General features: G+C 39.5%; 1 protein-coding gene, 1 long non-coding RNA gene and 1 pseudogene across 10 annotated transcripts; 2 read left to right on the forward strand and 1 right to left on the reverse strand.

Moving 5' to 3' along the window:
* The first annotated feature begins 6,416 nt into the window (after window positions 1–6,416).
* On the forward strand, window positions 6,417–148,398 carry LOC105470129 (glucoside xylosyltransferase 1). Of its 8 annotated transcripts, XR_011609227.1 has the most exons (15): window positions 6,417–6,692; window positions 25,459–25,551; window positions 36,826–36,997; window positions 40,170–40,295; window positions 44,506–44,757; window positions 52,433–52,556; window positions 52,851–53,023; window positions 62,225–62,539; window positions 85,393–85,497; window positions 109,523–109,615; window positions 112,015–112,220; window positions 140,491–140,608; window positions 142,690–142,751; window positions 146,664–146,954; window positions 148,322–148,398. XR_011609227.1 is itself a non-coding variant. In XM_011721908.3 (8 exons), the coding sequence occupies exons 1-8, from the start codon at window positions 6,481–6,483 to the stop codon at window positions 62,384–62,386; spliced, it is 1,314 nt and encodes a 437-aa protein (XP_011720210.2). In that variant the 5' UTR covers window positions 6,417–6,480; the 3' UTR covers window positions 62,387–68,386. The 8 variants fall into 8 exon arrangements, 7 of the variants coding, with proteins under 7 accessions (XP_011720210.2, XP_011720211.2, XP_070927967.1 ...); XM_011721908.3 differs by lacking the exons at window positions 85,393–85,497; window positions 109,523–109,615; window positions 112,015–112,220; ... (2 more) ...; window positions 146,664–146,954; window positions 148,322–148,398 and having other exon boundaries at window positions 62,225–68,386; XM_071071862.1 differs by lacking the exons at window positions 6,417–6,692; window positions 85,393–85,497; window positions 109,523–109,615; ... (3 more) ...; window positions 146,664–146,954; window positions 148,322–148,398 and adding an exon at window positions 31,676–36,378 and having other exon boundaries at window positions 25,444–25,551; window positions 36,598–36,997; window positions 62,225–68,386.
* Window positions 76,904–82,548, forward strand: LOC105470178 (ATP synthase subunit C lysine N-methyltransferase pseudogene; annotated as a pseudogene).
* A 47,839-nt stretch (window positions 148,399–196,237) lies between the features above and the next one.
* Window positions 196,238–201,148, reverse strand: LOC105470132 (uncharacterized). 2 transcript variants are annotated; one of them, XR_980320.3, is made up of 5 exons: window positions 200,997–201,148; window positions 200,448–200,572; window positions 199,547–199,627; window positions 198,901–199,058; window positions 196,238–198,267 (listed from the first exon to the last, which is right to left on the reverse strand). It is a non-coding gene; the product is annotated as an uncharacterized lncRNA (long non-coding RNA). The 2 variants fall into 2 exon arrangements; XR_980319.3 differs by lacking the exon at window positions 199,547–199,627.
* Window positions 201,149–235,949: the final 34,801 nt, after the last annotated feature.

The following is a 235,949-nucleotide window of genomic DNA, read 5'->3' on the forward strand; positions in this document are numbered from 1 at the left end:
ATCTGCAAACAAGGATAATTCAGCTTCTGTTCCAATTTGGATGCCCTTTATTTATTTCTCTTGTCTGATTGCTCTAGCTAGGACTTCCAGTAGTATGTTGAATAACAGTGGTGAAAGTGGGTGGTGTTGAATGCATTTTTAAAAAGAAACTAGGTTGAGTTCCCAGAAGAAAAGAGCAGTGATCTGGCCTTAGCCTAAGAGGTAGTTTTTGGTTTTTATTTATTTATTTATTTTTAGATGGAGTCTTGTTCTGTTGCCAGGCTGGAGTGCAGTGGCGCGATCTCTGCTCACTGCAACCTCCACCTCCCGGGTTCACGGGATCCTCCTGCCTCACCCTCCAGAGTAGCTGGGACTACAGGCGCGTGCCATCACACCCAGCTAATTTTTGTATTTTTAGTAGGGACAGGGTTTCACCATGTTCGCCAGGATGGTTTCAATCTCCTGACCTGTGATCCGCCTGCCTCGGTGTCCCAAAGTGCTGGATTTTTTGGTATTTAATAAGGGAAAATTTAAAACGCCTATGTTTTCTAGCACAGAATAAGATAAATAATTTAAGGAACACTTTCACTTAATTGGAAAAGAGAGCAAAAAATAATATTTACTTTATTAAAAATAAAATATATAAATGTAAAAATAAAAGAAACCAAACATAACAGGATTACCTAGTGATGTAATTTCTGTATAGAAAGGAATATGAGGGAACAATAAGAATTCTGAGTTCAGCCAAGCTTCAGACAGAAGTGTGATAGTAGCAGAATTCTTAATTATTTTCAGTCTTCAATTTTTGGGAACGTGGGTCAAAAGAGTCTTGAAACCCTCCCTCCCTCCCTCCCTCCCTTACTTCTTTCCTTCCTTCCTTCCTTCTTTTTTCCTCCTTTCCTTTCCTTTCTTCCTTCCTTTCTTCCTATGCTTATTTCCTTTTTAAAGTTTAAAAAAATTTTTTGGGGGTACATAGTATGTGTATATATTTACAGGGTACATAAGATGTTTTGATAAAGGCAGGCAATGCAAAATAATCACATCATGGAGAATAGGGTATCCATTCCTTCAAGCATTTATCCTCTGTGTTACAAACAATTCAATTACATACACTTTTAGTTATTTTTAAAATGTACCATTATGCTATTGACTATAGTCACCCTGTTGTGCTATCAAATAGTAGGTCTGTTCTTTAATATAATTATGAGCCTTGACTTATCACAATAATTTGCATATGGGTGTTTTCTTTTTTTTATATATTTTTTATTTTTTGAGATGGCTTTTCGCTCTTGTTGCCCAGGATGGAGTACAGTGGCGCAATCTCAGCTCACTGTAACCTCTGCCTCCAGGGTTCAAGTGATTCTCCTGCCCCAGCCTCCCAAGTAGCTGGGATTACAGGCATGCACCACCATGCCTGGCTAATTTTGTATTTTTAGTAGAGACAGGGTTTTACTATGTTGGTCAGGCTGGTCTCAAACTCTTGACCTCAGGTGATCCACCCACCTCGGCTTCCCAGAGTGCTGGGATTACAGGCATGAGCCACACACCTGGCCTATGAGTGTTTTAATTCAAAATTTCCTCGTGACTAAATTTCCCTACAAATCTAGCTTTATATTTTACTGACTTTTTTTTTTTTTGAGACGGAGTCTCACTGTCACCCAGGCTGGCATTCAGTGGTGCGATTTTAGCTCACTGCAACCTCCACCTCCTGGGCCCAGGTGATCCTCCCATTTCAGCCTCCCACGTAGCTGGGACCACAGATGCACAGCACCATGCCCAGCTAATTTTTGTATTTTTTGTAGAGATGGTTTTTCACCATGTTGCCCAGGCTCATCTTGAATTCCTGAGCTCAAGTGACCTTCCTGCCTTGGCCTCCCAAAGTGCTGGGATTACAGGCATGAGCCATTGCGCCTGGCCGTTACTATTTTTTTTAAAAATAATATATTTTGTTTTACTAATTGGTATGCAGGGTTCTTGAAGTTTGAACCAGGGAGAAACAGAGGGTTGTCCAGAGGATATTCCTTGCTCTCTTTCCCACCTAGCCCACTCTACACTTTCCCTACCTTGTAGATGGAAATGTCAGCGAAATTCTGGTATCATATAGGAGGTTAAGACATCCTCATGAATTGGCTTTCCACCGCTTTTTTTTTTTCAATTTAAATTATTTATTTATTCTTAATCTTTCACTACTACTTTTTCTACTCTTGTGGCCTGTAGCAACGTGTTTTTGAGAATGAAGAGCATCACTTTACTCTTTCATTCTTCCCCGACTCTTTCCCTAGAGTTACTCCTCTGAATGAACACATGAGATTTTTGTTCAAACTAAACATTATTTTCCAACTTTTCCTCCAGTCCAACAAAATCTCTAGGAATCGGACTGTGGAAAATCGGGAAATACACTAGAAGACCACTAGGGGAGAGAATGAATTTTACTTTTAGCCTGAGTTTCTGAATCTTTGTGCTCTGCTACTAATCTGACTTATATTTCACTGATTGTAAATTTTATTTTAGACTCCAAGACCAGTCTGAAAGATTTTCATGTAACATTGGTTCCCTTTTTGCTTTCAATTTGAATTTGTACCACTCCATTTGGTGCTTATTTGTTCCTAGTGAGATAGCATGGTGTAATGGAAAAGAACAAGAAATAGAAATCTTAGAGGATTTCTATTTGAATTTTGGATCTTATTATTAACCATGTGGTAAATGAATATCTCCGAATTTCAGGCTGTTTGCTTTTTGAGGGGAAGTTGTTTTTTATTTTTAAATTTTTCTTACTATCTGTGGTCATCAGGCTCGTTGTTTATTTAAAAGAATAGAATAACATCTCCTACTTCATAACAATGTTATAAAGATTAAATTAAACATTTATTTATTTATTTGTAGAAAGAGGGGTCTCATTATATTACCCAAGTTGTTTTCGATCTCCTGGCCTCAAGCAATCCTCCCAGCTCTTCCTCCCAAAGCGCTGGGATTACAGGTGTGAGCCACTGTGTCCAGCCAAGGATTAAATTCCATTGTGCATAGACCTTTATAAAATGGAAGTCATGCAAAAAGGTTTTTTTTTTCCCTGCAAAAAGTTTTTGAATTTTACTCCGAAAAGGTGTAGAATTTAACTCCTTCTCCATAAGATGTCTTTTTTTTTTTTTTTTTTTTATTAAGGAATCAAGTACTTAAGGTAGAAGTGTAAAGAAAATGCTGAGCAGGCCCCCAAAATCTGCTCCAGAGTGATTTAGAGAAGATATTTAAACAAAATGAAAACGGCGGCCGGGCGCAGTGGCTCATGCCTGTAATCCCAGCACTTTGGGAGGCCAAGGCGGGTGGATCACGAGGTCAAGAGATAGAGGCTATACTGGCCAACATGGTGAAACCCCGGCTCTACTAAAAATACAAAAAATTAGCTGGGCGTGATGGCACGCACACGCCTCTAGTCCCAGCTAATCGGGAGGCTGAGGCAGGAGAATCACTCACTTGAACCCGGGAGGCGGAGGTTGCAGTGAGCCGAGATTGCGCCACTGCACTCCAGCCTGGAGACAGAGCAAAAGTCCATCTCAAAAAAAAAAAATAAATAAATAAATAAAGAAAAAAAGAAAACGCCCATTGATTGAACGCCTATTGTATATCCAAGATGTACTAGGAGCTATACGAAAAATCAAGATTAATCTTTTAAATATAAAATTATTGAGATATGGCTTAATTCTGAATCAGAGAATTTTCCAGATCATGGAGATCTCTATCTCCTAAACAACAAATTTTGATACTCTTAAATTACTTTTTCTCCACCTAAATTTACCTATTTGATAGGATGAATGAAGGTCAACATGGGTTAAAAATTTGGATATCAGTCTATCAGAGAATTAAGAGACTGGCATAGAGAAAAAAATAGATTTAGGAATACATACCTTCACGCAGTACATGAAAGAAACACCTAACTGTTGTGACATCAAATATGTTAAAGCATCTTCATAACTTAATTTTAGCAATATCAAAATGCAATGTGTAAATCCGGTTAATAATTAGAGGGGATGCCAGCATGCACACAGCTCCTCAAAGATAGCCAGTTAAGATGGTGTATAATAGAAAAATCATTTCTATTTTTGGAATGGTTTATATAATTTTTCAACAGAAAATTACAGGATTAGAAGGAACCTAAAGGGATAATATGGTCCAGTACCCTGATGTCAATAAATGAGTGGCTATTCTTCCTGATATGCTCTTTTCATAAAATTGTTGCAGAAATGAAAATTGCTTGCCTTCTCTTTTTGCCATTCCATTATTTTAACCATCTGTGGGTCAAGGAGTTATTCTTAATTATTACTATGTTTAGTTTCTTTGTTGAAATAGATAAGTTACAGTTAGTATCTTTTAAACTAAACATTTTTTGAGTACCAGTCCTTACTCTAGTTTCTTGGTACCATATCCTTCAGCTTTCTCTCAAAAGGTATTTTCATTATTATCAATGCTTTTCCTATCATTCTGGGTACTTCGTTAAGTTTATCTTCATTTCTCTAAGAAGTGTAAGTTGTAGTGGAAGGATTTAGTATTCTCGTGGTTTTTATTTGCCTGTCCTGCCTTTGAGAGCAGTACACTCCTTTATTTCTGAATACTCTGCATCCGAGCCCCTTGTCTGGCATGTAGAATATGTTCAATAAATGTTTATTGAATGCATAAATGTATGTTCTCATTCTCTTTACACATCTCGATAGCATGCTAATTTTCATTTTTTATCAGGTAAAGTAAGAAGGGGAGGAAGTGGAACCTTAAATTTGTTCAGTGACTTTCTCATGGTCACAGAACCACTACTTTTTTGGTATAGGGAGCCAAGGATCCAAATGGAAACTGCTACTATATTGAGCATTTCCCCACCTTGTATTTCATGGTGAAACTTGTCAACTCCCCAGATGCAATTTCAGCAGTTAAACGCATGATTTTTCCCTATGAATGTGTGTTTGTGTGTGTGTGTGTATTTTGAAGCCTCCCTTCCTCACTTTTTGGCACTGGTGCTGCTTTCTGCTTCCAATCTCCCCTCTAGCTGTTTCAGCCTCCACACTACAGCCAGAGTCTGCTCTCTAAAATGCAAATGTGATCATGTTACTTCCCTATTTAAAAACCCTTCAATGGTTCACTAGTGTCTTGCAGATTAAATTCAAACTCCTAGGTGTGCTAAACAAAGCACTCAAATATCTGGCCCCTTCTACGCTCTCATCGCTCGTCATATCCTCTCTTGCATTCACTTAGCTGGTGGTATCAAACTTCTCACGGTTCCCTACACAGGAGCCTGTTTATTGATCCTTCAGCCTGGAATTACTTCCCTTAACCGACTCAAGACTCTAGCGGCACCTTTGCTATGAAGTCTCTCTTGACCACACTCGCAGACAGAACTGATTGTTCCTTTGTGTGTGTCCCTTACGGGCCTGGATCTTAAGTCTGTATCATTGTGTTGCGCTTATTTACAAGTATCCGCTGTCCCACCCACGCTCCAGTTAGGCTTCTTTATACCCCTAGGTACTCACACAGCGCTTGGCCCAAGTGATGCTTTATAAATGGTCAATGAATGAACGTAGTGGAAACAGCTGAAGAAGAGGGAGAAGAACTGGGGAAGAAAGGAGAAGCTCTGTGGGGAGAATACTAATTGTTTTGCACATGCAAATAATGAGTTGTGAGGGAGGTCAAAAAGGTCAAAGGGAAGAGCCCTGCAGTACAGGAACTCTCTGTCTGCTGGCAGGCAAGGTCCGCATACCAAACACACGAAGCAATGAGCTTATCTGAGTGAAAATGGCTCGTGCACATTCTAGTATCACAGAAACTTACAGGCTGGGGGAGGATGGAGAGGAAAGTGGCCTAGTCAAGTGCCTTCTAAGTGCTAGGCGGTTTTCGTGCGTTAAACAGTTTAATCTTTATAACCACCCCACGATGAGGATAGTAGCTCCATTTTAGGGACGAAGAAACATGCTCAGAGAATTTAGGTTACCCAGTGTCACAAACCACCATGTGGAAGGACCATAATTAGAATTTAGGTCAACTGCCTCCAGAGCCGAGGCTTTCGCTCCACCTCTCTCGGCGGTCGAGACCCACTGGGCTCCCAGTCACCTGCGCGTCAGCCTGCGCTCACTCTTCCCCGCAAGCGCGCCGCGTTCCGCGCGCCCACTCTGCCCCCGGCGCGCCAGCCCTGCGTCCCTCCCACGCGATCTGCGCCGGCGCGTCCAGCCCTCCCGCCCGGGGGAGAGGCGGGGCTGCGTCGCTGCGGCTGACCCATGGGCGCACGGCGGCAGAGGCGGCGTCCGGGCTTCCGGGCGGGTTGTCAGCCGGCTCCGGCGCCGCGGCTGCGCTCGCCTAGGTGGTGGGCGGGGAGGGAAGGAAGGGAGCGGGTGCAAGGCGGCGGCCGCGGCGGCGGCGGCGGGGGAGGAACTTGTTGCGCCCGCGGCTGCGCGGTGCCGCTCCCTCAGCTCCAGTTCGCCCGGGCGGGCGCGGCGGCGGCGGAGACTGAGGAGCGCGGCCGGGGCGATGCGGCGCTACCTGCGCGTCGTCGTGCTGTGTTTGGCCTGCGGCTTCTGCTCGCTTCTTTACGCTTTCAGTCAGCTCGCCGTATCCCTGGAAGAAGGAGCGGGTGGCGGTGGCGGGAAGCCGCAGGCCGCGGTGGCTTCCTGGCTCGCGGGCGGCGGACGCGGCGCCGTGAGAGGCGCGGGCCCCGCAGCGCATCCCGGCGGGTCGGGCAGGTACGGGCAGTTCCCGGTGGGGGACGCGGCGGGCGCGGGCTCGGCCTGGCCCGGGCTGCTCGCGGGTCGGCGCCGCGCCTCCCGCGTCTTTCCTGCGGTTTCTGACCCCTCACTGATTTCCCTCCTTCCCCTCCGGCCGGGACTAAACCAGCGCTGCTCCCGCCTGAGAGTGTCCCACACTTTTTGTGTTTGTCTTTTGACCCAGTCATGCGCCCTTTAAAGCAGTTAGAAATTAATTTTCCGTTTTTTAAAAAAAGGATTCTTTGAAAATAAGAAGTGTTCACAAAAGCCTTGCTGCTGCCTGGCTAGTGAGAATTCCTTCTTGTTTCAGTGGAGTTCAAGTTGAGATATTTAAACAGGCTGGCGCCCTAGTTCAGTGTTTAAGGATTGTGCGTGTATGTGTGTGTGTTTTGTCTCTCATGCTGATTTTGCTGTGTTAACGCTTACACTTTTAAGCATTAGCCACGGTTAAATTTGGAAATGGCATTTGTGCGGGTTGTGAAATTTTCTTTTGGAAACACTATCTTTCTTGACAAATCGGTATTTAAAAAGCGACGTAATGACCTAGGTGGCTTTGCACAAATCACTGCCAGAGTAGGAATCGACACGAGATTTAAATAGAAAAAAAAATGTTTCTGTCAACGCATTATGAATGCTTGAAATCTGAGCGTTTACACTGCCTTGCAACATGGACACTTCCACCTTATGTATGGGCACCTCTCTGGCAACGACTGAAGTGCTCCCTACCAAGACTTGGCAAATGCTGCTTTGATACAGAAAAGTATAGGATTTGTCTGGAGAGGGAGTGTAGGTCAGCTGTGGGCTGTTTAACATCATTTTGAGAGTCGATGGTCATTCCCAGAATGAAAAGGGGAAGTTTGGGCAGAGTAGCAGCGTGGAAAGCGGACTTGTCATGTTTTTACCCTGCAATTTGATTACAGTCAGGGTAATTCCTACATCAGGACCCTCAGTTGTTTGTCTTGGGAGAAAGCATTCACTGAAAACTTGAATGAGCTCGTGAAAAATGACAGGTTGAAGCTAAACTGTTTATGGCCTAGTACGTTATTGTGAAGCATTTGCAATTATGGAAAATGGATTATATTGGGCAAAATTGTAAGGAGGCAACATTTTAATTAAATATTTAATGAAGTTAGACTGATGCTAGCATTGCATTTTTAGTGCCTTGGTCTTAGATATTTTATTTTGTGACAAAAATTTACAAATTTTGTTTACTTGACCAGTTAACTTTAATAAAATTATTTGAAATTTTTGAAAATAAGAGCCTCAGTTTCAATAAACATCCAATAGAATCATTACTTAAATGTTAAGTTTTATGTGTCAGGATTGAGTCAGCTGAAATGCTGTACTTTTTTAGGTCCTTTGAGTAGCATGACTCTTTATTTTAAACGAGGTGTACATCTAAGTTAGAACTAAAGGTGTATCTATCTGTCTTTGTAAAAATGTGATGAAGAACAACATGTCACCACATTTGTGTGCATAAGAAACCATTTGGGCAGAGGAACAAGGTGGAAAAGTTGGATTGTCAAGTTTTACCCTATGGTTTGATTAAGGTCATGCAAATTACTAAGACCTCAGGACTCTATTTTACGTATCGTCATTTATGACATCTTTATAGAAATCTCGTAGAGTGAAATCAACTTTTGGCAACGCTCGGTAGGTAGCTCACACCTGTAACCCCAGAATTTGGGGAGGCCGAGTGGGGATGATTGATTGCTGGAGACCAAGAGTTTGACACCAGCCTGGTCAACAACCCATCTCTACAAAAAATTAAAAAATTTTTAAAAATTAACTGAATGTGGTGTTTCACACCTGTAATCACAGCACTTTGGGAGGCCGAGGTGGGAGGATCACTGGAGCCCAGGAGTTCAAGGCTACAGTGAGCTATGATTGTACTAGTGTAATCCAACCTGGGTGACAGAGCAAGATCCGGTCTCCAAAAAAACAGAACCAAACCAAAACTTTTTTGGCCACCATGAGATATGGTATAGAAATCCCTAAGCTCTTCATGTATAAATCATTTGGCCAAGATCGAAAGCGAATCATTATTGGAGGAGGATTAGAAACCGTGTATCCTTTGATTGTTATACAAGAGCTCTTTCTGTAAAGAGAGATAAGGGTCTAATTTAGATAGTGGACTCAGTGCGCAGTGGGGCTATGGGGCAAGCCAGCAGCTTCCTGTTTTCAGTAGTACTTAGGTATTATTGCATTTTTGCCTTTTTTGATAACATCTTACTTGAAAGATTATAACTTATTATTTCTCTTATTTTAAACATGGAATCTAGGTTTGTACCCAGTTAAGTTCCGTTGTTTAGATCTTATAAAAACTATTCATAGTATAGAATTTCATGGCAACAAAATACTTGGAAAAGTGTTTCCAAGTCCTTGAAGTAAGAACTTTAAAATGAAAGGAACAGTTTTTCAGTGGAATCTCTTATCCATTAGTGTATTCTATTTGAAGCCATGATTTTAATAATCAGAAAATACATAGGTCTTGGAGTCAGATAAACCCGTGTTCTCAGTATTCTGGCTCTGGTTGCTGTGAGACTTTGCCTAAATTGTGTCAGTTGCCTGTGTTTTAATTTCCTCACTTGTAAAATGTAGATAATACTTATTTTTTTAAAGCTTTATTAGGGTATAATTGATAAATAGAAATTGTATATGGTTAAGGCATACAACTTGATAGTTTGACATACACGTACATTGAGAAATGATCACAGTCAAGCTAGTTAAACATTCATCACCTCACGTAGGGTTTTTTTTTTTTTTTTGTGGTGAAAGCACTTAAGATCTACTGTCATAGCACATTTTAGATATACAATACAGGTTGTTTAGTCACCAGGCTGTACATTAGATTACCTTACTTAATTTATAATGGAATTCTTAGTTGTCTTTGGTAAAATTCAATAAAACGATCTCAAGCAAAACATATTTATAGGCTTATACAGTTTTTGAATTGAAGGAAAAACTGCAGATAGCAGGGCAGCTCAAAGGACCTTAAGGAATGGGGACTCTTTTCCACTAACGACATAACTTTCTTCATGGGGTTTTTCTATTCTTGCAGGTTTTATTCTCTAATCTCAAATACAAAATCCTAGGAAAATGCTGTCATTGGACTTGCTTGGATTGCATGCCCGTTTGTGGACCAGTCAGTGTTAACTTGGGATGGGGAGCTCTGATTTGTTGACTGTGTCACTTGCACATGCCTGGTGCAGACAGAATAACATGATTGGTGTTGGAGAGAAGGGGTGCCTCAAAGGAGAAGAAATGCTGGGTAGGCAGTGGCTCTTCTACAAGAAGAGACTCAGGCTCTTCAGTGTGGACAGACTGTATTAAGGTGTTGGACACAAAGCAGTAGTTATTACCGGACATCAGTACTTCATATCACTTAGTTGCATTTTGGTTCCTTTTTGCATTTTAGTTACTCAGGGTGATTAAATTATCATATTTCACTGATGAGTCCTGACATTGATTATCAAAATTTTACGTGTGGCTATACAGCAGTATTGGTAGTGGGGAATCAAGAAATTACTAAATGTTTCGGTGATACCATTTCTGGACCTATCATGCCCTTGGAGTCTCCTCGTGTGTCTCCTTGTCACACAGGGAGGTAATTACCTCACTTTCTTTTTTAGATCTGGTTAGGCCATAGACTTATCATTTCTGCTGGATCCTGGGAACCCTAGTGTTGTATACTGAGAACTTAAAGAATAGAAAGTAAGGGTTTTGGAGTGACAGACTTCAGCTTTGCCACTTACTGACTGTTGACCTTGAACTTGTTTTCTTCATCAGAGAGAAGAGTATGATATTGAGTTGTTCGTGAGAATTGAAATTAAATATTAAATAGCTGGCGTAGAGTACCTAGTATGGTGCCTGACACAACAACATTTTAGCAAATATCATTTTGGTAATTTAAATTTTTTTTTTTTTTTTTTTTTTTTTTTGAGATGGAGTCTTGCTCTGTGGCCGAGACTGGAGTGCAGTGGCCGGATCTCGGCTCACTGCAAGCTCCGCCTCCCGGGTTTACGCCATTCTCCTGCCTCAGCCTCCCGAGTAGCTGGGACTACAGGCACCCGCCACCTCGCCCGGCTATTTTTTTGTATTTTTTACTAGAGACGGGGTTTCACCGGCTTAGCCAGGATGGTCTCGATCTCCTGACCTCGTGATCCGCCCGTCTCGGCCTCCCAAAGTGCTGGGATTACAGGCTTGAGCCACCGCGCCCGGCGGTAATTTAAATTTTAAGTTGGGATTTTTTTTTTTTTTTCTTTCCAATTTCTGACCTCTGGGAAAAATTCTGGTCGTTGGGCTCCAGTTAAGACCTGTTAAATCAAAATGCCCTGGCAATGGAGTCCAGGAATTTATATTTTACATATGTGCCCCAGCTTGTTGTGATAAAACCAAAAATTGAGAATAGTTTGGGCACTATTTTCACACTACTGTTTTTAATGAAGTTCCCCCTGCCCTTTTTTTTTTTCTCTTTCTCTTTTTCTTTTTTTTCCCTTTTTCCTTTTTTTTTTTTTTTTTGAGGCAGAGTCTCTCTTTGTCGCCCAGACTGGAGTGCAGTGGAGCCATCTCTGCTCGCTGCAAGCTCCGTTTCTGGGGTTCACGCCATTCTCCTGCCTCAGCCTCTGAGTAGCTGGGACTATAGGCGCCCACCACCACACCCGGCTAATTTTTTGTATTTTTAGTAGAGGTGGGGTTTCACCGTATTAGTCAGGATGGTCTGGAAATCCTGACCTGGTGATCCGCCTGCCTCAGCTTCCCAAAGTGCTGAAATTACAGGCGTGAGCCACCTGCCCAGCCCATTTCCTCCCTTTTTTCTGCAGTTATGTTTGAAGAAGAGAGTTGAGTCGGTGAGCAGTAAAGAGAGTTGAATTACTTACTAAAGCCATTTTAATCTCTGCTTTGTTATTGCAAAAACATCTTACTTAAAACCAGTGCCCTGTACCTTGTATTTTAGGTCATTGAAGGATCATAGTGTCTACGTTACGTATTTGTGAAGTGTTATCTTAGTTTGATTGGGCTGCTATAACAAAATACCATCGACTAGAGAGCTTAGAAACTACAGAAATTTATTTCTTTCGGTTCTGGAGACTAGAAATCCAAGTCAAGGCACCAGCAGGTTCAGTGTCTGATGAGGACCCACTTCCTGGTTCATACCATAGATGGCGCCTTCTCCCTGTGTTCTCACATGGTAGAAGACATGAGGCAGACCCCTTTTATAAGGACCCCCCACTAATCCCATTCGTGGAGGCTTTGCTCTCATGACCTAATCACCTACCCAAATGCCCTACCTCGTAACATCATGTTGGTAATTAGATTTCAACATATGAATTTTGAGGGGACACAAACATTCAGATCATAGCAAATGCTTAGTGCAGACCTGACACATAGTATTTAATAAATACTAGTAATTAATTAAAATATTCCGTGCTTTTGGGGGGGAAACTTACTTGGCTTATGAAAAAATAATAGGTACTTTTGATTTAGAAATCTTATTTTTTAATTTCTGAGACAAGGTCTCACTCTGTCATCCAAGGTGGAGTACAGTGGCCTGAGATCATGGCTCACTGCAGCCTTGACTTTCTGGGCTCAAGTGATCCTCCCACCTTAGGTTCCCGAGTAGCTGTGACTACAGGCGTGCACACCACACCTGGCTTTTTTTTTTTTTTTGTGACAGAGTCTCGCTCCGTTGCCCAGGCTGGCGTGCAGTGGCATAATCTCGGCTCAGTGTAACCTCCGCCTCCTGGGTTCAACCAATTCTCCTGCCTCAGCCTCACAAGTAGCTGGGATTACAGGTGTGTGCCAATCTGCCCAGCTTTTTTTTTTTTTTTTTTTTTTTTTTTTGTATTTTTTGGTAGAGGTGGGATTTCACCATGTTGGCCAGCCTGGTCTTGAACTCCTGACCTCAGGTGATCCGCCTGCCTCGGCCTCCCAAAGTGCAGGCATGAGCCACCATACCCTGCTTAGAAAATCTTATTTTAAAGCAGTAAGATCATTATCTTTATGCCATACCTATTGAAAGTACTTCCCCCTAGGTATAAACTTAAATTTTATTAATTATGTGTGTACTGTATGAGGTTTACGTTTTGTTTTTAGATTGGCTACTTTTTGCTTTATCGTTTTTTACCTTTGTTATGCATGGGAAAGCTTTCTACCAGTTTTTTTTTTCCCCTCCTTTTTTTACATTTAAATCAATCTGGCTTTGTGGGGAAGCTACGCGGGTAGAGGAGGTATATTGTGTGATGCTAACTGTTTCTTTGAAATGGTTAATTGTTTCAGTGTCATTTATATATAAACAGCCCTTTTCCTACTTGCCGAGGATTAATGAAATTAGAAATTTAAGAAAAAGGTCTTGGAGCTAGAAATTAAGTTGTCTGGAAACTATTTATTTATTTTCTTTTTTTCTTTTTGAGAGGGAGTCTCTGTCGCCCAGGCTGGAGTGCAGTGGTGTGATCTTGGCTCACTGCAGCCTCCGCCTCCTAGGTTCAAGCGATTCTCCTGCCTCAGCCTCCTGAGTAGCTGGGACTACAGGCACGTGCCACCATACCTGGCTAATTTTTTATTTTTAGTAAAGACGGGGTTTCCCCATGTTGGCCAGGCTGGCCTTGAACTCCTGACCTCAGGTGATCTGCCTGCCTTGGACTCCCAAAGTGCTGGGATTACAGGTGTGAGCCACCGTGCCTGATCTGGAAACAATTTGGTTGAAAATTAAATAACAGTAATTTGGCATATCATGGGAATGGCCTCCTTTAGTATGTCTGTAAGCATCTTTGCTTCTCTTGCACAGTCACAGGGTGGGGATACATGTCTTGAAGTTGCATTGCTGCTTTGCAGCAGCACTTCATTCATACTGTCATGTATTTATGCTGAATATGCCTAAATTTGTCACTGACTTTTTTTTTTTTTTTTTTTAAATTTGAGATGGAGTCTTGCTCTGTCACCCAGGCTGGAGTGCAGTGGCACGATCTTGGCTCACTGCAAGCTCCGCCTCCCGGGTTCACACCATTCTCCTGCCTCAGCCTCCCGAGTAGCTGGTACTGGTGCCCACTACCACGCCCAGCTAATGTTTTGTGTTTTTAGTAGAGATGGGGTTTCACCGTGTTAGCCAGGATGGTCTTGACCTCTTGACCTCGTAATCTGCTTTTTTTTTTTTTCAAGATGGACACTCTGTCGCCCAGGTGGGAGTGCAATGGTGTGATCTCGGCTCACTGTAACCTCCGCCTCCCGAGTTCAAGCGATTCTCCTGCCTCAGCCTCCCAAGTAGCTGGGAGTACAGGTGCATGCCACCAGGCCTGGCTAATTTTTTGTGTTTTTAGTAGAGATGGGGTTTTACCGTGTTAGGTAGGATGGTCTCGATCTCCTGATTTTGTGATCCTCCCACCTCGGCCTCCCAAAATGCTGGGATTACAGGTGTAAGCCACTGCACCTGGCCTAATTTTTCTATTTTTAGTAGAGACAGGGTTTTACCATGTTGGTCAGGCTGGTCTCGTATCACTGACTCTTTAAGTTTTGCATGGTTTTCACTGAAGCCTCCTATCATGGACATTTTGAAATGAAAATTACTTTTTCTAGTTTGACTTAAAAGTGTAACCAGGCATGGTGGCTCATACCTGTAATCCTAGCAAGGAGGCCACGGTGGGTGGATTGCTTGAATCCAGAAGTTCTAGACCAACCTTGGCAATATGGCAAAACACTCTCTCAACAACAACAAAAATACAAAAAATTAATTGGGCATAGTGGTGTGCACCTGTGGTCCCAGCTACTCCAGAGGTTGAGATGGGAGGATCGCTTGAGCCCAGGAGGTTGAGGCTGCAATGAACCGTGTTCGCACCACTGCACTCCAGCCTGGGCGACTTGCTTATTTATGTGTGTGTGTGTATATGTATGTATAAAAAACATTTTGTAATTGGATTTAAGTAAACTTCAAGTTCGACAACTGTTATTGTGCCGAGCGTTGTTTTATCACATGTAAATATATGTAACCACCCCCACAGTCAGGATACAGAATTGTTTCATCACCATGAAGATACCTTGTGCTACCCCTTAGTCAGTTGTAGACAAGCTTTAATCTTTATGCCTTGTTAAATTTGAGGATGAGCCATAGTAACGTTTTATTTGTTTGATCCACAGTGAAAAACATTCCCTTTTAGGACTTCAGTGCTTTTGAATGTCAGTATGGGTATAGTGAAGACATATCCACCAACTCATATTAACACTTTGCCCCATTAAAATTATTTAAGAGTTACCTCTTTGAATGTTGGATTTTAGTATTCTGCTTTCAACAGTTTTAAGCAACTAATAGCCAGAACCTAGATAACTACCTTTACTTTTCCAATATTTTCAAACTTTATTTTTTGGCCTGAAAGTACACGTGCTGTCTTCAGATGAGTTGCTTTTGCTAATTTATCTTATTGCTTCTAATAAGCCACTGATACGTCGTAAATTCTCAGTGTGAGTTTCTCCTCTTTAAGTTCTCAGTGTGAGTTTCTACTCTTTATCTTAACCTCCAAAACCAGTTTTTCAAAGTGGGAGAATGGATATTTGGGAGTTAAGAAACTGTAAACAAATTACTTCACTCCTTACAGCAGTACCTAACTGTTTTACGATTTTTTTTAATGCCATGCAGCATATGTATTCACTGGTGCATGTGTTCTTATATTTCCAGTAAAGAAAGAAAAACAACTTTCCTATATACTGTGTGGTTTTTGACATTGAATTATGATCAAGAAATTTACCTGTAACTTGATTTTTCCCATCCAATTTTGACTGCATTAAACCTTTGTGAAGTTAATCATTACCCCTAAAGAAACCCTGTATCTGTTAGCAGTAACTCCCACCTTGCACTCCTCAGTCCCCGAGTCCTAAGCAACCACGAATCTATTTTCTGTCTGTAGAGGTTTACCTGTTCGGGGCATTTTACATAAAGGAATCACACAGTATGTGGCCTTTTGAGTCTTTCTTCTTGGTATAATGTTTCAAGGTTTATCCGCTGTAACATGTATCACTGTATTTCATTCCTTTTTATGGACAAATAATAGTCCATTGTATGGATATACCACATTTTGCTCATTATTTGGTGGACATTTGAGTTTTTTCATACTTTTTGGCTATTATGAGTGATGCTGCTATGAGCATTCATGCTCAGTTTTTCTGTGAACATGTTTTCAGTTCTCTTGAGTATATACTGAGGAATTTAATTGGTGAGTCATGGTTGCACAACTCTGAATATACTAAAAACCATTGAATTATACACTGTAAAAGGGAATTATGTTTGCATTATTCTGCTTTGCTTTGTAACAACCCCACACATCTTAGCAGTTGACAATAGCAAGCATTTATTTCTTGCACACATTACATGTCTATGGCTATGACTTTGCTTGATATATCTTCTCATTCTGGGATCCAAGCTGAAGGAGCAGTCCATACATGCCTGGTCTCATGGTAGTGGATGAGGAAGAAGCCAGATTGAACAGCACAATCCCATGTGAAGCTTCTACTTTGATGCCACAGTAATCATGTCTTTTTGTATTACTTTGGCCAAAGCAAGTCACTCGAATAAGGTCAAAGTCCATAAATGATGCAGGGATATATGCCTCCCCTATCAGGCAGGCAAGGCCCATGGTAATGAATAGGGTTGTATAATCCTTTTACAGTTAAATGTGGGGAGTGAATAACTGAACAGTAATACAGTCTACTACACAAATAGAGATTGCCAGTTAAGGAGAAAGAAAGAGTAATTGATGCAAGAAGGTCTTTAACGACCCCTGAGAAGAAGATGGGCTACAAGGGGATGCGTATGGAGTTGGTAGTAGGCATGAGACTAGCTAAGAGGAAGACAGTTAATTTATATTTCTACTAATCAGCATAGTCATGTCATTAACTGTTCTTCAGTATTCATCTGAGAATGTGAGTGAATGGCTCAGTTTCAACTGAAGATTGTGCTGAAAAGGTACGGTGAAAGGAGGTGGTGCAAGTTGTAGGTATAGGAACATGAATGGATGAACCATATGACGTCTGAGTAGGGAGGGAAATGGGTAAAGGAGGAAGCTTATACTTAGGAAGCATGTGATTGGAGGGCTGAGTGATTTCCACACATGTAACGGGATATAAATAATAAGCCTAGGCAGCAAAGCGAGACTTTGTCTCTACAAAAAATTTCTAAAAAATTAGCCAGGTGTGTTGGCACATGCTTATAGTCCTAGATACTTGGGGACTGAGGCAGGAGGATGGCTTGAGCCCAGGAGATTGAGGCTGTAGTAAGCTGTGTTTATACCACTGCACTCCACCCTGAGGGACAGAGCAAGACCCTGTCTTAAGAAAAAAGAACCATAATTATTAGATCAGAGACTAGTCTGAGATGAGGTATTGGATTGCAGTTTCAGGTGATGACAAGGTCCAGGATTTGCCATTTTTTACTTTTCTCTCTCTCTTTTTGTCAGAGAGGGTCTGTGTCACCCAGACCTGGTGTACGTTGGCGTGATCACAATCACTGCAGCTTCAAACTCCTGGGCTCAAACTATCCTCCCAACTCAGCCTCCCAAGTAACTGGGACTACAGGCACACACCACCATGCCCGGCTAATTTTTTTTTAAATTCTTTGTAGAGATGGAGTTTCGCCATGTTGCCCGGGCTGGTCTTGAACTCCTGGGCTCAAGCGATCCACCCACCTCGGCCTCCTAAAGTGCTGAGATTACAGGTGTGAGCCACTGTGCCTGGCCGGCATTTGCCATTTTTAACTGAAGGGAAAAGGAGGTAAGAGTTACTGGAGTTAAACAATTGTGTAACCTGGGTGTTGGTTAGGTCTCCCACATTACAGTATGTGAGATGACATTCTGTTGTTCCCCACTAGACAGTATGATCCATGTCCATTTTACTCACTATTGTGTTGCCAGTGTTTGGCCTGTAAACGTAGTCATTCAGTAGAAAATTTATTGATTTACCAAATGAATGGTTAGAGGAAAGTAGGATTTGGTACTGAGACAAGGACTGTGAACCAGATGCTAGTCTTCTGTGAGTTGGGGAGGAACCAGTAGGTTGGTGGATCAGAATGGTGTGGCATTGTGGCCCTATTACATGGCTAGCAGTTGATGCTGGCTTTTGACTAGGAGCTCAGTGGAGGCTGTTGATCTGCATTCTCTCAAGTGGCTTTTCCATGTGCCTTGGGCTTCTTACAATCTAAAGATCAGGTTCAAAGAGTGTTCCAAGAAATAGGATGTAGAAGTTTTAAGGCAAGGGCCAGAACGTTGGCACAGTATTATATTCAGTATTCTATTTGTCAAAGCAATCACAGAGCCCACTTAGATTCTGGATAAGGGGAGTTAGATCCTACTTTTTTTTTTTTTTTTTTTTTGAGACAGAGTCTTGCTCTGTCGCCCAGGCTGGAGTGCAATGGCACGATCTTGGTTTACTGCAACCTCCACCTCCTGGGTTCAAGCGATTCTCCTGCCTCAGCCTCCTGAGTAGCTGGGATTACAGGCAACCACCACCACACCTGACTGATTTTTTTTAGTAGAGATGGGGCTTCACCATGTTGGCCAGGGCATTCTCTAACTCCTGACCTCAAGGGATCTGCCTACCTTGGCCTCCCAAAGTGCTGGGATTAGAGGCATGAACCGCTGCGCCCAGCAGATCTTACTTCTTAATAGAAGTGTCAGATGTGTGATCATCTTGGCACCTAGTTCTGTGTCCGGAATTAGTGGGTTCTTGGTCTCGCTGACTTCAAGAATGAAGCCGTGGACCCTCGCGGTGTTACAGCTCTTGAAGATGGTAGTCTGGAGTTTGTTCCTTCAGATGTTCAGATGTGTCCACAGTTTCTTCCTTTTGGTGGGTTCGTGGTCTCGTTGACTTCAGGAGTGAAGCTGCAGACCTTCGCGGTGAGTGTTACAGCTCATAGAGGCGGCATGGACCCAAAGAGTGAGCAGCAGCAAGATTTATTGTAAAGAGTGAAAGAACAAAGCTTCCACAGTGTGGAAGAGGACCTGAGCTGGTTGCCGCTGGCTGGCTCGGGCAGCCTGCTTTTGTTTCCTTATCTGACCCCACCCACATCCTGCTGATTGGTCCATTTTACAGAGAGCTGATTGGACCGTTTTCACAGGGTGCTGATTGGTGCATTTACAATCCCTGAGCTAGACACAGAGTGCTGATTGGTGCATTTACAATCCTCTAGCTGGACATAAAAGTTCTTCAAGTCCCCACTAGACTCAGGAGCCCAGCTGGCTTCACCTAGTGGGTCCCGCACTGGGGCTGCAGGCGGAGCTGCCCACCAGTCTCGAGCCAGGCCTATGCTCCTCAGCCCTTGGGTGGTCGATGGGACCAGGCGCCATGGAGCAGGTGGCAGTGCCCGTCAAGGAGGCTCGGGCTGCACGGGAGCCTACTGTGGAGGCAGAGCTTGGACATGGCGGGCTGTAGGTCCTGAGCCCTGCCCCGCGAGGAGGCAGCTGAGGCCCAGCGAGAATTCGAGCACAGCGCTGGCAGTCTGGCAGTGCTGGGGGACCTGGTGCACCCTCTGCAGCTGCCTGCCCAGGTGCTAAGCACCTCACTGCCGTGGGCCGGCGGCACTGGCCGGCCGGCCGCTCCCAGTGTGGGGCCCACGGAGCCCGCACCTGCCAGAACTTGCGCTGGCCTGTGAGCACTGTGTGCAGCCCTGCTTTGCGCCTGCGCCTCTCACTCCACACCTCCCCTCAAGGAGAGGGAGCCGGCTCTGGCCTCGGCCAGCTCAGAGAGGGGCTCCCACAGTGCAGTGGCGGGCTGAAGGGCTCCTCAAGTGCTGCCAGAGTGGATGCCGAGGCCGAGGAGGTGCCAAGAGTGAAGGCTGCTAGCACATAGTCACCTCTCAATCCCTCCTCTCAATCCCTCCTCTAAAGAGGACACCCCAACTGCTGTTGGGAATTTGGCCGATGACCACTCTAGCTACTTCCTGCTGGATAGGTGCAATGAAGGGACCCTGCAGTTGTAGTGTCCCCCAGAGGGGAGCTCTCTAGGCCAGTGAAAGTGCCAGTGGGTCGGTCCAGGGGTCCTCGGTAGAAGTTGTTGAGCTCATTTGGGGTTCCATTTGTAAGACCATCTGTGTAGCTTGATGACCTTGATTTTAGAAGAAACAAATTTGACAAGAAGGTTAAAGATACAGGGCCCAAAGGTGAGTAACAGCAAGATGGCTGCCATGGGACCTAGAAAGGGGTGAAGCCATGTTGCCTAACTCCAGAGATTGGTATAAGAATTTGAAAGGCGTTGTCTGATTTCAGAAGCCTTTTCCTGTTAACACCAGGCAGCATCTTAAGCTATCCCTGACTGGTTAGTGTAAAAACAACACTCTTCCCCTAAGAAGGTGCAGAGTCCTCCTTTCTCAGCAGTGAGGAGGTCTAGCCCTCGGCGGTTTTGGAGAGTCCCTGCTGCTAAAGAGTCTATTTGAGATTGTAAAGCAAGGATAGATATCGTTATTTCTTGCAAACTGTTTGAGAAATCCTTTGAGAGTGTGTGGTAGTACGATAATGAAGTAGATAAACCAGCTATCCCAGTTCCTGTAGCAGTAGCCATTCCTAACCCTATAAGTAGGGGTACTAGTTGTATGGCTCTGTGCTGACGGACTTAAGCTTTGAGGGGTACTGATAAGGTGTGATTTCCTGGGGCAATATTAATGTTGGGACTTAGAAAGACTAAAGTGCAGGTGCCTGTCCAGTTAGTGGGGAGGCAGATATAGGTCGATGTTCCACATAAGAATATACCTTGGCTGGGTAGATAGAACTGGTTATGTATGTTAAAAAGGTGTGTGAGTTTGTTGTTTTCATTTTGCCATCCTCCTAGAGTACTTGCCAAGGTAGCTCTGATGAGTGGCTGGAAAGGGGTGTTGGGAGCAAACTGAGTGGCTTCCTGTGTTCTGTTTTCCTATTGGAGAAAAAAACATTTTGTATCTACTAGGAACTTTTGAGAGAGTGATTGAAAGAGCGGATAAGAAGGCATTCACTAGTGGTGGGGACACTGCTGCAGGGGGTCCAAGGGTGAATAGTCATGCAGGGAGTATGTTTGCCATTACAAAACCTGGACTGTTTGTTAAGCAGGGAGGAGGTGATGATTTTGTGGGGCCCTGAGAAGCAGACAAGCCGTCTGAATGGAGCTGTTTGGGTGACTCGGAAGTTACTATGATCAGTTGGGGTTTTTGAAGGAATAGGGTACTCTGTTGTTTCTTTACTGCTTCCATCTCTCTTTCTTCCTCTTTGACTTCTTTGTCTCTCTTTTTCTGACTCTGTCTTTCTTTGACTGTCTCTCTGTCTCTTCCTCTGCCTCCTTCTCTTTGTCTCTTCTGTTCTTCCTCTCTCTTTCTCTGACTTCCTGTCTCTTTCTCTCTTTCCTTTCTGCTGGTCTTTCCCTGCCTCTGCCAGCCGTGTATGCTGCTGTTCTCCTTTCTCTTTCCCCTTTTTGATGGCTTTGGCAGTATAAGACTGTCACCTTCTTTGGTTTTTGCACTGCACGCAGTAACTCCATGATTTCCTTGTGGTATTTAATGGGGGTTCCTGGAGGTTAGGAATTCCCTTTCTTTCCATATTGCAGCATGGGCATGTAGGATTAGATAACCATACTTGGTGTCTGTATACACATTTATTCTTTTTCCCTTTCCCAGTTCTAAGGCTCGGGTAGGTGCCACTAGTTCTGCTAATTGGGCACTGGTCCCTGGGGGAAGAGGCTTAGTGATGTTTAGGTACGGTTACATCACTAACTATGGCGAGTTCGTGGTCTCGCTGGCTTCAAGAGTGAAACTGCAGACCTTCGCTGTGTTATAGCTTATAGAGGCGGCATGGACCCAAACAGTGAACAGCAGCAAGATTTATTTTTAAAGAGTGAAAGAACAAAGCTTCCACAGTGTGGAAGAGGAGTTGCTGCTGGCTGGCTCAGGCAGCCTGCTTTTATTCTCTTGTCTGACCCCACCCACATCCTGCTGATTGGTCCATTTTACAGAGAGCTGATCCACCGTTTTGACAGTGTGCTGACTGTTGCATTTATAATCCCTGAGCTAGACACAGAGTGCTGATTGGTGCATTTACAATCCTCTAGCTAGACATAAAAGTTCTCTAAGTACCCACTAGACTCAGGAGCCCAGCTGGCTTCACCTAGTGGATCCCACACTGGGGCTGCAGGCGGAGCTGCCCACCAGTCCCGAGCCAGGCCTACGTTCCTCAGCCCTTGGGCGGTTGATGGGACCAGGCGCCATGGAGCAGGGGGCGGTACCCGTCATGGGCGCTGGGGCTGTGTGGGAGCTCACTGCGGAGGCAGGGCTCGGACATGGTGGGCTGTAGGTCCATGGGGAGGCAGCTGAGGCCCGGCGAGAATTCGAGTGCAGCGCCAGCAGGCTGGCACTCCTGGGGGACCCAGCGCACCCTCTGCAGCTGCTGGCCCAGGTGCTAAGCCCCTCACTGCCCTGGGCTGGTGGTGCGGGCCAGGCGCTCTGAGTGTGGGGCCCACCGAGCCTGCGCCGGTCAGAACTCACACTGGCCTGTGAGCACGGTTCCCGCCTTCCCGCCTGCGCCTGTCCCTGTCCCTCCACACACCCGCGCAAGCAGAGGGAGCCGGCTCCGGCCTCGGCCAGCCCAGAGAGGGGCTCCTGCAATGCAGTGGCAGGCTGAAGGGCTCCTCAAGCGCTGCCAGATTGGATGCGGTGGCCGAGGAGGCGCTGAGAGCGGGGGCTGCTAGCACATTGTCACCTCTCAGTTTGATATTAGCAAAAGTATAGGGCTCTTGGTGTGGCTCAAAGCTTCACAAAATTTAAACTCATTACTAAGTTGTTCAATGTGTTGGTCTTGTTGAATTTAATTCTCATGTCTGTGGCTTTGTCATCTTGCATCAACTTAAAAAAAAGCAAAACATTGCCCCGAAGTACAGTTTAATTGTAATACTGCAAGAGGGTCCTTTGAGTTAGAAGCTCCCTGGTGGATATTTCCTGAGAACAGGGAGTTTGAGGTGTGCTGTCTAGCTCACATGGTTTCTTGAGACTAACGAAGATCAAGTAGTTTCAGCAACTTCTGCATGTTGGCAACATGCATGTTAACTTTTCTAGTCAAATATTTGTAGGAAGATATTTTTGAAATATGGGGTAGTAAAGATATGAAAATGTTAATAGTGGTGGGTAATTACTTTCATAGGCTTTTAAAAAATTTTCTAAATGGTACTTAATAACCTGTATTGATTGAAGTATTCATAGAAACACAAATTTTCAAAATTTAATCCTTCTTAAGTTGTAGTAAATAAACAGGATTATCATAAGAGAAGTTATTATCAGTATTTTGATAAAAAATTTCAAGTTGACTCTAGATATCCCTTGATATAGCGTTTCTCATTCAGGTCTGATTTTAAGACTTATCTGGGGATATTGCTGAAAAATTGAGCTTCTTAGGCCACTTCTCTGGGGGAGGCTTGATTAACTGGATATGGGATAGGATCCTATATCTGTATTTTTGACAAGTGACCTGAGGACCAGGCAGGTTTGGAAAACAACACATAACTGATTTGTAACTTAAAGTACAAGTTGAGGCTGCAAATGGTATTGTTAAATATATATAATTTTAATTAATTTTATAGAAAAATTGAATTTGTCTTTGAGATTTCCATTTCCATTTTTCACTGTTGTAGAGTTTGACAGGGGATATGGAATAACCTGATTAGTTATCTTCTTAGAACAAAGGTACACATTAGGTGTTGATTGTAAATAAATTGTGGATTTGTTGAAATAAAGCTGTGATATCGTCAGTGTCTGAAAGACGGAGATTGTATGTATCTACCTTAAAACGTTTCTTGTGAGTCTAAATGGGTGTGAAAGTGCCTGAATCTGAAAAGAACTCTGTGTTCGTTGTTATTACCATCACTGAGTCTGACTATGTGGTATGAAATCAAAGACTTAAGAAAATACATAGCCATGCTTGAGAGGGTACAAACACAGATTTTCTAATCAAGTCATAAGTTTTACTGGTATGTACACATTTTCTTCTCTTTCTGGTTCAGCCTTTTAAATGAAGATATGTAGCCTTTTGTGCTATGCTAGAAAATGGTGTTTCTTTACAGGAAAACAGTTAAAATGTAACTTTTTTCTGTTAAGAAATTCCAACCTTGTTCTTTATGCAGTAGTATACAGAATTACTTAGGCAGCATTTTAAAAACCACCAGTGCCAGACCCTGTTTCTAGATTCTGATTTAATAGGTCTTGTGTGGCACCTCTACCAGAGCTGAGAACCTCTGCCTTAGACTGTTACCATTTGTGAGAGATGTGATCAGATTTTTGCAAATCAGAAATTTCGTAGGCCATTTGATATAAGCGTAGTAACTCATAATTGAATTCATAGTGAGAGAAAAAGCTGCATAGTGATGAGATAATGAAGTGGCCTGGTTTAGTGACTCACCCTGACTTCATACGTACTTTAGTACCCAGTGACTTTTAGACTATTATTTTGAAAATAAATCATCATGAAAAACAATTTTTTTTGTAATATAAGGTGTTTTCTTTTTTCCTTTTTGGCTCCAACATGCAACCTAACAAGAAAGACCAGACTTGATCCTCCATTTTAGCTTGTATAATGTGGAACCGAGATAATGTAGATAGTGATACTAGGCTGTGAATATCAGCATGATTTCCGGGTTTTTTTGAGGGGAGGGCAGGTCAATTTTTTTTTTTTTTTTTTTTTTGTTCGAGACAGAGTCTTGCTCTGTTCAGCCAGGTTGGAGTGAAGTAGCACAATCACAGCTTATTGCAACATCAAACTCCTGGGCTCATGCCATCCTCCCACCTCAGCCTCTCGAGTAGCTGGAACTTACAGGTAAATGCCACCATGTCCAGCTAATTTTTTATTTTTAGAGACGGGGTCTTGTTATGTTGACCAGGCTAGTCTTGAACTCCAGCCTCAAGCAATCCACCTACCTCAGCCTCCCAAAGTGCTGGGATTATAGATGGGAGCCACTGTGCCCATCTATGTATGTGTGTATGCATGTGTGAATATGTATGTATATATACATACACAGAGCAGTGGGGTTGCTGGATCATGGTAGTTCTATTTTCAGTTTTTTGAGGAATCTCTATACTGTTTATTTATAGTGGTTGTAATTTATGTTCCTACTGTTAGTGTATGAGTGTTTCCTTTTCTGTCTTTGCCAGGATTTATTGTTTTTTGCCTTTTTGATGATAACCGTTTTAACTGAGTGAGTTGTTATCTCATTGCGGTTTTAATGTGCATTTCCCTGATGATTAGTGATGTTGACCATTTTCATATACATGTTGGCCATTATGATTTCTTTTTTGGTTTGAAACACCATACAAGTAGTTTGGGTTGAGGATTAATTTAAAAGTATTTAAAGATCTTTTCCCTTTCTGCTAGCATTTGTGGCATTTTTATTATGTTTGAGGATAAGGAAATATTTTGTTTTTCCCAAAGGGATTTTGTTCTAGGGGTATATGTGTAGCCTATGAAGAAAATTTTAGAAGATATATTTATGTGTGTTATCTGAGGAGGGGATTTTAATATCCGATGGAAAAACTCTTTCCCAATCTATAGTATAGTTTACCTTCAAGGTTATAAAGTTCTATTTAAAATAATGGTGCCCTAAGTAAGGGAGAAATCAGTTTTCCAAAATCTTTATCATAGCAATTTGGATTTTCAATTTTATTTGCTTTAAAATAGAACAGTAAGTGACCGTGTTACTGAGTAAATTCCTTGTTAGTTCCAAACCGAAATACTCACATAGGACTCTTATTTCTGTCTTACTCTGTTAGGTGTAAAGATTTCTCTCTGTGTTACTGGAATCCCTATTGGATGCTGCCCTCTGATGTTTGTGGAATGAACTGCTTTTGGGAAGCGGCTTTTAGGTAGGCACTTAATATTTAATTGGTAGATCAGTGTAGGTAAGGTTAGATAGTTGATAATAAAACCTTTGACTGTAATAGGATGTAAAAATGTTTCTTATGATATTATACAAATAATTTATTTTCTGATTGGGTTTTCCATTTTTCCCATTTTGTAGTTATCACTATTTTTTAGTACATACTGTGTATAAATGCTTTAAATTTTCTTAGATGTTAAGATAAGCCACTGTTCTTAAGAAAATTTATGATCTAACTTTTGGAAACAGTTGTTAAAATGATAAACTGGGATAAAAATAGGCTTCTACTGATGTTTACAGATCTATATAATATATTACCATCTATAATATATAATATAATTATATATGATATAAATAATATATATAAGGCACATATCTAAATTAAAGCTGGTATACTGTAGTGGATAGGGACAACTGGAGAAGGATTATATTAGTTATTAGTAGAGAGGTCGAATATTGGGGAATAGGAGGATAAAGATAAGTATTTAATGGAGGAGCAAACGGAGGAGCAGCTTCTGGCTACTACTTCCTTTAATGTTTATTGACCTTTTAAGTTACTGACTAGTTTAGCTTTATTTGCTTCTCTGGATAATGAAGGTATTGGGTTGCCTGACCTCTTAGGTCCTTTCCTGCTCTTATCTTCAGTGAAAGAAACAAGTATTGATAAGAATAGGATAAGGCGGTGACTCTCAGACTGTCTCCTTGATACAGTGGCAGAGGGGAGTGGGACAAAGGGTTGAAATGCTGTTCCCAAGAGTAAAATTTATTTGAAGAGCATCTAATTTTACTGCATCTTTATGATTCATTTAAATAGTCTAGGCTGGGTATGGTGGCTCACGCCTGTAATCTCAGCATTTTGGGAGACTGAGGTGGGAGCATTGCTTGAACCCAGGAGTTCAAGACCACCCAGGCAACAAAAGCAAGACCCTGTCTCTAAAATTAAAAAAAAAATTTTTTTTTAAATTTTAAAAATTAGCCAGGCATGTTGGCATGTGGGCTCAGGTGGGAGGATTGCTTGAGCCCTGGAGGTTGAGGTTGCAGTGAACTGTGATCATGCCACTGCACTTCAGCCCAGAGCAAGACTCTGTCTCAAAAAAACAAATAAAATAAATATTAATTCTCATTATATTTGCAACATGCTGTGCTAGGTGGTAAGCACCAGACTTTTGGGTCAGGTTAATGTGGCTCCATCCTTCTGGAGGATGGAGTTTACATTCTGGTGGGAGTTTCACACTAGTAAACCTGAAATTACAATACAGTGTGACAAGTTGTTGCTGTGATGAGTCATCTTAAGGCATCAGGGAAGACTTCCTGGAGGTAGTGACTAGATAATGATCTGGAAATTAGCTAGTTTCAAGGACAGTAGGTGAAGTGTTTCAGATAGGAAGAACTTCATTTTTAAAAACTCTTAATTAAAAAATTTATTTTTAATTGACAATAATTGTAGGAATTTATGGGGCATAAAGCAATGTTTTGGTGTCTGTATACATTGTGGACTGATTATATCAAGCTCATTAACATATTTATCATCTTACATATTTATCTTTTTTTTTTGTAATGGGCACATTTGAAACCTGTTCTCTTAGCAGTTTTGAAATAAACATAATTATCTGTAGTCACCTTGCTGTGCAGTAGATCTTGAGAACTTATTCTTTCTCACTGGAAGTTTGTGTTGTGTTCTTTGATCAACATCTTTCCATCACCTACTCTCTCCCACCCCTTCACCTCCAGTGCCTGGTGACCACCATTCTACTCTCTGTAAGAACTGCATTTTAAATATCTATTAATTGTACATATTTTGTAAATTCTTGCATTCTCAATACAGTGTGCATCCCATGAAGAACTGGAAGGGAATAGGTTCAAATCAGATAGTTTAATTATATTCTGTTGCTTCGGAAGAGATTGGGTGATTGAAATTTTAATATGAGCCAAGTGATAATATTCCAATTTTTAAAAATTAACTTTTAAAGATAATCTAACCTTTCAGTTTGGTTGTAATTTTAGATAATTGAAGCTTTTTATGTTTTCATTATGAATATTTGCAAATGAATATAGTATTGACAAGAGCCCTTTGCCTTGCCACGTAATTCCACTAGCTCAAAGCTGGGTAAACTTGAAAACTTCAGCATACTCTGATTTGTACAACCCAGACCTTTTTGTAAATTACAGCTTGAGTAATAATAGTCTTTCCTCCTTATTGACAGCAGGAATGTCCCAGGGAAATTTACCTAGTCAGAATCCTGGTCTCTCTGCTTACCATTCCTTTTGTTTTGGCTCCTCTTACTCATTTTTCTAATGCCCCCAAGTATTCCATGGAATAAATTATATGTGGATGGATACATAATGTTGTAAACCTTGTGCCTGTAACCTAAATTTGAGACTTCAGAAATTATATGCCTTTTCTCTGTTATATTTTCTACCCGTAACGTTGCATCCATTATATCATGCTATTACACACAAAAAAGTAAATATTTTGTGTCATATAATTATGTAATAATCTCTCACACTTAGTTTCTTATTTAGAACTAAGGATTCCCTCACATTTAATCACCCTGTTTCAAATATGCATACAAGCCCAAATGCCATACAACTGCCAAATCATTCTTGCCCTCCATCTCAGTATCTACTTTAATACTGGTAAAGCTTCTTTGGAATCCCCCTTTTGATGTCACATTCTGCCTGGCACCAGGGGGCCCTTAGTTGGGTACCTTACTTTCCCAACTTGAATTGTTTGTATAACTTAGATCAAATCTTACCTGGGGGATCATATTCTCCCGATTAATTTATTATACAGTGAACATAAAATAATAAAAAAAATAAAATTGCCTCAACTTCTATTACAAGTGTTTTCATCATTCATACACATCTTGTGTTTTCATCATTCATATACATCATATGCTTTTGCATACTTGTGATTCTGGTGGAGACTAATCTTGAATTTTTTTTTTTTCCTTGAGACAGGATTTCACTGTCTCCCAGGCTGGAGTGCAATGGCATGATCTTGGCTCACTGCAACCACTGCTTTCTGGGCTCAAGCGATTCTCCTGCCTCAGTCTCCTGAGCTGGGACTACAGGCACCTGCCACTGCGCCCGGCTGTTTTTTGTAGAGACGGGGTTTCACCATGTTGCTCAGGCTGGTCTCAAACTCCCGATCTCAGGTGATCTGGCCACCTCGGCCTCCCAAAATGCTGAAATTACAGGCGTGAGCCACCACCCCCGGCCTAATCTTGAATTCTGAGCTTAAAATTTTAATACTTTTCAGTGTAGTATGGTCTTCATATTTCTCATGTCAATGGCATCACACTATTCCATTGCCTCTCAAAGTGCTGGGATTATAGACATGAGCCACTGTGCCTGGCTTTATGGCCTTAAAACAAAATCAAAAATTCCCACAACAGTTTGCTTTCAATCCTCTCTTTCCCTTCATCAGCAAGCTTCTTTTAAGAGTACCTACCTGCTGGCTGGAGGGGTGTGGCTCATTCCTGTAATTCCAGCACTTTAGGAGGACAAGGCATGCAGATCACTTGAGGTCAGGAGTTGGAGAACCAGCCTGGTCAAAATGGTGAAACCCCATCTCTACTAAAAATACAAAAATCAGCCAGGCATGGAGGCACACACCTGTAGTCCAAGCTGCTTGGGAGACTGAGGCATGAGAATCGCTTGAACCTGGGAGGGAGAGGTTGCAGTGAACCAATATCACATCGCTGCACTCCAGCCTGGGCGCAAGAGTACCTACTGGTTTTACTTCTGGGTTTTGTTTGGTTTGTTCATTTTTTTGAGATGGTCTCACTTTGTTGCCCAGGCTGGAGTGCAGTAGCACCACCAGGGCTCACTGCTGCCTGGACCTCCTGGGCTCAAGTGATCCTCCTGCCTGAGTCCCCTAAGTAGCTGGGACTACAGGTGCATGCCACCATACCCGAATCTTTTTTTTTTTTTTTTTATATTAGTCAAGACGAGGTCTCGCTATGTTGCCCAGGCTGGTCATGAACAACTGAGCTCAAGTGATCCTGCTGCCTCGGCTTCCCAAAGTGCTGGTATTACAGACGTGAGCTACCGTGGTCAGCCTTGGTTTTACTTCTTTAAATAAAAAGAACTTCACACCTCAACTATCTACCACCTGACTCTTATTCCCATCACCCCACCTCTGAATTATTGTTTTGGGGCTTAATCTTACTTTTCTTACCCGTTTGGCACTGTTTACTACTTCCTTTTTCTGTCAGCTCTGTTAGCCTCTGGCTTTTGAGACCAGACCAGTTACTCAGCTCTTTGATCTCTCTCCTGGACTCCTCTAACTCTGCTTTCTAAATAATCTGCATTTCTTAGGATTCTGCTCTTTTCTCTCCCCATTCCCTGAATAGTTATAGGATAATTTGTTTAACTGATAGCTCCAATTCAGAGTTCTTTTCTGAGAGCCAGACCTGTATTTCCAGTTGCATATTGGTCATTTTTACCTTGCTGATTCAGATGCCTCAGAGACTCATGTTCAAACCTGAACTGATAGTCTAGCTCCTCAGACTTTCCTTCATCTGTGTTTTGTATCATGTTTACAACGGACTTTCTCCACATGTCAGTCTACATTAACTCTTCTTGTCTCCTTTCACACTGTTGCTCTTGGCTACTTCTTTCCTTCTCCCTTAACGGTTGTACTCATCACTTCCCATCACTTCTCAAACGATTGTAGTTTCCTCTCACTGCTCACCTCATCTCCCTTCTCTGTCTCCTCTTGGTTATTGTATTTACCATATCTGTTGTGATTGTGAATCTTCACTTCTAGACCTTTAACTCTGCAGGCTGATACTATGTGGTGTTATCATTTAAGTCCCATGCCTAGCAAGGTGTTTGGGAACCAGTGAGAAACAAATGATTAACAGGATCATTTGGGAAGCTTTCCCCAATACCAGGTTAGACTAGGTCACAGTAGGTTAGATGTTTGTGTTGTGAGCCTCTTTAGCAATCTCAGTTTTTTCTATGAAAACAATTACCCTGCTTTCTTATTGTTTTAAAAATCAGTCTTTTCACAACAGGCTGCAAATTGTGTGAGGTGAAGATTGTGGCTTTCTTGCCTACCCCAGTGCCTATATGAAAGGAGTTCAAATATTTGTTAAAAAGAATGAATTATATCACTAAATTGTGTTTTAAAAATTATCTGGCTATAAGCATGCACCAGCATTGTGTGAGTGTATTTGGGGTCATCATAACCTTAGCATTATTGGGAATTATAATTTTATCACTTATTAAAATGATAGGTTTTTGTTGATTATTTGTTGAATGTATTTCCACATTTATTTATCTTTTTTCTTTTGTTCTGTATATCATCTATTTGATATTGATATTGAATTTTTAATGTTTATTTTATGAACTCTTAGAATAATATATTCGGTTTTGCCATTGATTGCGAATAAGTTTCTAATTTTTTATTTTACTTTCATTATACAAACTCTAAATTTTAGAATTATCAAAATATAAAAAATATTTTGTTTTAATGTACTAATTTTTCTGTGACTTGAGCTTTTTAAAAAATCAGTTATTTAAAATATTTAATCTTCTTTATGGTGGGAATTGATTTTAGATTTGTGAATTATGTGGTCACAGGTGAATTTAATCTTAGCTGTATTATTTTGAGTAGTTCATACTAGTTTTAAGAGATATATTTTTACTGGTAATTTAAAATTATATTTTAGAAATTAATACTTATATTTCATGTTGGATTTTTAGGTTTTATTTTTTAATACTTTATATAAAAATCCTAGAGTTTTTTTTAAGTATTTTGTTTTGAAAGTGTTTTACATGCAACTCATGAAAGTAATTTTGCCCGGTGTGATAATTTAACACAACTCTTTTTTTTTTTTTTCTTTCTTTCTTTTAGTCCATTGTGTATTGCTGGGAACAACTCTTTTAATAGTAAGAGAAGAAGGTGTTGTTTTTCTTTTTAAGCACAACAGGCTAAGCAAAAAAGCTTTCCATTTTTGTTCAACTGCAGGTTTTTAAAGATAGCTTCATGGCATTTCTCTTTTAGTTTGAGTAGATGGTTATTTGAAATTTGTTTAGTTTGACTTTATATACGTCAATGGGAGTTTGTAGTCTAATTATGTATCTTTTTTTTTTTTTAGACGGAGTCTTGCTCTGTTGCCCAGGCTGGAGTGCAGTGGCGTGATCTCGGTTCACTGCAAGCTCCGCCTCCCGGGTTTTCGCCATTCTCCTGCCTCAGCCTCCCCTGTAGCTGGGACTACAGGCGCCCGCCATCACGCCTGGCTAATTTTTTGTATTTTTAGTAGAGACGGGGTTTCACCGTGTTAGCCAGGATGGTCTCGATCTGCTGACCTCGTGATCCACCCGCCTCGGCCTCCCAAAGTGCTGGGATTACAGGCTTGAGCCACCGCGCCCGACCTTATGTATCTTTTTATTTTTTTTTTATTTTTTTTTTTTGAGACGGAGTCTCGCTCTGTCACCCAGGCTGGAGTGCAGTGGCCGGATCTCAGCTTACGGCAAACTCCGCCTCCCGGGTTTGCGCCATTCTCCTGCCTCAGCCTCCGGAGTAGCTGGGACTACAGGTGCCCGCCACCTCGCCCGGCTAGTTTTTTGTATTTTTTAGTAGAGACGGGGTTTCACTGTGTTAGCCAGGATGGTCTTGATCTGCTGACCTCGTGATCCGCCCGTCTCGGCCTCCCAAAGTGCTGGGATTACAGGCTTGAGCCACCGCGCCCGGCCTATGTATCTTTTTAAATAGAGAATACTAATTTAATAATAGGCTATAAGAACACACTGGAGATTATACTGTGAAATAAAACAAAATGGAAAAAAGTTATTATTATTCCTTTATAGCAGAAATTTGCTTAAAATCAGAAGTTAATTCCTAAAATTTAGAAATTTGTTAACAGTATTTGCATCTAAATTTGTTATGTAAAGCATTCTTTAAGTTTTTTTAATGATAAACCCCTACCTCCCAACTTTTTACTTTGATAAATTTCAAATATACAAAGGTTACAAGAATAGTACAGTAAGCATACCATACATTTTTCACCTAGATATTTATTACTAACATTTTACCACTTTTCTTTTTCTGCCAAACCATTTGAGAGACTGCAGGCATTATGACACACCCCTAAATACATAGATTCAGCATGTGTCTCCTAAGAACAGGGACGTACTATAATACAGCCATAATTGTCACTTTAAGTTATTTAACACTTTTCATAGAATATATATTCCTATTCCTATTTTCTTATTTTCCTGTCAATGTACTTTGTATCTTTTCTTCCCCATTCAGGACCCAGCCAAGGACCATACATTGCATTCAACTCAGGCTGAGTTAGTCTCCTTTATTCTAGAACTGTTCCCTAGCCTTTTTTGGGGTGAGAAGGGGCGCTGTTTTTGGTATCTTTTGTGATATTTTTGTTTTTATTTTGCAGAATGTCCCTTAATTTTGATTTGTCGACTGTCCACTTATTATTAGATTCAGGATTTTTGGCAAGATTACTGCATGAGATACTGTGTTCTTCTTTGGGCATGCTATCAGGAGACTTCTGAAGCCATAAGTTTAATATTAAGTTTGATCAAAGGTTAAGGTGATGTTCTCGCATTTCTACACTGTACTAGTACTTTTATCTCCTGTATAATATATGGGGGAAATATTTTGTTAGTATGTGGTTTTAGCATCCACTGATTATTTTTGTCTACTGTTACAGTGGTGATTGCAAAATAGTGAATTTTATAATTCTCTCATTTCTTCTGCATTTATTGGTTGGTATTCATCTTTAAAAAAAGAAGAGTTCCCTCTCCTTACCCCTTTATTTAATATCATTTTTTGACTGATGTGTTCACTTTGTATTTATTTTTTTGAAACACAATCTTGCTCTGTTGCCCAGACTGTAGTGCAGGGGCATGATCGCAGATCACTGCAACCTCTGCCTCCTGGGTTCATGCAATTCTCCTGCCTCAGTCTCCCGAGTAGCTGGGACTACAAGTGTGTGCCACCACGCCCAGCTAATTATTGTATTTTTAGTAGAGACGGGGTTTCACCATGTTGGCCAGCCTAATCTCAAACTCTTGACCTCAAATGATTCACCCACTTCGGCCTGTCAAAGTGCTGGGATTACAGGTGTGAGCCACCATGCCCGGCCAGGGTTCACTTTATAAATTTAATACGCTATCATTCATTACTGTCATACTTTTCATACGCAGGTTATGTCAGCTTTAACCATGGGAGCCCTCAGATATTATCTTTGAATCATCTGAAGAATTTCTTCTAATCGTATATCTGTAGAAAAATAAGTTTGACTTTAAAATCTCCTTTTTTATTTACATTTCTTTAAATCCACATAGACTTTTCTCCTGTTCATATTGTGATCAAAAGAAAGATTTTTGTAGACCCTGGCAAGATTCCGCCATTCAATTGGGGCCAACATAATTTGAATGACTGCTTCCCTATAACTGCTTAGAAGGTTTTAGTTATCACTTCTTATCATGTAGAAGCTTACTTTAGATTTTTTTCCAGTTGCAATTGATTTTCCTGTCTTTTAGGTCTAGGGGTAGGGTGGTTGTCAGAGACATATTTTAACTGTGTTTTTTGTGGTCAGTTTAGGAGTTGAGCCTGTACTGTATATAATACTTTCACTCAAAAGGATCCCAAACAGAAAAGGAAATGTGATGTAGTTGACAGTACTCCTGTAGAAATTGGTGAAAGGAGTGCTGGCAGTGTGACCAAAATGATCCTTGCTAAAATACCTGGGAGGAGTTCCTGAGACTGATTTTTAGAGGGATTTTTTTTTCTTGAGAAACATTTGGGTATATTATTATTTAAGGCATCACCCAGCACCCAGGCTGGAGTGCACTGTGACATGATCACAGCTCTCTGCAATCTTGAACTGCTGGACTCGAGCAACCCTCCTGCCTCAGCCTTTGAGTAGCTAGGTGTACACGTGTGCACCACCACACCCAGCTAGTTTTTTTGTGTGTGTGGATGCTGGGTCTCACTGTGTTACCCAGGCTGGTCTCAAACTCCGGACCTCAAACTCTCCTCTCGACTTGGCCTCCCAAAGTACTGGAATTACAGGTGTTAGCCACCATACCAGGACTTGAGGCTGTTTTTTCTTAAGGTTTAATATACTTCTTATCTGTGTATGTAGTTGATGCTGTACAAAACAGCGTATGACTATCATGCCTTACTTTTAAAATATTCTCTTGGCCTTTGACTTTGGGGCAAGATCTAGCTATGGGCCAGTAAAGCAATCTGAGCCCATTAATGATTCTTAAATCATGATGCTGTAGAGAGAAGTAGGATCTGGAGGCAGTCACTAGAAAGATGAGGTAATTTAGAATTCTCTTAAAATTGTTGTGTCTTTATTGCTTAGTTTTTAACTTGTCATTGTGGCTTCCACTGTTTTTGAGATGAACTGGATTCATGTCCCCGCTTTATAGACGTAGAAAGCGTAGATAGTCTCCCCTTCACCGATAGTTTAAGTATCCCCTCCGTCATTAGTTTCAGTGTTATGAACTGATGGGCTCAGCACAAAAGAAGGCAAAGGATAGAGGGTACAAACAAGGGAAGAGACATTGCTTGTTTCAAATTACTGTCAACGGAAAATAATAGAGAGCTTTAAAAAGACCCAAGCTGGCCAGGTGTGCTGGCTCATGCCTGTAATCCCAGCACTTTGGGAGGCTGAGGTGGGAGGATCCCTTGAGGCCAGGAGTTCGAGGCTAGTCTGGGCAACATAGTGAGACCCCATCTCTACAAAAAATGAAAAAAAAAAATTAGTTGGACATGTTGCACGTCTGTGGTCCCAGCTACTTGGGAGGCTGAGATGGGAAGATGGCTTGAGCCTGGGAGGTTGAGGCTGCAGTTAGCTATGAATGTGCCACTGCACTCCATCGTAGGTGATAGAGTGAGGAGACCCTGTCTCTAAAAAGAAGAAAAAAAAGTAAAAAGAGCGAAGCTTGTGCTAACACCAGACATGTGAAAGAAGTGGTACAGCAGAAGCAAGAGGTATTAAAGGTTACTTAAGCCTGTTGGTATACACTGCTGCTCTGTGTTAGAAGTAGATTCTAAAGACGTACTAGTGTTCGACTAGCATGTTTTAGACCATCTTAGAAGTGTTTACATCTTGCTGGGTATTTGGTAAATGGGACTGAATGTGTATTATTAATGTGAAGGAAATTTTTTCTTGTAGTCAGCATGGTTTAAGATTGGATGTAATACTGAAATATGGATGAAATTATGACTGGGTTTGCTTTACAGTGAACTGTTGGTTGGTGAGAGGTGGTATGGGGAGAGGTTTCAGATGAAGTAAGAATGTTTTTAAGGTTTTTTTTTTTAATAACAATGTTTTTAAAAAATTGAATGAAAGACTTCAACCTTTCTCAGTGGGTTCCTTGAGAGAATTAAGCTCTAATTTCCTAAGGCATCTAATGTGAGTAATGAATTAATTTATTTACTGGCAGCCACAATGGTACTAGTTTTGTATTCTTGGGAGAATTGAGAAAGTAGTCATTTTTTGTGTGTTCTGTAGTTTGAAAGGAGGAAAATTGGTGAGAAGAGCTGGTTGAGAGTGTGGAAATACATGATTGATTCAACATTTTAAAAATGTTTTGTAATTTGACCTTTGCCCTTTACTTATTTTTTAAATAAATATGTTATTTTTTTTCGAGACAGGATCTTGCTCTGTCTGGAGTAAAGTGGCACGATTACAGCTCACTGCAGCTTCTATCTTCTGGGCTCAAAATATCCTCCCATGTCAGCCTCCTGAGTAGCTGGGGCTACAGGCGCATGCCACCACTCCTGGCTAATTTTTGTATGTTTTGTAGGGATGAGATCTCGGTATGTTGCCTAGGCTGGTCTTGAACTCCTGGCCTGAAGTGACCCTTCTGCCTTGGCCTCTCAAAGCTCTGGGATTGCAGACTTGGCCTCGTTTGTTTTATAAATACAAATTTTGAACTTCAGTTTTTCTTTCTTTCTTTTTTTCCCCTTCCTTCTCTCCCTTTCCCCTTTCCTTTCTTTTTCCATCCTCATCCTTTCTTTCTTCTCTGTCTTTCACAGGGTCTGGCTCTGTTGCCCACGCTGGAGTGTAGTGATGTAGTCATAGTTTACTGCAGCATTGAACTCTTGATTTGAAGTGATCCTCCTGCCTTAGCTTCCCAAGTAGCTGGGACTAAAGGCATGAGTCACCACATCTGGCCTTGAACTTCACTTTTTGAACATGATGGAAGTACCATGTTGTAAACATATACTAAAACTGTTGGAAAATGTGGTTTTCTTTCCAATTAGGTACAGTCTGAAAATACAGCCTGTTGAGAAAATGCATCTAGCTGTAGTTGCCTGTGGTGAAAGACTGGAAGAAACTATGACCATGTTGAAGTCAGCTATCATTTTCAGCATGAAACCTCTTCAATTCCATATTTTTGCTGAAGATCAGCTACATCATAGCTTTAAAGACAGAGTAAGTATTTGAGACGTAGTCAAGGTTGTACAGTTGAATATTTAATAATATACTATAAGAGAATGTTGTAATAGTCTGTTTTCACATTGCTAGAAAGAACTACCTGAGACTTGGTAATTTATAAAGAAAAGAAGTTTAATTGACTCACAGTTCAGCATTGCTGGAGAGGCCTCAGGAAAATGGCGGAAGGCAAAGGGGGAAGTAAGGCATGTCTTACATGGCAGCAGAAGAGAGAGAAAGAGAAAGAATACCACACTTTTAAACCATCAGATCTCATGAGAACTGATGGTTATCACGAGAACAGTAAGGGGGAAACAGCCCTCATGATCAAATCATCTCCCACTAGGTCCTTCCCTCGACACGTGGGAATTACAGTTCGAGATGAGATTTGAGTGGCAACGCAGAGCTATACCATATCAGTTGTTTTATTTCTTCACTGCACAAAAATATTTGTTCTGTAACACCACCCTTTTAAAGTGGGGAGTGCTCCTTGAACCACTTCCATCTGAGTCCAGGTCTAAGGTGAAAGAGGAAGGTTCATTTTTGAACGGCGGTGGGCTACTTAAAAGTAAGTTCTTGGTGAAACATGGAGGTTTTATTTTAGTGACTCTAGTTCCAGGATGCTTTGACTAAGAAGTTCTATGATTTATTTTGTCTGTATCCTTTCCTTGGGAGTGCCTGAATCAGAGCTTATATAAAGGTTTTAATCCTGTTTTGAGAGGAGAGAATTCTTGATTAATAATATGGCGGGAAGTGGCTTCTGGTTCTGATAAGTAAGTTATTTATTTTGGTTTTGTATTAGTTAAAATCAATTTGGCAACAGTGGCAGAAAACCCAAAATAACAGTGGCTTAAACAGGATTTAAGTTTATTTCTCTCTCCCATGAAAGTAGGTTGTCTGGATTATATGGCAGTTCTTTATCTTCAGATACTCTGGCTTCGTCTGACTGTGGCTAAGCCATTTTCAACATGAGGCTTCTGCTTGATGGTCCATGATGACTACTCGGACTCCAACCAATGCACCCATATTCTATTCAACTTGAGGACAGGGAGTGAAAAAGGGCAGTATCCTTCTCTTAAGGGTACTTTCTAGAAGTCATTGTGACATTTCTGCCAGTATCCCATTGGTCTGAATTTAGTCATATGACCATACCTAGCTGTTACAATGGAATATATACTCTTTAATCAGGTCAGCCTTGTAACTTCCTTAAAAACAACAACAACAACAACAACAAAATATTACTAAACAATAAGAGAACAGATACAGGCAGAAAAAAACATATAAGAAAAAGAAAATTCACCTGAAATCTCACTACCTTTTGTTCTGAGATGGTGGTAAAGGTGATGCTAATGATCATTCATATTTTTGTTCTCCTCCCTCTCTATCGTCTGTTTACATCTATCTACTTAAGCTTTTAAATTCATTTGGATTTTTATGCTTGGTCTAACTGTAAAAAATATATATGATGTTTTTTCAGGTTAAATCAGTTCATTTTGCATATTTAGTGCAAAAATACTAGTTATGAGCTCAGATCTTTTAGTTTTCTGCCAAAAACGTCTATACCTTTTAGTTTTTGGCAGAAAACTAGAAGGTGTAAAAGTTTTCTTACTGTTTAAGTGTTACATGAAAGTATACCTTTTTACTTATTGTTTAAAAATATTTTTAGTGTCTATATTTTTGTTAGATAATTTTGTGAACTTGGTCTCTATCTGGATTGTTTTTTAAAATATTGAGGAATTAATCTTGTCCTAGGGGTTAAGAGAATAGTAATAGACTGCTGCCAATTATGGAAATCTTTGAAAATGTAATAGAAAAGTAAAACATTTATTGCATTATCTTAGATGCAGCCTCTGTGTTGTGTTTACACCTGGCTGAATTGTTTGTGTAACGTATACTATATTTTTAAACTTAGTTTTCCTTTGACTGTAATCATCACTGAGAATGTTTGGTTTTGCTTTTGATGAAAGTATATCAAATATTTTATGGAACATGCTTTTAGTACATGAAAGAACACTGTTACATGTTAAAGTGACTGAGATTTTATTTTGAAGTTGGTATTGAAAAGATCTTTAAGTGATTAATAAGTGGAGCCAGGAAATTACAGTGCTAGTATTTTAAAATAATTCGTAGATAGCTGGGTGTGGTGATGTGCACCCGTAGTCCCAGCTACTTGAGAGGCCTGAGGTGGGAGGACCACCCGAGCCTGGGAAGTCAAGGCTGCAGTGAACCATAATCATGTTACTGCACTTGAGCCCAGCCTGGGTGACAGAGTGAGACCCTGTCTCAAAAAAATAATAAAATAAAATAAATAAAATAAAATAATCAGAGACACCAAAGCAGAGTGTTGGAAGTAAAGGCATTCCCTTAAACTATGTTGGAAGATACTGTTTTAAAAATGACTTAAACACAATCATAATTCAAAAGAGATCATATTCAGCCTGTACATAAACTACTTAGTTTTTCCCCCCATAGATTGTTTCTTACTGCTCTTTAGGAAATTTGAATCAGTAATTCTGTTGAAATAAGAATGAGAGATATTACTTAAACTGAATTTGAAACAATTCAGTATCTTGAAATCCATTTAGGGTACTAAGTGTAAACATGTTCATCATAGATTTTCAGATATATTTTGCTTTTTGTAGTAATTTTTTTAAAATTGGCATTGGCTATGTATTTATCAGAATATTTTATCAGAAATATTCAGGCATATTAAAGCTATGAATTGATGGACAAATTTTTTAACTAGTTTCACATTTGGTATGACTTTGAATGGAAGCATCTGTCATATATATGGTGGTAATAAAATTAGTTCTTAATTTTTCTGATTTTAGCTTGTTAATGGGTTAAGAGAATTTATACATTGGGTAAAGCTGAGGAAGACAAATTTGCAAGGGTCTTTCACCTTTCTGATTTGGGGAGTTGGACCCTGATAACTTTCATTATGCTTCAGATCTTAATGGTGAAGTCTTTCCAGGATCTTATTTTGATTTTTAGATTTTAAATGAAAACAAATACCATAGTGGAACAGAAGAATCTTTCCCTTAATTTTACAGCATAAAATGTATATTATCTTAATTTTTAGCTGTTTTGTTTTATAATCTGTTGTTTTATGATTTTGCAGAGAAAATTCAGGGTGAAACTATACTGGTTTTTTGTTTTTTAATTGTTTTAGCTTGACAGCTGGTCATTTCTACAAACATTTAATTATACGTTATACCCCATAACCTTTCCAAGTGAGAATGCAGCAGAGTGGAAAAAACTCTTTAAACCATGTGCTTCACAGAGATTGTTCTTGCCGGTAAGTTTTTTCCCCTGGTGTCCTTTTTTTTTTTTTTTAAATTTGAACCTCACTTTTACACATATGAGTCTCTGAAGAGTTACATATAATTCCAGTTAAATAATTAAATTAATAAATAGAAATCAATACGGGTACTATTTGCCTTTTGAACATGAAAAAATATTCCTGTGGAACAAGTAAAATAAAAACCCTGTTAAGAATGAAAAATTTTTAGTAATTTCTGTTGAGATACCAGTTTAATATATTCAGTTGTGTGGAACTCTTTTATCTATAAGAAGGAATAGAGGTTGCCAGGTCTTAATGGAGCCAAGTCTGTTGCCAGCAGAAGTGCAGTGGCGTTATCACCTTCAACTTGTAGGCAGCATTTCGAGTTTGAGAAATGAGATAGAGTGCATCATTAAATAGCAATTTGTGTCTTATACCAAGCCAATTTATCTATTGTAACTGATACTTAAAGAGAAACAAATTTAAGGCATATGAACTCAGAGGGAAAATGGGAACTATTTATTCAGTGGGGCTGTTCTTTGGTAGTGTTCTATGGTGATAAACCTTGATTTTGTTTTTTTTTTATATACAAATGTTCTGAAGCAAGGTTATATCTTTAATTTTGATTTGATTTTACCCAGTTTTAAAATTCACAGTTTAGACCATTATGATACTTAAATACTTACAGTTTTGCAGCTTAAACACATAGAGAATACTTATGGTAGAAATATTGAATTTAAGAAGCACACAAGTTTCCAGAAAGTATATAAATTATGGGGAAGAACCTTCAGTTACTTCTTATTGCTAAGTGGATTAAGGCAATCCCTAGCTTATTAAGAAAATGGTTTATTGAATCCAGGATATCTGTAAGATTAAGTTATAATATTGATAAACAAGTCTGCCTAAGCAGTATCTTTGTTGCTCTGCCTTAAAAAGTTGTATCCTAGGATCTTTCTCTTCCATTTTAAAAAGCACACAAATAAGGGATTAAGATTGGTTAAAAAACTATGTTTTAGATACTTCATGTAGGTTTTATTTTAAGTAAGTTTTATATTGAATGATTGCAGTGTCATTTAATTAATGTGTGAGTGCCTAGTATTTGTCAGTCATCTATATTGAAATGCTGGGTATGTAGGAATGAATAGAATACACAGGTTTCCTGTTTTCATAGAGCTTGTTATCTGATGTGGGAGACAGACATTAAATAATCACACAAATGTATTGAAAAAACAATAAGAGATGAAAGAAAGACGTGAGGTTATGGCCATTTCTCTGCCATTTTGTTATGGTACTTTATTAATACTTGGAACCGGCCGGGCGCGGTGGCTCAAGCCTGTAATCCCAGCACTTTGGGAGGCCGAGACGGGCGGATCACGAGTTCAGGAGATCGAGACCATCCTGGCTAACACGGTGAAACTCCGTCTCTACTAAAATACAAAAAAAATTAGCCGGGCGAGGTGGCGGGCGCCTGTAGTCCCAGCTACTCGGGAGGCTGAGGCAGGAGAATGGCGTGAACCCGGGAGGCGGAGCTTGCAGTGAGCTGAGATCCGGCCACTGCACTCCAGCCTGGGCAACAGAGCTAGACTCCGTCTCAAAAAAAAAAAAAATACTTGGAACCATGGCACTTTGTTAGCACTTTATTAACAAGTTTATTATTGATGTTGTTATATGAAATTTGCCAGATAATTTAATGATGTAATCTAGTTAAATCCCTAAATGGAATTTTAAGTACAAGAACTACTTGAAACCTGTCAAACTGACCTCATACTTTACTGTTACTTCTAATCTTTTTAACCAGATTTAAGTAAATTGGTGCTTTATTTTTTTATAGTGATAAACTTTTTTGCTGAGTTTTTCTTCCTTTAAAATAGATGCATGAAAAGAACTAATGTAAACTGTACCAATGCCTTCTTCACCTGAAAGGAATCAGAACTATACATAGGTGATTATTATTTAACCATATGTCTGATTTCCAGCTGGTAGTGGCTCCCAGCATTGAACTTGAAGCTTTATGCAGGTTCTTCCTACTCTGCTAACAATATAGTAATCTGTAAACAGATGTGACACAGATGTAGAATGTTGCTATTAAAAACAATTCTCACTTCACCACCCCTCAAAAAAGTGAGACAGACATACAGATTCCATCCCCTCACACACACCTTTTTTTTTTTTTTTTTTTTTTTTTGAGACAAAGTCTTGCTCTGTTGCCTAGCCTGGAGTGCACTGGCGCAGTCTCGGCTCACTGCAACCTCTGCCTCTCGGACTAAAGCGGTTCTCCTGCCTCAGCCTCCTGAGTAGCTGGGATTACAGGCATGTGCCACCGCACCTGGCTAATTTTTGTATTTTCAGTAGCGACAGGGTTTTGCCATGTTGGCCAGGCTGGTCTCGAACTCCTGACCTCAGGTAATCTGCCTGCCTCAGCCTCCCAGAGTGCTGGGATTACAGGTGTGAGCCACCATGCCTGGCCACAGATTCCCTTTTTTTTTTTTTTTTTTTTTTTTGAGATGGAGTCTCGCTCTGTAGCCCAGGCTGGAGTGCAGTGGCCGGATCTCAGCTCACTGCAAGCGCCACCTCCCGGGTTCACGCCATTCTCCTGCCTCAGCCTCCCAAGTAGCTGGGACTACAGGCGCTGCCACCTCGCCTGGCTATTTTTTGTATTTCTTAGTAGAGACGGGGTTTCACCGTGTTAGCCAGGATGGTCTCGATCTCCTGACCTCGTGATCCGCCCATCTCGGCCTCCCAAAGTGCTGGGATTACAGGCTTGAGCCACCGCGCCAGATTCCCTTTTAGTTGAGGTCTTTGACCAAGTGTACTTTCCCTACTCAGGCCCTGCAGTCAACCATCAGTTTTTTTTCCCCAGCCTGATGTTAAATCCGCTGATAGATAAGGGAGGAATGAGGTGATTTCAGCCTAGTAGCTGCTCATGAAGGTGATGGCTTTAGTTGCAGGAGGAAGTAGCAGCTTTGAAAAGTAGCAGAACTAGGATCAAGCTCCTATTATATTCTTAACTAAAAAGGTTTAGATTCACCTATTTATTGAATCTTACTAATAGACCAGGATAGGCAGTAAATTTAAATTTGTAGGAGTCAGAATCTAAAGTTCATGGGTAAGGCAGAAATGAAAAATTATCCTTGGTTGGGCGCAGTGGCTCTTGCCTGTAACCCCAGCACTTGGGGGAGGCCGAGGTGGGTGAATCACTTGAGGTCAGGGATTTAAGACCAGCTTGACCAACATGGTGAAACCCCGTCTCTACTAAAAATACAAAAAATTAGCCGGGTGTGGTGGTGCATGCCTGTAATCCTAGTTCCTCAGGAGGCTGAGGTAGGAGAATGGCTAGAACCCAGGAGGTGGAGGTTGCAGTGAGTTGAGATTGCGCTACCGCACTCCAGCCTGGGTGACAGAGTGAGACTCTGTCTCAAAAAATAAAAAATAAATTAATTAAATAATAATTATCCTTAAAGTTCCCCAGGGAAGTAACATGTTGGAGATTTATCTCTTAGAAAGTGCAACATAGCCGGTCTTTCTTCTAAGTCAAGCCTTTACCCTTGCTAGGTGCACATTTTGTTTTGATTCATTGGGAGACAGCCTGGAAATAAGAGCATGGACTCTGAATCTGGGTTGTCTGGGTTCCAGTTTGGCTCTACCACTTACTAGTTGAAACTGAAATGATGTAAAGATACCAGTGTTACAGGCCAAGGGGAATAAGTTCAGAAGATCTTTATTTGTATTGGTTTATTTCTGTATTTATCTCAGGAAATTAGGATTCAAGATATAAATTTACCTAAGCTAATATTATTGCCCATTATGAAAAACATTTCCTCCCTGATCTTTGAAGATTTGGTATTCTCTCAGTTTTTATAATTGAGTATTTGTTTTGGTTTGCTTTTATATCTTCTCAATTTTTATAATTCTCTCAATTTTTATAATTGAGTGTTTGTTTTATATTCTCTCAATTTTTTATTCTCTCAATTTTATATTCTCTCAATTTTTGTAATTGAGTATTTGTTTTGGTTTGTTTTTAATATCTTCTCTGAAAGTTAATGTGAAGGTTAGCATAGTATCTTTATATATATGCTATTGTTAAAAATGACAGATTTAGGAAAGATTACCTTAAAATAATATAAATTAGCTAATCTCTTAGGTGTATCTTATACAATTAGAGGTGCTTTTATGTTTCTTTTTAAAATAGAATTATAGTTAATCATTCAAATATCTCTCCTTGTAGTTAATCCTGAAAGAAGTTGACTCACTATTGTATGTCGACACTGATATCCTTTTTTTACGACCAGTTGATGATATTTGGTCTTTACTAAAGAAATTTAATTCCACACAAATTGCTGCAATGGCACCAGAACATGAGGAACCTCGAATAGGATGGTATAATCGCTTTGCTAGGCATCCATACTATGGAAAAACTGGAGTAAACTCTGGAGTTATGTTGATGAATATGACTCGAATGAGAAGGAAGTATTTCAAGGTAAGTCACTAATACGGTAGTTGTTAACATTTCTCTAAAAACCTTCTAAATTGTTGGCTTTTCAATTTAGTTTTTAATTGATAAAGAATTTTTCTATTTAGAATAATCTAGAATATTAGAGGAATCTAGATATCTATATTTATCTAGAAGTGTGTTCATATTATTCTGTTTAACAGCATTACAGTAGGTCAAACCAGTTGACATGACAATGAAGTAAAATAACAGTGCACTAAGTGGTGAACATCATCTCCCTAGATTGCCATTCCAGGAAGCAGATGTTATTTTGTAGTTGTACATTCATAGAATACATAGAATCTAAATTATGATATACCTTAGGGACAACATGGAGTTGCAGTTAAGAGCATAGACTCTGCAACCTGTTTGTTCTCAACCTGTAAAATGGAAATGATAGCACTACCAATGTCTTGGGACTTTTGGGAGGAGTAAATGAGTTAGAACAGTGGCTGACACATAGTAAATGTTATCTATTATGGTGTTATTGGAAGTTAACTTTAAAAATTCCTGCATGTTTCCAGTATTTCAAATTGTGGGGTCAGTAGAAAAGTCAGACTATTTAAATTCTCTGAGTGTGCATTTAGAAGACATCAGTATGTGCTACCGTTTACCAGTTTTATGTAGATTAGTTTTATATCTAAATTGCAAGTCACTGTAGTTTGCTTGCTCTGGAATCAAACTGGCTTTCTGTGTAGCTTTGCCTCTTGTGCAGTACTTAACTACTAGCCATTTAGTTAACTTTCAAGTATAAGTTCTCTCAGCTGAATAAGATAATAAACAGACTTAACTAAGTTAATTTAAAAGAGATCTGTTGAAAATTCTTAGTAGATCCTGGCATGAAGTAAGCATTAAAATGTTAGCTAAAAACAGTGACTTCTGAGCAAACACTGTTCCCTCTAGGAGTATAGACTTAACTGTTTATTCCTTTATGTCTCATTAGGACTCAGTTAAATATTAAAGGATATCATGTCTTTTATGGTATGAGTATATGTGTACATTTATATGTATATATTTTTGTCATGTATTTTTGATATGGTATCTGGTGGGATGGAATTTATTCTTCCTACATGTCTGATTTAAGCCTTTGCCTCATTTGGAACTGTTTCCTCTTACCTTTGGTATAGGCAGCAGTACTGCTGTAGCCATTACCGTATGCCAACACTTCAGTCTTAGAAGTCTGACAGCTATTACCAGTCACTGTTCTATTCTGTTGATCTGGTAAACTTAGTTTTTTTTTTAGCCTTCCCTTTTCCGAACCTTTTTAAAGTCCTGTTTTAAATTTAGTTTTGTCTCCCACAACTGATTGCATTAATAAGCCCATAATAGGCCCAGTGTTAGGTAACCTCTGCCCTTGTTTAACAGAGAACATCTCTCTTTGGTTACCAAGTTTGTTATTATATATCTTGAATTTTTAAATTTCATGTACTATAAAGTTGTACTAAATATAATAAAACTAGGATAGTAACATGATTGTTATTTTCTGATTGTTAGACTATGCACAGTGATCTTATACCAGAAGATGGTGCTGTAAGATTATCTGCAAAAAAATAATGTGACTTCTCAATAACTGCGTTTGAAATTTATGAAATTAATAGAAGTTTAGTGTTGCAAAGAACTATAGGGATAATATAACACCCTTTGATTACAACTTAAAAATAGCTATATAGTTCAAATCCATTGTTTTTAAAATTATTTTATTCTTATTTTACTTTTTTGTAGAGAACAGTCTCTACAAAAAAAAGAGTTGCCCAGGCTGGTCTTTAACTCCTGGCCTCAAGTGATCCTCCCTTGCTGGGATTATAGGCATGAACCACTGCGCTTGGCCAGATTTACTGTTTTTTTACTTACCTATTACTTATTTAAATATCATTCATAAATACTTTAATAGTTTCTCCCTTTCCCTTTTTCTTTTGTTTTTCTCTGACATGTTCTAAACTACCTAGAGATGTAGTTATGGGGGTTGGAATAATTTCTAAACTTTCAAACCTTTTTTTCTTCTGTATATTACTGACTATGAAAAAAAATACAAGATGATTGGTTGTACATTAATTCAGCAGGTATAATTTACTTCACACCTACTATTCCTATGTTACAAACAACCCTATTCTTGCTCCTTGGAACATACTCAGATTTGCTTCGTTTTCAAATATTATTATACTTAGGATTGTCAAGATGGTCCTACAAAATTTATTGATTTTTAATTCCTTTTCTCATATATTTTTATTTTTCTTGATCTCTATGTCTATAGCAAACATTGTCTTGGTTTTTTTCCTGCCATCTACAGTTTCTAGCACAGGTCTTAAATTTTAGAAATTTAGCAATATAACTGAGTTACTTATAATCGCTTTCCAAACTGTTTTATACAGATTCGCGACTATTGCTTCATGGTTCTTAACCCATGTACAGCCACAATACAAATTTAGGACAAAGGTCATAGTTTAAGTTATTTATTTGTTTTGCTGTCACCTGGTTCTTACCACTCATGGCTGTTCATTTCCAACCTGATGTATTATAGTTATGTATATTAAAAAGTTAAAATAGGACCAGGTGTGGTGGCTCAACGCCTGTAATTCCAAGACTTTGGAAGGCCGAGGTGGGCAGACCACTTGAGGCCAGGAGTGTGAGACCAGTCTGACCAACACGGTGAAACCCCATCTCTACTAAAAATAGAAAAAATTAGCTGTGCATAGTGGTGCATGCCTGTATTCCCAGCTACTTGGGAGGCTGGGACAGAATCACTTGAACCAGGGAGCAGTGAGCAGGGAGCAGGTATCACGCCACTGCACTCCAGCCTGAGTGACAGAGCTACAGTGTGAGTGAGACTCTTTGTCTCAAAAGAAAAAAAATTTACATTCAAATACTTTAATAATTAATTATTTAATTAAATAAATATTTTAATTTAAAATTAAAAATTCTTTTTAAAAAGCATATAATTTTTAATCTCATAATTGTATATTTGTTAGACAATGAATAACATTGATTAAATGATTATGTTCTATTTTACATAATCATATTTGCAGTGTTGAATCCCTATTAGGGTATTTATTTTCTCTCCTTCTAAAAAATGTATTACTGTATTTCTTAACCTTTTCTTGTTTATTAGAGAAAAACCAAAGAGTATAAATTAGACATGGTGGGAATCTTTTCTTTGTTAGTTTACTTTGCCCTTTTCAAATGTCTGTATATTACTTTGTATTTTTTTGTCTGTTTGCTCCACCTACTGAGGGCAGGATGTGTCTTTTGTACAGCTTTTTATTAAGAATATTTAGCATGGTGTCTGACATAAAGTAGCAACTTGATAGATAATTGCTAGCAAAGGAGAGTCAGATGAAGGTTTTAGAAACTAGGCCATGAATGAATTATTGAAAAATACTGGAAAAGAGAACACTGTGTGTGAAGTAGTTACAGTGTTTTTACATATTTGTAAGATGTATGTGATAGAAGACTTTTCTTGTGTTAGTACATAGCTTATGAGAGCAGAATAGTAACAGTGTACATCTTGCCAAAGGACTTTTTAAAGTGAAGTAACTAGTCTTTGGGAATTGATGAGTTCCCACTTTTTTGTTGGATGCTCTTTAATTTTATATGTATGTATAGGACAGGCTGATAATGATAGTCCATACATTTTCAAAGCATGCTTAATTTAAAAAATGAAACTAATTGATCTTAATGTAACATACATGTATTTGGTCATAGGTTTGCTAAATTTTGTAAAATTAGAACATTTTCTGTTTTAAATGTTATGAAACTAAATTATGTTTATAAATATTCAAAAAATTCATTGTAGAATAAAAAGACAGATTTGCTCTTGACATATCTCTCCACACTTTCATGCCTCCACCCAGAGTGACACTATAAACTTGGCTGTGTGTTCTTTGGACCTTTTAAAAAGTGTATTTTGAGGCTAGGTGCAGTGGCTTATGTGTGTAATCCCAGCACTTTGGGAGGCCGAGGCAGGTGGATCACTTGAGGTCAGGAGTTCGAGACCAGCCTGGCTAATATGGTGAAACCCCATCTCTACTAAAAACACAAAAATTAGCCAGACATGGTGGCAGGTGCCTGTAATTCCAGCTACTTGGGAGCCTGAGACATGAGAATCACTTGAACCCAGAAGGTGGAGGTTGCAGTGAGCCGAGATTGTGCCACTGCACTCCAGCCTGGACGACAGAGTGAGACTCCATCTCAAAAAAAAAAAAAAAAGATATTTTGAAACAAGCGTATGCGTGTATTAGCATTTAGATATAGGATTCTTTTATACATTTTCAGCTTGCTTTTTTCATTTAGTAAATAGTTGACTGGTTGACTTCTATGTCATTATACATAATCACATTTTTAATGTGTGTATGATGTGGAGAATGGATGATTTTATTTTCTTTTTTTGTGTGTACCTAGTATGGATATGTAGTTGTATGGCTGAAAATATATTTTAAATTTTGTATTTTCTTGACTATACTACCGGTGTGGTTAAAAATATTTTCTTACAATTTGTAGCCATTTCTGTTTCTTCTTTTGTGAATGGCTGCTTGCCCATATCCTTTGCCCACTTCTTGGTTTTCTCTTTCTTATTCACTTGAACTCTTTTTATATGTAATGCCTCTTAATTAAACTCATTTCTCATACTTTTCATTGGTTGTCTTGGATAGTCTAGGTTATATCATTAGCAGATAATACTAGCGTTATCTCTTCTTTTCCAAATAGTTTTCTAATAGGACTTTTTTCTTTAAGGTTTTTTTCTTTTTTAATTTTTTTCCTAAGACTGCACTGGCCTCTTAATTTTGTCTTTCGTTGATTTTCTTTGAATAGATACATTTCTTGTAAGATATATATTCAAATATATATATTTGATTCATACTGGTTTTTAAAATTTAAATATATATCTATATTTCTCTGTATATTTGAATAGATAGAATCACTTGAAGACTTTAACGTGGTGTTGTGCAAGGGCTCCACCAGTTCTGCCTGTTGAAAGTGTTGCTGGTTTTTGTCCTTGTGTAATTGATATTTTTCTTTTCAGATCCTAAGAATGTTTCCTTAACATACTCAATGACTTATTTCTAAGAGTTATCTTTTCAAATTGTTTCCTTAAGTAAAACTTGTTTTAGTCGTTTTCCAGATTAAAAAAAATTCTGGTTATAATTACTGTTTACTATGTTCTAAGAAATTTCACACAAGGATAATACAATTGTAGCAGATCAATTTAAGTATGTGGATTTTTTTTTCCACGAATTCTGGCCTTCTCTTTTTTGAAGGATAGATTGTTTATATCATCACTGAATTTACTATAAATTATACAGTAGCTTATAACAGTGTTTCTCAAACTGTGTCAAATAATAAATTTTTAAAAAATATTCAGTATTTTATGAGCCAATACTTTTGTAAAAGATAGATTGCTAGAAAAATAAGTAGACATAAAACTATTCTATTAACTTGCTGTAAAAGTTTCAGAATCTTACTCTTAATTTCTGTACTTAATTACTTAATCTTATTGAGGACATAGAAAAAATTTACATATTAGCACACTATGTGAACTGTACTATGAAGAATACTGGTTTTTACTCTGGATAGTTTAAAAGGGTCACATAGATCTAAAAGGCCCAGTATTCAAGTCTACCCCTTCCAACACCAGGTTCTCAATGGACTCAGTTACTTGCTTCCTTAAGTATTTAACTTTGGGTTTTCAAATAACAAGTTTTGAGCATTAAAAAAAACAAGCATTACATTCAGTATCTGAAAAAGCATTAAATTCAGTACCTTCTTTATTTTAAAAAAACGAAATATAAATTGATGGATTATTGGTATAATATTTTTATTTCAAAAGGCAGCATTGTGCTTAATGGCTAAACAGTAGGAGCTTCCCAGTTAAAATGAAGATAAGGATATCTGTTAATATTACCATAACTTTTTTTTTTTTTGGAGACAGGGTCTCATTCTGTCACCCACGCTGGAGTGCAGTGGTGTGATCTTGGCTCACTGCAAACGTTCACCTCCCAGACTCGAGTGATCCTCCCACCTCAACCTTCCAAGTGGCTGGGACCACAGGCGTGTACCACCATGCGTGGCTAATATTTTGTACTTTCGGTACAGGGTTTCACCATATTGCCCAGGCTGGTCTCGAATTCCTGAACTCAAGTGATGTGTCTGCCTAGGCCTCCCAAAGTGCCGGGATTACAGGCGTGAGCCACTGTGCCTGTCACTATAACTATTAAGTAATATTTAAATGGCAGTTTTCAGCATGGAGGAATAACAAGCTCCCATGTTAGACAAGTGAAAGAAATAGGTATAAAAAATTAGATAGGATGTAAAATTATTATTTGCTTGACATATTTATATCCCTGAAAAACTTCAACCTATTAAAACTACTGTAAACATTAAGGACATGTAATTAATTTGGCTGGGTTGAAAATTAAAATACAGAAATTGCTGCTTTTAAAAGGAGAGTCAAACCGTTTACTGGCTGACTCCAGGGGTTCTTTCTTAAGTAACCTATATGGTCTCCTCCTGAAAACAGTGTTGATATGCCAATTAGTTGATATCCAAGAATAGGAAAATACTTTTGCTATCAGGGTTGTAATTCTGATAGCAAAGCTTACAGTCATTAAAATGGGTTGGGTGAATCTGTTAGCTCTTCAATAGTATGAGAGGCATCAGGAGACTAGGGTCTCTTTCTTGGAGTGCAGTCATAATATTGCCAAAGATGCCAGTCCTAACTTGCCTCCCTCTGGGACGGTGAGAGTTTATGGGACTACATACATCTGCTAGACTGGACCCAGTTATTTTCCTTAGCAAATCTTCTTTGACTTTGTATGTCATTCATGGTGCCTCTTTACAGAATTCTTTGCGTGCATTTTCTAATGTACAAGTAGCAACCTTTTAGAAGATAAAATGGAATCCTCTCAAAAGAGATAGTATACATAGGAACAAACTTGAAAGAAATTGGCAGTATATATGTATATACACACACATATATATATTTTTTAAATGTAATAAGATAAATGAACACTTAAATAAGTAGGAAGACATATTATGTTTTTGGATAGGAAAATCCATCATAAAAAGGCCAGTTCTCTATGAGAAGTTTTTACTACAAGTAGACACAAAGCTCATAAATTTCTGCTGCTTTGTTCATCTTCCCCACTCCCTCTGCAGCCTTGATTTTTGTCAATCATACTGTTTTTTAGTGTTTAACTTTAGTTATGTATGCATTTTTTAACTTGATTTATCAATTTCAGAATGATCTATTTGAACTGCCAATTATAAAAGTTAAGCAAATCAATCTGAGAATAATAGCCATCATGGTAAAAAAATAATAATAGCTAACACTGAATATTTACCATGTGTCAGGTGCTATTCCAAGCACTTTAAATTTATATGTTAACAGTTTTAATCATCAACGACTCTGACGTAGGCACAGACATAGGTACCAAAACTATCTTCATTTTAAGATAAGGACACAGTTACTTTTGCTTTCTTTCCTGACTTACTAGTTTTATCACTGCCACATACAACTTCCTTTTGTTATCTTCTCTTTTACTGGACAGCCCTTCTCACATTTAGGGTTGGAAATGTCACTTGATATTGTGAGGAGTTTGCATTTCTCTTTGTGGCTTTGTAATGGTTACTGTGGGTTACTGTAATATCTTTTGAATGTTTTTATCAACAGAATGATATGACAACTGTACGACTACAATGGGGAGATATACTTATGCCATTGCTTAAAAAATACAAACTGAACATCACATGGGGTGATCAAGATCTATTGAATATTGTGTTTTTTCATAATCCAGGTAATTATCTAAATTCCTTTTATTTGCATTAAAAAATCACAGATAATATTGAGTGAAAAAGGAAAACATGCACTTATCTGATTCTGTCTTATATTAATGATTATTGCTATTTATGTTTAAGACAGAGTAAAACTTTTCTTGAATTTTGCTTTAATTGGAAGAGATCTAAATGCCGAACATTTTTCATTAATTCTTACTTGTAAGAGCTGTATTTTTTAACTAAAAGTTTTGCATAATGTTACATTTGTGGAATTAGGGGTATTTGCTTCATTGTCTGGTCTTTTCTTTATGTAGAAAGCCTTTTTGTTTTTCCGTGTCAATGGAATTATCGACCAGATCATTGTATATATGGAAGCAATTGCCAAGAAGCAGAAGAAGAAGGAATCTTTATTCTTCATGGGAACAGAGGTGTTTACCATGACGATAAGCAACCAGCATTTAGAGCTGTTTATGAAGCACTAAGAAATGTAAGATTTGCCTTTTCTGTTTTTTTAACTTTGTGTTTGAAAATACTTTCAAGCTAATGGTTAGTTTACAAAAATAGTACAAAGAATTTTTATACACCCTCAGCCTCATCTGTTACTAACATTTTGCCTTATTTGCTTTGTCATTGATTCTCTCTCTACTTTTTTTTCTGAAAACAATGTAGTTTTTTCAGAAAACTTAAATTTGATTGTAAGTTGCATACATTAAGGTCTTTTACCCCTAAAAACTTCGGTTTTTTTTTTTAAACTAATTAAAGGACATTCTCTTATTAACCACAGTACATATATCAAGCTAGAAAATTTAATACTGATGGAATACATTAATCTGCCATCCATATGGCTTTACTCTCTTTGAACTAGAACAGTTTCTCAGTCTTTGTCTTATATGACATTGGCATATTTCGACAATAGAGCCTCTTCACCCCTTTTTTTTTATTAGAATGTTCTTCATTTTGGCCTAATGCTTCCTTACAATTAGATTCAGGATATACATATCTGCTCAGAATACTCTATAGGTGGTGAGATGTCCTCCTCAGGCTCTCATAGTCATAGTCCCCTTTGTCTGCCCCTTGCTGGTGATGTTGATTTTGATCAGTCAGTCAAAATGTCGTTAATTTTCTCCACAGTGTAGTTATTTTTCCTTTTATAAGCAGCCTATGGGGAGAACCTTTTAAAATCATGTAAATATTCTGCTTCTCATTAAAATTTTCCTACAAGATTTAGCATCTGTTGTTGGTTCTTGCTCAAAACAATCTTCACTATGTTATTTGCAAATTGATGATTGTTCAATACTAGCATTCCTTCCACATACATCATTTGACACTTGGCATGCATCTGTAAGGAAGAGCTCTCCCTTTTGCACATATATTGACGTTTATATAATCAGTATGAACCCTTTGATACTTATTTTCTCCAGTGATTTATAATTCATTATTTCCTTCTAATTATGTTGATGCTAAAGTTGTTCCAGATATGGCCACTGGGAGCCCCAGTGGCTACTTCTTGTGCCCCTTTGACATGTGCTCATGACTTTTTTTGAGTACCTCCTTTATTTTCTGTTCCAACAAAATATTCCAGGTTTATTTTATACTTTCCCTGCCCTACCCTTGAAATTAGTCATCTGTCAAAGGAGCTCTGCTTCCCTTTAGTAGGCTCTGGATGTTAAGCATGTTTATTGCTACCATGGTCTCATTGCTTCTGAGCTTTCTCAGTGGCAGAGCTAGGAAGTATAAGTATGCACACATGATGTTATGTGTTCACACCTGATTCTCTAATTCCAGGCCATTCTTCCAAGGCTCTTCTTTGCTTTCTTCTACTCTATATTTTATCTCCTTTCTTCCACAGTTAGAATCCTGACTTCTATCAATAACACATTTTCTCATTTGCTTAATCCTACAATTATTTAAAATAATTTCAGAAATGTTCCATTCATACCATTGTCTCCACCCCCAAACCAGCTTACTAAAAATGGCTTAGGATTTGTTTTCAGTCCTTCCTCTTCCTCTCCTCTGCTCCCAGACAAGGGTGTGTACTCAATACTGTATTCATAAGTTACTTGGATTAGTTCTTTTTTTCTGATCTTTCAGTGTGATTCTTTCATTCATTTGAAATACAGTTGGATTCATTTGTTTCCGTATGCTTTCAGTTTTAGTTTTTTTTCCACTATCTTTGTTGATATAATTGCATTTTTTGATAGGGGGATATTAATACACTTCACAAAGTCAGAATTACATAAGAGTTTACTCTCATGTAACCAGTTATCTTAGCCCTTTCATTCTAACTGCCCCCTACCTCTATAGGGTACCAATTTCATTGTTTTCTGGTTTATCCTTCCTGTGTTTTTAATAAGATAAGCAGATGTATGTTTTGTAATTTCCATTTTTTTACACAAAAGGTAGTTTAGTGTATATCTTCCTTCATTCTTTGCTTTCTATACTTAAAATATTCTGGAGATATTTCTCTCTCTCTTTTTTTTTTTTTTTTTTAAAAAAAAAACAACTGTATGGTACTGTATTTTATGTATGTACCAGAGTTTATTCAACCATTCTCTATGTTTGGACATTTTGGTAGTTTCCAGTAGCTTGAATTATAAATAATGCAGCAATGTACAGTTAGCTGTGTCGTATATATATTTGTATTGTTGGAAGGCGAGTCTTCATGGTAAATTCCTGGAAGTGGGATTATTGGATTGAAATTATTACCTGTGTTCCTCCGTAGGGATTGTTTGTATTCCTGCCAATGATTTATGAGACAGTCTGTTCCCCACATCCTCATCAACAGAGTATAGTATTAGGCTTTTAAAATTTTGTCATTCTGATGGGTGAGAAATTGAATCTTAGTGTAGTTTTAATTTGCATTTCTCTTTTGAGTGAAGTTTAATCTTTTTATATATTTATGAACTATTTTTATATCTTTCTGGGGGTAAATTTTCTTTTAAATGTTTCACCTATACTTCTATAGGTTTTTAAAAAATAACTAATGAAACATAATTTATATGCCGCAAAGTTCACCCATTTAAAAAATATAATTCAGTAGCTTTTAGCATGTTTGCAGAATTATACAACCATCATTATTACCATGAGGGCGTTTGGGCTTTGTCACCCTCTCCTTCCTTTAATTGTTAAAAGTTCTTTGTATGTTAGGAATATTAGTACTTTTCCTGTGATACATATTGTGAATATTTTTCTACCAATTTGACTTATTGTATTTGATGCCATTCACTTGTATAATATTTTTCATGTAATAAGTTTATCTTTTTTTTTTTTTTTTTTTTAATTAACAGCTGGGTCTTGCTCTGTCACCCAGGCTGGAGTGCAGTGGCACAGTCATGACTCATTGTAACCTCTACCCCCTGGACTCAAGCGATCCTCCCACCTCAGCCTCCTAAGTAGCTGGCACTATAGGCACGTGCCACCACACTCAGCTAACTTAAGTATTTTTTATGGAGATGGGGATGTTGCTGTGTTTCTCTGGCTGGTCTTGAATTACTGGGCTTAAGCAATCTGCCAGCATCAGCCTCCATAGTGGCTGAGATTACAGGCATGTATCACCCAGGCTGGCGTGCAGTAGTGCGATCACAGCTTACTGCAGCCTCGACCTTCTGGGTTCAGTTGATTCTCTCACCTCACCCTCCCGAATATCTGGGACTATAGGTGCATGTCACCAGGCTTGGCTAATTTTTGTATTTTTTGTAGAGATGAGGTTTTGCCATGTTGGCTCAGGCTAGTCTTGAATTCCTGGGCTCAAGCAATCCTCCTACCTTGGCCTCCCAAAGTGCTGGGTTTACTGGGATAACTCACCACACCTAGCCTAAAACCCTTTTTTTTTTTTTTTTTTTTTGTTTAAAGTCGTTATCAGAAAGCTTTTTCCAATCTACCCTTGGGTTACAGAACAGGTTATAGAATAATTCCTCCATATGCTGTTTCATTTATTACATTCAGACCTTTGCTCTGTTTGGAATTTACTCTTTTGTATTGGGTGAGGAATGGATACTATTTGACTTTTTTCTAAATGGCTATCCTTTTGTCTCAACACCATTTACTTAAAAAATCTATCTTTGGGTGGGTGCACTGGCTCATATCTGTAATCCTAGCACTTTGGGAGGCCAAGGTGGGCAAGGTCAGGAATTCAAGACCAGCTCAGGCAACTCCTTCAGCCCAGCAGTTTGAGACCAGCCTGGGCAACATAGTGAGACTTTGTCTCTAAAAAACAAAATAAAATAAAAGGCTGTCTTTAACCAAAAGATTTGAGATACTGACATTATCATAAATTCCATTTGTAATTTCTGACTTTTCTGTTTTGTTCCATTGGTCCGTTCATTTGTACACTAATAACACACTATTTTAATTATAAAGGTGCTTTGCTATGTTTTAATATCTGATGGGGCTACTCCCTCTTTATAGCCTGTTTTCAGTATTTTCTTAGCTATTGTATATTTATTTTTCCATAAGTATCAAATCCATTAAAAAATTAAATCTTGTTGGTATTTTTAGGCTGGGCACAGTGGCTCACGCCTGTAATCCCAGCACTTTCGGAGACTGAGGTGGGCGGATCACCTGAGGTCAGGAGTTGGAGACCAGCCTGGCTGCCAAAGTGGTGAAACCCCGTCTCTACTAAAAATACAAAAATTAGCCGGGCGTCGTGGCACGTGCCTGTAATCCTAGCTACTCGGGAGGCTGAGGCAGGAGAATTGCTTGAATCTGGTGGGTGGAGGTTTCAGTGAGCCGAGATCGCTCCATTGCACCATAGCCTGGACAAGAAGAGCGAAACTTTGTCTCAAAAAAAAAAAAAAAAAAAAAATTGGTATTTTTATTGGGAGTGTATTAGCTTCATATATTAACTCAGGGACTGCTAACGTTTTGATGGTGTTGAGACATCCCAACTAAGAACAAGGGCTGTCTTTACATTTGTCTTTTAGGAATGTTTTATAGCAAGCCTGTCCAGCCTGTGGCCAATGGGCCGCATGCAGCCCAGGACAACTTTGAATGTGGCCCAACACAAGTTCGTGAAGTTTCTTAAAACATTATGACATTTATTTTGTGATTTTTTTTTTTTTTTCTTAGCTCATTATTGTTAGCGTTAGTGTATTTTATGTGTGGTCCAAGACAATTCTTCCAATGTGGCCTAGGGAAGCCAAAAGATCGGACACCCCTGTTTTACAGGTTTTTTCCTGTAGGTTTTGAATATAACTTAAGTTTATGCTTAAGTATTGTCTTTCTGTTGCTTTTGTAAATAAAGTTTTGTCTTTTAAGCATTTGCTTTAAAAGTTTGGAAAAAAATTATACTGCCCCTCTTTCCCCCATCCCCCAATTGTCTGTTTTCTCTTTTCTTCATGTTCTCATTAGTTACCTTTTATGTAATTAGGGTGGATTGATGGGGGACATGATTAATACTTCATATACCTCTCGATGGGTGCATGAACCAGATCTCTGTGAATGTTAAGGACCAAGACTTGGGGCAAATTCAGGGGAGGTTTGGATGTATGCTGTTACTTAACAAGTTGTATCACTATCTATGTTAGCTGTTTCACTGTTACTAAGGAAGAAGTATTAATACATGTGATCACGCAACTCTCATTTAGATATGCTGTCTGTTCTGCTAGACTGTTTAATCTTACATGGGTGGAAACAAAGCAAATAATGGGAGTGCTACTTTGGTTTAAATGTGGGGGTCAGGAGAAAAGCCGATGACCCCTGTTTACTAGGTTCTCATTATTTGATAGTGTGAAATCCTCTGGTCTATATAGCCTCATCGATAGCAGTGAGAATAAAAACACATAACTACAATCCATGGTGACAGAGATTGTTCTAGAACTGTGAAACAGAGTGTCTCAGTTTTGCCTTGAAGGGCCAGGGAATGCCTTCTTGAAGAGGAGGCTTTTGAAGTGGGCCCTGAAGAATAAGTAAGAGTTTGCCAGGTGGGTGGAGGCAGTCTGGGCTGAGAACTGCCTGAGAAAAAGGTTCAGAGGCTGTGAAAAGATCCACGGAGAGGTCAGGCATCCATCTGTTAAGTGTGACTGGAGTGATGGATGAAAGTCAGCAGGGGCCGAAATGAAGTGGATGTGGAGATGATATGCCATGTTAAGGTGATGATCTGCCATGAAAAGGAATTAAAGTTTTCTCCCAGAAATCTGTTTCTTAAACTTGATGGTAGACAAAATGCTAGCAGCATTGTGGGCTACGGTTTTAGTGTATTATTAGCTAAGTTTCTCCTATAAATTTGACAGATGCAGCTTCTAAACAATCAGTTTGTCATGGTATGACTATACTCACTGATGAATTATAAAATTTAGTGTTGATGTTCATTTTAATGTAGCAGGCCTCGTATACCTTCAGAAATTAATACTGTATTTTAATAATGCTTTTTTATGGGTTGTCAGAAGGTGATAAAAATGAAGAAAAGTGCTTGTGGGGTTCTGAGACTTTGCAGGATAGAAGAGAAATGCATTCCTATAAAAATGAGATTCCTTTGTTTCCTTTGAGTATTAAAAAAATCTACTATTAGAGAATTAAATTTCCCTAGTTTTATTTGATATTTTCTTTGGTTTATAAGTGTATACCTTTAAAAATCCGAGTAATAGTTTTAAGTTGATTAATTACACTTGATTTTTTAAAAAGAAATCTTATTTTTTAAAGGATTTCAGATGATTAATTATCTTTTGTGTTTGTTTTGGGTCTGTGTTAACTACAGCTTACATCTATTCATTTTTCAACTTAATGAAGTTAATCAGTCTTTTATGGTGCTCCTGCTTAGTGTTTTTATATTTCCTTATCTATAATTCAGTGAGAAGTGTAATTTTTAAAAGAATTGTGTTCAGAAAAGGATATTTATGCAAGTTTCAGACAGAGGCTTAGTCATAGCCATGGAATGCAGTGAACAGTATGAATTATAAAGGATGTGAACCATCTTTAAAGTGTGAATTCATGGCTATGTCTGCCAGCAAATCTGTTTTTATAGTCCATGCATATTTGTTAAATATTAGTTGTTGAGTGAATAAAAATATTGTTTAAAAATTGCAAATTCAAAATCAGAACAAAACATTTTATGGCTCTATAAGATATTTTCTGCATCATGCATTTCATTCTGAATTATATTTTATTTACTTTACACCTTGTGTATATTTGCATAACTATCTCTGCAAAGCAGTCTTGAATGTTTTCCTTCCCATAGTGCTGGCTTGCATATAGTTAACACGTAGGATTTGTTGGATTGAACTGCCATTCTCCTATATTTTCCAAAGATGTACTGTTCTTTGAAAATACCTCAAATTGCCTAATTATGGTCATCACAGCCTCACTGTTTCCTGTTCTTCAACTGACAGTATAAAGCATGAGCTTCCTAAAAATTAATGTACTGGGTCCTGTGCCAGTGAAAAGAGGGAATGATTAACTGTACATGGAAAGGCTTCTCAGAGGAGCTGACATTTGAACTAAGTTGTAAGGATGATGAGTACCAGGCAGAGAAGAAAAGGTAAGGACAAGTCAGGCATATAGTATGAAAAAAGGTCTGGAGTCAGGTAAGGGCATGCGTGGCCTCTGGGAAAGGGACACCCAGATGTAGGTTATATACTGCACAAATATGCAGGCACTGCAGATTATGTAAATGGCAGAATGCAGTGTCTTTAGACTATATTTATATAGGTGGAAATTTATCTTCTTCCTTAGATTCAAATTGCTTTTGTCATATGGGCAGAAAGAGGTCTAATGAGACACTGTTTTTATTTAAGAAAATATTCATCAAAGGGCTTTTTTTTTCCCCCAGTGAAGAAGAAAATATTTTTTAACCACAAACACTGGGATTTAAATCACATGAAAACAAAGAAACTGAATCTCGAGTACTCCATACTCCTGGGAATCAATAGTCTTCCTCTATTCTTAAATGCTTTCATGGTGTTTTCACTTTATTATATAGTAAAAATAATGATCACAGTAGTTTGGGCTTCCCGTAATTTTCCGCCACTCAACCAGTTGTTCATGTGTTTTTTGTACACGTTGAACTATTTCTTGACAGTATCACTTGATGAAGTTTACCTTCTTCAGCCTGGCTACACTTTTAACCCAAACAAATTTGTGTATCTATTTACAGTACAGCACTTTCCCCAGATTTCCACCATTCACTGAGCTTTCATCCTTCAACAGGATTTTTTAACTGAGTTGGCATGATGTTGTTTGCTTAATGTTTGGATAAGTAGTGCTGTCTGGTGGTTAATTAAGTGCATGGACTTTTGGAGCTAGACTGCTGGGACAGAATCCTGGCTTAACCACTTACTGGATTTATAACTGTGAGAAAATCCTCTCTCCTTGTCTTAGTTGTTTCATTGTCAGATGGAGATAATATTACCTATATTGTAAAGTTATTGTGAGGCTTAAATGTGTTAATACATATACAACTCTTAGAATGGTGCCTGGCATGTAGGTAGCAAGCACTCTATGTGCTATTGTTATTTTCATGACATTGTTCCTGGCTAAGTTTCCCCGCCTCTTTTTAAAAATTTTATCTTCAAAACAATTTTAGACGTTTATCTGGAGTATGTGTGATTGATTTTTAAAAATCACTCCAAGGGTGATGGTTTTATGCAGTTAATACTTACGATTTTTCTTGCTCAAAAGATGTCAAAGTTTAGGATCTCTTTGCATCTCTACAGTGACAAAACCCATGTTTTAAACAAACATCCAAGTTCATCCTCTTCTCCATAGATTGACTGCAGCTTCCTGCAGACTCACTAATTGTGCTTGGGGTGATGCTTTCATTTCCTCTCCCTCAGCGTGCTAGTGAACCTTAGGGATAACCTGGGAGATTTCTGGTTCTGAATTTCCTTTGTGATTTTGCATTTTTCACCAACTTCAACTTCCATGTAAAATGTTCTATTTTTAAGCCCCATCCATCTTTCTAATTGAAAATATACCTAGTTGAAAATACTAAATCACAAAATACCTGGTTGAAGATACAAAGATTACACATTATTTCCACTTTAGTACCACAGCCTTTTCCAAAATATATTTCTTGATACTAGTATATTTTATAGTAAGAGAAGGACTCTAGCCAAAAATATATCTTGGGACAAACAGTCAAACAACACTCAACAGATTTATTTTCTGTTTTAGTTTTTAGACTTTTGCCTGTGCCAGTCTGAATCCCCATGAGGAGTGCCTAATATTTAGCGGTTTTCGAATGTGTTTATTGTTGGGATCTTTCTGTGCAGTTAGGGTTCTGTGGGAAATGCTGAACTGTGTTATCATCTTGCATTCCTCCTGCCATATGCCTCTACTTCATTTCCTTCAATTCCAGCCTCAGCAGTATTATTACCAGAGTGGTTTTTAAAAGGTGGGACGTGGGTGTGGTGTGTGGTCAAGCTCTTCTTTTAGCCAGTCTAGCTTTTATTAGTTTCGCCCAGATACTTGTAGGGCTTTTGGTTGTCTTCTTAACCAGTATTTCAGAGTCTTCTCTGCCCTTGTGCACGTTCTCCTGGATTCCCCCGGAGATTTACCATGGCTGTCTTTCTTTAATGGGAGATAATAGTTCTGTTTAATTTATTGAAAATATTTGTTAAACATCTAATTTCTGTGAGACGTTAAATGGAGATCGTTCATATTAAACTGATTGAAGAAGTTTGGAAAATAATTGAATTTGTATACGTACTTTTGCCTTTTAAATTTTTTATTTTTTAAAATTTTCTTTCTCTAGTGCTCTTTTGAAGATGACAACATCCGTTCCTTATTAAAACCTTTAGAACTGGAACTACAAAAAACAGTGCATACATACTGTGGAAAAATTTACAAAATATTTATCAAACAACTAGCAAAAAGTGTAAGAGATCGTTATGCCACATCACCAAAGGAAAAGTGATTCTTGGTGACTGCTAAATCAAATGAATGAAAACAACAAAGAATCAGAGGATAAGTGTGAAGGAATCGTCTTGGATGAAGTATTCAGGAAGGAATTATTCATCTCCAGAATAATTTTTTTTCCCTAAAGAAGTTAAATGAGCAGTATTTTCAGGTAATGAAGAATAAGTTAAAATCTTGGGCCTCAACAATGAAACATTTTTTATCTCTGATATTTTGTAATGTAACTATCATTCCAGTATTGATGAAAATATTATTGAATGGTTTTAACCTGCAGACTTCTGTTGACTCATACTCTCAAGAGTGGTAGGGGTGTGTAGATGGAGAAAATGTACCTCAAACAGTGCAAACACTCAGACTGTGAGTAGAGCAATAATTTTATGTCAGCACTAACCTCACTTTAAATGTGTGAGAAAAAAGTTTGTTTACAGGAGCAGAAACAGTTCTGTTTCTAAAGAAATGTGACGTAACTGATGTAACCATTGACAATCTATGTGTGCCTTTATACATTTCATCTCTGTTTTAAAATATTTTTATGACAATCATGTTTAAAATTATTTTTAGATTATAAGTAAGCTGCATGTTAAAAATTGAACTGTGTAAGGTAGAGGAAAAATACTGAAAACTTTGGGGTTTTAATCTGTGTGTGCGCATTTGTGTGAGAGAGCGAGCGAGCGGGAAATGTAGTGTTTCATTTTGTATGCATTAAACTGTCTTGCCAAAACTCAGATTTAAGATTGTTAAATAGATATTTGGGAATTTGTTTTAAATCACTTTAAATGAAAAACGTCAGCTTTACTGGGCATTCTGGAAGCAAAATGTATTATGCTGATGAAAAAGTGAGAACCTTAAGAGTATACTCATATGATGGTGGAAAATGTGATGGACCAAAATACATAAGCTATATACTTTCTGTGAGTAGTAATTTTAGTTACAATGGAGTAGAAAAATGTGGTCCATTTAAACTTGTCTTCTACCTCATAATGGCCTTGCAAGATACTTTTGAAGAAGCAAATATCTAGAGCCTTACTTTAAGTAAGTTAAACAACTTAAGTGGATGATTTGGATTAAGATTGTTACATCCACCTATAGAAAATGTGTTTTTAATTGGGTTGATGTGCATATCTTCCTTTTTTGAGTGTCACTTAAGACAGTTAATTTTTTTTTAAATCTTGAGAAAAATATTGTTTCTTTGGCATTCTTGACCTGTTATCTAATATAAATATAGATTCTGAATACTTAGCATATACTATGCTGGGGCACATATCTTATTTTACCAACAGCATGATTATCTATATGGTTATCTTCTTTTTCTCTCTGATATTTTAATGCTCAAGTAGAAAATCGAAAATCATGAAGGAAAAATATCACCAGTGAAAATCGTGGCAGTTAGTTTTGTGAAGACACAGTGACCTCTGTGGAGACATGGAATGTGCAGAAAGAGATGGTTAGTACAGTTGTTCTGTCGTCTGCAGTTCAGTCAGGGGCAAATTGAGAGAGGAAAGTTTAAGCAAGGTGCATTAGAAGTTGATAACCAGCCCAGCATTCTTAGAACAGATGGGTTTAGAGAACACAAGTTGTAGTTCCTTGGCAGAATGCCGTGGTGGATATAAGAAACTGTGAAATTGAGCGTACTGAGTAGAAAATGAGAATACTAAAAATGTAAAGTTTGGAGGGTATGTATTAGATCTTTTCTAATAGTCCTCAAGTAGATCATTGCCTGCCTGACTATATAAGATTCTTGTTGGGAGCTTAAGAGTAGATTCCTGAGCTAGGACTTTGGAGACTGTGGCATGCTGTATCTAGGATGGAGTCTGTAAAAAAGTTTCTAATGAAGAGATTTAAAAATTATACAAAACTAGAATAGTGCATTGATAACTCAACATCCAGATCTGACACTTACCACTATCTTACCATGTTTGCGTCGTCATTTTTTTCTTTGCTTAAGTATCTTAAAATCCCAGACATCGTGTTATTTCACTGCTGTGAACACTTTAAGTAGATACCATGATATCACACCTAACAAAAGCAGCAGCAGTCCTTCGGCTTCATCTCATAGCCAAATTTCCCTGATTATCTCAAATATGCCATCTTCTAGTTGGTTTGTTAGAATCAGGGTACAGAATATAAGTCACATGATGATTTTGTTTTTAACAATCACCTCAGACAACTTTGATGTTAGCTACTTTGGGAACCACTGGAAATTATTTTGCCAACTTGAAGTTAGGATACCACAATTCTTGGCACAGTTGGTAGATTATAAATGTGATTTTGAAATATTAGAGGAAGCATTTGGGGTTAATGACAAGATATGAATTTATATTAGTAAGTTTGATAAGATTTAATTTCCTCAGTGAACGGAGAATCTCAGCCCCATGGGCTCTAGTTGATTGGGACTTGTATAGAGCGTGGTCACAGTTGAATCCAACTGGACTGTACGCTGTGGTCTCACTCATGGTGTGGATTATTTACACTGTCACACACTCTACATGGTGGATCAGTTGGAAGGTTCTTCATCTGGTTTCTTTAGACCTGACCTAATTGATCGTTTTACCATAAATTGAATTAATAGTGAAAGCTCTCTTTTAGGTACTGTTTCTACCTAAAATTAAAGGTATCACAAAATGTGTATAATAATTTTTAAATGAATTTTCTGAATTTATCTTTAGACAAGGTAATTCTTCTTTTGAATTCTAAAGAAATGCAGTTCTTGGAGTTGATGAGAGGTTGAATTATAGATGGACAACTTAGAGAATGTATTCCATTTTCATATAAATGGTCTTTCATAAAACATATATCTATGCAGTTTATATAAATTACATGATTTATTATTTGAGTCTATGTATTTTGACCTCAGAACTATCTCTGGGCTACAGTATTACCAAAGTGGGATGCCTTTAAAATGCAGTCAGACTTCATTTGTGTGAAGTAGAAAAGAACTTGGGAAACCTTTAAAAATATATATTGTGATTTACGCTTTAAGAAAGTGCATACTTTTTTCTAATGAAGAGTAGTTCATAATATATAAGGGTTTTAAGGCCCTGAAATAATAATAGTGCTTACTCATTGCTCTCTCATCTTGCCTCCAGTCAGATGTTATTGGTATAGTGAAAAGAAGACCAGATTGTGAACTAGATCTGGATTCTCTTCTTAGTTACTCAGGCATGTTATTTAACCTTCTCTGTGCCTTAGGTTTTAAAGTACAATCAGTGTACCCTTCAAACCTCACAAGATGAGACTCAGAAGAGATAATGGATTTGGAAGCATTCTTTGTGGCTTATGTTAGGCCACACCAGTGTTACTTTTGAAGTTCTGTTTTGTTCTGTTGTTTTCTGTACAGAGCGTTCAGTTTACTCAGGCTGAATGTTTTCTGACATATCTCCAGTATGAATTTGTTTATTTTATGTAAGGAAGAGTTTTTCAGGAAGAGAAAGTAGAGAAGAAAAGAATGATGTAACTAAATCAAAAAAGAAGGAAAAGAGAGGAAGTGAGAAAAGGGGTGAGGAAAGAGAAAGGAGTAAGAATGGGAATGGCAAAGGGCAGAGGAAGAGAAAAGATGGAATGCGTGTATGGAAAATTGAGAAGTAGAGATGGAGAGAAATGGTGTGGAAACATTTACTTTTTGAGTTGTAGCCCTCATGCTACATCCGTTTGTTTGCTTGCCTAGGCTCTCTGGGGTCAGGAAAGGTGCTGACTTCCATGGAATGGGGCAGCAGGACCTGCTGTATTTGGTTTGTTAGTACTAGAGTTGTCTCCCAATCACCCAACTTACTGATCATTTAGTCCCAATTCAACATTTTGTGTGTGTGTGTGTGTGTTTTTTATTTTAAAATTTTTATTATTTTTATGTTTTATTTTTTACTGGATCCCAGTTTGTGAGCTAGGACCTGTGGAAATACAAGTATCTTCCTTTTTAGCTTTATTGTTTTATCTATCCCAAGTGTTAGACTGCAAGACTAACTACATATTCCCCAGTGGAGGTTGGAAGTGGAGGGGACTGCTTCATTAGGTCTGAAGGTGGCCCAGGAATGTGTTGCAGCAGTTTTCCCAGATGATACTGATGAGAGGCCAGGTTTGGGAATCACTGCCCAACCTTGGATGGCAAATTAAACAATAAATTACACCGATTTATTCCTCAGTCAGGATACTTTCAGTTGAACCATTCTGAGTAGATATAAGAGGACAAAAGACAGCAGAAATACCTTAAAAGATATTATTCGTTGTCTTATTTTTCACATATTTGTATTTAACAAATACCTTAGCAGTAATCAGAACTTCTTTGAGATGTTTTTAGGAAGGCCACTGATTTGTTTCTTAAAATAATTTTTTTGGTTCCTTAGAGTAGAGAAGAAAAGTAGGGGTGCAGTATGTCAGGTGTGGGGCCAGTTACCCATTTATTAAATGCAGTTTCAAATGTCTTAAAACAATAATTGCCTTATTGCATTTTAATATTTAATAAAGTAGATTAAATAAAGATTTGTATTATAACAGTTATTCTTTTATACAATGCCAAAGCAACCCTTTTTTGCCTATTAAAGTCTGGCTAAACTGTTCTGATGTTGTTGTTTCTTAATTCATTAAACGTGAAACTAGGTTTTACAAAATTATATAAACTTAAGACAGAAATCTAAAAATGGTACAAGAAAATTCTTTTTTTAAAAAACAAATATGTTATTCAAATATTTAGCAATTAAAGACTAATGAGAAAAACAGAATAGCATATTGGATGTAACAGTTTAAAATGGATTGCATATCAATGTCAGACTTTTAAATAGAAAATATTTATTATCACCTCATTTCTACCAGTAATTTCAAATGTTTAATGGGACTTTGAAAAAGATAAGAAAAAATAGAAATGAAAATTTCTCTCCTCATTAATACTGTGAATACTATTTGGAAGGTCCCTGGTCAGACATTTAAATATCAAACTGAAGAACTGATTTGGAGCCTTTGATTATATTTAGTTTATATACAGAATCTGAATATTTACACACATAGCACACTATAGCAACCTCTTGTAAAAAATCGTGAAGATAATGCAGCAGTATAGTCTATTAAAAAGTAAATTGGCTGGGTGTGGTGGCTCATGCGTGTAATCCCAGCACTTTGGGAGGCCGAGGAAGGATTGCTTGAGCCCAGGAGTTTGAGACCACCCTAGGTGACAAAGTGAGACCCCATCTCTACAAAAAAGTTAAAAAATTAAAAAATTATCCAGGTGTGGTGCCATGTGCCTGCGGTCCTAGCTACACGTTAAGGTGAGGCAGGAGGATTGCTTGAGTGCAAGAGTTTGAGGCTGCATGAGCCAAGATTGCACTGTTGCACTCCAGCCTGGGTGACAGAGTGAGACTCTGTCTCAAAAAATAAAGGAAATTGGCTTTGACTATGAAAAATAGCCATTTTCAACCTTTTTATAAAACTTCAGGGAATATTGGAATATTATTTTGTCAGGCAAAAATAATCCAGGGCTTGAGCATTGCTGTAGAATATGTTATCTGTTCAAAACTTAGCAGAGCACACATGCATCACATGCGTTGTCATCAATATTTGAGAGCTCTACCAATGGTTTTTGATGGATGCTGTAACAGAAGGTCTATGAAGAGGATGGTGGTTTGCACCTATTCCTCAAGTCAGAAACTGGAAAAGGTTGCAGGTATTTCAGTTTTCCCAATCATTTTGCATAAATGTATTAATATTTTGAGTAGTAATAGTTCTAAAGCTGCAGGAAGGCATCATTGTATACTGTGATATGTAGAGAATACTACTCTTACACTGCTCTTTATCTTAAAATGTTTTGGTATACTGTGAACATTTTCCTCTATTTGGTGTATTTTGACAGTTTTTAAAGGAGAATATAAAATTACAGATTCTGGTCTAAACTAAGAATAATGGAAAGTTGCTTCATCCTGCCTTAGAGGAGTTTTCAGTTCATCCTCTTCTTGAGGAACGATGTGTTGCTGTTACTAAATAAACATTTACTCAATAAACATTTTATTTCCTTAAATTATGTGTCTGGATTATTTTAGCAATCAAAAACAATTGTAGAATCTTTGGGATTGAGGTGCTTGAGAACCAGGAGTCTAGGTGGAGGGCGGTTCCCGGATTGGCTAATTCAGCAGCTGAACAGTGTCATCAAGAGCCTTAGTACCTTCTGCCTTTCATTGCCACTCTCACCAAGTGAGTCTGATGTCTCCCCTTACGGCTCCAAAGTGACCACAAAGGTTCCAGGTGGTGGATGATAAGAGGCTGAAATATATATATATATATATATACACACATACATACATACATATACACATACATATATATTTTTTTCTTTTTTATAAGAGGAAGGTTTCTCCAGCCCCCATTCACTTGCTCTCATGGCCACAGCAATGTGCATTATCTCCAAAGCAATCACTTTTCAAAGGGAATAAAGCTCCTATGATTGGCTCTGACCATGAAGATTTGCCCTTGAAATTAAAAATGACCTCCCCTTGATGAATAGCTGCTCAGACAAAGGGGAACAACTTCCAGGTTCTGGATAAAGTTGATGGGGTAGGAGTTTATAGGGAGTTTGGAACATAGCTGTTCGGTGGGCAACAGACCATGTGTTGTTTTACTGACCCAAGTATTTCCTATAATTTTCAGGTGGATCAAATTTCACATCTAGAGAAGAGCACCCTTTTCCGTCACAGAAACTAGTTTTGCTTTTAAAAGTCTCTGTAGGCTGGGCATGGTGGCTCATGCCTGTAATCCCAGCACTCTGGGAGGCTGAGGCGGGCGGATCTCAAGTCAGGAGATCAAGACCATCCTGGCCAACATGTTGAAATCCCATGTCTACTAAAATACAGAAGATTAGCCAGGTGTGGTGGCATGTGCCTATAGTCCCAGCTACTCGGGAGGCTGAGGCAGGGGAATAGCTTGAACCTGGAAGGCAGAGGTTGCAGTGAGCTGAGATCATGCCACTGCACTCCAGCCTGGCGACAGAGCAAGACTCTGCCCCCCTCCCAAAAAAAAAAAACAAACCAAAAAAGGTAGCTGTAAGGCCAGGCAAGGTGGCTCAAACCTGTAATTCCAGGACTTTGAGGGGTTTGAGGTGGGAGGATCACTTGAGCCCTGGAGTTCGAGACCAGCCTGGGCATCATAGTGAGACCTCCCTCCCCTGTGTACATAAAATACAAAAATTAGCCCAGTGTGGGTGGTGGCACACGTCCGTAGTCCCAGCTACTTGGGAGGCTGAGGCCAGAGAATTGCTTGAACCCAGGAGGCAGAGGTTGCAGTGAGCCGAGATCATGCCACTGCACTCCAGCCTGGGCTACAGAGTCAGACTTTGTCTCAACTAAGATGAGAATCATGTGTACTAAAGAAAATTTAATAGAAAATAAGTCTCTATAATGTTACAATCGATCAGTTTTCAGTTTTGTATATTTTAATTTTTATACTTTTTTTGTCGCAATCATAAAAGGTTTCAAAAGACTGGAGGTGATGATGGCTTCTGAGGAGAGTTTAAAAGTCCCTTTAAATTTGTGATGAAAATGTATTTGCAATCTTTGTCATGTTTTTAAAATTCTTTTTGTAAATTAAAAGTTCCAATTGAAACAATAAAAAAATACAGAAGAGTTAAAAGTATATTATGTGAAATATGAAGGAACTTCCTCACCATCTACAACTAAGACATTTGGGTATCTTCCCAGTCTTGTGTTATGTACGTGTACATACAGGAACACAAAAATGTGGCTGTAAAATGGTTTCTGCTTTATGCACTGTTGCATAATTTGCCTTTTTTCACATCATCTGTGACATCTTAATACATTAGATCCACCTCACTCTTCTTCATAGCTGTGATTATTGTATAGTAGTGTCCTTAAATAGAGTACTACACAGATTTCTGAAGTACAAAAGTGTAAGTAAATGAGTTAACTTGATAGGGGAAGTAGAAACGAACCAGTTTCTCATTTTTTGCTTAAATTTGATTTAACTTAAGGAACATCAGAGTAAAACTGTAGTGTAAGTATCAAATGTTAAATTTTTTAAAATTAAAAGTGAACTTTTCTACAGTTTGATACATACCAATAGGTTAGTGCAAAAGTTATTTTTTTATTTTGCCATTTTAATGTTTAATGGCAAAAACCGCAGTTACTTTTGCACCAACCTAGTAGGTAGCAATACTTGATTTTGTGAAACTGGTGTGGCTGATAAATGTTACTTCAACGTTCTTTTCCATATATATTTTTAAAATATTTTGAACAGTTTAAAAACTATTTGTGGTCTGGATGTGGTGGCTCATGCCTGTAATCCCAAGCACATTAGGAGGCTGAGGCAGGAGGATTGCTTGAGACTAGGAGTTTGAGACTAGCCTGGGCAGCAAAGTGAGATCCCATCTCTATAAAAAAAGTTTTAAATGAGCTGGGTATGGTGACTTGCACCTGTAATCCCAGCTACTCTGGAGGCTGGGGCAGGAGGATTGCTTAAGCCCAGGAGTTTGAGGCTGCAGTGAGCTGTGATCATGCCATTGAACTCCAGCCTGGGCAACAGAGTGAGATCTTGTCTCTTTTTAAATAGATAGATAGATAGATAGAAAGAAAAAATTAAAAATTGACCACCAAATGTGTCTTTGTCCACTGTTCTTTAACATTTAAAAATATTAAGAGAGTCACTTGAATGGTTAAAAGATATTTTTAATATGTAAAAAATATATATGTGTATTCAAAATTCCAGAAACGTATTTTATTTAACCCAGTGTATCTAAAATACATGGACATGTCAGTATAAAATAAGGTATTTCATATTTTTTCCCCATACCAAGCACATATTTTTCATTTACAGTGCACTTCTCAATTTGAACTTGCCACAGTTCAAGTGTTCAATGTCCACTTGTGGCTGGTGGCTATCATATTGGACTATGCCTCTCTAGAATGTAAAGTCTCAAAGCAGACACCATTTCTGTTTTTACCGTAGTATCTGTCACTTATTACCCTGACGACAGTACTGTACATGGTAAACACTAACATTTGAATTTTAATCGAGAAGTGTTAGAATCTTTTTTGTGAATTTGGAAGAGTTTGAACTCTAGCCATTTAAAAAACAAAAACATTAAGTAAAATGCTTCAGAAGATGCCCATCCTCATTGATTGTGAAATAAACCAGAAGAGTTTCATTTTTTAAAAATTGTAATGAGTGGAGCTTGTATTTTTTAATGTAAGCTCAGTACTGAAAAGTTACAGTGAATCTACTGTGCAGGAACTATAGATGGAAATGTAAGGTTGGTATGTTTTATGTACTCTCTTAGTTCACTTTTTGGAATCATTGATGATTCATGCACATAACATTAATCTCAAATCTGTAATGAACATGGGAACAACCTAAATGTCCAGAGATAGGGAAATGGTTAGAAAATGATACATTTTTCTAGGTCAGTGGTTCTCACCTGGAGGCAGTTTTGGCTCCCAGGGGACATAAGACAATGTTTGGAGACATGATTGTCACAAACACAACTATACAGGTGGGAGGAAGGAAAAGAGTGAGTACTACTGGCATATAGTGGGTAGAAGCCAGGAATGCTGCTAAACATCTTATTCATTGGACAGTCCCCCACAACTAAGAATTACCTAATCCAGAATGTCAATGCCACTGTTGAGAAACTGGGATATGGGTAAATAATAATTGCAAGATGTGATTTGATACAGATAAGCACAGGAGGCGATAGCCACACAGGGAAGTCAAGCTGCTCTTGAGGCGTAAGAAATGTTTCCCAGAGAAAATCACATCTGTACTGAAATCTAAAGGAAAAGTAAGGGCTAGGCAAGAAGGGTGAGGAAGAACTTTATGTATGTATGTATGTATTTATGCTTTAGGTTCAGGGATACATGTGCAGAACGTGAAGTTTTGTTACATAGGTATACATGTGCCATGGTGGTTTGCTGCACCCATCAACCCGTCATCTACATTAGGAATTTCTCCTAATGCTATCCCTCCCATACCCCACCACCCCATGACAGGATCCTGTGTGTGAGGTTCCCCTCCATGTGTCCATGTGTTCAACCATTGTGGAAGAAAGTGTGGCGATTCCTCAAGGATCTAGAACCTGAAATACCATTTGACCCAGCAATCCCGTTACTGGGTATATACCCAAAATATTATAAATCATTTTATAAAGACACATGCACATGTATGCTTATTGCAGCACTATTCGCGATAGCAAAGACTTGGAACCAACCGAAATGCCCATCAATGATAGACTGGATAAAGAAAATGTGGCACATATACACCATGGAATACTATATAGCCATAAAAAAGGATGAATTCATGTCCTTTGTGGGAACATTGATGAAGCTGGAAACCATCATTCTCAGCAAACTAAACACAGGAACAGAAAATCAAAGATCTTGTGTTCTTACTCATAAGTGGAAATTGAACAATGAGGAAGAATTTTCTAAGCAGAAGATTTAACTGCAAATGCCCAGATGAGAAAGATTAACATGAGTTCTGGAAACCAGAATTAATTTGGAATGTCTTTATCCTGCTTCCACAGCCACCAGCCTAGATCAATCTAGGTAAGCTGTCTCTTAACTTAGATTATGGCCACAGCTACTTAGTTTGTCTCCCTGCCTCCATTCTTGCTCCTCTAAGCTGTTTTCCAAAATGTAACCAGAATGGTCTTCCTAATGCATTAATCTAGTAAACATGCCTGTTGTGCTTACAACTTTACCATGGCATTGCTGGTGATAAGCAAACTGAGCAGGTGTCTTATCTCTTCCTGCTTTTGACTTCAGGGTAATGGAAGTGGCTGTTGGTGAGAGAAGTTTGTACTATGAGAAAATAGGATGGATCTTCTGATGAAAGTAGGCTCCAGAGCCAATGAATCAGGTGACTGTTCTGAGGCTGAAGATATTCCTTATAGAACTGGGGTGCATTCCGAGAACAGGAAGTCTGGGCCTTTGTGAACGACATATGAAACATCAGGAGACATAGGAGAGCCTCAGGATTTTGATAACGACTGCAGATCTCCAGAATTGAAATTTTCTTCCAGTAGGGAAAAAGTACATAAGTTGCAAAATGCCTATGTTTAGTCTGTTGATAAGAGAGAAAAACCTGTCAACAGATACAGCAACAGCAGATACGGTGGGATCAGGAGACCTTCATTCTATCACCCATTCCCTCTCATTTCATGATCATTTTAGAGTCTGACTCGTTAATCTTACCAAAACTACTACTTTCATATTCTAGGTGATTTCAATAAATACATAAATGATATTTTAAACACCTTAAACTCTTCCTGACCCTACCTCAACACTCATAGTCACAGTCTAACTTTGTCATTACAACTGCTTCAACCTCTTTATAATTTTGGACTTGTACATCTCACTGATCACCACCTCCTCCACCTTCCTTTCCAGTTCACTTCCTCTAGTATCCTGACTTTAACAGTTTTCCTATTCCATGGGGATTCCAGTCTACTCATCTACCACTTTTCACTGCCCCTTGTCCACTTGATGTCCTCCTCTCTTCCCTTTCTTGCCAAATTACATGCTATTTGATCATTATAATTATTTACTTGTGCCTGGGCGTGGCGGCTCACACCTGTAATCCCAGCACTTTGAGAGGCCAAAGTGGGCGGAACACCTTAGCTCAGGAGTTTGAGACCAGCCTGGGCAACATGGTGAAACCCCATCTCTACAAAAAAATACAAAACAATTAGCTGGGCATGGTGGCATAGACCTGTAGCCTCAGCTACTCAGGGGGCCGAGGTGGGAGAATCGCTTGAACCCGGGAGGTTGAGGCTTCAGTGAGCCGAGATCTGAGATTGCACCACTGCACTCCAGCCTCCTGGGTGACACAGCAAGATCCTGTCTCAAACAACAACAACAACAACAAAAATTATTTACATGCATATGCCCTCAACTTTGCCCTCTCTCACTTCGTCATAGTACTTTGGCAAAACCACAACCTTGGTTAAATCCAACTCTACATCTATTCTTTATCTGCACTAGTGTAGCTGAAGATGGCTGAAGGAAAAACAAAACTGCTTACTGGTCCTACTTTAAATTCATGGCCATGAACCTTATAAACATAAAAAAAAAAAACCCCACACAATATATAATTTAAAAAAAAGAAGACTTTTATTTTCTGTAAAGGATTACAGTTGCCATCCTACAGGCTGGGAAGCATGCCTCAGGCCAAGATCAGAGACAAGCTCTTCAAAGAAGGTGGGGTTGGGGTAAGAGCTTTTTGCCAAACAGTTGGCTAAACATATGTATTCAAATTACTGGAGGAGCTATGAATGTTCATGAAGGTCGTCCTGAGACATTTTTTATTGAACATACATGTAATATGTGGTCCATGTTCACGTTGGGGTGGGGGCTTAAGGTCTTTTCAGGACATGAAGGCATGCAAGTGCGCAGCCTCTCTAAACCATCCAGAACCAGCCCATGGTCCAGTTGGTCGTCTTTTTACATGGAGAAAATTTCTGAAATTGTCTCCTGTTTGATAAAAGCAGTGGTTATGGCTGGTGGAACGGGTTCAGTCAGTGTCTGGCAATGGATGAGCTGCAACTGTTTTAATATTGCTTATCAAGGCCAGTGCTTGTTTAGCTGCTAGAGAAAAAAACCTTGTGGTCATTAGAACATAGTTTATTCTTGTAAATATGGAGTGCATGACTTAACCCTTGTGACGTGGCCTTAGGTCCTCTTTATAATTTGGTATCTTTTTGCCATAAAGAGTCTGTTCTGTCAGTCTCATGATCTCTATTTTACTAATGCTGGTCAATTGTGTCTAAACTGCGAAAGGGAGAGGGTATAATGAGGTATGTCCAACTTCCTGTCCCATCTTAGCTGGGAACTGTTTTAAGGCTTTTCTGGGGTCCCCTTGGCCAAGGTAAGTATCCATTCAGTTGATGGAGGGCTTAGGATTTTTTTTGTAGTTTGCAACCTCAAGGGGCTCTTAATGTTGCCAGCAGTTATGCTGTATATCTCCCTGTTTTAATCTGTTTTCACACTGCTATAAAGAACTTCCCTGAGACTGGGTACTTTATAAAGGAAAGAGGTTTAATTCACAGTTCTGCATGGCTGGGGAGGCCTCAGGAAACTTACGGTCATGGTGGAAGGGGAAGCAGGTACCTTCTGCAGAAGGTGGCAGGAGAGAGAGCATGAAGGAAGAACGGTCAAACACTTATAAAACCTTCAGATCTCATAAGAACTCACCATGATGAGAACCGGATGGGGGAAACTGCCCCATGATCCAATCACTTTCCTCCCTTGATACATGAGGATTATAGGTCCCTCCTTTGGCACGTGGGGATTACAATTCGAGATGAGATTTGGGTGGGGACACAAGAGTCAAACCATACCACTCCCTGATCTATTGAGTCTCCCATTTTCCTATGATAGTTTACACCTTCCCCTTTCTCTTCAAACCAAGCAGCACCTCTTCCTCTATCCTCATATTCAGCTGACACCATTGTTTCTTCTTTCAACAATTAGAATTTTCACATATTCCTAGCATTAGATCTATTAAAACCAATGTTCCTGAGTCTGCACCCATAGATTATATCTTCCCTATGTTACTACAGCTCCCATCTAAAGCCGTTTTCTTCATTTTGCCCTAGACTCAAGCGCTCTGTTTATTCAAAAACATTGTCCATCAATTCTTCCCTCTTTCTCTTACCTTGCAGTTTTTTCCACTCTGCTGAATTTTTCCCAGCAAAATTCTTTGAAAGAGTTATCCATATTCTTTGTCCCCAGTTCCTCTCTTGTCAAGGTCACCTATGACATGTGTGCTGTTGATTCCAATATCCAATTGCTAATTCTCTTATTTGACCTGTGAGCAGAGTTTGACATAATTTGATGAGGCACTTTTTTCATTGAAATACTTTCTTGATTTGACTCCCCATTTCATCACACTCTTTGTTTTCCTCTTTCCTCATTCAATACTTCTTTTCGTCTCTATTCTGATATTCCATTTTCTTCTACCCTCTTAATGCTGAAATATACCACAGCCTCTCTGTGATCTCATCCAGTCTATGCCTTTAAAAACATGGACCATCTATCATATTTTTAATATCATCAGTCAAGAGTGTCTTCCAAATTCCACACCCTTCTGTCTTCCTTGTTCCTGACATCTCTCCTAGGATAGCTAACATCCATCCCAAATTTAACATGTCCAAAACAGAATCCTCAATTTTTCTCTTAAACTTACTCTATCTGGAATTTTCTTTATTTAGATGATTGTAAATTAATTCTTCCAGCTGCTACAGCTAATTTTTTTTTTTTTTTTTTTTGAGAATGAGTCTGTCTCTATCACCCAGGCTGGAGTGCAGTGGCGTGATCTGGGCTCACTGCAACCTTCACCTCCTGTGTTGAAGCGCTTCTCCTGCCTCAGCCTCCCGAGTAGGTGAGACTATAGGAATGCGACACCATGCCAGGCTAATTTTTTTGTATTTTTTTTAGAGACGGGGTTTTACCATGTTGGTCAGGCTGGTCTCAAACTCCTGACCTCAAATGATCTGCCCACCTTGGCCTCCCAACGTGCTGGGATTGCAAGCATGACCCATGCACCCAGCCAGGTATGGCTAAAATCTTTGTAATCATTTTTTACTTTTCCCTTGATCATATACATTCCACATTCAAGCCATTAAAAATCCTATATCAATCTTCAAATTGTTAATAAATCCAGAATCCAATCACTCATCACTACCTCTGTTTCTACTATGCTTGTCTAAGCAAGTGTGATCTCTTGCTTAAATTACTGCAACAGACTATTAACATATCAGCTAGAATAATCCTTTTAAAAGGTAAGTCATATGTCACACCTCTGTTCAATTCTCAGTGATCCACCATTCACTCATGGTAAAATCCAAAGTCCTTAAATGGCTACAAGACTCGCAGGATCTGCTGGAAGTCCATCCCCTCCCCGTTCTCTCTCATATTCCATTTAATATTCTTCCCCTGCACATTCTATTTCAGTCACATTGAAATGCCTGACACACTATTGACTAGGGAATGTTGCCCTGTTGTTTTCTCTCTGCAACTCTATTCTCCCAAATATCCCCTGGCCAATTCTCTCATCTTCTTCAAGTCTTTAGTGAAATGTCATTTCCTAATGATTCCTGCTAGATAAAGGCATAGCCACAAAATTTTTGACATTTCTCCTATCAAGGTAAAAATCCATATCCCATCCCCTTGAATAATGGATGGTGTATGACTGCTTGGACCAACAGAGTTTGGCAGACTTAGCTTTGAGACTAGCAGTTTCCACCTGGGACTCTTAGAATCCTCAGTTTCCTTGTAAGAAGTCTGATACCTTGCTTAGAAACCACCTGGAGACATCCTGACGCTCCATGGAGGAAGGAGAGGGTCCCAGTTGAACCTAGGCTTCTGGTCCTCCCTGTCAAGTCCAGGCATGTGAGTAAAGTCAACTTGAACCCTCTTGGACCAGTGAAGTCATGTTGGATTTTGCAGCCCAGCCTAGCTACCAGTTGACACCAGGCAGAACAGAAGAATTGCACAGTTAAGCCCTAGCCAAATTCCTTACCCACAAAATCATGTGATATAATAAAATGGTTGTTGCTTTGAGCCATTAAAGTCTTGGGGTAGTTCATTACACAACAATCACGAAAACATTTATCCTGACTACTAATGTACAGTTGCAATTTGAGACTATATGTCTCACTTCTCACCTTGCTCTTTTTTTTCCTTCATAGTACTTATCAGCTTCTAACATATAACATATTTATTTACCATGTTTATTGTCTTTCTGTTAGTCAACATCTTTTCCCCCGATTCACCATAGTATAAACAGGAATTTATTTTTTTTCTGTTTTATTACTGATACATACCTGGCACGTAGAAATGTTCAATGTGATGGATGAGAAGTAACATATACTTTATCAGAACATATTAAAGATCTCAACAGAGCTGTCCAATAATGAGCAAGATATTTTTTAAATGATATGGTAACTATGTGGTCATACTATAGGAAAAAAAAAATCCAGCAATTAGCTTCATGTTCTCTGCAAAAGACATACCTGGTGACTTTCATAACAAAATGATGATGTGATTGGTGGAAAAAATTCCAATGTTATTAAAGGATATAATGTTTTTTATAGGAAAGAATATGGAAACTTATGGACTCAATTCCACAAAGTCAGGATATGACATAACATGCTACCTAATGGTGGTGTGGACTTGCCAGTCTCCAAAGATTTCCATAGGGAAACAGAGTTGTGTTTATTACCAACAGCACTAAGTGAAGATTCTGCTACACAAGGGAATCTCACCTTACCATTCTCACAGGATTTTCATCTCCTTTTTACAACCTCTGCCTATTGCCTTGTAACCTGACTATTCTAGAGAACTGAGCTATATAACTGCGCATAAATCAGAGGCAAAATGATCCCAACATTTTCTGAATGCTTACCATGAGAGTGATGAGGCTAATGGCAATTTCCCAGGTCTAGCATCCCTCAAAAAAAATCTGTCTGGCTGGGCGCGGTGTCTCACACCTGTAATCCCAGCACTTTGGGAGGCCAAGGCGGGCGGATCACCAGATCAGGAGATCGAAACCATCCTGGCTAACATGGTGAAACCCGTCTCCACTAAAAATACCAAAAAATAGCCGGGCATGGTGGCGGGCACCTGCAGTCCCCGCTACCCGGGAGGCTGAGGCAGGAGAATGGCGTGAACCCGGGAAGCAGAGCTGGCAGTGAGCTGAGACCATGCCACTACACTCCAGCCTGGGCGACAGAGCGAGACTCCATCTCAAAAAAACAAAACAAAACAAAACAAAAAAAACAAAAAAAAAACAACCTTCAGAATCCTCTGAGATCAATTCTGCAATACTCAAGCAAGTGACAACTGAAGTTTGAAAATAAGCAAGTGGGGAAAGACACAGCAGAAAAATAAAAACGGAAGAAGCCAAATGTAGTATTATCAGAAAAAATCAAAACTCAAAGTTTAAAATGTGGCAAAGGGCTAGTTTATAATGGTTTTGTATACACACATAAAAATCTCCCCCGAAATATAAGAAATTGATAAAGCCACCATCATAGTGTCACTTTAATAAACTTGTTTCATAATTTGCATATCAAGAAGACAAAACAGATGTATACAGAAGATTTAAATAATGCAATCAACAAATATGTTATATATATATCCATATTTATAGAACTTAATAATTTACAAAGAAAACCTTCATAAACTTATACATTAGGTAGGATTAGCCAGGATAAGGTTGACTACAGTGACAGAAACCCAAAATAATGGTGGCGTAAAGAAGATAGAAACTCCCAAAAGAGGGAAGGGGAGCACATCCCTAGAAACACTTAAAAAAGAAAGTCAGTCAAGAAATATTCTACCTTCGACTTTTGAAGCCAACAGTTTGAAGAAATGGGACTCTCGTGGCTGTATGCTGTAGCTATGCCATTTATAGCACCAATCCTCTGAGAAGTCTGTTTGCCTTTTGTACCTGCAACTACAAAGCAGATCAAAAATGTGAAAATGTTGCTATGCAGAGGAGGATCCCTGGTAGACATTGGTAATGGCGATGGACACATTAATAACACAGTAATAGCAGCTGCAAAGCAAAGATTCACAGCAGTTGGTTGTGAATTAAATCAGTGGCTAGTTTGGTATTCCAAGTATCATGCTTGGCAAGAAAGTGTGCATGACTCTGCCAAATTTTATATTTCAGATTTGTGGGCAGTTACTTTTTCATAGTACTCAAACACTGTTATTTTTGGTGTGCTTCTCAGATGATGCTGCAGTTGGAGAAGAAACTTGAACTTGAGGATGATGCCAGAGTCATTGCTTGCCAGTTCCCTTTCCCCCACTGGTCCGTAGACCATGTCACCGGGGAGGGGATAGACACAGTGTGGGCATATGACCTGTGCACTTTTAGATCAGGTGAAGCCCTGAACATCGATGCATTTCCAGCCAGTCATTCAAATATAAGCTTTAGTAAGAGTGCTCTTCTGAAATGTTCATGGTCTTCCCTGATTTCATGGAAACTTAACAGCTGTGCACCAGAGCATACTTGTCTTTGGTGTGTGACATGGTTTGGCTTTGTGTTCCCACCCAAATCTCACCTTGAATTGTAGCCTCAATAATCCCCATGTGTCAAGGAGGTAATTGGATCATGGGGGAGGTTTCCCTCATGCTGTTCTCATGGTAATAAGTGAGTCTCACGAGATCTGATGGTTTTGTATGTGTCTGGCATTTCCCCTGCTTGCACTCACTCTGCGCTGCCACCCTGTGAAAAAGGTGCCTACTTCTTCTTTGCCTTCTGCTGTGATTGTAAGTTTCCTGAGGCCTCCCCAGCAATTCGGAACTGTGAGTCAATTAAACCTCTTTCCTTCATAAATTACCCAGTCTCGGGTATTTCTTCATGGTTGTGTGAAAACAGATTAATACAGTGGGAATGTATTACACACTGTATTAGTGTAAAAAATTACTAGTGTGATTAGAATGAAATGAAAAATTATTATTACTTTCCTTAACTGTGGGAGAAAACAAACAGAAGTTAAGAAAAACAGGTAGATTTAAAATCTGCTTTTAATTGTATATTCTAAGAAATGTACTTACTGCCTTTTTATGCACTTGGATGCATGAAAATATGAGTAAGTGATGGTCATATGGTCATGTTTATGGGTAGGAAAGATGTCAACAGCTCTTCATATTATAAGCAATATGGCTTAATGCCACAGATGAGGAGAAATGATTTTCTTTTTTTTTTGAGAGGGGATCTCACTCTGTCACCCAGGCTGGAATGCAGTGGTGTGATCTTGGCTCACAGCAACTTCCGCCTCCCTGGCTCAAGCAATCCTCCCATCTCAGCCTCCTGAGTAGCTGGGACCATAGGTGTGTGCCACCATACCCGGCTAATGTTTTGTATTTTTGATAGAGATGGGATTTCACCATGTTGCCCAGGCTGGTCTCAAACTCCTAAGCCCAAGTGATCCACCCACCTAGGCCTCCCAAAGTCCTGGGATTATAGGTATGACCCATCGCGCCTGGCCCCGAGAAATGATTTTAAAAAGTAGCAAATGTGAATGTGAATATGAGTCAACAAGCTTCATGTTTCTGAAAAATGAATATTGAATGATAGCTCAAATAATCCATGCTTATCACAAAAGAGAATTGAACTCCCAGTCATATACCTGTAACCTAAATACTGAACTATCTTAATGGAGATGTAATAAAGTAAGATGGTCACATCTTTAAACTTATAAAAATATGATCAATTTGATAATTTTCTTTTAAATGAGAAAAAAGAAGATAGGAGCTTATTCTCTCACATAAATGTAGTCAAAGCTGATTTGGAAGTTCTATTATTATCAGGGACTCAATCTCCTTTTAGCCTGCTCTTTGTCATTCCTAACAAATGGCTTCCACCAGTAGTATAAGAATGCCATTCTGGTTCCATCTACCATTTCCTTTTTAGCTATGGAGGAAAAAAGGGAAGGAAAAGGGCCTGCTTTTAGCTTTTAATAAAACTTTTGGGGAGTACCATCAATTACTTCTACTTACATACTTTTGGCCCAAGAACTTAGTCACATGGACACATCTAGCTGCAGAGGAAGTTGGAAAATTTTTACATATTCTGGATGTTCAAGGGTCCAGATAGAATTTGTCATGTTTACTGCAGAAGGCAAAGGAGAAGGAGAAGAAGAAGAAGAATAAAAAGAAGAAGGAGGAGGAGGACAGAAAGAAGAAGAAAGATATTGCAGGGCAACAATTAATGTCCTATCTTGCACATCTAAACTAAATGTGTTCTAGAGTTCCCCTTTTGAATAATTTGGCTGTGTATAGAATTCTAATTTGGACAGCAACTGGCCTTTAAATTTGGAAGGCATATGTTCTGTTGTCTTCTAAATTGTTAATATTATTATTGAGATGTCTGATGGAACTCTGATTCTTGAACTCTTGTATATGGCCTGTCTTTCTGGAAACCATTAAAGTATTTTCTTCCTGGATGTCTTCATTCTGCTGTGTAATTCTCCCTGGAATTCTGAAATTTCATGATGATGAACATGGGGATGAGCCTTTTCTCCTTCATTGTGCTGGGTACTTAAAAAACTCTTTTGATTTGGACATTTGACATTTGATCCTTTATTTCTGGGAAATTGTCTTGAATCCTTTCACCTTTTATCTCTCTTTCTGGAACATGTATTTTTCAAACATTTCATAGCCTGGACTAGTTCTCTAATATACCTATCATTTCTCTCCTACCTCCAAACTTCTATTGAGTTTTTTTTTTTTTTTTTCCCCCCATTCTTTTTGGGACAGAGTCTCACTCTGCTGCCCAGGCTGGAATGCAGTGGCACAATCTCGGCTCACTGCAACCCCCGCCTCCCAGGTTTAAGCAATTCTCCTGCCTCAGCCTCCTGAGTAGCTAGGACTACAGGTGTGCACCACCACACCCATCTAATTTTTGTATTTTTAGTAGAGATGGGGTTTCAACATGTTGGCCAAGCTGGTCTTGAACTCCTGACCTCAGGTGATCTGCCTGCCTCGGCCTCCTAAAGTGCTGGGTTTACAGGCATGAGTTACTGCCCCTGGCCTCTACTGAGTTTTTCATTTGTTTTCATATTTTTAATTTCCAAGAATAGTTTTTTTTGTTGTTGTTCTCTGAATGTCCTTTTTAATAGCATATTGTTCTTGTTTTAAAGATGCACTCTTATCTCTCCACGGATATTAATGATTTTGTATTAGCTCAGTCACAGTTTCTTTTTATTCTTTGTTTTGACCTCTGTCTTTCATGTTAGATTGAATATTTCTGACTGATGATTCTTGACTATCTTCTCATATTTAATATCCAGCTAACTAAAAGCTGATGGGAAACTCTATGCATGGGTGGGATTTATCACCTGATAGACTCTATAACACAGTAATCTATTTGTGCTGTTTTATTGGGAGCCCCTGACTCTCTTATGTATAAGTATTTTTTGGGGGGTGGAGGGTAATGGTCAGATTCCTAAGAAACTCTTGTTTATGTGGTTTGAAACTGACTGCCATATTTTGGAATCTAAGTAGGGGAAAGGGATTGTTGCCTTTCACTTAAACTACCCCCACCTTTTTTTGGTAGAATACCTGTCATTCTCTGTGAAGCACAGTGTACCCAAATTCAGTCTTTTTGGTCAAACTCTAACCAGTTAAACTCCAGGCTCTGCCGTAGTGGAGGAATGGTGTTGCATGGTGGCAAAGGGTGGAGGGCAGGTGTGGGAGTCGGGGGGCGGGGTGGGGGGTGAAGGGAGAGGAGGGGTGAAAAAGATGGCTGTGGTCTAGCAGCATCTTATATGAACTTTCAGCTAATTCTCATGCATTAAGTCTAGCAGTTCCCTTACTTTCAGTGGCACCTTGGGCTTCAATTCCTGATATTTCCCCAGGATTTTAGAAATTCAAATAGCTTGTTTCTGGGATTTCTCCATTGCCTGCTTACATTTAGGCAGAGAAGAGGATAATAACTTCTTCATTTGCTTTCCAGTTTTCAAATTTTTGTTGCTGCATTTATCTCTTTTCCAGTTTTCTTTGTTCGTGTGGGTTTATGTCTTTCCTCTTTTACTATCCGTGTTTATCAGAGTTCTCCAGAGAGACAGAACCAATAGGGATTATATATAAGGAAATTTATTATGGCAATTAGCTTACACAATAACGGAGGCTGAGAAGTGCCATCACTTGCCCTCTGCAAGCTGGAGAACCTGGAGCCAGTGGTGCAATTTAGTCCGAGGCTGAAGACCTGAGAATTGGGAGCTCCATTGTCTAAAAGCAAGAGAAAATGGATGTCCCAGCTCAAGAAGAGAGAATTTGCCTTTCCTCTACATTTCTTTTTTTTTTTTTTCCCCCCCATTTGAGCCCTTAATGGATTGGATCCTGGCCATCCACATTGCTGAAGGCAATTTTCCTTACTCATTCTACTGATTCAAATGCTAACCTCTTTCAGAAACACCCTCACAGGCACACACAGATATAATGTTTTACTAGCTATCTGGACATTACTTAGCCCACCCAAGTTGACACATAAAATTAACCATCACACTTTCATTTTAGTGGAAGTTAGTGAAGACGCAAAGGTAAATATGTGAGTTCAACTTACTATGTTTAATTCAACAATTTGTTGCTGTTTTTAACATAAGGAGTTTTAATTCTCTTTTCTATCTGTTCTTCTCAATTTACTATCTAATGTGTAGTGATGCTAATTAGCATATTAGCTTAAAAATGTGCAAAAGACTCATTTAGCTAATTTCTGGCTATTTTAAGCTCTATCTTCCATAAAGTCCCTTTTCCTACCCCACACATATCAGTTTATTAAAGGAGATAAGCTTTTTCCAATGGTTCATACTTATTGAGCAGTATGTATGATGCTTTTTGCTTTATGTTAATTAGCTCATCAAATATTTATGGTAGTACTATGGGTTAGATAGTACTATCCTCAGTTTATAGATGAGAACACTGAGTGATAGAAACATATATTTTGCCTAAGACAATAAGTGGCAAGACCAGACTTCAGTGGTCTTATTCTTTTTTTTTTTTTCTTTTTTTGAGACAGAGTCTCACTCTGTCACCCAGGCTGGAGTGCAATGGCGTGATCTCAGCTCACTGCAACCTTCGCCCCCTACAAGGTTCAAGCGATTCTCCCTGCCTCAGCCTCCAGAGTAGCTGGGATTACAGACACCTGCCACCACGCCCAGCTAATTTTTGTATTTTTAGTAGAGATGGAGTTTCACCATGTTGGTCAGGCTGGTCTCAAACTCCTGACCTCAGGTGATCTGCCCTCCTCGGGCTTCCAAAATGTTGGGATTATAGGCATGAGCCATCGCACCTGGCCTAGTGGTCTTATTCTTAACCTCAGAACATCAAACATGCATCCTTTTGTTTTTCTATTTTCCCCTTTGCTATATTGTCTTGTTTGGGGAAATGTAGTTAATTACTGGAAGAATTATTTAACTTTTATTTTTAAAGAGAATTTCTCTTGACTTTTATATTAGTATTTGCCCATTTGACATAGGTAATTTTTTTTTTTTTTTTCCCGAGACAGGGTTTCACAGTGTCACCCAGGCTGGAATACAGTGGTATGATTTCAGCTCAGCCTTGACCTCGCTCAAGTGATCCCATTCAGCCTCCTGAATAGCTGGGACTACAGGTGTGTGCCATTATGCCCAGCTAATTAAAATTTTTTTTTTTTTGTAGAGATGAAGTCACACTATGTTGCCCAAGCTGGTGACATAAGTAATTTATTAGAGTGCTGTAATGTACTTCTCACTACCCTCATGCTCCAGGAGGCCAATTTAGAGCATACTTTTCCTTTTGATAGCTTAGCACCTTATCTACAGTGCTGTAATTATATGCTGCACACAACAGATTCATTTGCTACAATGTTCATTTTTAAATAATTGTCAAGTCTGCTGATCATTTGCCAACTTTTTGTGCCAAAATGTTGTCTACGAAGTTAATTTATAATAATTATTAATTATGAATACTTTATAAAATATCAATTATTCTAAACACTTGCCCACTTTGCCTGCAGATAAATCAGTCTGCTTTGTGAAAGCAAACAAACAAAAAATCCTTGACAACCACTTCCTTGCCAAGACTGACCAAAAACATACAGAATTTTTATATGTTCACAAATACCTTAATCTTTATTTGGAATGGTTTTTAGAAAAACATTAAGCACAAAACATTTGTATTATAAATTCTTCAGTTGACTCCTATTTGTCCTATGTGTCAGTCCCTCTCCTTGTAAAACTAAGATTTATATATCTGCCTTGCCAGGGTGGGAAAAGACTCAGTAAAGAAATGTGAAAGTGAATCAAAAGTCTGAAACTGTATAATTCTGTCTCTTTCCTTTTTTAACAAAAATCCACAGTATTTCAGAGATTCCTTACTCATCTCAGGGAATAAATTGAGTACTTCGGGCTGCTTACATTGAAGAGAAGGTTCTCATATGAATGCCAGGCAGTCTGTGTCCCATTCATTGCTACCAGGGTTCTTGTTTAAGAATGGGTTGCTACTCAATTGTCGTAATGTAAATAGATATTTTTCTGTCTGTAGTCATTTCAGCTTAGTTAATCCACAGTTATTCTTTTAAAAACTAGGAAATGCAAACAAGTAAAAGGTAAAAAAAATTCACTTAAGTTCAGAGATAACCAGGGTTTACATTTGGTTTGTATCTTTTCAGACATTTTTCTACACACATACATATATTGTGAAGGGAACCAGAATATGCCACTTTGGCATGAGGATTATTTTGAACTGAAGGCAATTAAGAAATAGCTTATGCAGAAAAAACTCTCTGCCCTCCTCCATCTGACTAAAAACAGGACATAAATTTCCACTTGTAAAGGTGTTTACCTCTTTTTTATAAGAAAGAAGAGAACAACTCTTTTTTTTTTTTTTTTTTTTTTTAAAGAGATGGGGTCTTTCTCTGTCTTCTGAGTAGCTGGGACTACAGGTGTGCACCACCACACCTGGCTAATTTATTTTTGTAGAGACAGGGTCTCGCTATGTTGCCCAGGCAGGTCTTGAACTTTTGGTCTCAAATGATCCTTCTGCTTTGGTCTCCCAAAGTGCTGAGATTACCAGTGTGTGAGCCACAGCTCCCAGGAGAACAAATCTTAATCACCAGGACTCTTAATTATTTGAGAGGACTCTAGAACTCTTATCAGCCCTGAGATGCACCAAGACAAATCTGCAGAACAAATCTTACTAAACAACCTTTATTTCCCATTAATTTCCTCATATATTTACTGTCTCACAATTTACCAACCCTAGGAAATTCCCTAGCCTCCTTTTCCTTTGACCTGTCGTAGCTCCAGAATTTAGCATTCTTTGTTGAAATGGTATATAAGTGCTCACACCTATTTACTTCTTTGAATCTTCATTTCTTTTATACAAAGGCCTCCGTGGGCATGTAAACATATTAATATCAAATAGCATTTGTATGTCTTTTCTCCTATTAATCTGTCTTTTGTCAATTTTATTGGCAGGGCCCCAGCTGCTGAACTTAGAAAGGTGGAGGGAAATTGTTTTTCTTTCTCTACCATTGTATCAGTTGGTGTTCAGTCAGGGAAGCAGAACCACCAAAAATGTCACAGAATAAGGAAGTAATTATAGGAATTAGACCTTGCCCAATTGTGAGGGAAGCTGAGGAAGTGAAAGTCTGAAGGGAGGAGGATCAAGAAAGAGCTACTAACCAGTTCTCCCTAAGTGCTGGTGTGGGTGAAGAATTTGGAGCTTGCAGGGAAATATGAGTGAGAGCTTGTGGCGAGGTGTCTGGGTTGCTGGGTTTGGTGGTGTGAGCCTGTAGTCCTAGCTATATGGGAGCTGAGGTGGGAGGATAGCTTGAGCCCAGGAGGTGGAGGCTGCAGTGAGCCAAGATTGTGCCACAGCGCTCCAGCCTGGGTGACTCTGTCTGAAAAAGTAAAATAATAAAATAAATAAAATGCCAACAAAGAATGAATCTAAAATGATTTTTAACAAGAGAAAGAGCTACACTGGCCAATACAAATGCTGAGGAGGATGTAGAGAGTGTTGAGTAGGATTAGGATTAGGAATATCAAGGAGCCTGATGTTTAGGAAAAGAATGGAGATGAGTGTGGCAAAGCTAAGAGCTTGAGAGGGCAGGGTGACAGAGCAGGTGATGCGACTTCCCAGAGGCGGAAAACTGATGGCGATGATGAGACAGCACTAAAGGGAAATTAAACAGGGTTTTCTTAAAAGGATATAGTTTCCAGGGACTGGGAGGGTGGGAATGAGAGTTGTTTAATGCGTATACAGTTTCAGTTTGGCAAAAGGAAACGAGTTCTTGAGATTGATAGCATGACAATGTGAATATATTTAACACAATTGAACTGTACACTTAAAAATGGTTAAGATGGCAAATTTTATGGTATGTGTATTTTAACACAATTTTAAAAAAAGGACATAGTGATCCATACAGCTTCAGCTTCTCAGTTTGAAATCCAATTGGAGTAGAGGGTCCCTCCTGCATTACCACCCTATTAGATAATATGACGCTTTTTAATTACTTTTAAAATTTTATTTTCTTTAGACTATATTGCCCAGGCTGATCTCAAGCTCTTGGGCTCAAATGATCCTTCTGCTTAGACTTCTCAAAGTGCTTGGATTACTGGCATGAGCCACCATGCCCAGCCCAATGATGCTTTTTAAATAAGATCCCATAAAACCAGCTTAGATGAACATTTCCAGCAGAGGAAGGAAAAGGCAAAGATTGCAAGGCCAGGCTTTGTTCTCAAAAATTACTTTTAAAGGGAAAGTTTTATTTGTACTTTAACTTATATTAATTTACAATTGCATTTAAAAAATTAAGTTGTTGAGTTCATTTGATGAGCAAAACCATCTTTGAAGTATTCTGAATCTTACTGAACTATTACTGTGATGTAACCATGTTTGTTATAATTTCAAAAAACAAACTTATTTTGCAAAAGGAAAAGAAAAACAACAAAAATATTTTATTTGGAACATTTTGTTAGCCTTTTTACTTCCAAGTCTAAAACATCTGCAATTTGTCCTTCTCTTTTCCCCTCCTACCTCTACCACCAACACTTGCTGCCTGAATGCAGTTTTATACATAGACAAAATGTAATTGCCTAGTTATGGAGCCATGTGTATATTTTGGCAGATGGTCCTGTGTATGTTAGACCAGTAAAAAGCAGGACTAAATTAACAGCAGTATCAGGAAAAAAGAAAAGGTCTCAGCCAACATTCTGTTAAAAAAAATAATCGTGTGACACAAAGATCTGAGAAGGTTTGAATTTTACATCTTTGGGTAACATATATGGAAACAATTCTCTACTTATAAATTATATTATAGCACTGTATTATACTTCTTTTAAGTGCTTAATGAGTACTGAACAACAGAAAGCTCATCATGTAGTGAAAACCAAATAAACAGTCAAGATTTTAGAAAGTGCTTCCTTCCATCATCACAGAAACAGATGGAGCCAGGTAGCAGAAATAATGGGAATCTCTTAATGGCTGAGTCAGTATGATACCACAGAGGCATATTTGTAACTTCGTATTGCTCCTTCTGAGGCCAGATTAAGAACGTATTAAGATACCAATTGCACATTCCAGGTTCAAGGGGGAAAACCCCAAAATGTAATAAAATGTGAGGTAAATCATATGTTTTAGAATTAGCAATAAAGGAGGCAGATGCTCTGACAATAATGCTGAGATATCCAGGGAGGCATCAAGGAACTTGCAAGATGATTCTTTCTTAGATTAGCACCACCTAATTAAGAATAATTGAATTATAGGCACTGCTTGTGAGGCCTATAGCATTTGTCTTGTTGAAAGTAACTCCAAAACACACCCACACTTGAATTAATTAACTGGTGGCTATTGAAAGGAGTAAAATGGTTTAGCAAGCTAATCAGAAGGGCTGGACAGGTGGGGCTGAAAACTGTAATGTCAGTTTTCCATCATGGCCTCATTATATTGTGTAATATGTTATCGAGCAGGTGGGTTGACCCTTCTGCCTCAGTTTCTTAGTGGTGAAGCTGGAAAACACACACAACTCAGATCTACGTAGCCTTCTGGTCTTCCTGGTTCTGCTAATCCCAACAATCCAAACTAAATACCAGTGTCAAATGTATTGATCCCTAATTCTACTTTGATCATATGGAAGTGAAAATGACACTTTGCCCTGCTTTCAATATAACTAAGCACTTCACATACGGCAGCCAGAGAAAACATGCAACTATCAGACATAAATCAAAATTAACAAGGTCACTCTGGCTGGGTGTGGTCTCTATAGTGGTAAAACCTTGAATATTTTCTGTAAACCATTTTCTATTTGACAATTGGCATGGTGGTGTCTGAAGATATATCATGACCTTTGTGAATATGAAAATCATGTGAGAAAGCTACTGTTTTTCCTGCTTGTGCAAACTAATGCTAACTTAGAAACCTGGGTAATTTTTCTGCTTTCAAATGTAAATACTCATGTTTGGCTAGCCAGTTCTGCCGAAGTCTGTCTGTCTTGGAAAATAAATGTTTTCTTTCCTTTTCTAAATGCTCCCTTCTCTGAGTCTTCATTTGACAATCATCTCAAAGCCTTTGTACAAAACCTCTAATTTTTTTTATTGCTTATGCAATGAAATCCTAATTCCTTTGGCTGACATGTCATAGCTTCAAATCTGACCTTTTCCTTCTCCAAACATATGTCCCTTTGTTCCTTCATGTGAATTCTGCAGCAGTCAGGTAGACCATGATGCCTGGATTTTCATTTCTGCATCTTTGTTCATGATAGTCCTTTTACCTGCAAAATCCCCCGCACACCTCTTTATCACTGCAAACGATACCCGTCTCTCCAGGTGCAGCACAGGTCCTGTGTTGGCCATGAAACCTCACCAGTAGCTCACAGGGCTTTTCCTTCTCTCATCTCATAGTCTGTGCCATGCAGTCAGCCCTTAGTCATTTGTTGTCATGTGAAGTATTTTGCATTAACATTTTATGTTCGCATAGCCCATCTCTCTAGATAGATTTTGAACTTCTGTTCATGAATAAAATTGGCTTTTCTAATTTTTCTAATGCAGGTCTGAAAAGCATCTTGGGGCTTGAAAGCTGAGTACAGTACTCTTCTGCCTTTTACATATATGTAACTGCATTAGTGAGATGTGAAATAAATGGGGGTATAAACTGCTTTTAATAATTCTATGCTGTGTGAGTCCATTCTTGCATTGCTATAAAGAAATACCTGAGACTGGGTAATTTATAAGAAAAGAAGTTTAGTTGGCTCACTGTTCTGCAGGCTGTATAGGAAGCATAATGCCGGCATCTTCTTCTGGGGAGGCCTCAGGAAACTTATAGTCATGGTGGAAAGCAAAGAAGGAGCAGGCTGCCACATGGTGGGGACAGGAGTGAGAGAGAGAGAGGGAGAGAGAGAGAGAGCAAGAGAGAGAGCAAGCAGGGGGGAAGTGCTGCACACTTTTAAATGACCAGATCTCACAAGAACTCACTCACATCAGGAAGACAGCACCAAGCCATAAGGGATCCATCCCATGATGCAGACATCTCCCACCAGGTCCCACCTCCATCACTGGAGATTACATTCCAACATGAAATTTCAGTGGGGACAAATATTCAAATTATATCACATGCCAAATCTCACTTTACAACCTCCTAACAATACCTTGGGTGGATTCCCAAATTTTCAGTTTTCTTTTTGTTATTAAAACAATCTAGTCCAGGCCAGGCATGTGTCTCACACCTATAAATCCCAGCCACTTAGGAGGCTGAGGTGGGAGAATCGCTTGAGCCCAGGCAGGATGAGGCTGGATGCAGTGAGCTGTGATTGCACCACTGCACTCCAGCCTGGGCAATAGAGTGAGACCAAAAAGTAGCCAAAAGCTACTTTTCTAACAGGGGCTCTTTGCAAATATTAATCTTGTTCAAATTGTAAAGTGAATAGCTGCTTCATTTCTAAATAAGGTAATTCTAATGAAAGTCTAAGATTTCAGGCATCCCATTATGTTATGTATTAAAAGCACAGATTTCTTTACTTCACTAAAGATGAGACTATTCCAATAGTGTATTTTCAGTCCCCAACCTTTCTAAAATTTGTGATATATAAATTCATTCTATTACAGATCTTTTGGGATACTTGACTAAATTTCAGGCATTTTTCAGACAATTTATATATATATATTCATATGTGTATATATATATATTTTATATATATATATATATATATTTTTTTTTTTTTTTTTTTTTTTGAGACAGAGTCCCACTCAGGCGCACACCATCACACCCAGCTAATTTTTGTAGTTTTAGTAGAGACGGGGTTTCACCATGTTGGCCAGGATGGTCTTGATCTCTTGACCTTGTGATCTGCCCACCTTGGCCTCCCAAAGTATTGGGATTACAGACATCAGCCTCCATGCCCGGCCTCCATTATATTTTTATAGTTGATAATTGTCCCTATATTTTATTTCAGTTTAGTTTTTATTTATAACTTTATTTTGTGTGTTCTACTCCATTGTCAGTGTAATCTTTTATTATGGATTTTTACTTTTAGTCACTATATGCTTCTTTTACAATTCTCATTTTGTATTCTGTACCTGTATCTGATATTTCCAATAGCTGAAGTCCTTGAGGCCCTAATTTCTTATTTCTGCTGATTTTTACTCATGGTGACTTGTTTGCTGATGTGGTTTGTAATTTTGGATTGTGAAATCATATTTGTCTGACCTTTATCTGTTAATGTCTTGTTTTGGAGCTTTTAAAACCAGAGACAGAATTTTAATCTTAACTGCATGACATTAAGGCTGTAGTTATAAATCTCAGGAGAGATTTTTATTTTTAAGCACATTGAATCTGGGTCAAGACTGACAAATCTTGTTTCTCCTTTCTGCTGTTGGGTAGACAACTTTTTTTCAGCCTTCTGTTAAGCTGAATGTGAGGATTTTATTTTTAATTTTTAATTTTAGAGACAGGGTGTCCCTCTGTCACCCAGGCTGGAGTGGCTCCCTGCTGCCTCAACATGTTGGTCTCAAGCAATCTTTTTGCTTCTGTCTCCTGAGTGGTTGGGACTATAGCCACACCCCACCATGCCTGGCTAATTTAAAAAAAAAAAAAAAGAGGTTTTTTTTTGAGAGATGGGACCTCATTGTGTTGCCCTGGCTGGTCTCAAATTCCTGGGCTCAAGCAGTCCTGCCTCAGCTTTCCAAAGTGCTGATATTGCAGGTGTGAGCCACTGCACTTAGATAGGTGTGAACACTTTATGTGAGGCTTCAATTCCAGATCCCTACCTTATGCAAGCTCACTGCCTTGTTTCCTGTTCCCAAGCAGCCATTAAAATCCAAGACTTTAGATAATGGAAACTGGCAATTGCTTTGAGGCCAACTGCTCCTTCAGTGTCAGTCTATAACTATGGGCTACAGCTTGCTTGTGAGTCTTTGCCCTTGGGAGTTTCCTTTACCTTTTTTTTTTTTTTTTTTTTTTTTAGTGAACTCAACTATGCATGAGAAAAGATTGATGTTATATTGTATTCAGTTTATCTAGGTATCTTGTAGGAGAATTTTTGAAAATATCTAGGCTGTCATTCCTTTAAATGTCACATTCTACCAATTTTATTCCAGAATTTTCTCCGTGTCTTATTCTGAAGCAATACTACATAATAAAAACTACTGTTTACTGAATGCCTTTTGTGTGTCAAGTGCTTTTTCTGTTATCTCATTTTGTTGTCATCTTTCCTGTAACACTGATCACTTTGTATAATTAGGACCCTATCTGTTGCTCTCTGTTTCTACCCCTGTGTATTTCCTGTATAGCAGCCGTCATGATATATAATTATTTCTTTTTCTGCTTTCTTATCCTTGTGTTCCACTATAATATAAGTTTCATGAGGATAGGGACCACGTCTATCTCGTTCTTAGTTCTTAATTGAATTTCTAACATTTATGTGAGCAGCTCCTAGAGATCTTTTGATAATTATTTGCCATATAGATGAACATAATCTGTAATGTAGGTAATATTGTGCCTATTTTCACATGAGAACCTGTGCCTAGAGAGGTGAAGTAACTTGTCCCAGGTTACAGAAGTAGTCAGTGACAAATGGGAAATGATCAGATGCCAAAGTCCGTCCCCCCTGCCATTTGAGAAGCTATTTCTTTCATTAGTTTCTGGAAAGCCAAGGTGAATAGTTATATTATGAAAGTGGCTTGATTAAATGATAATGGAAATAAATTGCTCACATCATTAATTTCAAATTATGTTTAATTCTAATACTGTTAGATGATTTATATTATATAGAATTAAGGAAATTTCATAGTCAGCACATCAGGGTAAAATGTCCAAGACCTATTGATTATACTTTGTGCCAATTTTTGGCATATTTCTGAAAACTGGATTTCTTGTTTATTTTGGAAAGTGTATTTTTTTAAATGAACTTAGCTATGCATTAGGAAGTTATCACCCCAGCCAAGAGAAATACTGAAAATTGTTTATCTTTCTTTCTTCCCTCCTCAGCTCTCCTTACTCCCTAATATAAAAGAGAAGGTTGACAAAACTATTGTTTTTATTGAGCATATTATAAAAATCAGTTTATTATTTTAAAAACACAAAAATTAGTAAGTTCAAAATGTCATAGCCTTAAAAGTCTGTAAAGATTAAAAAATATATAAAATTGGCTTGCTTTGAATAATCTTTGTTTAAGACTATACTTTTATTTAATTTTAATTTTTAAATTATTATTTTTAATTAATTGATTTTTAAGAGACAGGGTAATGCTCTGTTGCCTGGACTGGGGTGCAGTGATTTGTAGTCTTCAACTACTGGGCCAAACGATCATTTTGCCTCAACTTCCCAAGTAGTTGGGACTGCAAGAGTGAGCCACCCCTCTTGGCTAATTTCAAACTTTTTTGTAGGGACGGGATCTCACTATGTTGCCCAGACTAGTCTTGAACTTCTAGACTCTAACAGTCCTCCCACCTTAGCCTCCCAAAGTGCTGAGATGACAGGTGTGAGCCACCATGCCTGGCTAAGACTATATTTTTTAACTGAAGAACATTTTCTGCAATAGAAACTGAATGATCAAACTGGTGATCAAAGTCAGGTGAATATTGCAAAGAATATCCTTAGCCTGGACAAAGTATACATCAGAGATGATATTCTCACAATATAAGAGTAGATGTGCGCTGAGTAGAAGGGCCATTTTGGATATTTTCACAATAAATCTGTCTGCGAGAAATTGTAGGTCGCCACAGCTATAGTTCAGTCTTAGATGGACGTTGAATTAAATGCATATATGTGCTCTCCGAGTATAATGACTTTGACTTATAGTACTTTTTCAGCTTGGTGCTGTGAAGAAAAGTGGCTACTATAGTCTGAAAGAGTAGTTTTCTGTAGAGTCTGGAAAATGTTCTTATACCTTTGATGGTAACTTAAAAAATGTTGTCTACAGGGTTCTATATTATACAGCTGGAGGCAAAATCTGAGTCCATTTCACAGAAAACATGGAGCCTTGATCATTAGATTAGTTCCCATGGCGGTATGCACAATGAACAACTTTTCAATCTTAAGAGTCAAAGTGTGGGTTTGAGTATGTTGGGTAAATCAATGCCATTTTAACTGCAAAAATGGAATGCAAAATATTTTGAAGATTTTTTTTAATACATAAGGAGTTGTAATGCTAGTATTTAGGGGAAATAACATTTCAAAAATAGGATGATTTTGAGGGAAAGTAAAAATTTAGTACATTGTGTTGATTTCCAAGTACCTATGAATGTAGAGTATGGTATCATAGATTGTGAGCTCCTAAAGGCAGAGGATACCTCTTATCCATTTTTTATCTTCCCATTGCCACTACACCTAGTCAACACTAGATAAAGCTCTTTGGAGACACCCATCCAAAGGATCACAGACAAGCCTCGTTTGAAAACGTTTCAACAGGTAACTCCCTATCACACCAATCAGCTCATGCCGGTTTCGACAGCTGAGGCAGAATTTCTTCTCTTGAGTGAATATGTGCTTTTCTCTAACTTCCTCATGCTAGGTCTGTTCTCTGAAGCCTCACAGAACAAATCTGATCCATTTTTTTTTTAATCATGTCAGAAAACCCTTTAGACATTTGAAGGTAAATAGAATGATGCAAAATTTTAATGATGGTATGGCAAGCATCATGCTATAAAGTCATATTCCGACTTCTCCCTTTTAGGACACATTGGGTCTTACAGCAACCCCACCCCTACCCTGAGACAGAGAGAGAATATTCATACAACATAAATTTTGTGTCAATTTTAGGGGGTTTCTACATTCCCTAAGAACCCTCCTCTGCTCCCAGGTTAGGACTTCTGCTCCAAAATCTATTTCACAACATGACACTCCTTCCAGGACTGGAGAAAGAATTTTCCCATGTGTGGACAAGGAACACTGTGAATTCTTGATCTTGAGCTGAGTGACTATCAATGTTGAAAATCATATGAATGTTAATCATAGTAGAGCATGTAGTGAAACTGCCTTTGCAGAGAGTATGACAGTGGGAGAAGTCTAGCATGACTGACTCCATCTTGCTTCTGCCCTCACAGGTTGGTTCTCCTTACTCATTCCTGGGTGTAGGCCAAGCTAACCATGGGAGGAAATTAGTTTATAGTTTAACTTTGAAGCAGAGATGATAATATTCTCTCTCTAAAACGGACCCCCTCCTTGTGTGGGGTCTGAAACTGCCTTTCTAAGACTAATGAAAGGCCACAAGATTATGGGAGGGGGCTGAATTCTGCTATAATGTAGGTGTAGTTTTGAAGAATCCGTTATTGCTCAGGGGTCTTGTGGCCAGAGGTGACAAGATTTGTGACTTTCCCAATTGCTCCTATAAATAACATTACTATTGTGGAACCTGAGATTGGCCTTTTGAGGTGTTTTTCAAACGTTTGCATTCTGGCAACCAACTGACTCCACCAGGACCCATGACTCATGAATCAATTGGCTCTGTGCCTCCACCCAGAGGCTGACTTAGTACATGAGGACTGTTTTCCACCTTCCTTATGATATAATTCCCAACCAATCAGCAGCACCCATCCCCTACCCCCATGCCTGCCAAATTATCCATAAAAACCTTAGCCTCTGAGTTCTCAGGGAGTCTGATTTGAGTAGTAAGCCCCATCCTTCGGCTTGACTGGCTCTGTGATTATTAAACTCTTTCTTTGCTGCAAAACCCTGCTATTCTCAGTGCATTGGCTTTTCTGGGCAGCTGGCAAAATGAACCCATTGGGGGATTACAGTAGTGTCTGTGGAATAGTGAAATATTCAAAGAGAGATTTTGTTAAGTGAGTAGACCCCGGAGGTTGGAAAGTGGTTGGAGCTGGAGGCTTGGGAGTTATCAACATAGAGGCAGAAATTGAATTTAATTAATACAACAAATATATATTGAGCACCTGCATGAACTGGGTGTTCTGTTAAGCATAGGGATAAAATTATGAGCATTAGCATGTGTTACTAGCTTTAGAGTTTGTATCTACTTGTTGGAGCCTCAGGGAGAACAGGTAGATAGAGTAAAAGAGACTCCCCTATAGTAATAATTAAAAGGATATGTTCATTTATGTAAATATGACTTTCTAATTTTTTAGGAATTGAATTGAAATTCTGTCATTTTACTAAAGTTCGGAAATAGTAAAATGTCATCTAAATTTTGGGGGGGCTATTAAAAATGGCATTTAAATTTATGTACGAAATGAAAAATGAAGCAAGTGTTGTCATAGTTTGACAGGTATAATAACTTATCCTGTAATGCAAACAGTAACCTAATAGCAAGATGCTAATGTTGCTTTGGTGCAGGTGTTGCTAATTAGCTATTGGATTAGCCTGTATCATATTCTTTTCTCTCACCTATGCATAATATTTGTGCAAAATGCAAATGGAAGCTCTAAGCTGAAATGTTTAAGTGCCAATCTTAAACACTGGTTTGACCTTGAAACAATGAGAATTTTGAATTGGGCAGTGATTATGACTTAGTTGTAGTTTCGGTCTCAGTTAGATTCCTGGTTCTCCTCCCGACAGTCAAGGTTTACTGTCAAACAGGAAGTTAAACTCGTTTGGGGTCTGGCCAAGTGACTAGGTGAGAAGAAAGCCAGAAGTCATTTCTTTCTTTTCTAATTTTAAAATTTTTAATTTTTTGTGGGTACATAGTAGATGTATATATTTATGAGGTACATGATATATTTTGATACAGGCATATAATGTGTAATAATCACATCAGGGTAAATGGGTTATCTGTCACCTCAAGCATTTATCCTTTGTGTTACAAACAATACAAATATACTACTTTAGTTAATTAAAAATGTACAATTGAATTGTTATTGACAGTGGTCACCCTATTGTGTTAGCAAATGCTAAGTCCTATTCATTCTTTCTAATTATTTTTTGTACCTATTAACCATCCCCACTTCCCTGCTCCCTGCTCTTGCCAATCTCTGGTAACCATAATTCTACTATCTCCATGATTTCAACTGTTTTGATTTTTCTCTCCCACAAAAAAGTGAGAACATGTAAAGTTTGTCTTTCTGTCCCTGGCTTATTTCACTTAACTTAATGACCTCCAGTTCATCCATGTTGTTGCAAGTGACAGAATCTCATTCTTCTTTATGGCTGCATAGTACTCCATTGTATATTTGCACTACATTTTCCTTATCCATTCATCTGTTGACAGATGTTTGCCCATTTTTATTTGGATTAATAGATTTTTTCCTTTAGAGTTGTTTGAGCTCCTTGTATATTCTGGTTATCACTCCCTTGTCAGATGGGAATATTTTCTCCCATTCTGTGGGTTGTCTGCTCACTTTGTTGATTGTATCCTTTTCTGTAAAGATTTTTTAACTTGGCCAGGCGCGGTGGGTCACGCCTGTAATCCCAGCACTTTGGGAGGCCGAGGCGGGTGGATCACCTGAGATCAGGAGTTTGAGACTAGCCTGATCAACATGGAGAAACCTCGTCTCTACTAAAAACACAAAATTAGCCAGGCATGGTGGCACATGCCTGTTATCCCAGCTACTCGGGAGGCTGAGACAGGAGAATTGCTTGAACCCAGGAGGCGGAGGTTATGGTAAGCCAAGATTGTGCCATTGCACTCCAGCTTCGGCAACAGAGCAAGACTTCGTCTCAAAAAAAAAAAAAGATTTTTTAACTTGATGTGATCCCATTTGTCCATTTTTGCTTTGGTTGCCTGTGCTTGTGGGGTATTATGCAAGAAATCTTTGCCCAGTCCAACATCCTAGAGAGTTTCCTCAATGTTTTCTTTTAGTATTTTACAGTTTGAGGACTTAGATTTAAGTCTGTAATCCATTTTGATTTAATTTTTGTGTATGGTGAGCGATAGGGGTCTAGTTTCATTCTTCTGCATATGGATCTCCAATTTTCCCAGAACCATTTACTGAAGAGACTGTCCTTTCCCCAGTGTATGTTCTTGGCATCTTTGTTGAAAATGAGTTCACTGTAGATGTATGGATTTTTTTTGGGGTTCTCTATTCTGTTCTATTGGTCTGTGTGTTTGCTTTTATGCCAGTACTATGCTGTTTTAGTTACTATAGCTCTGCACTATAATTTGAAGTCAGGTAATGTGATTCCTCCAGTTTTGTTCTTTTTGCTCAGGATAGCTTTGGCTATTCTGGGTCCTTTGTGATTTCATATAAATTTTAGGATTGTTTTTCTATTTCTATGAAGAATGTCATTGGTATTTTGATAGGGATTGCATTGAATCTGTAGATTTCTTTGGATAGTATGGCCATTTTAATAATATTGATTCTTCCAGTCCATGAACATGGAATATCTTTCCATTTTTTGTGTGTGTCTTCTTCAATTTCTTTCACCAGTGTCTTATAATTTTCATTACAGAGATCTTTCACTTCTTTGGTTAGGTTAATTTCTAGGTATTTAAGTGGAAGTCATTTCTTATTTACTTTTCCTATTTCTAGTGGTTTGATTGCTCTGGAAGAAAGAGCAGCAGTTACTAGACAAGTAGGGATTGTTTGCTTTTTGCTTAGCAAATATTTACTGAATACCTCCCGTGTGACAGCACTTAGTATGTAGTAGGAATGATAAAAATATTTTTTGAGTGAAAATTATCACTGGAGCATTACAGAAAGAATTCCATAATTAATTTGTAAAACTTTGACTTACCTATAGTGAGAAAATTTTTCTGTTTGTGCGATTGAAGTGTGGAAGAGGTAGTCATAATACTCATCAAAGAGCAAATACTAGTTTTGGATAATGAAATGAGTCTCATTCTGGAACAAGACAGTGGAAAGCCCAATGATCAGGGAGGGAAGCTACATCTCGATGATACAGTCGGAAGATGGTAGAACCGTGTGGAGCAGAGGGCCTTGCTGACTCCTGCAGGACACGTAGCATGAGTAAGAAATAGACTCTTATGTTAAGAGAATTTGAGAGTTTTTTTCCTATTTGATGGAAGGTTTTGGGGTTGCGTTTTTAGCATCACATTACCTCATCTATCCTAATGCAAGAACTATTATGTACTTTTGATTCTCAAAAATTTTTGTTGTTGTTGCAGTTGTTGCTGTTGCAGCATTGTTTATTGTAATGAGACTGTGGACAATTAAATAATCATCGTTCTCAGGTAGCTTAAATTATGGTGTCCATATCATAGAGTATCAGGAAGCTATTTAAAATAATGTACTAATATGGAATTATCCCTAAGATATGTTGTTATAAGAAGAAAAAAGATACAGAATAGTGTTTACAGCTTTGATTAGTATTAAAAATATAGTAACTATCTATACACACATATATGCACACAGATACACATGAACAAATATAGTATTTTTATTATAAAATATACATAACATAAAACTTATCATTTTAACCATAAAGTGTACATTTCAGTGGCATTAAGTACATTCACATTGTTGTGCAACCATCAGCACCATCCATCTCCAAAATTTTTTCATCTTCTCAAGTGGAAACTCTGTACCCATTAAACAAAAACTCCTTATTCCCACTTGGCCCAGCCCCTGGAAACCACCATTCTATTTTCTATCTCTATGAATTTGAGCACTCTAAGTTGCTCATTTAAATTGAGTCATATAGTATTTGTTCTTTAGTGATGGCCTATTTCACTTAGCATAATGTCTTCAAGGTTCATCTGTATTGTAGCATGTATCAGAATTTCCTTCCTTTTTAAGGCTGAATAAAATTTCTATTGTATGTATATATGACATTTTGCTTATAAATTTATTTATTGATGGACATTGGGTTGTTTCTACCTTTTGGCTGCTATGAACATAGATACACAAATATCTGTTAGAATACCCGCTTTCAATTCTTTTGGTTATATACCCATAAGTGGAATTGCTGGATCATATGATAATTCTATATTTACTTTTTTGAGGAATCTCCATATTGCTCTCCATAGCTGCCGCACTATTTTATGTTCCCACCAACAACGCACAAGTGTTCCAATTTTTCCATATCTTTACTAACACTTGTTAATTTCTGTTTTGCTAATTTTTTATAAATATTTTTTAGAGGTCTGGTTTTGCTATGTTGCCCAGGCTGAACTGCAGCTCCTGAGCTCAAGGAATCCTCCCACCTCAGCCCCCTGAGTACCTGGGACTATAGGTACACCACCATGATGGGCGCTTTCTTTCTTTCTTTCCTTCTTTCGTTCCTTCTTTCTTTCTTTCTTTCTTTCTTTCTTTCTTTCTTTCTTTCTTTCTTTCTTTCTTTCTTTCTTTCTTTCTTTCTCTCAATGATGGTCATTCTAATGGGTGTGAAGTGGTGTCTCATTGTGGTTTTGATGGGAACTGATTATAGTGTATGGGATTAAAAATGTATAAATGATGATAGGAAATCTTCGCTGAGTATTTTAGTCAGCTATGGGATGATATATTAATTTAGTTTTATTCTAAATTATTTTTTCACCAAAAAACAGAAAAGTACTTACAGTTCAAAATATTGCTTTTCCTTCTTCACCTTCTGCAGATGCAGAATAATGGCCAATATTTCAATAGTTTTCATTTGCAACTTTGTTCAATGAAGTTTCTCAGGTTTCCCTTAACATTTGAGTGCTATCATCATGCAGTGGTTAAGAGTATAATTTCTAGAGCCAAGTTATTTCAGTTCAAAGCCTGGCTCTGACACTTACTAGCTGTTTGACTTTGGACAAGTGACTTATTCTTTCTGTGCCTCAGTTTCCTCTTCTGTAAAATGGGGATAATATTGGTCCTACCTCAGAGGGGTGTTGTGATGATTACATAAGTTAATATATGTCAATCACTTGGAACAATTCCTGGGACATAGTAAACACTAAATGTACTAGTTGTTATTATAGTTAAATTAGAATCCCATGAATCATTTGGTAACAGTACATCATTTAAATGTACTTAGAAACTATGTTATCTTACCCGGATCTTAAGCAAGGGAGTAAAATGGTTTTTCATTATGGCTCTTGGAGAAGAGCCTATGGCTTTGAACAGAAGGGTTTATCTGGTCTGTGTTGGTCAATAAAAAGTAGTTGAAAGTCACCTTCAGGACTTCTCTTAAGAGTAACTAATCTTTTGACACCCCGGGGCCTTGAATCAATGGTTGCAGATCAATATTTTCTATATTCAGTTATTGTTTCCTTTCACCTTATACACTATGGGCTGAAAATCAACACACTGTAGCCTGAGAAAATCAATGGAGTACATTTGTGGTTTAGAGAACACTGGATAGGAGACATATGTCCTTTTGGAAAACACATACAAAGGAAATTATGTAGACACTTTCTCAGAGGAATCCTAAAGTAATTACTGGATGAATTTGTGATCCGAGAGGTTTCTCCTCAATTACACTGAGAGCGCACATCAATCACTTGCCTTGCAGTAAACAGGCTATCTCAAGCATCCAAATAAAGACACCAAGGTTGTCCCTGTTAGAGTAATTGGCACCAGTGGGCCAAAACTCAGAATTTACAAACCGCTTCTCATTTCTGGCCCATTTGGGCTTGATTTTCAGGGATGGTTACTGCTTATTGCTTTTAAAAGAATCTTATTTCAGCAGTCTCAAGGAAACATGTCTGAATGGTTTTGAGCTTTCTGTTTTAGCGGAACCAGATGAATTACTATCAGAAGCTAATTCACATTGTGAGTTATGTTTCTTTACCAACATGCACTCCCTCTTGGGGAATTAAGAAAGCACTGCTTTGGTTTTAAAGTCAAGACCTCAAGAGTGCTGGTTGGCCCTTATACTAGGGAGTTAGTTCTGCAATAGCCTTCAAGAAATAAACACTTCTGTGGTTTGGATGGGGAGTGGAATTTAATGCTGTGTTTTCTGAATTCCCAAATGCTGTTTACCAGGTGAAGATCATGTCAAGATAGATGTGCTATAAGATTTTCTTAAGTGAATGATCATTCCTTTCACATAGGAGAAACCTGGAGAGGCAGAATTTGTATCTGCATTTTCTGAATGTACTAGAATATTGAAGATGGGTTGCTTATATTGCCATTTGCAAATCAGAGTCACACAGTTATTTAATCTTAAACAATTAAGGCTCAGGCTAAGACTTATCCCTACTTCACTGTGTAGCTATCAGCTAGCATCTGAGCTAGCTCAGGCTATGCTTCATTCTAGCCATGACATTGGGCAACTCATTCATTCAGTCATTTATTCATTGTGGAGATATACTATATTTTGAGTGGCAAGTAGCGGCTGGAAATACAGCAGTGAACAAAAAGAAAATCTGGTCCTTTATGTATCTCATAACCTTGTTGGAAAGAGTGACGTTGTCCAAATCTGAACCAAGGCAGTTGAGCTAACAAAATATCACAGCCTGGGTGGCTTAAACAACAGAAATTTATTTTCTGACAATTCTGGAGGCTTAGAAGTCCAAGATCAGGGTGCGGGCTGATTCCTTTCCTGGTGAAGTTTCTCTTCCTGGCTTGCAAGTGAACGCCTTCTTAATGTGTGGAGATAGGAAGGGAAGTGGGGGGTGGAGAGAGAGAAAGAGTGAGAGAAAGTTCACTGATGCCTCTTCTTGTAAGAGCACTAATCTCTTCATGAGAGCTTTACTCTCATGACTTCATCTAAACCTAATTACCTCCCAAAGGCCCCATCTCCAAATACCATCACATTGGGGGTTAGGATGTCAAGATATGAATTTGAGGGCAGGTCATAATTCTGTTCATAGCAGGGATATAAAATACTAAATAAGCAAGTACACAATGGGCCAGATGGTAATATACACTACAGAGAAAGATAAAACAAGGTCCCGGGAGAGTGTTGATGGGGCTGCTGTGTTATGTAAGATAGTCATGAAACACCTTTCTGATAATGTGACATTGTAAACTGTGACTTTAGTCTTGACTGACATGGAGAATCATTGTCAACTTTTGGGCAGAGGAGTGATGTGATCTAACTTATGTTTTAGGTGAATCCCTTTGCCTCTTGTATTGGAAATAGATGTGGAGGTGGGGTGAGTTAGAAGACCACCGCAGAAATGCAGGCAGGAGTTTACAAAGGGCTACAGAGGCAGAGGCAATGAGAAGTGGTCAGATTCTTAATATATTTTTAGCATAGAACTGATAGGATTTGGTGATGGATTGGATGTGGGATGAGAGAAAGAGAAAAATCAAGGATGATTTTGTTGACATGAGCAACTGAAAAAAGAAAGTTGCTATTTCTTGAGATGGGGAAGAGCGAGGGACAAATTTTTGTGTGGGGGATTAGAGTTTGGTTTGGCTATTAGACATGACAGCAGAGAAGTCAAGAGGGCACTTGAATACAGGAGTACAGAGTTTTGGGGCCGAGTCTGAGCTGGGGATCTATATGTGGGAGTCATCAGAACACAGACCTACTCAAAGTCATGAGACCCAATGGAGTCAGCAAGGAGGTCCCAGGACTGTCTCTGGGAGAGGAATAGGAAGCATCAAAGCTGACAGAAAGAAAAACCAAGTAAAAGGTGATCCAAGAGAAAGTGGCATTTCAGAATCCAAGGGAAAAAAAGTATTCTGAAAAGAAAGATGTAGCCAACATGTCAAATACTAAAGGTTTTTGTTTGTTTGTTTTTTCAAGCAGGGTTTCACTCTGTCACTCAGGCTGGAGCGCAGTGCCATGGTCATGGTTAGGGAGCCTTGAGCACCCGGGTTCAAGTGATCCTCCTGCCTCAGTCTCCCAAGTAGCTGGGACCACAGGTGTGCACCACCAGGCCCAGATCTTTTTTCTTTTCTTTTTTTTTTTTTTTTTGGTAGAGATGGGGTTTAGCCATGTTGCCCAGGCTGGTCTCGAACTGAGCTCAAGCAATCCTCCCTCCTTGACCTCCCAAAGTGCTGGGATTACAGACATGAGCCATTGCACCCAGCCTGCTAAAGGTTTTAGTGAAGAAATAATAGTGAAGTTCTGTATACTAGACTGTCCATTGCCCGCCTGGCATCGTGTAAAGCTGGAACTACATTTCCCCGGAATCCCCTTCCCTGTATGGTTCTTAGTTGGTCAAGAAAGAAACTTGCATTGAGATTTGGAAGACAGTGTTGAAGCAAAAGCCATGATTCACAGGAAGTCATGGCAGCCAGTTACAGTGGCTTTGCAGGTTTCTCCAGAGCTCCCATGTGGTAGCTGTGATGTTCAGGTGCAACCTGGAAGTTACCTGGGTTTCCCTGTGAGCTTTGGTTGCTTCTCCCCATTCACTGCTTTAGTTTAGGGCCTGGCAATGTTGTCCAGTCTTTTGGCTTTCATGAGGTACATTGGAAGAAGAATTGCCTTGGGCCACACATAAGATACAGTAACAATAACGATAGCTGATGAGCTAAAAAAAAAAAAAGGCCCATGCATAAATTTCATAATGTGTTAAGAAAGTTAGGGACTGTTTTCCTTCTTTCGCTGCAGTCTTTAATTCCTGTGTTAAACTCCTTTTTTCTTAATACTTGTAGTAACTGTTTTCTGAGCAAATCCAGACTGATAAATTCTGTTTGGATCTTTATAGGGTCACTTCAAAAATCCTAGACACTTCTTAGGATTTAAAAGGCAGTAGAGCCCCTGACTGCCTTTATAAATTCCTCTTTTATTTTGCTCTAAGAAATGTTGAAATGAGTCAAGGACAAACATTAAGTAAACCCAAAGGCTACACAACTCCTTTACCTCAGGGAATGTACTCATTTCTCCTGTCTCTAGCTTATTGGACAATCTGCCAGCAATACAAAATACCCAAAATTTGATTGTGAGTTTCCCTTCCCTGTCAAGTAAAACCCTTTATTTCTCAGATAAGTTTAAATTCTTCCTCTTATTAAAACTGTCTTCTTCCCTGCAAAAGTTAAAGCACACCTGGCTATTAAATCTTCCTTCTGTTTTTTTTTTCAACAGATAAAGTGCAAAAAGTGGATTGGCATCTTCATAAAATTACAGCTCCACAATCTCTCTCCTCCCATTTCATGTTATTTTGTTCAGTCACAGTCTGAGCATCTCCCTCATAGACCAGGAAGAGGCCTGGCTACTTCTTAGGCATGAGGGGGTGCTCAGTCTTACTCTAGATCTATTGCAGAATTTTAAAAAGGAATCTCCATGTGTTACAGTTTTCTAGTCTCACAGGTCATGCACACATAAGAACTCTGCATCAGTCCTCACCCACAGACTTTAAAAAACACAAAGAAATCTGCAGACCAAACAAGCTCAAGTAGCAGTTTACAATGTGGACACCTAATCTGTGACTGGATTTTCAAATGATTTGAGAATTTAATTGTATTACATTTTAGATCCACATGAATCTTATCAGCCATAGATTATGACAGAAACAATATTTTTTGGGGAAGAAGGTAAACAGAGGGAATGGTAGAGAGAAGATCAGAAAGGTTTTTTTGGCCACAGTGTGGCCATGGAGCCAATTAAATGATGGCAGTTGGCCAGCGTAGAGAGCCTGTGAACTTAAAATTCAACTGAAAGAGAGATCAACACAAGTGGTAGCATCTGACATGTGGTATTCTGTACTTACTTTTTTAACTATAACAACTTGAAGATGATTCATCTTGGTACATATAGAACTGCATCAGTCTTTTTGACAATTGTATAGTAATCTTTTGTTTGTTTATGCTATAATTTGTTTAACCATTTCCTTACTGAGTGACACGTTGTTGTAAAATCATTTTTTAAATCAAATACAATACTGGAATGAATCACCTTTGCATCATTCGAGGTTCATTCTGAAAAACGGAATTTACTTAGTATTTCAAACAGAAAAATTCAATATAGGTAACTGATTAGAATGGTCTTAGAGGTGTTGGAAGGGCAAAAGGAAGAAGGTTTAGGGGCCCTGGGAATAAAGGAAGATGGTGTGATAATCTGAGATCAGAAGCTGCTCATCCCCCCAGGGTAGAGGTGGCACTGTAGGAGATAATGGAGTTGGTTCTGACTCTGCCAGAGTTGTGTACCTAGATTAGAACTGAAATAGCTGAAAAGATGCTGTCTATCATGCTGGGGGGTTGGAATCCTGTTGCCACTACAGTTCCTGCCAGCCTCCCCTAGCAACTGCCACACTGCCAGGGCCAGAAGCAGAATGTTTGTCTCTTCTGGGACCAAGAAAAGACAACTAGAGCCTGTTGTTGGGAGAACCAAACAGGAAGTGGCTGACAAGACAGCCTTAAAAATGTGGTCTGCACACTTCCAGCTCCAGGCATACAAGCATAGTCTAGAAGGGTGGCTGTGTGCTGAGGAGCAGTGGGTCACTGAGTAGCACAATCTGTGCCTTAGAGTCCTCGGCACCCATCCATGTTCTTCTACCCTGATATGGTATGGCTGTGTGTCCCCACTCAAATCTCATATTGAATTGTAATCCCCACATGTCAGGGGAGGGCATGGTGGAAGGTAATTTGATCATGGGGGTGGACTTCCCCGTTGCTGCTCCTGTGATAGTGAGTTCTCATGAGTTCTGGTTGTTTGGAGGTGCGTGGCACTTCCCCCTTTGCTCTCTTTCTTTCTCCTGCTCTGCTATGGTAAGATGTGCTTGCTTCCCCTTCGCCTTCTGCCATGATTGTAAGTTTCCTGAGGCCTCCTAGTGATGTTTCCTGTACAGCCTGTGGAAATGTGAGTGAGTCAATTAAACCTCTCTTCTTGATAAATTACCCAGTCGCAGATAGTTCTTTATAGCAGTGAACTCATATTTTGCCATTATTTGAGTATATTTTCAGGAAAAATTTGTCATGTGGAATTGCCCCGACAGTGGATAGGCAGGAAATTTTGAAAGCTATAACCCAAACTCCTTTTCCTAGAGGCGTACTTGAGAGTGCCTATTTTTCCATGCCCTTACCAAATCTGCATCTTCACCCATTCAGTAGAACTAGCCTTTAAACCCTTATCAGTCATGCTCCAAAGCCTCTGCTCTCAGGAAACACCACGATTATCACCCCTGGAAAAAACCAAAAATCATTCTTAAAAATGTCTGAAATTCTTAACTAGAATCTCATGGTTTGTAATATTAAAATAAGGACACACCCAGCAAGGTTAAGGCTCTCTCTCACTCATTCATACAGCCCCATGAGTTAGCTCAACAGCACGCTCTTATAAAGGGAGGTGGCAGGATTTCAAAGGTTCAGTAGACATGGCCTAGGGCTGGCTCTGCAGTGACTGGAGCAGGAAGTAACTCTTCAGAGCCGGGTGGAAGCCCGGATGCCACCTGATCAAAACTCTTCATTGTGTTGCTGGAGAAAGAGGCCTAGAGAGGTTAATGACCGATGTGCAGAGCTGACCAGAAGAACAGGCTGAAGAGGACTGAACTTTCTGGAGTCTGATGGAGCATGTCTTATTCTCAGGCAACTAACAAATCAGGAGCACCAGAATAATTCTAGGGGAGAAAGATAAAATATTTAACAAAAATATTTACTGTTCATTATGGGAAAAATAAGGACTCTTTTGGACTTAGTTTTTGGCATATGCCATTTGTATTTTGAATTTCATATTGGTGAGGGGCCACCATTCACCGTTTACAGCCTCCGTAGGGCCTGGTTCAGCCTGAAATCTAGGTCTCTTGATCCAGTGCTTTGTTCCTTCTTTCTCCACATGCCATCTCTGTTTGAGCACCACTAGACATTACAATACACCAGGAGAAAGTGATATTTCTGGTTCTTCACTATTTATTCTGATTTTAGGTGAAATGAATGGTGAAATACACACATTATCTATTATTTTATTTATTTATTTTTGAGATAGAGTCATGCTCTGTCACCCAGGCTGGAGTGCAGTGGCGTGATCTTGGCTCACTGTAGCCTCTACCTCCCAGTTTCAAGTGACTTTCCTGCCTCAGCCTCCCGAGTAGCTGGGATTTACAGGCACCCCGCTGGGATTTACAGGCACCCGCCACCATACCTGGCTACTTTTTGTATTATTATTATTATTATTTTTAGTAGAGACAGGGTTTTGCCATGTTGGCCAGGCTGGTCTAGTACTCCTGACCTCAAGTGATCTGCCCGCCTCAACCTCCCAAAGTGCTGGGATTACAGGTGTGAACCATTGTGCTGGACCTCAAATTATTTAAAACACATTTTTAGAATTCCTAAAAAATTTCAGTGGGACTCAAAATTTCAAACATCTCAAATATCAAAATTTATAAACCTAGAAAACCTCAAGTAATATAAAAATTTATGAAAATAAGTAAGCATACATTATAGTAGTATAAATTATTCATCGATAAAATCTATAAAATAATGTCTTTTTTTCTTTCTTCTTTTTCTTAGCTATGGGGTCTTGCTATATCGAACAGGATGGTCTCCAACTCCTGGAGATTGCTTATCTTCCTAGCTCAGCTTCCCAAGCAGCTGACACTGCAGGTACACGTCACCACTCCTGGCTCAGACATTTTCTTTTGACTCTGTCTTCAAGTCACCCCATCTCCTAAGAGTACCTTTTGAAAATTTTTGTACCCTTTTTTTTTTTTTTTTTAGAGTGGCACTCTTTTTATTATGGTAAGCTGTTCTATTTTGTTTTGAAGACAGCATTTCTGGCTTGTCTTTGTTTTTCTTAGTTTCATCATGCACAGACTGAGACTTATGCTTTCAGTGGAAGCTTTCCAATTGTACATCTGGCTGCTCGTTGCAACCTTGATGTGCATAGACCTGTCTAGATGTAAAAAAATGAACACAGATTTGTTTTGTTGCATAAATTAAAAATTGAGTCATTGATTTTTGAATACATAATTTAGATTTCATGTTTTTTGGAAATATGAAAATACCAGCATCGTTCAGAACTCAGTATGTGTTTCAATACTTAAGAATAACATAGTTTACCAGAATACTGAACATGGCATCATAAACACTAAGTACCATACTGTCAGTTTTTGATCCTTTTTCTTCTTTTTTGTCTTTCTGCTTCTTGGGCTTATAATTCAGATTTGTAAAATAACATGAGTGTGGCTGAATTGTGAATTATGTAGACCCCCATGACTGGACCTGAAAACTTGACCACTTTTAGGACCACTTTTTCTTTGTGGAAGTGCTAGTTTACATTTAAGCAACTGACTTAAAAATGAGCTTTTTGTATTGCAGCATGTCTACTAGTCAATGTATGAAAATATTAATTTTATATATAGTTCTTATCTACACTACAATAAGAAAAGTTGGACAGAAACTTAACTGGTGAACAAGGATAAGAATCTAAATCTTTTTTTTTTTTTTGAGACGGAGTCTGGCTCTGCCGCCCAGGCTAGAGTGCAGTGGCCGGATCTCAGCTCACTGCAAGCTCCGCCTCCCGGGTTTACACCATTCTCCTGCCTCAGCCTCCCCAGTAGCTGGGACTACAGGCGCCGGCCACCACGCCCGGCTAGTTTTTTGTATTTTTTTTTTAGTAGAGACGGGGTTTCACCGTGTTAGCCAGGGTGGTCTTGATCTCCTGGCCTCGTGATCCGCCCGCCTTGGCCTCCCAAAGTGCTGGGATTACAGGCTTGAGCCACCGCGCCCGGCCAAGAATCTAAATCTTAACAACCAAATCGACAGCCCCTATTGAAAGCTCATTTGAGCTAGTGCATTCTGCTAAGTGATGGTGCTCTTTTATAAAAGTCATGTCACAAACTAAAACATTTGTCCAAATTAACTTCTCATAAACCTAGCCTCAGACGTGAAGAAACATCTAGTAAAGACTGTGTTTACCAGGGATGTCATTCCCTATCACATCCATGTCAGTGCACCTATCCTTGAGTTTCCTAAGTATTAGGGTGAACTATATGAAATTGCTTTGTTTTTGGAAAAAAACCAAAATAATCAAACAGCAGCAATTTCTTATGGCGTAACCTATACTTTGTTTCCTGAAGATGCTATTTCTAGCATATTTTTCTTTCCAAATATTTTTGGGAATATTTGTAATAAAAAATAAGCATAGTTTACCCCTATTTTGGTCTCTCCTACCTGAAATTATCGTAGTAGAAGCTTAATTAATGAATATCCACTGGAATCAGATGTTGGGAGAAAGTGGCCAAAGGAAGCTGCCTCTGGGTATCACCGTCCGGGTCCCCGTCATAGTATCTTTCCAGAATCTTAGGGATGGCGGTACCGTAGGTGAGGCTTCCGAGATATTTGTGGCTGTCCTTGACATCCTGTTCACCATTTTTTTTTTTCTGGTCATAACACACAAGCTTCAAATAATCTACATTAAAAAGTCAATATCTAGTCCTAAACAGCACTTTTCATTCATAGTTGAAAGAACCTCAGTGTCCCACTGTCAGCTCTGAAAATAGGCTGTAGTAAAATAGAATTACATACCAAGGGCAATTAAGAACAAACCAGCCAACTTGGTGCAAAGTTTCAGCTTTTTTTTAGGAAAGCAAGACTTCTTTTGAACCATTTGCTTTAAAATTCTAATGTTATTGTAAAAATATTTACTTTAATAACTCAAAAGGTGCTGTTTATTTTATAACATAGTTGAATACATTTTCCTTCATCAATAGTTCTCTTTATAGTTGTATAAATATCAGCTTGTGTGTATGCCGTTACTTTTATGGTACTTAAAATGAAAGTGAAGGAAAGCACTGTAATTGGGGTCAGATAATTTTATTACGAAATGCATGCTGTAGTTTAGTGCATACATTAAAACATCATACACTAGGTTTAAATTTCTAATTTCATTTTTGTCTGAAATCAGAGAAATTTTATCTAGACTATCAGGCCTAAAGAAAACAAAAACAAATACAAAAATACAAAAACTCGCACTATAACAAATCTCATGTATTCCTTTATAGTGGAGAGAATTGCTTTGCAAAGGAGTCCGGGTCCCACTGGAAGGACCCCTTTCCATACACCGTAGCAATTCCGTAGCAGCCTCGACTCTCCCCTCGACGGACGGCAGATGGCGCTACGCTTCTCTTTTTGCCGCCTCGATGACGGGACAGCAACCCAGCTTTGGCAGAGCTGAGTTGAAGATTGCTAGCGACCTATTCGGAACTGGGTGAGCAAAGGAAACTACGCATATAGAATCACACTTTACCTTGCTTCATACCGATCTGTGCTCTGGAGAACGTGCAGTTTCTGTTATCCGTGATCCCGGGGGCTGCGTGTGTTGGATTAACCGGGCTTATTGCCTCTTACAAATTGCTTGTCAGGAGAAGGTAGCTCGGGGCAGGTTGAAAGACTGTTATCAGCAACACTCAACGAACATCAGCAAATGGACACTCTCTGCTTCCTCATAATCAATTTGTATTTATGAAAGATCCTTTGGTGCTCTTTAGTGGGCTGCGGTGAGAAGATGTGATTTGGAACTTTGAGAAGTTTGTGGTCAAGAAGGTGACCTGCAGATAGTCAGTCAAAACTAAACAACCACAGCCACACTTCTCTGCGTTCCTGCTTCATCCACTAATTGTGTCCAGGGCTCCCCAGCAATCTCTCCTCTCTTTAGTCTTTTGGTTTGTGTCTGCTTTCTCCTTCTAGGTCTGTTCATTTGGCCAAATTTGCAAACAGATATATTTAGCTTTATTTTCTTAAATAACTTTATAGAAATGCTTTTTTGGTGGGAAAATGATGACATTAAGTATAATAATCATGTAGTTTTCAGCTAGTTGGGATCTTAGGGATTATTTAACTCAACAGATTAAATAATACTATGAGAAAGTGGCACCTGGCCATGTGCAATGCCATGCTCAGTTCACGTAGAGGCAGAGTGAGAACTCTGACCCAGGTTTCTTGAGGATCAGTCTAACAACCCATCTGACGTTATGCTCGATTGTATTTTTAAACAAGTACAGATCATAAATGCCAGGGTTAATTTATTTCCCTGCCACGCAGATCGTGGATGGATTTTGGTCACACTCATCACACAGCCATACATGCAAATCCCTCCCCACCATTGCCACCAGAGTCAGTGGCTCGGTTCTCTTTGCTGCTGTTCCCTTTGTTCACACCTATACCAGGCACTAGCCCCGTTGTGCTGGAGTTTCCTCTCTAGATATGAGATTGCTGGGAACAGGCATGCCATCTCACTCATGTTTGTGCCCTCTGTGCCCTGCATAGTGCCTGACACCTCATAAGCTCTTGGAAATGTTGACTGAATGAATGAACTTTTGATGGAGACTACCTTGAACATAGCAAACCAGGGTGCGGTGAGAAGCCCTCCTCAGGCTCTGGACATAGAGACATGCTGGGAATATAAGAGAAAGCCTTGAATGTATAGCTAAGCTTGAAAGTGAGAAAAGACACCCTTACATGCTAAAAACAAAACAAAACAAAAAACAAACAAACAAACAAAAAAGCAACAGCCAGAATTCAGAATGCTGCAGAGTAGAAGCAGAACAGAATCCAAGTAGGTGGCGGGAAAGGAGACATTTTCAGCAGGATGAATTGCAAGTGAGTTTGTATCCATAGAACCTTAGAGGACAGGCAGCCATTCTATGTACCTGAGCTTTGTTTTATATCTGGATGCAAGGCCCGGGCACTAGGGCATAAAAAGTTGCTTGATGACCGTGTGCTCTGGGAACCCCTTGTTTTGTGGATCTCCAAGGTGCCACATAAGCTGCTTTGGCTAAGTATTTTGGAGGGTAACTGATGCTAGAGACAATCCAGTAAGTCAGCGAAGGACAGGGGTCCCTGAAGTCACTTTAAACAACTGTGGTCTCTACAGGAAACAAAGGAAAAACCAAAAATTAGCCAACAGGTTGTTTAATAAACTAAGTGTCTTATTCCAGATGAGGCTAGCCCATTTACCTCAAATGTGTAGTTTATGGATGTTTGTCATCCTGTTCTTTTTTTATTTGTGTAATGGGAAAAATTTGCAATCACAAAATACGTTCTGTAAGAGATTTCATATTTCATTTAAAAAATTCAACAGATACATGATTGTGAGTGCTCTATATCCCAGGGTTTGGAAGAAATTTACAGTCATTATTGGGGTTCCTTCCAACTCCCTTGGGTTGTATAAGAATATGGTTTGGATTTTTGTCCCCACCCAAATCTCATGTTAAATTGGAAGAGGTTCCTGGTGGGAGGTGATTGGATCACGAAGGCTGATTTCTCCCTTGCTGTTCTCGTGGTAGTGAGTGAGTTCTCATGAGATCTGATGGGGTTTAAAAGTATGTGGCACATGGCCGGGTGCAGTAGCTCACGCTTGTAATCCCAGCACTTTGGGAGGCCGAGGCGGGCGGATCACGAGCTCAGGACATCAAGACCATCCTGGCTAACATGGTGAAACCCTGTCTCTACTAAAAATGTAAAAAATTAGCCGGGCGTGGTGGTGGGTGCCTGTAGTCCCAGCTACTTGGGAGATTGAGGCAGGAGAATGGTGAACCCAGGAGGCGGAGCTTGAAGTAAGCTGAAATTGCACCACTGCACTCCAGCCTGGGTGACAGAGCGAGACTCTGTCTCATTAAAAAAAAAAAAAAAAAAGCATGGGGCACATCTCCCACTTTGTGCTCTCTCTCTCCTGCCACCATATGAAGAAGGTGCTTGCTTCCCCTTCACCTTCTGCTATGACTGTAAGTTACCTGAGGCCTCCCAGTCATGCTTCCTCTTAAGCCTGTGGAGCTGTGAGTCTAGTAAACCTTTTTCTTCATAAATTGCCCAGTCTCAGTTTTTTTTTTGTTGTTGTTTTTTTCATGATTTCAGCTTACTGCAAGCTCTGCCTCCCAGGTTCAAGTTATTCTCCTGCCTTAGCCTCTTGAGTAGCTCGGATTATAGGTATGCACCACCAAGCCTGGCTAATTTTTGTATTTTTAGTAGAGAAGAGATTTCACCATGTTGGTCAGGCTGGTCTCGAATTCCTGACCTCAAGTAATCCACCCGCCTAGACCTCCCAAAGTGCTGAGATTACAGGCATGAGCCACCACACCTGGCCTCAGGTAGTTCTTTATAGCAGTGTGAAAACAGACTAATACATATAAGAAGAAAGGCGGCTTAGTGGTGTCTTACTTTATGGGGAGGATCATCCAGCCTCAGTCCAGCATGGTCACAGCTGGCTTCTGCTCTGCCCAAGCTAGGTGCCTTGGTGGCAAGCAGCTCTGTGACTTCTGGGCTAAGCTCAGGCACAAGAAACTTGCCCAGTTCTGAGAGCCCCACATTCAGAGGCCTGACCTGAGTGAGCCTTGACTACTTCCATTCCTTCCTTTCCTGTAGCATAAAATACGGAGAGGAAACACACAGTATAGTGTTTCAAAATACTATCCTGCCCCACTTATAGGATAGGGATAATGACATCTGTCCTACTCTCCCTTTCTCAAAGGTGTTGACAGGATTGGGTGAGCTGGGTCTGCGCGAACACTTTTTCAGTTATAAAATGGTGGATGCTGCGGGAGCCGCAGCTCCTATGGGGGCTGAGACCTGTGGAAGATGCCATGTGGGGTCTGACATTGTCCACCCTAAGAGTTTTCCTCCAGCATCTAATGCATGCTTGTTTCCTTAGGTTGAACACCAGATGACCTAGAGGTGTTCATTTGTGTTTAGGGATTGTGTTGTCCAAAAATACATGCCTTCAAATCCTAGAATCACGTTCACTGAGGCGAGGCGGTCTTATGATGAAAGCATCTGAGAATGGAGTCCCGTGGAGTGAACGATGTTGTCATGTTTCAGATTGCTTTCGCAGTCCATGCCATGTTTGCATTAAAAGGATGGGTCAGGGGCCAAGAGTGGTGACTCTCGCCTGTAATGCCAGCACTTTGGGAGACCTAGGCAGCAGGATCACTTCAGCCCAGGAGTTTGAGATGAACCTGGACAACATAATGAGACCCCATCTCAGCAAAATAAATAAAAATAAATAAGTAAGCTGGGCACGGTGGCAGTGCCTGTAGCCCAGCTACTTTGGGGACTGAGGTGGGAGGATCACTTGAGCTTGGAAGGTTGAGGCTGCAGTGAGCTATAAGTAAACCACTGCACTCTAGCCTGGTGACAGAGCAAGACCTGTCTCAAACAAACAAACAAACAAACAAACAAAAGGATGAGTCAGAGATGTTGCCTGTACTATTTAAATGGTTCCTCCCGCTCACTTTTTTTTCTCTCTGTATTTTTCTCTCTTCCTTTTCTTTTTATTCCTGGAAAATTTATAATTGAATTCAAGTTAATCTGAATATGTGACTCCCCATATTAGAGAGAATCACAAGGTTTGACATCAAAAGACTTGGCTTCAGGTTCCAGGTCTGCCACTTACATGCTGAGTGACCTTGAGCAATCTTCAACCTTTCTCAGTGGCCTGTTTCTAACCTGACGACTTTGGGCTGACAATGCTGATCTCTCGGTGGGAATGAAAGGCAACAGCGAGGTCATATGTATGGAAGCACGTTGTGAATGTAAACTGCTTGACAGGAGTTAGTTATTGTGGCTGATTGTGCTTTTTTGCTGTTTTTGACCTGTATCTTTAATATCCTGTGACTGCTGGACAATCAGCAGCTGGTTAGATAGTCTTTTGTCCCTCACCCAAGAGTTTTGGAATGATTAAAAAAAACAAATTAGCTCTTAAATCCATGGAAAGTAAAAGCTGTGTTTTTGTTTGTTTGTTTGTTTGTTTGAGATAGAGTCTTGTCCCATCTCCCAGGCTGGAGTGCAGTGGTGTGATCTTGGCTCACTGCAACCTCTGCCTCTCGGGTTTGATCAATTCTCCCAGCTCAGCCTTCCGAGTAGCTGGGATTACAGGTGTGTGCTTCCATGCCTGGCTAATTTTTGTATTTTTAGTAGAGACGGGGTTTCACCATGTTGCCCAGGCTGGTCTCGAACCCCTGGCCTCATATGATCCACTCGCCTCAGCATCCCAAAGTGCTGGGATTACAGATGTGTTGCCACCTCACCCTGCCAAAATTAGTATTTTGAGTTTCTTGTACTGACTGGGGACACTGTTTAAGAGTCTGTTTAAAACTCTCCAGGGAGCACAGGTCTCCCCTAGGCTCCCTCTAACCTGAGGAAAAGGGGCTTTGAGGAGGGTGTAGGGCTAAACCGGTTTCCAGGGATACACCTGGGCTGCAAGGCTCCAGGGCAGGGGTGTGGGAATGGTGGTGGGGCCAGCAGGTTACAGCCTCGGAGCTGACTGCCACTCTCCCCTGCTAGCCTGTGAGGCTGGTGTCATAGGAAGGCCTGAACTGCTTCCAAGTTGGTCCAAGTTACTTGGAGGGACTCTTGCCCTCTGACGTCTGGGGGCTGGATAACAACAGAATTTATTATCCAAACCTGGACATGAGTGGGAAAGGGTCTGTTATGAATACTTACACAGGACTGGCCCAGGCAAACCAAGACAGGGGTCACCCTACCCAAGAGTATGGCTTAGGGAAGACCCTTCTCTTGGTCCTCTTTCTCTTGATTTCGTTTTTCTTTTATTCCCTTTTTTTTTTTTTTTTTTTTTTGAGATGGGGTCTTGCTCTGTCACCCAGGCTGGAGTACAGTGGTGCAATCATGGCTCACTTGCAGCCTCGACTTTGTGGGCTCAGGTGATTCTCCCACCTCAGCCTCCTGAATAACTAAGACTACTGGCGTGCATGACCATGCCCGGCTAAATTTCTTTGTATTTTTTGTAGACTTGGGGTTTTGCCCTGTTGCCCAGGCTGGTCTCAAACTCCTGGGCCCAAGCAGCCCTCCCACCTCGGCTCACACCTGTGCTGGGATTACAAGTGTTAGCCGCTGTGCCTGGCTTTCCATTTTCTTCACATCTTTCCACCGAGTGGTGAGACCCTAAGAGCTAAGAGAAGAGTGGACCCAGGGAAGAGGCCACGAGGGGTCTCCCAACCTGGGCTTCTGGTCCAGGTGCAGCAGAATTAGGCATTTCACATAAGGCTTTCAGTAAATACTTAGAGTCATCAGCAGTGAGCCCTTGACTGCCCTTGTCTTCCATCCTCCTCAGGTGCCCAGCTGGAGCTGAGGCTGGCTGTGGTAGGATGGGTACCAGAGGTCCTCATTTCCATTTCTTTTTTTTTTTTTTTTGAGACGGAGTCTCGCTCTGCCGCCCAGGCTGGAGTGCAGTGGCCAGATCTCAGCTCACTGCAAGCTCCGCCTCCCGGGTTCACGCCATTCTCCTGCCTCAGCCTCCCGAGTAGTTGGGACTACAGGCGCCCGCCACCACGCCCGGCTAGTTTTCTGTATTTTTTAGTAGAGACGGGGTTTCACCGTGTTAGCCAGGATGGTCTCGATCTCCTGACCTCGTGATCCGCCCGTCTCGGCCTCCCAAAGTGCTGGGATTACAGGCTTGAGCCACCGCGCCCGGCCCCTCATTTCCATTTCATTCATCACAAGGGTCTTCCTTAAACCACACTCATGGGTAGGGTGACCCCTGTCTTGGTTTGCCTGGGCCAGTCCTGTGTAAGTATTCATAACAGACCCTTTCCCACTCATGTCCAGGTTTGGATAATAAATTCTATTGTTATCCAGCCCCCAGACATCAGAGGGCAAGAGTCCCTCCAAGTAACTTGGACCAACTTGGAAGCAGCTCAGGCCTTCCTATGATACCAGCCTCACAGGCTAGCAGGGGAGAGTGGCAGTCAGCTCCGAGGCTGTAACCTGCTGGCCCCACCACCATTCCCACACCCCTGCCCTGGAGCCTTGCAGCCCAGGTGTATCCCTGGAAACCCGTTTAGCCCTACACCCTCCTCAAAGCCCCTTTTCCTCAGGTTAGAGGGAGCCTAGGGGAGACCTGTGCTCCCTGGAGAGTTTTAAACAGACTCTTAAACCCTGCTCCTAACAGTGTCCCCAGTCAGTACAAGAAACACAAAATATTAACTTTGGGTAGGGCGAGGTGGCTCACGCCTGTAATCCCAGCACTTTGGGAGGCAGAGGCAGGTGGATCACATGATCCACCATGTCAAATAATAATTTATAAGAACTAACATTTATTAAACACTTATAATGAAAGCTTGCTAAGAAGTTTATGTGGATTATCTGACTTCATCCATGCAACCATCCCTCTAGGGGAGTTATTATTGTGTCCATTTTGCAGATGAAAAAGCTGAGGTTGGGAGGATAAGTTGCCAAGCTCTCACAGCCAGTAAGTGGCAGATCTGGATTTGAATTTGGGGCCTGCCTCGAGAACAAGCTTTTAACCATGATACTGTCAGCCACAGCCCCATCTGGAAGGAGCTTACTGCCCGGGAGAGACAGTGAAGGACACTTTGCTGTAGCTCTGTCATAGAGATATATCCACGTCAGAATAGGGGCACAGACAGGGAGTGACTCCTCTTGCTAGGAGGAGCTGAGCAAGCTGCAGGAGTGACATTTTTAGCTTCCTCATCTTGGCTACACTGTCTTGCTTCTGCCTGGCTTCGGCTTGCTTCCTCTCACTCTCTGCTGCTTACTCACCTCACAGTGTAACTAGGCTTCCCTGTGACTCCTCTCACCTCTTCCTAAAGGTGGGCAGTTTTCTTTTGCTGAACATCTGGAAATATGCCAATGCAGAGGTAACTCAAAAAGCCAGCTAAGGCTGGGTACAGTGGCTCACACCTGTAATCCCAAAACTTTTGGAAGACAAGGCAGGCAGATCACTTGAGGCCAGGAGTTCAAGACAAGCCTGGCCAACGTGGTGAAACCCTGTCTCTACTAAAAATACAAAGATTAATCTTTTCCAAAAACCCCACAGAAATACAAACTACCATCAGAGAATACTATAAACACCTCTATGCAAATAAACTAGAAAACCTAGAAGAAATGGATAAATTCCTGGACACATACACTCTCCCAAGACTAAACCAGGAAGAAGTTGAATTCCTGAATAGACCAATAGCAGGCTCTGAAATTGAGGCAATAATTAATAGCCTACCAACCAAAAAAAGTCCAGGACCAGACAGATTCACAGCTGAATTCTACCAGAGGTACAAGGAGGAGTTGGTACCGTTCCTTCTGAAACTATTCTAATCAACAGAAAAAGAGGGAATCCTCCTTAACTCACTTTATGAGGCCAACATCATCCTGATACCAAAGCCTGGCAGAGACACAACAAAAAAAGAGAATTTTAGACCAATATCCCTGATGAACATCGATGCAAAAATCCTCAATAAAATACTGGCAAACCAGATTCAGCAGCACATCAAAAAGCTTATCCACCATGATCTTCATCCCTGGGATGCAAGGCTGGTTCAACATACGTAAATCAATAAACATAATCCAGCATATAAACAGAACCACTGACAAAAACCACATGATTATCTCAATAGATGCAGAAAAGGCCTTTGACAAAATTCAACAGCCTTTCATGCTAAAAACTCTCAATAAATTTGGTATTGATGTAACGTATCTCAAAATAATAAGAGCTATTTATGACAAACCCACAGCCAATATCATGCTGATGGGCAAAAACTGGAAACATTTCCCTTAAAAACTGGCACAAGACAGGGATGCCCTCTCTCACCACTCCTATTCATCATAGTGTTGGAAGTTCTGGCCAAGGCAATCAGGCAAGATAAAGAAATAAAGGGTATTCAATTAGGAAAAGAAGAAGTCAAATTGTTCCTGTTTGCAGATGACATGAAAACCCCATTGTCTCAGTCTAAAATCTCCTTAAGCTGATAAGCAACTTCAGCAAAGTCTCAGGATACAAAATCAAAGTGCAAAAATCACAAGCATTCTTATGCACCAATAACAGACAGAGAGCCAAATCATGAATGAACTCCCATTCACAATTGCTTCAAAGAGAATAAAATACCTAGGAATCCAACTTACAAAGGATGTGAAAGACCTCTTCAAGGAGAGCTACAAACCACTGCTCAATGAAATAAAAGAGGACACAAACAAATGGAAGAACATTGCATGCTCATGGATAGGAAGAATCAATATCATGAAAATGGCCATAGTGCCCAAGGTAATTTATAAATTCAATGCCATCCCCCTGAAGCTACCAATGACTTTCTTCACAGAATTGGAAAAAACTACTTTAAAGTTCATATGGAACCAAAAAAGAGCCTGCATTGCCAAGACAATCCTAAGTCAAAAGAACAAAGCTGGAGGCATCATGCTACCTGACTTCAAACTCTACTACAAGGCTACAGTAACCAAAACAGCATGGTACTGGTACCAAAACAGAGATATAGACCAATGGAACAGAACAGAGGCCTCAGAAATAACAGCACACATCTACAACCATCTGATCTTTGACAAACCTGACAAAAACAAGAAATGGGAAAAGGATTCCCTATTTAATAAATGGTGCTGGGAAAACTGGGTAGCCATGAGTAGAAAGCTGAAACTGGATCCTTTCCTTACTCCTTATACGAAAATTAATTCAAGATGGATTAGAGACTTAAATGTTAGACCTAAAACCATAAAAACCCTAGAAGAAAACCTAGGTAATACCATTCAGGACATAAGCATGGGCGAGGACTTCATGTCTAAAACACCAAAAGCAACGGCAACAAAAGCCAAAATTGACAAATGGGATCTAATTAAACTAAAGAGCTTCTGTACAGCAAAAGAAACTACCATCAGAGTGAACAGGCAACCTACGGAATGGGAGAATTTTTTTGCAATCTACTCATCTGACAAAGGACTAATATCCAGAACCTACAAAGAACTCAATCAAATTTATAAGAAAAAAACAAACAACCCCATCAGAAAGTGGGCAAAGGATATGAACAGACACTTCTCAAAAGAAGACATTTATGCAGCCAACAGACACATGAAAAAATGCTCATCATCACTCGCCATCAGAGAAATGCAGATCAAAACCACAGTGAGATACCATCTCACACCAGTTAGAATGGCAATCATTAAAAAGTCAGGAAACAACAGGTGCTGGAGAGGATGTGGAGAAATAGGAACCCTTTTACACTGTTGGTGGGACTGTAAACTAGTTCAACTACTGTGGAAGACAGTGTGGTGATTCCTCAAGGATCTAGAACTGGAAATACTGTTTGACCCAGCCATCCCATTACTGGGTATATACCCAAAGTATTATAAATCATGCTGCTGTAAAGACACATGCACACATATGTTTATTGCGGCACTATTCACAATAGCAAAGACTTGGAACCAACTCAAATGTCCGTCAATGATAGACTGGATTAAGAAAATGTGGCACATATACACCATGGACTACTATGTAGCTATAAAAAAGGATGAGTTTGTGTCCTTTATAGGGACATGGATGCAGCTGGAAACCATCATTCTCACCTAACTATCGCAAGAACAGAAAACCAAACACCACACGTTCTCACTCATAGGTGGGAATTGAACAATGAGATCACTTGGACACAAGAAGGGGAACATCACACACTGGGGCCTGTTGTGGGGTGGGGGGAGGGAGGAGGGATAGCATTAGGAGATATACCTAATGTAAATGACGAGTTAATGGGTGCAGCACACTAACTTGGCACATGTATACATATGTAACAAACCTGCACTTGTGCACATGTACCCTAGAATATAAAGTATAAAAAAAAAGTTTGAGAAAAAAAAAATACAAAAATTAGCCGGGCGTGGTGGCGCACCTGTAGTCCCAGCTACTCAGGAGGCTGAGGGACAAGAATCCTTTGTACCCGAGAGGGGGAGGTTGCAGTGAGCCGAGAACGTGCCACTGTACTCCAACCTGGGCGACACAGTGAGACTCTGTTTCAAAAATAAGGCAACTAAAGGGAGACATTTATGAAGACTTTCTGATATTCTGTGTGAAAATATTTTCACACATTCACTGGGGATGCCTTCCCAACTAATTTCCAGTGGAACTCAGGGCTGGCAATATGCTTTAAATGCTTGACCATTCTAGGCTTAAATAAGTAATGCATCGAAACAACAGCAAAAATAGATACTTGCAGCAGAAATTTTGGTACAAAATTTGGCTTGTACCAAACATTTGTGTAGTCTTTTTTTGTTTGTTTGAAGTAAGAGATGCGTCAGACTGGTGGAAGACAACTAATACTTATCAAAGCATGTCAGTTAGGCTATTTGCTAAAATTCAGATACCTGCACTCAATCCAAGAATTCTTATTCTCAAATAAGATTTTGGGGGTGGTGGAGTCCAGGAATCTGTATTTAAAAAGATTTCAGACAATTTAAAAAAAATGCCAGCTAGGCAGGGCACGGTGGCTCACGCTTGTAGTCCCAGCACTTTGGCCGAGGCAGGCAGATCACCTAAGGTCAGAAGTTCAAGACTAGTCTGGCCAACATGGCGAAACCCTGTCTCTAAGGGGTGGCGTGCACCTGCAATCCCAGCTACTCAGGAGGCTGAGACATCACTTGAAACCAGGAGGCGGAGGTTGCAGTGAGCCGAGATCACGCCACTGCACTCCAGCCTGGGTGACAGAGCAAGACTCTACCTCAAAAAAAAAAAAAAAAAAAAAAAAAGAAAAGAAAAGAAAAAAAAATGCCAACTAAAGTTTGAGATCCATTACTTTTCATAAATTAACCTAGCCATTCAATATTTAATAAACCGTGTGATCTGCCAGTTGTGTTTTTTCTTTTTTGATTCCTCAGCTCTTTGAATTCTCTGCCAGTCATTTTATGGCTTATAATGACATGATCTCTTCATTTCAAGGACTCAGATGTCAGTGAGAGACATATTAGGAAGGTCCACAGAGCAGGCAGGTTATATTATCTAACCACTTTAGGAATTCTGGAATCTCCTGGCTGCTCTTCGAGGTATGAGACTCTGTAATTAGAACCTTTTAAATAAGCTCTTTGTAGCCTGGGCAACATAGTGAGACCCCATCTCTACAAAAAATTTTTTAAAAATCAGGTGGTGCATGCCTGTAATCCCAGCTACATGGGAGACTGAGATGAGAGAGGATTGCTTGAGTACAGGTATTCAAGGCTGCAGTGAGCTGTGATTGTGCCACTGTAGTCCAGCTTGGGTGACAGAGTGAAGTGACACTCTGTCTCAAAAAAAAAAAAAAAAAAAAAAAAAAAGAACTCCTTGGAAAAAATTTTGAAGGGGTGTTGTTCTGTCTGTCATTTTGTGAAACAGAGAGATTGTACTCTCACAGCAGGGCCGAAAGTGACCCCTGAATTCTACAGGAAGTGAGCAGGGTAGGCAGGGAATGGCACCAAGGAGTCTGGATTGTGCTATTGAGCCCTGGGCTGGAGTTGATTGGGAGAGGTATCTGGTGCTGTCTAGCAAGTGTCCCTTAGCTTGGTGTCAGATGCCAGGGGAGCTTAAAAATACACAAAAGAGCCAACCTTCCCTTTTGTGGGAGTTCTAGCTGGGTGGGAATCTTTTCCCACCATGGTAAGAGAGAAGCAGCTGCCTTAGCAGTGAGGGGAAGGCCACATAGGGCTTTTGATTTGCATGTGTCCACAGGCATCAGTTCAGTTCAATGAGCTGATGAAATTGATTTTCTCACTGCATTGACTGGTTGTCAAACTGAATTGCTGTGGTGATTGGCTGGTTCAGCATCTTGCAGATATAGCCACCAACTCCAATGACTCGATCACATTCTAAAAAATGAATTTCATAAAGATGCTGTTTCTTTTTTAAACCAAGTTTCAATTCACTTTGAGAAAGCTGGGCATTTGCTAAAATGTAGGGTAAAAAACCCTCTTACTCAATGACATTGACAAACACTTGGTATAAAACATACAAGGTTTCACATAATAATTAATTTGGTTGAACTTTACTGTGCTTTGACTTTGAGACTAGTATGAGTGATAACTAAATAAGTTAAATATATTCTACTTTGCATTCAACAGGTTTGTGGTGTTTTTTTCTATCTGTTACAACTATCTTCAAATTTGGGAGTCACACTATCAACCAAAGGTTGGGACAAAATTGTGCAGGACCTTCAATGCTAATCAAGAGGATAGTTTTTCCACAAAACACAGTTTTTTGCCTGAATTGTTAAACACTATTTGCAATTTTCAAAGTCTGTGTAGAAAACAAATAGAGTCTGCCTTCAAGTAGGACATGCATGATAAGAACCCTCAAATGATATTAGCAACACTCATATAGCATTAGTGAAATCCCTGTCATTAGTAAATGTTATTTTATATAAAAAAGTTGATAATAGGGTACAAAGATGCTAATATGATTAGGAGATGAGCTGATAATGGGAATTTTTTTTTTCATATGAGTGATTTTCATTCATCAACAGCAAAGCTGATCTCCCTAATATGATATGATATTATAATAAAACCCAGGCAGAGAGTCAGCAGTGAAATTTATGGTGCAAAAGAAAAGTCAATAGCATTATAAATCTTATAAACTGATTATATTTCAGCTGTCAATGTTCTTGGCTGGGAAATCTCCTTTAATACCTGTGTCTTAGTCCTATTTACTTTAGTGATACTGAGCAAGGAAATGAAATAGATTTAAATCTTTATCTTAAGGATAACTTTAATGAGTGACAGTCAATTCCACATGGCCTGATGGGTACGGATCTGCCACCTTTGCTTGGCTACACTCCCATCCAATTAAATGCATATTTAAATGTAAGTAGTAGGCAGGGTGGAGTCAGTGGAATTTAAATAGAAATCAACAGATATAAACCAAGTTTTCTGCGATACAATGGCTTTAAGCAGTAAATGTCTACCTGAAGGTGTGGGATAGCCATTTGAATATTGTCAAAGGATTACTAGCAGGCTTGTATCATGGATTAGAAAAGGGAAACCCTTCTTTTGAATGGAAATGTAGTCTAGTCAATGAGGCTTTTTGGAAGAGTATCTCCTCAGAGAGAGGGGGCAAAAAGCGATGAGATTCCGTTGAGCCATTCAATCATTCAACTACAATTTCTTGAGCTTAAGCAAAAATTCAGTATATAAGCAATAATATCAGAGTAGTGACTGGAGGGCTTCCCTGACTATCAATGCTTTGGAGGAATTCTCCAAGGGACCTGGAGTCCTAGCAAGCTGTTTCTCGTTTGGGTTACTAACAGAATATCAAATGTACCAACAGGAATGTAAAATGATGGCTCTCTCTTCTAGCTTATAAATTAAGAAAGAGCATATAAAAGTTGCTCTCAAAAGTAACAAATACTGCAGTAAGATATGAAAGTCTTAGTGTGAGTCTAATTTCAGTGTCTAATGCCTTGTCTATAAATCTGTTGTTCAACATTATTAATATATAGCACCAAACATGAGAATGATAAGTACAGGCAGCTCAGCAAATTTGTATGTATAGACGAAGGACTGGGAGAAATACCATTACTGAAAATGCTTTGTGCATTGAGGTCTTAATATATAACAAGACCTACTGCAGTGTGGAATGCAGAAGTAGGCAGATCCTTCCAGCAGCCTTTAAAAAAAGCTTTATGTTGGGGACACCAGGAGAACTTTGTTAGAACTTTAATTTACCTCTATTTTACCTTTACCGTGACATGCCAGAGGTGTGTCCCCCAGAGGGAGGCCTGTTCATTTAACTTTTATAAATATTTTCACCTTCAGGGGTTCCAAAACACTTTATAAAGTAGATTTCAGGCTGGGCATGGTGGCTCATGTCTGTAATCCCAGCATTTTGGGAGGCTGAGGTGGGTGGATCACCTGATGTCAGGAGTTTGAGACCAGCCTGACCAATATGGTGAAACCTCGTCTCTACTAAAAATACAAAAATTAGCCAGGCGTGGTGGCATGTGCCTGTAGTCCCAGCTACTCAGGAGGCTGAGACAGGAGAATTGCTTGAACCCGGGAGGTGGCGGTTGCAGTGAGCCAAGATCGTGCCACTGCATTCCAGCCTGGGTGACAGAGTGAGACTCCATCTCAAAAAAAAAAAAAAAAAAAAAGGAGATTCCACAGCTCCTCTCATGTGGATAACTCTTGTTGGCTTCCAAATATTGGGGAGAAACCTCATACATTGTGTATGCAGGGCCAGTTCACTCTTGATGAAATAGTCACTTGAATAGCCCAGCGCCAAAGAACTTCCTTCTGAGAAAATACTTGAATTGAGCAAAATTCTCACTTTAAAATCTGCATTAAGCTCTCAGGTTACCACAAACTGCACTGGGCTAAACTTGGCTAGATTGGACTGAACTTGGATCAGAAGCTAGACAGGGGCGTTTTCCTCTCCAGGTGAGAAAGAGTTGCTTGGAACAGACAGTAAGGGGAACAGCCCCGGGGAAGCTGCAGAATTCTGTCTGTGACCTTCTGATGCTTCTGAGATTGGAATTTTGGCTTCCATTCAGTTGGATTTGCTACCTGTCCCCACTACCCCATTTAATTCGTCTGCTCTTGCTTGTTACCCTAAGCACACAGGCTGATTCTTTTGGTTCCTGGTTATCTGCTCTGTGTTGCCCTGCTTTCCTTGGCTTGAGACCTAATCTAACCGCTGTGCACTCAGATACTACTTTTAACTTTTTATGCACTGCAGTCCTTGGATTCTGCTGCTCAGTTTTGTCCTAAGAAACACGGCAAGTAGGCCAGAACTAAGTCATCACCTGTGATTACTAAACTAAGGAGGCATTAGCTCCTGACTTCTTTGTCAGGCAATGGAGTTTAAGAAAAGTTCTTAAAAAATACTTGATTATGGCCGGGCGCGGTGGCTCATGTCTGTAATCCCAACACTTTGGGAGGCAGAGGCGGGCGGATTGCCTGGGCTCAGGAGTTTGTGAACAGCCTGGGCAACATGGTGAAACCCCGTCTCTTCTAAAATACAAACAATTAGCCCCAAAAATTAGCTGTAGTCCCAGCTACTTGGGAGGCTGAGGCAGGAGAGTTGCTTGAACCCGGGAGGCGGAGGTTGCAGTGAGCCGAGATGGCGCCACCGCACTTCAGCCTGGGTGACAAAGCGAGACTCTGTCTCAAACAAATGAACAAACAAACAAACAAACTTGATTATAATAGGGCTACTTTTTAAGTTTTTCCCTATTCTTCTATCAACATTTTGCCCCTTAAATTATGTTTGTCATTGTTAAATATTATGCCTAAGCAAGTGCTAAAATAGATCCTTCCAGTGAGTTTCTAGCTATAGACTCTTTCCAGCCACAGCACATGTCGGGCATTGTAGCCATCCCATTTGTTTATGTAAACATCAGATGAAGTGGGGGGAAGGATGGGGTCAGGGAGGCAGGTAGAGGAGGAAGAATGGTTGGCAGGAGAAGCCTCCTGGCATCACAGCAACTACAAGAACTGATTTATCTTGAGTGCTAAGCATCTGCCATGCATTTTCTCATGCAATCTTTAGAACTGCGCTGGTAAGTCTGTTTCTATTGCTGATTTGGATGTGGAGAAATTGAGGCTTAGTGATGTTCTCCTGGTTACACAGCCAATAGGTATAGGGATTTAAATTCAGACCCATCTAACTACATAGCTTGAATGCTTAATCATCTTGTTAAATTGCTTTTACACTTTTATGAGTTGGGTGAAAATATATTTAATGATTGACATTTACTAAAAATCCAATATGCCCTTGAATACATTTATATTTTATCAATTACACATTGAAAGACATGTGGAAAATAGCAGAACTCTCATTGAGAAGTGAGGTCTAATTGCCCTCCGCTTGAATCACAGGCTGGTCCTGTGAGTGTTTTGAGCAATAAAATGACACTGTGTGGTTTCCAAGGCTAGGGCATAAGAAGCCTTGCTGCCTCTATCTGACTTTTAAAAATACTCCTTTTTTGGGTACTGTCTTTTGCAACCTAGCCACTTCGAGAAGTCCCATGTACATAGAAATTCCACATATAGGTGTTGTGATTGACAGCCTCATCTGAGCTTCCCACCAAGAGCCAAGAATAGGCAGTTGTATGAGCATGACATCTTGAATGTTCCAGCCCAGCCAAGTCCCAGATGACTGTTGCCATCCTAGCACTTCCGCCAGTACCGAGTGGAGCAGTGGAACCACCAATCTACCCGCAGAATTAGGAGAGAAGAATACATTTTTTTTTTGGCTTCTCATGGGTGGGGGGGGGGGGTTGTTACACAGTAATAGATACCTGAAACATGCATCTATGTGTGATAATATGCTGTATGGAGTCTGCACACAGTGAATGACTGTGCTCATAGTGATTCAAGGATCTCTGGCAATAACTCTGCAGTCCCATGAGGTCTGAGGCCCACTGTTTGGGACCAGAGAAGAGGTTCATGGGAAGCCTCCTATAGTGATGCATATCATGCATATTGGCAACATCATAATTCATCTGAGTCCCAGACGGTATTCTCAATTGTCCCAGATGGTGTTCTCAATTGTCTCATAGCGGATGGAAACTTTCTGTGGGGTGCCATGGAAAGTTGAGTTAAAACGCACACACACGCACCCACAATTTAGATGATCTCAAATGAACAGTATGTATCTGGGTGACATTTGAAAGAAGCAGCCATTTGGATTTCTCTCTTCCAAAGACAAAATACAGGCTAAATGATGCATCAGTAAATGCTTTTACCAGGCATTCTTAATAGCCTTGGTTTATATGCCTATAATTCTAACATGGAATTTCAGAATGCAATAAACAAAGAACAAAGTGCAACCATTTTACGATATTATTAAAATAGTGCATATAATTGTTGTCTAGTAATCAGAATATTTTAAAAGATGCTTGATTATAATGGGTGCTACGTTCTAAATATTTCTCTTAACATTGATTCATCTATATAGGAAGTTTGTTGTTGTTGTTGTTGTTTATTTGAGATGGAGTTTGGCTCTTTTTGCCCAGGCTGGCATGCAATGGCATGATCTCGGCTCACTGCAACCTCTGCCTCCTGGGTTCAAGTGATTCTCCTGCCTCAGCCTCCCGAGTAGCTGGGATTATAGGTGCCCATCACCATGCCTGGCTAATTTTTATATTTTTAGTAAAGATGGGGTTTCACCATGTTGGCCAGGCTGGTCTCAAGCTCCTGACCTCGGGTGATCTGCCCGCCTTGGCCTCCCAAAGTGCTGGCATTACAGGTGTGAGCCACTGTGTCCAGCCTAGATAAGAAGTTTAAAAATTATTCTTTTACAAACATGATCTCAGTTTTTAAGCTTTGGTTATGTCCTTTTGGTTATGATAGTTCCTGTTTATTGTGCACCATGTGCCCTACATCACAGTGAACCTTTCCATAGCCCCGCAAGGTAGTTATGACCATCCCCCTTATAGATGGAGAAACTGAGGCTTAGAGAGCTTAAATCTCTTGCTCAAGGTTGCTTGGTTAATAACTGCAGAGCCAGGATTTGAACCACAGTCTAGCTGACACCAGAGTTATGGACTCAAGCCGTCTTCTATTACTGCACCTCACATTGCCCTTCTAAAGAGCTTATGATTCAAAAGGCAATCTGTAATAAAGAGCCAGACTAGAATTGAGGGTTTAAAAGCACTGCCTGCCCTTTCAGGTATAAAACATTTTGTTAGAAGCAATAACAGCACAATTACAGCAAATGTCTCCACCCTCACTGTCGGCTACTGCACACAGGTCTAGGTTACAAGTTCAAAATTTCACTGATTATTGACGCATAATTGACTTCATGTGGATGATAAATGTATTACTGATTGATTATCATGACTTGGTCATATTTGAAATGTCAAAGTAGAAAATGGAATTGTCATATTATCGCATGTTCTCATTCAAGCACCAGATAAATATTACAAATGATGATTTTCCACTGAGTACTGTATAAAGAATTTATGGAATATTAATAATACTGTTATCCACAACCTTCATGCTTGGTGGATGACCCCAAACTGAAATCATGTTTGACTTTGGAGGAATAAACCTTAAGAATGATCTGCTTCAAACCACTTCTCTGCTGCCTACAGTTTTATAAGGTAAGTATTCCTAAGGACAATACTTGCCTCCCTTAGAGAGAATTGGACATTTATGACTTGCCTGATTTTTTTTTTTTTTTTTGCTTCATCCTTTTACAACTCTCCACATGTTATGCCAGTCAAGGTATCTTCTGAGGTGAAATCACATCTTCAAAGAGAAGCAAGTGGTTGCTCCGAGACAGTTTAGGCTCAGTCCCCAATCCTAAACCCAGTGAAGACACCGACAGCTTTCAAAAATGCTGCTGTCAACCATCTGAAGAAATCCAACATTAGTTTCCCTTTTCCTGACTGGTCTAACCTCTCTGCTTTCACCAGGGCACTGGGGACTTCTTTCCACAGACCTTGTTAAGTAGAGTCTGGGAGGAAAAGCCTGGAGATAAGAGCCTGGAAGAAGAGGTGTAAGCTTGTGAGATGCAGGCCTCTGCTCTGGGCCCTTGAAAGTATTAAAGAGTTCTTCAGATTCCTAAGTGCATGAAGCATTGCCTGTGGACCGAATAAACCACACTTTTTAGAGACAGGGTCACTCTCTCTCTGTCAGCCAGACTGGAGTCCAATAGTGCAGTCTTGGCTCACTGCAGCCTCAAATTCCTAGGCTTAAGGAATCCTTTTGCCTCAGCCTCCCAAGTAGCTGGGGCTACCAGCGTGTGACACTGTCCAACCTTAAAACATTTTTTGGAGAGAGAAGTTGCCCGGGCTGGTCTTGAACTCCGGGCCTCAAGGGATCCTCCCATCTCAGCCTCCCAAAATGTTAGGATTACAGGTATCAACCACTGCACCCAGCCTCACACAATTTAACTACTTTTTAGATATATGTAGAAGGTAGATACTGCTATGTTTAATACAACTTATTTTAAGATCACATTGAATTTATAATACCTTTCAACAATATATATTTTTAAATAGATAATAATTGTAAAAGTGTAACAGGGGGTGCATGGAATTTTTTTTTTTCTTTCTCAAATTAGCTGGAGCTATAGACTGGGCCAGGAACTGTTTGTTCAAGTATGTTGCTCTGGAGAGCTAGGAGGACAGCCAGGAGAATGTAGTTCCCCCTACCAAACCCTGCTAGTTGATGTGGCAGTTGAGGAAAACTTATGTTCTAGTGTTTTTGTGATTCTTCTGGGTAGACTAAATGTACAAGTTCCTTAAGCACTCCAGGTCTGCTCTAGGACTCAGCATAATCATTCTTTCATCCTTCCTGGGTACTGTTACCCTTAGGTCTCCATGGCTAGAACCTAAATATTTTTCAAATCTCCATTTCATTGTATGCCCTGTGGATAGTAGGTGCTCAATAAATGCTGGTTAATGCTGAAGAAGCTGCTTTGCTCTAAACACACCTCTTACCAAATCATCACTGTTAATCACGTTCATATTCAGGGTGTTATCTCTGAAGCGAATGAAGCATCCCTGGGTTAGAGAGAAAAGGAAATCAATGCTTTATAAATGTCATTGAAAATGTGTCTTTTCTGCTCCTCCTTGTTATTCAGAAAAGAAACAAAATGTGTTCTAATTTGAATTAGCCACCTGGCTTTTAGAAGTGGCTTCTTACAGAGCTTGATTTAAATGTCTGGTATCTGTTTTTCTTTCTTGTACTGCACATCGTTATGTTTGGAGTGGAAACGCCAGAAGGGCATGGATACTTTTTGACTCCTAAATATGTAGTAAATATGAACCCCAGGATAATTCAGTGTTTTACAAGCCACCATGTTCTCTCTTCCTTTGTGTTCTGTACCTAATGTTTCTTTAGTTAGTAGTACCAAGGCTCAATTCGTTTCATAGTGAAGCCATATGATGGATAACTCAGTTTTGGTTGGGTAACCTATGAGCACAATGGGCATCTGTAATCTTGCTTTTATGGAAAATGCCAAACAGCTGTCTTTGTGACTGAACCTACTTGGAGCTAGTACAATTCTTGCCAGACTCCAAAATGCCTGCTGGGTCAATGTGTAATTAGTATACAAATTTCATGCAATGTAATGTGGGCCAATTGCTCAAACACTAATGAACTTCAGCATCCCCCAGTGACCTTGTTAAAATGCAGACTTGAGCCCCACCCTCCTACCTTATAATCCACTGAATTAGGAGTGGAGCACAGGAGCCTACATTTTTACCAGCCACTCTAGATGATTCTGATGCCTGTGTTCTGGTGTACAGAATTGCAGGTGTGGCAGGGAAGATGGGAACTGGTGCTTTGAACATGATTAGGATGTAGATAGGGAGGGGGAGGGCATTCAAGAGTGGAGGTAGGGCTGGGCACAATGGCCCACACCTGTAATCCCCTCCTGGCCTCAAGTGATCCACCTGCTTCAGCCTCCCAAAGTTCTGGGGTTTCAGGCGTGCGCCACCGTGCCCATCCAGGAGTTCAAAACCAGCCTGGCCAACATGGTGAAACCCCGTCTCTACTAAAAATACAAATCAGCTGGGCGTGGTGGCGCGTATCTGTGGTCCCAGCTACTTGGGACTAGTATTGAGGCACGAGAATAGCTTGAACCAGGAGGCAGAGGTTGCAGAGAGCTGAGATTGTGCCACTGCACTCTATCCTGGGCGACAGAGTAAGATTCTGTCTCCAAAAAAAAGAGTGGAGGTGGAATACATGAGCGGAAGGAAGTACGCAGGAGACTGAGTTTGAGATAGTAAAGTGTGGAGTGAGAATTGTGTGCACTGAGCTCTGACAGACCTGCTTCACTCATGAGTTTCCCTGATTTGCCATTGGCAACCTTTAAGACTTGGACAGGTTATTTCACCTCGATGCCATCTCTAACATGGGCATAATAATGGCATCTACCTGTGAGGGTTGGTGTGAGAATTAAATGAAAATATGCACATATGCACTTAATGTGCTCAGCGTCTGTCAAGGCCTTAGTAAACATTAGCTTTTATTATACATACGTAAGAAAAACTGTATTTAAAATTTCTTTTTCTCCCTGTAGTTGTAGAATTTATATTTTGAAAACTTCTTTCTTTCTTTCTTTTTTTTTTTTGTTCTAATGATCACTGAGTCACATGGAGATGTAGGAAGTACCTAGAGTTTGGTGAAAGGTAACAGAATTCTATGGGCACGTCTTAGAGTATGTGTTCTCCCTCCAGATAAGACAGTTTCTGAAAGTTCCCAGTTTTACATATTCTGAAAAGAGAGTCAGGGAAGAGCAGAGAAGGGCAGTGGGCCGCAAGCAGGATTCCAAGTTCTGGCTTTGCCACTTGCCTGCTATGCAATTTTGGGTAACTTAGTCAAGACTCCTCTCTGTGCTTCAGTTTCTTTCTTACTAAATCGAGAGGGTTCTAAGGGCTTGGCAGTACAGAGCGTTGCTTGGGCTTTTGAGGAGAATATGGGTATGAATGTGTGGATGGAGTGGTGGCTCTGGGGCAGGATCTCCCATGCTTGAATGTTGCTAACTGTGCAATTGTGGCCAGTTGCTTCACCTTTTTCCACCTCAGTTTCTTTATCTGTAAAGTGGGAATAATTATGATCAGACCTACCTACCTCGTTTGACGATTTATCCGTTGATGGACACTTAGGTTGATTCCATATCTTAGATAATGTGACTAGTGCTGCAATGAGTATATAACAGTTAATACACACACAGTGTTTAAAACAGTGCCTGGGCACAGAGTGCTCTGCAAATGTCAGCTTAATATTATTTTATTGATGTATTGTCAATTTGGAAGCAAAATATTATTTTTAGAAAAAAATCCTTTTTACCGTGAAGATTTAGGTTAGTCTCAAATCTTCAACCAAGGACATCCCTTATCCTTTATTATTTCCCAGGCTTTCTTTGATTTCTGAGTTTCTCCTCGCTGTCATTCCATAATTCTGGTACATTTATGGAGTGCCTAATGCATGCCAGTGAATTGCTCCTGTGGCACCATCATGGTGAAACTTCACCACACCCCAGCAAGTGTGCACCTGACATTCCCGGTGAGGAAAATTGCTGAGGATCACATATCCAGTAAGTGGCAGTGACTGCTCCAAAGCACATACTCTTCAACTATGTTTTGTCTTTTATTTTCAGCTCACTTTTTTCTTTCTTTTTTTATTTGTGAGAATTTATGGAATATATGAGAAGATGTGTTACATGCTTATGATACATAGAGATCAAATCAGAATGTTCAGGATATTCCTCACCCTAGTGCAATATAGTTTTGTGAAGTATCGTCATCCTACTCTGCTGTCAAATACTGAATTGATTCCTTTCATTTTACTATATATTCATACCCTTTAAACCACTTCGCTTTCTTCTGCCCTCTCCTTTCCCCTGCCCCTCTGCTGGCCCTTCCCAGTCTCTGTTATCCGTATTGCCACTCTCTACGTCCATGAGATCAACCTTTTGGCTTCAACATGTAAGTAAAACATATGATATTTGTCTTTTGTACCTGGCTTATTGTGCTTAAGATAATGACCTCAAGTTCCATCCATGTTGCTACAAATGACATGATTTCATTTTTTTATGGCCAAATAGTATTCCATTGTGTATATATACCATATTTTCTTTGTCCATTCATCTACTGATGGATGCAAGTTGATTCTCCGTTCTAGATATTGTGAATAGTGTTGTGATAAACATGTAAGTGCTGGTATCCCTTTGACATATTGTTTTTTTTCCTTTGGGTAGATACTCAGTAGTGGGATTGCAGGATCAAATGCATACTATTGTTCATTCCACCTCCCCTCCCTACCTTACACTTCCCTGCTTTTCAAACTCTGTTCTTTCTGTGACCCATACCCATCCATCTCAGCTTTGACCCTTTTGGAGTAGCACTTACTTCCTCTCCTGCTCATTTGGCCTTGGACCTCCTGTTATTCTCTAAATGTCTCATCCATGTATATGTCTCACTACCTGAGAGACTGTAAATTCCTTGAAGACAGGGCCGTGAGATCTCTCAACAGGACAGTTTTATGTCAGGGATAGAGTGGCAATTTTTTGATAAATTAAATGTATTATGCATGTGTATTAGTTTCTGGGGCTGCCATAACAAAATACCACAGACTGGGTGGGTTAAACGACAGAAATTTATTTTCTCACAGTTCTGGTGGCCAGAAGTTCAAGACCAAGGTGTCAGCAGGTCTGGTTTCTCCTGAGGCCTCTCTCCTTGGCTTGCAGATGGCCACCTTCTCACTGTGTCCTCACGTGGTCTTTGTGCACCACATTCCTGGTGTCTCTGTGTTTCCAAATTTCCTCTTCTTATAAGGTCACCAGCCAGATTGGGTCAGGACCCACCCTAATGGCCTCACCTTAACTTAATCACAATATGACTTAATCATTTTAACTGAATCAGAATGTGACTATATTTGGAGATAGATTTGGGGCCTTAGAGGCCTTTAAGTGAAGGGCTCTATCTCCAAATACAGTCACATTCTGAGGTACTGGGAGTTAGAGCTTCAACATGTGAATTATAGAGACAAGGCTGACACAGTTGACCTCATAGCAGAATGTGTCTTTAAAATAACTCACAGTTGTACTGAATATGAAGTGCTGATCAAAAGTTAGAACGTCCTATAAATATATGATCTCGTATATAGAGGGATTTAATAAAAATTGATTTCAGAGTTCGCTAGGTTTGATTACAATAATCTCCAGGTGTCCAACAGGTAAGCCGATGATAGCTATGTGGTCTGTCTAATCACAAGTCATGACCCATTTGAGATTTTAAAATAACATTTATTTTACCCAATTAGTTAGCACATATGTGGAAGAGGCCTAACCACCCACCCACTTCTACTCCCTCCAGGTGTCACATCAGCAGGTGTGAATCAAATTAGCAATTTATGAAGGAAGCGGAATGTAATCAGTTACACAATTTTCAGCTGTTCAAATTTAATCCGCTAAATTACATCATGACACAGACCCGTCATGAAGCACTGAAAATAAAATGAAAAAAGCATGAATAAGGGCCTTTCCCTGGGAAATGCTATTATGAGAGAGGTCTTCTGAGTCCTCCAGACCTGAGTGAGGCCTGGCTCTGTCACTTAGTAGTTTCTGAACTTGACCAAGGCTCAGTCTGCTCACCTGGGGAATGGGAATAATAATGATCACTGCACACACAGGTTTTGAGAATTAAATGAGATGTTGAAAGGAAAAAATAATCTTCTGGTATGTGAACAGCATGAGAGTAAGGACTTTGTTTCTTCCCTTCATTGCTTTATCTCCAGTGTTTAGAGCAATGACAGAAAATAGTAGGTGCTCACTAAATATTTATTGAATGAATTAATGAATAAATAAAAGAAAAGAACTTCCACAGAGCAATAGTGATAGCTTTCATGAACATAAGGCAGAGGTTCTCAAGTCTGGCTGCACATTAAAAGTGGGGAGCTTTTAAAAAAATGCCAACGCCATGGCCCCTAACCTACAGAGTCTCATTTATTGGTTTGCGTTCAGCCTTTAGCATTGGGATTTTTTTTTTCCCCACAGCACATACCATCTTCTAATACCAGTGGCTAATACCATCTCAGCACTTCCCCTAAAATTCGAGCCCCCTGAGGAGGAACGATAGAGCTATCCCATCTCTCCATGGATAGGATCGCGCTGCTGCTTTGATGGATAAAGTGAGAGCGAGGTGCTGTGGGGACTGGCAGGCTTTGGGGTGTTCTGTGTTGCCAAGGCAGCGCCTCGCTTGAGCCGAGGAAGGGCCTCTGAAGGGGAAAGCGAAGCTGCTCCACCACCCCAAGGATGCGTGCCGCTGCACTCTTGACAGGCAGAAGACAGGGAAGTGAATGTTTTAGTATTTTATAAATCATTTGAAGGAAATTATGTTTTATTTATGTTCATTTTTGAATGTATTTGAATTTTTATTATAGATATTTTTCAAAGATGTAAGCATTCCAGGCAATCCTGGGGGGACAGGCACCTCAAAAGGATGTGGCAGGGGCCGGCCTGATTGGCTGAGGGGGCAGACATTATTCATATTTTAAAGAGGAGTCTGAAGCTGGCTTTCAAAGGGGCCAAATCGGAATGAAACTCAAAAGTTTTAAATCGTGACTGTGAAGTACTTGGATTTGAAAGGAAGAGTTAGTATTAGGGAATCACAGTGCCGCCTGAGTGAAGTGGAGAGAAATCCAGACTGAGAAAGAAGGAGGAATTAGGGATGAATCTTAATGAAAAGGGTTGATTCTTTGTGTGGGCCAGGTCCCCAGCTACTTCTTCAAAATTCCCTTTCTCTGGTATAATTGAGCTTGCAATTATATATCTGCAAAAACAATAATGTAAGATGGTCCCTGGAATGCAGCTCAGGGGCACCAATTCTTTCACCTGCCTTCATTACCAGTGCACATCATGAAAGCTACTTCCCCAGGGGGATTAATTGTGTGGCTACAGGCACCAATCAATGAAATGGGTCAGAATGATTGTACTGTGTCTGTTACCACGAGGTTCATGTCCATCGGAGATATGACTGGTGTCCCCCTCCTGCTTGAACAGCAGAGGACTTCGATGCTGTTGGAACCAAAGTGAAAATGGACACACAGACATTTTTCTTGTGATTTTGCTTCTACAAATAGGTATTTGCTCAGTTTTTGCAAGAATGTTGAATTTATGGACATAAATGTTCATGACAGTATGAAGTTAGTCATGGTATGTTAAAAGTATGTTCTCAATACATGAGGAATGGCAAATGCAGATAAGGTGCATTTCTTCTCCACCATACCACCGAAACAGGACATAGGAAAACATTTCAGGGTAGAAAGATGCATGCCAGTGCTGGGTGCTGGTACATTTCTTATACTGAATTTCATAGTTCTCCTTATCATGTGATAGTATGTGATAATGCTAAAAAGATTAGTCCAGAAAGTAAATAATGCCCTTGGGATGGAAAAACAAGAGTCAAATAAAAACACTTTTATTGGAGAAAACCATAAATTAAAAGGTTTTAAAGGGCATTTTGAATAACAATATTAGCTGACATTTATTGATGACTAAGATGTAATACCATGCCTAGAACCTGGTGTTTATGCACCGGTTAATTCAACCCATATTTATTGAGTTATTAAAGTGTGCCAGGCACTAGTGTGGGACATGAAGGTTAACAAGCTGGACCTGTATATCCATTCACACAACTTGTCAAAGTGCTTGCCTGCTAGCTGTGGTTCACAGCTGAGGAATCGAAAGCTCACAGCCACTGTGTCAGAGGTTCTCAACTCTGCTCTAGTGGTAGAATCATGGGGTGGGGGTGGAGGGCCGTTCTGCTTTGGAAAAATACTGATGTCCAGGCCCTACCTGAGACTGATTAAATCAGAATCACTAAATATGGGGCTAGGAATCAGTATATTCTCTTGAAGTTCCCTCAGGGCTTCTGATGTGCATCTGGGGTTAATAGGAACACACTGCAAGGTTGCATGGATCTGCTTAGGGATGGAACCTAAGTCATGAAGTCAGGTGGGTGCAGCACATTAAGAATGAGTAAACTCAGCCTCTGTGCTAGGTGTCACATTTTCGAAAGCTGGTTGTTATCAGCAGGAATATGCTCCCAGGGACTCACTGTTTCTCAGCACAATTCTGCTTTAGGCCCCTCTGTTTCTTGAAAAGTCTTGTCAAGGTAAGACAAATATGTGGTCCTCTGAAGGCTTTTCACTTAATAGACTACTACCCACCATGTAGCATGTGTGCTTTGTAATTTCACTTAAGATGTTTGTTATATTTATTATAGTAATAGGAGTGGCAGAGAGAGTGTGGAGAGAGATAGAAGGTGCCGCTGAAGCCTCCTTTGGTCCTCTTGGAGGATAGCAGGTTATCGCTTTGTTTTCAAATAATGCAGTTGGTAATAAGTTTTTGGATGTATGTGAGCTGTAAATCGTTCTGAAAATTGAACTGAAGATACAATATCGTAAATCTCTTCCTTGGTGGTAGAATATTTATGGGGAGAGCAATATAATCAGTTATGTGGCTGTGCTATGTCTGCCATCGGACTGAAGGGGACCCTGTTCCATAATCTATTGCCTATTAGAAAATTCCTGTGGGTGAGCGTGTGTGTGTGTGTGTGTGTGTGTGTGTGTGTGTGTGTGTGTGTAGGTTGGAGGACTCTTTTAAATGAGGATAATCAGATATTTCCTTATTAAAATTAATAGGGAATGCATTAGTGGAGCAGGTAGGGATGCTGGGGCAGCATGGTGCTGGCAGGGCAAGGAGACGCAAGACCCTTTACCCTCCCGGGCAGCCTCCTTCTCGCCTGGATGCTATGTAATTTGGTTCTTGAAATCAATGCTTGTTTGTTTTGGGACCTCACTATCCTAAGAAAATGCACATTTCATTAGACTTGTTTTGAAACTCATGATCATCACTGTAAATACCTCTGTGTGGACAGCAATGAATTAAAACCAAAAGAAGTAGTGAAGTCATGGCAAGCTGTGAGAAGTGAAGATGCAGGCAGCGGTAGACAACATTGTCATGATTTTTCTTTTGGATGATGACAATTATTTAAAAGGAAGAAAATCTACAATAACTACTTAATGGCTTTCAAACTTTTTTCCTTTGGTTTGTAGGGAAACACTTTTTCTAAAAACAAAATCTGACTTACGGCCCCATTGTATAAAACAGATCAAAGGTTGAAGTTGGGGAAGTGACTCAAATCTTTGTCTACTTAGCCTCTCTCATATCATCTCTCTCCAACACCCCGGATGCACCCCACCCAAGGGTGTGCTGGTCATAGTTCTGTAATTGTTGACCTAGTCCAGCTCTCCTCTTTCAGAGATGAAGAAACCACATCCAGAAAACATCAACTTTCAGAGAGAAGACAGGGACAAGGATTCCTAAATCCATTCTTGTGCTGCTCCTACTGACACAGAAGAATGTGTGGCTGCTTTTGGGTGAGATAACTCATTTGTTAAGGTAGTATGATTGTTCTCACCTCCTTAAAGTCTTTTCTTAAACTTGACCTTCCTTCCTTCCTTCCTTCCTTCCTTCCTTCCTTCCTTCCTTCCTTCCTTCCTTCCTTCCTTCCTTCCTTCCTTCCTCCCTCCCTCCCTCCCTCCCTCCCTCCCTCCCTCCCTCCCTGCCTCTCTCTCTTTCCTTTTTTTTTTCCAGAGTTTCGCTCTTGTCACCCAGGCTGGAGTACAATGGCGTAATCTTGGCTCACTGCAACCTCTGCCTCCTGGGTTCAAGCAATTCTCCTGCCTCAGCCTCCCAAGTAGCTGGGATTATAGGCGTGCACCACCATGCCCAGCTAATTTTGTATTTTTAGTAGAAACGGGGTTTCTCCATGTTGGTCAGGCTGGTCTCAAACTCCTGACCTCAGGTGACCCGCCCACCTCACCTCGGCCTCCCAAAGTGGAGATTACAGACGTGAGCCACCGTGCCTGGCTTTTTTTTTTTTTTTTTTTTTTTTGAGAGAGGGTCTTGCTCTGTTGCCTAGGCTGGAGTGCAGTGGCACAATCATGACTCACTACAACCTCCACCTCCTGGGCTTCAAGTGATCCACCTCAGCCTCTGAGTGACTGGGAGTACAGGTGTGTGTGCCCCCACACCCGGCTAATTTTTTGTACAGATGGAGTTTTGCCCTGTTTTTCAGGCTGATCTTGAACTCCTGGACTCAAGCAATCTACCCATCTTGGCCTTCCAAAGTGCTGGGATTACAGGCATGAGCCACCATGCATGGCCAAACTTCACATTCTTATTAATAATAAACTTTACTCTGGTTACCTCGTTTAAAATTACAACCCTCCCCATGGTTCCCTATACTTCCTAAAATGTTCTCTATATTTTTTCAGAGTACTTATCACCTCTTTACATATGATACCATTTATATTATTTATTTTTGTTTGTTGTCTGAACCTTCACCCACTCACCCCAACTACAATCTAAGCTTCATGAGAGCAAGGAATATTTTTAAAAATCTATTTTGTCCACTGATGTATCCGTAGTATCTAGAACAGTGTCTGACACATAGTAGATGCTCAGTACATATTTGCTGAATACATAAATGTTATGAGCAATAATTATAAGCTAATGAGATGGTCTTCATAAGTTATCCATGACCACCTCACTCATACTATGTATTAGGTTTTACAGGGACACAGAAAAGTCTCCGCAAATCTAATTAGCTCAACCATAGTCTCCCTTCAAGAGAAAAGTAATGGCCTTCTGAATCAACACTTCTCTAGGGAAGCCCTGTAAATTTTGCCTTCAGTAGACTTTGCCTATTGGGAAGATGAAAACAGGTGTAACAGGACTACGCCAGGGGTACTTAATTCAGGGATTGCATGAACTTGGAGGAGACAAAAACCCTACATCTTTATTTTCATTAACTTCTAGCTGAAATTTAGCATTTTCTTCAACTATAAATATAGGCAACAAACCCCAAGAAACTTTGTTGGCTGTAAAAATCATGGGTCTTTTTCCCCACGTTACATTATTGGTTTTGCAGATATATAAAAATAGTATTTTCATTTTTTCCATTTCAAAATTATGGTCATTACTATACCTGTGTATATTTTTATATACACAGGTATATATATATATATATATGTAAAATTTATTAGTTAATGCAAAAATAATCACATATATTGCTTCCAGTTGGGTTTGGCCAACAGGACAAGATCAGAGGACATGAGAGAGAGGTCAGGGTCTTGATTCCTCTGGTTTCCCTCCTGTGTGGCTGGAGGTCAGCAGAGACTGTACTTGTTGCTGAAGGCCATTGTTCCTGTCAGGGCCTCTCTCCACAGCTCTTTTGGGCCCCTGTGGGTCTGGGGCTGTGATATGGTTTCACTGTGTCCCCACCCAAATTTCACCTTGAACTGTAGTTCCCATAATTCCCACATGTCGTGGGAGGGACCTGGTGGGAGGTAATTGAATCATGGGGACCATTACCCCCATGCTGCTGCGCTCATGATAATGAGTGAGTTCTCATGAGATCTGATGGTTTTATAAAGGACTTTTCCCTCTTTGCTAGGTACTTCTCCTTCCTGCCATCATGTGAAGAAGAACATGTTTGCTTCCCCTTCCACCACGATTGTAAGTTTCCTGAGGCCTCCTAGCCATGCAGAACTGTAAGTCAGTTAAACCTTTATAAATTACCCAGTCTCTGGCAGTTCTTTATAGCAGCATGAAAATGGACTAAGACAAGAGGTAATAATTCTCTGTTCTTGCTGACTCTGTGATCCTTCACCATTTTTGTTTGTTTCTCTTAATCTGCCCCCATAAATTTTCAAGTAGTTATTTCACGAAATGCTCTTTAATCATCCCTTTTGAATGTGCTCTGTTTCCTGCCAAGACCCTGACTGATACACTTCCAAACTAGATCCAGTTCCTCTCTTCTTTAAATCCCCTCCTTCTTTGGGCACTTCCTGTAGTGTAGGATTTCCCTATTAGACAAAAGACATCTCTTGAGCACTTATCATCTGTCAATCAGTCACTATTCTGGATGCTAGGGAATACAGTTATGGACAAGACAGATGAAGCCTTTATCACCTTGAAGTAGAATAATAAAATGAACATTTAGTAAGTAAGTGCTTACCATGTGCCAGGTGCTTTAAAAAGTCCTTTTTAAATGTTGGAAGTCATTTAATCCAGACAAGAACCGTGCGGTATATTTGTCAAATAAGAAAAAAAAACTATGGAGAGAGTAAGTAATTTGCCGGAGGTCACACAGCCAAGAAGCAGCAGAGCTGTAATTCTAACCCAGGAGGCCTGACTCCAAATCTCATGCTCTTAACCACATCACTTTATTGTCTCTTACTAGCTTAGCATCCTTTTCAATAACCAGCACATTGCCAATGCTCAGCAAATATTTATTGTACTGATTTGAGTAAATAGTCCCTTTAGGAAAGGAAGATAGCAATGGGATTATGCTTTTGGTAGTTTCAGCAAAATTTTGATTTCAGCAGCTTTCAAGAAGAGTTTGGTTTTCTTTTGTTTTATTTTCAAGTGTTTATCTGCAGTAGCAGGTGGTAAGAAAAAGATTCTCTTCCCCATTTAGCTGAGTAAATATCGAGTCATGTGGCTGGATCTTCATCCCAGCACAATTGTGTGCTCTCACCCTGGGCAGGAGGCAGCCTCATGACACAGCAATGCCCAGTGGGCAGTAGTTGTAGCAAATGTTTAGTTACAACAGCATAGTACCCAACTTGTAATCATTAATATGAACCCATGCAAGAGTTCACTGCAGCTGTGACTTCTTTTCCTGGTGATTCATTCTGTTTGAAATATAATGTACTCAAAAAGCAGCAAAAACTGTAGCTAGAAATCACTGTAATGGTGTTCATGAAAGCTATTGCTAATTTACGGTCCAATTAAAACTAGAAATCCAATTATTGCTGAATAACATAATTGCAAGAAAGTAACTTGAATTGCACATATGTCAGTAATTAAGGAGGAAGCTTTAATAACAAAATCTATTTGTACTATTACAAGGAGGGGCCAAAGAGGCTGAAGATTGGCTCCAGGGTGGGTCAGTGCAAGGAATACCCCAGCAGTTGAGTGCTTACAGTAGGCTCCGAATTTTGTCAACATGGTTTGCTTTTACAGCCTAGCTCATGGGATCCTGGCAAGATAAATGCAGAATTTAAGAGCAGGATAAGGTTGATCTCTGAATCACATCCTATGAAGCATCAAATACACCATGAGCCCTGAAAAGTTAAATATTAGAAGGTATTATTTGTTAAACACTTGAGATGCTGTAGAAAGCAGTTGGCAAAATAAATGTCAAATATTGTACCTTTACAGTTCAAACTCCGATTTTGACCTTGCGGTTAACTTTACTGCATTGATGTTACTTCCAGTGGAGTGGCCAGGTTGGTGACAGTCTGGGTTTGGAGAGACAGAAACTGGGCATATCCAGTGTGTCAGCTATTAAGAAAGCTGCCTTGGGTTTTGGCAAGGTCTTGCTGCCCAGCAAATGATGTAGTCCTCTTTATTTGCGTGGTCTGCAGAGGGCGCTAGCAGCATCTCTTGCAGAACCCCAGGCAGGTGATTCATTTATTGCAGAGGCAATCAGGTAATGTGAACTCTCACTGAAATATAGTAGGGCTGCAGTTCTCAGAATGCGTGCGTCAGAGTCTCCTAGAGGGCTTGTTACATACATACAGATGCTGGGCCTGACCACCTCAGAGTTTCTGAGTCAGTAGGTCTGGATTAGGGTGAGGGTCTGAGATCTGCATTTTTAATACGTTCCCAGGTGATGCTGATGATGCTTGTTGGTTTTGGGACTACACTTTTTTGAGAACCGCTGTGGTAGGATAGATGATAGCTGGGTCCAGTGAGGAGGAGCTAGAGTTAGGAGTGTGAAAAGTTTGTTGGAGGGTAAAAGCTGTGTGGAGGGGAAAGTTGGAATCAGAAGCCAGGCTGGGCATGGTGGTTTATGGCTATAATCCCAGCATTTTGAGAGGCTGAGGCGGGAGGATCACTTGAGCCCAGGAGTTCTAGACCAGCCTGGGCAACACGGCAAAACCCTCTCTCTACTAAAAATACAAAAATTAGCCAGAGTTGGTAATGCATCCCTGTAGTTCCAGCTACCTGGAAGACTGAGGTGGGAGGATCACGGAGGGCAGCTGATTTGGGAGGGGCAAATTAGCTGGCAAAGGTTAGGAAAGGGGTCAGAGGCTTTGCTAATCAGATTGGGGTTTAGAGTATGGCTCCAGCCCCACTGAGCATCAGGTATATGAAACAGATAAGCAACTGCATACAGCTTAAAAGTAGTAGTAAAAATGGGCACCATTTATTGAGGTCCTACTATATGCCAGGTGTTTTAGTTAACTTTAATTTTTGAAGTAGATCTGTGAGGAAGGTGATATCATCCCATTTTACTGAGAAAGAAACAAGAGCTCTGATAATTTACATGTTATCCTGTTGCAAATTCAACTGTGTCTGATCCCAAAGCCTGAGTCCACCCAGGAATGAGCGAAGGTGATATAGGGAGGGGCTGTGGCTCAGATAACTGTGAGCAGCAAAATGTTTTCAGAAGGATCTGGCAAGGCAGAGACTTCTAACATCTTATGTGTTCCTGTCAGGATTGGCTCAGGACCTGGGCAGAGGTGAGTTTTCTGGTAAAGCCCTTACTCGATACCTCTGCTGAGTGTGTGGGGAAGTAGGAGCCAAGAGTTACAGCCATTTCCTTATAAATCACAATCCCTAAATGGGAGGCAAACATTTAGTCTTAATCATAAAGAGGTAAGATACTTATATTAGTTTCTCATGGCTGCCATAACAAATTAAAGAAAACGAGGTGGCCTGAAACAACAGCAATGTATTCTCTCAAAGTTCTGGAGGACAGAAGTCTTGGATCAAGGTGTTGGCAGGACCATACTTCCTCTGGAGCCTGTAAAGGAGAATCCGTTTTTGCCTTTTCATCTTCCAGTGGCCTCAGGCATTCACTGGCTTCCTTGACGTAAGGCTACATCACTCCAGCCTCTGCCTCCATCTTCTTGTTACCTTTCCTCTATGTGTTTTCTCCTTCTTTGTCTCTTATTAGGATACTTGTCATTGGGTTTAGGATCTACCTGGGTAATCTAGTTAGATCTTATCTCAAGACTCTTAATTACATCTTCACTTTTTTTCCAAATAGGTCACATTCACAGATTCTAGGGGTTTGGATGTCTTTTTGAAGGTCATTATCCAAACTACTACAATCCTTAAATAAATGTTTCCTAAGAAATCAAGGGTAAAAGTTGTTAGAATGTTTACACAAAATAACTATTGTTTGTGAATGGATGATGTATTTTCTAAAAAGTCGTAATTGAGTAGTTTTCTGTGGACTCTGAAGCCCAGATTTTACAAATAATATTTCTGGTGGATACTTTCAAAGATGGTCACCAATACTTCCTCCCAACAATTTCTCCCTATCCTTGTGGAAGGATGTCCACATCCAAAGGTAGGCTCTGTTTTCCTCTTTGCACCTGACCTGACCTTGTGACTTGCTTGGACCAACAGAATGCAGTGAAGGTGACCTTCTGGATTTCTGAGCCTGGGCCTGGCAACTTCTGCTTCACTTCTTGGGAGCCAGCTGCTTTGAAAGAAGATTGAGCAAGACAGCTGAAAGATATGTAGAGAGAGAAGCCAAGAGAGTGCCCAGCTATTCCAGTTACACCTACAGACTCACCACATGTATGAGTGAAGCCATCTTGGACTTTCCAGCTGAGCTCCCAGCTAAAGGCAGCTGCAAGGGTGATCCCAGCTGATGCCATGTGAAACAGAAGAACCATCCACCTGAGCCCAGCCAAGGTACCGAACTGAGAAAAATAACAAATTGTTGTTTCAAGTTAGTAAGTTCTGAGGCAGTTTGTCGTGTCACAATAGGTACATAAAACAATGCTGTAAATCATGTCATACAAAAAGTTTTACATGGGCTAAAGGAAATGATAATAAGCACTGTATAAGCAAAAGAGTGTTTGATAGTGGGAATGAAAGTCTTTAGTGGTTTGCCTTGGACATTGTTCAGGATCTCAAAAGAAAGTATGCACAGGACACAGAGAACGTGAAGCTATGTAGGAGGAAGTGTCTCTCATCTCTGGCTTTGTTTTTGGAAGTATAGCCTCAGGGGAAGAATACTGTAGACATCATGACTTGGAGTTCTGGTTTTATAATGATATATTGTGCAAACCTGGAAAGGTCATACATTGTCTCTGAGCCCCAGAACAGAAACATTTGTGTGGCTTATAATAACCATTACTAATTATGAGGCCCCTGATGCATGCCAGTTCTGCGTATGACTATTTTCATAGCAATCCTGATGAGAGTATTATCCTTATTTTCAGACAAGGAAGCACTGGCTCAGAGAGGGTTACAGTTTGCCTCAGATCACACAGAGATGGGGAAAGAAGGGTGGATACAGGTATTCAAACCCCAGGCAATTAGCTCCACCGTTGTGCTTTTTCTACTGTGCTGTATCCATGGGCTTACTTCTCCCCTTTTTGGCTGGAGGCAGGTAACAGCCAGCCATTTGAGCAGGTCATATGGTCAATCACCATTCACTGGGGCACATGGGCAGGGATTCACAGGCATCTGTAAAATCACCCCAGAATGTCTTCTTACTTTATAGCTTATCCATACATATCTTTCTCCTCTAACTGGTTTTTCAGCATCATTTCTGCTTCTCCCTCTTCCACCCCTCTGGTGTGTTTGGTTTGAGTTCATAGGTGGGAGTGATGAGGTGGAGGGAGACCTGTGAACAGGGATAAGAAAGTAGAAACACAAGATCCTGAACAGCTTTGGAACTAACTGCTAGAGATTTTTATTCTTTGCAATGTTTCTTTTATCTATCACCCCCTTGAGCTTTCTATCTTTACCCTGGTTTGGCCTGGCACCATCTTTAGCAAGGAGCTCCTTATCTGGCTGCCCCTCAGTCTCTCCATCATCCTGTTTATCCTTCCCACAGCCACCAGAGTTGTCTTCCTATGCATAAGTTCGACAATGTCATTTGCTTGTTCAGAAAACTTTCATGGCTTTTCATTGCCTATGGAATAAAGAAAAATATTTTTAAAATGTAGGATGTGAATAACATGTATTTATGGCTCATGGTAACTATATTTACTAACTGAAATAAACAGAATGTACAAATCACAGCATCCATTTTGTTCTATTCTGTTTAGTTCTGCAGTGTCTGAAGCTACATATGCCAGACACCCCTGGCTTGGGAGGGAGGAGAGCTGTTTTACTCCCAACACAGCTCAGACAAAGCTAACCACATGAGTTTGTTTATGTTAGCTTAAGTCCCCCTGTGAGAGGCCAACCCTAGCTTGTGCAGAATCCTATGAAGCATTTCATTTTTTTTTTCTGAAAGAAAGTATTAATGAAATACTTTTTTGGTGCATTATTGTCATTATTATTATATCCACTCTTGACTAAAAGAGAGTACAAGAAACTATTGCTCACTTGCTTTCTATGTGGGAAGAATGGGCCATCCCTGCCTCTTTCCTATCTCTCTTTGACTTTGCTATACAAATTCACACTTAATTTAGGATAACACTGGGTTTGATCTAGAATTCACTTCTAACAAATGATGGAAGTCTTTTGGTAAAGACTCTGTTCAGGAAGTGTTTTAAAAAATTTTATTTCTTTGTATATTTATTTATTTATATTATACTTTAAGTTCTGGGGTACATGTGCAGAACGTGCAGGTTTGTTAAATAGGTATGCATGTGCCATGGTGGTTTGCTGCACCCATCAACCCTTCATCTACATTAGGTATTTCTTCTAATGCTATCCCTTTCTTGGGCCTCACCCCCAACAGGCCTTGTTGTGTGATGTTCCCCTCCCTGTGTCCATGTATTCTCATTGTTCAACTCTCACTTATAAGTGAGAATATGTGGTGTTTGGTTTTCTGTTCTTGTGTTACTTTGTTGAGAATGATGGTTTCCAGCTTCATCCATGTCCCTGCAAAGGACATGAGCTCACCCTTTTTTATGGCTGCATACTATTCCATGGTGTATACATGCCACATTTTCTTTATCCAGTCTATCACTGATGGGCATTTGGATTGGTTCCAAGTCTTTGCTATTGTGAACAGTGCTGGAATAAACATATATGTGCATGTGTCTTTATAGTAGAATGATTTATAATCCTTTGGTTATATACCCAGTAATGGGATTGCTGAATCAAATGGTATTTCTGGTTCTAGATCCTTGAGGAATCGCCACACTGTTTTCCACAATGGTTGAACTAATTTACACTTCTACCAACAGTGTAAAAGTGTTCCTATTTCTCCACATTCTCTCCAGCATCTGTTGTTTCCTGACTTTTTAATAGTCACCATTCTAACTGGCGTGAGATGGTATCTCATTGTGGTTTTGATTTGCATTTCTCTAATGACCAGTGATGATGAGTTTTTTATCATATGTTTATTGGCTGCATAAATGTCTTCTTTTGAAAAGTATCTGTTGATAACCTTTGCCCACTTTTTGATGGGGTTGTTTGTTTATTTCTTGTAAATTTGTTTAAGTTCCTTGTAGATTCTGGATATTAGCTTTTTGTCAGATGGACAGATTGCAAAAATTTTCCCCTGTTTGTAGGTTAACTGTTCACTCTGGTGATAGTTTCTTTTGCTGTGCGGAAGCTCCTTAGTTTAATTAGATCTCATTTGTCAATTTTGGCTTTTGTTGTCATTGCTTTTGGTGTTTTAGACATGAAGTCCTTGCCCATGCCTATGTCCTGAATGGTATTGCCTTGGTTTTCTTCTAGGGTTTTTATGGTTTTAGGTCTTACATTTAAATCTTTAATCCATCTTGAGTTAATTTTTGTATAAGTTGTAAGGAAGGGGTCCAGTTTCAGTTTTCTGCATATGGCTAGCCAATTTTCCCAACACCATTTATTAAATAGGGAATCCTTTCCCCATTGCTTGTTTTTGTCAGGTTTATTGAAGATCAGATGGTTGTAGATGTGTGGCATTATTTCTGAGGACTCTATTCTGTTCCATTGGTCTATGTATCTGTTTTGGTACCAGTACCATGCTGTTTTTGTTACTGTAGCCTTATAGTATAGTTTGAAGTCAGGTAGCGTGATACCTCCAGCTTTTTTCTTTTTGCTTAGGATTGTCTTTGCTATGTGGGCTCTCTTTTTGGTTTCATATGAAATTTAAAGTAGTTTTTTCTAATTCTGTGAAGAATGTCAATGGTAGTTTAATGGGGATAGCACTGAACCTATAAAGCACTTTGGGCAGCATGGCCATTTTCATGGTATTGGATAAGCTGGTTGTTCCTCAAACATCCCAATAGATAAGGGGTATGTTAACCAGAGATGTTCTTGCTCAAACCTTCTCTGGAGCAGGGGTGCCCATGTGGATTTTATTGGGCTTTCATGCTGGGTAAAAGCCCCTCCAGTTAGCAGAGAGAAAATGGTTGTCACTAACATCCAAAGATTAACTCTAGGCTGGTGTTGCCATAAAAATATATCAACAATGCTAATAATTTTTGTTTTGAGACAGGATCTCACTCTGTTGCCCAGTGGGGAATACAGTGGCGTGATCCTAGCTCACTGCAGCCTTGAACTCCTAGGCTCAAGCAATCTTCCCGTCTCAGGTTCTTGGGTGGCTGGGATGACAGGCAACAAGTCACTTTGATTGTTTAACGTGCAAAGAGAACCTGCCCTGAAAATCCTATTTCTCTGGTGTGTTTGGTTTTAGTTCATAGGTGGGAGTGATGGGGTGGAGGGAGACCTGTGATCAAGGATAAGACAGAAGAAATACCAGTTGCTGAATAGCTTTCCATTCAAAAGCAATGGGTGCAAATGGAACAGAATTTTCTGAGGTTTTATCATCTATTCCAGGTTTCCCCAGACTTTTCAATACCAAGGACCTGTTTCTTAATTGACACTTCTCTCACGTACTCAGGCTTTAAGATATTTTGTCTCCAAAATGACTTTATTAAGCAATAAATAATATTTTATTAAATAACAACATGTGATCGTCAATCAGATGTCTGATGAATGTGAGTTGGTACAATTGTTGCCAAAAGCAGATAAACGTTTTGTTGTTGTTGTTGGCTTGTGCAGATGTATCATTTGATTTTTGTTGGACTCTCAGAACCATAAAAATACCTAAGGGCTGGCATTTCCACTTTCCCAAATTTCTCTGTGTCCAAGAAACTGTGGTATTTATTACTAGGTTATTTTATAATCTTTCTAGATATGAAGTAACTGTCTTAAAATATTAAAAAGGGTTAAGTATACAATCTTGGGTGTTACAAAGTTATTTGATGGACTTGTGCTGAACGCTGGCCAAAGACAACCCAAAGAAAACTGAATTATGTGCACTTAAAACTAATCTGTGCCAACCTGTCAGGAGAAATTTATAATTTCATTTCTAGAAATAGGATAAAGAAATGAAGTAAAGTCTAATTCCAGTGTGTAAATTAGGGAAATCAACTTCTTCTAGTTTGCTCCTGAATGAACTGCTTTCTATTTGGCATACTCAAGAGCGAGGTCTTCCCTTTAATATACATTGTGAAATAATTGCTCTGGTGGAAATCAGAAACATGTAATGTAATATATTAGTTTTACTCAATGATTCTTGAAAGGTGATACCTCAATTAACAAATCTTTAGGGAAAGAGGCAGTGTTGAAATAAATATGCTCCAATCTCCTTCATAAATCAAGCCAGATAGTACTGCCTCTAGGCATTGGTAAGACAAAAAAACAAAACAAAACTGAGCAGAGTGGTTTTAGCCCTGCCCAGATGTAAGCGAACAAGGCTACCCCTTGGCAAATTTATAAAATGTTTCAAAGTTCTCTTTCTCCACCTTTTACTTTCTGTTACCCTTTGACAGGCTGCCCTGTTTCCGACTTAAAGAACTCTATACTTTTTTTTTCCATCAGAAATTGGTTTTGTATCCATTGTATTTGTTAATACACAGAATGTTAATTTAATGTGAATGAATTGTAATAGATATGGTAAACCAAACCAGTCCTTTGAATTCAAGCCTTTTATAAATACAAGCTTTGTGAATCCTTGGGCTCTGAGCCGCTGTAGCCCAAGCATCTAGCTCAGTTCCTGGCAGGCAAATCACAGAGGGTAGTTGAATGAATAATGAAAGACTTGGTTCCTTTGCACTTGAAGGAATCCAAGCTGAAGGAGTGGGAGAGGGAAAGGCTTGGGTGGGGTGGGGAAGCAGGGGAGGCTTAGTGAAGCCGGTGAATTGAAATCTTAGTAGATCTCCTCTGAGAATAACCTTGACTTAGTTCCTCCAGGGTATCTGATAGGTATGTCAGAAAGGGGTAGGTTTCTTCCCCTTCTCCCTACACCCCTTTTTTTTGGTCTCTGTAGAAAACAAGGAGGGACTGTGGTTCCTAGGGTCAGAGGTGCTTGTACCTCTATAAATAACTATAAAATAACTTTTATAGTTATTTTGCTCAGCTACCTAACTTGCTGGGTTCAGGGTGAAATGAAAAATGAGATTATTAAGAATTTCATGCTCTCATACACTGCTGGTTGGAATGCAAAGTGATGTGGACACTCTGGAAAAGAATCCAGCAGTTCCTTAAAAGCTAAACTGAGTGACCATATGATCCAGCAATTCTGCTCTTAGGTACAGACCTGAGAGAATTGAAAACATATGTTTACATAAAGACCTGTACATGGATGTTCATAATAGCATTATTTATTATAGCCAAAAGTACAAACAACCTCATGTCCATTAACTGACGAATGAACAAACACAATGTGGCATAGCTATGCAATGGGATATTGTATACATTGTATCCATACAATGGAATATTATTCAGCAACAAAAAGTAATGAAGTGCGGATACATGCTACAAGGCATATGACGCCTGAAAACATTATGCTAAGTGAGAGAAACCAGATACAAAAGGTCACATATTGTGAGATTACCTTTATATGAGATGCCCCAAATTGGCAAATCTATAGAGGCCTAAAGTAGATTAGTGGTTTCCAGGGTCTGGGGGAATGGTGGAGTGGGGAGTGACTGCTAATGGGTACAGGATTTCCATCTGGAGTGATGAAAGGGTTCTGAAATAAGATAGTTGCACAACCTTCTGAATATACTAAAAAAAGATGGATTGCACACTGTAAAGGGTGATTTTTATGGTATGTAAGTTATATGTCAATGAAAACATTAAGAATTTCAAGACAGCAGTAGCAGAGCATTAAAGCGAGCCTTGAGCCCTTCTGAGTTCAAGTCTCTGTGTAATTGTACCAATGCACACTCATGCAGCCGACCCTGCCTTCGGTCTCTTAAGCCCTCTCACCCTTTGCCTCCTCTCTTCCTAACTCATGTTGCGTATTTTCTTCCACATTTAATGCTGTGTTAACTAACACATGGCATGTAAAGCAGTTGAGGATACAGTGATTGACTATCTCAGTTAGCCAGGGATTGAGGGATTGAGGGATTTCTCGGAAGGTGGGACTTTCAATGCTAAAACTAGGAAAAATCCCAGGCAAATTGGGAGGAGTTTGTCACTCTAGTGGTGCATAAACATTATTTCACATAATCATTTCTCCAAATTGAAATCCTGAAGCACATCTCCAGGTTTCTGGTTTCTACCAGTGATGATGGGAGTGTGGTGTGTAGCATTGGTCCTGGGCCCCATAGTTACTCTATTTGTTTGATAGAAATTCAGAATTTCAGGCCCCTCCCGGGCCTACTGAATCAGAACCCACATTGTAACTAGATTCCCAAGTGACTCACATGTACGTTAAAGATCTGTGCCCTGAGGTGGAGGACAAATGATGGCTGAGCAGAGAGAAGATCAGGCTCTGGTGCCGAATTTGCCACTAGTTGGCTGTGTAAACTCAGACAAGTTGCTTAACCTCTCTGGACCTTAGTGTCTTCATTCATGGAGCACAGAAGTTGGATTCTTACAGCTAGTGATTAGTGAACACATAAATATTTGTTATATGCATCTGGATTTGAGTAACCCAGACCTACTTAACTCCTAAATTAGAAAACTCTCCTTTGATCATTTACTAGCTTTGTAACTTTGATCAGATGACTTTCAGTTTTCTCATGAGGGGTTATTGTGAAGAACAAGAAAAGTAGCATTTACAAAGCGCCTGGCTCAGGGTAGACTGTCATTAAATGGTAGTTTTTATTTTTTGTGTTACTAAAATCTAAGCTTCTGATAAGACTGTACATTAGAATACATCTTCATGAAAAGAATTGAATCTGGATATCCTTTTTGTTACTGGAAGAATCCTTGTGTCTGGAGTTGGAGAGCATGTAGACTCTTAGTGTTAGGTGAAAGAACGTGTTTGACTCCTGATTCCTCCTTATTTAGATGATTTTAGCTTGGAGGTTTCCTACAAGTCCAGTCTGCATCTACTCAGCACCTAAATCTTGTCTTAGGATACAGCTATCAGTTACATGGAAAAATATCAGGAAAAACACCTGCAAACAGGATACATCAATATGGTTTTCATGGTTAAGCAAGCTAAGCTTTGATCTTTGGAAAACACTGGTGACTGAAGTTCAGAGCTTGCGGTTTTCTGTGCAGGCTGGATTTTTCCAGTTAACAGAGGCACGTGAATGGTTCTGAATCTATAAGGTCTTTGTTGGATATTTTTTGTTGTTCTTTGGTTCCAGCACTCCATCAGATTTACATGTGGGAGATATAATTAGCCATAGACTGATTGCAGAGTATCAGCCATAATTTAAAAATGTGAATTAACATAAAATGGCAAGCATTAAAAGTTAATGCTAACTTGATGCTCATTTATTTTTGCATCCAAATGAGCCTTATTAAGTTACTTAGTCCATCTAAACATCAGGGTTTTTTTTCTCATACGCCAAGTTGTGATAACAATTTCTTATTGTAAATGCTGATAACACTTTTGAAAAGTGCAGGTTCAGTCTGCTGTTGATAATCAATTTTCAGCTTCTTCTGTGACCTGGTTTAAACTGACATCACTGTACCGTTTGGCATCTTAAAGTCCCGAGTACTTTTTAAAGGGCTTTCTAATGGAAATTATATTTTGACTGTCAAGGCCCTGTGGTTTCCTTCACTGTCAGCATGATCAATAACTTTGGGCAGGTGGATGGAGTGCAGATGGGGATGGAATGTATGGAAATGTAGCAGGCCTATGAGATGTGGGCTTAAATAAGCAAATCAAGCCAATTGGCTTAGAATTATGATGGCTGGCTTTCTAATGCATATTCAGGGAAGGCTGAAAAAACGTATGAAATTTAATTGTACCATAAAGCATTTAATTGTACCATAAATTTAATTGCACCAGAAAATATATACTGAATATCAAGCAGGGTAACATGTCTTCTGGAGAGTTAATCGGTGAAAGTTAAAAAAAATCAAAGCATGTTACAGTTGAATAAGTCATAGAAAGAAATAGGTGGTGCTAGGGAACAGTTTTTGGAACAAGAAACAAATCGCACAAACTCAAATTTAATGAATGAAGCACATTTGATAGCTTATTGTCATTAGCAATTTCCCTATTAAATATGTAGAAAAATTTGGGAAAAAAGAGTGTAAAAAGTGAGGCAATTTTAACATTTTCTATGCCGAAGATTTAAGACAATGTATCCACAATATTTAGATAATCATTAATATTGTAATACTAGATGCTTTAGTATTAATGAGTGGAGTTTTGCTACTTTATGGTAAAAACCAATGTTTCTGTAAGCCAGACTGAAAATCCCTGATACTGCATCTAATAGAGAGATTGTTTCTCACACTTCACTGTGCATGTGAATCACCTGGGGATCTTAAGGTATAGTTCTTTTGGTATTTTTTTATAGAGGTAAAATTCACATAACATAAAAGTAATCATTAACCATTTTAAAGTGCACAACTCCATGGCATTTAATATATTTACAGTGTTGTGCAACCATCACCTCTATTCAGTTCCAAGACATGTTTTTCTTCAAGGAATCTCTATGTCCATCAAGTAGTCACTCCTCATTCCTCCCTTGCCCTCAGCTCCTGACCACCACCCATCTGCTTTCTGTTGCCATGGATTTGCCTGGTCTTGATGCTTCAGATAAATAAAGTCATAGAATACGTGACCTTTCATGTTCTGGCTTCTTTCACTAAAATGCAGATTGTGACTCCGAAAGTTTGGGAGCAGAGGCTGATTTTCTTGCATTTTTAATTCCCTCCCAGGTGATGCTGCTGCTGCTGGTGTAAAGATCTTGGATAAGGCTGCACCTCCTGGGCGGAGGCACTGCAGTCCAGTGAGCATCAGGGAAGACTGGACCACTGATTATCTGACTTCCTGTTGAACCACTGATAGGATCAAGTGGACTTGTTGGCTTATTGGTGCTTAGAGATATTGAGGATCCCCAATAGATCCTTTCCACAGAATTGTGTAAAACTTCAGAACATGTACATTGTCATTTATGCTTTATTTTGTCAAATAATTTTTGCCATCTGTATCAGAGTTGGCAAACTGTGGCCTGGGGGTCAAATCCAGCCCACTGACTGTTTTTATAAAGCCTGCCAGCCAAGAATGGCTTTTATTTAAAAAAAAAATGGTTGAAGAATAATCAAAAGAAGAGTAATATTTTATGGCACATGAGCATTATATAAAATTTAAATTTCAGTGTTCACAGATAAAGTTTTATTGGAAGACAGCCAAGTTCATTTGTTTACATATTGTCTATGACTGCTTTCATGATACAATAGCAGAGTTGACGGAGACCATATGGCCCATAAAGCCAAAAATATTTACTGTCTGGTCCTTTTCAGAAAAAGTTTACCAACCCCTTATGTATATTATGACTTCAACTTGCAAGTACAGAATAAAGACAGTGAGATAACCTGCAAACTCCTCATGAAGAGAAAAGGCATGCACTATTAGGCATATAAACCAGAAGTTAAACATTACCAGAAAAAAAAAATCAACTCATAGAGATGAGTTTTACAAAGCAGAGCTTTTAAAGAAGTCCTAATTTCCTAGTCAAAACAGAGAGCTAAAAATCAGATTTCTGCTCTTGACCAAGAATTAAAACCTTTCTCTCTTTCTTTGTTTCTTTCTTTGTTTCTTTCTTTGTTTCTTTCTTTGTTTCTTTCTTTCTTTCTTTCTTTCTTTCTTTCTTTCTTTCTTTCTTTCTTTCTTTCTTTCTTTCTTTCTTTCCTTCCTTCCTTCCTTCCTTCCTTCCTTCCTTCCTTCCTTCCTTCCTTCCTTCCTTCCTTCCTTCCTTCCTTCCTTCCTTCCTTCCTTCCTTCCCTCTTTTCTTTTCTTTTTTTTCTTTTCTTTTTCTTTCTCTTTTTTTTGTAATCCACTCTTGGCCATCTCTTGTGAGCCTCCTTACATTTCCATAGCTGTAAAGCTGTATGTGAAAATGTCAAGTGCTTTTTAAGAATGGATTTTACACTTGCCATTTTCAAGTGCAATGGATTTACACTTCAAAAAGTCAGACACAACTTCATAATTGAATTTCACCTGATCTTTTCAAGTGCGAGGCCCTGGAACTTGGCGTCAAGGACAAGCTCAGAACTAGACTGAGTTTTTACAGGTGGAGTCTCTCCTGCATTCAAGCCTTTAAAGTGAATAACAGATGACTTATGCAGCTGAAATACTTTTGCATTCCAGCCTAAATAATTGATGGAGGTTCACAGTGTTAATTTTCCTGGTTTATTTTTTGATATTAAAGAAATTATGGGCTGGGTGACCTAGGATTTGTGATACACCCACATCTGACTGGCATAGCCACTAGGGTAATTTTTAAGGAAATGCTAGTTTAAGCTTTAGGGATTGTCTCAGGTTTTCATACCTAAAAGATTAATGAACTAGAAAAGCCCAAGGTTGCCCCCAAGAAACCTTCAGTGGAAGTTACTGACTGTACCCAGAATGTCAATCATTCGGAAGACAGACATGCACACACATCTAAACTTTCACAAAGATGTAGTCTTTGTGTCTCTTGAAGAATAAAAAGGAATGTATCTAAATTCTGAGGTTCTAGAAAACTTTTTTTTTTAAAGGAACAAATCAGAAATAAATGAAACACGTTTTTTTCTGACTCACAAAAAAACTGTTAGCTCAATATTTTGGCAAAATTTGCATTCTTTACATTAAGGAAATGCACTGACTTGAGTTTTGTGTCCTTATTTGCTTCTGATATCTTAGAAGACTGCATGTAAATTTTTCTAAGGCATAGTTACATATAAAGTATGAAAATATTTGTAAATGTGCCCTAAAGGTACACCTTTCTTTAGGACACCTGTGCATATTTGTGAAATCTGCAAGTTCTACGTAGTTATTCCTTCTGCAAAACCTGATGAATGATATTTGAAATTCAGAGGAAGCAGTGGATAAAAGAAGCATGAAGTCTCCTGGCAAATGGAGAGCAGAAGTTACACCAACATGTTCTCTTCTGTGTCCTCCTAATGCTCCCTACAGGGAGTTAGCCAAACTGAAACGTCTGAATTTTCCACAGGACCACCCTCACATCTGATGCCAACTGCAAATTTAGGGGGTTCCCTAAACCATCCCCTGGTTCCATAATTCAATAGAAAGTCTCACAGCACTCACTGAAACTGACAATACTCGTGGTTATGGTTTATTACAGGAAAGGATACAGGTTAAAATCAGCCAAAGAAAGAGACCTATGGAGCAGAGTTTGGGGGTTCCAATCATGAAGGTTTTGTTGTCCTCAGCATGTATTGCCCTCCTAGTATCAATGTGTGACAATATACATGGAGTATTGCCAACCAGGGAAGCTCACATGAGCCTTGGTGGCCACGGGATATTGGGGCTTCATTACATAGGCATGAGTGAATGACTGACTGCCCATGTGGTTGAAGTTGGTCACCGGGTGGACTGACACAATACGACCCAAAGCTGCCACCTTAAAACACATGGTTGGTCTTGTTGGCATGGCCAGCCTCCAACCTAAGACTGTTAGGTGTGTCCACTGGGTATGACACAGATGACTTCCCAGAAGCTGAGGACAAGGGCCAGACCTCTCTTTGGGTAAAACCCCATTTTACACTGCAGACTTCCCTTTCAAAATAAAAGCAAACAAAAAAAATTTTCAAGAGGGGGCAGTAACCTCAAAGTGTTACCAACCTTTGGGAAAATTGGTCTCCTATACTTCCTTAAGCACTCTGTTTTATACTTGAAATTCGTAAGTGAATGGAGAAGAATGAGAGTTCTTCAGTCCCTAAGACCCTCATCCATATACCAAAGAGGAGTTTTGTTATTTATTTAGAGAAGAGTAAGACCTTTTATTCTAGATAGTTTCAAAGACAAAACAAATTACAATAAAAAATATAGACATCATTTACTGTTCTATATTCATCAGGATTACACGTTAAAAAGAAAATACAAATTAAGCTTTTATCATTTTCATTGCTGACAACTTTTTGAGACTAATGCCATTCTTTCAAACGGTAATACATACTTATTATAAAAACATCAAACAATAGAGGAATAGTAAAAAAGAATAAAGACGCACTCATTAAATATTTCAATATCCAGAGATAACCATGTTAATAATTCTATTTTTTATCAATTTTAACAAACTTTATTCTTTTTATTTGCTTTCTTATCTGTTTTCTGTACCATATCATGAACTTTCTGAAGGCAGGGACCAAGTCTCTTTTGTTTAACCACCAAATCATTAACAATTACAGCATAGTGTCTGGCACAATCTCCAGAGATTTGCTTAATCAATGATCAGTGTGCATCTATTCAGTCATATTCATATATGCACACAGATATACAGATAGCTATAGAATGTAAGATCCATTGGGTCAGAGCTTTTTGCATGTTTTGTTTCACTTGTATATTTCACTTGTCCAGAACAGGGTCAGCAAACTAACTGCCAGGAGCTGAATGCATCCAGCAGCCTAGTTTTTGTAAGTAAAGCTTTGTTGGAACACAGCTGCACCCATTTATTTACACATCACCTGTGGCTGTTTTCATATGACAGTGGCAGAGTTGAGCAACTGCATAGGGGCCTTGTGGCCTACAAAGCCTAAAGTATTTACTATGTGGACTTCCATGGAAAACATTATTTTCTCTTTTTTTTTTTTTGAGATAGGGCCTTACTCTGTCACCCAGGCTGGAGGGCAGTGGCGTGATCTCGGCTCACTACAACCTCCACTTCCTGGGTTCAGTGATTCTCCTGCCTCAGCTTCCGGAGTAGCTGGGATTGCAGGAGGCGGTCACCACACCCAGCTAATTTTTGTACTTTTAGTAGAGACGAGGTTTCACCATGTTGGCCAGGCTGGTCTTGAACTCCTGACCTCAGGTAATCCTGAGGCCCTCAGGCCTGCCTCGGCCTCCCAAAGTGCTGGGATTATAGGCGTGAGCCACTGCACCTGGCTGGGAAACATTTTCTGACCTCTGCTATAGAGTAATATCTGTCACTTAGTATTTGATGAATCTTTGTTGAATGAATAATTTTTTAAATAACTTCTATGTACTTATATTTAACAACATTTCAAACATCCTAGTCACACAATTATTATAGTCGTCTTGTTTTTTATTTTTTAATTTTTCTCCTCCCGTGTCTCCACATACCACCCTAAATAGTTGTTTTAAATTTTATTTGCATACCATAATATATCAACTAGTTGCCTTTTATTAGATGTTTAAGATCTTTTCTTTTGTGTGTGTGCTTTGTAAACAGCCACACAGTGAACATGCATCTCTTCCTATTAGTACCACTGTATTAGGGTAAATTTAAAGAAGTGGGATTTCTGGGTCAAAGGATATTCACATTTTTATGTTTTTGATATATTTTGGCAGATTGTCTCCCAAAAAGGTAGTTCCAATAATATTTCATTTCTTCATAACTGTACCCCAACATTTGAAATTAAGAGCAAGATTTTTATTCAGCCAAGACATAAACATAAAAAAAAAAGTCAGATGGAAATCACATTACTTCTAAGCTTCTTTTGGTAATAGAACTGACTCGTCCTGCCACAATGATGGGAGATATAAATGGTTTTTATTTGCCAAATTAAAAGCATGGTGGTGCCCTTGATTACATTTACATTTACCACTAATTCCCTGAGCTCTTGAACACAGGAGGAAAAAAATCATTATGATAATGAAGGCAGCTATTTTTAAACAAATGTATGCATGTACATTTTAGAAACAGAAATGTTATGTTCTTTAAAGTGTGAAAAATGCTTACATATAATTCATTTATTCATACGAAACAATATAATAAAATATAACTACTTTTTTTTTAAACGGCTTGTTTCACCTTTAGAAAGGAATAAGGTGGCAATCCAATTTCTGGGCTCCTTGATGGCAGGCTCGAAGTGTGTACTGACAGTGATGTATTTGGAAATTACTCTGATCAAGAGTTCACAAAACTGAGCTGGGATGCCTGCTGCAGTCCTCCATTTCACCAGGAAGAGCTTGCTCGCTCCTCTTGTTTGGAGATGTGTAAAAGGCCTAGTCACAGCGGGGTGCGGTGGGAGGGGGAGAGTGGAGGAGCCTTTCTGGCCTCATCAGCTTTTTTGAAAAGCCAGCTGGAAACTGAAATCGAGCTCCATTAGCAGCGCACTGGGAGGGCACCAGGGTTAAGTTCCTAGACCCGAATGCTAAGCTCCTTATGTTTTAAATCTTCTGTCAAGAAGATTACTGACCTTCCCTTTGATGCAATGCAAAAGTTAGTGGGTTGAGTAGTAAAATTTCAGACCTCTTAGTCACAGATAAAACTAGGTATTCAGAAGGAAGAAAAGTCTGCCTGTGTGTTGAACTGAGGCGATGGATAACTTCATTGTGCAGCCAAGGGTGCTCTTTCCCTCCTCTTTAATGACTAAAGCGGCGGCGGCACATAGCCAGATGGCATGTAATGGAGTTTAGGTAGCTGTGAAGCAGGTAGGGGACCAAGAAGGAGTCAAAGGGAAGGGAAGCATAATGCCTCGCTGCGTGGCCTCATTGCGTGGTTCGAGGGCACCCAGCTATCCTGTCCGTCCTGCACTGGATCGACACTGCATGAAATGAAACGGAGGGTTGGAAATTAGCTGGTGAATAAGATGATGAAGAAATACAAACAAGGCTCCTCAGAGCTGGAACGCTTCTGGGGCCATTGTTACAGCTTAGAAGCCCCCTGAAAGACGTCAGTGCCCCAGCTTTTGTAAGGTAAAAGCCAGAGATGCCTTGTAAGAGTCAGCGTCTCCCTGGAAAAGTACAACTTACACACAGGAAGGTCTAGTTTTCTTTTCAGCGTGCTTTTCTTAATCTTACTCTGTAGATACTTCAACCAATTCCTCTAGTAAGGATGGAGAAAATAATGGTTTAAAACAATAAAACTGACTATACCTCTACTGATCCCCTTCTGAATCCAGGGGACAATTGTCACCCCCACTGAAGAGTAGGTTTTGCAGATCTGACAACATAGAATGTCTTTATTTCAGGTTTACTTATGGCTGTCTATACAGTAGAACCTAAAAAAGAATGTTAGCAATCATCTGGAAATTTTGTCAATGGAAATGGTAAATATTCTAGAACACATCTGAAGAGCATGCCACCATATACAAAACCCACATTGGTTGAATAATCACCATCTTTGTTTCTAAATTCCTTCCAGTTTCTTTTACAAATTACAATTGACAACTAGAACTTAACTGGAAAAGAAAATCCATATGACTGCTGATTAGATCACTCAGGAAGTGGGAATATTTATTTGTTAAATGACTTCCAAAGGTTATTTGCTGAGAGATACCTGCTATACTGGAACTTCTAAGTCAAGATTATTGACGGCAACTGTTAGGCCCAATCCATTAGAAACAAGTCAGCATTATAAACTAGTGGATGATTATTTTAGTTATAGAATAGACAATGGATATATGGAAGTCTCTCATTTTAATGAGATGCCAGTTGTGGGCAATTATTCAGTTACTTTTTTGGTAATTGTTCAAATAGTTTATCATAGCAGGTATACTTGAAAGTAGCAGAGTTAATTTTTCCATAGGTGTTTTATTATGATTGATTTTTTTGGGGTAGCCACTGCCTTTTTTCAGTTTCTAGTTTTTCCAGGCTGAAAATTGTGGTGACCCAATTTTTTGGTGTGGAATATTTTAACTTAAGGGCATGCATTTATGCAATAAAGAAGATTCAGTATTCATTTCAAAGGAGAATTTTGTTCCTGCCCCAAAATGCTCCCGTAGCTCACGGCCAAGTGGAGTTGAAATCACCTTTCCGTGCTTGTCAGGCTTTTCAATTTTCACCTAAGAATGTTAACTCTATTCCTAGCTCAACTGCCTGCCCAAGCATGAGGATTTTTATTGAATTAACAGCATAAAATAACTGTACTTTGGTTATTGTTGTTGTTGTTGAGGAGTACAACTTTAAACTCACTGCTGTATGTATTATCTCTCAGAAAGCTCAGGGGAGCTCCACGATATTCACAGAGGGGGAATATTGTTGTGTGGAGGCCATGCAGTTTAAACACTCCTCTAGACAACCCAAAATGACGCCTGGATTAAGCCAGAGCCCCAGAAATCTGTGTACCTAAACTGATTCATGTTGTCCCCTGGAGATTTGCTTTCTACTGATTTGATGTTGGAGTTGTGCCATCACCAGGGTGACCAACTGTCATAAACAGTTGCTCCAGACAGTCCTGGTTTTGGAACTGAAAGTCCCACGTCGGGAAATGTCCTAGTCCAGGAAAAACTTGGACAGTTGGTCACCCTATCAGTTAGGCATATGTCTCCATAAAATTCACATGTGCATCTAACGTGAGGCCATGAATATCTTTGTGTGAATTCTCAGGAGGTAATTCTCTCTGGTCTTAGTTTCTCCTGAGAAACTGTGTATTTAACCAAACAACCTAAGGTTACTATGAATTGTAGAATTCAAGAGTTTACTTTTTCTTCGCTTTGGCAAAAAAAGAGCCAAATTTCTGGCAGAACTAATGGATTCATTTTTGTGTTAGCCACATATCTGGTTCAATTTTATGTCATTTCCTTTCCTTTCCTTTCCTTTTTTTTTTTTTTGTTTCATTTTCCTTTCTCTGCCACTTTAGCTGTGCTAACAGGTTATGTTTTACGTAGCCGTGATAACTGCCTTTGCTTCTTTTGTTAAAGAGGAGGCATACATAAAAATTGCTATGTTTCACCACAAAACTAATGTTGTAGGTCAGGTTTTCCAAGAAGGAGACTGAGAAGGAAACTTGCTCTCAGGATCCATTAGGTGGAGGGGAGGAGAGCAGAGGGAGGAAGCAGGACAGGTAGATGCCAAGTTGGCCGCATCATAGTCGCAAGAAGGCTTCAGCCAGCCCTGTGAGAGCTCTGTAGCTGGGAGGTCCCCTTAGAGTTGTCCTGGGTTTGGGTGAAGAGGGTGACCCTATCACTCCCTCCCCACCTTGGGGGATGAGTTATGGAACATGACCTGGCCATGGGAAGGGGTATGACCTTGGGATATGGGGTCTCTTCAAGCTGAAGAGCAAATCTGAGAGAAGTCAGGTGGCAGCAGCTACTCCAGCAGCTCCAAGAGTAAGTCCTTCAGCATCACAGTGTCCTCCACAACCAGCATTTCCACCTCTCCACAATGATCCACCTGCCTGAAGGGCTGTGTGCAGTGGTAGAAGGAGAAGGGAAGTATTGACTATCCATTTGTAAAATAAGGATACTAATACCTTCATTGCAGAATTGTTGTGAAGATCAGTTGGGTCCAATATACAAAGCACTTATCGCAGAGTATGCCATGTCGTAGGTAAATAAATGGCAACTACTATCATTTCTCTCTCTCTTTCCACATGGGCTTAATGAATCAATTAATGCATGCTGAATGGGTCATTTTACTGAATGATCTGACTTTGCATCAAGGTAGTTAAAAAGTTTTAGAAAAACCAAAACAAAACCAATTTGAAGCATGCACATCCTAATACTAGTAGTTTTAACAGACTTTCTTTAACAAATTAATAGCAAAAATATATACGTAGGATATTCGATGGAGATTATTTTAAGGTCCCTAATGTGGGATTTCCTGTGAGTGTCTTGAGTCTTTGGGATGAAGAATTAGGAGAAGCCAGAGGAGCAGGTACAAAGGTGGCTAGGCAACGTTGATGCTTTCCCAGTTGTCCTGGGAATTTTTTATGTTTGGGGCATTTCTGTGACCCATAATTTTTTTTTGTCAGGCACCATGAAAGCAAGGGACCAAAAACAGAAGGCAGAAAATGAGAATAATGATGGTTGAAGAAAAGGAAAGAACTTAATTAAAGGAGGCAACACAGTCTTAAAGCTAAAAAATTTAAAAATAAAATAAGGTATCTATCACCATGATACATTTTTAAATACAGTATTTTTAAAGAGCTGAATGTAAAAAGATTCAAGGCAAATGAAACCCATGAGGTTAAAAACCAATACAATAAATGCTGAATTAAAATAAATACAGTGAGATAATCTAAAAATATAACACAGAAATATTTGAAATTCTTTTGAACAATTAAGATGAAACATTTCGTAAATTTATGACTGGAACAGTTGTTTTATAAACCTGAGGTTACAGACATATACATGAAGACCCAAAATAATCTATTTACATTTAAGACCATTAAGAAGACATTTGATTATGTTCATTGTATTAAGTAATTTCAAATTGAATGTCTAGTCCTTTAAAGAGCTTTTTTGGTACCATTTACTTACAACGTGAATTTGCCTAGAAAATGTGAATGAAGAGTAGCTGAATATAGGTAGAGTGACATTATGTTTGATTCCCTTAAAAGACATTTGAGAGCTGAGAAGGCAGTTAGAAAATATAACTCATCTCTACCCCTGTCACCTACCTCTCTCTCTCTCTCTCTCTGCCTCTCTCTGACACACACACACACAGATTCCAAAAAAGCAGAAGCTTGCGGTCCTAAAGAAGTGTTTAAATACCATTGTGCAGATTATTTGTTGATCCCTGGAGTGCTTGTTAAAGGCACTTACTCTTGGAGTCTTCTCCAATTTACTGAATCAGAATTACTGGAGCTTGGGCCTGGGAATATGCATTCTTTTTTTGAATTTCTTTTTTGTTTATTATTATTATTATTATACTTTAAGTTCTAGGGTACATGTGCATAATGTGCAGGTTTGTTACATATGTATACTTGTGCCATGTTGCTGTGCTGCACCCATCACCTCGTCAGCACCCATCAACTCGCATTTACATCAGGTATAACTCCCAATGCAATCCCTCCCCCCTCCCCTCTCCCTATGATAGGCCCCGGTGTGTGATGTCCCCCTTCCCGAGTCTAAGTGATCTCATTGTTCAGTTCCCACCTATGAGTGAGAACATGCGGTGTCTGGTTTTCTGTTCTTGTGATAGTTTGCTAAGAATGATGGTTTCCAGCTGCATCCATGTCCCTACAAAGGACACAAACTCATCCTTTTTTATGGCTGCATAGTATTCCATGGTGTATATGTGCCACATTTTCTTAATCCAGTCTGTCACTGATGGACATTTGGGTTGATTTCAAGTCTTTGCTATTGTGAATAGTGCCGCAATGAACATACGTGTGCATGTGTCTTTATAGCAGCATGATTTATAATCCTTTGGGTATATCCCCAGTAATGGGATGGCTGGGTCATATGGTACATCTAGTTCTAGATCCTTGAGGAATCGCCATACTGTTTTCCATAATGGTTGAACTAGTTTACAATCCCACCAACAGTGTAAAAGTGTTCCTATTTCTCCACATCCTCTCCAGCACCCGTTGTTTCCTGACTTTTTAATGATCGCCATTCTAAATGGTGTGAGATGGTATCTGATTGTGGTTTTGATTTGCATTTCTCTGATGGCCAGTGATGATGAGCATTTTTTCATGTATCTGTTGGCTGTATGAATGTCTTCTTTTGAGAAATGTCTGTTCATATCCTTTGCCCACTTTTTGATGGGGTTGTTTGTTTTTTTGATGTAAATTTGTTTGAGTTCTTTGTAGGTTCTGGATATTAGTCCTTTGTCAGATGAGTAGATTGCAAGAATTTTCTCCCATTCTGTAGGTTGCCTGTTCACTCTGATGGTAGTTTCTTTTGCTGTGCAGAAGCTTTTTAGTTTAATGAGATCCCATTTGTCAATTTTGGCTTTTGCTGCCGTTGCTTTTGGTGTTTTAGACATGAAGTCTTTGCCCATGCCTATGTCCTGAATGGTACTACCTAGGTTTTCCTCTAGGGTTTTGATGGTATTAGGTCTAACATTTAAGTCTCTAATCCATCTTGAATTAATTTTCGTATAAGGAGTAAGGAAAGGATCCAGTTTCATCTTTCTACTTATGGCTAGCCAATTTTCCCAGCACCATTTATTAAATAGGGAATCCTTTCCCCATTTCTTGTTTCTCTCAGGTTTGTCAAAGATCAGATGGCTGTAGATGTGTGGTATTATTTCTGAGGACTCTGTTCTGTTCCATTAGTCTATATCTCTGTTTTAGTACCAGTACCATGCACTTTTGGTTACTGTAGCCTTGTAGTATACTTTGAAGTCAGGTAGTGTGATGCCTCCAGCTTTGTTCTTTTGACTTAGGATTGTCTTGGCGATGCGGGCTCTTTTTTGGTTCCATATGAACTTTAAAGCAGTTCTTTCCAATTCTGTGAAGAAACTCATTGGTAGCTTGATGGGGATGGCATTGAATCTATAAATAACCTTGGGCAGTATGGCCATTTTCACGATATTGATTCTTCCTATCCATGAGCATGGTATGTTCTTCCATTTGTTTGTGTCCTCTTTTATTTCACTGAGCAGTGGTTTTGTAGTTCTCCTTGAAGAGGTCCTTTACATCCCTTGTAAGTTGGATTCCTAGGTATTTTATTCTCTTTGAAGCAATTGTGAATGGAAGTTCATTCATGATTTGGCTCTCTGTTTGTCTGTTACTGGTGTATAAGAATGCTTGTGATTTTTGCACATTAATTTTGTATCCTGAGACTTTGCTGAAGTTGCTTATCAGCTTAAGGAGATTTTGGGCTGAGATGATGGGGTTTTCTAAATATACAATCATGTCATCTGCAAAGAGGGACAATTTGACTTCTTCTTTTCCTAACTGAATACCCTTGATTTCTTTCTCTTGCCTGATAGCCCTAGCCAGAACTTCCAACACTATGTTGAATAGGAGCGGTGAGAGAGGGCATCCCTGTCTTGTGCCAGTTTTCAAAGGGAATTTTTCCAGTTTTTGCCCATTCAGTATGATATTGGCTGTGGGTTTGTCATAAATAGCTCTTATTATTTTGAGGTACGTTCCATCAATACCGAATTTATTGAGCGTTTTTAGCATGAAGGGCTGTTGAATTTTGTCAAAAGCCTTTTCTGCATCTATTGAGATAATCATGTGGTTCTTGTCTGTGGTTCTGTTTATATGCTGGATTATGTTTATTGATTTGCGAATGTTGAACCAGCCTTGCATCCCAGGGATGAAGCCCACTTGATCATGGTGGATAAGCTTTTTGATGTGCTGCTGAATCCGGTTTGCCAGTATTTTATTGAGGATTTTTGCATCGATGTTCATCAGGGATATTGGTCTAAAATTCTCTTTTTTTGTTGTGTCTCTGCCAGGCTTTGGTATCAGGATGATGTTGGCCTCATAAAATGAGTTAGGGAGGATTCCCTCTTTTTCTATTGATTGGAATAGTTTCAGAAGGAATGGTACCAGCTCCTCCTTGTACCTCTGGTAGAATTCGGCTGTGAATCCATCTGGTCCTGGACTTTTTTTGGTTGGTAGGCTATTAATTGTTGCCTCAATTTCAGAGCCTGCTATTGGTCTGTTTAGGGATTCAACTTCTTCCTGGTTTAGTCTTGGAAGAGTGTAAGTGTCCAGGAAATTATCCATTTCTTCTAGATTTTCTAGTTTATTTGCATAGAGGTGTTTATAGTATTCTCTGATGGTAGTTTGTATTTCTGTGGGGTCGGTGGTGATATCCCCTTTATCATTTTTTATTGCATCTATTTGATTCTTCTCTCTTTTCTTCTTTATTAGTCTTGCTAGTGGTCTGTCAATTTTGTTGATCTTTTCAAAAAACCAACTCCTGGATTCATTGATTTTTTGGAGGGTTTTTTGTGTCTCTATCTCCTTCAGTTCTGCTCTGATCTTAGTTATTTCTTGCCTTCTGCTAGCTTTTGAATGTGTTTGCTCTTGCTTCTCTAGTTCTTTTAATTGCGATGTTAGAGTGTCTATTTTAGATCTTTCCTGCTTTCTCTTGTGGGCGTTTAGTGCTATAAATTTCCCTCTACACACTGCTTTAAATGTGTCCCAGAGATTCTGGTATATTGTATCTTTGTTCTCATTGGTTTCAAAGAACATCTTTATTTCTGCCTTCATTTCGTTATGGACCCAGTAGTCATTCAGTAGCAGGTTGTTCAGTTTCCATGTAGTTGAGCGGTTTTGATTGAGTTTCTTAGTCCTGAGTTCTAGTTTGATTGTACTGTGGTCTGAGAGACAGTTTGTTATAATTTCTGTTCTTGTACATTTGCTGAGGAGTGCTTTACTTCCAATTATGTGGTCAATTTTGGAATAAGTGCGATGTGGTGCTGAGAAGAATGTATATTCTGTTGATTTGGGGTGGAGAGTTCTATAGATGTCTATTAGGTCTGCTTGCTGCAGAGCTGAGTTCAATTCCTGGATATCCTTGTTAACTTTCTGTCTCGTTGATCTGTCTAATGTTGACAGTGGAGTGTTGAAGTCTCCCACTATTATTGTATGGGAGTCTAAGTCTCTTTGTAAGTCTCTAAGGACTTGCTTTATGAATCTGGGTGCTCCTGTATTGGGTGCATATATATTTAGGATAGTTAGTTCTTCCTGTTGAATTGATCCCTTTACCATTATGTAATGGCCATCTTTGTCTCTTTTGATCTTTGATGGTTTAAAGTCTATTTTATCAGACTAGTATTACAACCCCTGCTTTCTTTTTTTCTCCATTTGCTTGGTAAATCTTCCTCCATCCCTTTATTTTGAGCCTATGTATGTCTCTGCGTGTGAGATGGGTCTCCTGAATACAGCAGACTGATGGGTCTTGACTCTTTATCCAGTTTGCTAGTCTATGTCTTTTAATTGGAGCATTTAGTCCATTTACATTTAAGGTTAATATTGTTATGTGTGAACTTGGTCCTGCCATTATGATATTAACTGGTTATTTTGCTCGTTAGTTGATGCAGTTTCTTCCTAGCCTTGATGGTCTTTACATTTTGGCATGTTTTTGCAATGGCTGTTACCGGTTGTTCCTTTCCATGTTGAGTGCTTCCTTCAGGGTCTCTTGTAAGGCAGGCCTAGTGGTGACAAAATCTCTAAGTATTTGCTTATCTGTAAAGGATTTTATTTCTTCTTCACTTATGAAACTTAGTTTGGCTGGATATGAAATTCTGTGTTGAAAATTATTTTCTTTAAGAATGTTGAATATTGGCCCCCACTCTCTTCTGGCTTGTAGAGTTTCTGCCGAGAGATGTGCTGTCAGTGTGATGGGCTTCCCTTTGTGGGTAACCCGACCTTTCTCTCTGGCTGCCCTTAAGATTTTTTCCTTCATTTCAACTTTGGTGAATCTGGCAATTATGTGTCTTGGAGTTGCTCTTCTCAAGGAGTATCTTTGTGGCATTCTCTGTATTTCCTGGATTTGAATGTTGGCCTGTCCTACTAGGTTGGGGAAGTTCTCCTGGATGATATCGTGAAGAGTGTTTTCCAACTTGGTTCCATTTTCCCCCTCACTTTCAGGCACCCCAATCAGACGTAGATTTGGTCTTTTTACATAATCCCATACTTCTTGCAGGCTTTGTTCATTTCTTTTTCTTCTTTTTTCTTTTGGTTTCTCTTCTTGCTTGATTTCATTCATTTGATCCTCAATCGCTGATACTCTTTCTTCCAGTTGATCGAGTCGGTTACTGAAGCTTGTGCATTTGTCACATATTTCTCGTGTCATGGTTTTCATCTCTTTCATTTCGTTTATGACCTTCTCTGCATTAATTACTCTAGCTATCAATTCTTCCACTTTTTTTTCAAGATTTTTAGTTTCTTTGCACTGGGTACGTAATTCCTCCTTTAGCTCTGAGAAGTTTAATGGACTGAAGCCTTCTTCTCTCATCTCGTCAAAGTCATTCTCCGTCAAGCTTTGATCTGTTGCTGGCGATGAGCTGCGCTCCTTTGCCGGGGGAGATGCACTCTTATTTTTTGAATTTCCAGCTTTTCTGCCCTGCTTTTTCCCCATCTTTGTGGTTTTATCTGCCTCTGGTCTTTGATGATGGTGACGTACTGATGGGGTTTTGGTGTAGGTGTCCTTCCTGTTTGATAGTTTTCCTTCTAACAGTCAGGACCCTCAGCTGTAGGTCTGTTGGAGATTGCTTGAGGTCCACTCCAGACCCTGTTTGCCTGGGTGTCAGCAGCAGAGGCTGCAGAAGATAGAATATTGCTGAACAGCGAGTGTACCTGTCTGATTCTTGCTTTGGAGGCTTCCTCTCAGGGGTGTACCCACCCTGTGAGGTGTGGGGTGTCAGACTGCCCCTAGTGGGGGATGTCTCCCAGTTAGGCTACTCAGGGGTCAGGGACCCACTTGAGCAGGCAGTCTGTCCCTTCTCAGATCTCAACCTCCGTGTTGGGAGATCCACTGCTCTCTTCAAAGCTGTCAGAGTCGTTTGCGTCTGCAGAGGTTTCTGGTGCTTTTGTTGTTTATCTGTGCCCTGTCCCCAGAGGTGGAGTCTACAGAGACAGGCAGGTTTCCTTGAGCTGCTGTGAGCTCCACCCAGTTCGAACTTCCCAGTGGCTTTGTTTACCTACTTAAGCCTCAGCAATGGCGGGCGCCCCTCCCCCAGCCTCGCTGCTGCCTGGCCGCGATATCGCAGACTGCTGTGCTATCAATGAGGGAGGCTCCGTGGGCATGGGACCCTCCCTGCCAGGTGTGGGATATAATCTCCAGGTGTGCCTGTTTGCTTAAAGCGCAGTATTGGGGTGGGAGTTACCCGATTTTCCAGGTGTTGTGTGTCTCAGTTCCCCTGGCTAGGATAAGGGATTCCCTTCCCCCTTGCGCTTCCCAGGTGAGGCGATGCCTCGCCCTGCTTCAGCTCTCGCTGGTCGGGCTGCAGCAGTGGACCAGCAGCGATTGTCCGGCACTCCCTAGTGAGATGAACCCAGTACCTCAGTTGAAAATGCAGAAATCTCTGGTCTTTTGTGTCGCTGGCACTGGGAGTTGGAGACTGGAGCTGTTCCTATTTGGCCATCTTGCTCCGCCCCGGGAATATGCATTCTAATGAATGTGACAGGTAATGCTGATGTCCACTAAAGTCTCAGAACCACTGTTTCAAGTAACAGGAATAATAACCTAGATTGGGGAGGTGAGAACTGGTGACATATAGAGCAGCTGAGAGGCAGTGAAAAGGTCTTTAACACGTATGTTTGAAAAATCAGCTCTCTCTAAGCTGAAATTGACACAGAAAAGAGAAAACCATGTAAAAGATGCATTTCAAATTTGTAGACAACTCAATAGAAAGAAGGGTTAACATGATAGATGACAGCATTAAAGCTCAAAAGGGTCTTGACAGGCTGTGAAATGGGATTGAAATTAAGACGTTGAAATGTAACAGGGATAAATGTAAAATCCTATATTTCGGTTGACAAAGGAAAAAAAGAATCACTGCACAAGGTCAAGATGGAAGCAAGCAACTTAGTAAGAATTCATAAAGGAGGACCTAGGAGATGTTGTTGATGATGTCCATGGTAGATGCCACCGGAGTAAAAAAGCTGCCAACAAAGCTACAACTATATGAGTCTGGATTCGTAGAGAGAGGTGGAGTGGGGAGAAGTGAGCTTGAGTTTCTTGATGAAACATTTCAAGGAGAATATTGAAGAACCAGAGCTCAGCCAGAGGAAGTGGCCCGGATGAGAGGATTGCAAAAATTGTGCTAAATGAAGGACAACTGAGATTTAACATAGAAAAGACAGCTTTTTCAAATGTTTAAAGGTATCTGTCATTTACAGTAGGGAATAATCAAAGAACAGATGAGACTGTGAGATCTTGAGGAAGCTAAAGACTGGGGCATGGAAAGTGAACCAGATACAGAGTTTTGGAGAAAAACGACTAAGAGAAAGGTTTGATTGAGTATACAAAGTCAGTTCAGCTGAATGGTGGCGGCAGAAAGTTAATTGATTGGAGATTATAGAGGAGTGGGTGGTGAGTACATGGAGGCTATATTTGTAGATAACTCATTCTAGACTTTTGGCAGAGAAGATAGAGGAAAAAATTGGATGAATCTCTAGAAAAGACACCAGACTAGACTGTAATTTTAAGATAGGGAAGTCCTATGGGTATTTGATGGAGTGGCTAGATGTAGGTTTGCAGATTTATGTCTTTGTCCCAGGGTGTGGTCAATATGGTGTCCCCTTTCATGCTGAGAAGTATCCTGGTGTTGATAAATCTCATGGTTCCACAGTATTTGAAGGCCGAGGTAGGTGAGCCAGTGGAGAGAGCATGTGTAATGAGGGAGCAAGTCCTGCCAGGTCCTGGTTGGGCAGAAGCAGGCGTGGGTAGGCCAGGGATCCTGGCCAGGAATATGGTTGGATGGAAGAGGCTCTGGCAGGTGCTGTGAATCCAATGGCCAGGTGCCAAGTCTGGAACTCTGCGGGAACCAGCAGGGCTCAGCATTCTGTTTGGCAGTAGTGAAGACTTTTGCATTTTAATAGAGAATTCTCAAGAAGGGAAGCCTTCAGGGATCCAATAGATATGGTCAGAGAGATACTCTGGCAGTGTCTGCCTGGGGCCTCTCTACTAGACCATTCAAAGGTCAGCTAAAAAGTCCATTCATTTTCAAAGGCATACAGCCAGAAGCTCAGTGAGTGTCGCTCTTCTGCAGGGATTTCTGTCTCCAGAGTGGAATGGGGATGATCTGGCTTCATTAGAAATAGGCGAAAAGTGGAAGCTATTAAACCAGAGTGAGTTGTGTAAGTCTAAACCTCATAACCATGATAAATATACCATCAATGAGGGCTGTGGACATGGATGCTTTTTTGTGAGTGCACATTAATTGAGACCCATGGATTTGAATGTCATGTGGAATTCCCACTTACAAAAGGCAGATTTAATAACCTGGGTTTTTCAAATGCAAGGGAACCTGGGACTGTCAGCCATCCTTTTAACTGTTTGTTAGCCACTTTGTGATTGTAATTCTTTCTCTGACATGAAGGGGATATAGGGACATTAAAACCTCATCTGTGGTTAAGAGCACAGTTATTGCAGTTAGAGAAATCTGGTTGGAAGCTCATTTCTATTACTTACTATTTGTTGTTTGCCCTTGGGCAAATGACATATCTGAGCCTCAGTTGCCTCCTATGTGAAACGGGAATAAGGATAGTATAGACTTCATACATTTGTTGTAGGGATTAAATGAAGTGATGGATGTAAAGTGATTAGCACGTTTAACTTATTACATAGTTGGTGTGAACAAATAGTACCTGTTACTAATTGTATTGTTCTTATTATGCTGCCTTGTGGGTGAGATGTTTGAGGAAAGCTCCATGTAGAGCCAGGGAGTGCTTCAGCTTAGGTCTATTTTTCAAAAATTTCTGAGCACTTCATAGGTATGTGAAGGACTTTGCTGTTCAGGAAAGTTCTGAATAAAGAAAGAGCTTTGTTCTGTGTTGGCCTAGTGGGTACTGTCTGTGCACTTTGGGTGAAACATGCATCTCTTCATGATGTGGTTGTGAGTTTATTGAATCATGTTTGATAATAATAACAACAACAATACACACCATCTTAAAGTTGCACAGTGCACAGCCCTGGGCCAGACCACTAATGACTTCCTTAGTGTTAAAACTCATACGGACAGTGCTTCACAGTTAACCAATGTCTTCATACAAAAGTGTGTGTGTGTGTGTGTGCATGTGTGTGCACGTGTGTGTGAAGGTCATTACCTTATCACAGTAGCCACATTGCTGGGGGCAGGGCAGATATTATTTCCCTCATTCTTTTGGTTGAACTCAACTAGGTTTGTTTGATTGCTTTTGAAAAAGAGTGTTGATTGAATAGCTTTTATGAGAATAGACAAAATTACACTATGCTTTGTAATCTTTAGTGATCTTTTTTTCCAGAGAGTTATACATTCAAATTGGTGGCAAATTGAATTCATGCTGCATGTCAGGACTGCAGATTAGTTAAAAATGATTAAGCCCTACAACATTGGAATTAGCGATTTTTCACCATTTCTTCGTACTCTTCTTGCGGTTAGAAATGACACATTGGCCATCAGTGAGCACTGACAGCCTTAGAAAACACCGCCTTTTCCTCCCTCCCTCTCTCCTTCCCCCACTCCCTTTCTCAAATGCTTAGGTTGTTTCTATTGTGTGCAACTAAAGGTTGCAATGTACAGATCAATGTGCCTTTAAAATATACTTTAATTTAAAATATGTCTACGTATGGTCATTTATCTTTCCGCCTAGCCTGATTTCTTTTTCTCCATTGGCTTAGTTTGTGGGTCTGGAGCCAATTTGCATCACTGATTAAAACAAGCCTAGATAGTTTGTGACCCATTTTTGTTAGAAGTTTTTCTCCCCTTATCTACAACCACAGCCATTAAGATAGCTTACACTAGCCTGGCTAATGATTTTCATTTGAGTCTCAGAAAACCATGAGCATGAGGTTTTCAGAAACGCTTAGAATCACTGAGGCTGAGTTCTCTCATCTGTGAAATGACCGTATTAACATTCTCCTAAAATATGCGAATTGAAATATACCTTCTAATTCTTGGTTGATGGGTTTTTAAGGGCAAAATTTTAGCCTATGTTATTCGCCTTAAAAACAAAGTATGACTGAGTTGATAACAAAGATTTCTAGATCCATCCTTGACATTCTTTTTTTTTTTTTTTTTTTTTTTTTTGAGACGGAGTTTCACTCTTGTTCCCAGGCCGGAGTGCAACGGCCTGATTTCGGCTCACTGCAATCCCCACCTCCGGGGTTCAAGCGATTCTCCTGCCTCAGCCTCCCTAGTAGCTGGGATTACAGGCATGTTCCACCGTGCCTGGCTAATTTTGTATTTTTAGTAGAGACGGGGTTTCTCCACGTTGGTCGGGCTGGTCTCGAACTCCCAACCTCAGGTGATCCACCCGCCTTGGCCTCCCAAAGTTCTGGGATTATAGGCGTGAACCACCGCACCTGGCCCGACATTCTTTAATACCAGCAATGCTGGTGATGTCGGTGGTGGTGATGATGTCACTACCAGCGATGGAAGAGGTTAGATGAAAAAAGACCCATCAGTGTAACAGCATAGTAGTCGACATGTCACGAGCAGTGGTTTGGCATTATGGTTCGAGGTAATAATGAAAATGTCATTTCAAATTATTCTATCATTTATTAAGAAGACATAAATGACATCCTCAAAATTCAGGTTAAGATCAACAAGTGTTCTTTGAGCCATTAGCTGCAGGGTCATTTTTACCTTAGTTTGGTCCAGAGACCATCTTGTCACTGCCTTTCCTGTTCCTATGCATTTTGCATGATAGTATTGCATGGCAAACTGAGCATGGACTTTGGAATCAGTCACACCGGGGTTCAGATCTAGGGTGGTTTACTTACAAATCATGCAACATATTTAACATGAGTAGTCTGCTTTCTAAAATGTAAAAATGAGAATAATGCCACCTTCCTCAGTGTGGTTGTGAAGGTTAAATGTGATAATGCTGAGAAGTTCTTTGCACAAAAAATTGGTTATATTTATAGAATGGTTGTTCCATTCCTTTTACACACACACACACAGACACACACACACTTTTTTTTTTTGAGACAGAGTCTTGCTTTGTCGCCCGGGCTGGAGTGCAGTGGTGTGATCTTGGCTCACTGCAACCTCAACTTCCCAGGCTCAGGTGATCCTCCCACTGCAGTCTCCTGAGTAGCTGGGACTACAGGTGTGCACCACCACTCCTAGCTAATTTTTTTTTTTTGTAGAGACGAGGTTTCACCATGCTTCCCAGGCTGGTCTTGAACGCCTGAGCTCAAGCAGTTCTCCTGCCTCAGGCTTCCAAAGTGCGGGGATTATGGATGTGAGCCACTGCACCCAGCCTTACATATATTATTTTTACTCTTCACTCAATTTAGCTAGATGACACTCTTATTTCCATTTTATTGATGAGAAATCAGAGAGGTTAAGTGACTTGTTGACGGTAGATAGTAAGGAACTGAGTGGGCTTCACATCTGGGTCTACAGTTTCCACAGCATGAGCTTGTACTGTGTTCCATCCCACATGGTAGGTCTTCAGCAATGGTAGAGTTTCTGCTCCTTCCATGAAGGTTTGTAACTGAGGGTCTAAAAGAAATAATTTCTTCTTATTAAATAAATACAGTTAGAAGGAATAAGATCCAGTATTTGGTGGCACAACAGGGTGACTATAGTTAACAATAATTTATTTTGTGTGTGTGTGTGTGTGTGTGTGTATATATATATATTTTATTTTTATTTTTATTTTTTTTGAGATGGAGCCTCACTCTGTCACCCAGGCTGGAGTGCAGTGGCGCGATCTCGGCTCACTGCAAGCTCCGCCTCCCAGCTTCATGCCATTCTCCTGCCTCAGCCTCCTGAGTAGCTGGGATTACAGGTGCCCGCCACCATACCTGGCTAATTTTTTGTATTTTTAAGTAGAGACGGGGTTTCACCATGGTCTCAAATCTCCTGACCTCGTGATCCACCCACCTCGGCCTCCCAAATTGCTGGGATTACAGGTGTGAGCCACCATGCCCAGTCTATTGTATATTTTAAAATAACTAAAATAATGGAATTAGAATGTTCATAACACAAAGAAATGATAAATGCTTGAGGTGATAGACACCCCAGTGACCCTGATTTGATCATTACACATTGTATGCCTGTATCAAAACAGCACATGCACCCAACAAATACATACAACTACTATGTACCTATGATAACTAAAAATAAATTTTTTAAAAGTAAGGATTATTGCATAATTTACACATTCATTACATATTTGTCTTGCAAAAAGAGATTATAGATTTATGACTTCCAGGGAAAATAAAAGCTTTTTTAAAATCTTTTATACTGACACTCTATGAAGCCGAGCTAGGGATCCTGGATGTTATTAGTCACATGATCCTAATGACATTGCTCAGAATTGAAGGTTCTTGCTATATCCTTAAATATTCACTTTCTTTTTTTTAAAAAAAGTATTTTATTTTGATATAATTTGAGCTTACAGAAAATTTACAAGAATAGTACGAAGAACTTCTGTATACCCTTTATCCAAATTTGCCAAGTTTATACATGCATATTTTTCTCCACTTGCTTTATAATTCTGTGTATATAATTATATACATATATGTATGTAAGCCACAGTAGAATGATTTAATCCACATCCACAGCATGTGCTGTTGTGATACAGGCATATAATGTGTAATGACCAAATCAGGGTAAATGGAGTTTTTTTTTTTTTTTTTTTTTTTTTTTTTTTTTGAGACGGAGTCTCGCTCTGTCGCCCAGGCTGGAGTGCAGTGGCCAGATCTCAGCTCACTGCAAGCTCCGCCTCCCGGGTTCCCGCCATTCTCCTGCCTCAGCCTCCCGAGTAGCTGGGACCACAGGCGCCGCCACCTTGCCCGGCTAATTTTTTGTGTTTTTAGTAGAGACGGGGTTTCGCCATGTTAGCCAGGATGGTCTCGATCTCCTGACCTTGTGATCCGCCCGTCTCGGCCTCCCAAAGTGCTGGGATTACAGGCTTGAGCCACCGCGCCCGGCCAAATGGAGTGTTTTACGTATATACATAGATTTTTTTTCCTGCACCACTTCAGAGTTCCTTTGCCATTATATGTGATAGTGTGTCTTTCCTTTGAACAAGGAAACTTCTGACAATAACCAGAGTATAATGATCAAAATGAAGAGTTGTACCATTGACACAGTACAATGATTTAATCCACAGTCCATATTCAAATATCATCCATTCTCCAAGATCAGTCCAGGATGACTCATTATTTTTAATTGTCATGTCTCTTCACTGTCATTCAGTCTGGAACAATTCTTCAGCCTTTATTTTGTGTTTTTTGTCTGAAATTTTGCATAGTACAGGCCAGTTATTTTGTAGAATAGTGCTCAATTGACTTGTGTGATATTTCCTTATGACTAGATTGGGGTTATACATGTTTGGCAAGAAAACCATAGAAGTGATATTGTGGGCTGGGCATGCCGGCTTATGCCTGTAATCCTAGCACTTTGGGAAGCCGAGGCAGGCAGATCACCTGAGGTCAGGAGTTTGAGACCAGCCTGGCTAACATGATGAAACGCTGTCTCTACTAAAAATACAAAAAAATTAGCCGGGCATGGTGGTGTGTGCCTGTAATCCCAGCTACTTGGGAGGCTGAGGCAAGAGAATTGCTTGAACCTGGTAGTGGAGGTTGCAGTGAGCTGAGAACATGCCACTGCACTCCAGCTTGGGCGACAGAGAGGGACTCCGTTTTTTTTTTTTTTTTTTTTTTTTAAAAAAAGAAGTGATGTTGTATCTTTCTCAGTGCATTATTGTATTGGGATGCCTATGATGTTGATTTGTTCCAATTTCAGTATTGTTAAACTTTATCACTTGCTTAAGATGATGTCTGCAAGATTTTTCCAATGAAAGTTACTATTTTTTCTTTATAATTAATAAGTAATTTATGGGGAGATACTTTGAGATTTTGTACATATCTTGCTCTTCATCAAATTGGTTCACTTACCAATTTTAGCATTCATTAGTGATTTTCTAACACCCATCCTTTCTTTTATATGCATTAGCATTCTACTGTCAGAACATGTTTTCCCTCGTCCTCCATTTATCTAACTATTTATTTTTATCAGTATGGACTCATGGAGTCTTATTTTAGTCAATGAGTCATAATTCATTACTATCACTATTTATTTTGTTACTTAAAATGTTTTGCATTTGGTCAGTGGAAATCTTAAGCTGGCTTTTGTGTCTTTTGGGCATGTTTCTATCACTTTTTTGGAACACTTCTGTACTTTCTCGCACAAGATGTTCCAGGCTGATCTTATACTTATTCTGCCCTAACCCTGAAATCAATCTTTCTTTTCCAAAGAGCTTTGGTTCTTTTTAGGGGAGAATGCTATATAAAAACCAAGCTCTGGCAGGCATTGATACCAGAGTGCAATTTACTTCTAGTGTAAGTAGCTCTCAGTGTACACAGCTAGGAAAAACACACGCACACGCGCGCGCACACACGCACATGCACAAACACACGTATTTATAGTTATTTCTCTTCTACCTATCGTCTATATATTAGAAATCCTCGATTATTTCTCATACCTCCAATTCTAACTCAACACTGTAGGCTTTTTATTGTAGGCTTCCCTTTTCCATATTTGTAACTTTCATCTCTGACAGTGAAAAACCTGGCTGCCACTATCCAAAATATTTACTAATTTATTCAGACTTAGAAGCTAGTGCTAGAATTCTTAACCCATACTATTGCCAAAAGTAAACCTATGTACTAGAATTCAATCTTTACTTATAATTATTTTGAGGATAAAAATTATATACAATCACAGGCATAAATCTGGAGTCCGATTTGCTGAGTTTTGACAAATGCATGCACCTGAATATCCTGCATTCCTATGAAGATATAGACATTTAAAAAATCATTCCAGAAAGTTCACTTGTACCCCTTTCTAGTCAATCTTTCCAGAATAAACTAATTTACATATTTGTTTTACTATAGATTAGTTTGCTTTATAAGTGGAATCATAGAGTATGTATATATTTTTGTATTTCATTTTCAATTCCTCTACAATTTAACTGTACTTCTTTCAGCATTTTTATAGTGTAGCTCTGCATAATTATTTCTAAATCTGAATGCTCATTTTCATATTTACATGAAACTCTGCTCTTATTTAGCAGGATTGCTAAAGCGATAGTAGTGAGAGGGATTGTCTTACCATAAAAGAAAGCTAGAAAAGAATGGAATCCTGCTGATATGAAACTAAAAACTCTTGGAATTAATTTTTATGAGACCCAGGATAAAACTGGTTGCATAAATGAGCTTATCATGGTATCACTGAGCTATTGATCATCATTCGGATTCCTCAAAATCCACATCGATTCATCAGGCATACGTTCACTTATTCTGACATTCATTCACTCATTTAGAAGTATTTATTCTGAATACTTCTGAGCACATCCCAGATACTGTTCCAACTGTTGGAGACCTAGCAGTGAAAAACTAGGTAATGTTCTCATTCTATCGGAGTTTCATGTATTCTATTTCCAGTGCTCTTCGGTTTCTTTCTTTCTTTTTTTTTTTAATGTAGATTGAGGTTTCCGTCTGATATTTTTATGGGCTGAATATCTGTGTCCCACCAAATTCATATGTTGAAGCCTTAACCCCCAATGTGATAATATTTGGAGATGGTTTCTTTGGGAGGTAATTAGATCATGAGGGTGGGACCCTGGTCTGATAAGATTGCTGTCTTATAAAAAGAGACCCCAGAGAGTCTGCTTTCTTCTTTTTACCGTGTGAGGCCACAGCAAGAAGGCAGCCATCTGCAAGCCAGGGAGATGGACCTTTCCAGATCTGGAACATGTTGGCATCCTTATCAGGAACTTCTAACCTCCAGAACTGGGAGAAGATAAATCTCTGTTGTTCACGCCACGTAGTCTGTAGTGTTTTGTTATGGCAGCCTGAACAGACTAAGACAGATATCATACTTCCTTCAGTACATCCCATAGAGTTAAGTATGCAGACATTGGCTTCCCTCAGTTTTTATTTATCTGAGAAAGTATTTCTCTTTCGTTTTTGAAGGATGCTTTTGCTGGGTATAGAATTCTGGTTGGCATTTTAAAATTTCCAGCACTTTAAATATGTCACCCCCTTGTCTTCTGTTTTGTACAGTTTCTGATGAAATGCTGGCTACAATTCTTATCTTTGTTCCTCTGTATGTAACATGTCTTTTTTTCCTCTGGTTCCTTCAAGATTTTTTCTTTTTTCTTTTCAGCAATTTGAATGTGGTATACCTCAGAGTAGTATATAAGGGAAATAGAAGCCTCATCTTCCTTTTATGTGGCAAGAGAATTCCACTGAGAAGCTTTCTGTTGTTTGATATATGTTGGTCCCTTGCCTATGGTGCCCTCCCTAACCCCTAGTCCTCATCAAATCCTATTCAGGTATTAGGAACTAGCTCAAGTCCTGTGTCCGTGAGACTAGCAGATACCATGCTGTATTTTCTTGACCTCCAAGCGTTTCTCCTTCTCCTTTGAACTAGACACATTTTAGGCTAAACTTGTTTTTTATTCTATAAACTGATTTTAAAATGCTTTACCGTCTACAATCTTCTTAGACATAATCTCTTTACTTCTAAAAATTAGCCCAGGATTTAAGCGTTCTTTTTTTTTTTCCTGTTTGTTTTTTAGTACATTGTCCAGTAAAACCTTACAGGTCTTTCCTCTATTAGTATAATTCATTTATTCAGCTCATATGATTAACTTAGGTTGTTTTCCTTTTTAGTAGGTGAGTAGGAAGGTGAGAGGAGGAAGGCAGGTATGGGCTGGGTGGCTTCATCAGTGTGTAGCCTGCACAGTCACACTTGGCCCACATTAAGAGGGATCCTATGCTTGGTTTTATGCGTGCTGTTGCCATCTTGAAATTTTTAATAACATTTGAACAAAGGGCCCTACACTTTCACTTTACATTGGGTTACCCTGAAAATTAGGTAGCTGGGTCCTGGGTGTGGGATTAACATCTTGGTTGGGACTTTGGACACTCAGAAGGTGTTGTAAGGTGCTTGTCTTGGGCAGATAAGAAAGAGATACAAGAAGGCAGAGCCCTCCCCAAGACAGCAATTCTAAAATATTCTTCTACAGGGCATTTCATTTATGTGTTATGTGGAAAAGGCATTATTAGGCAAATACATTTCAGAAATGTATTAAGAAAAGTTAAATACTTTTTGTTAGAAAAGAACGTTTCAGTTATTTATTTGATGAGCAGCACTGTGATTAACCAAAATAGGATGTTGTCTGCAGCATTTCCGGCACTCATTTTACTGTGGCTACTAGTCTGTAGGAACAAGTTTTCTTTAGAGCACAATTTGGCAAACGGGGAAAGTAGTTCCAGGGTCCCAGAGTGAGGAGACCCACTCCCAGCAGCAGCTTCTGTAACTAGGCTTGTGGATTGTCTAGTTGAGTGAGAAGAAAGGATCATTGCTCTCCAGTGATAGACCAAAGACATTGTTACATGCGTGAATCTCGGGTTGACTCTATCCCCATCTCTATTCCTAAATGCCTTCCAGGTGATATCTTTCTTTGCTTTTCCTCTTTAAGATTACCCTTCAATGTACATCTTGGTCAATATTTATCTTTTTTTATTATTATTATACTTCAAGTTCTAGGGTACATGTGTACAACGTGTAGATTTGTTACATATGTATACATGTGCCATGTTGGTGTGCTGCACCCATTAACTCGTCGTTTACATTAGGTGTATCTCCTAATGCTATCCCTCCCCGTTACCCCCTCCCAACAATAGTACCCAGTGTGTGATGCTCCCCTTCCTGTGTCCAAGTGATCTCTTTGTTCAATTCCCACCTAGGAGTGAGAACATGCGGTATTTGGTTTTCTATTCTTGCGATAGTTTGCTGAGAATGATGGTTTCCAGCTGCATCCATGTCCCTACAAAGGACGCAAACTCATCCTTTCTTATGGCTGCATAGTATTCCATGGTGTAAATGTGCCACATTTTCTTAATCCAGTCTGTCACTGATGGACATTTGGGTTGATTCCAAGTCTTTGCTATTGTGAATAGTGCCGCAATAAACATACGTGTGCATGTGTCTTTATAGCAGCATGACTTATAATCCTTTGGGTATATCCCCAGTAATGGGATGGCTGGGTCAAATGGTATTTCTAGTTCTAGATCTTTGAGGAATTGCGACACTGTTTTCCACAATGGTTGAACTAGTTTACAGTACCACCAATGGTGTAAAAGGGTTCCTATTTCTCCACATCCTCTCCAGCACCTGTTGTTTCCTGATTTTTTAATGATTGCCATTCTAACTGGTGTGAGATGGTATCTCATTGTGGTTTTGATTTGCATTTCTCTGATGGCCAGTGATGATGAGCATTTTTTCATGTATCTGTTGGCTGTATGAATGTCTTCTTTTGAGAAGTGTCTGTTCATACCCTTTGCCCACTTTTTGATGGGGTTGTTTGTTTTTTTCTTGTAAATTTGATTGAGTTCTTTACAGGTTCTGGATATTAGCCCTTTGTCAGATGGGTAGATAACAAAAATTTTCTCCCATTCTATAGATTGCCTGTTCACTCTGATGATAGTTTCTTTTGCTGTGCAGAAGCTCTGTAGTTTAATTAGATCCCATTTGTCAATTTTGGCTTTTGTTGCCGTTGCTTTTGGTGTTTTAGACATGAAGTCCTTGCCCATGCCTATGTCCTGAATGGTATTACCTAGGTTTTCTTCTAGGGTTTTTATGGTTTTAGGTCTAACATTTAAGTCTCTAATCCATCTTGAATTAATTTTCATATAAGGAGTAAGGAAAGGATCCAGTTTCAACTTTCTACTTATGGCTAGCCAATTTTCCCAGCACCATTTATTAAATAGGGAATCCTTTCCCCATTTCTTGTTTTTGTCAGGTTTGTCAAAGATCAGATGGCTGTAGATGTGTGGTATTATTTCTGAGGATTCTGTTCTGTTCCATTGGTCTATATCTCTGTTTTGGTACCAGTACCATGCTGTTTGGTTACTGTAGCCTTGTAGTATAGTTTGAAGTCAGCGTGATGCCTCCAGCTTTGTTCCTTTGACTTAGGATTGTCTTGGCAATGCGGGGTCTTTTTTGGTTCCATATGAACTTTAAAGCAGTTCTTTCCAATTCTGTGAAGAAACTCATTGGTAGCTTAATGGGGATGGCATTGAATCTACAAATTACCTTGAGCAGTATGGCCATTTTCACAATATTGATTCTTCCTATCCATGAGCATGCAATGTTCTTCCATTTGTTTGTGTCCTCTTTTATTTCATTGAGCAGTGGTTTGTAGCTCTCCTTGAAGAGGTCTTTCACATCCCTTGTAAGTTGGATTCCTAGGTATTTTATTCTCTTTGAAGCTATTGTGAATGGGAGTTCATTCATGATTTGGCTCTCTGTTTGTCTGTTACTGGTGTATAAGAATGCCTGTGATTTTTGCACATTGATTTTGTATCCTGAGACTTTGCTGAAGTTGCTTATCAGCTTAAGGTGATTTTGGGCTGAGACAATGGGTTTTTCTAAATATACAATCATGTCATCTGCTAACAGGGACAATTTGACTTCTTCTTTTCCTAACTGAATACCCTTTATTTCTTTCTCTTGCCTGATAGCCCTAGCCAGAACTTCCAACACTATGTTGAATAGGAGCGGTGAGAGAGGGCATCCCTGTCTCGTGCCAGTTTTCAAAGGGAATGCTTCCAGTTTTTGCCCATTCAGTATGATATTGGCTGTGGGTTTGTCATAAATAGCTCTTGTTATTTTGAGATATGTTCCATCAATACCGAATTTATTGAGAGTTTTTAGCATGAAGGGCTGTTGAATTTTGTCGAAGGCCTTTTCTGCATCTATTGAGATAATCATGTGGTTTTTGTCTTTGGTTCTGTTTATATGCTGGATTATGTTTATTGATTTGCATATGTTGAACCAGCCTTGCATCCCAGGGATGAAGCCCACTTGATCATGGTGGATAAGCTTTTTGATGTGCTGCTGGATTCGGTTTGCTAGTATTTTATTGAGGATTTTTTGCATCGATGTTCATCAGGGATATTGGTCTAAAATTCTCTTTTTTTGTTGTGTCTCTGCCAGGCTTTGGTATCAGGATGATGTTGGCCTCGTAAAATGAGTTAGGGAGAATTCCCTCTTTTTCTATTGATTGGAATAGTTTCAGAAGGAATGGCACCAACTCCTCCTTGTACCTCTGGTAGAATTCGGCTGTGCATCCATCTGGTCCTGGACTTCTTTTGGCGGGCAGGCTATTAATTATTGCTTCAGTTTCAGAGCCTGCTATTGGTGTATTCAGGGATTCAACTTCTTCCTGGTTTAGTCTTGGGAGAGTGTAAGTGTCCAGGAAATTATCCATTTCTTCTAGGTTTTCTAGTTGATTTGTGTAGAGGTGTTTATAGTATTCTCTGATGGTAGTTTGTATTTCTGTGGTATCGGTGGTGATACCCCCTTTATCATTTTTTATTGCATCTATTTGATTCCTCTCTCTTTTCTTCTTTATTAGTCTTGCTAGCAGTCTATCAATTTTGTTGATCTTTACAAAAAACGAGCTCCTGGATTCATTGATTTTTTTTGGAGGGTTTTTTTTTGTGTCTCTATCTCCTTCAGTTCTGCTCTGATCTTAGTTATTTCTTGCCTTCTGCTAGCTTTTGAATGTGTTTGCTCTTGCTTCTCTAGTTCTTTTAATTGTGATGTTAGAGTGTCAATTTTAGATCTTTCCAGCTTTCTCTTGTGGGCATTTAGTGCTATAAATTTCCCTCTACTCACTGCTTTAAATGTGTCCCAGAGATTCTGGTATGTTGTATCTTTTTTTCTCATTGATTTCAAATAACAACTTTATTTCTGCCTTCATTTCGTTATGTACCCAGTAGTCATTCAGGAGCAGGTTGTTCAGTTTCCATGTAGTTGAGCGGTTTTGATTGAGTTTCTTAGTCCTGAGTTCTAGTTTGATTACACTGTGGTCTGAGAGACAGTTTGTTATAATTTCTGTTCTTGTACATTTGCTGAGGAGTGCTTTACTTCAAACTATGTGGTCAATTTTGTAATAAGTGCGATGTGGTGCTGAGAAGAGTGTATATTCTGTTGATTTGGGGTGGAGAGTTCTGTAGATGTCTATTAGGTCCGCTTGGTGCAGAGATGAGTTCAATTCCTGGATATCCTTGTTAACTTTCTGTCTCGTTGATCTGTCTAATGTTGACAGTGGGGCGTTAAAGTCTCCCATTATTATTGTATGGGAGTCTAAGTCTCTGTAAGTCTCTAAGGACTTGCTTTATGAATCTGGGTGCTCCTGTATTGGGTGCATATATATTTAGGATAGTTAGCTCTTCCTGATGAATTGATTTTTATCTTTATGGAAGATTATAGGGTATGTGCCTATTAAATCATAAATGAGTCTGCAATGTGCATGTCTTATCTGGGAACTTTGGACGGATATTCTCCAAGGAGCACAAATAAAAAGGAGACTTGGCCTCTGTACTATAGGTGCACAAACTCATTTATTACTAAATGAATAAAAGCAGTGATCAGAGTCTGGGTTCCTTCCTCTTTGGGGATCCCTATGCACAGCATACTCTGCATACCCCGTTATACCAGCCCTGACTGGGAGCCATTGAAATAACATCGTAAGTGATCCTATATTACCCTCTAATGTAACCATCAGCCTTACTCTATAAATCAGCTGGAAAATGAGCCTGCACTTAAGGAGCTTATGCCTAGCACACAGGAGACCACTCAGAAGTATGTGAGCGAAGATGGGGAGGAGTGGCTGGGGATCACACACTGGGGCTGTTCAGAAGTTGGCACAAGTTAGTGGGTAGATTGCCAGTGAGTCTTCATTATGTGCCCATTGCTTTCAGAGCATATTTAATATCTAATAGTGGTATGGTTTCAAGCCATGGTTTTCAATTCTGGCTCAATCACATATGAGAATTTTAAAAAGAAAAAGAATTACACTACCTTTCTCTGATTTTGATTCAGCTGGTATGAGTTGGGCACAAGAATCTGAATTTTCAACAAATACTTCCAGTGAATCTGATGCAGTTCAAGAACTAAGGCAACAGAGTAAACTTTAGACAAAAAGTGTTAAAAGTACACTTCAAAGTCAGTAGAGCCGAGCTGAGAAACAACAGATGTTAATGTAATTTGGAGAAACCTTTGCACCCCCCCTTTTTCCTTACAGATCCTCTTCTTTCTATAGAATATTTTTGCTGACAAAAGAAGCTATCACTCTTGTCTGGGATTGAGATCTTGTGGTAATATTGTAACTGTTTTTCTAAATATTTTCTAATTATTTTTCTAAATATTTTTATTTCATGATCACTGTAACTTTTAAAAATTGTTTTTATTGTGTCTTTGGAGGAAAATAATTACACAGTATACAGTACTATAAATATGCTGTGAAGCTCCAATTGTAACTAAAAAGACTGTATATATATATGTTTGTGTGTGTTTGTGTGTGTGTGTGTGTGTCTGTGATTAAAAGGAATTATGCCTTTCATGGATTGTCTTCAACAATTACTCTGAAGCTTTTTTCACCAGTTAGTTTTTACAATTCGGTTTTGTATCATGCCAAATTTTCCAGTATAAAATCACTTTATAAAAAGTTATTTTACAATGAACCCTCATATCCCCACTGGCTAGATTCTGCTTCTAACGTTTTACTCTACTTGTCTTTAACACATATCTATTCAGTTTCTTTTCTCATCTCATCCTTTAATCCATCTTAACTTTTGATGCATTCTAAAATAAACTGCAGACATCAGAACACTTCCTCCTAAACAGTCTGCAATATATATTTTTGTTTTTTTTTTTTAATTTTATTTTACTTTAAGTTCCGGGATACATGTGTAGAATGTGCAGGTTTGTTACGTAGGAAAACGTGTACCATGGTGGTTAATCTGCAATATATGTTTATCATAATTTTTTGACCTAAGGTTTCTATACAAAGATATGCACAAATATTAAGAGTATATTTATTAAATTTTGATAAATGCAAACCTCTATGTGATGCAAATCCTTATTAATGTACAGAACATTGCCACCACTTCAGAATGTTCCTTTATGCCTTTTCCCAGGCAATCCTTACCTTTTGTTTGTGCCAGGATTTTATTTAAATGGAATCATACAGTATATACTATTCTCCTTTCACTCAGTAGAATGTTCTTTTTTTGTATTTTTTGTTGCTATATCATAGTTTGGGGGTACATGCGATATTTTGATACATGTATATAATGCATAATGATCAAATCTGGTAACTGGGATATCCATCACCTCAAACATTTATCTTTCCTTTGTGTTGGGAATATTACAATTCTTCTCTTCTAGCTATTTGGAAATATATGATAAATTATAGTTAACTTTAATTCCCCTACTGTACCAATGAATATTAGAACTTATTCCTTCCATCCAAATGTATTTTTGCAGCATAGTATTTTGAGACTCACCCATATTGTTGTTTGTATGAGTAATTGTTTCCTATTTATTGCTGAGTAGTGTTCCATTGTGTGAATGTATCATAATTTGTTTATTCATTTCCTGTTGATGGATATCTGGGCTTTTTTCAGTTTTGGGCTATTATAAATCAAACTGCTGCGAGTATTCTTGTTCAAGTGTTTCTGTGAACATATGCTTTGTTCCTCTTGGGTGGAAATCTCAGAGTAGAATTGCAAATTGACATTTGCAGGAAGAGGTAATCACTGAATTGTGGAATAGGGAAGATTGAATCTGGGAAATGCAGCTAAAATTTTAGAGGGTTTCCTATGTATCACTTGGCATACATTATCTGACTTACAGTTTTCAAAGTTGAATTGTTCCATCGGGTGGTTAAGAGCAGAGTTAGGAGGCCAGGTGTGGTGGCTCACACCTGTAATTCCAGCACTTTGAGAGGCTGTGATGGGTGGATTGCTAGAGATCAGGAGTTCGAGACCAGCCTGGCCAACATGGCGAAATCCTGCCTGTATTAAAAATACAAAAGTTAGCAAGGCTTGGTGGCACATGCCTGTATTCCCAGCTACTTGGAAGGCTGAGGCATGAGAATCCCCTGAACCTGGGAGGTGGAGGTTGTAGTGAGCCAAGTTCACACCACAACACTCCAGCTTGGGTGACACAGCAAGACTCTGTCTCAAAAAAAAAAAAAAAAAAAAAAAAAAAGAGTGAAGTTTGGACATTAGGGCCTTGTCTCATATGACTTTTTGGTGGCATTTTATTAACTATTAAACATACTGAAATACAACTAATATGTAATCAGTTTTTTTTGCTTTTCAATTTGTAGTTGTCTGAATGCCTGACAAGATGGAATTCCCTGCAGGTATTGATATCTTGTGTTTTATCTTAAAAATTCGCATGGATCCCTACTTTTTATGTTATTTCTTTGACAAAATAATAAAAAATTGCTTATGATCTGTGGAAAAATTTGACAGAGAAGTTGCACTATATTTTTATCACCAGATTAAAAAAAGATGAGTATAACTTAAAAATATTATAGACTTAAAATATGGAGAAAAACATGCACATAATATTTCAAGCTTTGTTTTGAATGAAATCGTTCCTCCAGACACTTAATATAAAAATCATATATTATAACTTTTAAAGTCATACATATGAGCTCTAAATTGTAGACTGAAAAGTACACTTGTAGATATTTTTAGTCAGTATTATTTGGAAAATAATATATATCCAACCACATAAAACATTTCATATGAATTTAATATAAGGGTAACTAAAAAGGTACTTACAAGTTAATTTATTTTCCCTCTCCTGACACTTGGGATAAAATGGATACTCTAGGAAGAAGCACCTTGTTCACTGATACTATGACCATGTTCCCTGGAGCTACGTGTATACTTGTAGGAAAAACACAGGATAGAAAAGGATTCATAATTGTGTTCATTCTACTGAATTTTTTATTCAATGAAATTTATCATACTTTTAGTAGCAAATTATTACACTGTGCACTAATGATGTAATCATGAATGTTTTAATGCGTCTAGTTCGTTCCCTATATGAAACCCATTATGCATTGTCCCATTTTATCCTTCTACAAACCTTATTATGCATTTTCTCACTTTTACTTGCTATGTTTATTTTATTTTTTAAAAATACTTTCAACTTTTATTTGAGATTCAAGGGGTACACGTGCAGGTTTGTTATATGGGTATATTGTGTGATGCTGAGGTTTGGGGTGCAAATGATCCCGTTATCCAGGTAGTGAGCATAGCAGCTATGAGTTTTTCAGCCCTTCTTCCCTCCCTGGCCCCTCTAGTAGTCTTCAATGCCTATTGCTCCTATATTTATGTCCACGTATACCCAATGTTTTGCTCCTACTTGAAAGTGAGAACATGCAGTATTTGGTTTTGTGTTCCTGTGTAATTCACTTCAGATAATGGCCTCCAGCTGCATCCATGTTGCTACGAAGGATATATTTACTCACCATTTTATATATGAGGAAACTGGGGTTTAAGTAAGAAAAGTAACTTGTTTGTGGTTGCACAATTTGCAAGCTTAGGGGGGATTCCAACACAGGCAGCCCGACTCTAAACCCACACTCTGAGATGTTAGTGGAGAGCCAGCCAGTTATCTCATGTCATTATACTGAACGTCAAGGTGATTTTGTTTATCTGGAAGGAGTGAAAGCAAGCAACATAAATGTTGGATAGAGGAAACACTTGATTTTATAATTTCCACTGATTATTTTATACAGCATTTTTTCCCCTTCATTCCATTCCATAAGACCACCAGTGGGTCAGACTGGTCTGAGTCAGGCTAGCGGTCCTTTGGATTGGAGGGTCATGTGATCCAATGCTTAGAGAGTAACAGATTTTCACAGTGTCCTCACAGCTCACCATTGACAGGAGTGACCAAGAAGAGTATGGGTTCTAGGACTTATGACTTGAGTAGGACAACGAAGGTCTCCAAAAAGAGTTGCTTTTTCTGTTGCAAAGTCTTTCTTCCATTTAGATCTCACCAAAGATGCTCCTGTGAGAAACATTTTACTTAGTAGTCAATGTTTATTTGTTTAAATCATTTACAGCCATGCTTTAAAAGGCATTGCCAAGTAGAGATGGATTATCTACTTTGGTTAACATCAAGATTTATTTTTCTAAGAAGTTTCAGATATATTGATTAGCATGAGGCTGTGATACCTGATTCATCTTAATACTTTAAAAACGTCTGCTTAAAACCTGACACTGGTTCCCTATTGAATACTGTGTAAGATTGATGCATCTCCATTAGACTTTCTAGGAGTTTAATGCTACTCTAGCTATCCAGCCTTGGTTCCCCTATCACCCGAATAAACTTTGTATTTTAATTGGACCAATTTCCTTGCTCTCCTACAAATACCCATTCTTTCCTGCCTCCTTGCTCATGTTGGTTTTGCCAACCTATTCTCTGAGCTTATTCAGAATAAGCCATTCCAGCTGTCTTTTCACCTCCTCTTTGAACCTTTACCTGGTACTATAGTGGTTAAGAAAGTAAACCCTGGATTTAGATACACTTGTACCTGGCAACTTATTCTACCTTTCTTAGTTCATTTTTTCCACCCATGAAGTAAGGATAATAGTAGTTGATACGGTTTGTTTCTGTCTCCACCCAAATGTCATCTCAAATTGTAATCCCCATGTGTTGAGGGAGGGACTTGGTGGGAGGTGATTGGATCATGAGAGCAGCTTCCCTCATGCTGTTCTTGTGATAGTGAATGAGTTCTCATGAAATCTGGTGGTTTAAAAGTGTTGGCAGTTACCCCCCACTACCATGTAAGACATGCCTCGCTTCCCTTTCCCCTTCCACCATGATTGTGAGGCCTCCCCAGCCATGTGGAACTGTGAATCAATTAAACCTGTTTTGTTTATAAATTACTCAGTCTCAGGGAGTTCTTTATAGCAGTGTGAAAACGGACTAATATGGGAAATTGGTAGCAGGAGTGGGCACTTCTAGAAAGATACCTAAAAAATGTGGAAGCAACTTGGAACTGGGTGATGGACAGAGATTGGAATAGTTTGGAGGGCTCAGAAGAAGGCAAGAAGATGAGGGAAAGTTTGAAACTTCCTAGAGACTTGTTGAACGGTTGTGACCAAAATGCTGATAGTGATATGGAAAATGAAGTCTAGGCTGAGGTGGTCTCAGGTGGAGATGAGGAACTTCTTGGGAACTGGAGCGAAGGTCACTCTTGCTATGCCTTAGCAAAGAGGCTGGTGGCATTTTGCACCTGCCCTAGAGATCTATGGAACATTGAACTTGAGAGAAATGATTTAGGATATTTGGCAGAAGAAATTTCTAAGCAGCAAAGCATTCAAGATGTGACTTGGCTTATTCTGAAAGTGTTCAATTATATGCATTCACGAAGAGATGGTTTGAAATACAAAGTTATGTTTAAAAGGGAAGCAGAACATACAGGTTTGGAAAATTTGCAGCCTGACCATGTGGTAGAAAAGAAAAACCCATTTTATGGGGAGGAATTAAAGCCAACTGCATAAATTTGCATAAGTAATGAGGAGCTGAATGTTAATAGCCAAGACAACAGGAAAAATGTCTCCAGGGCATATCAGAGACCTTCACAGAAGCCCCTCCCATCACAGACTCAGAGGTCTGGGGGGAAAAATGGCTTTGTGGGCCAGGCCCAGGGCCCTGCTGCTCTGTGCAGCCTCAAGACTGATACTCTGCATCCCAGCCATACCAGCTCCAGCTATGGCCGAAAAGGGCTAAGGTACAGCTCAGGCTGCTGCTTCAGAGGGTGCAAGTCCCAAGTCTTGGCAGCTTCCATGTGGTGTTGGGCTGGCAGGTGTGCAGAAGACAAGAGCTGAGCTTTGGGAGCCTCCGACTAAATTTCAAAAAATGTATGGAAATGCCTGGATATCCATGCATAAGTCTGCTGCAGGGGTGGTGCCCTCATGGAGAACCTCTACTAGGGCAATACAGAGGGGAAATGTGGAGTTGTGGAGCCCCCATACCACCTAGTGGAGCTGTGAGAAGAGGGACATCATCCTCCATACCCCAAAATGGCAGATCCATTGACAGCTTGCACTGTGCACCTGCTAACACTGCAGGCACTCAACACCAGCCCAGAAAAGCAGCCAAGGTGGTTGTACCCCGCAGAGCCACAGCGGTGGAGCTACCCAAGGCCTTGGGAGTCCACTCCTTGTGTCACCATGCCCTGGCTGTGAGACATGGAGTCAAAGGAGATTATTTTGGAGCTTTAAGATTTAATGAGTGCCCTGCCAGGTTTTAGGCTTGCATGGGGCCTGTGGCCTCTTTGTTTTGACCAATTTCTCCCATTTGGAATGGGACCATTTACCCAATGCCTGTATCTCCAGTTTATCTTGGAAGTGACTAATTAACTTGTTTTTTATTTTTACAGGCTCCCAGTGGGAAGGGACTTGCCTTGTCTCAGATGAGACTTTGGACTTGGACTTTGAGTTAATGCTGGAATGAGTTAAGACTTTGTGGGACTGTTGGGAAAGCATGATTGGTTTTGAAATATGAGAAGGACATGAGATTTGGGTGGGGCCAGGGGTGGAATGATATGGCTTGACTGTGTGTCCCCATCCAAATCTTATCTCAGTCGTAATCCCCATGTGTTGAAGGAGGGATCTGGTGGGAGGTGATTGGATCATGAGGGCAGTTTTCTCCATGCTGTTCTCATGATAGTGAGTGAGTTCTCATGAGATCTGATGCTTTAAAAGTGTTTAGCAGTCCCCACCGTCCCTCCTGCCACCACATAAGATGTGCCTTGCTTCCCCTTCACCTTCCATCATCATTGTAAGTTTCCTGAGACCTCCAAAGCCATGTGGAACTGTGAGTCAATTAAACCTATTTTGTTTGTAAACTACCCAGTTTCAGGGAGTTCTTCATAGTGTGAAAATGAACTAATACATTAAGGTGACTCCCATGATCCCTGCTCTGATGTGTCTTTCCCCCCTTTTGAATATGGGCAGGACTTGCAACTTGCTCCTAACCAACAGAATATGGCAAAGATAACAGAGTATACATGATTAAATTTACATGATTGTGTTACATATGACTGTAACTTCAGTTTTGGTAGGAAACCCTTTTCCTTATGCTTTGAAAAAGCAAGCTGCCAGGTTATGAGCTGCCTCATGGAGAGGGCCACGTAGCAGGAGCTAAAAGTAGCCAACAGTCAAAAAGAGACTGAGGCCCTCGGTCTGGCAGCCTGCAAGGGACTGAATGCTGCCAACAGTCATGTGCTTGGAAGCTGATCCGCCAGTTGAGCCTCAGACGAGAGCCCGGTTCTGGCCCACACCTTGATTATAGCCTAGCAGAGGACCTAGCTCAGCCATGCCTGGACTCCTGACCCAGAAAACCATGAGATAATAAAGTATGTTGTTTTAAGTTGCTAAATTTGTGGTAATATTACTATGGAGCAATAAATAACTAATATAGATACTATCTACCATATATGATTGTTTTGAGAATTAAATGAAATAATGCATGTAAAGGCTTAATACTGTATTTGGCACACAATAGATACTCAACAGTTAACAGGTTCATGCCCTGACTTCCACCCTCTGCCTTCCAGTTTTCACTGATCTAGCAATAGTTGAATCCCTGTAGCACTTACCAGTGTTGGAAGAGACATTTAAGTATATTTAGTCTCATCTTGCAGCTGGTATTTACACTCCTCTACTAATTTACTTTCTGTCTAGTCTTTGCTTAAATAGCTCCAGTGACACGCAGCTCATTCTGGAGGCTTCCCTTTTCACAAAAGTCATGACTCTGGCATCCTTTGCTAATCAGGACATAGACTCTCTGAGGCCCACAAGATCAGCAGACTTGCATCCTGATCATTTGAAACTGCAGCCCTTTTCAAACAAATCTGCTGGAGCATTATTACAACAGGCTATATTTAAATAGCCAATAAGCATATAAAAAGGTGTTTATAAGCGTTCCACCAACTTCCACCCACACCCTGAGGGCCCAATGCCACATTAACCACTTGCCCAAGGAAAGGGCTCTTTTCCTCAAGGAAGACTGCTCTCTTCTTCAGAATCTAGTGTCAGTTTCCTCCCTGGTTTTCAGAGCACGCTAGATAGGGGAAATTTCACTTCCCTGCCACCCACATGGAAATGATATTTCTCTTTGATAGGGATAATTAAAATTTTCTCAGTCTTGTAAAAAATGTAAACAAAAGCATCTTAAACATTAAAAAAGATGTTCAGTATCACTAGTCATTAGAAAAATGCAAATTAAAACCATAATACTTCACCAGTATAGCTACATTAAAAGACTAACAATACCAAATCTTGGCAAGTACGTGGGGAATGCGAAACTCCATCTCTGGCAGGTGTGCAGTTTGGCACAACTATTTGGAAAACTTGGCAGTATGTGCCAAAGCTAAACATTTACCTACTTAGCAGTTCCACTCCTGGGTGGATGCCTACCAGAAATATGTGCTCATGTCTGCCGAAAGATATATACAAGAATGTTTATAGCAGCTTTATTCATAGTAGTTCAAACGGGAAAATAACCCCAAATGTCCATCAAAGGAGAATGGGTAAATAAACCATTGTGAATATTGGCACAATGGAATACTACATTGCAATAAAAAATCCTAATTGCAACATGGATGAGTCTCTTAGACATAATGTTGAGTGAAAGAAGCTAGACATTAAAGAGTAAAATACTTAGTGACCTTATGTATATGAAGTTCAACAATAGGCACAAATAATCTGCTGTGGTAGATGTCAAGATGGTGGTTATTTTGGGGGCAATATTGCTTGCAAGAACATTCAAGAGTGCTGGGAATTTCTAAGTCTTGATCAATGTGGTTGGTTACATGGATATACACTATGTAAGTGAAAAAATGTACTGAGAAATGCTGATAAAATGTGTGGACTTTACAGTGTGTTGGGTATACTTCAATAAAAAGCATTCACAAAGTGTCCGTTGGGTTGCTAAGCATCTGGATTTTTTTCATTCACCGATTTAGGGAATAACAGGGTGTCGTTAAAGGCAGTCTAGATAACTGCAAAATAAATGAATTTGTTTCCGTATGCAGTTCCTGATAGCTTTTTTTTTTTTTTTTTTTTTTGAGACAGGGTCTTGCTTTGTCCCGCAGGCAGGAGTGCAGTGGTGCGATCATGGCTCACTGCAGCCTCGAAGTTCTGGGCTCAAGTGATCCTCTCTCTTTATCCTCCTGAGTGGTTTGGACTACAGGCATGTGCCACTATGCTGGCTATTTTCTTTTTCTTATTTTGTTTGGTAGAGTCGAGGTCTCACTATTTGCCCAGGCTGGCCTTGAGCTCCTGAGCTCAAGCAATCCTCCTGCTTTGGCCTCCCAAAGTGCTTTATAGCTTTTATATCATGTCTTGTAAGTCCCCAACTGGCTTATGCATATTATCTTTTCTACATTATTAACAAGTAAGGGATCATGGACAAAATATTTGTGTTGCCCAATGCACTTAGCAAAGAATAGGACATGTATGTATCATCAACAAGGATTTCTTGAGAGAGATTCTAAGGAAAGGGAGACTGTGACTTGACTTCTCAGCATCTGTTGCTCAGCAGTCACCTCATGGTATATAGGAGTTTTATCTCTCTCTGAAAGCATTTGTTGTCTTTTTTTATAGAATTTTTTTCCTTAAAGTTGATTTCATATGAAGTGAGTTTCTACTTACTTAATCCCCAAGCATCGCCTGCCTGCCCACCATCCTGTTGATTTGATTTAAATACAATCAGAGAAGTTTCAGATAACAGGTAAACACTGATTCCTTTTCAGACAACTTGGAACATTTTATCTTGGAAACCCTCGCAGGAGCAAATGAAGGTAGAACAAAACCAAAGCAGAGCACAACCAGAAAAGGCTGGAGTCATTTTTCAGGTTAAGACCCACTGCTAGTTTATTCCTACACTGTGGGCTCTTTGTTTGTTTTGGTTTCTGACACACAGTCTTTATGCTGGAGGCATGACTACTACCCACAGAACACTTGTGATGAGGTGGCAGTGACAGAGCTTCCTATCCCACCCTGCTCCATTAGCAAATGTACAGGCTGGGATTTGAAGATCTATCTTTACTGCAAATCTTTTCAACAGGGGAAAAAAATACGAGTTTTTTGCAGGCACGTGTAAATCCATCAGGGACACTTTTTAGAATAATCTGAACCTCCGAGCATCTATTTCCTTGCAGTCTTCAAGCGTCACAATAGCAGCATCTAGTGAATGAAGAGACTTTCTTTTCAACTGAGCAGTAAGCAGGAACGAGTGCAGAAACCCTCCCTGGGTTCCTAAGGGATGGCATTCCTTTTCTTGCTGTTACTGTAGGGTTTCTAATTCCCTAATTTACTGCCAGTGTGGATACAGATGCCTCTGGTGCCTGGTGTCACTGTTCCATTAGCAGGTTTTGCACATTTTATTGCTAAGCAACAATTAGCAGTGTGAATCCTGCCTTCTGTGATTTCAATTTGGGCTTCACACATGGAATCTTGCTTTCATCTTTGCAACACAGCAACAGTGTTCACTGTTCAGTGAAAGCTGTTTTAGAAGAACCTGAGGAAAAAAAATTGAGGAGGTAACAGCAGTTATTCAACCATTCAGTGGTATGGTTTTGAAATGTTATTTATGAAGAAACCTTCTCTAATTAGATATCCAATAATTTGAAAGTAATGCTAAAGGTTGGAGATAAACTCAAAGCAATTCAATTTGGCCTTAAGGGGAAAATGATAACAGTAGAATAATTATAAAAATCCTGAAAGAGAGCAAACTAAAGGTCCACAGGAAAAAGAAAAAATATTTCAGAAAAAAAAATGTTTCATGACAATAATGAAAGGAAATGCTTTCTTTCCAACCTCATAGCATGCAAAGTTCTTTTCATTGAGTTAATGGGATATTATGAAAATTTAATAGGAATAGATCTAGAAGAAGAAGTAAGTAAAAGAGTAGAGGAAACAGGAAAAAAACTCCATTAAGTTAAATGTAACCTAGTTCTTTACCCATAAGGGAAGAAAAATGACCATGCTTCAGTTTAAATATTGTTTTTATGGAAGTGCAGCTTATTGTGAAAACTTCTTGTTAGATAAATAAAATTATTAACATTTAAGAATTCAGCAAACATAAAAGCATGCTTTTTAAACATATAAAAGAATATTGTTTAAAAAAATTCTATTGGGTAGCCATACTCACCCTCTTGCGTTGAAGAAGAAAGGGAATTCTGGTTAAGCCATTTACGGAAATAAGGTCTGGATATTTTATTCTTTTCTTAACGAGAGTTTTGTTTCCTAGTCTCTTCTTAGAGTCTTGAAGAAAGATCCAGGGAGGATCATAGTAGAGAAGAGTCCTAACTGAAGAAGGAGAAAATATCAGATGTTGGATCCTCTCTTGTAGCTCTCGGAAATACACAGTGAGTGTTTTAAGTGGAACAAGGATTTACAGGGGATTAAATTTTGGAGTTAAGAGGTATTGGTCATGGATGAGTCAAATTCTCTTAGAATGTAAGAAACTCTTTGACTGAAAACCTTTTCTTTAAAACTCTCTGACTTAAAAAATAGTTAATTCAAAGCATTTGGTTCTACTTTGAACGGTGATTTCTTAAATCTTTGACTTGGGGCTCATCGAACAAGATCTGCCTCCCTTTAACTTCACTTCATTCGGTTTGACATTTGTTGAATTTACTATGAAGTCTCTGTGCAGTTATTTGAATAAATAAAAGGCTTCTTGTCCTCAAAGAACATACAGTCAAACGGGCAAGACAGTTAAATAAATAGCATATCATGTTTAAGTACAAGGCTAGGGAATGGTACTAGTGCTATGATGGTACAAGAGAAGTTACCTTAGCTAATTTTGAGGGCAGAAGTTCAAGGAAGGATTCCTGCAGGTCATGGTGTGTGAACTGCTTGGCTTTTTTATGAAACTGCAAGTAATAAATCTACGGATGAATACACTTGGAAATGATAACACAGATAACTCTGGAGGGGAGTTGGAGAGAGGAAAGAGGCTTGACAACAAACCACCATGGTTTATTCCATGTCTTCCTATATTTTGAGAGTGTGTTAGAATGAGATTATATTTACACATGATAAAAAGTATACAATAATTTAAAAAAGAAAGAGAATGTCTTTTCCCTTAGAATGGCCTTTCAAATATCTGAAGATGGATCTCTTGCTCCAGGCTAAACCCCAGATCTCAGAGTGGAATGGCATAATATTTGTGAGATTCCCTGTGAAGTGCTTGCCATAGGACTTAAATAGATGTTTGCTTCAACCCTCTTCTTGCTCTCTCCCTCTGTCACCAGAAGAAGAGAACCATCTTAGTTTTTGCCTTTGGGTTGTGCTTTTGTTTTAAAAATGGAACCTATTTCTTTAGGGTATCAATGGAACAGATTTAATCACTGAAAAAGTCCAGTTACATAATCAACTAAATAGAGCCGAATGTGAGGCTTCTGGTGATGCACACTGTATTTATCTGAGTAAGCTAAAGTTGTAGAAACAAGAGAGAAACTGAGTTAAAGAACATAGCAGCTTATTTCTCTTTCCTGTGGTAGTCAGAGGTGAACATTCTAAGCTGGTGGGGAGTGCTGCTCCACTTGGTCATTTAGGGATTCAGGTGCCTTCTGGTGTGCTGCTCTGCCATCCCCTAGGGCCTTGGAATCATCTCAGTCGAAGCTAGTAGCAGCCATGGATGGGTTCTAGCTAGAAAGGTAGGAAAAGACAGCAAGGAGAAGGCAGACCTACCGTGGGCTCAGAAGTGGCACATATCACTTCCAGTTTGGTTCCATTGGCAATAACTTAGTCATATGATTACACCCGCTACAGGGGAGGCTGGGGAATGTGGTCTACTTAGGCAGCCATGTGACTTGCTACAATTCAGTTACAATGGAGGAAGGAAAGAATATATTTTATTAAATGGCTAGCAGTTTCTGCCACACACCTCTAAGTTGCATTAACTTTCCTTAAACAAACATTTTATTAGCTCACATTGAGTTTATAAAAATTAAATCTTGCTAAAAAGATTTTAATTGGTCTTACATTTCTTTAGTATGATTTATTCTCTCGAAGTCATTATGCACTTAGTTTTACATCAAAATATCACAATGGACATAAAATCAATTTATGTCATTTCAAATTAGCTTTCAATACTTATAAAATCTGTATTTCTACGTTGGAGTCATTCTTATGTATGTATTCTTCTTTCTCACTTCAAGTTATTTCATGTACACATTTTCTTTTCATTTTGCCATTCCATAGAATTGCTTTGAATATCATAAAATAGTGTTCCATTACCTTTACGGCTGCATATTTTCAGATATTGTTTTGTTTCTTTTTGTATCTTCCCTTTTCATTCCTCCAATTCAAGCAGGTAGCCTGCACTCCCTTGCTGCCCCGGAGAGATGTATGTCAGGTGGAGAGCAGAAGCAATGTGGAGCCTTCTGGACTTTGTTTCCAAAAGCCTAAGCCCATAGTGGAACTTGGAATGTTTACTGAAGTTGTGTAAGGGTCCAGGGGATTTGTCAAAGAGAAAAAGAGAGTATTTCTGCGAGTAGAATTTCCCAAGGCCAAAAAGGAGGCCAGAGGATGGGAGAGAGGTGGAGAAAGAGGCCTGTGGGTTCCTGAGTAAGGGGGATCCAGTCCTACTTGCTGGCAACAGAGGTGGGGAGGTGGGAAGCAGAGACAGCTCAGGCGTTGGCAGGGATCTGGATGGCCCAAGAGTGCCATGGAGCAGCAGGGCCCTCGGTCCTTACAGGCTGTGCAGACAAACATCCTGGGACAGAAGGGTCCACCCTATCCCCCGGGTCTTGCCACTGTATAAGACTCCTGAAATTTTCCAGGGATGTGAACAATTTTCGAGAATGACTGAGATTATATTTTTTGCTTACTTGGCAGATTTAGATCTCAAAGTCAGAAGTTGAACTGAGATACAGAAAATAAATAGACATTTCCTGCACATCTAAGTTTGGAAACTGATTTTTGTATCTGCTGCTGACGTGTGAATTGCTTAATCATCCTTTGGCTGTGTCCAGGCTTTTCTTATAAGCTAACAAGGAAATGGGGCCCCTGCTCTAAATTTGTATGATTGAGTTTTAGAACTTACATGCAGACTTTATATTATATGCTGCTAAATTTAATCTTGTTGGTTTTGACTCATTATTTCCATCTGTGGGAATAATTTTAAAAACTGATTTTGACATCTGGAATATCTATTTCTGTTTTGTGTTATCTGCAGAAATGACCAAATGACAGTGCATTCTGTTTTCATTGAAATGGTAACTAGAAATGCAGGAAAGGCCAGAAACAGAGAGAGCATGTGGCTGCTGCTGTGAATCCCTTTTCAGTTTTAATATTTACTGCATTCCTTTCTGAGTTTTGTTACTCATTCCATTTGAGTCTACATAACTGTACTGTTATTGAGCCTACAGTTCCTTTTTTCATCACAGATATTGTGTATGATGTTATAATCTGTTCACATTAAGCCACACATGAGCATTTGTGTGGTGGCAGTGGAGGTAAGGTGCTTATCCTCATGAGGTCCCCAGTGTTCATGGACTCAGTCACATACTGAACGTACTTCATGACATTGCCTGGTGAAGCTTTGCTTTGTAAGGAACAGTTAGAAAACTGCTGAAAATTGTTTTCCCTGGGTCAGGTGATGGTAGGATTATGGGTAATTTTTATTTTTTATATTGTATATTTCTGAAATGTTTGAATTTTATACTTGAAATTATATTTATCTATTCGTTCATTTATTCATTAAAAAATACACAGGTGTAATGACTTGTGCCTATAGTCCCAGCTACTTAGGAGGCTGAGTTGGGAGGATTACTTGAGCCCAGGAGTTTGTGGTTGCAGTGAGCTATGATCATGCCATTGCACTCCAGCCTGAGTGATAGAGTGAGACCCCATCTCTTAAAAAAAAAAAAACCACACAGAACTCCCCAAAATATAATGAAAGATTATATGTGCTAGGCACTTGAGATACAGTGGTGGGCAGAATCAGATATGGTCCATTCCCCCATGGAATTTAGTGTCTAGTGGCCAGATGATAGGGCCCAGAGGCTCATAAGTGTTCTGGAATCAGAATGCGTGGATTCAAATTCCAGTCTGCCGTTCATTAGCTATTAATCTTTGTCAGGTTCCTTAACTACTATTCCCCAGTTTCTTCATTTATAAAATGAGGATAATAACTGCAACTCCTCACCTCCTTGCTTAATTGGTTTGTTATGAGGATTAAGTGGAAAGATTTGTAAAACATTTGATGTGGTAGTATGTGGAATACAGTTTTTATTGGGCATGAGTATTAGTGAGGGAGACAGACATTAATTACATGTTCATACAAAAACATGTAAAGCACTAACTGTGACAGGTACTTCATGGAGTGGTTTATGGTGCCAAAGAGGGGGCAAGAGACTACAGCTGGGATTCCAATCTGGTCAGGGAGGTGTTCCTAAAGAAGTGGTGAGTGAGCTATGAGTTACTTATCACAAAAACCAATCAAGATGTAACTATCCTTTCTAGAAAAACCCTGGAAAAGATAGGTTGTGAGCAAGGCTGGATAATGGATTGTTTGATTGATTGCCTCTTTGGTAATATCTGCTGGTTGTCTGAGCTTTTATGCAGACTAGTCTTTGGTGGATAGCATGAGAGATATAAGAAGCAGAACGTAGCTCAGAAGAAAGGGTCAGAGGGAATAAAGTGAGAGGATCAGGACTCCAGTCTGTTGGTTGCAGTGAGGTGGAGTCCACTTCCATTTGGGCAGGTCAGACACTTCTCATGTGATTTGATGCAGAAGCTGCAGCTTGTTGCTCTTAAGGGGCCTTGGTGTCCCAATTCCAACATCAGGATATTAGACAAAGGCACAGGAACTACAGATTATTTCTAGGCCAAATGTGTTATTGGGGAGGAAGCTACATAAGCAGTGTCCTCCAAGGGTAACGAAGTGTGCTTTCACATTACAAATTTATTGTATTTAACAGGATATTTTCAAAAAAAGGTCTTAGAAGTTTATTAAATTTGGCCAAATTTAAGCAAGTGTCTTTGTTGTAGGCATTTCAAAAACCTTTACTATGCTAATGGGCATTAGGAACCTCCCAAAGGGAGTTTCTCATGGCTTAAACCATCAGTCCCCTTGATCATGGGCTATCACGGAGTGTTTTGCAGGGCTAGTTATGAGAAGCACACGCTGGAAAATATCCTCAGATGTTGTCAAGGTTGGCTGTCAGTGGCCCATGGACAAAGAAGGCTATAGCAGGCAGAGCCTGGAAGGACCTGCCAGAAGGAGCAGGGACTGACTAGACCATTGTTAAGACTGGAAACGACCAGGAGAGGGCGGATGCAGAGTGCAGTGAGGACAGGGAGGGGCGACAGCTGGGAGGAAAAGTGGGCTCCAGGAAAAACAGAGAACTTATGCCCTGACTCCCAGATGCCATCAATTACAAGTAGACTGTGTTGGGCCCCAGGGAACACAGTGCTAGAGGCTATGGGGGCCTCTGCATCTTGTATCTACTAGGTTTTGGTCATCATCACAAGCAACACAGAGCTCACATTTTGGGGAATGATGGGCAGAATAAAGTTAAGCCTCCTCCTTTCTACCATGTGTTCCAGGTTCTCAAATTTATCAAATCAAGAGTTTTCCTGAGACATAGTGCCCAAGGGTTTAAGATTCCCATTATTTTGAAAGTGAAAGTGTTCTGGCCTCTGACTTAATGTTTACAAGTCCTTAGGTGTTACTGATACTGATTTCCTCATCACCAGCTCCTGGGTCTGGACTCTTGGCCTCATTTAATACTGGTGTAAAGCTGCCTTATGATAGCTTCAAGTACCTTGGGCTGCTATTTTTGATTTTAGTTTTCTACTTCTATTTTCTGATTATAAAAGTAACAAATGTTCCGTGTCTGAAAGTTCATACAAATGTAACATCAAGGCAAAAAATACCCATAATCTTACTAGTGAGAGACAGCAGTGTTGGTAGATAGCCATCTGGTACTTTCTGATTTCATTTTTTCATAAATCAAGATTATTTGTGATTCAATTTTGTATCCTGCTTCCCTCCCACTTAATTTTATGCCATGTCTTTTTCCATGTTATTAAAGAGTCTTTAGAAACATAATTTTTAGTGGCTGCCTCATACGTTAAAGATGGAAGTATTGTAATTTACTTAGCTGTTCAATTTCCTCGTAACCATATTTGTTCTTTTCCTAATCTGAGTGTCTTTCTTTTTGGTGAAGACAGGGGCTGTTAAGGAGTCTTCTTTTTTATTCATATATTACTATTACACAGCTTTTCTCAAGAAGTGGGCTCATTTCTTCCATTTTCATTGATTTATTGAGCATGGTTAACCTTCGTGTTGTCTTAGCATTTTCTCCTAAGCTTTAGCTCACGGTGCTATTTAACTTTCCTGTCCTAATCTTACCGATGCTACTCACTTGCCCTTCATTCTATCTTTGGTACATGCCCTTTCAAAACATCAATCTATTAGAAGTTTCCCTGTATAGAAGCTTGGGATAGTTCCAGCTGGTGCTGAGACACATACTTCTTTGAATAGTCCTGCCTAACCAGCTGAAACTTTCAGCCATTTGCCATGTCACTACTCAAAGTGTTGGGAAATTCAATCTTGGTTTCTCTTCCTGGCTTGTAGACAACCCCTTCTCATTTTGTCTTCATGTGGCCCTTTTTCTATACTCGAGGAGAGAGAGAGAGAGAAAGAGAGAGAGAGAGAGAGGATGAGAGAGAGGAGGTGGAAGGCAGGAGAGGGGAGGAGAGGGGAGAAGAGGAGAAGGGAGAGGAGAGAGGAGAGAGGAGAGATCTGGTGTCTCTTCTTCTTATAGTCACCAGTCCTTTTGGATTAGGGCCCACCCCTATGAACTTTAAAGAGTTAATTATCTCTTTATTTTTTAATTTTAAAAATTTTATTTTTGAGACAGAGTCTTTCTCTGTTACCCAGGCTGGAGTGCAGTGGCACAATCTTGGCTTACTGCAACCTCCACCTCCCAGATTCAAGTGATTCTCCTGCCCAGCCTCCCAGGTAACTGGGATTACAGGTGTGTGCTCCCATGCTCAACTAATTTTTGTATTTTTAGTAGAGACGGGGTTTCTACCATGTTGGCCAGGCTGGTCTCGAACTCCCAACCTCAAGTGATCTGCCCACTTTGGCCTTCCAAAGTGCTGGGATTACAGGTGTGAGTCATCATGCCCGGCCCAGTGACCTCTTTAAAGACTCTATGAAAGAAAGGAATAATCTCACTTCTTGCCACCCCCAAATGAAAGGATGTTGTTGTCATTGGAAGTCAGCACTTCCAATCCCCTCAAGAATAAAAGACCCAACCTTACCCATAACCCTGGCAAATCTAGAGAGCTTGACCATGGATAGACCTCCCTTTCTTCACTCTGTCTAACTGGGAATGAGGGTAGGGATTTTAGATGCTTGGACATATGAGATATTTAAAGGAAAAACTTCACTAGCAGAGGACTGAGAAACCAGTGTGGGTTATTTTGAGTATTTAACCATCAGGTACTTACTGAGGGCCCTAGTCAGTGACAGAGTGGCACAGTTCCAGGCATTCAGATACAGAGGTGAGCAAACAAAATCTCTGGCCTCACTGGGCTAACACTCTAGTGAGAAAACAGGCGATAAACAGATAAACACCCCTCCAGGAAGTGAGGAACGCCTCTGCCCGGCTGCCCCACCCTTCGGGAAGTGAGGAGCACCTCTGCCTGGCCAACCCACCATCTGGGAAGTGAGGGGTGCCTCTGCCCAGTCACTATGCAACCCTCCAAGTGTGAAGTGGCAGACTTGTGTGTGATATTTCTGCCCTCCCTAAGTTTGCATTTTTGACATTGAAGTTTACTTTTAAATTAAAATTTATAAATTGGAAAAAACCCACAAACAAATAAATGTATAATATGTAAGTGGGTACGTGCTATAAAAAATAAAGCAATATAAATAGAGATGGGCTGGATCAAACATTGTTGATAAAATGTTTCTGATGTTTGACTTTTATAAGTCTTTATTGTTCACTCATTGAATATAAATAGAATCTCTTATTAAATTTAGGATATTCCTAGATCTTTGGCCAAGAATTTACCCCAAACAAGGTTTGGCTTTAGTTTTCTGATAAGGACATGAACTATGTGCTTTTTCTTCTAAGAGGGCCTATGGCCTAGGTGCTTGCAAAGCATGAGTATCTTCAGGTACTTATACAAATTTCATTATTATTATTTAAAATGGTTTTTTCATTTGTTGAATTGGGCAACACTTCATTCCATAAAATAGAATAAGTGTTCCCTAAAAATTTAATTATTATTATTATTATTATTATTATTATTATTATTATTTTTGAGAGGGAGTCTCGCTCTGTTGCCCAGGCTGGTGTGCAGTGGCGCAATCTCGGCTCACTGCAAGCTCCGCCTCCCGGGTTCACGCCATTCTCCGGCCTCAGCCTCCTGAGTAGCTGGGACTACAGGCGCCCACCACTGCGCCTGGCTAATTTTTTCTATTTTTAGTAGAGACGGGGTTTCACCATGGTCTCGATCTCCTGACCTTGTGATCCGCCCGCCTCGGCCTTCCAAAGTGCTGGGATTACAGGCGTGAGCCACCGCACCCGGCCAAAAAAATTTAATTATTATTAAAAATTTTGTTGAATTAGGCAGCACTTCGTTCTATAAAATAGAATGTTTCCTAAAAAATTTAATGATGATGATGATGATGATGATGATTTTCTACACAGAGTAAGCCCTGAAGAAAGTTTGTGCTTTTTCCTCTCCCAAAGGGAATTTGTGCCTCTGCTCCCGGTCCCCCTGCTAAAATGTGTCCTATGATTAATGGACTGGGGACACACTGCATGCTGTATTCTCCTCTTTGTTATCACAGCACATATCAGCATAATAAAGCCTCTGAGAAGTCTTTTTGTAAAGTGTTTAATTTTGCTTAATGTTTTCTAAACTCATGATGATGGAGTCCTTTTCCCCTTATTTAGAGTAGATTCACACACTGTCTTTCTCTCTTTTGTAGAGATGGGTTCTTGCTATGTTGCCCAGGCTGGTCTCAAACTCCTGGGCTCAGGCAATCCTCCTGCTTCAGCCTCTTGAGTAGCTGGGACTACAGGTGTGCGCCACTGTGCCAGGCTTCCAGCAGATTCTTTAAAGTTTAGAACTTCTGCACCAAAGTGATACAAAACATAATATCATTCAGATTAAATACAAATGTAACATCACTTATAATGCTTTATTTCTAACTGGCAGCAGACAAGTGATGAGTAGGTTTTTCTAAACCACTCTTCCAAATTAACACACCAGTCAGCTTTGTAAACACCACTTGTTTAACCTTACAGATCCACTTGTCTGTCAAGGTTAAATGCAGTCAAGCCCTTACCGCATGGTTTCACTCACAGCCCCAACCAATATTCTTTTCCCACTTAAGACTCCGCATGTGGCTTCTTTGTTGGGCTTTATTTCATGCTTTCCTGGGCCCTAATCCTACTCTTTTTCACCTGTTCCTATCATTGGCTGGTGTCTCTTCAGCTAGATCTAGGTGTCTTGTCTTGCTGAAACTGTGGCTGGAGTCACTCCAAAAGCAGAAGCAGGGAAATTTCCACAAGGGATTGCCTCAAATCGTCCTCAGATGCAACTCGTTGGGATTCCAAAGAAGCACTAAACTTTAGGGAGATCAATTTATTAGGGAAACTTAGGTAGAGAGGGGGCTGCAGCGATGCTTGCAAAGAAAGGACAGTGAGATAAGGGATGTTCTACGTAGGCGTGTGCACAATGAGGGTCAGGACATGAGTTTACACAAGAGTTTTAGAAATTTGACTCAGAGTCTGGCTAGTTTCCTTTATTGTAATGGGCAACAACCTAAACACCTTTATCAGAGCCTGGGAATCCTCAAGGCTCCCGCCCGGGTTCAAGCCTGTAGGGGAAAATGCAGCTGGCTGGGTTGCAGGACAGTGAAGGCCCACTCTATTTCTGGGTCAGAATGGAGAAAAAAGTTGGGGAACCTGGGGCAGTCTGCAGTACGATATTCCAACAGTATGATCCTTGCTTTTATCCTCTTTGTTCCATTCCTGGGAAATATTAATACCGATAGCACCTAAGAAAATTTAGTAGCAAACCTGGGTCTGTTTGATTCCTAGGCCTGATTGTCAGCCACGTACTTCCCTTGGAGCTCTGCGTGACTTCACATTGAAGTAATAAACCCCTGTGGAACTTCAAAATTATCTGTCTGCCATTTTGTAGACTAAGTGTAAGCATTAAATGAGTCACTTAGTCATCCCTTCAAATGGTAGTTTTTATTGGCATTTCCTAAGTCAGACTAGAAGATTTTTTAAAGCTGAAGCTGAAAATCCTTTTAGCTGATGAAAACCTCTTTTAATTTTTATTTTTTTAATGCTAAGGAAAAAATATTAATAAGACTTCTTTTTGAAGAGTGTTTTCACTCTACTATAAAGAACTCCCTGAGACTGGGTAATTTGTAAAGAAAAAAGGCTTCATTGACTCACAGTTCTGCATAGCTGAGGAGGCCTCAGGAAGCTTACAATCATGGGGGAAGACAAGCGGGAAGCAAAGCGCCTCTCACATGGCAGCAGGAGAGAGAGAGAGAGGGAGAGAGTGTGCACAGGGGAAACTGCCACTTTTAAAACTATCAGATCTTGTGAGAACTCCCTCACCATCATGAGAACAGCATGGGGGAAACTGCCACCATGTTCTAACCACCTGCCAGCAGGTCCCTCTCTTGACAGGTGGGGATAATCTTATTCCAGATAAGATTAGGGTGGGGACAGAGCCAAACTGAGCAGTGACAATGTGCTAGCAGCCCTCACTCTCAGCACCTCCTCGGCCTTGGTATCCACTCTGGCTGCGCTTGAGGAGCCCTTCAGCCTGCCACTGCACTGTGGGAGCCCCTCTCTGGGTTGGCCGAGGCCGGAACTGGCTCCCTCTGCTTGTGGGAAGGTGTGGAGGGAGAGGTGCGGGCGGGAACCAGGGCTGCGCTAGGCGCTCCCAGGCCAGTGCTAGTTCCCACGGCCATGGGCGCAGCTGCACTGGGTGACCCCACACACGTAGCAGCACTGCCGGCCCGGGGCAGTGAGGGGCTTAGCACCTGGGCCAGCAACTGAGGTGGGTGCGCTGGGTACCCCAGCAGTGCCGGCCCACCTGCGCTGGGCTGGAGTTCTCCCCGGGCCTCAGCTGCCTCCCCAAGGGGCAGGGCTCGGCACCTGCAGCCCGCCATGTCTGAGCCCTGCCCCCTCGCCGTGGGCTCCAGTGCAGTCCCAGCCTCCCCGATGGGGTCCACCCCCTGCTCCATGGTGCCTGGTCCCATCAACCGCCCAAGGTCTGAGGAGTGCACGTGCGACTCAGGACTGGCCGGCAGATCTGCCTGCAGCCCCTGTGGAGGATCCACTAGGTGAAGCCACCTGGGCTCCTGAGCCAGATGGGGACTTGGAGAACTTTTATATCTAGCTGCAGGATTGTATGTGCACCAATCAGCACTCTGTATCTAGCTAATCTGGTGGGGACTTGGGGAACTTTTATGTCTAGCTAAGGGATGGTAAACATACCAATCAGCACTCTGTGTCTAGCTCAGGGTTTGTAAATACACCAATTGGTACTCTGTATCTAGCTAACCTAGTGGGGACTTGGAGAACTTTTCTGTCTAGCACTCTTTGTTTAGCTCAAGGATTGTAAACGCACCAGTCAGCACTCTGTGTCTAGCTGGGGGTTTGTGAATACACCAATCAGCACTCTGTGTCTAGCTCAAGGTTTGTAAATACACCAGTTGGTACTCTGTATCTAGCTAACCTAGTGGGGACTTGGAGAACTTTTCTGTCTAGCACTCTGTGTCTAGCTCAGGGATTGTAAAGGCACCAAGCAGCACTCTGTCAAAATGGACCAATCAGCTCTCTGTAAAATGGACCAATCACCTCTCTGTAAAGTGGACCAATCAGCAGGATGTGGGTGGGGCCAGATAAGGGAATAAAAGCAGGCTGCCTGAGCCAGCCAGCAGCAATCTGCTGTGGTGCCTTTCCAGGCTGTGAAAGCTTTGCTCTTTCACTGTTTGCGATAATCTTGCTGATGCTCAGTGTTTGGGTACACGCTGCCTTTATGAGCTGTAACACTTACCGCAAAGGTCTACAGCTTCACTCCTGAAGCCAGTGAGACCACGAACCCACATAACACTCACCACAAAGGTCTGCAGCTTCACTCCTGAAGCCAGTGAGACCACGAACCCACCAGAAAGAAGGAACAAACTCTGGACACACCATCTTGAAGAACTATAACAGTCACCGTGAGGGTCCATGGCGTCATTCTTGAAGTCAGTGAGACCAAGAACCCACTAATTCCAGACACAAAACCATAGCAAAGAGTTTCTTTACAATGTACCCCTTTTCTTCCATTTTTAGCAATTTTCTGTATTTCATGTCTATCTTTTATTGTATCATGAGATTTTGAGTAAATACTTTGATATTGTTTATAATGAAAGTTGTGATGGGCTTTAGTAAAAAAGAGAGTCTTGGGCAAAACTGTAAAGGTGGTGAAGTGTTTGTCTCTCTTTCTTGCTCTTCTCTTTTTAATCCTCTTGGGTCCTTTCCCCATGCACCCCGGCCTGTTGTGCCCCAGCCTCACCTCAGTGGCTAAGAAGTCTCAATCAGTCCTGGTATATCCCTGTCCCATCTTCTACCTCACCAATCAATGTTCTTTTCCCCCCAGACTCCACTGATTTGAAGAGTAAGATTACAGCTGTGCACAGCCTCTTCCATTTTGTACCCAGTACATACACATTTATTTCATCCTGGGCTTACCTTCAAATTTTATCTTTTTTAAAATTTTAGCCTTATTTTCAAATATCGCTCCTTTTCTATTTTCATTTTATTATATATTTGCAGCCATGGAAACTATTAATTCAGATTATAATTCAGATTATAAGAAGATGCTTTTTTAAAAAGACTTAAAAAATGAATCTTTTTATATAAGTTAGGAACACATTTAGCTGTGAGTAATAAAGATCTGGAAAATAATGGCTTGAATCAGGATGCATGTCATTTCTCTCCCATGTAAAAGAATTTTAGAAGTGGGCGGTCCAGGAGTGGAGAAGCCATTCCACAATGTCAGAGACCTAGGCTCCTTCTTTCCTATTCAGCCGTGTGTTACTTCCATTCTTATAAAAGAGTGCTCGCTTCTAGAAGTATTATACATTTCCACTTATACCTCGGCCAGAACCTAGTCACATGCCCACACTGAAATAAACAAGAGGCCATTTAACACTTCTGTTAGCTGGCCGGTAATGTGCGCACGTAAAACATTGGGGTTCTTTTATCAGGGAAGAAGAGGTGACTGGATATTAGAAGACAATGGGCTGTCTCTGCCATATCTTTATTTCTGTAATTATGAAAGTAATATACACTTGTAGGGTAAACGTACAAAAAACATTAAGAAAGTGAAAAAGAGGAAAGTACTCCCAGAGATCAGCCCTCTCAACATTTTGTTCTAGTCTATCAGTCTTTCCTTCTTTCTCTTCACTACACTTCTATAACTTCAATTTTTATAGACTTGTGAGAAAAGTTGGGTCAATATATAATTTTAAAAACACACGTAACCAAAACGGGCTAGTACTACATAGATCTGTTTCTTTACAATTAAAAATGTTGTTGTATTTGTTCTAATACACATTTTTCCATCTATCCATCTTTCTGCCCATCCACCAAACCACCTTATCTTTTGAAGCATTTTAAAGTTGCAGGTATTAGAAACTTAAGCTATAAATACTTTAACATACATATTATAAACTAGAGTTCAACATCTATTCTTTTGTTCTTTCTTTGAGGTAAGATTAAATAGAGTGAAATGTACATGTTCCAATGCAATGAGTTTACATAACATTTTAAACTTGCTTTTTTCCAGTGAAAGTATCTTTATTGTGATTAGTATGTGAATTCTTTTTGCATGTTAATAATGTAGATCAAAATAATTATTTTTAATGATTTGCTTTTACATTTAACTAATTCCTTATTGTAAGACATTTTAGTTGTCTCTAAATTTTTATTATTTTAAACAACACTGTGTTAAACATTATCTATATGTACACACACACACACTTAAAATTGTATTCAGCTAAATTTCTAAATGTAGAATTTCTGATTCAAAAGTATATGTAGATGTATAGGGCAGTTGATCTACTTTGCCAAAGTGCATTCCTGAAATCTTTGTACTATTTCGCTTCTCACTAGCAGGGCATGTGATTGACAACCTGTAATTCTTTCTTTTTTTTTTTTTTTGAGATGGAGTCTCGCTTGTCCCCTAGGCTGGAGTGCAGTGGCGCGATCTCGGCTCACTGTAAACTCTGCCTCCCAGTTTCACACCATTCTCCTGCCTCAGCCTCCCGAGTAGCTGGGACTACAGGCATCCGCCACCACGCCCAGCTAATTTTTTGTATTTTTAGTAGAGACAGGGTTTCACCATGTTAACCAGGATGGTCTCGATCTCCTGACCTCGTGATCCGCCCTCCTCAGCCTCCCAAAGTGCTGGGATTACAGGTGTGAGCCACCGCTAATGGCCTACAACCTCTAATTCTTTTTATCTAAAGCTTTAAGAGTTTATCCAGAGAATTTCATACAAGAGACAATCTTATTTTTTACCAGCTTTCCTGTTAGCAGTTTCTAAAAATCTCCATTTACTTTATATTTTCTTAAACAACAAACAAACAAACAAAATGCACTCTTGCTCTGTCACTTGAACTGGAGTTCTGTGGTGTGATCTCTGCTCACTGCAACCTCCGCCTCCTCCCAGGTTCAAGTGATTCTCCTGCCTCAGCCTCCCAGGTAGCTGGGACTACAGGCACACCCCACCAAGCCTGGCTAATTTTTGTATTTTTAGTAGAGACGGTATTTGACCATGTTGGCCAGGCAGGTCTCGAACTCCTGACCTCAAGTGATTAGCCCACCTCAGCCTCCCAAAGTGCCGTGATTACAGGTGTGAGTCACTGCATCTGGCCTGCTGGGTCATATGGAAATTCTATTTTTAATTTCTTTAGGAACCTCCATACTGTTTTCCACAATGGCTGCATCAATTTACATTATCACCAGGAGTGTACAAGAGTCCCCCCCACCTTTTTCATACCCTCTCCAATATTTGTTATCTCTTGACTTTTTGATAATAGCCATCTGAAAAGGTGTGAAGTGCTATCTCATAGTGGCTTTGATTTACATTTCCCAGATGATTAATTATATTGAGCACCTTTCATATACTTGTTGGCCACTTCAATGTCTTCTTTGGTGAAATATGTATTCAGGTCCGTTGCCCATTTAAAAAATTGGGTTATTTGTTTTTGTGCTATTGAATTGTATGAGTTCTTCATAAATTTTGGATATTAACTCCTTATCAGATATATGGTTTGCAAATATTTATCCCAATCTGTAGGTTGCCATTTCATTCCGTTGTCTTCTTTGCTGTTCAGCTTTCTAATTTGATGTAGCACCATTTATTTATTTTTGCTTTTGTAACTTTTTTGAACTTTTGGAGTTATATATTTAAAAAAACAATTATTGCTCCAGCCAGTGTCAAGGGACTTTCCCCTTATGATCTCTTTTAGGAGCTTTATGGTTTCAGGTCTTTGTGAATAGGGGAGAGAGACTGAACTCAATTTTTCTGAAACAAAAGGTAGGAGAGTTTTTAAACACGGAGTGAGCTGGCAGAAAAGTATTGGTGGACACTGGGGATGGGGGTAGTTGTCAATGTGATTAGGCCATCACATTGTGTTTGTAAACTGATGCTCATCAAGTTAGGCTCCCATGCTCCCACAGAGACTGAGAGGAGCTCTGTCCTTTCTTGGTGATTACCTTTCAGAAGGATGACTCCCAGGTCCTTGAGAAAGGCATTCCTGGGTTGTGAAACTGGCAGGAGGCAGGGAGAAGATTTACATCTCTAAGGGGCAGAGAAAGAATTTATAATTGCAAATTTTCTAAAGTAAATGCTCCAAGCAAAGGGAGGTCAGGGGCCTATACTCAGGAGGAAATCTGTCTAAAGTAGAGCTGAAGGGAATGTTAAGGACTTCTTCGTCAGTGTGAGTTGTGTGTGTGTGTGTGTGTGTGTGTGTGTGTGTCTTTTCTACTGACAAGGCTCAATAAAAATTAACAGAGGCCTTCCCTCTTCAGGGCTCATCTGTTGCATTTCTGGGGCTCTGTTGGATGTTAGAGGGTGGGTGGATGGCCCCATGGAGCAGATGGGAGGAAGCAAGGTGAGGAGGCCAGGAGAAACATTCCTAGGTGGAAAGCCTCCGGGATTATGATGGGTCTCTATGAAAACTGCCCATGCTTTGATTCTCTTCCTTCAGAAAAAAAACCAAAAATAATAAATTAAAAAAGCATTGTTTAAGTTCTTAAATTACAGATTTGTAATTAAAAAGAACAAAAACAAACAGATAAAATAATTATTAAATAATAAATGAAAGAAGTGCAGAAAGCATTCCCTTCCCAAACACCTGCATGTGAATTTAAAAATCAATTTCATACAGGTATCCACCTCCAATCTCTCCCTCCCTCTTTATAAACAGCGCTGGAAATATCCAGGACACCTGGCAAAAAATCAAATCTTGCCAGACAAATAACAATAAGCTTCTTCTGCCTGTGAGAACCTGCCATCCTGAAGCACAAAGGAACCAGGCCGGGACAGATGCACAGACTCTACGCAGTCGCGGGGGCGTTCAGGAACATTTTCCGTCTACGGATGCTTGAGGGACTGGGCCGGCTGGGCCCGTTGTGCGCAAAGGTGTAGCGCAGGGATGCCAGGTGGGCGTGCTGTCGGCAAGGAGCCTGTAATCGCTGTAGTTAAATTGGGGAAGTGATGAAGGCTAATTAAAAAGCACTTAGGCTTGGAAAACAGGATGCAGAACTCCGTGGCGGGGAGGCGACAGCGTGGCCGGCCCGGCGCCAGCAAGAGGCAGGCTGCTGGGTGGGTGGGGGCCTCGCCAGCATTGGCGCCTGGCCAGCGCCCCCAGCCTGCACCGCGGTGCGCAACGGCAACCGCGGGGAAGAGGTGGAAACGCCCGGCTCTGCAGCCTGCCCAGCGCCGTGCTGCTGCTGGTTTCCTCTTCTTTGCGGATTGTGTTCGCACCCATTCCTATTTGTGTCAGTGAACAAAACTCTGCGCCTCCTTGCACAGAAGTTGGACAGCGGCGTTTGAACGTTGAGTAAAGCCTTTCCATTCGCCTTTAAAATAGAATCAAAGGCCGGACACCGTGGCTTACGTCTGTAATCCCAACATGTTGGGAGGCCAAGGCGGAAGGATCGCTTGAGCCTAGGAGTTCGGTCTTGGCAACATAGCAAGACTCCTTTTCTATAATACAAAAATAAAATAAAATAAATTAGCCATGTGGGCTGGCTCACACCTGTGGTTCCAGCTGCCCGGGAGGCCAAGGTGGGAGAATCAGCTGAACCCTGGGGGTGGAGGCTGCAGTGAGCCAAGATCGCACTAATGTACTCCAGCCTGGGTGACAGAGTGAGACTTTGTGTTTAAAAAAAAAAAAAAAAAAAAAAGCCAAGGTTTGTGATGAGGTAGGATTAGAGGTAATGGCAGTGGTGTCAGAAGCTGTTGGATGATGGTGATGGGGCGATCACAAAATTCTGACTCCTTGATTCTGAGAGTTTGGTTAGTATGCTAGCTTTTATTTTTCAGGTTTGATTAGTAGCTGAGTGTGTAGCAACTAATTTCCAGATGCTGACATCCTGTTTCATTAGCTTTTTTTTTTTTTTTTTTTTGGAGACGGAGTGTCACTGTATCACCAGGCTGGAGTGCAGTGGCACGATCTCGCATCCACTGCAACCACTGCCTCCCGAGTTCAAGTGATTCTCCTGCCTCAGCTTTCCAGTAGCTGGGACTGCAGGTTTGCACCACCATGCCAGGCAAATTTTTGTAGTTTTGGTGGAGACGGGGTTTCACCATGTTGGCCAGGCTGGTCTTGAACTCCTGGTCTCAAGTGATCCGCCCGCCTCGGCCTCCCAAAATGTTGGGATTACAGGCTTGAGCCACCGCGCCCGGCCCCCAGTAGGTGTTTTGAGGTTTAGGCTGCTGAGTTACGAACTACTGGACTAGTGGGATGCTCTCTTCCTTGGGCACCTTGGAAAATGCTGTCATTGTTAGGTAATTAGAGAATCTACTGGACCAAATTCTCTGTACAAGGCTCAGTCAAAATGATCATATTCTAGTTTTTATGAATGCACCAGTGAATTTTAATCTTGTCAAGCAAACAAAAAACATGTATTTTTGAGGTATCAACTACATTTCTTTACTAAAAGCTCTGAAGTTAAATAAAGATAAGCAAGCCTTGATTTCCCACTGGGAAAGCCATTTGGAAATGTACCATTTACATACATGTAGCATCTGTTGGATAGAGAGATATAAACCCTGATCTACTTTCAGAAATCCTATCATACTATAAAAATGCTTAAAGACCACGGAGAACACTTCAGAAAGTGAAAGTGTAACAGTAGATTATGAGGCAGACTTTTAATAAGCGGATATTCAAGTAATCTATATGAGGGCAGGGCTTTTTGCCCATTGCCCTGCTTTATCCCTAAGTGGGTTTGGAACAATGTCTGGTACACAGAAGGGCTTCAATTAACAATTTTTGAGTAAGTGAACGAAGTTTGTGCTTATCTCTAAGGTAGTTACTTAAGATGCAAGAGAATCTTATTTCAATAATGGTGTTATTGTTCAAACTATTTTTCAGGAGGAACTTTAGAAATTTCTTTTAATACTAGTCCCATTCCTTTACAGCCATACTTTGATTTTTACATCAAATCAATACACCCTGAGCGAGAGGGTTTATGTGTATTATTTTTCAGACATAGAGCCAAATAACTTTCTCAGTTCATTCTTAGAGGCTGAATTTACCACCCTGGAGGTTATAAAAGAATGCCATAGGCGCTAAAGGCAGGTCTTCAAGAGGCATGCCAAAATGTTTGCATTAATAAAAGCTTCATTGCAAAAAGTGTCTTAACTTCCTGAGATGAATACCTGGAAAGGAATAGAGCTCATCTGATTTTTTCTTGTGTGTTTGATAAAAAATCAATTCCATTACTCATATTTACATTATACTCCTGGAAAGAGCTTAAGTGCTTTTGATTGAATAAAGAAAGAGGGATAAGGATTGTTTATTCTTTACCACTACTCTTCCAAAGATTTTAAGCTAACTGAGAATAGAAGCTATTTCTTCCTATTGATTAAATTTCCATTCTCTTATCATTTTATCCGTTCCTATGCACTTCCAGAAGTTTCAGAATCTTTTATTTCCCCATGCTTTAGAAGTATGTTATATATTTTAAATTTTTTATTTATTTCATATTTAAAAATATTTTGTAGTCTATTTAGATTAAAGATAGCAGATTCAACATGTAGCCACAATCCAAATTCTACTATAATGAAAATGAATGGATTTTTTCCCCAGGCATTTCAGTTTCAAAATATGTATCACTTAAGAAAATATGCTTAAAACATACATGTAGAAACATAATGAATTGTCATAAAATAAGTGCTATGTAACCATGGTCTAAATCAAGAAAATGAACGTTGTCAGTATCTTGGAAGTTCTCCTGGGTGCCCATTCCTAATGAAAGCTCACTCCTCCACTAAAGATAACCAGTATCTTCTTATTTTTGGTGGTGATTACTTTGTTGTACTTTTCCATCTAAGTAACACCATGGATGACTTTTGTTTATTTTTGAACTTTACAGAATTATGCATAAGGTATATCAGAGATTCCTTTTGATCAACATCATGCTTACATGATTTATCCATGTCATTTCTCTTCTTTGCTTAGAATTCCATTGTATAAAAGTTGACCACAGTTGATCTGTTCTACTACTGATAAACATTTGGATTGTTTACAGTTTTTGGTTATTGTGATGTGTGCTGCTATGATAGGAACACTTTAGTAGATGTCTCCTTGTTCACATGTGCCTGTATTCCTGTATATAGCTAGGAGTGGAATTGCTGGCTCATAGGGTATGCAATTTAGACTCCTGACAACACCATAAGAGAATTTCTCTTACTCTGTACCCTTGACAACAGTGGGTATTTTTGATCTTTAAGATTTTTATATTCTTGTGGGTCCTCCACATTTGCTCTTCCTTTTCAAAGCTGTTTTGGCTCTTCAGGTCATTTGCATTTCTATATGAAATTTAGGATAGGCTTATCAATTTACACACAAATATCCTGCTGCAATTTTGAATAGGAATGCAATTACTTTGTAAGTCAATTTGGGGAGAATTAACATCTATTATTGCCATGTATTTTTCTTTTACCTATGTTATAACCCGCATTATACATAGTTACTAGTTTTGTTTAATCAGTCAATTATTTAAAAATATTTATTATTTATTATCAAGATATAATGTACATACCATAAAATGCATCATTTTAAAATGTATATTTCAGTGGTTTATAGTATGTTCGTTAGGTTGTGCAATCATCACCACTGTCTAACTCTAGAACATTTTCATCACCCCAAAAAGGAACCCCATACCTATTAGGGTCACTAATTATCTTTTAAAGAGATATAAAAAAATTAAAATATTATATTTACTAATATAGGTAACTCAGTGTTGTTCTTTTGTGTAGATCCATATTTGCATCTGGTATTATTTACCTTCTGCCAGAAGCAAATCCATGAACATTTCTTGTAATGTGTTTCTGCTTGTGATAAATCTACTCAGCTATTTTACTTTAACTTGTGAAGGCTGTCTTCATTCGATATAGAATTCTAGGTTAATAATTTTTTCTTTTAGTACTTTTTAAAATATTGATCCACTGTCTTCTTTCCTTACTCACATTCTTTCCAAAGAGAAATCTGCGGTCAGTCTTAGGTTTGTATGTAAAATAACTTTTAAAAAATCTGACTGCTTTATTTTATTATTTTTTTCTTTTGGAGAGGAAGCCTCACTCTTGTCCCCCAGGCTGGAGTGCCATGGCGCCATCTCGGCTCACTGCAACCTCCGCCTCCCAGGGTCAAGCGATTCTCCTGCCTCAACCTCCCCAGTAGCTGGGATTACAGGATCCTGCCACCACGCCCAGCTACTTTTTTTTTTTTTTTTTTTTTTGAGACAGGAGTCTGGCACTGTCGCCCAGGCTGTAGTGCAGTGGCAGGATCTCGGCTCACTGCGAACTCCGCCTCCCGGGTTCCCGCCATTCTCCTGCCTCAGCCTCCCGAGTAGCTGAGACTACAGGTGCATGCCACCGTGCCTGGCTAATTTTTTGTATTTTTAGTAGCGATGGGGTTTCACCGTGTTAGCCAGGATGGTCTCCATCTCCTGATCTCGTGATCCGCCTGCCCCGGCCTCCCAAAGTGTTGGGATTACAGGCGTAAGCCACAGCGCCAGGCCATAATTTTTGTATTTTTTTTTTTTTTTGAGGCGGAGTCTGGCTCTCTTGCCCAGGCTGGAGTGCAGTGGCCGCATCTCAGCTCCCTGCAAGCTCCGCCTCCTGGGTTCACGCCATTCTCCTGCCTCAGCTTCCCGAGTAGCTGGGACTACAGGCGCTCGCCACCTCGCCCGGCTAGTTTTTTGTGTTTTTCAGTAGAGATGGGGTTTCACCATGTTGGCCAGGCTGATCTCGAACTCCTGACCTCCTGATCCGCCAGCGTCGGCCTCCCAAAGTGCTGGGATTACAGGTGTGAGCCACCGTGCCCGGCCTCTGACTGCTGTAAAAATGTTCTCTTCATTACTGGTTTTAAGCATTTGATTGTAATGTGCTTTGGCATAGTTTTCCTCATGTTAATTTGCACTCATGTTTCTTTGGGTTTCTTGGATCTGTGGGCTTATAATTTTCATCAAATTTAGCATTCAACCATTATTTCTTTAAATAATTTTTTCTCTCCCAATCTTCTCTCTCATTTTTTTCTGGAATTTCAATTACATGGTTTTTAGGTTGCTTAGAGTTGCCCTATAGCACATAGATCCTTCCACCCTTCCTCCCTCCCTCCCTCCTCCTTCCCTTCCCTCCTTCCTTTCTTCCCTCCTTCCTTCCTTCCTTTCTTCCCTCCTTCCTTCCTTCCTTCCTTCCTTCCTTCCCTCCTTCCTCTGAGTCCTTCATTTTGGAACATTTCTATTATGATGCATTCAAATTAATTATATTTTTTACCTTATCTAATCTGCTGTTGATTCCATGCAGTGTATTTTCCTCTGAGACATGTAGTTTTTAATCTCTAAAATTCAATTCATGTTTTAAAAATATGTTCAATGTCTGTATTTAATTTTTTCTACATTTGGAAGAGTTATAATAACTTTTAATGTCCTAATTCTAATCTTTGTGTCACCTCTGAGTTGATTTTGATAGAACTTTCTCCTCATTTCAGGTTATATTTTCTTGTTTCTTTCCGTACTTGGTAATCTGATAGTCACAGATATTGTGACTTTTACCTTGTTGGGTGCCACATATTTTTGTATTCTTATAAATAGTATTATTATTATTATTTGAGACAGAATCTTGTTCTGTTGCCCAGGCTGGAGTGCAGTGGCATGATCTGGGCTCACTGCAACCTCTGCCTTCCAGGTTCAAACGATTTTCCTGCCTCAGCCTCCCGAGTGGCTGGGATTACAGGTGCCCACCACCACACCTGGCTAATTTTTGTATTGTTAGTAGAGACAGGGTTTCACCATGTTGGCTAGGCTGGTCTCCAACTTCTGACCTCAGGTGATCCACGCGCCTTGGCCTCCCGAAGTGCTGGGATTACAGGTGTGAGACACCGCGTCCAGCCCTTTTAAGTATTATTGAGCTTTGTTTTGGGATGTAATTAAGTTACTGGAAACAGTTGATCCTTTCAAACTTTGAGCGTTTTTTAGGCAGGGACAGATTGGCATTTAGTATAGGACAAGGTATTTTCCATTATTGAGGCAAAATCCTTTTGAGTTCTCTACCCAATGCTATGTCTACTAAGAGGTTTTCAGTTTGACTCATGGGCACAGGCACTATTCTGGCCTGTGTGTGAATACTGAATACTGTTTTCTCTAAGCCTTTTGGATGGTTCTTTCCATGGCCTTGGGTAGTGTCCTTTCACATGTGTGCTGATTGCTACTTTGCTGAATACTATGTAGAAAAGGACCTCTGCAGATCTCTGGGATTATCTTTGTTCAACTCTTTCTTTCCTGACCCTGCAAACCCTGTTTGTCCTGTTCTGCCTGGGTTCTAAGCTCCATTTCCTCAAATAGAGCAGTCCTCTGGGCTCTGCCTGGCTTTCACCTCCCTGTTCTGTGGTCTACAGACTAAATTCAGGCAATGATAGGATGTATCATGTTTGATTTTTATTTCTCAGAGACTACTCTCCTTTGTCTGATGTCAACTTTTTTGCAAGCTCCTTTTTCATATACTTTGTCTTTTTATTGTTGTTATATTTGTCCCATTATTCTTTTAGATTTTCTATATATGCAGTCATATTGTTTGTAAAAAAATAAAAGCTTCTTTCTTTGCATTATATAGGTCATTTATCTCCTGTTTTGGCTCCACTGCAGTGGTTAGCACCTCCTGTACAATGTTTAATAAAAATATCTGTAATCGGTATATTTGTCTCGTTTGCATCTTAAAGGGATTGCTTTCAACATTTTACCATTTGATATGGTGGATATTGTTGTTTTTGATAAGTAGGTTTAAGATTAGGAGCGTTCCCTTCTGTTTCGAGTTTGCTAAGATGTTTATGTATCTCTGTGTGTGTTAAGTTGTAAATGGATGTTGACTATAATCAAATGCTTTTAATGCAGCTACTGAGATAATGAAATGATATTTCTCCTCTATTAACATGGTGAATTACATTGATTTTTTGGAATAGTAAACCAACCTTATATTCCTGGTATAAATTCAACTGGGCTATGGGGTATACTTTTCTTTATAAAAAGTTGCTGATTTTGTTAGCTAACAGTTTGCTTAAGCTTTTAACATATGTGTTAAATTGGCCTGTCATTTTCTTTTCATATAATGTCCTTCCTTGTCAGTTTTTTATAGTAAAGAAAAGCTAGCTACATAAAATGTGTACATAATTGTTCTCTCTTTATTTTTTATTATTTTCTGAAGGAGTTTGTTTAAAATTGGCATTATTTCTTTCCTAAATATTTAGGAGAATTTGCTGTTTGGTCAGGCATTTTTGCTTTCTTGGGGGAGCAAGGGGAAGGTTTAAAATGCAGATTCTGTTTTTAAAATATAAGATTGCTTTGCTTTCTGTCTCTTCTTGTTTCAGTTACAATAAATAAGTTGTTTTTCTAAGATTCGTACATTTTATATAAAATTTCTAACTTACTGGCATAAAGTAGTGCATAATTTTCTTTTGTTATCTTTTTTATACCTATGTAGCATTTGTAGTGATGACTCCCTTTCTATTCTGATATTTGTTATTTATATATTTAAAAAAATTGATACGTCTCATTGGTTTTTGCTCAATCTTATTATATTAGTTCTTTTAGTACCAACTTTTTGCTTTGTGGATCTTCTCTATTGGATGTTTCTTTTCTACTTCATTAATTTCTGCTTTTAGATTTATGATTTCTTTTCTTCTGTTATCTTGGTTTTATTTTGCTCCTTTTAGGCTTACTGAGATGGATGCTTACTTGATTTTTAGTTTTTCTTCTTTTCTAAATATGTGTTTAAGATTATAAATTCCCCTCCGAACTCAGCTTTAGTTGCATCCCACAAATTTTGGCAAATGGTATTTTTTGTTACCATTCAGCTAAAAATCTAATCTAACTTCATTGTGATTTTTTTCCTTTTACTTATGAGTTATTTAGATAAATTTATTACTTAATTTCCATATATTAGGTAATTTTCTGTGTTTTTTAAAAATTGATTTCAAGCTTAATTGCCCTGTAATCAGAGAACAAACTCAGTATGATATCAGTGCTTTGAATTTTTTTAAGACTTGCTTTACAGCTCAGCATATAGAAAAGTTTTGTGGATGATTTGTGTTTTTCAAAGGATTATTTGTTTCACAGTTATTGGGTGCAGTTTTCAATAAATGTGCATTTGGGCAAATTACAGTCTTCACATTTACTTCATCTTTCTTGATTTCGTGTGGTGTTTCAAAATCACTGTGAGTGTAGATTTGTATTTCTCCTTGTAGTTTTGTCAAGTTTTGCTTTAAAATATTTGAGGTAATGTTACATGCATACAAATAGGGAACTGTTTTGGCGTTCTTGTGGGTTGATTCTTTTAGAATAAAGTATACCTTTTTATTTATATTTTTTCTTTAATAATCTAACATCAGCTTTCTTTGGATTAGTTTTTGCATTGTATTTTTTCACCTTCTTTACTTTCACTCTTTCTGTATTCTTGCAGTTTAGATGTATCTTATATAGTGCTTATAATTTGTTTTTTAAACAAATTCAAATCTGAAAATATTCATCTTTAATTATAGAACTTATTCATGAACATTTATGTAATTATGCATGTACTTGGGTTGAAAAACACTTTAGTTTGAACATTTTAGTGTGTGCTTTCTATTTGCCCCAACTCTTTTTTTGTTCCTTTCTCTCTTTTTTTGTCTTTCTTTAGGTTCATATTCTCCCTCCAGTCTGGAAGCTACATATTATTTTATTAGTCTTTTATTACATATTACAACATACAAGCTTAGATTATAAGAGTGTAATGCTAATTGTTGCTCTTACTCCTTTCTCAGATAATACAAGAAGTTTAGGTCACTTCAACTTTAGTTTTATCAACTTCTCTGCTTTTGTTATCATGAATTAATGCTGTTTATATTTGAAACTGTAGAAGACATTATTATGTTTTACAATAATTTGTATAATCAGTGTTCACTTGGATATATAAATATGTTTACCATTTTTTTTCCAGTTTGCTATTTGTCTTTTAACATTTTAATAGTATTTTTAAATCTTAGAAATGTTTAATTTTGTTATTGGCTGAATCGGTCATTTTCTTTAGGCCTCTGAGTCTTACTTGGGAAGGCTTTCCCACACTGAGATTACAGAAATACTGCCCGTATTTTTATGTTTAATATTTAGACTTTTAATTCATCCAGATTTGTTTTCCTTTGTGGTGTGAAAGTAAGGATCTGACTTAACATTTTTCCAGGTGGTTAGCAGAATGGCTCACTCCTAGTAATTGACTATCCTCTTCCTTTGACCTGGAATACAACTTTATTATGTAATCATTTCCTTTTAAACACGGGTCTTCTATTTTCTTGCCCCAACTATTTTACTTACCATGATATACAATAATTAATATGGAACTGCTGTGTGACAAAAACATTGTCTTGTATTCTATAAGGATGGGTCATTATAGTTGAATAGGAATCTGATGGTTCTGGTGTTTTAATCACTAAACGTATATCCTGATAGAGATAAGCAGCAGAGCTCTCTGGACAAAACTGTGATTGTAGGTGAAAGAGATTGTCCTTTCTCCTTTCTTCTGAACAGCTTTCTAGATCTCTGGGGTTCCAGGGTCTTCAAGTAATCTCAGGCTACACAGGGCTCTTCCCTAGACCTGTTCTCAAGGGCAATGTCTGTTTCTCTCAATCTATTTTTAAATCATTTCTACAAAATTCTACTCTCATAGAGTCTATGTTGGAAATCCTCTGAGAAAATAATTTATACTACGGCAGTGATGACTGATGGTTTAATGTAGTCATAGCAAATGTGTGGCATTATAACAATGGGCCTCCTCCTGCACCTAAAGTAAGTGGTCATGGTGTACTTTTCTGCTGATCTTGGACTTGACCTGAGAACTCGTTCCAAAGCAACACTCCAGGATTCCTTAAAACTTCATCAGAATTGTCATGTGGGTTGGAATTAGTGTTCCACCCCTAAAAGAATGTTTAATTTTCCCAGGAGAAACAGGCACTGAAGAAATGGGCTGTGATGGCGGCTCTGTTAGTTTCCCAGGGCTGCCACAACAAAGTCCCAAAGACTTCATGGTTTCAAACAACAGGTATGTGTTGACTCACAGTCTGGATGCCAGAATTCCGAGATCGAGGTGTCCGCAGGGCCATGCTGTCTCAGGGATAATCTTTCCTTGGCTCTTGTAGCTTTTGGTGTTTGCTGGGAATCCTTGGTATTTTTTGACTGGTACATGCATCCCTCTAGTCATATGGCTGTCTTTTCCCTGTGTGTCTTCACACTCTCTTCCCTCTGTGTGTGTTCAAATTTCCCCTTTTTATAAGGAAATCAGTCATATAGGATTCGGGCCCACTTTAATGACCTCATTTTAACTTGATTACCTTTATAAAGTTTCCAAATATGACGGTTTCCAAAATAGTTACATTCTAAGGGACTGCAACATGAATTTTTTGCGGGGGCGGTGGAGGGGGAGAGACACAGTTTAACCCATCATAGTGACCCTCAAAGTTGTAGGAGAAAACCTATTTATCTATGTTTAAGAGCAGTACTGTCAGAGTCAATCAGTCCTGTACTAAAACACAACATCACCGATAGTGGAAAAGCACTGAAGATAGTCATTATCATTTGTGTGGTTAAAGAGATTCTGAGCTGAGAGGCACAATGCAGAATTAAACTCTTTGAAGCTTCTTGAGGACTTAACAGGATTATTAATATTTGCTGTTATTTAGTTCTGTTTTAAAGAGATATGGAGGCAATGTGTTTGCCTCACTAAATTATCCCTATGTCTTTCACTGCAGATACAGCAATGCAAACGAGAGCCAGGTCTGAACGCATTGTCTCATTTCCAGAATCTGTTTGTTTGTTTGTTTTTAATGAACCTGGCAAGTATTTGAACTTATGAAGGAAGAATCTAGTTCTTTTGTATTGACTTTTTGGTATCACAAATTATAGGTCAACTGAAATTTATGAGCACAGGTTCAGCAAGCTTCAGGTGTGATTTGAGTTCATCTATGTGAAATGAACAAAGTCAGAAAGTAAATTATGAGGTAGGAAATAGTACTTATTAGGCATTGCGAGATCTATTTGGTCAGCAGCTTAGTTGATTCATGGTTAAAAAAATAACATATTAGACTGTGCTTTATGAGGGATTAGCTTCTTACTGCTTATATGAAGTAGGCATAATCTAATTTTATTATTAGTGCAGAACAAATGTGCTAAGCCTTGAAAGGTGTGCTCAGCCAGATATGGATGAAAACTGTTCTTGAGGTTGAAATCATTTGATGTTATTTGGGAAAGGTTTCAAGTGATTAGTCAGACACCTGGTGATGCCACCCAGCTGTTTACCGTTTCTCTAGTAGTTAAAAATAAATTCAATATTGTTTCTTTATTAAGGAAATCGGGACAGAAAGGCTGCCCTGTGTTAGCCACACTAATATAGTTATAAATGATAGTAACAGAACACACTTATTGAACTCTCATTAGATGCTAGGTTCTTTGTCAAGGGCTTTATGTGGATTATTTTATTTAATTCTCAAAACTGACAACTGAGGTATATTGTTACTCCAGTTTACAGAGAAAATAAGAATTTCACTAAGGCCACCATTGGTAAGTTGTGGACTCACGGACAGTCTCTTAACCACAACAGTACAGCGATGTCTCTCATTCTGCAGGTGATTTGCTATGGCAACTAACTAAAAACATGGTTTGGTTTGTAGCAGACTTGGAGAGTATATGGCATGGGGGAGTGTGTGCACTTTGAAGTTACACAGTTCTAAGTTTAAATTTCAGTGCCATCTCTTGTGCAAAGTTCTTAATCTGCATGAACCTCAGATTTCTCAATTTTTTTTATTTTTAAAATTATTTTTCCGTGAACTCTGCAGAGCAGTAAGATTTCTTGTTTTAAAATGAGGGCAATGATACCTCTCTTCCAGAATTGCGAGGATTCAATCAGATTATAATTGTAAAGTGATTTTTAAAAGTTTGCAACAAAATCTTTCCTATTCTTTCTCTCAAATTCTTTTTTTTTTTTTTTTTTGGCTGCATGATTATGTGATCTGATTTCCATCGTTTTAAATTAAAACCCATTTCCTGTTGAAAGAAAAGTTGGTGAGCTAAATCTCTTTTCTGTCCCATCACTCTGTTGAAGAGAGAACTGTCAAGATTGTTCAACATTTTAAATAAAACCACCTTTTTGTAGGAGAGAGATTAGCGTAAGATATGTTAAAAGAAAGGTCATAAATATTCTAAAAGCAAATAGGTGCAGAGCTCTTGTTCTGGAGAGCTACATTAGGTTTCTTACTTTTGTAGGAGAGGAGCCTTAATATTATTTCCTTCTCTTTTTTATCTTAATCTGTACATATTTCAGCAGGGTCATTCACTGGCCTTTTTTAGCCAGTCCTGCCTGGTTAGAGAGAAATTAAGTTTGACTTTGTTTGACAACCTCAGGACAGCCAGAAAGATAGGAAAAAGGAGCCCACAGGTTCTTGCTTTAAGTTTACAAAACTTTGTAGTTCTGCTTAAACATTTAGATTAACAATAGGGAAGGTTTAAAAATAACTTTAGATTTTCTAGTGTTCAAAGTATTTACTGAAGACATGTATTCTGAAAAAATTATCACCTTATAATTAAAAGTATCAAGTCTGGCTGCAACCTTTAAAAAACAAACTTTGCATGGGTTACAATTTTTGTTTTAGTAGCATAAAAATGAGTGGATTGCCTTGGATATGTCTATCACGTAGTATTCTGTAATTTTTCCCCCTGTAGAGTTATTATGTCTGCATGCTTACTAGTTCTGTTGTCTGACTTACAGATACCTCTGTTTGGTTTCAAAATGTGTGTGTAAGCATTGCTAGGTGGTGCTAACCATCTATAATTATCTCTATTTCTTAATAAAGAAATGGTATTGAATGGTCAACAATTAATTGCTTAGCAACATAGGATTTTCAAACAAGCTGCTGCTTTTTAGAATCAGGGAAAGGAAAACGTATCCATGTACTTGGTCTATCATTGGGGCAGAATTTTGCTACCCATAGCTCTTCTTAACAGCAATGGATGCCAGCAGGTTTATGACTTTATCTCTAGAGTTACTGTCCCAAGAAATAATATTTCAGTTGCAGCTATGTCTGTGAGATATCGCTATAAAGACTCTTTTTTTTTTTTTTTTTTTTTTTTTTTTTTTTTTTTTTTTGAGACGGAGTCTCGCTCTGCCGCCCAGGCTGGAGTGCAGTGGCCGGATCTCAGCTCACTGCAAGCTCCGCCTCCCGGGTTCACGCCATTCTCCTGCCTCAGCCTCCCGAGTAGTTGGGACTACAGGCGCCTGCCACCGCGCCCGGCTAGTTTTTTGTATTTTTTTAGTAGAGACGGGGTTTCACCGTGTTAGCCAGGATGGTCTCGATCTCCTGGCCTCGTGATCCTCCCGTCTCGGCCTCCCAAAGTGCTGGGATTACAGGCTTGAGCCACCGCGCCCGGCCTAAAGACTCTCTTTTACTTTGTGCTTTGAAATGTATATTATTAATGTACCAACCCCTCTTATGACCAATGCTGTCAGTGACGTAGATAGCAGAGGTGTAAGGTATATCAGTTAAGATTTTAAAAAACTAAAATATTGAATGAAAACAGTGAAGTCTGCTGGAAACCATACCAACATCTGGTGCTCAAACATTTTTCAGTATCTATATATTGCCAGAAAATAAGAAATGTTTGAGATCATCTATAGTGTCTTTTGGTTTGGTAGAGGAATTTTTCACCCAAAGACAGTAATATAAATGCCAAACTTTCTCTGTGCTGTCTCAGGATCTATAAAAGTCTCAACTTAGACATGTTGTACAAACAAGCACTATTTTCTCTGACATACATTGCTTGAGAAGTGCATTTTGAGAAAAAGCATGCTACAAACTGACATATTGGAGGAAACAGTGAAAATAATGCATGTAGCAGAGTTAACGTTTTATTCTGCTCGACACTTGACATATAATTTTCAGTAATCTTTATCGATTAACCTCTGATGTTTCTTAACAAGGTCTGCTAATCTGAATCTTATTTTGGGTGCCTTGGAGTTGTAGCTTATTGTTTTAGACACTTGGAATTACTGCTGTTCTTCTGAGGCCTATCTGAAGAGGGGCTGGCTTTGTTAATTTCTAATGCAGCAGCAGTAAGAACAATATTTAGCACTTATGAGGCTCCACTTCTCAGTTTCAAAGCACTTTACAAATATCAATTAATTGCGTTGAATGGGGAGCTCTGCAGCTGCTGAGAGAAAAAAGAGCACACAGTGATTGGTTCATTATCATTTACAGCTGTTGAAAAATGTTCTTCAAAGAAATAATTACAGATCTTCATATATATTTAAAGAAAAAAGGAGCAGGCAGGAGGCTACTAAGGGTCTTCTTTAACAAACGACTCTTGTCTTTCCATTCTGTTTCGAGAGCAGCAGCTTTATTGCGAACAATTATCCTCTCCTGGACAAAAAGAAAAAAAGCGCTGCAACAGCCCCTTCTCCAAGAATATGCAAGAGAGTAAATCCTCTTTTGGAAAATAATCTCAATTTCACCAATTATGATTTGTTTAGAATTTTTGTTTCTTAGTGGTTGGACTGCTGCTGGACTTTGCCTAATGCAGCGTTATTTAATGTCTGATCCAATGTGGGCTTTGTCCAGCTTTAATTATGCATGAAAACAGAACAAGTAGACAATAATGGATAGTGCTTCTTGCTTTGTTTCCAACAGAGCTTTATCACCATACGGGCGCCAGAAGAAACTATCTGAACTGTCTCCCTGTCACCAGGAAGAGATACAGGCAGTCCTGGCCATAGAAGCAGATTTCCGCTTCTTTTCTTTTTCATTCTTTTTTCTTTTCTTTTTTTCTTCCCTTCTTTTCTTTTTCATAATGTGAATCTCCTGGTCGAGCAGATAAGCTGCTAATTCTATTAATTTTCTTATCAAAATCAGCAAGGGAAGCCATGCTTCCAATTTAGTGATTTATTATCCTGAGCAAGCTGGGCGGAGTATGCCTTTCATATTCTGTAATTGGCACTAGAGGGGAAGAGACTTTCAAGGGAGATGCACTCAGCAAACCGTTTCCATTTCAATTGACTATTGAGCAAACAAATGGAGTGTCCTTTCATTGGCTTAAATCATTTAAAATGATAAAGCTAGCAATTCTGCATTTGAATGTATGCCAGTGAATATCTGTGTGTGAGATGCTGACCCTAAGACATTAAAATATGAGCATAATAACATCTCTCTATAGGATTTGCCATCAACAAAACATCCAAGTGCAATACGTTAATTGACATGCAAAAGGCCAAAATTGATCACACATGTAATCTGACCCTTATTATTATACTGCCCCCAAAGGCCTTTGAAATCAACATCTTTCCTTTGCATACTGAGTATTGAATGTTTTGGTATATGAAAGTTGGCTGCATAAGCAGTGGACTCTGATGTTTTAACACTGAAATAAAAACCAGTCTCAAAGGCAGGAACATTATCAGTTGGAAAGGAAAGAAAGTGGTGAGGAGTTGGATGCCAGGAGTGAGTGGGACTGATTGAGATATAGAAGGAAGACTAGGTTTCAGGTGGGAAAAAAGTTACTTCTTGTTTAGTGTCATTTGGAAAGCTAGGGAAGGCTCCTCTGCCCCAAATATTATCCTCAGTAAAATAGGAACTTGAATTGTAGATTTCAATTTCTTTTTATTTATGACAACTTTTTTAAAAGTAAATTTTATATAATATTTGCCACCAACTAGTTTAATGGTTGCAAATCATGCTACCTACATTGCTCTACTTAAATCTAAGAGCAAGGCACTAGTGCCGCCATTATACAGATAGTGCTTACATAAACTTGAGAGTGTCATACATAATGCTTAGATGCTGGAGAGGTTATTTAACTTGTCTGATTACTTGGTTAGAGTGTTCAAGCTGGGAGTTGAATTCAGCACCACGAGATACGAAACTCTGTTGTTTTCTAATCACTGTATTAGTCTTCCTCTAGCCTTGTATTTCTGGGCGAAATAGTATCCTTAGCCCTTAAATCTTAAATATAAATCACGCCTTGAATTGCACCACACCCAAACCCTTGAATTAGTTTTTGGTACTAAAACTTCAAGGATAATTCATTTTAAAAATTGAATCCTTTTTTTCTCATGATATATTTCATGAGAATGATGATATTTTGACAATTTGGATATTCCTTCCTAATTCTTTGGGATTTTTTTCCCTTGCATTTCCTGGGAGGAACAAGGCAGGGGATGATTTTCCCTTGCAGAGTGCTGTCCATAGTGCTGATGGCTGGGAAATGTACTACAGGAGTGTGCACAATGATTTAGACATTTGTTTGGGCTTTTAATCTTTTCTCATCTACACGTACCACCAAAATAAAAACCAGTGAAGTATGTACTCTATAAATCTGCTCGTTCTCTCACTCCTCAGAAATATTTCAGAAAGAACTTGACACTTGTAATCAGAACTGGGCTTAGATGCAGCCTCCTGTTGAGTCAGCGATGCTGCGTCTCTTCCTTTCCTATTTTAAATAGCACAAAAATAGTATAGGCCAGAGGTTATAGGCTGGGGAAGTGCTGCTGTTGGAAGAATGTAAAATCTACTTATGTGCCATGAACTTCCCCGACTTCAAGTGTGTGGATTATTGAGTTAAGAGAAGAACAAGTTGAGAAAACAGGTAGAAAGCGTCGTGCATTAGACAGGTGGGGAGAAGCTGCTGGGCTTTGCGTGGGGCACAGCAGAAAGACAGATGTCCTGTGGTGGTGATGCAGTGCAAATGCTTTGGAGAATATAGTTGCAAAAGACCTCAGGAGATTATTTGCAAACAGAAGAGGCTTGACAGTAATTAGTAAGATTTCAGTTAAAAAAAAAAAGACTATGTTGGAACTTATTAAGAGAAAAGAGGAAAAGCAGATAATAATTATCATGGGATAATTCTCTGGGATGCTGGGAGATGTGCAGTATGTGAGAATAAAACCAATGGCCCAACGTGGGGAAAGGGAAGAAGGAAAAGTGAACCAAAGAAATGAGGAAAAAAAAACTACATTTGTGACAATTATTCTATTTATGAAATGCTCTATGTCATGTAACGGTGCTATGAGCTTTCCAAATATTACCCCCTAAGATTATTTCCATTGTTTTGCATAAAGAAATTGTTTAGCTCTCATTCTATGCTCTATATTGTTTTAATAATAATTAAGGATATAATAAATGTGATAAATCCTAGAATTTTTGATTTTTTTTTTAGTGGAATACAAGCTATAAAAGCATGAATACTGTGAATTAACAAGAAGTATGTATGGGACAAAAAAGTTTGAGAATACCTGATGCGGTGGTTTCAATGATGAACTAAGATGTTATAAACTCTGATTACTAACAATATAGTTTCAGTGAAGTCACAGTAATTTTCTGATCTTCAATATATGATGGAATAAAACATCTTCTATTTACAATATTTCAAAAGTAAATTAAAACAGGCATTATAAAGAGAAAGCCTAATTTTGAAAAAGGCATTTTCTGAGACAAGTTATTTGTATTTTAAAGTGACCATATATATGTTTTTTAAGGTTGTGTGATGCTTTATAAAGCTATCTAAGATAAAACTAGAACTTTGTTCTTCATCTCTTTCCAAGTTTTCACCTGTATCTTCTGTGTACCAAGGTGACTTTGACTTCAAAGGGCAATGGGAATTGAATCTGGTATGAAAATGGGATGAGGAAATATATAGTCTTTCAGGGAAAGGTCATTACATACTGTACAGAAGCTCAACTTTTATTTTGATTAAATACTTTTTTCAGTGCGATTTACTAGCTAATTACTTCTTCAGCTTTGTGGCTTCGCAAGACTTACCTGATCTATAATGTCTACTGAAGGACTTAGAAGCCTCAAGGTTTGTGTGCTTTTATGTAAAATTATTAATATTAATAATAATTAACCATAAATGGTAACTAGGGTGGGCCAGATGGCCTTTTCTTCTTTCAAAAACATCTTTATGTTCTTAGTTATTCAGAAGGTAGAGGTGATAATGCAAAGACACAAGTGACATTTTAAATTATTGATTTTGGAACGAAGCTTAAATAATTTACTCAACAAGGGGACTGACTGACTTTCACCTGTACCAGATTGAAAGCTCTAAATGCCATCTGTTTATATCAAAGTAAAACTTTTTGTCTGTTTGTAGTCATGCTGAGTTTGGGGCTCCTGTTGGCCTCATTTTTAAGAATCTCACCCATTAATCATTAGTATTAGTTGGTACCACTGGTAATTAGTCTTTTAAGTTGCAACCAGATGGAATGTATAAATTAGTAGAAGTTTCCTGCCAGGCATAAATGTAGATGATTCATGGGCCTATGGCATTTTCCTGTGCTCTGTTCCTGATAGGAAAATACAAAGATTATGCAGTTGGAAAGACTAACCTTCACACTTTGTCTTGATTTCAACAATTGCTGACTGTTACTTCTGGTGTATCTGGAGACACAACAGCCTAAGTTCTTTTTAAAAAATTTTTAGACTTATTTTTACATTTTAACATTATCTCCCACTTCTTTTGGTTCCCTATTCGATTCTTCTTTCTTTAATATCAGTAGCATGTCACTCCAGAAGCAGTCTTGTCTGCAGGATATGTACTATTGCCAGGAATCTCCTTGCTGTGGCCAGTGGTAGGGGAGTTGAGGGTGGAGAGAGTGGGAGGGGTGACCAGATTCAATTTTTCTCAATATGAAGTTAACCTCAAATATATGTGTCCTCTAACTGTAATCCTGAGCTCGGGCACATGTGCTCTGGCATATAGATTAAAGGAAAGAAAGTTGGCCATGAGGCTTACACTCATTGTCTTCTGCCTTTTTCTTGTTGTTCACTTTCCTGGCAAAACCCTTCCCCTAAATACACCCCAGTAGTCACCTACATTTGTCCATGCCTATATTCAAGCAGTGAAGCATTTCTGGAGAAAGTGAGTTAAAATATTGGTAGGAGTATAAATTTATGATTATGGTGTAATTTTTAATGTGTAAATTAGACAGAAACCCAACTTAAGCTAGCTTAAGCAAAAATAGAAATTTATTGGCTTATGTAAGTAGAAAGTTAAAGGAGTGGTCAAGCTTCAGACATGGCTGGATCTAGACATTCAAACAGTATCACCAGGGCTCTGTTTTTCTCTCCAGCTTGATGACAAGGTGACATTGAGCAGCCTTAACTAACCTTACATTATCCTTTTTTTTTTTTTTATTATTACACTTTAAGTTCTAGGGTACATGTGCATAACGTGCAGGTTTGTTACATATGTATACTTGTGCCATGTTGCTGTGCTGCACCCATCAACTCGTCAGCACCCATCAACTCATCATTTACATCAGGTATAACTCCCAATGCAATCCCTCCCCCCTTCCCCCTCCCCATGATAGGCCCCGGTGTGTGATGTTCCCCTTCTCGAGTCCAAGTGATCTCATTGTTCAGTTCCCACCTATGAGTGAGAACATGCGGTGTTTGGTTTTCTGTTCTTGTGATAGTTTGCTAAGAATGATGGTTTCCAGCTGCATCCATGTCCCTACAAAGGACACAAACTCATCCTTTTTTATGGCTGCATAGTATTCCATGGTGTATATGTGCCACATTTTCTTAATCCAATCTGTCACTGATGGACATTTGGGTTGATTCCAAGTCTTTGCTATTGTGAATAGTGCCGCAATAAACATACGTGTGCATGTGTCTTTATAGCAGCATGATTTATAATCCTTTGGGTATATACCCAGTAATGGGATGGCTGGGTCATATGGTACATCTAGTTCTAGATCCTTGAGGAATCACCATACTGTTTTCCATAATGGTTGAACTAGTTTACAGTCCCACCAACAGTGTAAAAGTGTTCCTATTTCTCCACATCCTCTCCAGCACCTGTTGTTTCCTGACTTTTTAATGATCGCCATTCTAACTGGTGTGAGATGGTATCTGATTGTGGTTTTGATTTGCATTTCTCTGATGGCCAGTGATGATGAGCATTTTTTCATGTGTCTGTTGGCTGTATGAATGTCTTCTTTTGAGAAGTGTCTGTTCATATCCTTTGCCCACTTTTGATGGGGTTGTTTGTTTTTTTCTTGTAAATTTGTTTGAGTTCTTTGTAGGTTCTGGATATTAGCCCTTTGTCAGATGAGTAGATTGCAAGAATTTTCTCCCATTCTGTAGGTTGCCTGTTCACTCTGATGGTAGTTTCTTTTGCTGTGCAGAAGCTTTTTAGTTTAATTAGATCCCATTTGTCAATTTTGGCTTTTGCTGCCGTTGCTTTTGGTGTTTTAGACATGAAGTCTTTGCCCATGCCTATGTCCTGAATGGTACTACCTAGGTTTTCCTCTAGGGTTTTGATGGTATTAGGTCTAACATTTAAGTCTCTAATCCATCTTGAATTAATTTTTGTATAAGGAGTAAGGAAAGGATCC

Source organism: Macaca nemestrina, chromosome 10, assembly GCF_043159975.1.
Source record: "Macaca nemestrina isolate mMacNem1 chromosome 10, mMacNem.hap1, whole genome shotgun sequence".
Taxonomy (NCBI): Eukaryota; Metazoa; Chordata; class Mammalia; order Primates; family Cercopithecidae; genus Macaca; species Macaca nemestrina.

Excerpts from the sequence above, each read along its gene's own strand:
- LOC105470129 (XM_011721908.3), top strand. The coding sequence starts at position 6,481 with ATGCGGCGCTACCTGCGCGTCGTCGTGCTGTGTTTGGCCTGCGGCTTC. Across the intron at positions 6,693-25,458 it reads CATCCCGGCGGGTCGGGCAG|GTGTAAAGATTTCTCTCTGT; the intron begins GTACGGGCAGTT and ends TTACTCTGTTAG. Across the intron at positions 44,758-52,432 it reads TGAGAAGGAAGTATTTCAAG|AATGATATGACAACTGTACG; the intron begins GTAAGTCACTAA and ends TTTTATCAACAG.